Source organism: Stigmatopora argus, chromosome 13, assembly GCF_051989625.1.
Source record: "Stigmatopora argus isolate UIUO_Sarg chromosome 13, RoL_Sarg_1.0, whole genome shotgun sequence".
NCBI classification, from domain to species: Eukaryota; Metazoa; Chordata; class Actinopteri; order Syngnathiformes; family Syngnathidae; genus Stigmatopora; species Stigmatopora argus.
In genome coordinates this window covers 8,364,705-8,618,172 of record NC_135399.1, presented here as the reverse complement: position 1 = coordinate 8,618,172, position 253,468 = coordinate 8,364,705, and the positions used below count along the sequence as shown (strand labels likewise).

Sequence of the window (253,468 nt, the reverse complement as noted above, 5' to 3'; positions counted from 1 at the left end):
TTCTACCAAATGTCCGTTCTACCAAGCGTCCGTTCTACCAAACGTCCATTCTACCAAACGTCCGTTCTACCAAACGTCCGTTCTACCAAACGTCCGGTCGACCAAACGTCCGGGGACCAAACATCTTTCGACGAAACGTCCGAGTAACACGCAGTTTAGACAGGACACTGTGGTTGAATGTGAAATAAAAGGGGAAACATGAATTTACAATTTAGAACAAAATCGAAAAGTTAAATACAACTGAATTGTTCGAAAAAATGCAAATGCACAAAAATGTGACCATCAGCTTAACCGGCATGTTTTGGGGATGTGGGAGGAAACCGGAGTACTCGGAGAAAACCCACGCAAGCCCGGGCAGAGCATGCACACTCCAGAAAGGAATCCCGGAACACACTAGGTATTGAACCCTGCATCTCAGAACTGTGAGGCGGATGTGCCAACCACTCTTTCACTGCGCCCTTGTCGTTTCTTTTTAAAAATTGAATTGAATTGCTTCTTTGGAACAAGTCTGGAAAGCAAACAAGTGATTTCAAGAGAAAATGAGGAGTAAATTATCATTTTTAGGTGCCATTGACAGCAATTGCATATACTACGCTAAGTAAAATAAGTGACAATAATGTCGCCGTTTGAATTCCGCTTGACAAGTTCTTACGTCAATGGCCGCAAAGGACTTGAGAGTTTTTGTGTACGACTTCATATTTGACTTATTCCACTTCTTTTTCATGACAATTGAGACCTTTAGATGCGATTTCCACCCAAATTTTAACCCTTAACTTGAGGTCCCAATGGAAACTGCAATGGAAAATTGAGCCTTTGTTTGGCTATTCTAATATGTCAGAATCATATTTATTTTACAGTCACACACTTGGTTCCTGGAGTGTGTTTGCCTCCACACACACCCTTCCCGCTGTCCAGGATATGCGAATCCGTGTTCCACACCCACAAGACTGCGTTGAGTCCCAGTCCCACCCCCCCCAAAAAACAGGATATTTTAATAAATGTGTAACTGTGTGCACAGTGCACACCTTTCTCAAATAGACATTCCAGCAGTGGAATTAAAGCAGCTCGACTGGAGCTCAGCGAGGACTGACGCCGCTGGCTTGTTCAGGTGTCACTTGGATCGCCGAGTGCTTCAGGTAAGTTCAGCAGAACTCGGAAATGGACGCCACACGGGCAATTCTGGAGTGGATTTGTTCCAGCGGAAGCGGTCCAGCCTTCGAGGCTTGTTTTAAGTTGCCTGCGACGTGTACTTGGACACAGGCAGCTAAAGCAAGTCTGGGATGCCAGAGACAACCTTCGGCCACACCGTCAAGCTGTCATCTTAAGTCGGGTTTGGAGTAAAAGCCTTCAGAAGCCTTTGAGCTGCGTGACATGTTGGTAAAATATTGATGCACAATCAGTGCGTTTGCTTGGTTACTACTTGATTAATGATTCCTAGTGTAATACTTTTGTGTGGTCGATGGTCAAGTTTGTATGTGTTTAAAGTAGCATTTGACTTAATACATGCATATTTAACACGTGTTTTTTTTTTATATATGAATAAACTGTGTGTGTGTGTGTGTGTGTGTGAGGTGCTTCACAGTTTTGAGGTCGATGGTTCAAGCTCCGGTGGGTTCCGACCTTCCTGTGTGGAGGTTGCTTGTTCTCCCCGAGCTTGCGTGGGTTTTCTCTGGGTACTTTGGCGTCCTCCCACATCCCCAAAACATATCTGGTAGGCTGGTTGAATACTCTAAATCAGGGGTGTCAGACTCGGGTTGGTTCGCGGGGCCCCTTAACGTCAACTCGATTTCATGTGGGCCGGACCATTTTAGATATGATATTTAGATTTTTTTTAATAAATGGATTAAAAGAACTGGATTAAAAGCCCTGAATATTCAGTTTTTTTATAGATCTAAAACAATGTTTATTTTAGCTTTATTTATATATATTTTTAGATTTTACAAAATGATTTTTGAACTAAAAACACAGAAACAATGGATTAAAAAAATTACAATTATTCATTTAAAAGGGGGAAAATCAGGAAATTTAATATACAGCTATACTCTTCATTTTAATTTGATCCTAAAACAGAAAGTCGGCACTCATAATTTACTTTCCTGGGCCACACAAAATGATGCGGCGGGCCAGATTTGGCCCTCGGGCCGCCACTTTGACACATGTGCTCTAAGTCATCCTTAGGTATGAGTGGAAAAAATATATATATATGTATATAGTATCCTGTATGTATGTATACTATACTCTTTCCTCATTTACAGAAATATAGCCCTGTCAATGGATTTTTTTCCATTACTCCACATTGTCCACATTGGTGAAACAGTATTGTCTGGAAAAAAACATGCATGTTGGTTTATTACAGTACAAGGTTTTATTTTTTATTTTATTTTTTTTAGCAGTGAATGATGTTTTGTGCCATTAACTGTGAAAGAAGTCTAATTTGTACTGGGAGGGGGCCGACAGCCAATGAGTTAACTCATTGGCTGCCATGGATTTGCAATTGACATCCAAGCCATTGAAATTTGGAAGGCTGGCTGTGAATATCACAATCTGGTTTGGGTTGGTTTTGTTTTGTTTTGTAATGTGTCCTGTTTGTTTCCCAAGGTTTTAGTTCCTGTCTTTCCATCTTGCTTTTCAGCTATTTCCTTTTAGCCAATCAGCTCTCCCACTGCTTTACTGTCCAGGTGTTCCTTGTAGTCCTGTCTGTTTGTCTTTATTAGTAGACCGTTTTCTTTGTCATTTTGAGTTCATTATTGACGTCCCTTCATGCTCAATTCCTGTCTATCTTTTGTTGTTGTTCCCAATACCAGTAAGTCTTGTATCTTTTGTTACTTTTCTAGGTTTTCCAGATATTTACCCCGTACATTGTTTTGGAAATTTTGTAAAATAAACACTTGGGTCCACTCACCCCCGTTTTTGCCATAATGTGTTAAAATGTGAATTGCTGCCATTGACGGTGAAAGACGTCAAATCTATTTTTACAGGAATTTATTCATTGTTTTCAGTTGTGTTAAAGATCATCTCATTTTTCAATCACTGTTGCATAATGTCTTCTGAAGAACCTTGATTCTGCAACTGAGATGGCATTGTATGATCAAGCTTTATATATTTTCTTCATGATTTATGAATAAACTCACACCTCAGAAACATTGCATCAAATCATTTTTTTTAAACCGGAATTGAGTCATTCATCAGTTCTGTTCAAGATTATACAATTTTCTTGGTGATTTCTGAATAATCTCGTCAGAAACATTCACACTTTTGCTGAGATGGCATTGACTAATCAAATATGATATGATCAAATAATAAAACTATGTTTTAGCGTGGCTAGAATTAAGTTTTATTGTATAGTTTCCATGATTTGTGAGCAAACTCTTACCTCAGAAACTTTCACTCCAATATTTGCACACTAATTCGTTGGCTGTCGCTGAAAACCATAGGTTGATTTTCATTATGATGGTTGAGGAAAATCCAATAAATAAAATGACGTCCATTTTGGGCTTGTATTCCTTTTTGATGATGATTTTTTTTTCAGATTTGGACAATATTGGAGGCCTATCTTCCAATCGGCACGCGACAGCAGGCTCCGGGGCCCCTATAAACCGCATCCTTGTTGTCTCACGTCCACCCGAGCGTACTTTTCAAGGCAAATAACCTCCGCCAAAGCGACCTCGCCCGTCTTTGCTGTTTGCCGAGAGCTAAAGAGGCGGAAAATCAAGCAAGACGTGAACTGGTTTCCATGTCAAACACTTCAATTCACCATAGAAACTCAGATCTTAACGCGCCGACTTTATTAAACCGCGATGGCGGATTGATAAGGGCCCAATTTCTATCACCCAACTGGTTGGGGGTGTGTTTTTTTCTTTTTTTTTCTTTTATTGTGGCTGCCAAGGCGGGCTTGACAGAGGTAAATTGCTCTTTTAATTAAAGCAATGCCATGGAGGAAATTGCTGTCTGAATATTGTCTCCGAGATGGGGGGCCAGTGACAGTTGCCTGGAAACTTCAATCCGTCCACTCGCCAGATCGGAGTTATGAGATAAAGTTTAATAAAAAAAAAAAAAGAAAGAAAAATCCCCCTCTTTTCCCCTCCTGCACCAAAGCAAATGAAATCCAAGGCTTTTGTGCAGCAAGTGAGCACAATGAGAAGAGACGGTGGAGGGAAGCTCGTGTTCAACATGTATCTCTCAGGTGCGTCATTTTGGGCTGCTAATGGTGGGTTGTTTTTTTTTTTAGTTCGGAGGGAGGGCGGCAGACGGACGGACGGCGGGGGGCGTCCTCCATCTCTCCACTCGGAAAGAGGGCCTGTCGGTTCCTTTTGTCGGAAATCGGAAATCCTTTTTCCTGGACGCGTTTCCTGCAAGCGAATCCGCCCGGACCGACGCTCGTGATTTTTTTTGCAGACGGGGAACACACGAGCGCCGAGAAAACACCTGCAGACGCCATTATTTGGATTATTTTTTTTAATATGCCATTGCAGAAATGTGATATTTTGCTGAAATTAAAGTTTTTTCTATTTCAGATCCGACGGAAAGTCTGTTGAAGGAGAATAAAGGAGCTTCTTGGGGACCGATTAATACCGGAGCTCAAAAAGGTGAGGTCATGGAACATTGAATTAAAATGTATTTTTTTTTAAATCAATCCTAATGATATAGAAGTGTGCTTCGAAAATATCTACTCAAAACCTAAATTGGTCTTTTTTTTCCTACTGCATAATTTCGCCAGAGCAGAAAAACAGAATACTTTGCATCCTCGTGGATACATTATTATAGTCCAATTTCATTATAGCAATATTGGAAATATTTCTTTTTTGAATTCAGAGAAAGAATGACATTTTTTTAAATAGGACTTAGAAAGATTTCGATGCTTTATAAATGCTAGTAATTATAAATGTGAGGATTTGATTACATTTCGTTGTGAATTATAAATTACAATCCTGTTGAATCAAATTTAACTGATATTGCATTTTGTTTTGGGGAAAACTGGGGGAAAAACTAAACATAGAGTAAAAGGCAAACGAATATAATAGTCATCTCTTTGTTAAATTGAAGGTTGAATATATTGTATTATAATTGTAGTATAAATATCAAACTATAAGGTTAAGGAAAAATGGTTGATATTTCATATGAACTGTATTTTGGTTTTGGCGTCGATATTAAATCATGGAAAACGTAAAATGAATACTAGAAGGCCGTCAGCATGAAAAAGTGTCACATCATCAGATGACGAATTATTATACATTCTTACTCTGACAATAAATATAAGATCACGTGGTAAATATTCTCCTTTTCAAAATGTATAATCAGCCTATTGTTACTGGTATTCTGAATATCAATCAGTGCACGATGATTAATATCATGGCAAATATGCGCACTATCCCAAATGATTATTTCCAACTGTGGTCATTTTCATGGATTTTATCCGGGCAAATTATTCATTCCTATCCTCAAAATCAGCCCATTCCTTATTATTATTATGGTTCTCCTGCTTATGTTGAAGGGCGACCTTAAACCTCATCCAGGACTATAAATGACTATGTTTATACTTTTTTTGTATTATTATTGTTGTTCTGATTTTTGATGGGCGCACTCTGTTTTTTTTGCAGGCAGTGGCCAAATCCAGCTGTGGCAATTCCTCTTGGAGCTCCTCTCGGACGCCGGCAACGCCTCATGCATCGCCTGGGAAGGCACCAACGGCGAGTTCAAACTTCTGGACCCGGACGAGGTGGCTCGGCGCTGGGGCGAGCGCAAGAGCAAACCCAACATGAACTACGACAAGCTGAGCCGCGCGTTGCGCTACTACTACGACAAAAACATCATGACCAAAGTGCACGGCAAGCGCTACGCCTATAAATTCGACTTCCATGGCCTGGCCCAGGTGTGCCAGCCCGCCTCGTGCTCCGAGCAGGCCCTCTACAAGTTCCAGGGCAACTTCTCGCCCATCCCCTTCTCCAAACTCAACCTGCACGTGACGCCCGCCGGCATGCACGCCCCGCCGGGCTTCTCCTATTGGGCAGCCGCCACTGGTTCTTCCCAAGCCGCCGCAGCCGCCGCCCTCTACCACCACCATCATCACCACCACCATCACCATCACTCGCACCCGGGGCACAACCTGCAGCCGGCCGGGCCCTTTCCTACCGTCTCGCCCGGACACATCGGCTGTGGCGTCAATAACGTCAATAATCACTACAACTGACGACGTTCCAAAGGACGCAAGTTGGGATCGATTCCAAAGCAAAGGACGAGAGCGGATGTCCGATTTTTGACGTCCAAAAAAACAAAATACAAAAAAACATAAAACAATCATGGCTTCTTCTGGTTAAAAGTAGCAGCTCCAAATCGTGGGAGAAAAATGACAAGCAGTCATTTTCCTTGAAAAAAAATACCCCTGCACATTTAAAAGAAAGGTCATTGCCATTGACGGTGAGAGACGTCCAATTCATTTAACTGATATATATATATATATATATATATATATATATATATATATATATATATATATATATATATATATATATATATATATATATATATATATATATATATATATATATATATATAATTTTTCAGTGAAAATGATTGAACGTCTATCACAGTCAATGGTGTTCAATGACATTTTTCACTGAGAATTAATGTCCTAAATTTGATCATTTTAAAATAAAAAGTTTTTTTAAATAGATTTTTCAATGGAGAAGAGAATGTTTTTTCTCAAATGTGTTTTTGTGTTTCATGAATCGCTGGCGCCATCGTTTGGTCGTTTTTTAATAATACATACATGGTTGATCTGTCGTTCCTCGTGCAAAAATTCATTTCATTTTATTTGAGCATACATACGTTACATAAGGAAACACAAATGTGCATGTATTCCTATTATTGTGAACAGAAATGCTCAAAAGGAGAGGGCAGAGGCCAAGGTAACCCAATTAAAAATAGCAAGTAAGGCAACGAGATGAAGCTTTTCATTTTCCAATCAAGTGTTTATATTCGTATTTTTCCAAAAAATAGCCCACATATTGTTAAAATTAATATAAAATGTCCTACATTTCTTTCTTCGTCATTTTATTCACAATTGACCTTCTTGTTATTCTTATTCAATTTTCTCATTTTCCTCTTAATTTTCCATTTTATCATATGTATGATCTTTTTTATTCGTATTCGCCCCTCCATTTCCCTCCATTTACTGGAATTTTATTGTATCCTTTTTTTTTTACTTTACATTTTCATGATTCCCTTTTACTGTTGTTTTCTGCCTTCCATTAACATTTGATTCCTTTTTTTTCATCAACTCTTATTTGAACTTTATTAATATTTTCCCCACCTATTTATTGGTGACCTTGACCTTTCCTTGACCTTCCTCCCACCCTCCTCCCCATTTGCAATGACTGTTTGCACACAAGTGGTGGCGCTGCAACTTCACCAGCAGAAATTCTCTTGCATAATAGGTCGTCCAGAGGCAGGACGTGCTAAATCGAGCTTCCCTGGATGCACTAGCAAATCACAGCTTAACCCTGAAAAGCCCACTTGTCATCCACACACACATTTTCAGTATAGTTGAACAATAACAACTTCAAGTGGACAACTAGCAGGTGAGCAACCCCATGTAACACATTGTGGAAAACAAAGAATTTGGTGTATTACTACAGGTGGAGGTTAATGGGTTGAGTTAACAGGTGCAAGATGGTACTTTTTTTCCACATCACTAATCCCACCGAAAGCCTTGCTGCTAAGCAACTCGTCATCAGTAGCCTTGCATAACACTGTGGGTGTTTGCCATACCAGCCACAAGAAAAGTGTGAGCTCTTGAGACAGAGGAAGAAAAAAACTTGCCAAGAAGGCACAACAGGAGAGATGTTAGACTTGACTATTTATTGCACAGGATTATCTTGTGGGAAGCCAATTTATTTGGCTTTAAAGAGTCGCTATTATTCAGTTTTCATCCAAAGTGAAATACACGTAGCACATTCACGTATGCTTAAAAAGTGTTCATCCTGGAAATATATATAGATTAAAAAGTGAAATAAAACACCCCTGCAATTTGCCTGAAGTGGTACATGTAAAAATATAATTTCATTGGCTCTCCGTTCTATTTTTTATGTTGACATGAATACCCTAAATCACATGTGTCAAAGTAGCGGCCCGGGGGCCAAATCTGGCCTGCCGCATCATTTTGTGTGGCCCGGGAAAGTAAATCACGAGTGCCGACTTTCTGTTTTAGGATCAAATTAAAAAGAAGAGTATAAATGTATATTAAATTTCCTGATTTTCCCCCTTTTAAATCAATAATTGTAATTTTTTAATCATTTTTTTCTGTGTTTTTAGTTCAAAAATCATTTTGTAAAATCAAAAAAATATATTTTAAAAAGCTAAAATAAACATTGTTTTAGATCTATAAAAACTGAATATTCAGGGCTTTTAATCCAGTTCTTTTAACCCATTTATATAAAAAAATCTAAATATTATATCTAAAATGGTCCGGCCCACATGAAATCGAGTTGACATTAACGTCTGACTTCCCTGCCCTAAATACTCTGATTAAAATGGTTGCTCACATAGACTTGAAGTAACACTAGTTAACCTGCCTAATCTTAGCATTTAGAGAACATAGGAGAACTGCTTTGGTGGTAGAATGTTTATCCGAGTAGATATGTCCCTAAAATGTGAGAAAAGGTTCCAATAGCAAAGAAGTACCACACAGGCTAGCAGTCCTTTTACTCCTACTCTTTGTTCTGCTATATATTTTCTATCAGTCTCCATATAGCCCTTAATTTAGCTAGCATGTCAAACTAAAAAATGTTAAAGGACCATTAAAAAAAATTCAGGTTACGTGCCTTTTTTTGTATCTCAATTTGTAGTACCATTAATTAAGCATTGGTGTACATTTGAATTTGTGAGCTTTTCAATTAAAAAATCTCCTGCTCTTGATAGCATTAGACAGAGAAGCAATTATCTTATGTAATACTGGATATGCCAGTCGCAAAAATGTTTACAACACGGCCCACAACATAGTTTTGACGTTGAAATTCACATAATAGTTTTCATTCACAATTTTACGTCATCATAATTCCCATATTACATGAAAGGAAAGCGAGATTTTTGTCCGTCCGTGGGCGAAGCAATAGTAGGAAACCTTGTCCGTGGGCTTCACGTGGATTTCTGTCAAGATCACAGTCAATGAGTCACTCTTCCATCCGTAGAGAACGCCAGCTAATTAGAACAGAACACCTCTTTGAAATAGATTTGCGGCCACCAGGGAGGGAGACAGAGATATTCACAAAGAATAACTGAGTCTATTTTCACATTTGGGGCAAACTTTGGGCAATGAAAAACACATTTTTGTCCCAAATGTGATCAAAATAGGCCCTTTAGGAGGCAAATCCATGATTGGAATCCCTTACATAAGTATAAAAAAAAATAAAGAATGAAATGGGATGCAGATTCATGTACTGCAAAGTGATTCATCAGCAAATTAAACGCAAAAAAAAGACCCCACGGGACACTTTGGTGGTGTCGGCGGAATGAAAGAAACCAGAGCATATGTTGCGTAAGGTATCTTTCCATTCAAATGAGACGGAAGTTAGGTAACATTATGCATAATGTGGCGTTAGATGATGAAAAGAAAAGCAAACCAAAAGGAGCTTCATGGGTTAAATTACAATTTGCTTTAGTGGTTTCAACCAAACAGGTCAACGCTGCACAAATCTAGTTGAAGGGATTAGCGGGCAGGTTATCTAGCGTCAGGACAGCAAAATAGAAATAATCCCTGGAGGTGTCCTCTTACTTTGTTTACATTGGTTTGTCTACTTTCCACTCTTCTGATAATGAGGGACATTTGTATCTTATCGGGAAATGGACATTTAAATAGTTTGATTGCAGAAGATGTTCCTTAACTTTGATGGGGCTCTGCGTTACCTTATGATCTCAAGGTGACCTTTCTCTTCACATACAGGCTCCTTTTAATGGAGAAATGTTCCCAATTCCTTCCTCCCAACATCAATGCACAGCTAATCCCTCAATTTCTAACTGAGCCATCACGAAGTTGTATTTGTATTATTTGTTAGTCGATGGCGGAGGCGTTTGGCCTCACTCAGAGCTGTGAATAGCTCATGGTCTGACCGCCTCTCATTCACTTCTCGCCGTTTCTATAGAGACGCAGTGGAAGAATGCAGCAAGCGCACGACAGACGGACAGACGGATGGACAGACAGACAGACAGACAGGCTAAGACCTGGGCTGAATGCTAATAGTGGAGTGAATCTGTGGTTACATAATACTGCTGCAATGGAGCCACACTGCTTTTAAGAAACACAGCGAGCGGGTTGTCTCTTTCAGTAAGCGACCCTGTTCAAAAAGCTGAATCCACGTTGAAAACTGCATTATAGCGGTTTTGTTTTTGCATTGGCCCCGTTCTACTTTCTCCTGCTTCCATTTTGTTCTGTAAATAGATCCTACAAGTCCCTGAAAGAGAGAGGGAGTCCGTTACTTTTGAGACTGCAGCAGAATCTAGCCAATCACGTGGAGGAAGCCTCGAAGCCACACGGCTGCTTTCTTCTCATTCACATATACAAAGAAGAGGAGGAAGCTGCATTTAATTCACAAAAGGCGGTGTTGCACGATGACTCTTTTGGTTGATCGTGTGAAATAACCACAAAAAATATGCAAGGCTTAATCTTTAAAATGATTTATTCCACCCTGGTCACCATAAACAATCAAAGCACTGACCATTTACTGTATCAACAAGAAGCCAGAATGAATTGAAGTGTAGTTGAAGATTAGCGTGTCACACAGATCAACTACACATCGAGTAACGATTTCCAGTCAGATCGGAAAATGAGCTGTTCAAAGTACGGAGTTCACAGGTTAATCGTCCTTGTTTCATAGCTGCAAATGTCATTGACGAATGGCCAGTGATCCAGCGTCTGTCGGTCCGTGACCGAAAATGATGTGCAAAACGAGATTTGTTCTCGACTGTGCAAAAAAGTAGCAGCGTGACATTCCGCTACGAGAGATAGCTTCACAACACAACAATATACCGATGATGATCATAAATAGAGAACTACGATGACACCGAGACATTTTCAAAGTTGCTTTCGGAGCTGTGTGATCATTTCTCTCGTTCCTGATCATGAATAGACACAAAAGTGCAAATAATACAATCGTCAAGACCCACATTCATTATTTACAGAGTCCCACCCCCTAAAAAGAGCATTCTTGTGTTTGAGATAAAAGAAAACAATGTAAAATATGATGTAAACCATTTGTAGCAGGCAAAGACAACGCGACAGTTGGCACGTATGAGATTGTCTGAGTTTTGAAAACAAAAAAATACATTCCTCTCAAAATAGTGGTGCCTTGAGATACGAGTATCTTGAACTCGCGCTATGAATTTCTTGAGTCACAAGCAAAAATCGGGAAAAAGTGTGTCTTATAAATTTATATTGGTTTTCTTGTTGCGTTAATCCATTTGATCAATGATGTCACAGAGCCATTGACAGCGACCGACATCCGATCCGTTTGGACTGGGAAAGGCTGTTTTTTATTGGCCTGGAACACATTTATTGCATTATTCACTATCTTGAGATACAAACAAATTTAACTCGAGTCTCAAAGCACCACATTTTTCGACAATAGACCGTGAAAAATGGTCGAGAAAAAAAGACCTCTTCAAATCACCTCCATATCTTCATTCAAAAGGTCTACCATGTATGAAAAAAGCCATGCACCAAGTGGCTTTCTAACATTTTAATGGTCTATTCTCCTATCCAAAGGGTAATATCAATGTGTATTGTCCTCCAGACAGACTTTTCTGAGGCACGAATTCAACTCGTAACTCGGGTCTTGCCACCAACCGAGCCGAATCGCAGTGTTGCGCAGCGGTCAGCACCTTGGAGAGCGCACCTTCACCGCGACCTCGGAGTGAAATTAGCGTTGAAATGTCGCTCGTAACTAAAGAATCGAGGGAGGACAATACACCATCGATGGCATGCATGCATTGCACGAGTAGCGAATTCTCCTGCCGTCTAAAAAACACACTAATGGCGCATTTAGCGAGGTCCAGCCGATAGGATTGGCCTTTTACTACATTCAAAGCCGCACTTGAGTGGGTTTCCCTTGTTCTCTTCGCCGACCGGACCCCCGACAACGAGTCAGCGGTCCAGGCCGGCCTCGTTGCAGTCCCGCTGGCTCTTGAGCTCCTGGAAGACCTCGGTGAAAAAGTGCGGGTCCGCGTTGAGCCGCAGCATTTTGCCGCTCAGCCGCTCGATGATGCCAAGCGAGGTCTCCCAGAACACGTCCTTGTTGGCCTCCATCATGAAGGGCTTGAGCGGGTACGAGATCTCGTTACCCATGTAGGAGTAGGCCAGGTACAAGCAGGTCTGGAAGGCGCCCTGCAGCTCGGCTGGGCTGGCCACGCTCTCCTCCAGGGTGGCCTCGCACAGCAGGTACACAAACACCACATTGGCCGGCGTGATGAAGCCCTGGTCCTGCCAGCCTTGCAGCAAAAGAGTCCGGTCAATGTTGCGGAACCACAGGATCACCTCACCGCTGTTCAGCTCCTTCAGCTTGTAGCAGCGGCGGCATACGAAGTCCCCCAAGCAGCGCAGGAGCTCCCCGGTGGACGCCTGGATGACGATCCTCCGCGGGGACGCCGCAGCCGCCGACACCGACGGGTTGCCGACTGGCTTCTGCACCGGCGGGGTCTTCCGCGTGGGCACCGTGGGGACCGGCACTGGGATGGGCGCTCGCTGCTTGCGCTCCTCGGTTTGCAGCGTCTTCCGGGCGTTCTCGCTGTTGCGCCGGACCACCACCGCGGGGCACGGCGGGTTGGGGTTGGGGGTCACCTTCTTGGCGCTCTTCTTCGCCGAGCTGGCCACCAGCTTCTTCCACGACAGCGACACGAAGACGGACGGCCGCTTCAGGCTCTTGTCGACCTTGATGCCGTCGCCGGACACGTCGGCGTCCATCGCCTTCTTGGTGGCCGGCGAAATGGAGAGCACGGTGCCCATGACGGCGCAGGAGGTGGCGAGGGATGCGGCTGCGGCGGGGACTGCGGCGGGGGCTGCAGAGGGGCTGCAGAGGGGCTGCGGCAGGGGCGAAAACGAGAGAGGCGGCCCGGTCCTGGGTGGATGAATCACGACGACGTGATGGAATCCATCAAGACGCTCCACGTCGGTTCCGAAACGGTGCAATAGTCCAGTGGACACAGACAGGCAGGCACCCGATTAGTCTGGGTTCGCACGAAGCGGCTCTTGCAGCCTCCTCGCTGACGCAGGCGTGAGCCAATCACAGAGCCGCTGACTGATCCAATCACCCAGTGGACTCGAGTGCCATTGGCAGCCTACATTTGCATGACCCGCACTCTTTTAGCTCCTCTTCTATAATTTGCCTTGAGACGAATTAACTGACTATTTTGGACAACCGGTGCCCAGAATGGGAAGATTACATTGCTTTACTTTAGTAAAGTTTGAATTGGCGTGGGTAGCAAAGGATTTCATTGTGGGAATGGATGATCAGTTCTTTCGGTTTCGTTCTTTCTTTTCTTAATACAAACAATATTCTAAATCTTATTTTATAATTCAACAATCTGCGGTGGCCCGGCGGATGAGCGGTCAGCGCATCAGCCTCACAGATCTGGCGTCATGGGTTCGAATCCAGGTCGGTCTGCCTGTGTGGAGTTTGCATGTTCTCCCCAGGCCTGTGTGGGTTTTCTCCGGGTACTCCGGTTTCCTCCCACATACAAAAACATGCATGGTAGGCTGATTGGACACTCTAAATTGCCCCTAGGTAAGAGTGTGAGCGTGAATGGTTGTTTGTCTCCTTGTGCTCTGCGATTGGCTGGCCACCAATTCAGGGTGTCCCCCGCCTCTGACCCAAAGTCAGCTGGGATGGGCTCCAGAAGCCCCCGTGACTCTCGTGAGGATAAAGCGGTTCAGAAAATGAATGAATGAATGTAACAACCCAATATTATCCATAAACTAATCAGAAGCTTCCAAAGACATGAGATTATTCATTCGTTTTCTGAACTGCTTTATCCTCACTAGGTTCACAGGGGGTGCCGGGGCCTATTCCAGCTGACTTCGGGCCAGAGGCGGGGGACACCCTTAATCGGCATCCAGCCGATCGCAGGGCACAAAGAGACGGACCACCATTCACGCAAGAGAAATTGAGTGTTCAACCAACCAACCTATCCTGCATGTTTTATGGGATGTGGGAGGAGAAAAACCACACAAGCCCGGGGAAAACATGCACACTCCACACAGGAAGGTCCTGTTATTGAACTGTAATCCTGTTATCATGGGATTGAACCGTGGCAATAGCCGCCCGACATTAGATCAATATTGAGATTTTGCAAAATTGATTAAAAAGATAGCCATCTTAGTGTAAAAATTTGACTTTTAAATCATGAAAAAAATCTTAACTAAAACTTTTCCTTAGAAATAATGAGCTATTTGATCCAAGCATTGACTCAGCAACATATCTCCAAAAATATGCATAGCACCGCATTTCACTTTTCTAATTCTTATCTCCTTCTCTCGGGCCCTTTTGCTTTTCAGTCCAAACCCAGAATGGTTTCCTCCTATCAGCATTTCGTGTAGTAGACAGTCATTATCCTGACATGCAGATTAGCGTAGAAGTGTTTACGTGTTTCAGGGAACTCCGAGGCCAATCCAATTATCTTGGATGCATCTTGCTAACACCTCTGCCATTGATTCACACTTTCCATTCACGTAGTCAACATAAATGCTGCATTTAAAGTGAACCTCTGCACATAATAATAAAGGGGGAAAAGATGGAACGTGAAGGCAAATTTCTACAGATTAAATCATAAAAAAGGGCTTTAAAATGATTTTATTGTGCTCAAGGTATTTGATAAAAGCTGTCTTTTGTATCATTTATATTTTATCATTACCTTGGAGCCATGCACTATGGTTAGTTGCAGACAAATATTCACACTTTTTTTTCAATTTTCATCTTGTTGTGTCTAGATGGTGATTTGTCTATTTCACTGTAATCTGCTCATTCTGTCATTGTGAAACAACATCTTAAACCTCAATTTTTAACAGCATAACATTGACATAATACAATGAATAGGATTTTCAATGGGAAATCTCAATCTTTTATTTGGAATATTAAATTTCAATGGCAAATTATGGTCATATTAATCCCAAACGGCACATGGGGAAAACTAGTCCAAGTCATTTGATCTAAAAATACATTTAAAAAAAATTAAAAACATGTATGAATGTTTTCCAGAAGATCGGTGAAGGTGTTTCTGAATGTGTCCAAACTACTATTTGGACATTTCTCCATCTTGGATGTTGCAATCAGGTTCTTTGGTGCAACCCAAACCAACCCCTCAGTTGCGTCTTACATATGAACACTATTCCCATCAATTTGGTGCTCTTTGTCTTCTCTTTTAGCTGAGAAAAGATTGGAGCTTTCTTCACCTTTGTCTTCATATTTGAACTGAAAGACTTGGGGTCATATATGAACTCCATCTGCCTCATTTTGGACACGGTTGAAAGGCTGTTGACTTTCTTTTTAACATTTGAGGCGAACTGCCTGGGATTGAACAACACATCCCACAGGCTGGACATTGGACCAACTTTCTTTAAAGGAAACATTGAAGAAAGTTGCTGTCGTGTAGATTTGAGGAAGCTCCATCAGTTTGGACCCTGTAGCCATATTTCCCAATTCACAAGTTGTTTATCAAGCTCCTTGAAATGTTTTGGAGTCTTTCCGTCAGAGCTCAGCTCGCCTGTGGAAGGTGGTGACATCACAACTGTGAAGTATGTGTCATCAGTTAATTTGTCTGACATCATCATGATTCTAAATACCGGACTCTGATTGGACATTTGTCCTGCTCAACATTGTGGGTCAGTTGCAAAGTTCTTAATTTGTGGCTTAGTTTGACCTCTAGAATATAAAAAAAAAATTGTGGTCCTTCAAATATCAACATAAGTATATCAATGACTTCTTAAATGTGACCATTAGGACCACAACAGAATTATCAGGAATTTTGCTAAAGGGGAATGTTCAATGAAGTTTAATGTTGACAAAAGAGGCAAGTTTAGTTGTTAACTTAAATGATTCACTTACATTTTACCCCCTGCGAATGTTTACATGATTTCATCTTCAGAAACCTGAAAGAAATGTAGCACATACACAAAAAATAATAAATAGTAGAACTTCTCAAACTACTCTGTATTCACTTGAATTTTCTAGTTTTGATGGAAAACTTAAAAGGCATACTAATCAAGTTAATGATATTGATAGACTCCAGCACCCTCCGCAACCCTTATGAGGATGTGCGGTGTGAAAGATGAATGAAGTTATTGGCTTAAAACATTTCAATAAAGTTCACTTCTGTTTAGTAGTCTGAGCTCAAAATCTTAAGCAAAATTGACTTTTGGTTAATAGTCTGTCCCAAAATTATAAGTAAACTAGATCATGTCAATCCAAATGCGATTAAAACCTGGGTTATGACAGGGTATCACGCAGACAACTGAGCTAAACAGACTGATTGATTAGTGTTGCCAAACATACTGTATTGAAGCCATCAGGAGTGAAGGCTAAAATCACACATTTCAAGTTCAGTTTACTCATAAATGATAAAGCTAGCGTGATTTAAAGGAAGTTTTATTTCCAGTGTAAGTAGGACTTGGAAATAGAGATGACGCCAATTCTTAAAGCCACTTAGGACTTTTGGCAAATGCCATTATACAAGAGTTCATCATGTACGTCCATCTATAGATACCATAGCAAACAAAAGTTTGATAGAGTATAAACTGCAAGGACAGTGGCTGGTGAATGTAAACAATGTCCCTTCGCTTCGTTGTTCCACCCGGTACCCGCTAGAGCATTTGATGGGACTGCATGTGTTCGCAGATCAAACAGCCCACTGGGAACAGAGGACAGACAAGTCTTTCATGACAGTTAGACAAAAGACCACAGAGAGAAAGCTTAATGGATATTTTCAATGTGGCGCTGATGAAGCATAAAGGTGGCCTGTTCAAAACAAGGTCTGTAAAAAGCTTGAAAGGAAGTATGTTTTTTAAGGGTTCATTAGGAATCGGGTTATGTTCAATATCGTGTTTGAGCTTGGTTAGCGCGGTTCTGAGATCAGGGCTTCAATCCCAGGTTCGGGTGTTCATGTGTGGAGTTTGCCTGTTTTACCTGGGCTTGCGTGGGTTTTCTCCGGGTACTCCAGTTCCCCCACATCCCCAAAACATGCATGGTAGGCTGGTTGAACACTCTTAATTGCCCCTAGGGCAGGGTTGTCAGATCCCGGTTGGTTCGCGGGCCGTGTTAACTTCAACTTGATTTCATGTGGGCTGGACCATTTTAGATATAATATGATATGGATATGGATTAAAAGCCCTGAATATTCAGTTTTTTACAGATTTAAAACAATGTTTATCTTAGCTTTTTTTATATATATTTTTTAGATTTTTCAAAATGATTTTTGAACTAAAAACACAGAAAAAAATGATTTCCAAGTTCCAAATTCCAAGTATTGATATAAGAGGGGGAAAAATTTTGAAATCTAATATACATCTATACTCTTCAATTTAATTTGATCCTAAAACAGAAAGTCGGTACTCATGATTTACTTTCCCGGGCCACACAAAATGATGCGGCGGGCCAGATTTGGCCCCCGGGCCGCCACTTTGACACATGTGCCCTAGGGTATGATGGTGAGAATGAATGGCTACAGAGACTCCCCTAGCTTGGACCCATACTTGGCTGGATATGCTCCAGCACCCCCCACGATCCTTGTGAGGATAAGCGGTACGGAAAATGCATGAATGTTTGAGCTTGTACAATTGCTGACAAGCATCTTATCGTCGACATGATAATGTCGGGATTATCAGCATGTTTTTCTGATCCAGATAAATGCAAATGGAAAACATAATCATTTTAGCTGTAGTATGCATCAAGTGTAGCTATAGCATATGTATGGTTATTAAAATGCAGTTTCATCCAGTGTGACTTTCCTGCAGCAGCTCTGCCTTCTGGTGGCGTTTTGTTGTCACTGAATGTTGAATGAAAAATGTAGACACAAGCCTATTAAATAGGCTAAGGGTGGTCGTAGGACACATAGGATACCTTTCCCCAAAAATATAATCCCATATTGTTTGGGTCTTTCATAAATATACTTCAGTTAAAAATTAAATTGTAATTTGACAACATCACTTATCTCTTATTGTGACACCATACTATACAATAACACAATGCAAACAGCCACCACTCTAAAGTCTAATTTTTGTAATATTACGGTATAAATGTTATGAAATGAACGGTTTTTACATGATGAGTATAAAGCATTTTATGCCCTTTCCTTTTCCATCCACAAGAGAGAGCTCTTGTCTTGAATTTAAGGTGCTCTACCTGGAATTTTGGTGCTTTTCAAGTGTGTTGTTTGATATACATACATATATATAATATATATGGATATCATATATATAAAAAAATATATGTATATACAGCACAAAATTTAGATATAAAAATTGATAAAGTGAAAAATTGGTTTTTGCTGGTTGAAATCTGACTTGCTGATGTCAAATCAAGTCAGTTTTGAGTGTGTTGCCATTCCACAGAAAGTGCATTCAGGTTTAGGCTTGACAAACAAATGTGGTCGACGATTTTCTCCATCTTTTTTGGTGCAAAAAAATGTATCTCCAAATGACTTTCAGTTTTTATCCTCTACTATTTGATTTCCGCTGATGGGTGAGATTAAGAGGACAAGCACAGTCCAGCTAACTTGCGTCCAAATTGATGTCTGTGATGGAAACTAACTCAAGTTTCCCTGCAACAGAGGGCAGTATGGAATCCCCCCCAGTGACTCCCTCTCTGGTCTTCTGTGTCCCAAAACTGGAACACATGACAGCGAACCCAGCACGCTCCCATGTGCCCCCGCAGAGTGCTCACCCGGGGGGGTGAGGAGTCAGCCAAGGAAAACAAATCAAAGCAACCAAAAGGCTCTATTACTGGAATGTGGCTTTGCCCCACCCACAAGCCGGCGCACATCTCTTCAACAGGTGCTGAGAAGATGTGCTGGACACTTTTCATTAGAGAGATTAAGTGGTGGCCAGAAGAGTTATTTCAGAAGTCCCATCACTAATTAAAACATGTCGGAAAAAAGGCCAACGCAGCACCACATACTATGTTCCTGAAACATTCATTAAAATGTATACAGATTTAATTTGGAATACAAAGTGCTCATTGCGGGGCGGCCCGGCGGCTAAGTGGTTAGCGCGTCGGCCTCACAGTAGAGGACCTGGGTTGAGATCTTACCTGTGTGGAGTTTGTATGTTCTTCCCGGGCCTACGTGGGTTTTATCCCGGTTCTCTGGTTTCCTCCCACATTCCAATGACATGCATGGTAAGCTAAATGGACACTCTAAATTGCCCCTAGGTGAGCGTGAATGGTTGTTTGTCTCCTTGTGGCCTGTGATTGGCTGGCCACCAATTCAGGGTGTCCCCCGCCTGTGGTCCGAAGTCAGCTGAGATGGGCTCCAGCACCCCCCACGACCCTAGTGAGGATAAAGCGGTTCAGAAATTAAGATGAGAGAGAGATTATTTATTGATTATTTACTATTTGTTTGTTGTTGTTATTTGTGCACTGTGTGGTGAATCTTTAAATCTCATTATACTTGTAGAATGACAATAAAAGCATTCAATTACCCGAGCCAATTTGCTCTCAATGTAATAACATTCAATCAAACTAAACACAAAACAATGTTTTATACAGTATAACACTTCACATCTGCACTCAGTACCCCATATTGTGCTATACGACATTTTATAAAAGTGTCTTGTGAGCCATTGTCCACTTAAAGTTGATTTTTGGTCAAAACAGCAAGCAGGTCACATGCAGAGCAGCTGCCCATGCGGGTGTTGCGTTCGCACCCCTCAAGGTACCCCTCGCCACCCCCAAGGTGCATTTAAAGCCAGCAGCGACGTGCTCTTGCTATCGTCCGTCGGGCCTCTCTTACTTGATGTGGTTTGGGAGGACATGACGGGGCCCGCTGGGGCCCCCCGAGTGATCAGTCGCTCAGTGACAGATGAAAAGCAGTTCCCCACAATTAAAGAGCGGGCAAAACTATCGAGACCAAACATCGCCTGTTTCCACGGTATCAAGTCAAACATTTGCATATGTGTCATGCGTGTGCGTCTCGGTGCCATGTGTGTGACTTGCGGTTGTAGGCCGCAATTGCTCGCAGTGACTACTGCGCTGACTTCCCCATCTTTAACCGTGAACACACTCTTCCACGTGTTTATTTGCCCCCTAAACGAAAGGGAAGAGCAAAGAAGTGGTGGTGATTGTTTTTTTTCCATTCATTCATTCTGTGAGCACTTTTTCAATCTAATAAATAAATAAATAAACAAAACAACCTATATTATTGTTATATATATATATGCACGCCTGAAATACTTAGCTCCCTCTCCTGTTGCAACCATATTAACCAAAAAGAAAATACTACATTATATAGTTGGCCCAAGTTCTCATATGGTTTTCCAAGATGTACTGAAATACTGGATTAAATGTGCCAAAATGATCATAACTAGTCAGGTTTGTTTTAAAACTAATGCCCTTAATCACAAGAGAGCTTTAACACTTCACAGGCTGACAGAAAACAATGGCATGTTTTTAATCTACTAAATTATTCCTCTTAAAATGATGAAATACTCCTTTAAAGTGGCTAAAATACTCTCTAAATCAGGGGTGCTCACTTTTTTTGCTCGTACTCTTTCCTAGTACTCTTTCATCTACTGAAACGCTGCTTGAAGGTTTATTTGATGTTATTTTCCACTTATTTTTACTCCAATCATGTCAATAAACAAGGAATCCGCGTCAACATTTTACAGTTTGTCTATTGAATCAGGTGATACTTTCAAGTACCACAAGAAGCAGCCCGCGTACTACCGGTGGTCCTCACACCACCCTTTGAGAAGCTCTGAAACAAAGACCAATGTTTTTCAATATGTTCTCCTTCTTCTCTCCTTCACGCAAACAACGACCAGTCACGATGTGCTCGCCGTGGCCTCGGCCCAGGACGTACTGAGCGAGCGGCGCTCTTTGCTGTGGTATCGGCGGTACGGGCAATTTGACAAACATCCTCCACGCAGGACCTGTTCGCAGCCTTTCTATTCATTCAAGCCAAGAGCTGCAACTTCCCATGACCCTCAGCTTTCATGGGTCACATTTGTCCTTCGGTGAACCCAAACATTACCTTTTGTACAGCTGGGTCCGTTTTGATCGAGTCGTCTTCTGAATGAATGAACGAGGCACCGATATGATAATATCAGGCCACGTCAAGGCTAATTATCATGCTCCCCGTGGTTTTGGGGTTAAGTTGCGCCGTGTTGTCAAGTCATCTTTGGTTAAGCGGCTCGATGGTGACCCTTTGCATTTTTTTGTGCGTGTGTGTATGGAGGAATGGAAACGAAGAGGCGTGGCATAGAAAGAAAGTTGTGTGAGAGCATGACAAAGTGGAGAAGACACACTAATGGGTGATACATTTGGAACACAAGACATCAGTTCCAGTTAAAAATGCTAAAAAGTTGAGTCAGTGCCATTGACAATTGATCCGCAAATACTTCTTTCAACCGCTTCACTGTGAATTTCAGCATTGGAAAGATATTCGCCGAAGGACAGCGGCCAGAAGGTGGAAGCAATGCTGCATTTTGGCAAAATTTGTCATGTTAAACCAGGGGTCGGGAACCTTTTTGACGAAGAGAGCCACAAACAATTCATATTTTCCATTGTTATTCCTTGTGAGCATACTACGAATTTAAAAGTCAAAATACATACATGTAAACGAGTGTCTTTTCATTTTTTTTTGTAATTTCACCACTTTTAAAGTGGAAAAAACTGAATATTTTTTAAAAGATTCTTATGCTGTTGCTAATCAATGAGAGGATGCATTCCTAAAGAGTCTACCGCAAAAAAATGAAGATTAAAGCAGTTCTAAATGTAATATCTCAGTTTTGTCACCAGCAATTTCCATATGTTAGCTCACAGGTTAGCAAAGAGCCAGATGCACCCATCAAAAGAGCCACATGTGGCTCCCGAGCCATAGGTTCCCTACCCCTGTGTTAAACTGTCCATTACTAGTGAACAGAAGAAAGCCTGAAACAAATATTTTTTCTTATTGAAACAAGAGACTATATTCTTTCATTTTGTGGTATTTGTAGTGTAAATATTAAGTCTTTCACTGGTATTGACGAGAATTGACATCCAATCAAGTGGCACTTTTGTATTTAAATGTAATTTAAATATAATATATCACATTTAAATAAGTTTATCATTAGTGAACGTCCAATTCATTTTAACTGGAAAGTCTGCCATGCCCTCCCCCAAAACATAAATAGTAGTATTCAAGTATAAAAAGTCACATCCCGGGTAGGTGAATTCTAAAATATAGAATTCTGTGCAATATTTTAGAATTCACCTAGCCGGGATGTGACTTTTTATACTTTTATACTACTATTTATGTTTTTTTTTTACTGGGAAAACACACTTTGAAAAGCTTGGAGTAGCACCACCAATTCCGTTATATGCAGCTGTGTATGATGACAATAAAGGCTTTTGATTTTTTGATTTGATTCAAACGCATTGGACATCTATCAAATGCATTTAAAGTCTGTGAACCTGTTTTCCACCTTTGATCACATGATCTACATAGAAGCAATTACCTATATTAAAACACCTACAAATTATTTACAATTCTATACATTTTTCGGCAAAAATCTGACCGAAAACAACATTTCCATGACAGATTCAACTTACAGCTCAATCTTTTGAAACATTTGAAGTCTTTAAAAGTTGTTTTACATTCTTTCCACTGTATAGTTGAAATGTTTTTAATGAGCTTTTTCCTCGCGAACCTTTGGGCCACATAAAAGATGTTTTAAAAAACACGCATGGCATTTATGTGGCACCGAAAACTCTCTGGACTGGAAATGTCCAATCTCTGCGCTCTGCTTTCCTCATGGGCAGACAGTAGTTTCCCCAGTGCTCAGGCTCCACTGACAAAAACAACATAACCCACAAGGCGAGGCAGAGCGAGGCTTGGCTCATAATATGCTGGACTTACAGTAACATCATTATCATCATCATCAGCTGCTGTTTAAAAGCTGTCCAATGTGTGTGGCTAAAGCCTACATGCCAGTTAACCCTATCTAGGGGACTCATTGCCCACCATTGAACTTAAAAAGTATTCATTTTGTTTTTAAAAACATTTTACTGATTTGTGATTTTTTGTGTGTGTTCCTGATTGATAAAAATGATGATTAATAAATGGCAGGTTAGCACGTCAGCTTCATAGTTCTGAGATCGAGGGTTCAATTCCAGGTTTGGACCGTTCTGTCTGGGGTTTGTATGTTGTCCCTGGGTTTGCGTGGGTTTTCTCAGGGTACTCCGGTTTCATCCCACATCCCAAGAATTTGCAGGATAGGCTGGTTGAAAACTCTAAAATGACCCTTTGGGGTGAGTGTGAATGGTTGTCCGTCTCCTTGTGCGCTGCGTTTGGCCCTGGGATAGGCTCGAGCACCCTTGTGAGGATATAATGAATGAATATGCATTGTGACTTGGTAGATCTAGAGCACAAGTGTCAAAGTGGCGGCCCGGGGGCCAAATCTGGCCCGCCACATCATTTTGTGTGGCCCGGGGAAGTAAATCATGAGTGCCGACTTTCAGTTTTAGGATCAAATTAAAATGAAGAGTATAGATGTATATTAAATATCCTGGTTTTCCCCCTTTTAAATCAATAATTGTAATTTTTTTATCCATTTTTTTTTGTGTTTTTAGTTCAAAAATCATTTTGTAAAGTCTAAAAATATATTTTAAAAAAGCTAAAATAAACATTGTTTTAGATCTATAAAAAACGGAATATTCAGGGATTTTAATCCATTTCTTTTAATCCATTTATTTAAACAAATCTAAATATTATGTATATCTAAAATGGTCCGGCCCACATGAAATCGAGTTGACGTTAACGGGGCCTGCGAACCAACCCGAGTCTGACACCCCTGATCTAGAGCATGGGTGCGCAAACTTGATTGCTCCAAGATTTTACCGTATTTTCCGGACTATAAGTCACACTTTTTTCATAGTTTGGCTGGTCTTTTTGTGGCAGATGATAACTCCCAAAGCAACGACTGTCGAATTTTGTAATTCTGAATACGCTCCAAACTCGAATTTCTCAAATAATCTAATGGTTGAAATGAATGGAATTGCCATCGATCAGTTCCATGCTTCATTACATAACCTAAAAAAAAGTCTTGTTATAAACATGTCAAACTAATAATGTAAGGCGTGAGTGGTCTTTCCTTCCTTAACTCTTTGACCTTACTCACGTTGCGCATGCCCTTTTTTCCCCAAATCATGCGAAACAGCTTTATCTGAGATAAAAAAAGATCTTTTGTAAAAAAAATTACAAGAGATAAAGCTTCTTGTACACACGTTTCAATAGCAAGTCATCCACAAAACACGCCGACGATCACAAAGGCTCTTAGTTCTGAATTAGCATGGGAAAAAAATGATATGAGTGCTTAAAGCAGAGAATAGATTCAAGTAATTGGCGCTAAGACGGCGGTGTTTGAGGATTATCCCCGTGGTGTGCAATGAATACAGTAAAGCCGAAAGCCTTTTTAGGATGAAGAATAGTGGCTGGGGAAAGACACACGCAAGTGGTGAGGTCTTGCGTAAAGTGCACAGATTAACTTGTTGATGTGCAAGTATTTTTTATTGTTTTTCTAATTCAGCGGCTGCCTTTGACAGCTGTCGACCCAAATATTTCATATTGGTTCTTTTTCTTTTTCATAATGTTTTAATTCAAATCAAACCCCAAAAGCAAAAGAAAATTATTTATTTAATTAGTCTTTTTTTTTTCGAAAACCAGTCCCCCCAAAGTAGAAAAAATACTACAAATATCTTCATTTATCTGCAGTTTATTCATTATATTTAAATTAAAAACAAAAAAGATAAAATAAATTTTAATTGTTGCTAAGTTATCATCTTGAAAGTTTTATCGGGGACTGTAGCATAGCCTATTTCTGTTTTTTTTTATTTGAATTGTTTTATTAATAAAATAAAATAAAATATATATTTTAAAAAGATGAATAATTATAAAACAAATACACAAAAAAGCTTCCCATCATAAAAGCCACCTATGTGCACATCACATTGTAGGCCACACCACCAATTATTAATGTAATAAGTCTTTGCGGCTGTTTTTTAATTTACCCAAAGTAGTCACATGATTTATAAAGCATTACAGTTGATCAGCTATTCCTGTATTGTTTTTTTTCTTCCCAAAAAGGCACGCAATTGTGACCCTTGCACATTTTCTCCAATATTGAGGCGCACCACCTCCAAAGTAGCGATGGAGGGCGCAACTTCTTATTTTCCTTCTTATCAAACGTCAACTGGCTCAATTCAACACCTGCTCTCCAGATGTGTTCTCCCGCAAGAGTAGAACATGAGCTCAATTTTCAAACTTTGCCGTCTCCTTTTCTTCTCCTCTTTTTGCTTCTCTTCTCTCTTCCCCTCTTCTTTTCTCTATTAAACCAGTCCTAGTAAAAGTAAATACTACTACTACTCACTTTTTATAGTGCTGTGGCCTATAGCGTGTTTGTGCAGATAACTGTAGACCAAAGACTATCCATTACAGCAAAAACAAATGTTCTGTTGCTTGTTATAAAATACTTTTATCCATTTGATCAAACATTTCCAATAATCAACTTGAAAACCCAGACTTCAACCCCATCATAAACCTACATCAGTGACCTCGAATCCTCTCTCAGCAGAAGTCAGAATTTGTAATGAGCGTTGCCCCTGTGGGAGCTCATCCACGCCAAAGTGACTGGAGAACATTATAACATAGTTGTGCAATATTTTCATTCTTAGTTTTGCAATATTACTCAATCTTGAGACTCCACTCTAATGCCGGCCTGTTTTCTTGACGTTTTGGGAAAATGACTTTATTGTAAGTTGGAATTGAATTTCTACTCTGTCACATAGAGGGAAAACTTGGCTGTCTGATTACCAACATCAGGATCAACTTTGGTTCGCTGTCATTGAGGGCAGTACACGTCCAATGCATTTTGATTTAAAAAAAAAGGGGGGATCATTCGATGCTATCCCTCCCACTCAAAATGAATTGGATGTCCAATGCCATCAATGGCAATGCCACATGAAGTTTAATTTGGATGTCTTTTAATTTGATAGGCCAAAATATTTAGAAAAATGGATGGAAACTCCTCAGTTCAACTTTATTCCTGACAGGGCCGCTTTTTGCTATGAGCAATGTGGGCGACTGCCCAGGGTGCAATCTATTTGGGGGCACCCTGAAATTTGTCTTTTTTCTTTTAATTTCATGAGCAGCTGTCTAGACTATTCTCCCTCATTTACATGCCAAGTTAGTAGCGTACACCTTCTGCTCAGTGGCGAGTTTGCAGAGGGTGCATTACCTCCCCATTAGCATCAGTCAAGTGTCACTGCATCCAGTCTCAAATGAAAAAAAAATCCTCTTACAGTTTGATTATTTAGATCACATGTGTCAAAGTGGCCGCCCGGGGGCCACATCTGGCCCACTGCATCATTTTGTGTGGCCCGGGAAAGTAAATCATGAATGCCGACTTTCTGTTTTAGGATCAAATTAAAATGAAGAGTATAGATGTATATTAAATTTACTGATTTTCCCCCTTTCAAATCAATAATTGTAATTTTTAAATCATTTTTTCTGTGTTTTTAGTTCCAAAATCATTTTGTAAAATCTAAAAATATATTAAAAAAACCTAAAATAAACATTGTTTTAGATCTATAAAAAAATTGAATATTCAGGGATTTTAATACAGTTCTTTTAATCCATTTATATTTAAAAAATCTAAATATTATATCTGAAATGGTCCGGCCCACGTGAAATCAAATTGACGTTAAAGCGGCCCGCGAACCAACCCGAGTCTGACACCTTTGATTTCGATGATGAATTCCGGCATTTTTACGATGAGCTCTCTGTTTGTGTGGGTGTGTGTGTGTGTGGGGGGGGGTGGGGGTCAATAGTGCTGTCCACTCAGGGTGCATAATTACTCTGAACTGCCTCTGATGTCCGATATAAAGTATTGACCAAAAGGAACATTAAAAAAAAACACCACGCTTCTTCCCCAAAGTGTTCCGTAACAAACGTGTAATTTGTATGTTTTTGCTTCAGAAAGAAGAAAAGGTGGGAGTGCCTGCACGCAAGTGTTTTATGGTCCGTGTAATAGCTCAGAGAAAACTAGAGACTTGTGCTCAAGGTAACAATGAAGCCATCCGTCGGTCGGCCTGTGATTTCAGCTTGTTAGGTCTTCGTCCTTTGCCCTCGCCCTTTGCAATTATCCCCGTGTTTGTAATAAGCATGTGGCCTTGCCTTTGAAGACACGTCCGCTAATCCTGCAAGCCGGCCACTAAAAACGGAGGGAAATTGCCTTTTTGCTGACTGATGGCGTATGCGGCCTTTTCTTTTTTATTAACGTCAGTACAAAGTAGCGTATAGGTAGCGGGGGGAAACAGCCAAAGGGGGAAAAAAAGCGAGCTCTTTAATATTTCCTAGGGGAGGGAAGCCACAGGGCGGGTGTTTCCTGCGGCCCCGGGGCCAACCTTGCGGTGACCGCTGCCCGCCGGCCTGCCCGCCCGCTGGGGCTGCCCGCTAGTAAGGATGTTTGATCCCGGGAGCCTGGGATCCCTTGAAAAGCTGCGCGCCATTTGCCGAGGTCGGTCGGATTTTGGAAGCGGAACAATCGAGCGGCCAGAACCTTGGCGGCCGTCGCACGCAGCTGCAAACCGCCGCGAGGGATCGCCGAGGGTACTGCCACGGAACTGCGTGGAGAACCGCGACATGTGCTCTGGCCACAATTTACAGAGCTGCGTGTTGTGAAATAGATATCAGATAGTAAGTTATTTTGGAAACTGTACATGCAGGGTGTCAACTCAAGCGGAGCCAAGCTGAGTTAAGTCATGAACTAACTGCCCGGAAAACAGATTTCTCACGCGTTTGTATATAATCTTGTATCACTTTCCTTTATGTGGAGTTTTTCTATTTTATTAGATTAGGACGGACTGTTTTTGGACACCTTGAGCAGGGGAAATGTCAGCTCATCCTGGGAACGTTCTCACGCTGACGAGCGATGAGAGCCAATGGATATACTGTAGATAGCTTACTTTGTATAAATGCCATAAAGTTCATCTCCGGCGAGGTCATTTATGGTGACGGTGCTCTTCCAGGCGCACCTGTGATGGATGGAAATCTTTTGAGATCGCGGAATAAATAACTTAAAACCCGTTTTCGTATTACCTGTTCTTATCCTCTTTTTGTGTACAAAACAGGATGTTTATTTGTCATTCCTAATTGAAGTTTACTGTAAAACTGATCAAAAATCTGTGGATATCTAAACACTGTATATTCAAACAGAGGATGTTTAAACATTGTATATCCAAACACCGAAACTGTCAACTAAACTGTGTGATTTTGCCATTTTTTTTCTTTTTTACACATTGGATGCTACTTATTGTTGTGCAATGACAGTATATTTACACGCCGAAACCATCAAATAAAACAATAGATTGCCTTATTCAACCAGGAAAATAATCTTGGATTCACTCTTTTTTTCATTCTGTAGTAATCAGCAATAGAACTTGGAATGCTTTCATGAGAAGACAACTATTTCTAAAAAACAAAACAAAAACAAAACAAAAAAAATGACCTTTGACTTTAAGTTATGCAATTATACCTATATATCTATTTATGTATATAATTCAATCAAAATGCATCAATATTCCCAATAAAAATGGACTGGATTCCTATCACTGTCATTGATTACATTATTAAATAACTTTCAAGCACTAAGAAATGCTGTTGAATTATTCGAGTGTTTTAAACGCAATATACCAAAGATGATGGTGGTAAATATAAAAACTTTTGACGTTTTAGAGTTGATCTGTTTTGTCTGTTCAGTTGTGTTCATCATACCACAGTCACACAACCACCATAGTTCACAAAATCTTCCATCACACACGTACATATGTATTTTCATTAACATGAATGTGAATATGTTCATTAATATGTATTGTCCCTTATTAAATAAATCAAACTCAAACACTGCATTAGTGTTTTTCAATCTAAATCACAGTGACAAATGAAATAGCCCAAATACAGGCTGGTGTTATTCAGTAAAAACTGCATGAAATATATGACGAATACAATGGTCAGGTTGCTGAATTTTGAAATATTGAAGGAAAACTCCACACACATAAACAATGAAATAAACAGTCGCCATTCTCAAGGAGATTGCTAGTGATAGCGGTTTTGGGTGAAGCCAGCAGCTGTTTCTAGTATCTGGAAGCAAATGTTCCCAGGCTATGACCATGACACCCAATTCCATAATGACCAGTATGACCGCTCAGACTCGCATGGTAGCATGCCGCGCTCTCACGTGCGCGCACGAACGCTGAGGATTCCCAGACATTGTTGACGGTGCGTGGAGCCTCGCGCTTCCGTCACCATGTGTTGGAGTAGCACACAGTCGACCACATCAGGGTCTCTCACCCCACCCTGCTCACCCGCAGCACTCAACACGCAAAGACGAGCTCGCTAAGATAGGATGAAGTGAACGAAAAACCCTCGACTCTTATATGCAAATACACTCAGCAACCGCACAGACACAGACACACAAACAGTTGCATACTTAGGCTGACCATAAGCATATGGAATCAAACCAGTAATGCCTTTTTAACTATGACATTTTGTCGGTTGATGCCGCTCGATGTTACTGCGGTCGTGGTTCATCTATGAAAAACATGAAATGTTCAAATATGCGCAGAAAGAATGTGACTTGCGTTTAAACCAAAATACCTTTCGGCAGTCGGAAGAACTTTTCCTGGAGTTCAATTCACTTGTTTCGATTTTGGCTTCAGTTTTCGAAAAAACAAAAACAGATTATTTGGAAATGTGACACATTTTTCATCACATATTTGTTGCCTACTTTCTACCAGTATTTGTATTTAATCAATAAACGCTGTTTTCGGCTGAATTTTACCTAATTTTAGGGCAATTTTTGCCGTTTCGCCATTGACGTCCATCGCTGTCTTTTCCCGGGAAAATGACCCCCCTGGCCCAGTTGTAAAGTCTGAAAAGCTCTAATATTTGTATTTAATCATTAAATGCTGCTAGGAAGTGGATTTTACCCAATTTTTGTGCATTGATTTATTGATTATTTTTTTATGTGTCGCAGCTGTAGAGGTTTTATAGCCATAAAATAGTTTTTGAGGGTTGGATTAATTTGTTGAAGGCGCTACGAGAAAATGCACTGACCGCCACTGCTTTCTACGAATTACAGCTCAGGTGTCTGATTCATAGGTAATGTCCAATATTCCTGTCCTCAGCAACATCTCTACTTGGAGAGACGTTCAAGCCACTTAAGATTCCGCAAGCCCTGAACTCATTTTCTCAAGAGTGATGTTGACACACTTTGACCCCCCTGGGGTCATTCCTATTTGGGAGGTTATAAACTCCTAACTGCTATTCTTTTCGCTCTGTAATTAAAGCAATGAATTACCTGGTGACTGTGACAGGGTGTTAATTGAGCCTTTTTCTGGCCAATAACATCCAGCTGGGCAGACATGTTACCACTATGTAAGGACCACAAGTAAAATACCACAAAAAAGGGGGAAAAATAACTTTTTTTTATTAAACAAATTTTCCATATATACTTTTCCAACACTTATGATTGGTCAGTAATTTGTAAGAGAAGACATGAACAAAGCACACATACATACTTCGACACTGACCAATCGTAAAAGTGAAAAATGGGCTAAAGAAAAAGATTGAAAATGATATTTTAACCTTACCTAGTTTGTGTTAGAGATGATTGTCTTTCAAAATTCTGTTTAATACTGATTTCTACACCTACTGAAGTCAAAAGGTAACTGGCAGATCGTCGATGTACTCTAAATAGTCAGCTGAGTAATACAATAATAATAATAATAATAAAACGTCTGACGCTTCTGGGATGTAAACACAGAACAAACAGTTTCAACTATAATGTAAATGAGATAAAACCATGCTATAATATTTTTAAATAATATATTTCTATAGCTCACACTTCATTTACAATGTTGTTCCATTTTTATTTTGTGTTTTCAATGTGATCCGATTACCCATTTGGAACAGTTTAAGTATTGTTGATTACTCAAATCTATAATTAAGATGCTAAGTAAACACATCCGACAATTAAGTTTCGCCATCGCTGTTAATCTTGGACGCAAAACAATTGTATAGTAACATATATTTCCTGTCCTTATTTAAAAAAGACTTTTAGGATGGATAAAAAAAACTCTATTATCAGTCACTGTTTACCACCCAATTCTTTTGAAAGAGACGACGTCATCGCCATTGTAACGAAAACCTGTTGAACACCCAGATAAAGTTGCAAGGATTTGTTGCGTTAACAAAAGGCCAATATTGAGTCAAGATCTCAAACAACATCTTTAGGCCAATTTGTCAGGTCTGCGACTGAGTGTGTAAACTTTCCTGTGAGAAATGATCCCCCCTTCCATCTGCATCATCTGGATACAATTGTGTCATTAAGTCTACGTCCCGCCTGTTAAATAGTCCAAATGAACTTATATTTTCTCCGTCTCTCAAGCTCGCATCGCCGCCGTCTTCCCTTCGCACCACACATGACGCTCACAACTACAGGAAGTCAGGTCACTCCAGTCAAGGCAAATGGGAGCTCATTTGACCTTTGACCTCACTTTGTGACTGCTCTAGCCCAACAACAGTGACTCAACACAAACACTCACAGACTGTTACCGTAAGGCAAAGCTCTTTTTCCAGTAACATTTAATATTAAGTGAAAGGGGTTTACAAATGTCAACAGCCGTGGGGGGTTTTGTGAGACGAAAAAAAAAAAAAAAAAAGCTTTGGCTTGGACAAAATAACCTGGGATGAATTATAAATACACATTGTGGTGTCAAGCACAGGGCATGCAACATCCAAATACCTTAAGCACATCCTATGATGTAATTTATGGCCAAGTTTTTTTAGTTTAAATGTGTATTCACACCAAAAAAGTGTACCATTTGCTTGCTTTCAACCAGATTTCCTTTTTCTATCTGAGTAGTAGTATCTGAGCAGATCTACTCTTGGCCATTCAAATAATATTTTGACCTCAGTCCTCAAACACGACAGCTATTCATTCCTCTGCTGGGAGTAGGCCTACCCTAGTATTTAGTGTTAGCCCTCATCACAGGTTACTTAATCTCCCCCCCTCAATCAAAGATGATGTGTAAAGCACTTTATGACCATCTTGGACAGCCAGAAAATATGGTGTGCTTGCTTGGCACAATTTGGATGCTGTTAATTTATTTCCCTGTGAAACTACAGAATCGGCTCATGAAGTCGGTTGAATTGAGTTGGGTTAGTTGCACATTTCATTTGGTCCAAAACATCATTTGGGATTAATCATTGGATTTAATTTAATTGGATTGCATTTTTATGTACACTGGGATCCACCAGTGATCTGAATACGAAGGGATTTAAGGTATTTTTTGGACTATAAATCACACTTTTGATCATTTGGCTGCGACTAATACTCAAGTGCAACTTTTTTTTCTTTCTGACCACCTTTTAAAAGCCTGTTATGTTGTTTTTATTTTTATTTTTTTAGGTAACAGCTATCTGAATAACTTATGTCAACAGATGCCTATTTAGCTTAATATTTTCCTCATTAATTTTGTAACTTTAACGTATGTTTGTTCTTAGTTTCTAATCAAATAAAAACGGCCCTCCCAATAATGCGACCTATACTTAAGTGCGAGTTACAGTCCTAAAAATACAATACTTTGTTTTGTATTGAATGCGTAGATAACTATCATCACATAAAAACATTTATCACTCTAAATGCGGAACTGATCATAACATGATACTGTTACTTTCTGGTGTAACATTATACTGTAAAAATCAATAAATCTACTCGTAAGCCATGGCCCCACTGTTCAGTAGACTGTAGTCATTAAATTTTTTTTAATTTAACTTCTTACCCACAACATGTGAAATGAAGCTGGTTGATACAATTTTTAGACCGTGTGCTGCCACCAATTCCCGGAAATGACAAATATTGCTTTGCTACTGATTTTGTCCTGCCAACCAGCAAAGGAGACATCAGAGAGAGATGGACTTAGTCTGGATTTCACTTCTAGAGGCAAAAACCACAGAGAAAACCTCTGCGGGTGCAGTCTCCATCATCCTCACGTTACTGCTATGGGAAGAGATTTCTGACCTCAGAGGCAGATGTGCTTGCTGGCCTGGCGTCACCACTCATTTGGAATTATTCCATCTGATCACCCGCGCACACTTCCAAGCATAGTTGACAACTTTTTATGAACTTCTACTTAAATATTTCCTATATCTGAGAAGTTCAATCCATGTGGCCCATTATATTAGCCAAATATTAGGGTCGTGAATAACCGTAAATATTCACGGTTGCAAAAATATTTACCGTATTACTGATAAATAACGTACTTATGCAGGTCATTCACACGTTACTGAATGAAAATGAAGTCAATAATATTTTTTGAAATATTGTTAGATTATGGCAAGATTACTGGTTGAGCAGGTGAATAAAAAAATCAACTCACCTGTTTTACCTGAAGGGGGAAAATGCCCACGTTTGGGAGAAATCTGAAGCCCAGATACCTGGTTTTGAAATTAGAAGTCAACAATTATACATATATATAATTCGTACTAGCCATTAGTGTTTCCCGAAGCAGGATTTCAAATGAAAGGCCCCTGTAAAAAAAAAATCAAATTTATAGAATCCTCAAATTCTTAAGTTTTCTTAAGTAATATATTTTGAGGATTCTAAATTCAGTTTATTGAGTTAATATTGTAAAATTGATTACATGAGCTGAAGTTTGTGTGCCATACTGATGTTCCCGAAAGAATGAAACTTGAAATTATAATTTAATCCACACTCGATAGTTTAAAAGTGCAGTCAGCCACTGTGTTTAGGTTAGTTGTCTGTGAGGCTCAGGTTCAATTTCCAAGTGAAACAGCTTGTTATATATTTACTTGAACTGCATTCATTCATTCATTTTGAAAACCGCTTATCCACAGTGGGGGATGCTGTAGCCTAACCCAACCAACTACGGGATACCCTGAATCTGTGGCCAGCCAATCGCAGGGCCCTAGGAGGCGGATAACCCTTCACGCTCTCACTCAGACCTAGGGGCAATTTAGAGTATCCAACCAGCCTACCCTGCATGTTTTTGGGATGTGGGAAGAAACCAGAGTATCCGGACAAAAACAACGAAAGCCCGCGGAGAGGACCCACCTTTGATCAAACCCTCGACCCCAGAACTATGAGCCTGACGCGCAAACCACTTTCCTACTGGACCGCCTATATGAACTCTTGTCCATTTACAATATTGAGTTCAACCTACGTAACAGAAGTCCCTTTACTTCCAGTTAAATAATTTCTTGAAGATTAAACTGCTTATCTGAAGTCCAGTTAACTTTTTTGTTTTTTTTCCATCAAAACTTGAGAATTCAAGTAAAATCAGGCCACTTTCCTTTTTTTTTTTCATTTATTTATTTTAAAACCTAGTATAAAAAGTACTGCCAACAATAATGAAAACATCAAACTGCCAGAGCAGCTTTCCATGCAAACATCTAATTTTCTTGCTTTTCCTTTTTTTTTTTTTTTTTTTTTTTCTACCCATTTCTATAAGTTAGTTTGTTAGCCATACATACTAGAATATCCTACCGGCGTGTCTACCTTTTCTAACACTTTCTCACGGCTCCCCTGGAAAGTCCCCAGCACGAAGGAGAAGCACCGAGAGCCTCGGCACTGTTTGGGTCACACTGGTGAAGGCAAGGCACGCTATCGGCAGCTGGTTTAAACCACATTAGAGGACCCCCCCTTCCCCCCACCCAGTGTGTGTTCACTTGTGTGTGAGTGTATATGCATGTGTGTACAATAATAAGTGCCCTGCTGCCTGCACGCCGCAAAGCAGCAGCTGCACAGGCGTGCAGATTAGAGGCTTGCGCTACACTGGATGTCCCAACTGAGTGGTTAGATGGATGGAGGAAGCAACAGATGGATGGTCGGAGTGGAGAGGAGGGCTCGAGGGGGAAAGTTGGCGGGTCACTAGGCCCTTGATCCTAAATATTATTTTAATACACCTGTCAAGAGTGGCGGTGAAACCAAATGTTTGATCACCCACAAGCAGCCTGGTCTGTTATAGCAAATGAGTCCAAGGTGATTGTGACGTGAGGATATCTGACTCCATGTTTTTTCTTCTCCGTCACACTGCCGTAATGCATATTCAACCAAAAAGTGCTGGAAAATTACACTCTTTTTCACCAGGGATGACTAATAAGCCCGCAAATGTTACCCTGCCTTTTCCCAGTGGCGATATATGTATAACATAGTCCAATCACGCTAAATGGAAATGAGGCCAACTGTATATTTGGGTCTCGTTTTATGTCCCATGGCCCAGTATTTGTTGTGAGCATGATTTAAAGTTAGGACCCCCAGGCCTGGAAAAGTATTTTGTTTTTCTTGGAAGCCGTCATGTGTAGGAATGATTGCTATGATGCGATCTCATTGCAAAGCAAAACGGTCAATTTTAAGCCATGTTTTTATTTCATGGGAGTTTTTACCTGTAGTGACAAGGTATCATAACTGTTCATTTTCCACTCAGGCACCAAAACTGTAATTAGTGGCCGTTTCGGAAACCGTGAAGCGGGATCAGATGACAACATGCATTTTTCTTCACTCACTTTCCTTTCTTTGGGCCTCGAGTATGAAAAAAAAAAAGGACTTCTCCATTGACCGGTTGTCCTTTTGTTTTTAGGATTTTTCCTTCCATTTGGAAAAGCTATACTTGTACAACCAGTAGTTTTTTTTATTCAGAAAAATCAGTGTGGTTTAGGGAAGTGAAGCCATCTTACATCACTCTTACTCTGCAGTAGTCAAACCACATTAAAGTTGGACTTGGTTGCCATCTGGACTGGGAAGACAAGAAAGAAGTTGATGTGCAGTGACTTTGCCCACCTTTGCATGAAACATATAGGGTGGAATTTCTATTTAGACACGAGCTGCTCGTCATGGGCCAATGAGGTTTTCCTTCCTGAAGTCTGTGTTGTGGCTCGTCTTTGTGAGATAAATGAGTGTGTTATGACAGCAATTGTTGCTACTTTTCAGTGTGAATGCAATTGAACTCCCTGATTTGTGTTGCACTATATTACGGTATCTATTGTGCTTTAAATTTGCTTTAAATTCCAAATTTGGAGTGTAGTTACTCCAATTTAATGTTTAAAATTGTCAAACAAATGTAAAATATAAAGATGACATGTATTACAGTTTGTTTTCAATCATGATCAGGCTTTTTAACATCGTATACCTTCACGCCATTTAAATCCTATTGTAATGTAGTTTGCATTTATTTAACTTAAAGTTTAGTTAACTCATGAAACGCATTACTATGTGAACCCGGATTTTTTTTTTAATTGAAAAAGTTAAATGTGGTCAGTTTAAAACGTGAAATATATCACTTTAGTCAAACGTCTGACATTTTAACATTAAACAGGTAAGTAAATTACAATATAACATGTGACTTCAATCCCATTAAATTGCATGACTGACCTTTTTTAGTGTGACAACGTAATGTTTTTGTCTTATGACCACTTTTGTTTTCGCAACCATAAAACTTTTACAGAAATATCGTGGTCTTTCAAACTAGTCCTAATTTTCTTGGACTATTCGACTGCATTCACAATGAAATGTGCGAATACATACATTCATCACGAGACATGTTTGAACAATGTGGCAGCTGTGGGGAGTGTCCCTAACTCACAAGTTTAAATCTGTCCTCATCTTGGATTCCCCACATCATTATCATATCTGGAAACATTAAAAAAAAATGCCAGGAACCATATGATATGTCGTGAAATGATTCAAATTATTGACGATGATGATCATCAGTATACCTCAGTCATTTCCATAGTTAAACACATGGAACGTTACAGTAAATAGTGATGGTGAGGGACGACTTACTCTTTTTGCTTTTAACAAAATGAATGATAAAAGCAGACTACAGTGATATTACTTAAGTAGCATCTTCTTTAAACGATGCTTTACATCAGGGGTAGGGAACCTATGGCTCGGGAGCCACATGTGGCTCTTTTGATGGGTGCATATGGCTCTGAGCTAAAATATGGAAACTGCTGGTGAGGGAGCCGAGTCCCGAACGGACCAATAGGAACGTCACGTCGGAACTGTGGCATTGATTTGAGTCTTCTGCATTCATTTTCTCATTGATACTCATTGAACTCATTGATATTCATTGATTAGCAACAGCGTAACGATGTTGTCAAAGGAATTCAGAGACTTTTTGTACTTTAAAATTGGGAAAATGACTTAAAAAATTCGCACATTTTCATGTATTTTGACTTTTAAATTGGGAGTATGGCTCTCAAGGAATAACATTTGAAAATAGGAATTGTTTATGGCTCTCTCTTTCAAAAATGTTCCCGACCCCTGCTTTACATAAAATGACTTGCACTGAATGAGTTTGTCAATTTTAAAATGTTGGCACGACCACATGGCTCTTTTGCAAAATGAATTGCCCACCCCTGCCGCGGCGTGTGGCCCTCGGGCTCCCAAAAAGCAGAAGGAAAGGAGGCAAGTATGTTAGGAATGAAGAGTAAGTTCAGGCTGGCAGGTCTGTGCAGAGACAGCAAAAGCAATGAACTCAAGGTGAGGTAGCAAATATGGCCCGGGGATGCATCTACAGTAGAAGAACTTGCAACTGATGAAATGATAGTTAATAGTCTCTCTCAAACCCATAACACGGTCTGCTGCACATGTAGAATGTATGATGAACAACGCTACAACCTAAATCCCAAACACTTAATGTAGGTCACAAATATTACCTTGGAAAATGAATGGTTATCATGTTAATCTTCTCAAAGAAGTATGAAAAATAATATTTTAATGATAGTGAATTTTGTTCTCAATCAATGTTTTGCTGCAGTGGTTTTCGAACGTTATCAACGCCAAATTGTACTCTCAATTTCCCCCATAATGACTGTTACAAATGTGTCTTGAACACTCCTACATGTAGTCAAACTAATCTAAATTCTGTAAAATAATTGGTAAATTTTCCCAATAAACTTTTATTTCTTCATTAAATCACATTCATTTTTTTCTACTCTATAAAATTGTTCTTGGCTGCTGTATTATTATAATTATTATTATTTCTAAATCAAATAAAATAGCAGAGGAATGTCTAATATTTCAATGTAGCAGTTTTAGAAATGATTCTTGCTTAGGATTGTCCCAAATGCCCCAAAAGTTCTTTTCAGGACAGGCAACATATGCTGCAAGTCCCCACCGTCCCGTTGTGACAAATCCCCTACGAGTAACTCTGACAAGAAATAAAAAAAAATACAACAAGAAAAGGACTCATTTAAAAAATGTGTGAAAAGATTGCATGGCACGCAATGTGGGTGGTTTTTGCCTCCAACGGTCGGGACTCGCAAAAAGGAGGAAAGTTAGGAGAAAATTGGAACTAGCATTATAACAATAATTGCGACTATTATAAAAAATAATGACTCCAATTGAGGGTGTGGGAGCTTCTTCACAGACGGACGATCTGATGAGAGAATAATGACAGCTCACAGAATAACTGCGGAATCATTTTTATGATGTAATGACTGAAATGTCAAGAACTGTCAAGGATCAACGAAAAAATATCGTTTTAGGAGCAGATAATTGACAGAAAGGGGAAAATTAGTGCATCCTCACCATTGCTGCTCATACAGGTGTGTGTGTGTGTGTGTGTGTGTGTGTGTGTGTGTGTGTGTGTAAGGTTGTCATGTACATGCCAAGGATGTTTGCATAAATACTGACATACATTATGCCTTTGGATATACATTTTTGGAACAACTTACACATACCATACATTTTCCTTAGGTATAATTCACACTATCCAGAAAAATGCACAACGGAGTGCAAAACAATATAGATAAGTCGCACTGGAGTCTATGGCTATGTCGCTACCACTTCAAATTCAGACTCAAGATTCATCTATGGATGATCTATGGTTTTATCTGCTAGTGTTTGTTTCTTGATGTTCATTTATTTTCTTTAATGTTTTATATTGTGCTGTGTCTTTGACTGGTTCAGAAAGGAGCTTAGAAATTCATTCAATATCCTAGTCAGGGTTGTAACCCAGCTGAATTCGGCCGAAAGGCGGACTACACACTAAACTGGTCGCCATCCAATCGTACGGCACACACAGACCATTCCAGTTCATCAAATATTTCTCTGTATACAAAGAAGCCTAGGTTGAATTTGAAATAAAAATCGGAACTGGGTTGTTGACACTGCCTGAATTAGCAGACATTCATATATATCAATATTCAGAATTGACTTGTTGTCTAAATGTAGCCTAAATTGCATTTTTGGGGGAGAATTTGATTTTTATCAGATACCAAAAAAATGCATTACGTCAAGGGTGTCAGACTTGGGTTGGTTCACGGGCCGCTTTAACGTCAACTTGATTTCACGGGGGCCGGACCATTTTAGATATAATATTTGGATTTTTTTTTTAAATAAATGGATTAAAAGAACTGGATTAAAAGCCCTGAATATTAAGTTTTTATATATCTAAAACAATGTTTATTTTAGCTTTTTTTAAAATATATTTTTAGATTTTACAAAATGATTTTTGAACTAAAAACACAGAAAAAAAATAATTTGAAAATTACAATTATTGATTTAAAAGGGGGAAAATCAGGAAATTTAATACACATCCATACTCTTCATTTTAATTTGATCCTAAAACAGAAAGTCGGCACTCATGATTTACTTTCTCGGGCCACACAAAATGATGCGGCGGGCCAGATTTGGCCCTCGGGCTGCCACTTTGACACATGTGCATTACGGTAAAAAAATAATTGGAAGAACACCAAGCATTTTCGGTGTCTCCTGACGTAACATTTCAACTGTTATCCACAAAAGAGATCTAAACAATATAACATGCCTAATGCTCAATCTCACTCCAAATGATTAGCAAACTACAAACTCATCAGTATTATTTATACTACCAACTTTGTAAGCAGAGAGCACAATTAAAGTGTCCTTCTTGCTGCCATTTTGTTTTCCCCCAAAAAGAGAAACAGTTTGTAAATATCTAAATAAAAATATAAATCATTAAAACATAAAATATTTGCATTTTCTGAATAGGTGCTATATATGTTGCACTTGGATATAAGATGTAGTTTATCCAAACTAGGAAACTAGTGCAACTTCCAGTCCAGAAAATCATTTAGCTCATCGTCTGCCATTGACAGTTACATGTAAAGGTAAAACTCAGAATTAGTCACAGCGAGAAAACATTTCAAGCGGCTGTTACATCCCGTGAATAAGCAACACTCTTTTTTAGCACGATTTTATCCGTCATCCATTTCTCGCATTAACCCACAACGATCAATATTTCAGAAAAGCATTTCCTCAACACCATGGTATTCCCTGCCGGGCTTGGAAAAAAAAGTAGAACTCGGATCCAGTGGAGCAAATGTCGTCTTAGGTCAAGCAGAACATGTTGCAAATGGTGTTAAAAGCATGTACTTGTTGGCCTCTCTTGTCAATAATAAATAAGAGAACTGGCACACAAAAATGATCCCCGTTTCCTCTTCGATCCTTCCCTGGTGGGAGAGGCCATGAATTAGTAACACGGATCAAACTGTAGCGTTAGCGCAGATCAAGTATTTGTAAAGAAGCTGAAAGCACTCGCTACGCAACAAGAGAGGCCCTAAGAGATAATGTGGACCTGCTTTGCATGTTCCCCGTCCCGGCCGCATTGAATTTTAATGGGAGAATGAAGCCGCTCGACAAGGTATAACGGCGATGAATTAGTCATTGACACACGCTGCCTATCTTTAGACAGAAGTCTTTTAAAGGCAAGTTTCTACAAGCTGTGACAATGTTTCGAGTACAGTAGATACCACCCCCCAAAAAGTAAAAGAGATGATACGGTCCCACCGGTATGTATTTTTAATTGCTTCTATGAAAAAAGTTCAAGTGTACTTTCAAGAACAAGAATTTGATTTATGTTTGATGAAAAATTCAGCCGAGCGTAATGGTAAGAAACCAGGTTATATTACTATATATGCAGGCTAAGGAATTACATTGCTGCAGCAAAAGTTATAGGTAATATTTCAAGCATATATTCTTTATCATCTGGAGAAAAAAAAATGGAATAGGGTGTAAATGAGCCATTTCTTGACGATATGGCGTGAATGGTTGTTCATCTTTTTGTGCTATGCGATTGGCTGGCAACTAATTCAGGGTGTCCATAGTTGACTGGGATAGACTCCAGCACCCTCATGACTCTTGTGAGGATGAATGAATGACTATTGAATGATTCAATTTAAGCACCTCGGATTGATTGTGATATTATTTCACAAAAGGAATAAAAAAATGCAAAGCAATTGTTTATATTTTTGGCCATTTTGTTGCTGAAATATTTCAGACATTTAATTGAAAAGCACCAATAATTCTAAAAGATGATGTTTTGTGTCTCCAAAGATTTAATTTGGACTTTGCTTACCCGATCAAAGTACCGTATTTTCAGGACTATAAGGTGCACTTAAAAGTCTTAAATTTTCTCCAAAATAGACAGGGCGCCTTATAATCCAGTGTGCTTTATATGTGGAAAAAAATGTGTCATTCATTGAGGGTGCGCCTTATAATGCAGTGCGCCTTATAGTCGTGAAAATACGGTATTCCTCCAGATTCATGTATTGTTATGCCTCCAATTTTAGAAAACCACCTATTATATGACAATATCATACAATATCAATTCTTTGGACAGCAACACCATATTGCCCATATTACACAGTCTGTAATAAATGTCTTGATGCAAATCAATTATCGATTACACCTCTACTAAATTGAGTTACGAATTGAACATACCAGAATAACCTGGACTGTAACGAGTAGTAATCGTGAGACATTACTCTATATATCTCCTTTAATACAAGTAACGCACCATGAAACGTGGTTACATAACTTTATGGAACTTTCATAGTACATTTAATACCCCCTGCTTTGTTTTAAAAGCAAAATGTTCCCGTTTTGCAAGCTTTTCTTTTTTTTCTGTTTGGATTTGACTGTAAACATTTGTAGCTACATGATATATACAGTATATCATCATGTAATATTAAATAAATACAAGTAGGTTGTTTGTCATTCTTCCAGTAGCTGTCAAATGTCTCTTTTCCTGTTGCTTGCTGTGTAATTTGAATAGGCCACAGTTACATGTGTACCAATTATAGTTGTTATAACGCGCTTGCGGGCATGTAGTAGTTAGATAGTATGTCTTTTATTAAACATTTAAAAAAAAATTGATCTCAAAATGGAATGTTATTACTGTGATTCATAAGGCCCAAACTTGTTGGCTGTCATAAAAATCTCCATTTTAAGAGCTGTTCTTCATTCTTTTTCTTTATCACAAAGTATAAGTCATCATTTCCTGGATGGTGAGGCGCAAAATGCAGTTTTCCAGTGTCCATGCCAAGGAATAACGATGCACCAAGAAAAAAAACACCACCGTATTGTTGTTACAGCTCAAGTCAGTAGCCTCTCTGGAAGCCACTGCTCAAATAAAACCAACACGCAAGCCCGGGCCTGGTGTGCTCTAGTCTTCGAAGGAAAAAGCTATTCTCGTGAGGAGCAACAATTAAAAGTATTTGTCCTTCCAGTAAAAGCGGGATGGACGTTAATCGCTGTCAGTAACAGTTGAACGTGATTGCTCAATGCCAGCCATTACATTTAAAACGGATTTTATGTCTACCGTAAATGGCAGTTAAAGAGTGAACAAAAATGGGCCAATCCTCCCGCCTCCGATTATGCCTTATTATTCATTCATCTTATTAACAGGTTTCTACATAACATAAAGACTGATACCTTCCCCAATCTAGCCGTTTCATTATGTTGTACAAAGTATTAAAAACAGTCCAATTCATAATATACTCAATCAATAAATCCTAAAATAAATAAATCATTGGCGGTAGAGTGGTTAGCGTGTCAGCTGTGAGCGTTCTGGTGGCGTCCTGGGTTCAAATCCAGATCGGTCCACCTGTGTGGAGTTTGCATGTTCTTCCCGGGCCTGCGTGGGTTTTCTCCGGGTACTCCGGTTTGCATGGTTGGCTGTTTGGAGACTCTAAATTGCCCCTAGGTATGAGTCTGAGCGTTAGTGGCTGTTTGTCTCCTTGTGCCCTGCGATTGGCTGGCCTCCAATTCAGGGTGTCTCCCACCTTGTGCCCGAAGCCAGCTGGGATAGGCTCCAGCACCCTCCACAACCCAAGTGAGGATAAAGCGGTTCAGAAAATGAATGATGAAATCAATGTTTTTAAATTCATCCTGCTAAATTCCAACATTAACCGCACAATTCGTACCTAACGTCCTCCTCTCCACTTTAATTGTTTTTAAAAAATTCACCTAAAAATCACACGCCCATTAACGGACACACAAATTCTTGTACAAACAATCACGCACAGGGTTGTCAGTACACCTTCACACTCACATAAACTATTCAGCGAGAAGAGAAGAGGACCGTGTTCACTTTTTATCAAACTTTCATCACACTGAAAGATGCACGACGCATGCTACACTCGATGTACAGATGGTGCTGACAGAGAGAAGGCGAGAGCGCGACGTGTGGAAAAGCCTAGCTTTCCCCCTCACTGACTACCAACAGTATGTTTGGATAAGAATAGAATCGCCTGACTCGAGAATAGTTCTTTTTTTTTTTTCTCTCGCCGTTTGCTTTGAAAGTGTATCTCTAGCATTCTCACACTTGATTCGGTGACTTCATGGCTTCCCTCGAGGCGCGAGAGATATAAATGAGTCAGGGACGCTCAACAGGATTCCTCTCTGCACGCAAGCAGCAACTAGTACAAGAAGAGTTGATACTTGACCACGCAGTCATGCTATCTGGGCCTAAAAATAAATAAATAAATGAAGAAAAAAGTCAAGCAATGTCAAAGAAGGTGGTTGACGGATGGCAGAATTGCAAAACTTATAAAAGTCACTATGAAAAGATTGAAGTGGGGTGTGTTGTTGTCGTTAAGAAGCAATAACAATGTGCAATATCTTAGATTGTGCAATATTTTAGAATTTACCTTGCCAGGACGTGACTTTTTTATATTTTTATATTACTTATTTATGTTTTTTTTACTGGGAAAACGCACTTTGTGGAGTAGCACAGCCAATTTCGTTATACGCAGCTGTGTATGATGACAATAAAGGCTTTTGATTTTTTTTTTGACTATGTTGACTTCGTGTGCGGTCGATTGGTCGCCGGTCTTTGGGTCGCCGTCTTTTGGTCGCCGGTCTCTTGGTCGCGGTCTTTTGGTCGCGGTCTTTTGGTCGTGGTCTTTTGGTCACCCGGACCGCGACAACGGGCGACCAAAAGACCGGCGACCAAAAGATCGGCGACCAAAAGACCGGCGACCAATCGACCATGTACCGTTGACTTAAACGTGTGCATAACTTTAATGCAGAATATACATTGCCCATAGATGCGAATAAGGGTGTAAATAGGTGTTTGTTTATGGGGTGTGATTAACTGGCGACCAGTCACGGGTAAATCTAAGAAATAAAAGTAAGCATGTCCATTTTTTTGTCAATTATTCCTTTCTTTGTATTTATCGGTTTTCAAGTTCAAGTTTAAAATTTGGATTAACTCGATTATTGACAGCGACATCCAATCCATTTTGATTGAGAGGAAAATGTTTCCTTGCTTTCCCAAGATTTAAGCAGTGGTGAAATGTTGGCATTTATACTTCTTTTGGGGACAAATTAGGATCAAATTCATTTTAACTGGTAAGCCTGGCATTGAATGATCATGTTTCAGATGTCCAAACCATTTGGGCTGGATTGAATGATTAGATTAGTTAACTAATGAAAACCCTTACAACTTTTACAACTGTAGGAATATTGTGATTTTGTTTCTTTATTTAGATTGTTGTAAATATTTTGTTAATACATGTAAGCTATTTTGTGTGCAATGTAAAAAAAAAAAATGTTCAATTAATTAATTAAATAAATATTTAATGTATTATTGGATGTATAGTGTGTACCCTTGCTTTTTCTGCTTAAAAAAAAATCCCAGGCAAAATGTATTCTCTTGTATTAGAAATTCCCCTAATCAAGAAATGACAACATTTAATGTATTTTTTTTTCACGGTCTATAAAAAAATAATATCTAGTGTGTGAATTGGAATTGTGAGTCTGTAAAAAATGAGAACACTCAATGGGTAAATGAAACAAAATATTTCTTACTTCAATGACTTCCTGTCATTACCGCCCTCTATCGTCAATATTAATCGATAAAATATGAATAAAGTAAACCAACCAAATCATCAGCACCACTTCTTAACAGCAGATTTGACATTTATTAACTCGGCTTTCCGAGAGGCACTATATACATAAATACATACAGTATTCTTCCCATATCAGGAGGGTAACAACCATCGATAGACACTAGTCAATAAACAATTTGGCTTTCAACATTTCATATTTCTATATACACACTGAAAGTAGGAAAATAAAAATATTCATATCTTAAATACTTCATGAACAATACTTTACATAGCATACACAGAAAGGAAGTTTGCGGACAGTTTTTTTTTGTTTTCAAATAAGGATTTGTACTATTATCACAGTAGGAAAAATAGTGGCGTACATAAAGGTTAACGTGGCTGGATCCAATTACAACGTGTGTAATGTGAAAAATTATAGACTGTCTTTAAAATCGACATCTGTGGCTTCATCTTGTAGTGAAAATCCCCACTAAAATATTATCCCACAATGCATATAGTAGCTTAATCTTGGATCATTTGTACTGTTTACAAGCAGCAGCTAATTATGACCAAAAAAAAACGACTTGCATCTATCTTGTTTCATGTCATTCAACACTAATTTTAACAAGGACAATCTTTGTTTTACAAATATAAGTTATCCACAAAAATAAAATAACTTAGATAACACATATAAAAACAATACTTACTGTACACTTAAGACAAAATACATCTTACTATGATCTCCCAGAGTTCTCTCGGGTACAGTTGTGCTTGTGCAAACTGACTTGGAACACGAGAAAGATTCCTGAATTTTTTTTTTTTTCCCACCACGGCTTTCAACACAGGCACAAAGCATATAACTTGGAAACACGACATGTTCGGATCAGAAGCCGGTCAACAACACGTGCATATTTTGATCGTTCTTAATCGTTCCTATTCAAACAATTGCATAGAATCTGACCTCGGAATATCCACAGGTGAACGTAAGGTAGGCTGACAGGTTATAAGTGTTGTTACTGGAAGACAAAGGTCAAAACAGGACTCACTCTGTTGCCTTGGCTATTTTTAGTGTGTGATATTGACGCGTGTTCATGTGGTGATGATACTTTACACAAGCATTACTCCACTTTATTTACAATGCCGCTTTGGTAATGTTTGCAGTGATGATTTATTCGGTGTAACACGTCATACCAGCAAAGCGTGACTAGTGCAGGATAATGCAGTCTTTGTTTTATCTGTGGCTAATTAGACTTTTTTTTCTATTTATTTTTGCATCCTCAATTAAAAAAAGGAGGAAATGGTTCCAGTTGCTTGGGTTAGATAGGAGCAATCCCAGGAAGCAGCAGCAGTAATCAGGTTATCAGATCGGTCTCGTAATCATTTTAAAGACCCTGGAAAGTGAATTCAGAGATTGGTTTCGAAATGTTTTATGCCTGAAGATAATTGTTGAAAATATGTACAAAAAAGGTATAGCAGTAATAAGCTTTCATTTCAGAAATTGTGTTGTTTAATCGTGGCTGAATGTATTTTTTAAGTCAGACATGAATCTCCCCTTTCTTACTTTTAAGAAGAAAAAATGCATGGTAGGGTGGTTGAACACTTTAAATTGCCCCTAGGCATGAGTGTGAATGGTGGTCCGTCTCCTCGTCAGCTGGGATAGGCTCCAGCACCCCTAGGATAACCGCTTCAGAAAATAAATGGAAATTTTCAGTAAATATGACCTCCAAATGCTGGAAAATTCAACAAGGGACGATTTTCAGTTCTTTGCGATCCATGAAATTGTTGTGTGTAATAATTGTAATACTGTAATTCTAGGGTGGGTTGTTGAATAATATTAAAAAGTATGCTGACAATTATTTGCATTAACTGTTTAATAAAACAGAAATATGTTTTTTGTGTCATAATTTGGACTGAAAGTATAAGGGCTCTTCACTGCTGTGATTGTATACTTTGTTGTTTGTGAATAAAACAGGAAAAATACATTTTTTTAAACCTTCAATGAAACTGTCATGAGGAGATTTTTTTTTTACCAATTCACTTTTTGTAGATTTTGTTTTAGGGATTTTAAATTCTGATGCTAATACTGATTCAAAATCTTCTTCCCACTCCTATCGTAGAAGTATTACATTCTGCATTACTTTAATTTGTCTGAAAGTGAGCTTTTTATGTCAATCACACGTACAAAATGGTGTTATTGATTGCTCAAATGACCAAATCTAATCCATAATCTACAAAAATAGTGACAGTGAATATTGAAGTGCCATTAAACAGGGCCTGTTTGTTTGTTCGTGTAACATTGTGTCTACGGTGCACATTAAATAGTGTCTGTGAAGCACACATTTCTTATTATTTTATCTCGAGTGCGGTGCTTTTTTTGGGTAATCTTTTTTGCATTTCGGATAGCTGAAATGCCGAACATCCACGCTGGCGCACTTGTCACAGACAGCTTTGGAGATGTACTACCCTGACATGCAAATCGTACTTTGTGCCGACCGAAACTCTCCGCACGCTTCACACGTCTACGTTTTTCAGTCCGGCAAAGGAAAACACAAAAACGGCGTGGGGTGCGTAAAAGACGGTGGCATGGCCCCCATTTTTTGGTTACTAATCAGGGTTTTCTTGAAAGTGTGTTTTTGGTCGTAGGGTGCAATTGTCCCTCCCCGACCCCCCGTGCCTCTTCATTTGCATACGCTGACCCACTCCGTTATCCGGCACTCTTCGCACACCACGTAGCAGCACCAGTGAAACTTGCAGTTGCAGCGTTCGCTACGCGTCTGCTGCAGAATGTTGTGGCCTCGCCCGCAACACAGACTCTCGCAGTTGTCCATGCCCGGACTGGTCTTGTTGCAGATGCGACCCTGCGTCCCCGCCGAGTCCGAGCCCAGGTCCCGCTCGCAGAAATCGGGCGACTTTTCGAAGTAGACCAGGTCGTTGACGCTCGGCCTCCGGCGGTGCGCGTGGTGGTGATGGTGGTGGTGGTGGTGATGGTTGCCGTGATGGTTGTGGTGATTGTTGTTGTTGTTGTGGTGAGAGTGGTCCAGCTGCCCCGTGTTGCGGTTGTGGGCCTTGATTAGCGTGGCGATGTGGAAACGCTCTTTGAGGATGGAACCCACCACCCGGAATTCGGGGGTGACCTGCCAGCAGGTTTTCAGTTGGCAGCTCCCTGACGTCCCGTGACACTTGCATTTCCTCTTCATGTGGTCCAGCACCACCTGGAAAATGACAGAGTGAGGAAAAAAGCTATTTATGACTGTCATAGGATAATAAGGGGTCATTGTCTCGTTACACTTAAACCTCATTTAACTCATTGGCTGCCATTGTCAGCGCTAGATCTCCGACGCATTTTGGCTGGGATGGTCGGCAGCCATCTTTTGAGTTGCGATAAAGACTCGGGAGTAAAGCTTGGTTTGTCGCGTTTTTGTCAAGACGAGAAATGCTAACATAACACTTGAGAAGTTTAGGTACTTTGCAATTTAAATGTGCTATTGGATTGGATTGGATAACCTTTATTCATCCCGTATTCGGGAAATTTCATTGTGAAAGTAGCAAGAAAAGGCATAGTTATAAGTTAGACAGTACAGTCGCAAAGGCCGCAGAACAACAAAGCAAAAGCACAAAGTACAAAGCAAATCAAAGTAAATGGGATCATTAAGAATCACCAAATCAAATCATCAAGACAGAAAAGCAGTAAAAACACAAAACGAGCAAGAGTGGACGGAGCTACCGCCACCGGCTGCCACTTGAACGGCGCCATTTTGGTTGCGGTAGCAAAAACGGATACAGACTCAAAAGACATAAAGTTGGACAAAAACTGGAACCACACACAGGAAGAGTGTATGTATGATTTATTATCAAATACATAGCTTAAATTGTGCATTTATAAGGTACCAGACCACAATCTCAGACTCTCTCAGATCATACTCGTCAGTTGCCCAGTGTGGTCTAAATATAATATCGCCCAGAAGACAATATTCTCAAAGGGCTCTAAACCAGCGGACAATATCGGGAAATCTACTTTGAAAATCCCTCTTGGTGAATAAGTTAAAAACACGCATTTTTGACGCTCGGTATAAAGTAAGTCGTGCTGCCAATGATTACATTACGCACTGACTGAGAATGGCCTTGGACCGTATTTTAGCTGCTATCACTCATCAAAGTGGTCAGAAATGTGTGACATTTGAGAAAATGAATTGCCAGGAACTTTTGTTACAGCAAATAAACAAAGGGAATGGAAAAATGTCCTTTTTCACCACAAATGTGTGTCAAGAACACTGGAAGTAGTAACCAGAATAAACACCTTTCAACGAGAGTGTTGAAAAGACATTGTGATCGGCGCTTATGTACGTCTGGAAGCCTTTTTTTTAAAACACCGGCGTAATGGCTTTTGCAGTACTTGTGCTGAGTTCCACTTGCAGTTTTTGGTGGAGATTCAACCCCAGAATTACCAACACGCCGGACTTAAAGTCTGTAATCATAAAAAGTCAGCAGCCCACTTAAAGAGTCAGACTGACTTACTGTCGGGGTTGTAATTGCATCCACATTGCTACTGTTTGATGGGGCTTGCGCTGTGGGGTGATGCTTGCAATACAACGACGGCAAAACAAAAGCGTGCTTGAAAAGTAAACAGGACTAAGATTAGAAAAAAATATATTCACCAAATGATTTACCATATTTTTCAGACTATAAATTGCACTTTTATTCATAGTTTGGCCGGCCTGCAAATAATGATCAAGTGCGACTTCCAGGTTTTTTTTTTCTCTCTGACCACTGAAAGCTTTTTTATGTTAGTTTTAAAGGCTACAATTATATGAAAAACTTTTATATTGACAAATACCTATTAAGCCGGTTGTTCTCCATTTTACAATTGTTACTTTAACATATGTTTGTTCTTGTTTTCTGATCAAATCAAATAAAAATAGCTCGCCCCAAATACAACTTAAACTCCACTGCGGCTTATATTTATTCCTTTTTCCTTTTCATTATGGATTCTTTGGGCAGTGCGATTTACACTCTGCCGCGACTTATACTCAGGTGCGACTTATACTCAGGTGCGACTTATACTCAGGTGCGACTTATATTTCAAAAAATACGTTAACCCTCTAACAATTTCACAAACATTAGTTACTACAGTAGCCAAAAGTAGTTGCGAAAAGTAAACACTTTTAAGAAAACAATCAAATATAGCTAATAAAATTCACCCATAAAAGGGTTAATATGCTTGTTTTGATGTGCAAGGTATTTTAGTACCTCTGCTGCACACAACAGATTTAACGACATATCTCCTTTTAACGAATTCATTCATTCATTTTCCATTCTACCTTCAAGTTTGAAATGATTTATTATCAGTCACGCATCTTTTTTACGATGTTGGCGGAATTTACCAATAGCAACATGTAAACTAGTGATTTTCCAGATTGCTCGCATGACTTTGCTGATTGAATTACAAGGGGTACGCCTCAGTTATTTTTACTCCTGGAATCATTCCATCTGACTCAACAATCGGCATCGATGAGCTCTGTTGTTGTTCTTTGTGAGGGAGCGAGCGGTTAGTGGGGTAGAAAGGGGTGTTCTGCAAATGGGGCGGGGCCGGGAAATGAGACAGGAAGACGAGATGACAGAAGAGGAGATGATTTAAGGATTAACTGCTTTTGGTGTGTTCTTCTGCAGCGTGTAGTTGGGCCTTGTGTGAGATACACATCGACTATCCTGTGAAATTGAAACAAAGCTGATGATGTAGTTGGAAATGAACTGCTATTTTGATTGAGAAAAACTTCAGGCCCTGGTAACGATGCTTAATCTGAGGTGCTTTTTATTCAGACAGAATCATAAATTAGGTAAGACATCAGGTGAAAAGGAATGTGGCAACAATAGCTCAATTTGGGCATGTTACCTTCATGCTCAGTTTGCTGTGTGACAGAACTGCAACAGGCAGTTGCATGCTAAAAAACGCCTGCTTGAGTTTGCTTGTCTGACAAATATGGGCTGCAATTACTCGGTACTGCTAACGGGCATATTATTGACGTGTGTAAATGTATTAAATTGCAACATTGATGGATTCTTGCCAAATGTGTGACTAAAGCTAAACTCAATGGAACATGCGAGCTAAGACTTTGGTGGGGAATCTCGTGATGTAATAAACTAATCTTGACGAAATGACATTTAAGAGGCTAAGCAGGGAAGCATTTTCAACTCATTTGGATGCCAATTCGGATCTGGTCTATCGTCATCTGCTTGTTGCTGCACAGTAGTCGCCCCCTCCTCGCTTCCAGCCAGCCAAATGCATCCTGCATCCTGCAGTCGGAATCTGCTCCCAGCATGTTGTGTTTGATCTCCTTATGGGTTTATTTTATAGACGCCTCTGTCTCACTCGGCCAGCCAATTAAACCTTGCCACATGTTTGTCTCCGACTGCGGTCCTCTATGAAAAGTGCTTGGGTATTTCTCGTCAATATACATTGTGGTAGAGAGTGATATAGAGTACACTAAATTTTTGAGGATTTCCTAGTTGTGATTAAGACCACACTATCAGAGACCAATTTTCCTGGGACTCAACGAGACAGGACCGAGACACTTGGGACTTGGGACCAAAACAAGACCAAGACTTCTAAGGGGCGTCTAGACTGAGAAATGACAGAGACCCTAAGAATGTGGTCTTCATAACCAAGACCAGTCTTGTGAGTGTCAAGTCAAGGAATGACAGAAGATGTGCTGCAGTTTGTTTAAGGCACAAAACAGAAACAAGAAGGTTAAAATTGCTGTATTTAGCTTGACTTGGCGAAGTCAATTATCTGAACATTCACTTCCTTGGATTAGCATACGAGTCATTTCCTTTTTACGGCACATTTTCAAGCTCGAAAAACAATCTTACTGCTGGACGATTACTAGTAGATGGCTAAAATGGACCTTTCTAGAGATGGCAAGCCAGTTTGTGAGTTTGCATGAATATTTCTGATAGAAATGGCTGTAAATTTACAAGAGCAACTTGTGTTCTACCTGCTTACTTCAGAACGATCAAAGATAGAAAACAACTATGATTTAATTTGGTCTGTTCTTTCATTTGGTCGATTCGGTGTGCTGTTATTCATTCAAAATTCCAATATTTAGACAGGGACAATAGCAGAAAGAGACAAGATCGAGACATTCAACTCTTGAAAGTGCCATCGTCGATGATAGTCGTTCAATCATATGGTTCTTATATTCTTCTACGTTGAACATTGGTTCTTTTGCTGCTAGCCCTCGCATTTCGAATGCATTGGTTGTTAACCGGCGTCAATGGCGGCCATTGAGTTAAAAACGGGGTCTGGCAAGCAAAACCGGTCTTAATCGTTCCAACACTGTGTTTAGGAAGTAATTACCAGTCAATCACTGCATCATCTACAACAAAGTGGGGGAAATCCATGTATGCGTGTCTCTAAAACGGCAACCTTGGCTTGCAGAGTATTGCTTCCAAAGTACTTTTATAGCTAAAAGAGAGCGGTGCTGATACCAAAACACACAAACACATTAAGAGCAGGCATCACTTGAAACAAATCAAATGGCTCACTTCAAAAAGAACCGACATAGACAGCTCACACTCTCTTGCAAGCTCAGCGGCATATGGAGCGAATGCAGTCACGCACATTAGGAAGGAGTGCAGCGGGTTCGTCGGCGCTCCGTGTGTATTTGCCCACTTGGTGTCCACCGTTCTCTCATTTAGAGACTGTAATAAAATGTTATTACCAGTATAAGCACTTCCACCTGTGGATAGTTTACCATGAAGAGCTCATGTCAACCCACGCTTGTGAGTAAGAAGGTGTAGTTCTCAAGGCGGAGTCCGTGTGTGCATGCATGACTTTCGTGAGTCACATTAAAATGCTCCCCTGATAAGGAGAAGCAACCCACACTCATTTTTTTCTGATAGTTTTGGCTGGAAACCATCTCAGTTCATGACTCTATTATGAATGGTGCTAATCACCACTTAGGTATTTTTTGCTATTGTTGCAAAGGATTGAAAATGTCAGTCAAATCAAATATGTAGTCATGCATTCATTTTCATTCACTTATGAAACTGGGCTATATGGAGAAAATCCCGAACATACTTAAACCAGAACTATGAGGCAGATGTTCTAGGCCATAGGTGTCAAATTGGCGGCCCGGGGGTCAAATCTGGCCCGCTGCATCATTTTGTGTGGCCCAGGAAAGTAAATCACAACTTTCTGTTTTAGGATCAAATTAAAATGTTTTTTCCTGATTTTCCCCCTTTTAAATCAATATTTGCAATTTTTTAATCTATTTTTTTTCTGTTTTCAGTTCAAAAATCATTTTGTAAAATCTAAAAATATATAAAAATATTTTCTGTTTTCCACTTTAATATGGAACATAAAGAAAACAATGGTTTCCTTTTGAAATTGATTAAAAGAGATTTTCCCTTAATAATAAAAAAAGCTCAAATAAACATTGTTTTAGATCTATAAAAAACGGAATATTCAAGGCTTTTTTATCCAGTTCTTTTAATCCATGTATTAAAAAAATGGTTCCACTTATGCAATTAAGACATCTAAAAATAAACAAAAGACCATAGTTTTGTTTCAGAAGCATTCATCTATATAAGCGCTACAAAATACTTTGTACTTCACTGCCTAATTTGCACTATCCACTTTGAAATGGCAATGTACTTTGCTAGTTTATCTCATGAATCAAACTTTTTAACAAAAAGCTTTGCAACTCTTTCGGGAGAAGAACAACTTTAAGGTGACCCCAAGGTCAAGTTCAACACTTGATGATTTCATTGATTGACAGGTGTGTCCAAATGACAATCAGTTTTTTTCCCGTAAAACGATATAACAACTGTTGCTTTTGGCCGCGTTTCAGTCACTAAGGATGAATAGTAATTACCACAAGATGTTTGCCAGTAACACAGTTACCATGTTACATTGTCGCCACTTGACTAATGAACAGACAGGATCTGACAAAACACCGACGTTCCCTCCCTACATGTACGCACAGAAGCTAAGCGAGCATTTAATTTCGAGGTGTGTTTTCTGAATAATTGAGGCGAGCCCGTGAAAAAAAAGAATATTTCACTCAGCTATTAAATTTTATGACCACGGTAAGGTGAAGACGCATGTTAGCGGTTATAAAACTATTGACTTCATAAGAAATGTTCATGTGGTATCGACTAAACTCATATTTTTAAACTATAGTGATGCCCTGTGGTACAAATGAGAGGATTTTTTTTTTAACTCATCCTTTGACAGTAATAGACATCTAATTGATTTGAACTGCTCATACAGTTGGGGGTTATTAAACTGCAGGTGTGGCGTTGGATTGTTGCGTTCAGCTTTTGACGTGTTTTTACTTTAAATCAAGATTCAATTTAAAAAAAATTCTCCTCCCACATTATTAATTTCTCACAATATGTTAAGTATCCGAAGAGCGGAGTGCAAGGCCTGAAAATGCTTAGGATTTTCCACCCGCTTGTTTGAAGCGGGATTTTAAACATCTGTCTCCAAACTGCAAGCAGCCACTAATTAAAACTCCAAACAAGAAGGGACGTCGTGAGAAACCAGGGGTGGGCATGAGGGGACATGCACGCCCCCGCTTAAGAACCACCGCATTCTTCCGCTTAAGAGTAGCTAGTTCCTTTAAAGGGGTGGGGGGCAGTAAGGTGGTAGTCATGGGTTGAGGGGCTCACCTGTTAGCATTTTTCTCTGAATAAGGAAGCTGATTTGGGGAGTTTTTGCATCTCAATGGAATTCCATTCAATGTTTTGGACATTAACAGTAGAGTTGCGCTTAAAATAATTAATAATTAATAAAGTTTTGTGGCTGTTAATTCAGGATCTCAACAGAAAACAGTAATACTCACAAACATGACAAGACACTCATCCAGAAATGCAGATTATTAATTAAGATTTCGGATGTATGATTTGGACCATGCATTGCAAGTGGCACGATAAAAAACAATTAAGTACATGCAAAACTAATATATTTGGATTTGGATATAAAATGCCATTCCAAATGTTGTTCCTAGAGGTCAAGGGGTGCTGGAGCCTATTTCATCGTACTTAGGGCAAAAGGCGAACTATACACTATAATATATATGTTGATTTGCAAAAATCCAATTTTTGGGGATAAAAATATATACATTCACCCAAACCTTTTTGTGCTTGTTGAATAAAGAATCAAGCATGTTATTCTTGCAAAAAAAAAATCGTCTATTCTTTGATTAGATAGCTTCAGTTTATCAATACACATGGTAATACAATACAAAAAATATGGGCCTTTATCTAACTTATCTTTATTGTCAATGGAGATAATTTAAGGAGTTATTAATGACAATGACTTTAGCGGAATAATCACTTTCATTTAACCTTTCTTAGCTTACAGTCCACAACCAAAAATCTTTTTTTATTATTCTCCCTGCTGTCAAAGCATTTCAGTTGCATCCAGGAATGAATTGTTTCCCAACGCCATAAGTAAAGTTAAAGTCGTAACATTTGGATATTTTGTGAGTCAAATCAAATCTCTCGCACCGGAAAAGTGGACACAAAGGACTGAAAGGTTAAAAAAATACCCTTCAGAGACCCAGTACATACAAACAAATACGAGCCTTAGTGACTTGACTTTCATAATATTACACAACGTCGATCTACCCGATGATGAATTAATTTGTTCCTTGGCTAATAAGCCTAGGCCGCTCGCAACTCAAATCACCTTTTTTGACTATTACGACGAACAGAGGAGGGCTGATTTTGTTTCTCTCACATGTTGTGTTTTGTCTTCATAATCAAGGCAACCAGAAGTCAACTGATGGAAACATTTGGGCCCAAATGAGTCAGGAGGAAATGGGAAACAATGTGCCCCAAAACAGATGCTGCTTGTCTCCACAGCTGCGACACCACCTCTATCTTTGTTATAAAGTAAAAGATATTGCCTAATTATATTTTTCTTTCATTTCTTTGTCAAGAATATGTTGTCATTTCCCCCACAGTTCCAAAAAGGGCATTCGGATCAGTTTCGGAACAAACGTCAACAGGGTGCAGGTGCGATGAATCCGTAAAATGCGGTAATTTGCCATTTTCAAACAAATACAACAGTATTTTTGACAAAAAGTTCCACATGGATGAACAAGACAGGGAAAAAAACTTGCCAAGCCTGTCTAATGATGTGACTAGTTGATGTCTTTCATGAAGAATTGGGAAGTGACAAAACTTGCCCCCAAATATAAAGCACAAAAAACACCTCAACCATGCCAGGAGCTGAAAAATGTAGTGTCGAACATCATATTGAAGAAAAGGGAAATCTTCTATATGTTCAAGTCAAAATGATCAAAGAGAACCACAAGAAGGTTTCTGATATCAAAGCCCTCGTAAAGCATCAGAAGAGAAGCTGTTGAACGACTTCATGCTTCCTGTTAGCCCCCTCCGCAACCCCCTAGGCCACTCTGGAGCACCATGTTATCAGAATAGTAAACCACCACTCAATAGGCTGATTTTCCAAATAGAATTTACTAAAGATCCTTTTGCAATTGGGTGGTCTGGCTAACTAATGTTTGTAACGCCTCATTTGGTTTTGAATGTATTATGCTTCACCCCTTGTTTGCGTGATAGTTTATAGCCTTCATTTAGCCAGGAATGATGCGCTTGGGGTGTTATGCAGTTTAACCTTTCCATGGGGCCTGTCAATCACAGCTGTCAATCACCACACAGTAACCGAAAACGTGTTAGTGCAAGGTAGAGAAAGTATTTAGGCGCAGATGTACAGTATGTGAGGGAGTAGGAAAAGTCTGAAAACCCCTATTTTATGTGGGGGGTTTTAACTATTAGGTCAACATTCCAGTCCTGCGATTGGTTGGCCAACGGTGTGCCCAAAGTTGCCTGGGGTAGGCTCCAGCACCCTCCGTGAACATTGTGAGCGTAAGCAGTACTGATAATGAATGAATGAAAGGTTGTTAATCCATGTAAAGGTAAAGAATGGTGGTGGTATAATCCTTGATTGATCTTTCCAATGTTCTTAAGCCCCTTGTAGTCAAAGTGATTTAAAAAAAGTAATTTTAAGGAATGAAACAGATTACATGAACAGTGTTTTACATGTTCAGGGTTACCGCCATGTTGAGAAGGCACACATTAGGACAAATATCTGGCATTATGATGCGCCTAATACTATATATATATATATTTGAACAGCTGCAGCAAATTTCCACTCAACATTACTGTTTATCTTGTTTTTAAATCCATGTAAGGAGAAGTTCCTTCCCGACATGACAGGTGAACCCTCGGGCAGCGCATTTCCACTGGAATGAATGACAGAGGAATCATGGCGAATTCCTTTTACCTTTTGCGGCCTCATTCGCAGTACTCAATGTGCTGATAACTTCTATCTAAACACGCACAATAACTAAATTACATAAACTTAGCAGGCTAAGCTTTTGTGTACACTTGTACAGACTAAATAAACCTTTTTTTTTCATGGGACATAATAGAGTGATTTGGAAGTATGGAGGCCAATGGCTGCTTACCACACCAGAAAAAAAAAAAAACTGAGTCATTTGATACTGTAATAAATTTCACATTAAAACCTGAGTAATTTTTTATCTCTTGATTTGATATAATTCAAATTAAGTTTTTTCATGTCATAGTTAAGTTTCACTTGGCAAAAGAAAATGGTTATTGATTGTATCATGTTTACATCAAAGCTAACCTGCTCTTTCGTACTTAAAAAAGCACAATTAAAAAGTCAACTTCACGTTATACAACAAATGTTATGAACATTTATTAAATTTTACCTAATTATGTCAGAATTTATCAAGTTAAAACTGTAAAATTGAATTAATTTTAGAGTTAACCAGCCAATGAAATGTATCACTTTCATTCGCTCATTCATTTTCCGAATCGCTTGTCCGCAAAGGCTCGTGGGGGGTGCTGGAGCCTATCCCAGCTGACTATGGGCACCAGGCGAGGGATATCCTGAATTGGTGAGCAGCCAATCGCAGGGCACAAGGAGACCAACAACCATTCGCAATCACACTCATACCAAGGGGCAATTTACAGTGTTCAATCAAACTACCCTGCATGTTTTTGGATGTGAAGTACCCGGAGAAAACCTACGCAAACCCATGGAGAACACACAAATTCCACAGAGTGATGACTGAATTGGGATCGAACCCTCAACCCCAGAACTGTGTGGCCAACGCGCTAACCACTCTTACACGTGCTGCTGAATGTAATCACATAACATAAAATGTATCATGATGAAACATGACATAACACATAAAAATGTCAACTTTTCCAATTAAAAGAAGATGAATTTTATGAATGATTTGAAATGTAGCAAAAAGTGACATTAATAAATAATATGTTAAAGTGCGAAATTTATCCCATTAAAATGTGAAACATTTCACATTCATATGTAAAATTTATCACATAATAAAAATGTAGTACTATGGTATAATATAACCTGTAGCACTTTTGAACGTGAAAACTATCATTTTAACATATGAAACTTACCAGGCTATTATGTAAATTTGATTTCATAAAATGTTAGAAATTCACAAAACAAACATCTCTTTCATAACATTGAAAAATGACATCAAGTTGAAACACGAAATAGATTTACCTCTTCTAAATGGGTGTTCACCTTGTTTGTGCTTTTTTTAAATTGGGTCCTCAAATCACCAAAACAATATTATAATTGACTCAAATACACTTGGAATGGACTCACCTGTCTGCCAACTTTGTTGTTATGAAGCCTCATCCTCGCATGGATGTCCCGGTAGGTCTCGCGGGCGTCCAGGAAGTCCCGTGAGAATTTTTCCCCAAACTCCACGTCGGGACTGCAGCCGCCCCACTCCCAGGAGTCCTGCGGTCCCGGTAGCTCGGCGGGGAAGTGCTCCATGACGCCGTGTACCATCCCCTTTCCTCGATGGATGGCCTCCAGTTGCAAGCGATGGAGTTTGACGCGGAAGGCCTCCTCGTCCCCGCGCCGCTTCGCGTCGCAGCTGCACGCCTTCAGTTTGCCCATGGAGCAGGCGTTGGCCACGGCGTGCACCACGCCTGCCGCGGCGATGGCGTAGGCGAAGGCGCTCTCTCGAAAACCTGAGGCCATAACAGGAAAATGCATTTTCAGAGATAGAAATAACCCATTCACTTGATCCAAGTAAAGATCCAGACCTTTGGGAGTCAATACTGATCCTTGGTATAACTGGTCTTACTTAAAATTAAAGACGTATATTCACATCTGGCCTGTTTTGGGATGGAACAAACCTAAAAAGTTTGTGGTGGCCATCCTTTGGGCAGGTGTGAAGGCAAACCGGCAAACTTGGGTGCGAACCATCTGGTGCTTTCAAGCCGTGTGTGAAAGTGACCGAACTTTTGGTTTGAACCAAGGCTGAAATACACACCAATATTTGCATGTGACAGGCTTGCTCAGCCACAAGCATTATGGGAAATGTTCTTTGGTTAGCAGTAGGTCGGCTAACCAAAATCGGGGTACGATGGGGAGGTGGAATGTCTTCCAGATATTATTTTTTCCATTCATTTTCCGAACCGCTTATCCTCACAAGGGTCGTGGGGGGTGCTGGAGCCCATCCCAGCCAACTACGGGCACCAGGCGGGGGACACCCTGAACCAGCCAATCGGAGGGCTCAAGGAGATGGACAACCAATAGCTAGGGGCAATTTAAGGTGTTCAACCGGCCTACCTTGCATGTTTTCGGGATGTGGGACGAAACCGGACAGCCTGGAGAAAACCCACGCAAGCCCGGGGACAACATGCAAAATTCACACAGTTAATTAGTTACTAGTTACAATGAGTTTGTTAATTATCTCACTAGCTGTGTTGATGGGAAGAGACGTTCGATCCATTTGAAGTGGGAGGTCTGGCAGCAAACATTCACCGGGTTGAGGATCAATCGCAAGGAAAATGCATTGGGGCGTCAAAATGTTCGCACTAACATTCACACCTCCAGGCAATTTCATGCCTTCAAACTGGCTTACATGTTTTTTGGACTGTGAGAGGAAGTTAGAGAGGTCTTGGGAGACAACCACACAAGCGCCAAACAAACAAAACAAACCCCCCACGGCTTCAGCCGACACTGATTCCAGTGACTGATACTGTTTACCGTCGTTTACAGTGCTGGTGGAATGTTAAAACCCCAAAATGCAAGGTGCTTGTTGGATGCGTTTTTCCGTAAAGATCACAACAAAGATGACTTTCTTCTCTTGCCAACTGGTCCGTGCAAAACCAGTGATCAAGACTTTTATGAGTTGAGACTGAGACTTATCTTAAAAACGTGGTGTTGAAAGTTCCAAAACTGAAAACTGCTCCCTTTCCCGGCCTGGCAACCAGTCCCCAAATCTCGCTTGAGATTCCCAAGGTCAACATATTGCCTTTTTTAGATGAGTTCCAGGGCTTAATAAGATTCTTACCAAATGATCCACATCCAAAGCAAACCAACATTCTCTTGTTTGGCTAAGAATACTCCGATGATTTCATCTGCCCATTAAGTCTAAACTCAACAGGATGACATCTGTGACAACAGCAATTAAGTGTTGTTTTTCCATGTTTGTCCTTGAGGAGCAGCAGAGCTCGAACAATATGGGAACTGATTGACCGCCATAGATGGTACTCGGACGTTTCGTTTGGTCCCCAGATGTTTGGTCGACCGGACGTTTGGTCGACCGGACGTTTGGCAGAACGGACGTTTGGTAGAGCGGACGTTTGGTCGCCGGACGTTTGGTAGAACGGACGTTTGGTAGAGCCGACGTTTGGTCGCCGGGTTGTTACTGTTGAAACCAGCTCTCAAAATTATAATCATGAGAGAGAGTGAGTTTAATATCTAAATATCTAATATCAAAATATCAACAGTAAACGAGCGAACCCGGCGACCAAACGTCCGTTCTACCAAACGTCCGTTCTACCAAACGTCCGTTCTACCAAACGTCCGGTCGACCAAACGTCCAGGGACCAAACGTCTTTCGACGAAACGTTCGGTCACGGCCATAGACGGTCAATAGCACTGAAACACGATCGTTTTCAGCTTTTCTGCCCGGGGACTACATTCCTCCAATGGGTCAACTTTTCAGCTTTGGCGATACAGTATTTGACAAATGGTTTTATTCGGTGATTCTCACTGTACACACACACTCACACTCCACCTCATGAGATTTGGATAGCACTTAGGCTCTTGCTCATACGCAGAAACCCTGTTTTAGGTCTTTCCCTGCACTGAGCCGGCTTCTCTGTAATGCAGGCCCCCAGAAGACGAGGAACAAATCAATCTAACAAATAATTCACTGCTTGCGGCATGCCCGGCTGAACTGATGGCAGGGGAAGTGGCAAAATGAATTAAAGATTCAAGGGAAACTGTCACTTTGTGTTACAGAAACCCACGGAGCTGCTTTACGCTTTTGCCGCCGAGACTTGGGGAAAAGTGCTGAGAGCAAATTCGCCGGCACTCGTGCTGGCGAGGGAAGTAAAAGCATTAGAAAGGGGGCCCAGCCTGCGGGAAGATGAGTACAGGAAAAGTAGCAGAATGAGAGGTATTCCCCTATTTCTGTCTATTCATGTCTCGCCTCTCCAGGCTGCTTTTAATACAAGATAAATACCGCGGCATATGGCCTCGTAAATTGTATGAAATCCATCAACATGGTCATTACCCGGCAGGGCTTCTGATCTCTTCCGCTGTCGTAAAATGACACAGAAGCAATACTGAGGTGGGATTTAAGCGATGGGAAGTGAATCATACCAGTTTTCGGTACATAAAGTCCTTCTGGAATGATTTTTTTTTTCATAAACGGCTCCGCCGAGAATGAGATCGGTCTCGGTGATCATCTGGGCATTCAAACTTCTTCACGGTCACAATTTGTAGTAGTGAACGCACGCGATGCCGGTTATAGCCTGTTAACTTGAGCCACTTTGTAGCTTTTGTGCAACTGGTTAAGTCAACATGTATCCAATGAATCAGCACTTTCAAAGGTGCGGTTAGGAGTTTTCGGCACCTGAGGCAAAGTAATGATATCAACAGGAACCGTGATTGTGCTTAATAACATCCTTTAATTGTCTTTTATTTCATTTTTATTTAATTGAGATCAAGTAAAGACGGAGAAGGAATTGAAGGTTCATCACTTTGTTATTTTGCTTTCATATGCTGCAACAGTTCATTCTTGCTGAAATTTGGATGTGCAAAAAAATCGTAATCTCCTTTGAACAAAAATCTCATTAAAGCAAAGTTCTCAAAAAAATGGGCTTCAGAATCAGCACGCACCTGAAACTCAAGGGAATCGTCCCTCTATAAAGTTGGGAAAACAGCACAAAAGAAGAATTCAATATCCTGATGAAGTCTTTGGGTTACAGGTGAGATCTCATCATTGCTAGCAAGTCCTTTTCTCTTTTGATTAAGAGAACGGGATTTACAATATATTAAAATTCTGCAGAAAGTACACCAAAATAGATGACTTAATCGTGCACAATATGATTTGTTAATCTTGACATGACACTGTGTGCAAAAGGCAGGTATAATCCCACACTCCTGTGGAAAACTGGTTATTGTGCTGAAGAGAACGCGCAGATAAAATACAGTTTGCTTCTTTTTTCGTTCCGTAAACAGCAGTAGAAAGAACATGTTTTTTTTTATTTAATCAAAGCGAAGGTGTTTTCTTCCCAAGAAACTGCACATGTGAACGCAGACTAGACTCTTAGCTGTTACCACTGCCATCTGCTGGCAGTTGTGTGTTAGTAAAATTGTTCCAAAACTTGAAATTCAGTGAAGGAAAGCCAAACTGTTGAAAAATGTAAATGATTTTGATGAAGCATTTTTGCCAATGCAAATGTGTTAAAACCTGATCATGTTATGATCCAATGTGAAGTGGAATAAAAGTTTCTTCTGTCAGTCGTTTTTAACTGTAAAAAAAATAAAAAATCTTGTTTGAACACTGTTGTTATCCGCGTTGAGGAAAAGCCATTCAATTCCCAAAGTACCTAAACCGTCCTGATCATCAATCTTGGTGCCCCAACAGAACCACCTGCTCTTCGCAGTCCGCAAGTTGGGTTGAGCGTATGTGAAGATCCTCTTTCATCCTTTGTAGCTAACTTGTAAAGCTTGGATCACTTCAAACGATGCCTGAGGAAACTGATCTGCACCAAGTTTGGTAATCTGCAGGTGACCAACTTTTGAACCCCACTCATCTTTTGTCTGAATCCCTGACAGGACAGTGGTATGGTTCAAAAGTAGGAAGAAGTGCGCAGGGGGTAACCATGTGTATAATTTCGCCTCGTGCGCTCGCAGTCCAAAACAAGAGAAAACATGATCTCCTTTGATTGCGCAGAAATAGATTACACTAACATACAGTTCGTTCATTCACGCGTACAGCTGATCTGTCCTGTGAGCTTTTCATTTGCAGGTATGCCATCAATGTGAAGTTGAGTGTGAAACCACAACCTGTTTGAACATCAAACCTTGGATTGATGCCTCCATACTTTGCATCTCGTAACCTTTGGGTGCAACATGTCGCTTCACACTACATCTTTGTAATGAAAGCAAAGCACGCATGACAAGAGATAGGCATTAAAAGACCACACGTGTCTCTGTTTTAGGACTATTTGACTCAAAGTCTTCCCTACTGCGGACTCAAATTCAGCTATTTATGGGTAGAATTGTCATTTATCCTGTCTTTTTGGTGGAAACAACTCATGGCAAAGAACCTTGAAACATGCTTTTTGCTGGTGTGTTTGGTAGTTGCCAGGAATAAAAATACTCTTGTCTAACCTCTTTTGAAGACGATGCTGTCGTAAGGTATTTTGTTCCTGGTCTCCAGGCTGGAACAGTTCCAGCGGTGCCCTCGGAACTGGTGCTGGCACTCGTGGATGGCGATCTGGATTCCCTGGATGGCGGAGGCCGTCACGTCCGGGTTGCGCATGCACACCTCCAGCTGGCGCCGCGTCAGCCCAGGTAGCGTCAGGCACACCGTGTTGGCGTTCAGGATCGGGTCGATGTTGGGAAGTTTCAAGCCCAGGATTTCATTGGAGTCTACCCTGCATGGGAAAAACAGGTTTATATGACATGTTTGGCACAAGATGGTCGTCCAATGTAGGTGAGCAGGTCAAGTTTTACTTGACACTTGAATACTGAGTCATTCAAATAAAAATGAGGATAAACTGCACACTAGTTGTGTTATGCTCAGGTGAGAGCTTTGTTACATCAAATTGATGGGCTGCATGCGCTACACTACATCAACAGAATGTTTGAAGGGTCGAACAATTTTTGTTCTCATCGTGCTGGTGCAACCAGGTAATTCCTCCTATTTAACAAAAACCTGAATGTTTGGTTCATAGACTCCAAAGTGTCCACACTTGTGAATATGAGACTCACATTCATACAAGTTAATTTTTGTGACTAGTGACCAATCCAGGGCGCGATAGGTTTCACAGCTCATCTATAAAATATAATGAGAACATTGATGATAAAGTAAATAAAAATAAACCTTGGAATGCAGATGTGAAATACCTATAAAATAGTCCCCCATGTTTTTTTGTACAATTTGTTAGTCAATTTTGTTCAGCCTGTTGATTACAGTACAACATGGTAAGACACTTTTTGTTTGAAATACTATGAAGTTGACCAAATTAGAATGAATACAGGAGATATTCCAACCAATTTTGCCACAAGATATTCAATTTTGCTTCAATATCTGGACGTCCATTTCATTACATAACTCATTGGTCATGATTTTGGCATGCTTAAAAATGCACCATAAAGTTCTCAGTCACATATAAAGGGAATTTAAAACCTTCGATGAACCTTGCGTGTGTGTGATGTAAAGACCTGAGTTGAGAATAAGAATAACAATGTGCCTTGATGTGATTTTTTGCCTGTTGCTTCTCATCATTGCCATTTACTAGTGAACTTATCAATTAGAATCCAAACATTCACTGCCGTTGACGAGTATACTTTGTCTCTGATAGTAGCTCAGTTTGTGAGTCAACAGCTTTTTTTGCATTTAGGAAAAAGCAACTCTTACTGAATAGTTTAGAATAGTGTACAAAGTTACTCAAACTTTTCTTGTGATTAGGTGTATATGCTATATAATGGTAAAAATTGAAAATGGCTGGCAGGAAGTGTTGGCCTGTTGGAAAAACTTTTGTCAGAAGGCTTCTATGAACAATCGTGATTTATTATTGCATGCTCACTCAGGAAAACCTCTTCGATTGTAGAAATCAAAACTGACTTGAAGCGGACGCAAACATCGTACGTATCCATCATGTGAAACATGGTTAGTTTCCAGGTCAAGCAGTAAAAAAGACAAACAAGGAAAGAACCGGCTGGCGCTCTGACGTCGATGCTTCTCCTATGTTTGTGTGTGTGTGTGTGTGTGTGTCGCGGTAGAGTGTGGCTGCAGGCGAATACGCGCTTCTGTACACGCTCCGCTGTGACTTGACTTGCAGCAATGAATTTTGCGCACCTTCCCTCCATATTTTGACTCTGCGAGCCAATCCGCCAACAAACGGCTTTTGTGCTTTGACTGGGAAATTGAAACAAGGAGAAAAAGTTTGGAGATGAATCAAAGGATGTTGCTGATGGTAGCGTTACTTTTTTCAATGTGCGCCCTCAGCTGTAATTTCATCTGCGCTTCTGTTGCTACCTGTTGCGTTTCCTGCTTAAAACTTGTTGCAACAGCTTTTGGTAAACATCTTAATTAAAAGAAACATGGTTTGGGAAGAAGCGCATGATTGGCCAAAGATAAGAGAAGACAGTGGAAAAGGATGGAATTGTTATTATTTCTTCTTTTGGATTTTTTTTCAGTTGAGTTTACAGATTAGTTCCCTCCTCGTGGTTGTTTTAGAATTATGCAGAGTGATATTGTCTCATTATTGACCATAAGTGCTTTTTAATGGAGAGGTTGACAATTTTCGGGGCGTGAATGAAACCGCTCAACATTCTTGAGTTTGATCGAGTGTTATATAATTACAATCTAATTGTTTTGAACTTGTTTGTAAAATCATTTAAATCTGTCTCAACTTCATGACAAAATAGTCATCATTGCTTTTAACGTATTGGCTGCCTTTGACGGTGAATCGCTGCCAATTGTCCCAGTTCAAAAAGATTAGACGTCCGTCGCTATCAAAGTCACTTAATGAGTTCATCACATGTTGGGGTGTAAATCAACGTTAATGACTGGAGTGATGAAATGTGCTGAAATAAATACAGAAAAAGAAAAAAAGAAACTTTGGAAAATGAAAGTTAACTTTGTGGGTACAAAGTACAGTTCAGTTGTATTTAACTTTGGAGTACAGCATAGTGTAATGTGTGTCTTAAATCATTGTAAAATTCATCCAGTTTATACTAGTTACTTTAAATTGAATAAATTAAAATGCCATGAATGACAAAACACAAAAAAAGAAAGTGTTTGTATCTAACTTTACTACATACTAAATTAAAATAAAGTACTTTTTACTTGCCCAACTATAAAACTCCATTTGTAAAAGTTTATTGAACTTAAAAGTACAAGGTGTTTGTTGTTTTTCCTTTTTTTTAATTTAAACATTTATATGTCAAATATAATTAATGGATTACTGTTTCAGTCCAATTTATCAAATTTTGCATCACCTTTAATGTTCAAATGGTGCATAATATTACAGCAAAATGCTTCAAGTACTTTTTGGGACCTTGTACTTGTAAAAAGTTGGCAAATTAGAAGAAACTTTTAAAATAAACTTACTTCTTATGAAGTAGACCGACAACCACCAAGATGCACGTTGCTCTGATGAAAGAGTGTTCCATTTTTAAAACAGAATGAAATGAAATGTTTTCAAATAATAAAGCGAGGAGGATCTTCTTAAATCGGTACTCCAATATTCCAAGCTGAAAGTTGAGTTCCGAGTGGTCCTGAGCTCCACGTGGATGGAAAGTCTTCAAGAGATGATCTCTGACGTTGACAAGTGCGTGGAGGAGGAAGAAAAAAATGAATAAAGGTAAAAGAGAAACCACCTCGCTGTTCGTCACACCTGCCTTGGAGTCCAAAAAAAAGCAGTTGTCATCGACGTAACATCCCACGAGAGAGAAGGAGAGAGAGAAATAAAAAGCAAAGACGACTCGCGGCACACACACAAAAAAAAAGACGCTCGACGAGAAGAACAAGTGAAGTGAAGTGAAATGAAGGGAAATGAGCTCCACTTGGGACGTTTCCTCCAAAACTGCTGCACTTCTCGCGTTCTGCCAGCCCACTTCTCCTTTTTTCCTCCCTGTTTTTCTCCTTCTTTGCGTCACTTGAAGCGAGTGCAAAATAATCGACAAGCGTGAAACAAAATGATTATTTCGCCTATTTTGATCATGATTAAAAAAAATAAAACATCAATATAATAATCTTTAAAAGTGCACCTCAAGGAAACTTTAGGATGCCATAGTATTTGGTTCTATTTTATCGACAGGTGTTTCCCCTATGGCTCACGAGCCATATGTGGCTCTTTTAATGGATGCTTATGGCTCTCTGAAATCTGGAAACCGCCGGTGAGGGAGCTGAGTCCCGAACTCACATCATGTCAGCTCTGAGTTTGAGTTTGAGTCTGATTTATTTGATAGAGGGACAATACATAATAATGAAAATATAAATTGTCATTCATTCATTCATTTTTCTGAACCGCTTTATCCTCACAAGGGTTGCAGGGGGTGCTGGAGCCTATTCCAGCTGACTTCAGGACAGAGGAACAATGTTGTCAAAAGAATGCATAGCCTTTTTTTACTCTAAATCAAGGGTGTCAGACGTGGGTCGGACCATTTTAGATATAATATTTAGATTTTTTTTATATAAATGGATTTAAAGAACTGAATTAAAAGCCCTGAATATTCAGATTTTTATAGATCTAAAACAATGTTTATTTTAGGTTTTTTTAAATATATATTTTTAGATTTTACAAATTGATTTTTGAACTAAAAACACAGAAAAAATGGATTAAAAAATTACAATTATTGATTTAAAAGGGGGAAAATCAGGAAATTGAATATACATCTATACTCTTCATTTTAATTTGATCCTAAAACAGAAAGTCGGCACTCATGATTTACTTTCCCGGGCCACACAAAATGATGTGATGGGCCAGATTTGGCCCCCGGGCCACAACTTTGACACATGATTTACAATCTCACTCATAACTAGGTGCAATTTAGAGTCCAATCGGCCTACCGTGCATGTTTTTGGACTGTGGGAGGAAACCAGAGTACCCAGAGAAGACCCACAGAGGCCCAGGGAGAACATGCAAACTCCACACAGATGGAACGACCCGGATTCGAACCAGGACCCTAGAGCTGTGAGGCTGACACGCTAACCACTCAACCACTAAACATATAAATAAATATATATATATGGAAATATCTAAGATTATAGTCAAAGGCTAATGTCCATCTTTAGTCCTTTTGCAAATTGAAGATAAACTCAATAAGGCATAGAAACAATGAGACATACACACACACACACACACACACACACACACACACACACACACACACACACACACACACACAAGTAGCACAGTTTTGTTCGTCTAACAGCCAGGCTTTAAGATGATTGGTGAAGAGGTTCAGAAACACGTATGTTAATTGATCTGTTAGCATTGACACTAGCTGCGGTGCCTTTTTAATCATATTTTTTTCCACAAGACACTACTGCATGCATACTCTCATTGATACTCATTGATTAGCAACAGCATAACAATGTCAAAAAAATACATTGCCTTTTTTTACTCTAAATGTATTGAAATGACTTTTTTTTAAACACATTTTCATGTATATTTTTACTTTTAAATTGTCATGAATTGTTTATCGCTCTTTCCGTCAAAAAGGTTCCTGAACATCTCATGTAATGTACGGAAAACCCAGACTGCCAGACCTCCAGTTCTAATGGATTAGACGTCTATTGTCGTCAATGGCACTGAAACATGACCATTCTCTCTCAGCCATCTCGGTTACAGTAAATTGGATGTTTATTGCCGTGAAATGATATTGCGCAAGTGATTATGATATTTTGTCAAGGCTTCGCCCCCCCCAACCGCAAAATCACTGCCAAAAATACTTTTCATTCCAATTAATCAAGGTTGAAAAAGAAAATCACCTTCCAAATCTTTCTTACCCCAGGCGTTTCTTCCGCTTACAGTTTTAAAAAAAAACATTGCTGCACTTTAACACTTAAGAAAACTTTTCTCCCTAGTAAAGACATTTGAATGGACTTCATTCAGACTGTGTGAGTTGTTCTGAATTCCTGCTCGGGGATTGCAAAACTGACATAACGTATTATAATAAAATGAAAAAGCAATTGAGTGACCGTGCTTGTGAAAAGCAAGTACCGTATAACAAGCCAACAAATCAGCGTCGCGTCCGTGTTAGCTTGCAAACTGTGAATTGATTGTGAGCCGCGAGGCCCTCCTGGTGGAAATTGGACATCTACCACCGTCACACGTCCCAACACTAACACAAACTCTGATGGGTCACACCTGCTTCTCTTTTTGAGTTCATAGGTGGACAAGAAAAATGAACTTTTCCTGAACTCCTATCGTGGGGAGGCACACCGAGCAAGGGTGTGACTCGCACTTAATGCACCACGTATGAACACAACGCGTTGCTGTAAGAAAAGCTGACTACGGAAAGGTCAGGAAAAAAGGGAAACTTTGAGTCATCTGATAGTATTCCCCCAAAAGTCCAAGTGAAACACTCCAGTCACAGAATCATAATTTATTATTTGCATTTGCACATTTTCTACAGGTTCAATTTGAAAGATTCTGGTTTTGAAGAAGGAGACACAGCAACAATGACAGGAAACCCAACACCTGACGTCCGCGGTAACAGAGGTCAAAGGTCCAATCGCTACATGCCCCGTATTGGAGGTCACAGTTCTCAATGGATCTTCCAGAGATGATTTCTCTTTGTCAGAGCGAGGGGGGTCCTCCGCTTTGAAGGATATCCGATCCTGGATCTTCAAGGTAGCTGGGGTTAAAGGTCCCATTTGGTCTTTAGGAAGACTAGACGGGGAAAAAAGAGGTTGCTACTTTGACAAATGTGGTTTGAATGACTATTGAAAGTGGGCTAGACACACAAATTTAGGCACCTCACTTGATTAAAGATAGAAAATACATTATTATCGATATGATAAAGGCCATTTTCGAACCCACGTCCCTAGAACTGTTCGGCCAATGCTCTATCTCAAGGGTATCAGACTCGGGTTGGTTCGTGGGCCGCTTTAACGTCTACTTGATTTCACGTGGGCCAGACCATTTTAGATATAATATTTAGATATTTTTTTTATAAATTGATTAAAAGAACTGGATTAAAAGCCCTGTATATTCAGTTTTTATAGATCTAAAACAATGTTTATTTAAGCTTTTTTTAATATATATTTTTTAGATTTTACAAAATGATTTTTGAACTAAAAACACAGAAAAAATTGATTAGAAAATTACAATTATTGATTTATAAGGGGGAAAATCAGGAAATTTAATATATATCTATACTCTTCATTTTAATTTGATCCTAAAACAGAAAGTCGCCACTCATGATTTACTTTCCCGGGCCACACAAAATGATGCGGCCGGCCAGATTTGGCCCCCGGGCCGCCACTTTGACACGTGCTCTAAACACTCATTCGCCCGGCCACCCTATATATATTTAGATATATATAATAAAAAAAGGTAGAATATGTATAGTATAGCATGTAGAGTAAGGCTTTTTTTCTATATAAAAAAGACCATGGTGCAGCTGTTGCTGCTTCACTTCCTGTTTTATTTTGAAATGATTATCTATTGTTTCCACTTGTGCCCCATTATCCCTTGTGGTATAAATAGTATGTGTACCCCTTGTCTTTGTCTTATGCCAGCATGTCTTTGCCCGCATCTGCATCAGCATCAGCATCATTGACTTTTGTCATAGTTTTCGTTCGCCCAATTTGGAGTGAGTTTTTGTTAGGGACTTTTCCCTCCTTGGAGTGAGTTCATTGTTGGAGACGATTGTTCCTCCTTGGAATATTTTTTTTTTAATTTGATTTTTTTTGTATCATGGTTGTTTCTCCCCTCAGAACAAGGGCATTATTGAGACATGTATAGCCCGGCAGTCCTGAGGTTGTGGGTTCAATCCCCGGTCAGTCCACACTGTGTGGAGTTTGCATGTTCTCCCCGAGCTTAGGTGGGTTTTCTCCGGGTACTCTGGTTTCCTCCTACATTCCAAAAGCATGCAGGGTAGGCTAGCTGAACACTGCAATTGGCTGGCCACCGATTCACTGGTACCCCCCCCCCCCCCCCGCCTTGTGCCCAAAATCAGCTGGGAGAGGCTCCAGCACCCCTCGTGACCCTTATGAGGATAAGCAGTTCAGAAAATGAATGAATGCATATTAAGGCTTTTTTTTCCCCAAAAAATACCATGTATAATAAGACTTTTTTTTTTTTAAAGACTATGTATAATATGCATAACCATCAATATAAGCTTCCCAATGAACAGAAGCAAGAAGATTGATTTACATAGTAACTTAAATCACATCTATAAAGGACGTAACTATAGGAAATATTAAAAGTCAATATGCGCGTGTGCAACTTTTGCTTTTTATTCCAGTTGGACCATCGAAACCAGTCATTTGAAGTAATATATGCATTGACTTTGTAAAATCTCTCATCAAGTACAACCAAAAGAAACATTCACACTCGGTTTCCACAAGACAATAAACTATATGCTCATGAATACTGCATGACCTCAAGTGTTTATATGGCACTTCCAACCAGACTGGGAAAACTTAGCTTGGCTGTGTGACTCCCAGCAGGACAATTAGTTTCCCATTCAACCAAATTCATCAATTTGGAAAAAGTACTGCTGGGAAAGCTCTTGTTTTCCTTTATTATTAAGTTAGATGTTGGGTAGCTTCATGTTTCACATTTCAGGGAAAGTAAGTAGTGCAAGATAAAGTTTTAAAAAAAAGTGCAAGACACACACAAAAAAGTGAAAACAAAGAACTTTGCAGCCCATTGCGACAAAGCATGATTAAACTGACTGCATTTTGCGATTAAATGATTTTTACGTCTCTCGAGTTGAGACTCGGACTGACAGCTTTCCCACATTTAAATGAATGTAGCAACCTACTTAGTGCAAAATAGGAAGCAATTAAGCACGTGTGTGCGTGAAAGAAAGAATGAGAAAAAGACGGAAAGAAATCTTGGCAATAAAGCTAGGCCAGATGTACACGCTGTCTGTATTGCAGTATGTCTACAATATGTGTTAAAAAAAAGTACTCTTGCCATATGGGACCTACATGTGTCTGTCAATTTCAGACTTGAGAAAGTTGGGTTCCTGAGCGGAGATTATGTAAACGTATTTTGACAATCACAACTGGGGAAAAAAATTACAAATGTTTGGATGTACTTGAGCATAATATTGTGGGAAAATATTGCTATGAGTCGGTTCAATTTTATATAAAAACATATAAGTTGCACCAGCCAAATGATGCACAATTAAGAGGAAAAAGTATATATAGCTAGGTCGTATTGGAGTATAAGTCTCATTTAAGGGGAGCATTTTTTTACTTGATTTGAAAGCAAGAACAAATATAATTTAAAGTAAAGAGAGAGAAAAAACATATAAGTTGCACTTAAGTAGTCGTTGGAGGCCTGACCAAACTATGAAAAAAAAAGTGTTGCACTTTATGAGTCGCTTATAGTCCAGAAAATACGGTATACACTTGTTTAGATGTGGGGATTTTTTTCTTTGTTTTAATGGTAGCCTTGTTTTAAGAGGATGTACAATGTACCAAATTTATTTCATCAATAAAAAAAAGTTGGTTTCTGACATGTTTAGTTCTTTATTAACTAGCAGTGGAATACATGTAGGTTTTACAAAATGTAGATATTGCTTCCAGAAACTTTCAATGGAGAACTAATTGGCTGATTTCCTATAGAAAATGGCGCAATGCTGCTCTCTAGCGTTATAGTCAGAATATAAATGGCTCCTAATTTGATTGCATCAATAAATTTAGGATTTTGAAGTTCCAAACTCTTTTTTGCGGATGCACATTTTTAATAATAACAGAATTGCAAACAGCAATAGTTTACCTAAATCCCCAAAACAGAGAGTTGTGATAAACACATAAGAAAACATTACAAATTGGCCATAAGTTATTTCAATAAAACAGATGAGTTGATCTAAAATTGAAAGTTCAGATGGATGCAAAAATACTACTAGCATTACAATATTATTGACACTAAAAATGTTATGAAATCCTAAATATAACTTTATTTTTTATATTAATAAAAGTTTTCAGTGCTGCCTTTTCAATATCAAACTTTTATGTATAACATCATACAACATACACACAATTCTCTATTCAGTAGAAAAAGTAAATGCATTGAAATTTTTTGACCGAGTGTGTATGTGTGCAAAAAAAAAAATTGGGGGCAGGGTCATTTTAAAGTCAAAATTAGGAAGTGGTGCTGAAGCACCCATGGGTGCTGCCAAAACAGTCAAAGTCAGTCAAACAAAAATTTACAAAAGAAAATGTTTTGTCATGCTCATGTTCATTTTGCATTTCCAATCAATTGACATAGTCAAAAATTCCATCATTATTTCACTTTTCCTAATCCATTTTCATAACTCATTTGCCCCCACTGACTGCAATAGACGTCCAATCCATTTGAACTGGAAGAAGCTGGCAGTGAACAATCACCGCTTACAGTCTTTTCATATGCCTCTAACTGTAACATTTAATAAATACACTTCTTGATAATTGTACTTGTGTGCTTGTATTTTTGTATAGGTGCAAAAACATGTGTAGTATAATAGTAATAATAAGGGTAATCCTACTTTGCGGTTTTTCGATTATCACGGCCATGTCTGGTCTTAATCAATAATTAAGTAACTTATATATACATTTTTTTGGGCTTCGGCACCCGGCCTGCTTGACAAGGATAAGCGGTGTTGAAAGCTATCCATATACATTCTTTTAAGTGTCAAGAAGCTGTATTTTTATATATTTTTTAGAATTATGAATGTATCAATGAATAGGATGTTTAAAAAAGTCTCAATTTCACTCTTATGTGCCAGTGAAATAGGATTATAGTAAAGTTTCAGTTGAAAATGACAGACAGAGGTTAAGTGTACATTGATGCACAGTTTATTTCTATATTGTAAATAGTACAGCAGCAAAACTACTTATTAAACATTGTCGTAGTGCTTCAAATTGAATGTGTCTGTTATCCTTGAATGAAACACCCGGACATTTGTGGAGCACGCAGTGGGGCACATTTGAAAAAGTAATAACAATAGCATAGTGTTGATTTATTTCTTAAATTTTACTGTTATAACTACTAATATGACAAGGTTACTGCCTGCCCGACACTAAAATGATTAATTTTTCAAGCTCATTTACACACAGTTGGAGAGTCATGCCTCTTAAAAATAAAATAAACACAGAGAGAGACAAAATATGCATTGCAGGAGTATGGGATGAATTATTTTTTCAAAATAAACATCAAATTAGAACACAGAGAGAGACAAAAAAATGCATTGCGGGATTATGGGATGAAATGATTTTAAAAAAGCATATATAGAGAGACACCACATGTGATGTAGCCGTCCGTCTAGAAGCAAATCTACGACACTTTCGTCTCACGGGAGCCGGGCCGGAATATTTGCAGCGTGACAATGAGCCGAACAGCTTTTCTGAACCACGGGTAAAACAAGGCATAAATTATAGGGTTGGCACACGAGTTGAAAGAATACAAATGAAGAAAAATCTGTTTGAACTGGGATAACAATGTATCGCCCTCTATGAAAGAGGAGACATAATACGGAGAGAAACAGAGGAGGAAGACCAGAATGAGAATACCGAGAGACCTGGCGGCCTTCAACTCGGATTTCTTGGCGCGGAACGAGGCCAAATCCCGTCGTACTTTGCCACCCGTGACTTGAGAGCGCATGGCTCGAGCCTGAGACACGGCTACTACAAACACTCTCGTATACAGCGTGACGATGATAGAGAGCGGAAGGGCGAAGGTCAAAAGCACATCAAAAATCATACCCGTAAGCTCAGTCTTAATAACACACTCCCCATAGCACGAGTTGAGCTTTCCCGGATGCACAAGTTGGTCATTCAAAATGATACAACAGTAGAGGAGAGACAAGAACCAGCATAGAGAAACGCAAACTTGAATTCTTTTCCAAGTGATTTTGACGTTGTAATGCAGAGGTTTGCAAATGGCCACGTAACGGTCCGCTGAAATCAACACCATGTTTCCCACCGAGGCGCTCATTACCAAAACCAACATGAGAATGAACAAACAGCAAAGAAAATCCCCGACGAACCAGCAGGATGTCGAGGAATAGATCGTCGCCGGGATCATCAGAAGACCTACGAGGATGTCGGTGACGGCGAGGGAGAGGAGGAGGAGGTTGGTGGGTGTGTGGAGTTGCCTGCAGGCCAAGAGAGAAAAGGACATGAAAGACAAGACATGTTCTCAACTGGATGAGGGGGAAAGAAACACAGGTAAACATTAACATGGATGTCCCGGTGACAAACAAGCAAGCCGTGTGACACAGAGCTACGAGTCTGGGTTAAGAACATGTGCCTGAAATGGGAGATGGCGACGACCACGAGGAGGTTGAGCAGCACGGTAAGGATGCAGATGGAGGCCACCAGAACCATCAACGGTTCGACTCCAGAAAGGCTGGACGAGGACCTCTTGCAGGACAAGTTGGCCAGCTGTGGAAAGCAGAGCTCTGATTGGTTCGCGCTCTCCATCAAGAAGCTGCCGCCTGCTACTCGGAAGGTCTGCTTCATTTATGGCTTGTGGGACCGCCCCTGAGAAAACGGGATTGGGTTGTTTGCAAAGTATGATGTCATGACGACAGCTCTTGAGCGACAACAATGTTTTCCAACTCAATACAAATTTAACGCCACTTGAAATGTTTTTATTGAGAAATATTCTGAGCCAAACTCAAGACAATTATTAATTAACGGTTTCAAAAGAGTAGGGGTCCCCAACGTCCGGTCAGTGGACCGGGAAAGGTCCGTGGACCATTTTGACATTGGCCGGCAAACAAATTATTTCAGGGTATTTCATTCATTCATTTTCAATACGAGTTATTGTCGCGGGGGGTGAAGGAACAATACCAAGTGGTTAGCGCATTGGCCTTACTTTTCTGAGGTTGAGGGTTCTATCCTAGGTCAGTTCTCCTCATGTGGGTTTTCTCCGGGTACTCCGGTTTCCTTCCACATTCCAAAAACATGCAGGGTAGACTGGATGGAAACTCTAAATTGCCCCTAGGTATGAATGTGAGCGTGAATGGTTGTGTCTCCTGCTATTGACTGGCCACCGATTCAAGGTGTCGCCCCCTAGTGACGATAGTTAGCTGGGATAAGCTCCAGCACCCCAACGACCCTTATGAGGATAAACGGTTCAGAAAATAAATTTCTATTTATTTTTCCTTTAGTGTTGCACCTTACAGGACAGGACTAAAGTGATGTCACCGTAGATGGCAGCCAATGAGTTAAATGAGTGTCCTGTAATGGTTAAAAGAAAATCATAGATTGTGCAACCAAGGGTTAACAGTGTTTCACTACATCAATAAATGGTCTGCTGTGAAAGATCATCGGCTGGAGACAGACGCGGGGAACGCAACGTTACGGCAAACGAAACGATTACCGAGCACAATAGCGTTGATTAATTATTATCACAACTTTTTTTATGTCAAGAAGGGCGAAATTGAAAATGCAGTAGTAGTTTCAGCAAAAACGTGGTTTGACACTTTCCAAGCTTCTTGATCTTGATCTATGTGACATAGATGGATGTAAAAAGAGAATCCAGCATTTTTTAATATCATTTTTTTTTTTTTTGGGAAAAAAATAAAGTAACAATGCAAGTTTTTTTCTTCTTGTTCTGCGGCCCGTTACCAAATGACCAGTGGATTGGTGCTGAGCCATGGCCTGGGGGTTGGAGAAGTATGGTTTATTAATTGATAATAAATGAATGTATATTAATATAGGCAACATTTTTAAATAAGATTTTTAGATGATGGTGTGGCTTGACATTTTTCCACTGCAAAAAATGTGCCGTAGCTCAAAAAAGGTTGGGGAAAAAGTGATTTAGACAATTAGGTTTTTTAGTTTTTAATTCTTTTTTTGTTTAGTTTTGTAATCTAAACATATTGGATGGCTCTCTTTGCGCTTCCCACGCAGTCCAAGTTTTGTACATCATGTTCACTCCCAGGAGACTTGATTCATGCGAGTATACAGATGTTTCTTGGTTGTCAAATGTTATTCTTTTTCCCCAAAGTATCAGCTGTTATTGATCCTTGAGTTTCTGAAAAATGTGTTTTCCAGTGTGCCAAGGCATCTCCCCGGACGAGGTCCTTCGGGCTTTCCGGCAACAATATTTTTGACACCTTGTCCCATTAGCTTCAAAAATAACGGCTTGCAATCATAGGTGTGAAGAAAACACATTAAACAGTGCTTGTGTTTATCCCAGCAGGGAGGGAAACAAAACAGCAATTTTGTTGTTTTGATTGGAGAGCAGGATGATGTCAGTGTTTAGTTTTACACCAATGACCAATGCAACACATTTTTGAATTGACTACTAATGCAAGTTTGTCATTAAATTATTGATGGTTATAGACGTCCAATCTATTTGAACTGGGAGGACTTGGCAGTAAATCATCACAAGTATTAAGTTAACTCCAAGCTTCAGAAAATCTCTGGAAAAAAAGTGTATAAAGCGTGCAATACTTAACTTGGTGAACGTCCAATGAATCCATTTTTTTATTTCTATTTCACTTATAGAGGGTTAAATTATAAGAATTCCTTCAAATGGACAGGAATCCTGCAAAATCATACTCACTGTAATAAATTTTAATCTTTAAAGCTGAGTGAAAAGCTCTACCATTTTTTTATAGGTAATTAGTTAACCAATTATAAATTCAGTAAAAATATTAACTATTATATTGTACACACATCACTTGCATGTGTTTATTCCCCACCTTTAGCTGGCGTGGTTAAGTGGAATAAGAGGTGAAAGAAACAAATATTTGTGGTATTTTCTATGTTGGACCAATCAAAAATTATACAAACATACGTACACGATACATTTTAGTCAACGAGTTATTAATACACACGCAAAAGAAATACAGGCGAAATCTCATTGATTTTTTTTCCCTGTCTGACTGCCCAAATTGAAATCAAAAGAAAAAGACAATCAGACAGGAGTCCAGTTCATGATTAAACAAGTGTTAACGCTACAGCACAAGCAGAAGATTACAACAACAACAAAAATATCACCCTGCATTCCTCTTGTGCTCACATATATCGACCAATCAACAAGATGACAATCAGACCATCACTGAAATGACAATTCAGTAGCCCTTTTGAGCATATTCCCCCTCCCCCCAAATAAGAAAAAAAAAGCTAGCCGGCCAGTGTTGTCCACACATCACAATTCACTTTCGCTGGCCACTTGACAAAGAAAAGCTCCAGATGAAGTACAAACATCAACAACCAGCAAAGCATCTCCCACCGACTTAAAGCTGGCAGATGGTGGTCTCCACCACAACCTTGCTCTCAAAGTGCCGAATCTTGCGGCAGTCCAGGGCTTCGCGTTTCTGCATGCCTGCAAAATAACAACAACGCCGTTTAGCCACTTGAGAGTACTCTGAATATTTTCCGTTATAACGTACAAACAAAACCCCGCAATTTGATTTCCTTCATGTTTTTCGGACTTACCAAGGATCCTGTCGCGTCGCTGCAGCTTGAAGGTATCCTTGCCACGGCACAATTTGTGGATGAAGTAACCCAACTGGTCCACGTGCTCTAAGCGCTCGGTCACCATCATCTCCTCGTGCACCAGGTACGACTGAGGCAGGTAGGTTCCGGCCTGCAGGGGGCGGTCAGAATAAGATAGGCCAGGGGTGTCAGACTCGGGTTGGTTCGCGGGCCGCGTTAACGTCAACTCGATTTCATGTGGGCTGGACCATTTTAGATAAACTTAGATAGACTTTTTATAAATGGATTAAAAGAACTGGATTAAAAGCCCTGAATATTCAGTTTTTATAGATCTAAAACAATGTTTATTTTAGCTTTTGTTTATATATTTTTAGATTTTACAAAATGATTTTTGAACTAAAAACACAGAAAAAATTGATTAAAAAATTACAATTATTGATTTAAAAGGGGGAAAATCAGGAAATTTAATATACATCTATACTATTAATTTTAGTTTGATCCTAAAACAGAAAGTTGGCACTCATGATTTACTTTCCCGGGCCACACAAAATGATGCGGCGGGCCAGATTTGGCCCCCGGGCCGCCACTTTGACACATGTGAGATAGGCCATGGATGTCCAAACTATTCCACAAAGGACTGCAATGGGTGCAGGTTTTTGTTCCAACGGATCCAGCACAGACAGTTTAAGCAATGAGGTTTCTTCTCAAACGAGCAGTACCTGATGCCAATCAACTGATTACACGTTTAAGACACCAGATTGGTGAAAATGTATCCTATTCATTGGTTGGAATGAAAACCTGCACCCACGTTGGCCCTTGAGGACCCAAGCCGCCTTACCTTGATGTTGACAAGCAGCTCCAGGAAGTCCCGGGGAGGCATGACGACTGACGTGTTGAGCGGCATGACGTAGCATTTGTTAAGACTCAGGTCCAGGTAGGCTGTCAGCCTCTGAACAAAAAATGGCCATGTCAAGAGTGGCGACTGGACGACGGCATCTGGGCTTGCTCGGCCCGCTCACCCTCTGGAAGTCGTGGACGATGTCGGCCGGGTCGCTGTCCTCAAACTCGGGCACGGGTACGTTGATGAGCGCTACCTGCTCTCGCTCAAGAACTTGGATTCTCTCCTCCAGCTGCCGTAGAGGGTTCGCCAGCTCCGCCTCCACCTGCTAACAGTTGACGGAACACAGAGTCAAAAAACCTGAACCTGTCTATTTCTACTCATTCTACATTAGGGGTGTCAGACTAGGGGTTGGTTCGCGGGCCGCATTAACGTCAACACGATTTCATGTGGGCCGGACCATTTTAGATATAATATTTAGATTTTTTTTTTAATAAATGGATTAAAAGAACTGGATTAAAATCCCTGAATATTCTGTTTTTTATAGATCTAAAACAATGTTTATTTTAGCTTTTTTTATATATATTTTTAGATTTTACTAAATGATTTTTGAACTAAAAACACAGAAAAAATGGATTAAAAAATTACAATTATTGATTTAAAAGGGGGAAAATCAAGAAATGTAATATACATCTATACTCTTCATTTTAATTTGATCATAAAACAGAAAGTCGGCACTCATGATTTACTTTCCCGGGCCACACAAAATGATGCGCCGGGCCAGATTTGTCCCCCGGGCCACCACTTTGACACAGGTTCTACATCAATCTCTACAAATATACCTAATACAGTCATACCTCTACTAAAGAATGCCTCTAGGCACGAAAATTTCAGGTTACGAAATGTTTTATATGCAAATGAGTGACTTGAGATACGAAAAACATCCAAGTTACGAAATCCCCCCAAAAGTAAATGCATTTCCTTATCCGTTATTCTATTTTGAAAATATTGTCGCGGATGCATTATCACATTAGAACATTGCTACCCTCTACTAGGCTCTCATTTCATCGGTCTCGTTCTATCTCATATAATGACAATAAAAGCATTCAATTCAATTGGCTGTCTCACAACAACCAATATCAATGTTTCAAGATTCTCTCTCAATGGCAGCCAATTCAAGCTCCAATTTTTACATTCTTGGTTAAATTGGGTCCATGATGTGACACTGCAATTAAAGCGTGATGTCTACCGCAATTAGGAACAGTTTTTCCCAATTGGACTATTTTAGCCAACCTCCTCCAAGTCTTCCAAGCGGAGGTCCTCCTCACGGTAATTGACGCCACACACAAATACTTCGTCGTCCTGCAAGTAGAAAAAAAATAGAGTGGTTGCAATGGAAAGAAACCAGAAATGTACTTATTCAAGGTCAGCTCAAGTTGGAACTCGCCTCGAAGAAGTAGTAGCGGTACAGGTAGGCTCCGCCCACTACCATTGCCGACAGCATGAGGGCCAGACCCAGACACATGCACCAGCGCCATGGTCGGGAATGTTGACCAACTGGACCCACGGCTGCTTCAGCATCCTGCATACATAAATAAATAACATTTGGAATTCACTGGGCAAAAGTGAGTAAAATAAAAGACTGGGAATAAAATAAAAATGGTTGAGTCAGAAAATAGAGTACCGTATTTTCACGAATATAAGGCGCACCGCATTATAAGGCGCACCCTCAATGAATGACACATTTAATTTTTCCCCATATATAAAGCACACTGGATTATAAGGCGCCCTGTCTATTTTGGAGAAAATTTAAGACTTTTAAGTGCGCCTTACAGTCGTGAAAATACGGTAAACTTTCTTTTGTGGGTCTTCTTATGGTAGCCAAGTCCACCAGAAATGGCTAGAAACCAGCTCAAATCATCAATAATAATAATAATTTCAAAATTCCTCTCAACATTAGTACTTATTGGCTGCCATTGATAGCGATAGACGTCCAAACCATTTGAACGGGGAGGGTTGCAGCGAATGAACCTTGGTCAACTTGCTGCCAACCCTCCCAGTTCAGTTAATTATTTCCTTAGGTAATTTGAAAAGCCACACTCCATGTTTTGCAACACAGACAAGTCTAGTTTGGCCACACCCGCCAGATGCTCGTCAACCCTTGCTCGCAGCGTCACGCAAATGACAGTGACTCACGGCAAAGTTATTTTGTGAAAAGTGGCCAATTTCATTGATCCCCGAAAAGCCGTGTTGTTACACGAACACTATAAAAAATGTGAGTATTCATGAGCAAACAAGGTGCAGCGGGGTTACAAGTGGAAACATGTCGACTTTTAACTTCCTGCAAAAAAATATGTCTGCTTGGTATTTCCTCTTCAGCCTGCTCAGCTGACAGGCAAAGGATTTGAAGGCAGGTTTTAAACTCCCCAGCCTTGCAACGCTTTTGGTAATTACCTGCTAATCACTTTAGAGGCGCCCAAGTTCCCTCAAAGCATCTTTAAACTTTGTTGATACTCATTTTGCACAACCAAAGTTGACCGGAAATTTGTTGTCATGAGGGTATTATTTTGCACTACTCCTTTCTTGTTAATTTTCCTTATTAACTCATTTTTCTTGTTATCTCATTGACCGCCATTAACGGGGCTGGACGGCCAATCAATTTGTCCATTCGTTAATTTTAGGTTGCTTTCGACACTCATTTTAAATCACAGCAGAAGAATGATTGGACGCCAGATTATTGGATGTCTATAAAACGACACTGAAAGAGTGAATAAAAAAATGTAGTATTTAAAATGGTGTGAAGATTTTTATCAGTATTGCTATCGAGTTGAAAGTGTTAGTAGCGTGACAACAGAAACCGTGATATAATAGTTACCATGAGATTGGTATCACAAAACATATTGTGAGACGATTAGAGGACCCCCTCCTACAAAATACGCCCCTACATTTCTCAGGGTGAGGTGCTTGTTATAATGTAACCTGGTGAAGTATAACACGGTGCACTGCAATGCCGTAGTTTAAGTCTTTAAGCTGGCTAAGCCACTTTAAAAGTAAGGAAGTAACAGCAAAGCAGATGGTCGAGCAGTTGGTAAAAACAAGTGGCAGCCGAGAAGAGGAAGAGACGCACATCCTGACACCGGAGGGCTGGAGTTGGGAGGGGTATGTGAAATGTTAACCAGGGGCTGTACAATGAACGGAATGTTAATCTTGATTGCTGGTGATATTTGCATTAAAAAATGCAGCCTCTGATCTGTATTTTAATCAAGCACTTTTCCAATGCATTCAGGGTACGCCAACTGATACGTAGACAAAAAAAGTCATACTTTTGCAAACTTCCCCTAAAACGGGTGTCAAACGGAACGTCCGATTTGCTTTGTACCTTATTCATACTATAGGTACAGAATTAAATGCGTGCGAGGGCGCCGCAAAACTAGAAGTTTGTGAGGTGTGCGATCAATTGTGTACACTACTGCACTTTGATTTTGCAATTTCCTATCCACAATCACATTCGTTCATTCTCCCCCAGCTGTCAAAACAGCGCTTTTCACCGCAACTAATGAGGAAGTAACATTAATGCAACATAGATTCGAAATGAATATCGTACAAGCTTATTGAAACAATGCCATGCCGATTGAGTGCGGTAATCAAAGCAGTGCAACTAAATATTTAAAAAGTTGAGAATTCAATGTTTAAAATACACACAGGATGAACAAAGTGAAACTATAAAATATAGGCGACAAAAATATTCGATTTTTCACAAAGTAGCCCTCAGAGGGAAAAAAAAAGTTTGGACATTCCTGCACTAGATGCTTAAAAATGCTATTGTTGTTTAAATACATTTAATCCACCCAACATGAACAATGTTACTAATTTTGTTCTTTTCTGACAAGTGTTAATCAGAAACATGTTTGACTCCATTTTTACAAAATAAAAAAAATAATTTGGACAATATGGAGTTTTAAAATGGCCTAGAAAAATTCATCGATGGGCAGATTACTAAAATAAAAATCCTAAATGAGTCAAAAAAATGACTCGACAGATTGGTCAGCTTCCTGCTTTGCATAACACGACAAAATGAGGGAAAATAGAAGTTCTGTGAATACTTCAAAAGTATTCAAATTCGTTGAACGGCAGACGCCATTCCTGCTCTTTTTCACGATTGTTCTCTAGTGAAGATAAACAAGTATTCTCCCACAATCTGAAATGTCGGGACGGTTGCACCTGTTGACCTTGAAGTGGTTTCTCAGTAAGGGAGGGCAAAAATGCCTGCAGGAAGAATGGGACAGAATGTGCCACTTTTTTTGACCACATCAGATAGCAGGAGGAAATGTTGACGCTGTATCAGAATGCAACAAGCGTCACAATTCTGAAAATGTGTTAAGGTTTTCCGGTGGTTTTCCAGTTTACAAAGCAAATAGTCAAACCCCAGAGCACATCTGGATTTAAACATTGGGAAGTATTTATTCCTTTTGTACAACTTGAAAGGTGTTATCTAAAATAAATTGTAATTAATAGTAATTTTCCTTTTTTTAACCAGATGCAGATTAAACTATGACATTGGGTGTTTTTTTTTCTAGAATGATAAAACTGTATTCTCATGTATTAGAGTTCTTTAATATTTTGAATTTATTCTCCTAGATTCCATTTATAATAATAATTTTGAGGTTTCTCTTGATTGTTTTTGCATTCAGACCTGTAAACTTGGCAGGTTTGTGACATTATTTTCATATTTTATAACTGTTCGTCACGTAGCAGGACTTAATTATTGTTACATCTCAGGTTTTCTCTGTTATTTTTATAACTAATATATAATACATTCTGACTAGGTGAAAATGGATTGGACGTCTGTCACCGTCAATGGCAGACAATGATGTAATGCAATGACGTTTTTAAAAAAGGCTGCTAAAAAAGAAACTGATGGTCTCCGAATTAAATCTGTTAGTTAAAAAATGTAGGAAAAGATCGGAATAGAAAACAAAAAAATACAAAGAAAAACAAGTCCGAAATGCCACTTGGCCAGTGTCCAACAAAAAAAGTACGAGCCGGAATTCTACTTAAAACTAAAAAAATCGAACAATACTTGAAATTCTTCGAGTCGCATATAGTAAGATCAAGTCCCTCAGATTTAGAAATAAACTTGTTGGACTTTAAAACTTAACGATGATACAACTCCAGTTAGCCATTTTTTTTCTCTTCGTCTCACTCACTTTGTCCTGGTCGGGAATAAGTGTTTCCGTGTCCTTCTTCAAATCTTTCTGCGACAATGCAGAGTTGAAAGACACCTTTACCATCGTGAAATCGTTTCAAATTCCGATCGTTGGGGGAAAAACAAAAGAAAGTAGATAATTCAGGAAAGTCTTGCTGGGTTGGATGTCGTCGCACTTTGGGTCTGAACTGTTGTTGTTACGTGAGAGAAAAAAGTAGAGCGGAAAATGTAGCGCTTACTTCCGGCGTACAATTTAAGAGCTTTACATAAAGGTAGTGTTTATGAGAATATGATAATGTTTAAACAAGGTATATGATAACCAACCACAACGGGAGTAAACTAAAATGATTAAAATAATTAAAATACATCTAGTGCGGTCACTGATAGCCAACTAGTTAAATATGTGCTTGTGAGGGGCTAAACAAATACAAATAAATAAAAACTAATTGTTTTCTCATTTTATTTGAATGTATTTTAGTAAGAAACTTGAGTCAATACTGATTTGGCGGACCAGATCTGCCACTCGGGCCTTGACTTTGACACCAGTGTCTTATTTCATCAATATTTGTCAGGGTTAAGTGTCTTCTAAAACAATGTTGCAAGGTTTTGTTTTTGTATTTTAATTTTAGGGTGCATTTTTTCTAATTTAAACGAAATATTTTGTGTAAAACTAATGAAGTGTAATTCCATGGAGCAGAAACAATAAATAAAACCGCAAAAAGTTGTTATGTAATCGTCATTTCCGTTTATGCCGGTTACGGAAGTTGCAGGCGCAATCATGGCGGCCACCATAACAGTAAAGTCAACAAAAGAGCGTCTGTTAAGTGTTTTGGACGATTTGGAGGTTTTATCCCGGTATGGTGAAAGCCTTTATCACTTTTTTGATTCATGCAAATAAATAGTGCTTTTTATTAATTTTCTGTTTTTGTTTGACGCCATTCATTGTGAGCTAATATTGCCTTTTTCTAACTGTGAGGCTCATGTTTTGCTTTCCAGAGAGCTGATCGAGATGTTGGCTCTATCTAGGAGTCAGAAACTCCCTCAGGCAGGCGAAGATACCCAGGTACTCGCAAAACATTTTCTTAAAGTCCGTTCTGTGCGTTTATGTTCATTCTAAAACAACAAGCTCGTCTAATGAAAAAGTTGTTCACTACAGTACCATTTTCGTCAGTGAATTATGTGTGTAATATATGCTGACAGGTAGAAGAACTCAAATTTCACTAAATTTGGGTGCTTATGTAAAAAAAAAAGAAAACAAACAAACACTACTCTAAAAAACATTGTATACGAAATCAAACAGACCAGTTACTTTAAAGCTAATATATTTTCGCTGGGGCGACTCTTTAATCACGTGAAGAGTGTTTACATTCATTATGATCATATTATCATTTCTCAAAAAACAAAACTTGACCAGTAAAATTTATCGTTGCATGCGATTCACTTAATGTCCACTGGAGGGTACTAAAGAGGCTTGAACCACTTCTCGAAGCATTGCATGGAAAGCCTCAATGCTTTAAGAAGCCTCATCTCACCATCGCTAATGAGAAAATACACCTTTGGCACTGGATTAGACTGAGATAAAACCAATCCTCTCAGATCTCTAAACGTGTTTGACTTACTGGTGGTTGTGTTGTGTCATGCATTTCAGATCCTAGAGCTGCTGGTGCAGCGTGACCGTGAGTTCCAGGACCTGATGGAAGTCGCCCAGCAGCAGGGAAAGGTACACCAGGAAATGCAACAGCTGGAGAAGGAGGTGGAGAAACGAGACAGCGACATACAGCAGCTACAGAAGCAGCTCAAGGAGGCTGAACACACCCTCGTAAGGCCTTGGCATGAACATTTCACTATTCACCTGTTTGTTTTTTGACTATTAAATCAATGATGGTTGTTTTTTGCTCTTTTTGAAATTCCACAAGATAGTGCCAAAGATGTTTGGGAAAAAAATAAAGATTGTTTCAGTGCCGCTGCCGGCAAACCATCCAATCAATTTCAACTGGGAATAATCGCTGCTAGCCTACCAGTCAAAATGTATTGGACTTCTATCATACTCAATGGCAGCCTATGACTTAATAGGTCACTGTTATAATAATTAAAAAAAACATTTTTCATTGTGTTAGTTCTTATAGATGGTTTTAAGTCATCTTTGGTTGGGAATCCAGAACTAATTTCTTTTTTTCTATATTTTTGTTTTGTTTTTTTAACTACATGATCTCTATTTTATTTAAAAACAACAATAAAGAAAACTACAACTACTTATTTACCACCAATGAGTCTTTTATAAAAATAAATAAATAAAATAAACATTGACATTCTATGAAATGAAAACGGATATGGCTACTTCTCCATATAGTAACAACATAGCAAGTATCGCTCTGAAAAAAAAATCTTGACGTGCTTGAAAAAAAAGGCTGCAGTTTTGGAACCATCATGCCGGTTCCAGTTCTAATCAATGTAAGAAATGTAACTAAATGTGAGATTGTGATAGGATCCCGTATTTTCTGGTTGACAGGCAACAGCCGTTTACCAGGCTAAGGAGAAGCTAAAGTCCATTGAACGAGCCAGGAAAGGTATGCCAGAAACATGTGTTGATTTCTTACTTCATTGACAGCTTTTTCTCTTCACAGGTTGTATATCCTCCGAGGAACTCATCAAGTACGCACACAGGATCAGCGCTAGCAACGCTGTATGTGCGCCACTTAACTGGCTCCCAGGTCTGTTTGTTTGAAGGACTGACAACTAGTCCATTGTTTCGTGTACCCTTACCGTCCAATCATGTCACTCAGGTGACCCCCGGCGGCCATACCCGACAGACCTTGAAATGCGGAGTGGCGTGTTAGGTCACATGGCGAACCTGCCAACCAACGGTGTCAACGGGCACCTGCCTGGCGACGCCCTCGCCGCTGGGAGGTTGCCAGGTACTCGGACGCCTTTGGCACTGTTAAGTGTGAAAAATTATAACACCATATGTTTGCCCCCCATAGACGTGCTGACGCCACACTACCCTTGGCAGTCGTCAGAGCTCTCTGTCGGCATGTTGCCCCCACATCACTCCAACGACTTTGGCTTGGAGCCTCCCGGGCACAACAAGGAGAACGAAGACGACGTGGAGGCCATGTCTACCGATTCCTCCAGCAGCAGTAGCGACTCGGACTGAGATGTGGAAATGCGTGAATGTGTCATGTTCATAATTATTCTTGTAAATAAATAATTTTGAGTAGATCGGTGTATTTTGTCTCAGGTTTTTGTATAATTTACTTTTTAGCTGCCATAGACTCCGCGGCAATAGACTTCCAATTGATTTTGACTGGGAGGGGTGGTGGTAACATTTATTGTTGCAGTTTGTTTTTTTAGTATGAATTAATTTATTTTGCTAATTACAACAACACAACACATACTCAGCATGACAGTGCTCCCTTCAGGGACACCTAGTAATACTTTGTTTTCTCTAATAATTTAAAATATGTTAATCGCCCATACAATTATATAGAATAGTTGGAGTAATCGTGTTTATACTTGACAGGGTGAAGAATTTTGAAAACTGAAACGTCCCATATTTTTAAACACGACATGAGGCGCTCCTTCTCTAGTTCCGCGCATGCGCACCGCATCTACTCAGAGAAGCAGTCATGGCGACGTCCCTGATCTGCGGCCGTTTGACGGCTAGCCTGAGAAATTCGGGGACCAAGGGCGCCATTAACTCCGCGTCCAAGGTGAGTGCTTATCCGCAGAAAAGTGAAGGCTTCGGTTACTGTGTGGCCGCAAGAAGTGACACCGATGCGGCCTCCACCGGCCGCCAAATCTGCCACTAAGAGAAAAGGGTCAAAATGACATTAGCCTGAATGCTCGTTATAATTTATTTGCGAATGAGCGCTGTGTTATATTTAATGCTCCTTTTAAAACACCCCCTAAAGCCGCACGTGAATGCTTTCCTTGTTGGTTTTTGTAGGTTAAGTTTGCGCGAGGGGTTGACATGTTGGTGAATAGTGACCTCCAACTGGACAAGTGTATTTAGCTTGGTGAGCTAAATGTATCGCCTAACACAGGACGGCCAACGCAAGTAAACAAGCTAACGATGGTCGTCATTCATTGTCGCAAAGACCTCATTGCTGTCGTAATTAATCACACTGCTTCTTTGCTATTAAACTTGTATTTTTTTTTTAATCCTGTGTAATATTTTAAACAATAATTGATTTACTTGACAACAGGGTTGTTTTTCTAGAAACAATTCAAGTGATGGAAATAGCAGCTGACAAATAATGTCACGTGCTCTCTTTCAATGAAAATACACACATTTCTGGCTTATTTTCATGTGTGACCTTTTTTGTTGAATCTGAGTTACAAACTGTCAGAACCTTACAAATATTTAAAAGTAACCTTGTTCAAGGTTTATATCAGGAACAAGTAACTTTGTACTTCATTTGATTTTCAAAGTAACTTGTTTAGCTAACAAAATAGTTTGTTAGTTGCATTAAATAGCCGCAGACAAACTAGTTTGATGTAAAATGTCAACATTTTCCTCTAGTAAAACAGATAATTTATCATGACTTCACTTTAGCAGGCTACTTGTTTTATTAAAAAGAATATACCATTTGTAATTTTACTTATTATAAATAGTGTTCTTATTATAATGGACACTTTATTCAATATATGTATACAAAATTCGAAATAGAAAACCTGACAGACCTTTTTACCTGACATAATATTTAACTTTTACTTTAGTAATGTAAAAAAAAAAAAAATTCTAAAATAAGGTAACTATAATTTATAATCTTCCAAACATATTTTATGAAAGATGGACAGGGTATTGACAACAAAAGCGGCAAGATATGAAACATTTTTTTCTGTCAGTGCTTTGCCTACTCTACTCAATCAGATAAAATTTAATTTCTTTCTGTCCAGGTTTTAGCAGGCTCTTCGGGCTTATTGGGAGGCCATCTGCCGACACCACCGCCGCTTCAACAGCAGCAACGAAGGAGCCTGTCCCTGCACGAGTACATGAGCATCAGCCTGCTCAAAGACGCCGGTATCTCCGTGCCAGCCGGCATGGTGGCCAGCTCCTCTGACGAGGCCTACGCCATTGCTAAGGAAATCGGTCAGTACTCTACTTGAAATTTCGCAAGCGGATTGGAATTCTATCTGTGATGAAAGTCAAAGAAAGGCAGACTGTAATTTGTGCACATACACAAACTTGAAAATGTCTGTTGCAATCCTGGCATGCTGAAACTTCGCTAAGCTTTTGTGTGTGTGCGTGTGTGCCCTTCTTAAATAGCCACTAGCTCTGCCAAACTTGGTGTTCAAGACTTAGTTGTGTCAAGTGACAACAGCTGTTTTGTTTAAACACAGGACAGCACTAAACTATTTTTTTACGTGTGGGATTAAAGTAACACAGAATTTTTATTTTGGGGGTGTTCATGCACGTTAATTATATTTACATAAATGATTTGATTTTTTTCAATTTTTTCAGTAAGTTACAAAACACACACATTATAAATAATAAATACCTGCAATGTTTTTTGAAGGGAAACAAGTCACCAGAAATAGTCATTTTAAGAATAAGTTATTTTTTGGGATTACATGAAGGGTGAAAAGAAACATTACCAGAAAAATAACATTTAGGGGGAAAATAGTCAATAGTAAGATGAGAATAGTGCCATTAAAAGATATGCAAAAGCTAAATGTGACTTGATTTTGGTCTGTGTTTGTAAGGTTCCAAGGATCTCGTGGTGAAAGCTCAGGTTCTAGCGGGCGGTCGAGGCAAGGGAACGTTCGAAGGAGGACTGAAGGGTGGCGTCAGGATCGTCTACTCGTAAGCGCTTTCCTCCTCCATCAGTGTGCTGATGATTCAGCTCCATTAAGAACAAAACCTTACTTCATTTTAAAAATAGAACTGTGTTGTATTGAATTTTTTCCACCATTTGAATTTGAGCTGAGATTCAGAAAGGGCAAGTGACATTTGTTACTTTTGTGCCTTGTAAATAGAAATCGTAGAGCAATTTAACATGAACGTTGAGTCAATTAAAACATTTTCATTTGTGATCAGTTTTGCATTTTTGGGTGTTGCAGGCCAGAGGAGGCCCGGGACATTTCCTCACAGATGATTGGTCGCAAGCTGTACACGAAGCAGACTGGCGAGGCGGGTCGTATCTGTAACCAGGTGTTCATCTGCGAGCGGCGCTATCCACGAAGGGAGTATTACTTTGCCATTACCATGGAGAGATCTTTCCAGGTGAGTTCACAAATATTTTTGACGACACTAAACACGTTTATTTTAGAGCTAGGGTGAAAAAAAACAAATTAAATTTTACAGGAGCCAATGCTACACATAAAGTAATATTTTAAAGAATAAATCAATGTTAAAATTTGTTTCACAAGCAAAAAAATCTTAATATAAGAATTGAAAAATTTAAAACATTTCAGGTATAATATGAATAAATAAATATACTGGTATTTTGACCCGATTTTTAAGAAGGTTATGATATTCCAAAAATGTTGCCAGTATTTTTGAGAATAGTTTCAAAATTCCAATGGAGTGTTTTTTAGGACTTAAAAAATGTTTTTAGTTTTGGTAGTGTTTGAAAAAAATGTGTTCTAGTTTTCTTTTTTTTTATCTGTCCACAATGGAAAGTAACAGTGAGATGAAGAAAATATGTCCCGGATTACAAAGGTGTTTTTTTTTTCAAGAAAAACTCATAACTATAATCAATTACCTTTTTTTGCAAGAAAATAAAATACACTGACTTTCTCCTTTATGTCCTTGGTGTATAAATTGAAATAAATCAGGTGTCTTTCCTTGTGGGCACCACTAGATAGCAGCACCCTATAAAGATCTCTTACTCCCCTCCAAAATCGACAAATCATAAAAAAAAAGATCTTTTTGTAAAATGTTTCAGACCAATGTCTAATCTATATTTCACTCACAAACCGTGCTGCCTAGTATATTTTCTTGAAGCCAATTTGAGTGCTCTTTTGTGTGCATACCGCAGGGCCCCGTGTTGATTGGGAGCTCGCAGGGGGGTGTCAACATCGAAGATGTGGCGGCGGAAAATCCAGACGCCATTGTCAAGGAGCCCATCGACATCGTGGAGGGCATCAAGATGGAACAGGCGCTTAAGGTTCAAATCGATACAAACAAACCCAACACCAACGGTGCTCGAAAAGGCATAGGAAAAAAGGAGTTATGGTTATCTGTTTTTCTTTGTCAACATTTAAAATCACTCCGTGCTACACTGCTTCATGCGAGCACTTTTATTTGCAATTAACCTTTCCGAGGAACAAGTGCTGGGTGCAGTTATCTACTTTTATTACTTTAGTCAGTCATTCACCTAATGTAAAATCAAGTTTTTTCCCCATCTCAATCAGCAGGAAAAAAAATCAATATGTTAAAAAATCCTGCCTCAAGTGTTTGTTGCACAAAAAGTGGTATTTAATACCTAATGCCAAATGTGGTTGGGAAAAAAACAGTTGTATTTTTTTTAGCTGAATAAAAATCTGCGATTAAAGTCCAGATATTCCATAAGAGAATAATCTCTATTGTGATTAACTCATTGGCGGCTATTGGCGGCCATAGACGTCCACGCCATTTGAAATCGGAGGAATGCCAGCGAATGAAAATGACTCTTCGCTCTTGGCTTCCCAGTCCAAATTTGGACATCTATTAGCGACAAACTCATTGAATCTCACAGTGCAATTTGTCTACATATCAACTATCGCTGTCAATGGCAGACAAGGTTTGTTTGTTTTTCAAAACAACTGACATTTATGTAGATTTAAGTTTTTAAAAAAGTGGGAATATTTTTAGACTCATTAAATTATTTTTATGACAATAGTTTTTTTTTCAAGACGAATCTCCTTTAGGCCGTGTCTGTGTCGGTGGTGTTGGTTTTACAACAGAGTCATTTGTATGTCTAGTTTATTTGACATCCAAGTGGTGAACAAATGTGATGCGTTTGGGTTTTAGGTGGCGGTGAAGATGGGCTTCCCGCCGGCGCTACAGAAGGAGGCAGCTGAAAATATGATCAAGCTCTACAATGTATTCATCAAATATGACGCCTCCATGTTGGAGATCAACCCCATGGTGGAGGATTCCTCAGGCATTGGTATGCACTCAAAACACACAAAATTTAGTACAGGTTCTAATTTATAAAAACTAAAGTCAAGGTAGTTCACCGTAAGTTTATACGGTGTGGCGATTTATCACACCTGATTTGTTAGTATATATAGACATCTACTGGCTGTCGACTGTAGAGTTGAGCACAGTGAATTTTTACTACATATCATTAAATGTGACAACAATTTTACAATAATAGAGTTTTATAGAAACACCTGATTTACTATCATTTTGGCAATGTATGTCGTCATATCAACCCTAAGTCAAGGGGTGTTGTTTCCTGTCCGCAGTGATGTGCATGGACGCCAAGATCAACTTTGACACCAATGCCGCCTACCGACAGAAGGTGGTTTTCGACCTCCAGGACTGGACCCAGGAGGACCCCCGAGACCGGCAGGCAGCCAAGGCCGATCTCAACTACATCGGCCTGGACGGCACTATCGGTTGCCTCGGTGCGTCAAAGCTGACCAAAAACAATGGAATGTTGTCATGTATAGTTGCTAGTTAGCTAGTTTCCTTAGCCCTCCTGTTCGCTTTTATGTTTGCACTATAGTGAATGGTGCTGGCCTAGCTATGGCCACCATGGACATCATCAAACTTCACGGTGGGACGCCTGCCAACTTCTTAGACGTTGGGGGCGGCGCCACTGCCCACCAGGTCACCGAGGCCTTCAAGCTGATCACGTCCGACAGGAAGGCGAGTACAGCAAAGACGCTTTAGCTAATTCGCTAAGACTAAAGTGCTAACGTTCCCGCAGGTTCAAGCCATCCTGGTCAACATCTTCGGCGGCATTATGAGGTGTGATGTCATCGCCCAAGGCATCATCATGGCTGTCCTAGACCTCGACCTCAAGATTCCCATTGTTGTGCGACTGCAAGGTGAACAGAAAGTTGTTGCTTGTTCAATGATGACTGCTGTTACTCAATATTTCAAGTTATAACAAGTGTCCGACATCTGTGTAGTATTTAAAGAAATCTCGCAATTCATTCATTTTCCGTACCAATTATCCTCACAAGGGTGGGAGCCATATACTTTATATCACTTGAAGTGACACTGCCCTCTACTGTCTTTTTTGTCTTCCCAACAATGCCCAATGGCCACAAAGACAAGCTTTATACTGTATTTATTTTACACTCCAGAGGGCAGAAGGATAAATCCTCTTCATTTTATTTTCTCTAAAAGATGTAGGCATGTCTGTAAAAAAAAAAAGTTAAATCCATGCATGTGGAAAATTTTTGCAGACATATGCCATCTGTTCAGTTTTTTTTCTTCTGTTTTTCACGTAACGCACTTTGTGCAATATTTTCTATGAATATATATTTTTCTTGAAATATGATAACAAAAATTTAATTCCATATGGCCCTGTTACCAAATTAAAAAATATCTATATATAATTCAGGGTTCTACATTAATTTATTTTGCCACCTCCCCATCTGTTTTACCTGCCTGAGGTGGCAATCCTAATTTCATGTTTATTAGTACTGGTACAATCATGGAGGAGACAAAATCCCAATGAAACATGATTAATGTGCACTGGCCTGCATGATTAAAAATTAATATTCGTTGCAAAATAGTGGCGCCCTTAAGAAAGCAGACAAATATTTCACATGAGCAGTGGAAAAAGTTCACATGCGCAGAAGACGAAAATATGTCACAAAATGGCCACGCCCATGGCAGGAAACTAAACAGACAAAGAGATTGTGATCTTCCTCATTTATTTTACATCACATAATCAAAATGTTACCTGCCCTTCCGGCCACCTGTCAAAACGTAATTAGCTGTCTGAAAGGAGTACTTTGGCTGCCCTGTGCATTCGGGCGGTCGTTAATGTTAAGCCCTTTTTTATAGCATCTCTGTCTCGTCCATCACCGCCAATGGAAGGAAGGCAGTGAGCTAAAGTTGTGCAAATCTTTCTTGAAATAAATATACATATACATCTTATTAATGAATATTTTCGTGTGAATAGTCTTATATTTTAGTTTTTAGAGGTTGTGGTTTCTTGCTGCTAACAATGATTTATAATTAGGTACACGGGTGGATGATGCCAAAGCTCTGATTGCCGCTAGCCCTTTGAAAATCTTGGCCTGCGACGACCTGGACGAAGCAGCCAAAATGGTACCCACACTGGGGTTGCATACATAAAAATACTTTACAATGCTATATCAAGTCTCATTAAACACTATATATTGTATTTGGACTCGTTTGCAGGTGGTGAGGCTTTCGGAAATCGTCTCGTTGGCAAAAGAGGCGCAAGTGGACATCACTTTCCAACTTCCTATCTGATCGCTTCCTCTTCTTCCTCACTGCAAGCACTTCCTCGTTAACCTCATCTGGACACCCCGCTCCCAAAAGTACCCCCGCCTTTTTTCCCCTTTGTGGTCTGGTGGTGGCGATAACTCACCTTGGCCACCCCTTTTTTTAAAGTTTTTGCTGTCTTGACGCACTTAAGACACACAAGTACACACTGCTTACACTGGAATGGTACATTTGCACACTCCTCATTACACACACACACACACACACACTCCTGACTCATTTCAAACACAAAATGCTTACTCCTCACTGTTTATTTTTGCTGTTTCCATTAATGATGAATTTTGATGAAAGCCATTTTTCAGGAGCAAATGATGCTCATAAAGCAAAAAACACAGCCCGTGCCATCCAGCCAATGTTGCTGAGCGATAACGGCTCGCAAAGCAACTCAATTTCCTCTGAGATAAAATGGTGATAAACAACACAGTGCCACTGATTTGCAGGTGAGAGATAACCCTCTTCCAAACACCCACAGTCTATAGATTCCATTACCTGGTACCCATTTGCAACATAATGCTTTCCAAAGGCAGTATCGTTATCAGAATGAATCAACTCAAACATGACATGAAGAATTATTTAATGTATGATTTGACGTGTGATTTATATTTGGAAAACATTAGCAATATGAAATTTGGCTCACAAGAAGGTATCACAATACAATACAACTATGCCAGGTTTAAAAAAAATGATAGTATCACAATAGGATATGACTTTTTTTAAACCTACATTGGCAGTTAAATTTATAGTTGGACAAATTTAATAGAGCAATATGCAAAAACACTTGTCGTGATAAGATATCTCATTACTTTGCTCAAATTGAATATTTCATGGTACTTTACAACATTAGCATCATAATATGCGGTGAAAGCTAGCAATTGATGTCCACCACTTGATATAAGATTTTAGTATTTGACTACAATGAAGGACATTAGATTGGCCATTAATGGTAATATTTTAAAAAAATAATAATAATTGGCGACGGCATTACGAACATTTGCAGTTAAAATCACTAAAACCTGGACTGGAGTTGCATTTTCAGACAGTAGTGTCATCTGTCAGACATCTCTTTATTTTTCCACTGATATAGACTATCATGGTACACCGTTTGGAAAGTTAGCCATTGCAAAATTTGGGATGAATGTCTTTAAAATTCCAGTACGACGATACAAAATAATAGTGTAATAGCAATATTTCAATTCCCCCTTATGTCTGTTTCAACATCAATTCTCGACGTTAATAGTATAGCGATTCCACACCACAAGTGGGAAAAAATGTGTCTGACATTGACACAGGGCGACCCCATGTTTCAAACGACACTACACGCTATTTCCGATTTTGCCAGACATTTCCATTCGTCGTTATTTCCTGCCGCGTGTTGGTCGCTATCAACCCTGATCTCATCTCGGTGAATTATTCAGATCCTCTGTAATGGAACTTTTTTTTTATCGGTGAAGAAGCAGCAAAAGCAGTGGCGGTTTCCCCCGCGGCCAGCGAGCAAATCTAAATGTAGAGTCGTCGTCATCACAACGCTAAATCACCTCGTGGGAGCTCAAATTAAATACGTCCTTTTGATTCAAAGGCGTTATTCCGCGAGAGGCAAAGATGTCGCGTGGCAGCTTCCATTTGTCTTCTGTTACTTTTTTTGCACACTGGAATTGCGCTTCCTTGCTTTATTTATCTGCTTTCGTGGAAATGACCTCGTCCCGTTTAGGCGACCATAAACGCTTTAGCATAGGATTTGGCCAACGTTGAACTGTATTATGAGACGATGGAGTTACAATTTCTGCCGTTGGTTCACACAGTATCATATGTTTGATCATACAGGGATCATAGTATGATATTGGAGTATTTGCTGGTCATGTCACAATATAATGCTATACATATATGTTTTGTTTAGCTTTACAGTTCAATGCTACTATGTTACATCATTGCTATATTTTCCTCAATATATGATCACAATATTAAAAGGTTTACCTGCGACCTGAGATTTTGCCTGCGATAAGGACCGTATTGCAATATTTTGTCATGTCACAGTATCAAGATATTACTAGAAATCTAGGCAATAATTGTTTTTATTGCAGAACACTTGCAATATTGCTCGATTTAATTCTGATAGGATCACTATATCGAAATTTGGAAAATAAGTGTTGGTAATATCAAGATAAAATAACTTGTATAATGATACACAATTGGAATAGTATTTAACAGATCTTGACTTATAAGATATTTAATAACAGTACCTGGATACAAGCCAAAGGTTGCTATAACATGCTATAATAGCAAATTACAATTTTGACTGTATTATCACAATACTTTAATGCACTGTTTGTTCACTAGTGACCGTATCACGATCCACTTTTGAAATATTTGTCAAATAGCAGTATTACTTTCTGATATTGACATTTGAAAACAGTTGTACCTTCATGTGATATTACAATTACTGTTTAATTTCATACAGCGAGATGCGTAAGGTAAAAAAGATGTGATTTCTAGTTTCACGTTGTGGTTCAATACTGTAACAACACAATATCAATATCAATACTGTACCGTGAATAGAACAATTTTAAATACGTCTACACCGCCCCTAATGTTTTGCCACCATCATGCCACAAGGAATGTGACCCATCCCTCCTTTAAAGCCCCTTTTTTGTTTGCTTGACCCGAGCAACGTGTTGAAATGTTGTAAATAAGCCAAGTGACGCTCTGTAAGATATTTCTGCTTCTTCTCAAAGATGCGAAAAATAAAGACAGAAACATGAGAGCTTCATCTGATACGTTTTCAAAGGCTGTGCATGCCTTTTTGTTTCTTTTATTACAAACAATTAGGCTTCTCATTCATGGACTTAGTTGACAATCGATGAGTGAATTGATCATTGCAACTCTATATTTGGCTGCCATCAATTCCTGATTCTCTCACTGTGTCACTGTCTTTTTAAATCTTTTCAAAAAAAAAACCTTTCTCTTGCTCCAGCAGCACCATTTAGTTTGAAAATGGATGTAACCACTATTCCCGCAAAATCATTTTTCCTCACTTCATTAAAAAACAACCGCCGTGCATGCATTTATGTCTGCGTGCTACCGTTAAAATCCATCTGCGCTCTTGCGAACTGTGTGTTCCGGTGCGTAATTGTGAAAATTATTGGATTAAGTAGCTTTTTTTTTGCTGCCGTTTCAAGCTCCAAATTATGGAGAGAGCAGAAAATTAGATTGGAAGCTGCAAATCATAATAATGATCATCATAATAACTAAATGAGTTGGCCACTTTGTATGCTTTCATCATTAAAGCAAAACCAATGTCGCTCTGACAAGAACAAATGATGTAACTTTGTTGTAATTGCAAAGCATTTCCAAATTTCGAAACAGGCTTTTAGGTCAAATCATCTTTATACTACAGACATTTATTACCTAAGAATTGACTAAAGCCTCTTTGAGCACTGAACGGATTCAATTGTTTATTTCTGTTTTATTATTATATATTTTTAATTCATTCATTAATTTTCCGAACCGCTTGTCCTTACTGGGTTGAAAGTTCAAACTCCACACCTGGGATCGAACCCTCGACCCCAAAACTGTGAGGCCGATGCGCTAGCCACTCGTCCATGAGGCTATTTTTAAATTAAAAAACAAAAAATAGAAAAAGCATTTGGCTTCATTTATTACATTAATATGAATTAATTAACAAATATTGAAATACTACATGTATTTTTAATTATATTTAACATTTATCTTTAAAAGGTTTCTTTTTTTATTGTGCAAATTCTATCGGTCAGCCTATTCATTGTAAAACTTCAATATTTTTGCACCTTTTTTTTTTGGTTAAAGAAAGACAACATAAAATTATTTAAAAAATATATAAATGCATTCGTAAAAAGCCCAAAATATTTTTAAACAATAAATACAAAGTATTTTACAATTAAAATATTTTTTTATGAAAAGAACAATATGATAGGAGAAAATAAATTATTGTTGAAATTCTAGATTATCTTAGTAATGTATCAAAAATTTGCAAACATCAGTTTTTTTTCTTTGGACAACAATGACAGTCACATTTCCAAGATAGTTCTGGTTTCAACATTTTTCAGCAAATATTTTTTACTTCCAATGCAATCAACAAAATGTAAAATCCTGACTAAACATAACACTTGATATTTTTATATACAAACCAATTAGTCTGAATGAAAATCATTGGTGGAAGCCCTAATATGAATCATTTGGCATGACTTTGGCATTATAAAATGAGGAAATATTGCTCCTAATAGTTATTGTGTCAGTCAGCGTGACTTAATATGTGATATGTATCCCACAGATTTTCTTAGTTCAAGAATTTTTGAACAGACAAAACATTTTATCATCACATGCGAAAATAAAAGCTACAAATCTGGAACGCTTTCGTTAAGCCCTTTAGTTTGAGGTGTGACTCTGTATGTGATAAACTGTGCTACCAGATTCACTTATTTCAAGAAAATCTAGACGTTTTCTGATCGTTATAAAATGCATCGCCAAAATAGCATTTCTAGAACTCCTGTCAAGAAGGCATAGAACAAAAACTGTTAAGAACGATATGCTGGCTGCCTACTGTTGATGTTTAAAAGGACATGATCAATAGCTGTTCGGCCTTGCACTTGTAAAAGAGAGCCCCCCCCTCGTCGACCACTCGAAGAAAACGAGGCCTGTGAGTCATCGTTTGCAGCAAATTTCGTCTCCTTGACGACTGCGCCAAGAGATTTAGTTGCTTCCAGCAAGCCTTGTTTAAGATAATCTTGCTATTTTGGGGGTGCGCTACTTAGAAATCCTAGCCAGCCATTGGCGCGTGGGACGTCCAGTTTTTTGTTTGTTTGTTTGTTTGTTTGTTTGTTTTTGTTTTTTGCTCCTTCTAGACAGATGGTAAATAGTCTTGGGTTTTTCTATAGCCACCCCACCCTAAAATCCTCCTCTTCGGGAAGGAATAATTAATCATAGTTTATAGTTGTTGTCAATTTGGGGCTTTTTTTCATTTATTTTTCAAATGCAGGACACGTTTGTAATCAGATTTTTTAAAGTATATATGTCTATATGTAGGTATATGTGTATATATATGTATGTATGTATATATGTATGTACGTATATATATGTATGTATATATATATGTATGTATATCTATATGTGTATATATATATGCATGTATATATATATGTATGTGTATATATACATATATATACACACATATATATATATATACACATATGTATATATACATATATATTTATATATATATATATATATATATATATATATATATATATATATATATATATGTGTAATATATTTATTTCCTTACTACAACACTATTTGTTTCAAAACCTAATTCCAAGCTGTTTCTCCTCTATTTTTTTTTTTCATGCTTTTATTTTCCACACCAGATGATGACGACAATGAAGGTGACTGATGTGGTGCAGCGGGGAAGATTGGCTCGCAACACACTTGGGCGGAGCGGTGGGAATCACACACACACACACACACACACACACACACACACTCACACACAACCTCAACATGATGTACGTACTAGTCAAAGTTTGGGGGAAACAACACGTTCCTTTCCTCATTTTCGAGGCGTGCGTGCAGTCGGTTGTGCGACCTCATCTCCGCCACCCAGAATGCCTTGGGGTGTCCCACCTTCATCTTCGTTATCTTCCTTCTCCTCCCCCTCCTCCTGTGCTCTGACCTTTGCTGTCTTTTCACACAGCTTTCTACTTCCTAACTCTTGTGTAAAGTGGATTAATGCATTGGCTACCATTGTCGGTGACAGACGTCCAATCCATTTGGTGCTGAGTCGCTCCCAGGTCAAATGGATTGGACGTCTATTGCCGAAAATGGCTTCTAATGTTAAATGTGGGGTGGGGTGGGGGTTAAATAAATTTTGATAATGTATGTTTGTAAAAAAAAGTCTTTATTTACATCACAGGGTAGAAAATATTACTTTCACATACTTCCCCATCATTTTGACATAACTTCAACTTATTTTTCATTTTTCACAGAGGATACATTTTCAACATATTAGCAACAATTCACATTCATGCAATAATTCACATTTTCCGCTATAAAACTCGGGATGTTCAGTTTCACCTGATCACTGAATCTTTCTTTTAATATTAATTTATCCCATTTGTTCTTAATTTTGCAAGTTTATAAAAAAAACCCAGGTAGAACGATATTGAGTATTAATTTACTGCAATCGCAGTTTGGGTATGAATCAATCAGTCATTTCTGCTAATTGTTAGCATAGCAACGGTTATCTTTTTAGCATGACTTCTTTAAAAGAATATCCAGTAAAACCTCAAAGAAGCCAAATGTGATAAAGTGAAAAAGCTCATTCCAAATTCTTGTTTAAATTGTGCTTAGTATTACTAGTTTGTGACATTGACAAGCTAATGTTAAAACTTTTTTGCATTAGTTTTGTTATTACCTAATTTTTGAGTGTGGAATTCAAAAGTCTCTTGATTTTTTTTCTATCGTGTTTTTCAAGTTTTTTTTAAATATAAATATGAAAAATAACGTACAATACTGTGGCATTTCACCCCCCCAAAAACTATTTTTCCCGCATTTTATACGTTTTTTGATCATTTCGAATTGTGTACACCGTATAACTTTTGTACAGGATTTTTTTTCAAGTACACTTTTTGTCAAACTGATCACGTTTTACACATTTCGATCACTGGTAGCAGACGAAAACGCCATCGTCGTCTGCTAATAGTCATGCTTTAAGCATGATATTCGCACACGTAATCCCCTTTCACACATCCGCCTTTTCACTATATAAATATAGCGCGTCAGCAAGCAATGTACCCAGACAGTCAAGCTGTCAGCGTCATACAGCGACATCTACAGAATCTTGAATTTAGTGCATACTGGTTGGGCACCCCGTCTATTTTGGAGAAAATGTTAAGACTGCGTTGGATTTGTATGTTTTTTTTTAAATGATTTAATTAGGGGAATTGCAATCATTAATAAGGGGCGCAATTAGCCGAGTTTGACAGCTATGTGTTAATGTAGCACAGGGGTCATGGTGTCGCGCGACATTACGCGGCTGATCTGAACGTAGCGTCAGGTGTGCATAGCAGCAGTTGGGGCCCGCCATCTCAACCCTCACACGCGGCTTTCGTCCTCGTGCCCCGTCTTTCTGTCCCGGGGTTCCGTTTCCCGTCCCACGAATGAGAAATCGTGCCGTGAGGCTCCATTCCCCAAACCCTGTACGGAGGGGTACGCCATGGGGGGGATGGTGTTAACTAGGATGAGCTGCAGCTGTTTCTTGGCGGGCGGCGCGTAGCGGCAGCGAAGGTAGCGTAGAAAGGCGGCGCGGTACGTCTCGTTGAAGAGCGTGTAGATCAGCGGGTTGACGGCTGACGACAGGTACCCCACCCACACGAAGACGTTGAGCAGCCCCCCCGCGAGGGCGGCGTCGCAGGCCGGCGCGTCGCAAGCCGCCACCAGCACGTTGGTGATGAAGAAGGGGCACCACATGACCACGAAGAGGAAGAAGACCACGCCCAGCACCTTCGACGCCTTCTGCTCGTTGCTGACCGACTGCGCGGTCCGCCGCCCGAAGGAGGGTCCCGATGGGGCGCCGCCGGCTTCGCGCCGCACCAGCTTCTCGGAGGACAGCGAGGCCTGCGGGAAGAAGCCCGGCGCGAAGGCGGGCCCGGGGCCCCACTTGGGCCGTGGCACCAGTTGATCCAGGCAGAGGGTGGCCTCCTTGTGGAGGGCACGGATGGTCAGGAAGTAAGTGACCAGCATAATGGTGAGCGGCACGAAGAATGCCACCAAGCTACCGGCTAGCACGAAACTGGCGTCCGTCAGCAGGCAGCTGCCGTCCTTGAACACCTTGGATTGGTCGCGCAGACCCATTACTGGGATAGGTGTGGAGATGCCTACACACAGGAAATGCCGGACAGTCTGATCAGATTGCTGATTGCTATTCTCGTTTCAGGGTCGGCCCGTCGCCATGTGATCGTTTATTTCGTTGGTGTCTGCAGCCAAAGTGGACGCCGTGATTGGGACACTCGTGCCAATGTTCGCAGGTAAGATTAGGAATTTAATGTTGTTGTAAAAAGTTATATGGCATTTTGATGGATTGGTGAGGACAAATCATTTCTGGTTATTTCAAGCCAGTATATTATGACAGAAAGGGTTCAGGATTCCATGTTTCTGCATGCTTTGAGAACTATCTTGTCTGAGTTTTGCGTGAAAATAAGTGTCAAATGTGGGAGAAATTTTAGACTTCGATGACTATCGGAATGGCAGAACAGTGTAAATGTGAACAAAAAATGACAATTCCGTATGTATTGGTATTTTGAAATCAATGTTTTGACTGTTTAACTGTTTTTCTACATACCTCATCAAAAGTCATCAGGTAGGATTAGAAATTTTGTGTTGCCGTATGAAATTATATTTGGCTTTCCTGGATTCTGCGTAAAAGGCCAAGACAGGGTAATCGCTCAGATTGTTTTGCGCACTGTCAAATGTCACCCTTGTTTTACACTAACTTCGAGCAGGATTTTTTTTCCTGATGAAACAATATCCCACTTCCCAATAAAATTTGGAGTGTGAACTATAACATCTTAAACGATAACACAGTAGTACTGTGTGACGGTCTCCGTGACAACGACCCAGACAGTAGCCTCCTGCTGCTTCTTCTGTCGTGTTTTTTTGCAGCAAAACCATTTGTTGCTGATGATGACGCGATCTCCTAATGTTGATTAAAAAAAGGAGCCAAACAAATTCAATATTTGCCACGGTCACAACCGGTGGGAAATGAAAAGCATCTGTGTGGCAACAGACGCGCATTTAGCACATGGCAACTGAGCTGATGCTGGCGAGCCGCACCATCTGTGTGTGTGTGCGTGCGCGGTGGAAGACAGACTGCTCGGTGGTCTCGAGAGGGTGGCGTTACGCTGGCTTGTCTTGTAGACGGCGGCGGACCGTGGAGCATGGCTTGCATGTGCAGTATTAATTAAAAAAATCATTTGTCCTGTAGCCTATAACTAAATTAAATTAAAGAAGGTCTGTTGCTCTACGAACATTAAAATAAATAAAAGTACAAGATTTTCAGTTGAGAAAACACGAACAGTGTAGCTTGTGGTGAATATATTGAATGCTAACATGCTAATGGCATGTGCATGTATCCATCTGTGTCTGTAAGGGCTTGATGGCGCAGATGCTAACATGCTAAGAGCATGTGTCAGCATATGTAGGCGTTGATGCTTGACGACTCAGATGCTTGAATGATAGCATGCTAACATTGCACGAAAGTGTCAGTGTCTGCATGTTTAGCGCTTTCGCAGATGCTTGAATGCTAACATGCTAACAGGCCTTTCGGTCTGTGTTCTGTTAACCACTCTTGCTAACTTGCATGAAAACTAATACCGTATTTATTCGAGTATAACGCGCATCTGTGTATAACGCGCACCCATAATCTGTGACCAAAAATTGTTCTATTTTTTTTCTCCAGTTTTTTCCAGTTCACACCAAGGAATGCACCGGTACTGGTAAGTGGCAAATGCTCAACACATGTCGCCATGACAAAACATTTATTCACAAGATATGGTACGGAAACCTGGTAAAACAAACTACTACCAGTATGAACACGATTCTCAAATGGAATTTACAATTCTAAATCCTTAAATTCATCATCATAATATTTAAAATCTGATTCATCAACATCAGATTCACCAAACAATTGATTCCATTCTTCATTAGCGTGGATAGTTTTTTCATTTTTACCATATAAATTATATTTGGAGAGGGCTGGCTTTTGTAAAAGAAGGTAGATTATCGCCATCGAGCGGACAAAAACAGGTTTTATGTCTCCCATTATAACTGCGGAAGGGACTTTTTCACCGGGATTTGGTCATAAAAGCGAAGACTTCGTGTATAACGCAAATTTTGCTTTCGTTTTTTGGTACAAAATTCTGCGCGTTGTACTCGAATAAATACGTTATGTTAAAAGCATGCATGTGTCTGTGTGTGCGTGTTAACACTCGCCGGCCGAGATGGTCCACACAGCAGCGATCTTGATGCGGGCCTTTGCGCGTGAGTTGAAGCGGCTGTGGTGGATTGGGTTCCGAATTGCGATGTAGCGGTCCAGCGAGATGGCACACAGGTGCATGATGGACGCCGTGGAGAACAGCACGTCCAGATAGATCCATACGGGACACAGCTCCGACGGTAGAGGCCAGTCGTAATCTGGTGGAGAGTTTGCGTTAGCATGGAGTGACACTACTTCTATTTAAAAAAAATTGTCCACTAAACAATTTATGGTTTTTAACCTGATACGGGTCATGCCTTTCTAAATTTTTTAGAAGATTCTCGATTAACATGTCAGCTGGGGTGTAAAAATGGCTCCAATGTTCATGACGGCGTTGATTTGGCTCGAGAATGATTTTCTCGACAAGGCCCAAAATAGCGGTTGAAGCATGACGAGCAGCAGTGCGGGTGTTTATGAACGATTAATGACACGTAGTACATCGGAAGACACCTCTGCCTCGTTAGGGTGGAAACAAAACAGCATGGTTTTCGTTAGCCTAACCATCAAGCCCGACGTTGTCAACGACATGCTGGCAGCGTGTAATTTTGACAAATTGTGTTTTCTGCCTGAGCGAGCAAACGTCTTCTTGTCGAGCGTAAGGATCCTGAAATGGCTGCAGACACCCTAACAATGCTCATCAAATTGTGTAGATATGAATAGACGCGCAAAAAATGTCTCAACTAGCAATGCCCGAACACACAAATTTTCCATTTGGGATTTAAATAACGCCAAAAATATCACCACCGCTTTTGTTGGATTGGACCCGGGCTTCCAATCTACAGTCAATGAGTCAACTGTGGCCCCCTGCCCAGTTTTTTATTGGCTCATAGCAAATTATGAAAATATTGAATGAGGCCCGCACAAGAAGCTTGAGTTCAGCTAGTAGAATATATATATACTTACTAGATATAATATACTATATTTTTCCCTCATCAAAATATAGGACATTTAGAGGAAAAAACAGGCTATCAATGCTATAAAAAAGTGGCTATCAATGAGTTCACTATATAACTCTCCCTTTTTCATTGTCTTGTGTACTCTGTTCAGAATAAAAAAGCCTAACATTGGGCTCATCTGGCAAGCACATGCAAATAAGACATCTGGAAAGGCACACACACACACACACACACACACACAAAATCATATGTCTCGTTTGATGAGCTCTGTTTGATAACAGCCGGTTTGTCCTCAGCAAGCGCCTAACGAAGATGAGTGGCTAATTGCGCCGCTCGCGTGAGCTAATTTGTATTTGTTTTTAGGTTCCCTAAAGACTTGTTTGTCATCTCCTTCATGAGTTTAATCATCGGCTCAGATCTTTCTCCTAATTAATATACTTATCTTGGATCTCAAACACAAAACAAGTTTCAAAGCACAGCAAAACAACCTCTAGCAAATGTTAGCATTTGCCAAATTACAATCAAAAGGGAATCCCATGCCAAAGCCAATTTGTGTTTATTTGAGCAAACTATCTTTTTAAAAGCCGTTAGGATGTCTTTAGTTTCTCAGTAAGAAGACTCATCAATAGCGGCCTCATGCGTGGACGTGTAATAAGAACAAAGATGTTGAGGTCTTGGTGGAGAAATTACACTCAGGGAAAGCCTGAAGCTACATCACCCCCCCCGCCTGCCTACTGTATCCATGAAGATGAATTTTATTAAGCCTGTGTTATTAAAACATCTTTTTTTAAAGCGCCTTCCAGACTAGACGTCATCAAGTGGAGAAAAAAACAGGTCAGGAAAAAATTGGTTCTTGTCAGTGTGTCCCTGAATGTCATTATTATATTTATCTTTTTATATAAAAATGTGACAGTTAAATATGTCATGTAATAAATTAATTCCTGTATTTTGTTTTCTGTATTTTAGGTGTGTTAGCACATCCACAGCACAGTTTTGAGACTAAATTCAATCCCCAACGCTGGTTTCCACCCGCATCTCAAAAACATGCATGGTAGGCTTGTCGAACACTTTAAATTGTCGCTAGATGTGAGTCTGAATGGTTATTTCTCTCCTTGTGCCCTGCGATTAGCTGGCAACCTTTAACCCCGCCCCTCGTTGACTGGGATTGGGCCAAGCACCCCGGCGACCCTTGTAAGGATATGCGGAACGGAAAATGAATGAATGGACGAATACGTGTATATATAGTAGTAGGCTATATTGATTTTATTTTTCCTTAAAATTCATTTGTATTTTTTCCCGACAAAAAAAGACTTGTGACTAATGACACTGATGGCGATTGACCTCTAATCATGCTTTGGTGACATTGAATGGATCGGACGTCTATTGGTGTCAATGAGTGTTTTCAGTATAATTTTCCAAAAGGACAGTTCATTTTTAATGGATATCTAGTTCGTCCATTATTGGTAGCCATTGGATTAAGGAAAGATCGTTCATCTAAATAATAAGGCACTAGTCAAACTCCATTATTTTTGAACAACCCACATTTTCAATCCTGAACAACATAACTTTAAGTTTTAACCACTCGCCCACCACGTCTGAATGACATTTTGTTGACAAATGGACAAAGCTCACCAAATGTCTGTAGACCCCCCCAACCCTCCATTCTGCTTACCATAGAGGATCGTCACCATGGAGACCGGCATGACCAATATACCCAAAAGCATGTCTGCCACGGCCAGAGACATCAGGAAATAGTTAGTAGCATTCTGGAGCTTCTTCTCCAGCGACACGGCCAGAATGACCAGGATGTTGCCCGTCACGGTAACCCCGACGACCGCCAGGATCAGCAAGGCCGCCCAGTTCTTGCCGGACCCCGCCGCGTCCTGGCAAAACCAAAGTCCGCCCTCCTGGTTGCTTTCGTTGCCGACGTAAGAACATCCGGCGCGACTGCCGTTGACCGGACCGCCGACAGCCAAGGTTTGAGAGATGAGGTCCGACACATTGCCGCCGCGCAGGTTCATACTAACGGGGACCCTCAGGGTCTTGCCAACGGGTGGAACGCGGTGCTGTTGGACTCTCGGCGAGCCCGCGAGTGCCGGCGTCCCATTTTGGAGGAGAAAAACCAATCAAGCTTCCAAGGACACTGTCGAACAGCTGATGTGGAAGAGCAGCATCGCTGGTTATTTCCTGTCTTCACCCGAGCCGTTTGAGGACACCCTGGCAAAAAATCCCTTCCCTGAAGGTAGAAAAAAATTCAATTAAGAGTTCGAATGTAGAGTTTCCGATAAACTTTATCAGAATGATCGGAAAGAATGCATTGCAATTTCTTCCTACCGCATGTCAGCCCTTGTCATCTTGATCTTTGTCTTTGACAAACACATGTCAGGTAAATACTCCTTCAGAAGCTTCTCCGTGGACCCCTGCAGGATTTGGAGGAAGGGATTTTTTCACGCCGTCTCCTTCCCACCGTGTCTCGCTCTAAACTGGGAGCGCCCCCTCCTCTTGTTCTCCCCTCCGTCCCTTGATCCCTCGCTCTCTTTTACTCAGCGTCACCGAGTGAGCACCGTCTCCGACCGCATATATGAATGTTTATCTCAGGGGGGTAAAATCATCAGCCTCGGAACTGAGGACAACACCGTGAAGTCAGGATTTTTGTCTGTTTGTAGATTTTGATGCCTTCCCTGGGAGTGTGATGATGAAGATGTTTGGTCCCCAGGAGCGTTGCCACTACCCTTAAAAAAGTATGAAATTTATGGTATACTAGTAACGACAGTAGAAGGAATAGTATTGTTAGTAAAACATAATTGGGGCAATTGATTGCGCCTGGTGTCAGGTCCATTTTGACTGGGAGGGCTATCAGCGATTGTTCGATCAAAAAAAGAAAAAAAACATAATTCCTGGATAAAGGCTCAAGGACCATCAATTTTATTACAGTTTTGTTTAAAATTATGTCAAAGCTAAAAATTCTCTTCCATCCATTGATTTGATTTTTTTGTTTTGAACTGCATTCATTGTGACCTTAACATTTTTGCATTCATTTATTCATTTTCCATACCGCTAGAATTTATCCCAGCCAACAATGGGCAGGAGGCGGGGCATACCCTGAATAAGATGCCAGACAATCACAGGGAACAAAGCGACTAACAACCATGCACGATCTTACTCCATCCAAGGGACAAAGTGTTCAAACATCTAAGCACGCATGTTTCGGGGATGTGGGAGAAAACCAGAGTACCCGGAGAAAACCCACGCAAGTGCAGGGGAGAACATGCAAAGTCCACACAGGAAGGTCCGAACTTGGGATTGAACCCTGGATCTCGGAACTGTGAAACCGAGGCGCTAACCACTTTTCGTCGGGGCTGACCTAAAGATTTTTTTGCCCAATTAAACACAAAAATTTCTATTTCACAAATCTGACATTAAGGCCTTTGAGACTGAAATTCTTAAAAACCGAACAACACAAAAATTTAGACAGATTCAAACGGTACTCGGACGTTTCATCGAAAGACGTTTGGTCCACGGACGTTTGGTCCCCGGACGTTTGGTCGACCGGACGTTTGGTCGACCGGACGTTTGGTAGAACGGACGTTTGGTAGAATGTACGTTTGGTCGCCGGGTTGTTACTGTTGAAACCAGCTCTCAAAATTATAATCATGAGAGAGAGAGTGAGTTTAATATCTAAACATCTAATATCAAAATATCAACAGTAAACTCTCTGTCATAATTTGACAGCGAGCGAACCCGACGACCAAACGTCCATTCTACCAAACGTCTGTTCTACCAAACGTCCGTTCTACCAAACGTCCGGTCGACCAAACGTCCGGTCGACCAAACGTCCGGTCGACCAAACGTCCAGGGACCAAACGTCTTTCGACCAAACGTCCGGGGACCAAACGTCCGGTCACGATTCAAACTGTTATGGACAGGCGGAAGATAATAATGTAAATTCCAAAAATCTTGACCAAAATAATGAAGGCAGTCATTGTGAGACGATGAGTCACCGCCATTTGCCTGGCACTTGAGAGCCGCCTTCAAACGCCACCGTTGGGAAACCAGCAGTTTCATTTGAAGCTTAAGGACAAACTGCACGTTTGGTTACACACCATAATCCCTGTTTTGGCTGGGTTAGCAGCCAGGGACCATAAAACAGGATGTAATCTGCCAATAGATGCCTAACGACGATAACCGCTAACGAGTCAGCCGGTGGTAAACAACACTGATAGTAAGCGGGTGAAACGAACCGGTGCTTGTTTTAGGCGAGACCAATCAGAATACTTTGAAGGAAAGCAAAAAATCATTCCAAATGGGCTATGTTGGGAAAAGTAAAAGAATGACCTCTTCATTTCTTGAATCCAGCAATGAGGTCAATAAAAGTAGAAAGATTCAGTACATACTGTACATACAAAGCTATGACAGATGGCGAGATTATGTAAGTGCGAGCGCTTCCATAATACACGTAACCCGTACGATATGGCAGGAGGTCCTTGAAGCAGAAATCCTCGTAGTGAAGTCATCCATCCTGATGTCCTGCTTTTTTCCCCCTTCTAACTCTGGTTTTGGTTTTATCTCAACTCATTGGCTAATATTGATGGTAATAGACGTCCGATCCAAATGTTATTTTAGACTCCAGAGCTTAGTTCTCGCTTTGGTTTTTCATTCCGTTCTATACATGTTCTAGACTCGTTGTTACTCGAACACTCCACCAAGAACTGATCTAAGTTTAACGATTATTCAATATTGAATTAACATTGCGGTTCAACCGTGAATTTACGTAATATCACTGTTCTGTTTAACTACGAACTGACACTAGGTGTGTTTAATTAACGTGTTTCAACCATGAACGGACAAAATATCAACACTTATTCAATATTAATTCAACAGTGTGTTTCAAACATTCAACCGTTTATTCAAGGTGTTTTATCCACCATGACACGACAGTAATTAACGTTACGTTTCATAAAATATAAAAATATTCTCATTTTTGCTGCTGGTTCTTGACTAGCATTTGACTTGGTTCTTAATTTTGTTCTTGGCTTCTTTTTCGCTCAATTTTTGGAAGGCTTCCAACATGAGTTTTTGAATGACTGTTGCCATGGTTCTTTTATACTATAATTGCGTGTGTTTAACGTTCCTCGAATTGCTCTATGATTCTTGACTCTGTCTTTATTCCCTTTGCCCTTAACTTTGTTGCTTGATGGATTTTTGATTTGGTTTTTGCTCAGTTGTCGACTTGATGTATGTTTTGGAGTGTCAGTGTCGGGTCCATAATGCGGTCGTGCAGAGGTTACATAAGCTTGATTGTGTGTATTTATCGCAGCCCTTCCTTTCTCGCTCTCCCCAAATACCAGCTGTCAATCAAACACCTCAGGTGACTCATCTGTGTGCCTGTGTGTGCTTGAACGTGTGTGCCTGTGATGCATGTACATTTGTTACCATGGCGACAATGACACCGGCATCAAACCTACTCACCTGTAACACTCAAATGAGACAAAAATTGTGATGTGGCTTTGGTTTGTTCTTTCTTTTACTTGGTTCTTAATATTGTTCAAGATTTGATTTGGTGGAATCCCCCTTCTATTTAAAGAAAGTTTACTTCGTTAAGCGATAAAAGCTTAACAGTTTAGTATTTCAGCTTTATATGGAAACTGTACATTATTGTTTGCATCAATACTGGCTGCGAGATTGTTACATTTTCCTGATGTATCACAAACAGAGATTTTTGAGTGATTTCTTCTCACAAAGTGACGTTGAGCTAGACTTGTCGTTGTGTGTAAACCGCCGATTTAACGGCTTGACTTGTCAGCGTTTAGGCCAACACAGGAGTCTTTCAAATGCCAATCAATATTTCTTAACCGGGTTTCCTACGAGGATCTCAGCAGGCTTTTATATGGTTCATACCTGGGTTTAACAACTATTGATTCCACGACTCATATCCCTCCATGATGTGTTTGACATTTGACTTTGAATGTTGCTTTTTAGCTTCGCCATGATACTTTTAATAACCTGTCAGGGCGAATTAAATTCATCCTACATGGCGACACGCCGCGCGGCCACGGCCGCCACGTTAAAGCACCGTCACGGGCCGCCGCGTGGCGTCTCCTGTCGCAAATGTCACACGATACGACCATGGCGGTTTGCGCCTTGCTTTTTATGGACTCGAGCAGGGCTGCATTAATTGGGTTATGAAAGCAACTACTTGTTGCCCATGGATGCGAAAAAGGTATGAAATGAATCAATGTGTCTGCAAGAAGGGTGTTACGTTTATTGGGGTTGGTACTGTGTGATTTGTATGCGTTTTGGCCTGATGTGTCCCTCTTGACTTCCCTTGCCTTATGTGACCCAGGTGTTTGTAATCAATCCCTGTCTGTGTATTTAAACCCGTGTTTTGGCATGTCTTTTGTGGGAGTATTGTCACCTGTTTTACTGTGTCCGTAAGTAATGTTTTGCCTATTCGTTGGTGTGCGTCTCCCCTGTTTAGTATTTATTTTCTTAACTTTGTCCCAGTTTTGATTATTTGTATAGTTATTTTTCATTAAAATCGTAATTTGTGCACCAGCACTTCCCCATCATTTTTCTGCTTCCCACTCCTGGGTTCAATTTCCCTCGCAAATTCATGACAAACTGAGTGTGTTTGTGCATTAGGGGTTTAAAGATGGTGTTGTTGTCGACTGGAAAGTGAGGAAAATGATTTCAAGTTAGTCAAAGATATTTTTTCATATGTAAGCACTGGCAAACCAAAACGAAGCAATTCCTTACGCTTTCACTGATTTCCAGCCTGAGACCTGGATTTAGGATTCAGGTTATAATCCCATATCGAGACCAATAGTCTTCTCTTTCAATTTGATAAAAATGGAATTTCTACATTGGCTGGAAAATTTATTCCACATCCATCATCTATAAGTTTTGGTCCACGTGGGATCATTCTTCAGCAGCAAGTACTTTATAAGATGAGCGGCTGGTTGAACAGGAAGACAATTTCTGACGGGCGCCAAATCGGGATTAGAAACGTGCTTCCTACAAACAAACATCTGAGGAAGTTTGGGGTTTCAGACTAAGGTTAGGTTAAATGGAGGCTTCCATCCAAATGTTAGAATTTTAGGGTTCAGTTTCAAATGCAGCTTTAAGGGGGGAAGTGATGGTCAGGATTTTTAAATAATCCTCAGTTAGGTCATTGCAAGATACGAAAGGTTTTTAACTGGGTCAGGAAACTAACTAGATTAAAGATTCAATATTTAGGGAACTAGTGTTTTTGAACAAAATCAGGGTTAACATTTTAAAGTGTTTTCACATTTTGGCTTGGGGTTTTAATCCTGGTTATGGTTTCTAAAGAGGTTTGAAGTCCCAAAGAACTCAAAGGCAGACAATGAATCAAGGTGTTATTTTTTTTTTTTTTTAAAGAATGCTGGTTTAGATTATATATCGTCCACTCACATTATAAACTGCAAAGAGGATGAAGTCATCATCTGTTTTATTTATTTTTTCTTAACTTGACCTGATGGGACCTTTTGGACTTTTCTTCTTAATGCTCATCATAATATTGATAGAGAACCCCAACGTCTGCAGTCAGAACAGTAAAGTCCAACTTAATGAAATACTTCTTATTTTATGCCCCACCAGTGTGCGCGTGCTTGTGTGTCTGCATGAAGGAAGCTTAACATGAATCCACAGAGGATTCTGAAAGTCACTCATTAAGTAGTTGAGTGGAATTAGGGAGTCTTTCCTCTTCTTTTTTTTTAAATTCACACTTTTATTAGTTATTGTCCAATGCCTATTGCGTGTGTGCTACAGACGATTTCATTCTAGTCCTGCCTAAAATAAGTAATGAATTAATTCAGTCATGGATCTTTTAGAGATTCTGAATACATATTGATATTGGCACATTTATGTTTATATTCACTTTTCCATTCTACCAGTCTTGACTCAACAGTCATGTACTTTGTGTGCATGGCGACCCCAAGTGGGTAATGATGATACTACAAATAATTTATTATAACATCTATCGGCATGGTAACTATATTTACGAATAACGCAATTATAATACTATGCTAGATATTGAACTCTATAGCCAATTAAAAAGTAAAATTATTCATTTTTTTCTGATTCCCCTGTGCCCCCGAAGTGTTACGTGTCACTCATAACTTTGTCATGTATCCAATTTATTGAAAACTTGAATAGTTAAAGCCGAAAAAGTGCCTGGAGTTGGCGGCCATCTTACAACAGAAGTCTTACACTTATGTTACTCTTAATTTACTTGAATTCCTGATACATTTACAAAGCCGTTCGTATGTCGCAATTTGTGTGAACATATTCATGCTGTTTATTTATTTTATTCATTTTAGAGCGCAGAAAAAAATGACTGTTGTTCGAAGATTGCTGAAAAAACAGTTGTCTTTAAAGTCTACACTATTGTAGTCAATGCCTCTGTCGCAAAAAAGTGACGACATAATCCGTATTCTTTCACGGCGCCGACATTGGCATTCAGCCGTATTCATAAACCTATGATGTCGCTATCCTACCGGGATAGGTCAATAAATGAAACAAATTGGACTATTTTCAACCAATCAGCTGCGGCTTGTAAATGGTGAGACCAATCGTAACAGGGTTTGCTCTTTAAGCTCCGCCTTATTGTCCAAGGTTGCTCTTCAAGCGGAAAGTCACCTCTTCGTTTGGCTCAGGGGGAAGCTAATGTCTGCTAGCTTAATGTCGCTTGCTAGCATACGCTCAATTACGCGAAAACACTGATCTAACCTTCCTCCGAAGACTCAAGTTTGCGGTAGATATTTAAAATAGTCTAAATTTTAATACCAGCTCCACCATTATCGCCACTGTCTTGTTAGCCTCAGCGACTAGCGATTGTCTTCTGATTTCCTCCCCAAACTTCAAACTACCATCATGGCTGCATTGAGAGTTTCCTACCACAGGATTCTTGACCGAATCGAACATATGCTGCCAGCCAAGCTGAGACCACTGTACAACCACCCGGCAGGTAAGAAATAGTTCATCCACCCTCATAAAATAATAAAAGGCACCATAACTTTCAAAACAGTAGCTCGCATCACTGCAATAAAGTCGCACCGAGATGGTTGTGATTTGCGTGTGCGTTTGATCTGCGTCATCTGCTGCTACATCCAGTACACAAATATCCTCCACGAGACTGAGATTTGAGTTGTGTCAGATCCAAAACACACAAAAGGGGATTGGAGACGAGTGTTGTTTCCATTCCATTGTTTATTTTAAGATAACCCCCGTTTAGGGTGAGCTTTTATGTTTGGTATCAACAACAGTACCACAGTGATCAATCATAAGGTTAAGTTTCGGTGGAGAGTCCAATAACCTGAACCCACGTTCATGCCTGAGTGGGTTTCTAGTCTATTATGTTCTTTTTCTGTCCAAGGGTATTTAGAGTTGTGCAAGGGCAACTTTGTGAACAGGAACAGATACGAAAGGGCAGCCAGTAACCTCTCTGATGATTTGTAGAATTTTTTGTGGTACTGTATTTTCTCGTATTTGTCACCTAAAAAAATGACTGAATCAAGGGTACGGCTTATATGCGCACAAATTAGACGTGACATGCAGGAAACTGCGAGGTAACAAAGACGAAACACCATAACGCAAGACAATGCGGCCGATACGATCATTTATTTCAAAATAGAGAAGAGATAAACAGATAAAACGCAAAAAAAAATTTAAAGGGCAATATTCTTTCGGAATGTGCAATCCGCCAGACAATCCTTTTGATTCATACTGAATCTCAGAAATACCACGTGTGATGATTTTTCTTAAGATTTTCCCTTCAAAGTAACATATTTGTAGTTCATATTAAAACATGAATATGGAGGTGAAAATTGTGAATCGGGACGTCTTACATGAGGGAAATTCAACGATTTTAATGCCATGTAAGGGTGCGGCTTATACGCGGAGGTGGCTAACATGCGAGAATTCGGTAAGTGAAAGTGACAGTGGTGGGTGACAGTGTCGCAAAATCAAGCCGTTGGCCTTTCATGGTCCTTTTCTACAGCTTTTTAGTCAGGGACTGATATTTCAGAAGCAAAATGTCGTACAGGCATCACAGCTTTGAAGATTTTAATCCCATGTTGGCGTATGACTGACACCACACGACATGGAAAATACATTTGTTGTTCAAAATGCACACCATTTTTGGACTAGGCTGTTCTTAAAGTTCTAGTTGGAGCACTAATATACTTAAAGGGTGAAGCTTTGAAGCTTTTTAATGGGGTTTTTGAGAACCGAACCAGCAGGTTTTCATGTTTTCGCATCTGTGCTGCAGGGCAATTCTTAGACATGTTGTATGTCGACTCAAATTTTTATGACTTGGACTCTTGACTTTCTGTGTTTGGATTTAACTGGAATACAGAGATGAGTTTCCTCTGTCAAAAAACAACTGTGGACATATTTTTAAAGTCTTTTAAGATTTCTTTCTTCTGTTGTCATTCCAGGTCCCAAAACAGTGTTCTTCTGGGCTCCAATGTTCAAATGGGTAAGCACATTTTTAAGAGTTAATCGTGTGAAACACCTAAACTTTATTTTTTTTAAACTAGTTATCATGTTTTTTGAAGCGCCAGTTTATTTTGTATTCTACCTACATGGACAAAATAATACAGTAATCCCTCGATTATCGCGTTTTCACTTTTCGCAAAATCACTACTTTGCATTTTTTTCTTCCCTGCTATTATTATTATTTTTTTTCTAAGTTCATAAAAATGTGAAAATCCACACACTCATAAGCGCAAGCCACTTTTGCTATTAGGATTCAGCACTGAAAAACACTTTTTTATATACTAACTACTTCGCGATTTTTCGATTATCGCGTCCATGTCTGGTCTACATTAACCGCGATAGTCGAGGGATTACTGTACAGTGGATGAAATGCTTTGTTTGTACAGCAATTCTAAATGTTTTTTTTCCCCTCTTGATTCAATTCGAGTGAAGTCCAAGCCACTTTCCTAGGTGGATCTAAATGCGACATAAGCCCCATTTTTCGGAATTTGCCTTTTGATCTGAACTGTCCAATTTGTATCGCTTAGCAACAAGTGCCTTTGCCTGAAATGTGACTGTTTCAGGGCCTGGTTGCAGCAGGTTTGGCGGACATGACGCGACCAGCGGAAAAACTGAGTACCTCCCAGTCTGCAGTGCTGACGGCAACCGGTAAAATAACACTCGAGTACCGAATGGCAAAGCGTTTTTCAAACTTGGGTAAAGTACATTGAGAATTCCTCCATATGTGCCAATGGCGTTTTCTCTTTTTCGACCTCGTACCCACAACGCCGCAAGCTTACTTTCTGTTCTCGTAAGTTTTTGGAAGACAAACATACGAGACATACTGAGACTCAGGGTCGTTTCTCACAACAGCGTGGCTGTATTGTAAGAAAGCGACAACTTCTGGTAATTACCTGCAGTTTATAAATCTGTTTCCAGCAGTGGGTGTTCATTTGAATATCAGTGGGTGTTTCATTTTAGAAGGAACATCCAAATATGGAGTTCTCTCCTGTCGCTGGCTAGTTTTGTTAATTAACTTGTTTTATCACCCAGGCCTTGGAGCACTTGTGTGAATACAGTAATCCCTCGATTATCGCAACTTCACTTATCGCATATTCACTACTTTGCAATTTTTTTTCTGCTATTAATTGTTTTTTAAAAATCTTTATTTTTTGAAGTTCATAAAAATGTGAAATCCGCTGAAACTCACAAGCGGAAGCCACTCCCCTGTTTTCTGCTTGCTACTAGGTCTCGGCACTGAATATAAATGTATTTATTTTATTTTTTTAATAGGGGTGACCCTATTTTTCGATTATCACGGCCATGCCTGGTCTACATTAACCGCGATATTCGAGGGATTACTGTACATGCGTGACTTAAGTGATAATACATACATACATGATCAGTGTGAGTAAAGTCAAAAGGGTTATAGGCCAGTGGGAATATACATTTTGAGTAGGTAACAGTTGTCTAAGGTATCCGAACAGGTGTGCGTAACCTTGGTTCTTGTCAACCAGGCCTGGTCTGGTCCAGATATTCACTGGTCATTATCCCGAGGAACTGGAACTTGTTTGCAGTCAACTTCTTCCTGGGTTGCGCTGGAGGCTCGCAGCTCTACAGGATTTGGAGGTGATTCAAAGAAACCAAAATGAGCTGTTTTTCCCCACAATTCCTTTGTGTCGTGGTTGTGATCGGACAATCGGGAATGTTTTGTCTCTGAACAGATACAATCAGGATCAAAAGGCTCAGGCGGCAATCGAGTCCTGACCGAAAGCACTGAATTTAGCTGGTGACATCACGCCTGGATACCGACTGACCTGCCCCTAACGTCCCTTTCGACAATTGTATGTCGTCATTTCCACCTAACATCCATGCTAGCAACACGATCCGACTGTATTTGTCCCATTTCTCTGCTAGAAATGTGCACTTTACTAAAGGTTTCCTTGAAATTTTGGTCATTTGATGAAGAGAAGTGCAAGTAACACGCGAGAATGATGGTCAACAACGCACAAGGTATTTAATTGTACATTTAGTTGATCTAATGCAAGTTGCATTACCTCATGTAACCATTTCCAAAAAAACATGTTTGGTTTTTAATGTCCAAAGTCACTGAAATGCGTTGTATGTTATTCTTTTAGTAACTCACCGCTATTTATAATATGGTTGTTAAATTAATTCAATTAAATGGCTTTAATCTTGGGAGAAATTAAGTTAATCGTTTTAACTCTGCCTTTTCATCTGGTGCTAATGGCATCATTTTTCTTTTGACCCTGTGTAGCTTGTAATGCTACACAAGTGATAGCTAACACTGGTACTTGAATTGCCATACAATGTGTATTCCTTTTTATTTATAGCAAATGCAGCTACTTATAAATTACCTTTGTCACCCTTTCAATTGTTCATTTTAAACCCTCTCACTGTAATGGCAATAATTGATTTCACATTACTGTCACTTAATCTACTGATGGAGAAAATTGCACTTTGAGGCAATGTGGAAATGTAATGACTGTTGTGTATGGCTAATAAACTCAATGCAAGTCATTAATGGGGTCACATTCAAACTAAGGTTGTCACTTTCTTTCCTGCCATTGACAGCAATAGAAAGTCAGTCCATTTAAAGGTTGTGAGTTGTCATTGAAAAAAAAGGCCTACAAGGCCGCTCTGCTTGCAAATTTAAATGAACATTCAACTAAACACATCAAATGAAAAACAGGCAAAAATGATGGTCACCCTCAAAATTTTATTAACAACCAAAAACAAGGAGCCAGGCCTTAGCGTTTGCCGCCGACACGAGGTGCGTTCACCTTCATGGTCTTGGCGACCTTAGGCTTCTGTGCACCTTTGTTAGCCTAGAAAACACATTCATAATATCAACTGTTGTAAAACAACTCACAAAATGCTAGCCTAAAAGCAGGTTGTGCGACACAAATCTACGGGTTGAATCTTAACCTGCCATTGACGGCGCTCGCCTGTCCAAATGGTTTGAACGGCTCTCGCCGCCAATGGTAAGATGAAATAACAATGCTGTCTTACCTTAGCACTTGGGGCGGCGGGCTTCTTGGCAGCCTGTTTTGCCTTCTTGGCCTCCTTGGCAGCCCTGATTAAGACGAAAAAAGATTAACTATAATAGTCTATTTTTTCCTGAAAACACAGTGGGCTGTCAGTGGTCTCTTCTACAAACATGCTTTCCTTGAGAAAACCCTCAACTAAAAGATTCACCTTGCAAAAATGCCAATTTCCATTTTTATTCATTAAGTACATTTACTATATCCACTCTTACCTGATGGCCTGCTCTCTCTGAGCTTTACGGACTTCAGGCTTCTGGTTCCTTTTGGCCATAATTTCAGCCAACGAGGCGCCGGTGATGGCTCTCTGGAACTTGACGGCACGGCGGGTTCGCTTCTTGGTCACTTCTTCCTGTTGGGACACACTTTATCAGCGATTGCAATGTAAACAAATAAAAAATACATAAATCACACTGAAACTACGCCGTGTTTCCCGATACTAAAATGTCGGAGAGTTTGGAGGCTGACCATCGGTGATCAACAATTGGCCAGTACTATGGATCTCCATATGCTTTATGGCTGCAGGACATGGAGTGAGCGTTGATGCCCAGCCTGCAAAACGCAGTCCGGCAACAACACATGACATGGATGGACACCTTGCACGCCGATTGCCCACAGCCAAACTAATGACAAACTTTACAAGTTGACTATCTTTCAGTAGAACGAGTTGATTCTGTCTGCCATTGACGTGGACGGACGATCAGTCACATAAACTAATGTGTCACTTACAGACTGTCCCTTCTTGTGCTTGCGTCTGTACAGCACAGTCCAGTTGATCTGTCGAGGATTCCTCTTGGCCAAAAATGCAGACTCGCATTTGGCATTCAAGAATTGGAACACCTAGGGGAAAGTCATTAAATAGGGTGAATAACGCGGGAGTTGTTTTACGCGTGCTAGCCTTGGTTAATGCAGTTTACTTAGCAATTAGCCTAAACCGGGTAGGCCCATTCCGATCAGCAGTCTATTGTCACTTTAAAGCCAAGATCAGCGTGCGTAACACAAGTATACGCCACGTTTCGGATAAATGCCCAGAAAGTGGGCGAAACAAGGGGGACAATGCTAACATTTACCTTCCCGTCTATCCTGGCGTATCGGCGGCCATGACCGGGGTATATTTTGTACCCGCTGAAACTGCACAACTCGACCCTGAAAACAACAAATGTAAGGCGTCACTGAAAAAAATGTGTTTATTTTTCCTTAAAATTGGATGATTATGATATACAACGTATTTTAATGATGAGATGGTGGCTGATTTTAATCGGTAAACTCACTTCATGACGGCTACGAGAAGGTGCTAAACCGGAAAGAAAGATGGCGGAACCGGAAGTGCAATAAGAGTACGTCACTTTATTTTGATAATCTAATCATTAGATTTCTTTAAAAATTGCATGTTCCTTTTAAAGTTTGACGATTTATATAATATTTTGGACTAAATTATAAATCATAATTTACATTTTCGAAACATTTAAAAATACATTTTCGAATATCACAACTCTCTACACGGAGAACGCCCTTTCAAATCTAATCAAATGTATTCTTCATTTATTCTTGGAAAATAAGTGACTAATATAATTCCTAGCTGTTTCGACAAGTTTGCCAAATTGACAGTTATCGCCGTTGCTACATTTCGCGGGTGGCAACGCACCACGCGTGTCGCGAACGAGATGGAAGTGTAGTTTTTCACAACAAACCGGGACAGTCATCACAGAGAGAAGCGCATTAGTCGTGAACTACATTTCCCGGAATGCTCGTCTGTTACTTCTTTCTAGTACACGGACGCTTGCTCGATCTCAGGTTTGCAGCAAATACAATAACATTAGCTGAAACTTAACCTTCTATGAGTGTTTGACAACGAAATGGGGGTATCAGACTTTCAATTTGATACAAATGGTAAGTGTGCTTGTGTGTGTTTTCACATAAACTTTTTTGACGCATGGTTAGCCTTTATGAGTTTATTTTAAAAATCGCCGATACAGCTAGCGTAGTGTGTTAGTGTACAAGAATCAGCTATAATGGCGAATAGCGTTTTTTTATACCCAGGTTGTTTTTCAATCATATTTATTATTCTGAAACGCACATAGAGGTGTACTGTAATAATATTTTTGGGTATGTTCCGTTGTGTATTCATTCCCCATGGTTAGATCTTGTGACTACACTTCAAATTCCACAACAGTATTTTCAAGAATCAAAGAACGCTTATCTAGTTTAATGTGCGTAAACGACGTCTCTAAAAGAGCCTTGTATCTATTCCTCACTCAAGCATTAGCATAACAAAATAATAATGATAATGATAATAAATACTTTCAGGACATTCACATTCATTTCGACTTCCAGTCAAAATGGACGTTTCGTGGTTTCAGTGGCACTGAAATATGAACATTCAAAGCCAGTCCTCCTAGTTTAAATGAATTGTTAAGCAATTGACTGTTTTTATCCAAAAGGGCCTGTGGTGGATCTTTCTGCTCGGGGTATGCGAAAGCTTGACCCCAGTTTCATCTGCTCTGAGGAAACGCACACTCTCATTTTGGACCAAAATGAAATCATGAAACTGGACCATCTAGAAAGGAACTTGGGTCTTCAGCAGGTACATTGAGAGGCCTCACCTCTGAAGTAAATATACTGTATTTGTCATCTTCCATGTTTGTTCTTCGTATCCAGCTGTCTGTAGCCAGCAATCGCTTAGTGAGGATGATGGGCGTGTCACAGCTTAAAGAACTGCAAGTTCTCAATCTTCCAAATAACAGTATCGGCTACATCGAAGGACTGCGGGACATGCCCAACCTCAAATGGCTCAACTTGTCGGGCAACGCAATTAAGGTGAAACTTTTGTGACTACTGTGTACAGAAATAGAAATACCTCAAACCACTAAAGTTGTTTTTTTGGGGGGTGGCCGCAGGTTATCGAGCAGTTGAACAACTGTGTTTCCCTTCAACACTTGGATCTTTCTGACAATAGCATAACGAACATTGGTGATTTAAGTAAACTTATGGCTCTAAAGGTGTGTGTGATCCTTTTCATTATTTAAAACAATGCCTTGATGACGTAATTATCAGTCAGTGAGATGTTTTGGACAAATCTTGGGATCTTTTTTGCCGTCCATTTTACAGACACTTCTTTTGCATGGCAACAGCATAACAACGCTCCGCACGGTACCTGCCACCCTCCCCGCCCATGTTTCAATCCTATCGTTAGCATCCAATGAGATTATGGATTTAACTGAAGTAAGTAGACCTTGTTTCCTTCATTGGTGAGGAAGTATACCGAGATGTCACGTTCACTTTTGCTCACAGGTGGCGCACCTGGCTCTACTTCACGAGCTGGAGCAGTTGTCTATCATGAACAATCCCTGTGTGATGCCAACTCCGTCACTCCCGCATTTTGACTACCGGCCTTACGTGATGAATTGGTGCCTTAGCCTGAAAGTGTTGGATGGCTTTGTGGTGTCCCAAAAAGAAGGGTAGGTCAAACAAAATAAAACTTGTGAATTATAAATCACTTCCAAAGGACTTTGCCATTGATCTGACTAGTTCAATTCAAATGAAACAAAACTACTAACTAAAAAATACTTCAAAGCTTTGTATAATAGTAAACTGCCATTGTTTGGAAATAATCACTTTCATATTGTTCTTTACCCCTTCATAGCCCAATTTGCATATGACAAATATTCATCACAAAGCATTGGGGGAACACTTTAATACATAATATTTATAATTAAAAAAAAATACTTATCTATAGAAAATTACATTTTTAAATAGAACAAAAAATGGGAAAGGCTACATTTGAAATATTTGAAATTAATTTGTTAATAAATTCCTCATTTAATGCTGTATGTATTCATTTTTTATTTATTTTATCTACTTTAATTTTCTATGTTTATGATTCTTTTTATGGTCTTTTCATTTTGAAAGTTTCTGCATTTACTACTTAATACAATTTTCATTTATTTAGGGATTTCTCCAAGTCCTTATGCCTATTTTAAATATAATTTTAGGCATTAAAGGGTTAAACAGATGTTAACACATTCATTTTTCTATGCTTCTTTTGGTGTTTTATTACCAATTCTAGACTGAAAGCGGAGTGGCTGTACAGTCAAGGAAAAGGACGCTCTTTTCGACCTGGCCAGCACATCGAACTGATTCAATACCTTTCCACCGTTTGCCTCCGAACTGCGTCGTCGCCATTGGTGACGGCGGAAGATGCCAAATTGGAGAAAATCTTGAATAAGCAGAGGTAGAACCATTTTTCGTTACATTTGCACATTGCAACCTTCAGTTATGTTCATTTCATTTCCAAAGGTTTCACCAAAGGCAGTTGTTAGAAGAGACGCAAGCGGAATGTCCCAGCCTTCCCCGGCCCACTCAACTAGCCGTGGATATTTTGTCACAGGGTGACACTTTGGAGGCCAAGAATATCACACCAACGCCGTCTGGAGCCGCTCAATCAGACCTGGAAAGAGGCAAGAAAAGACCGATGTATCACCAACTTTGATGAGTTCATCAGTTTAAATTTTCGGATTTTTATTTACTACGAATCGGATACAAACCCTTTGTAGTCCGTTGACAGAGCGAGATAAGCACTGCATTTTAAACATTCGTTTACCAACTTGGTGCTATTTGAAACCCTTAACGTTAGAAGACTAGCGCAAGGGTGTCAGACTTGGGTTGGTTCACAGGCCGCTTTAACGTCAACTTGATTTCACGTGGGCCGGACCATTTTAGATGTAATATTTAGATTTTTTTTAATAAATGGATTAAAAGAACTGGATTAAAAGCCCTGAATATTCAGCTTTTATAGATCTAAAACGATGTTTATTTTAGCATTTTTTATTATATATTTTTAGATTTTACAAAATGATTTTTGAACTAAAAACACAGAAAAAATGATTAAAAAAATTACAATTATTGATTTAAAAGGGGGAAAATCAGGAAATTTAATATACATCTATACTCCATTTTAATTTGATCCTAAAACAGAAAGTCGGTACTCATGATTTACTTTCCCGGGCCACACAAAATGATGCAGCGGGCCAGATTTGGCCCCCGGGCCGCCACTTTGACACGTGCTGATAAAGCTCATCAGAGGTTTCAGAAATGAATTGATATGCTACATGTAGTTTTGGTGAGTTTTGGCAAAAATCGCAACAATGGTCTCAAAGTAGTATCAAGATCTTATCCAATCGTGAACGGTATAGTATATTGTAGATTGATTTCTTAACCAATTCTAAGTAAATTGTGAAAAAATCTTCATCATGACCTTTATATTGATTACTATATCGGGAGGTACCCAAAAGTTACAAGCTTTTCTACTACTAATTTACAAGTACGTTCTCCATCGGTAATTAAATATCTGCTTGCTTTGTTTTTTTTTTTTTCCTACATAGGTCGTGGAGTGCAGTTCAATACATGGGTGAGCTATGACTCGTCCAGCGTTTCCCTACCGTGTATAAGCAGCCCAAAGCACGGGGAGGAAAAGCTTCTTTTAGAAGACGTGCAGACGGACGAGGACAAACTGAACAGCAGCGTGCTATCGTCCCAGTCTTTGACTTCCTCGGCACCTATCTTGGAACCGCAGTCTTTCCACTCGGAGAGCGAAGACGAGACGGAGACGTTCGAAGCCGACTCGCTGGCCCCGAGGCGTCCGACGACGACGGCGACGGCGCCGCCAGAGCGTCCAGACCAAAAAGAAGAGAATGGGACACTTGCTTTGGAGCTTGTCAATTTGGCCAGAAGTTTAGAGGAAGCAACAAGAGCAGCTGTTAAGATCCAATCGTGGTGGAGGGGAAGGTACACTCGCTGTTGCCATCCCAAGGCCAGAGAGGTCCGCAGTGAGATTCGACTGCGCCGGATGCAAGATCACATTGTTTCCTTGACGCAAAAAGTGGAGAGGTACGCATACAGGAGGCTTTTGGTCAACCTTATCGAGCGAGCCGTGGGATTGGAGAAAAACAGACAAAATTTCATGCTTGCATTTTGAAGTCAAAATTGTGAAATCGCCAAAGCCACGGTTAAAAAAACTAACCCTCACTGGCCTAAGATCATAAATAAACTTAAAAGTTATTTCACTTATGCCTTTGAGAGTGCTGGATGTCCAATCTATCGGACAAAAACGAAATTACTGCCTTTAAATTCAATATCTTTTCATTCGGTTTTCTTTTAAATATAATTTTTATACACTTTCACTCAAAAAATATTTTCAGTTGGAGCTTTTTGTCGATTTTGTTAGGAATTCTAACATCGCATAACCCTATATGGCCTTATATATGATACATACATTTTGAGCATTGTGATATTTTTCAAGCTGAAGGTCTGTCAAATTACTGTTTAGATTGTTGTTGTTGTTGTTGTTCTTCATGTGGACACAAACTTTGAACTACTACCCGTCCATCGTTTGTGAAGCGATGATCTTGAAACCTGGTAGTAGTAATGTAGCATGGGCCAGTACCAGGACGCACTAAAATTTATTTTGATTTTCAGAATGCAAAAGCAGTGTGAGGAGGAGAGAATACAAAGAATGGTTCAGGAGGAAGCGGTCAGGTTTCTATGGCAACAGGTAAGCTTCAAATTCCTTTTTATCCTATTTTTTGCATAAAAAAATATATTTCATAAAATGGAAAAATAAATGAATAAAAGTTTTTAAGAAAACCGTAAGCAAATCAGCCAACATTGTTAGTCTTTAAATAAAAAATAACTACAAAAGACAGCACTTGGTGTACATTCCCATTTAAAAAAATGTTTAACAAAGAGAATGTTTACTTTTTATCTCAATAATGAAGAATATACAAAATAAAGATTTACCAATACGAGGCTCAAAAGGATCGCAGAATTTTTTGTAGCTCAACAATGTTTCTTTAGTTAATTATATTGAGCTATAAAAAATTATTTCATATTAAATCAACTGATTAATCTTGGCAGCCCTACGAATGGTGTCAGAAAACAGGCAGCAGAAACCAAATGGCCCTAATGTGTTCCCCACGTTATGACAAAACTTCCAATTATTTTTCACGCCAGCTCAAAGTATATTCCCGCACTACTTTTTGCTCCTGCTAGGTCCAGTCCATGCAGCAATGGCAACAATCCGTCCAGAAGAAACTGGCTCCCACCTCCGCTCCGAGTGCGGCGGCGGCGTGCGTCGCCATCGAACAACCAGCCACGGATGTCTCCTTTCCGGACTCCGGCTTCCAGACGACGACGAGGACGGACGAGGAGCAGGCGGCTCCGGAAGACAGTTTCCTGGGCGGCGGGACGGCGGATTCCGCGGTGACGGTGCGCGAGCGAGACGCGGACAGCGGCGATTGCAGCCTCTTGGAGCGGTACGCCACCTCCCTGCAGCAGAGGGAGGAGGAAGAAGCCGCGGAGTCGTTCACATCGCAAACCCAAGACGACCAAACTGACGTCCACTGATTCAAAATCGCACCGGAAGAATGTTAGATTAGCCCACCGAGGCTTGACTGAAAACTGCACTTATATTTATTTCATGAGCAAATAGTTAGCGTTGAGTGGATACCATTTTTTTTTTGCTCCCAATTCCGATTTCGGCCTCTGCTATCAGCCAATACAATCGTTTTTTATATACTTATTTTTTCTTTTAATATTATATTCATTCTCATTTGAAAGAGGAAGTTTAGCTTTTGGTTTAACAGTAAAGGTTACAGCACATTTTGCTTCATCTTGAAATGTTACCCAATTATGCCCAAGTTTTTGTGGGTCGTGTACTTTGAGTGCTTTACTATGTGAAAGCAGTAGTCGCATATGGTCATATAATAGCCTGCATTTACTACTGTATTACCTTTCTTCTACCTCTATTGGTAATTTAATATGATCTTATTCCTCTTGCTAATGATGATGTGATTACGCCGCAATAAAAAGCAGATCAGTGCATTAGTGGTCAGTGGTGAAAATAAACCTATGTGTCAAATGATATTTAAGAAAATCAAGATAATAGCCAGTTATAAAAATGTAGTAAAAGTAAATTGTGGTTATACATTTTTTAGTTTTCAAATATGGTCATTTACTTCCATATGAATTAAGTTGATGAGAGAGGAGAGATTAATTTTAATTAACTTTAGTAAACAAAATTCAAACATCCAATCAATTTCAAGTTTGAACCGTCCATTAATATAACCCCGTTTTCTATCATTTTTGTTTTATTCATATTATGTATCATACAGTATGGAGATGTAGAGTACTTTTCACATTTTTTTTCTATATAAAAACAAATCGTCCCTGTATGTTATGTTCATATTTAGTCATTTAAAATAATAATGTAATGTTATGATATTTTGTTAAAACAGCGACCTGAATATTTGCCACGTTAATGCGAATACGCCTGATATAAACCAACCTGTTCGCCCACTACATTAGAACCCGGCAGGGAAATTCTCTGATGCAAGATGGCCACCACGTATAGACGCCGCCATCTCCCCATCTTGACATCTAGCCGTATATAGTTGCTATTCACAAACAAAACAGGACACCACAATTGACGACACGCAAACGAGCGTGTATACGTACAATGAAGTCTTTATGTGGACACTTTGGATGTCGTAAGATTCATAATAAAGGAGGACAGTTGTATTTTTTGCCCTTAGCGGGCCATGGACTTCCCCTGGCCGGTTTGTTTGTAGCAGACATTCCACAAGCATGGGTAAGATAATATATATATATTTTTAAATCAAGCAATGTCAACGTACTTTACTTGAGTTCAACCCGTCCCGCTACTTGTCCTCAAGGACACAGTGTGTAGGGCTAAAGGGACACGAAAATGGGTACCGAACATTCAAGTGAAGAAAACAACCCAGAATTGGCCCTCCGGTTCAAAACGGATTGGACGTCTATCGCCGTCACTGGAAGCTAATGGGATAACTGGGTGTCAGGTTATTTTGTAGTTTATGGAAGTCAAGGGGCGGGGGGAGTCGACTTGATTAGGAGAATACATTGCATTTTTGGGTGTATTGACGCGAAAACTCTTTTGTCCTAGGTCACGTGAAGACATCATTACTGCGGAGACAGCACATAATCCGAACGGTCACAGCCGTTATGAGGTCTGGAACTGCTTTGAAATATGGCCTCATCACGCTCACCCTGTTTGGCCTGGTCTTCCTGCTGCAAAATATTTCAAATGAGGAGGTGAGACAATGTTGTTCTTTCCAGACACACAAAGGATTAATGATCTATATTCTTTTCATTTGAACTCATTTGAACAATTATTTGTCCATTATCGCCCCAGGTGATTAATTTCCGAAATTCTTACATTTTGCGAGGGTCATGAAGGTGCCGTAGCCGGTCCCAGCTAACTAAAGGGAGGAGGCGGGGTAAACCCGGAATTGGTTGCCAGGCAATCGCAGGGCATCATTTCAGAAAGATATATAAATTTCTTTTTAACTATCAAGCCGTTCAATTCAATTTATTGTCTTAAATACACTTAAAGTAAATAAATAACAACTTTATTTGATTTAAAAAACAATTTTGCTTTTTTTCAGTGTTTTTTCCCCGTTAGTCAGTGCGAATGGCGTATATACTACTTCTCATTGGCAAGTAGTCGTGTGTTATCCTATTGTGAGGACATTTGTGTGCATCATTTTGGGAATATGTTGAAAGGAATACTAAATCAAATAACCCTTGATATTGACTGAAAGTCAGTGTGTCGAAATATGATGAGGAATAAAGAACACAATGTAGCACTATTGTGAGAAAACCCCCAAGGTTAACATGAAGGAATGTGTGACTAAAAATGCAATGCACCAAACAAATCACATTGCAACAAGCTAAATTCTAACCCAGGTTTAAGAAGAAGAAAAAATTAAAAGAATGGCTAAAGCATTTTTTTGTTATACGTAATCTCATTGTTTTTCTAATTTAGCTAGCTAGTCGCGAAACATGTTGACTGTTATCATGTACGTCATGTGTTCAGAACTGGAAGGATCAGGCGGGGGCGGTGCTGTACAAGTTCCAGAACAAGATCGAGTCCATCCCTTTTCGACAGCGGCCGACCTTTCACCAAAATAGCTCTTTCTGCTCCTACGTTGGCCGGCCGGCGTCCCCGTCGGAAGCGCGGGTGGAGCGGGAACTCCTGGACCTGATGGAGTGGCCCAGGCTGCCCTCGGGCTCGGAGCCGCGCACCCTGTCGCAAACCAGCGACCCCGCCCACAGCCTCGTCTCCCTCGTCGCCTCCCAAAACGGCGGGGGTCGGCACGTTGGCGAGACGCTGGAAGCGCTGGTCCACATGCACGACTTCAAGGGGCGACCAAAGCGCTACGGCGGCGACTTCTTGCTGGCTCGCCTGCACTGGCGAGAGCTCCAGGCGGGCGTGGCGGGGCGCGTGCTGGACCACGGCAATGGACTTTACACCGTTCGATTCCCGCTGCTGTGGGAGGGCTGGGCTCAGGCCGAGGTGATGGCCGTCCACTCCAGCGAAGCGGTGGCCGTGCTCCGGCGCCTGAGGGAGAAGCGGCCCGATCGCGTCTTCTTTGTCAGCCTCTTTCGCTCGGGCCTTTATTCCAAGACCACGGAGTGCAACGTGTGTCTCCCGCAAGACCGGGGCCCGCTCTGCAACTACACCGACCTCCGCACCGGCGAGCCCTGGTACTGCTACAAGCCTAAAGGGCTCGGCTGCGACACCCGCATCAACCACGCCAAAGGGGGGTACCTCAAAAAAATTATCACCAAGAAGGAAGCTTTGCTCTTTCAGAGGTTCGTACCTTCGTCTCCCGTCGTGGATCGACGCCGGCCAATTCAGTGGCTACGCCGAGCGGAGGTGGCGGCCTCGCCAAATTGGGGCGACGTGTAGCTCACTGGCCGCGTGTAGGAAAATGGCTCCAAATTTACTTCCTAGCCACGCCCACAATTTTCAAGATGGCTTGATTGACCCTAACCCTGACTTTTCCACCAAGTTGTTTTTTTTAAAGTCCTTTTCATCCATTCATTTTCCGACACCCGTTATCCTCACAAGGGTCATGGGGGGGTGCTGGAGCCTATCCCAGCCAACTACAGGCTCCAGGACCAGGCTCTTGGTCGACCGGACGTTTGGTCGCCGGACGTTTGGTCGCCCGGACGTTTGGTCGCCCGGACGTTTGGTCGCCCGGACGTTTGGTCGCCCGGACGTTTGGTCGCCGGACGTTTGGTCGCCGGACGTTTGGTCGCCGGACGTTTGGTCGCCCGGGTGAATATAATTTTGACAACTGGTTTCAACAGTAGATATTTAGATATTAAACTCTCTCTCTCATGAATATAATTTTGAGAGCTGGTTTCAACAGTAAACTCTCTGTCATGTTGTCAAACGTCCGGCGACCAAACGTCCGGGCGACCAAACGTCCGGGCGACCAAACGTCCGGGCGACCAAACGTACGGGCGACCAAACGTCCGGGCGACCAAACGTCCGGGCGACCAAACGTCCGGGCGACCAAGCGTCCGGGCGACCAAGCGTCCGGGCGACCAAGCGTCCGGGCGACCAAATGTCCGGGCGACCAAATGTCCGGGCGACCAAACGTCCGGGCGACCAAGCGTCCGGGCGACCAAGCGTCCGGGCGACCAAATGTCCGGGCGACCAAATGTCCGGGCGACCAAACGTCCGGGCGACCAAACGTCCGAGTACCATCCCACGGAGAACATGAGACATTTAGTTTTTATCTATGGTGTGCAGAGGAGAGTGAATGAACGAGTTCTGGCATCAAAAAATGACGGTTTGTCTTTCTGTTGGATTCTAATGTTTTTTATCCCTTTGTGACTTTGATTTTTTGACATCAGTGGTGTGAACGTGAAAGTTCCCATCCCGGCTTTGGCTACGCACACCATCAAAGTGCTGCCCTCCAGGAAAGGTAGCGAGCGTCAATCGTCGGGTGAGTTACTCGTTCTCTTTGCTCGTTATTCACGGGAGTTTTTGTCTGTTGTTAATCTAGTGGAAAACGGCAGCTGGAATTTGAATCCGCTTAAGTTGGCCACGTCGGGGTACTACTACCGGGGCTCTTGGAGTCCACTGGACGGCCTGGCCATGCGCCACTTTGACAGGCCATCCGCCGTCACTCGCTGTTTGACTAACAAGAGAATCAACATGTACGGGGATTCCACCATGCGCCAGTGGTTTGAGTACCTTCTCACCATGCTTCCAGGTGAGTCCTTCCATCTCATAAAATTGGATTGGGCTTGGATGATTGGCCATTGGTAAGGATAGGCGTCCAACTGGTTTAAACGGGGAGTTTGACTGCTCATCTTTCGTTGCCATTGAGGTTCAATTGAATTCTATTATTTCAGTTTTTGGTCATATATTTCAATTTGCTGATTTCAGTGCTTAGTTGATGTCATTGTTTTTCTATTTTTCAGCATGTTAGATTTTTGTCTATTTAAATTCTTATTTAATTTTTCCAATATTTATTTCAACATTTAAGTCATTTGAATCATTATTGATTGGAACATTTTTTCATTTGAACTTTTATTCATTAATTTCAATTTTTATTAAAGGTTTTCTACATTTGTATCAATATTTTTGTTTATATGTGTTGAGCTCATTTTTTAAATTCAAATTCTTCACTTTACATTTCTTTCTTTCCATTTGTATTGGAATAGATTTTTCAACATTCATTTCTCTCAAAATGAGCTTTTTTCTCCCATTTTTGGACATTCTGTGATTCTAAACAATGGTAATGCCGTATTAAAGATGCAAAACATTGTATTTTTTTGGCATATTTGCCAGCACGTTCCACCTTTTTCAAATCGATGGAGCTGACGACTGTTTCTTCCCCGCAGAAATAAATGAATTCAGCCTGGAGAGTCAGAAAAAGGTGGGCCCGTTGATGGCAGTGGACAACAGCCACAACATTCTGCTGCAGTACCGCTGCCACGGCCCGCCCATCCGCTTTACCGCCGTGCCGGCCGGCGAGTTGCGCTACATCGCTAACGAGTTAGACGGCCTGAGCGGCGGGCCCAACGCGGTGGTGGCCATCAGCATCTGGTCTCACTTCAGCACCTTCCCCGCCGAGCTGTACATCCGCCGCTTGAGCCTCATCCGCCGGGCGGTGCTGCGACTCTTGGAGCGGGCGCCGGACACGGCGGTGGTGGTGCGCACCGCCAACCCTCAGGCCTTGGACGGGGACGCTAGTCTGTACAATAGCGACTGGTTTTCCTGGCAGCTGGATCAGGCACTGCGCGCCACCTTCAAGGATTTGGACGTTTTGCTGGTGGACGCCTGGCAGATGTGCGTGGCGCACCACCACCCGCACAACGTGCACCCTCCCGCGCCCATCATCAAGAGCATGGTGGACGTCATGTTGTCCTACGTTTGTCGAAAGGAGCCATGGTTTTAAGAGCAACAAAATAAATTAAAAATACAACTCAGAAAATAGTTCATTTTCCATCCGGCTCATCCTCACAAAGATGCGCGTGGGGTGCTGGAGCCTATCACTATGGGTGACAACCGCCAATTGCACCAAAAGTCACATTTTAGGGAAAATATAAGAATCATTTACTGATTTTAACCCTTAATAACTGGAATGTCTTGTAAAAAATGTTTGTCTGCCTTTCAAACTTTATTGTCCCGTCCTATACCTTGTTTTAATTTGTTGAAGAAAATGCTTACAGGCTAAAGGATCAGCAGCCAAAGAGTTGGTCATGGATTCATTTTTTTTGGCCGCCATTGACAGTGATAGACGTCCAATCATTCCCTTTTTTTCCGGATGCAAACGGCATGAGTGAATGTGTCTGAGGTGAGCGTTTATTTAAAAATGTTTAAGAATGATCAACCATGAAATACATACATTGTGAAAATTCATATTTCAGTGCCATTGACAGCGATAGCTGTCCAATCCGTTTGAACTTCAGGGACTGACAGCAATCACGTACTTGATTTTTGGATGTAAACTGCACAAGGGTGTTTGACACCCCTGCTTTAGCCAAATGAATCCCAATTGAAAAAGCATATCCAAGTATGTAACCTTAGAAGTCAAAAACAAACACTGAAGTGCATGTCACCGCAATGTTCATAATGTGCAATATTGTATCTTAAAGTATTAAAGCCCAACCAAAAAGTATTTACAGTACGTTATTATGAAAACAATGTATTTGTTTTGAAGTATTAATGCCCAACCTCAAAGTATTAGCAGCCCCAGCCCCCTGACTAATGCACTCTATGATGAAAACGATGTCTTTTTTTGTGTCTATGTGTAATAGGCGTGGCCGAGGCGTGGCTGTGGTCAGAGTTCAAAAGACCCGCCCCCACGCCGCCATTTTTCAAAATGGCGGATGAGCCGGAGGCTGTGCGCGTTGGACTGCTGAGCTGCTCAGAATTGACGATTTCCCGAAGAAAGACCCGACAAACTTCTTCCAGGACAATGCAGCGCGTTCGGTACTTTGTCTTTTGGGGATTTCTTAGCCCCTGTTCTCATTTTAAGAGTGCTTTTTGACGGGAGCGTGCTTCATTGGCGTGATGTAGCCCCGACGTGGATGCAAACACAAATGTTTGCTAGCAAGTTGGCTACATTGCGTCACCTATTGCTCTTAATGTTTAAAAAGAAACCCTTCCATTGTGTGTTTCAGTCCCTCAACGAGGACAGACTGCTGGGAAACATCAAGAATGTGGCCATAACGGCCAAAAAGGAGCAGTTTGTCGGCAAAGTGAGTCTTTTTTTAATAGCTTCTAATTCCTCTACCCGTGTAATTGGATTGGATAAATTTATTATTCCCGTATTCGGGAAATTTTGTTGTCACAGTAATGTTTAGATATCAGCGACCAGTGTTCACGGCTTTCCTAAATTAGCTTGTTTAGCATCATGATACACTCCAATTTTGAATGAAAACACTTTAACTGGGTTGGCGTTGATTTTTAATAGCAAGATCCTGTGTGGGTAACTCACACTAGTGCCATCAAGTGGAGGTGTAAGGAATAAACAGTACACTTCTAGAATACGTATATACCTTTGCCCTTCCCAAAGGAAGACTTCAGGGCTTGGACCTTTTGATTTTTAACTCGTTTAAACAACCATTTTTCCTCCGTCTAAGAGCTTTGTGAGTCATTTGTGCATCAAAATGGTTAAATAAGCAATGACATAATCATGCTGTGGTGTTTTGCAGAGGTTTAAAGCCACGGAGATGGTGGAAGCTGTCCAAATCTACAAGACCAAAGAAGTCGTGTATGACGTAAGACCTGTTTTTCAGGTTATTTGATTTATTATATTCATGTCATGTGTACTAAAAATACTCTATTTTGCTTCTCTTCAAGGTCCACCCAAGTTTACCAAATCAATGCTAAAGAAAGGTGACACAGCCTTTGACACCCCCTATCCAGTATGTTTTCCATATCTCCCACCACATCTGAAGAGAGATGGGTCCTTCTGATGTTGGTAAAACCTTAGTGTTTTTTGGTCAAATCTTGACCTAACTGGCCTCCAGTCTATTTTCTTTTAATGTTGGACTTAGTCTATTGTGCTTTGACCCTCTTTTTTTTTTTCTCGCCAGAATTCCATCCAGTGCCAAGAAAAGATTCATCAATGGAAACACCACCTCAAATACCCCATATTGTGGGAAAATAAAACCTTTGAAATATACTCATGTATTTTTCTTCATAGAACTAGTAAAGGAATGCAAGCAACATGACATTTTCTAATTTTTATTCAAAGAAATACATTTGCACACTTAGGATCACATTGATTGGCGTAGCTGGTGTTCTCCACCTGTAGACAAAAGCAACATTTAGAATAAACACCAAAAAAAAGAAAAAAGACCATTGAGGGTCTGGGGTCTTTTTTCTCCAAGTGTTTTAACAAAGACAAATGACACTCAAATCTCTTTTATTGAAATTTCTGATTGGAAAAAAAAAAGAAATCCTCCTCACCTTAGGGATTGGGACATCACCTATAAAATAAGAGGGGGGTTAGTAAATTGCAACTTTAGTCAATAAAATAATGAGATTGGAATGTTTTGACTTGGATACATTACAATATAACCCTGAAATAAGCTGCTTCTGGTAGCCAGCGCTATCACATTTCAATCTTAATCCATATGAACTATACAAGCGTCTGACGAAATAGTGCGTGCCTAAAATACAGAAATAGCACTCGTTACTGACACTGCGGCGTAAGAAACGATGCGCCAAATAGGCGTGAACATACGGTATTAACCTCAGAGCAGAGTTCAGAGACGATGCATCATCTTCAAGTGGGCAACCTGGGAAGATCACCTGGTCCTCCAGGGTCTGGACATCACCATGGACCTGGTGCATGCAAAAACAAAGTGCAAAAGTTATCATATACAGTGGTACCTCGAGATACGAGCTTTATCCGTTCCGGAAATGAGCTCGTATGACGAGATTCTCGTAACTCGAGCGGACGTTTTCCATTGAAATGAATGGAAAACAAATTAATTTGTTCCAGCCCTCTGAAAAACACCAAAAACAGGATATTGGATTGGAAAACATGTTTTATTTCTTCTAATTCGCCATCTATTAACAAAGTAGCACATAACTAGTGGTTTAATAGTAATAAAATGTTGGCGGTTTGCCACGCCTCCACCCTCACGTTCGCTATCCATGGACTGTTTGCTGTTGTATTGCCTTCAAAATATTCCCAAAATGATGCACACAAATGTCCTCACAATAGGATAACGCACGACCACTTGCCAACGAGAAATAGTCTTTAAGGAACGATGGCGGGACCTTTCCTAAGAAAGAATAACAGGAAATGACATAGCTGAGCTTCCCACCTAGTGATTGTGGGTAATGAAGTTTTATTCTGAGAAAGGTTGCCATTGCCTACGGGTGTTGTGTGCAGGAGTATACTTCATTACCCAGAAAGCCCTCTTTTTGCATGCGCGTTGTGCGTTTCCTGGTCCTAGGAGGAACTTGTCTGAATTATTCGTTCCGTGCTCGTAAATATTGTTATACACGAAAGATATACAAAAAAGACCTGGCTTGGTCGAATCACGAAATTTTGACCGCATAAAGGGGGAATTATTCGATCGAAATTTCCCCCGTAAGACGAGCATTTTGTATGACGAGCGGTCGTATGACAAGGTCCCACTGTACAGAGACTGGAGATTCAACAGATGTGTTTAGGTGGGTTTTTTTGGTCATTAGTATTACCTTGATACCTTGGCCCAGTCTCCTCTCCCCTCAAGGGTGTGCATGGTTCTGGACACACGGGAATAGCTGCATCTTGATTGAACCAAGCTATTTGGGAAGTGCAAACAATTATTACAGGAAAGAGAAATCTTCAAGTAAATGATCAAGATAAAGAATGAAAATAAGTTAGTGAATGCTCGGTGCTAATTTCCCCTTTCCAGACAAAGCGATTCAATATACAGACTGATGTTAAAAGCTTGCAGAAAGTCGGCTTGACAATTTTTGTATAAATGATTTTTGTTTTAAAACAGAATTACAAATTGGGAAAAGGGCGTTTAGTAATCGCAGTGAAAACTATCATTACATTCAACACACCTTCACCTGGCAAACTGACCGTTGATATATCGGCTTTGTTTGATAAAATGAAGTCTTCCCCCACGACTCAATAATGGAGAGAATACGGACAAAATACTTTTGAAGTCAAATGTCGTGAGGCTAATGCTAAGCTAGCTAGTGACATGCCAAGGAGCCCATACTTCAAATGTCGACGGTGTGTTCGACCTGGCAATAAACTAACAGATTTGTTGGCGTTTTGGCTCAATTGATTCCTAAAAAAAAATCTCCCGGTAGGGTGTTAAAAATGCACATAGGCCAGTAAATTGCTCTAGTCTAGGGCTTACCTCGTTTGGGTGCTAGTCGTTCGACCGACGGCATGCAAATGGCTGCGCCAAGGGGCGAGATGCTGCGCAGGTGCATAATTTAAGCACCCGCGTCATCAATGGGCGTAACCACGCCCATAGGAGGTGATTTGTCCTCCCGACTCAATGACCATGTTTGGAAGATGACGTACTATAGTCGCCATTTTTGTAGTCTTGATGCTGTAAAAGAGTGGATCGCTAAAATGTACTACAAGACTATTTCTCGTTGGCAAGGCAAGTGGTCGTGGGTTATCCTATTGTGAGGATATTTGTGTGAATCATTTTCAGAATATTTTGAAGGGAATATGTAGTACAACAGCAAACAGCCCATCGATAGCGAACGTGAGGGTGGAGGCGTGGCAAACCACCAACCCGGAAAACGAAGGTAACAAAAGATTACAACAAAATTAGAATTCAGTTTTGTGTAAAGTTACATTAAACGTATGTTTGAGTGTCTGTATATATTAATCCAAGTTAATTTAAATTTGTTTGTTGCGTTTACGAGTGCGTTGTCTTGGGAAGAAAAAAAGCATTGCATTTGAGACGTTATGGGAAGAAGGCCCTTCCTGGTAAGTATCCTTTTGATGTTGATAGAAATTACCCAACTTAGTTTTTTTTTTTTACATTAGTCAAGTGTTTTTTTATGTTTGACTTGGTATATGCCTCCCTTGACTTTTTTTTTCTTCCAGATTCCACCCAAGGGGAAGAGGATTTTTCATCCACTTACCGACGACCAATCGCATTTTGAAATTGTTTTTACCTTGAAATGCATTTTTTCAAGGTCAATAAGATGTAAAGTAAACAAAAATGTATACTTGTTAATAAATGATCAAATAAACTACTAATTACTTGTTCAATTAACTTTGTGCTTTCAATATTGAAAGCATATTGTTTCATTTAATATTTACTGTTAAAATTAGAGGAATTACTTTGGAATATCAGTGGGGAGGGAGTAAAGTTACAATTTGAGTTGGAACTTGTTGCAAAAAGTTGTATAATCACAAATAATAAAGCTGGAACATTGAAAATCAAGGAGTTTAAATACTTTCTATTTCCCCAAAAAAGGTCCCGGGCTAAAAGAACAGGATTGTAAATAAAATCACCAAATAGAGGCGTACTATACAAGTTCTAAATATTTTAAAAGTGGAAATATTTGTAATACGAACTTACTAAAAATAAAATGCTTCAATTTAATTCCACAGTCCCGAAAAATAAACATTTCCACACAAATTCTGAGTTTTATTTAACACAATTTATATACATTTTTAACCTGCCCAATTTTTTTCCCTACATACTCTCTCTATACCGTTAACAGCAATAGACACCCAATTCTGAAAGCGCTGGAAAGCGAATGAAACAGGTTGGACGTCTACTGGCGTCAACGCCTGGTTTAAATGATCAATATCAATTGTCTTCTTTTACTAACTACCACGACACATACTCCGCGAATAAGTCAAGTTAACGTACTGTTTTACTCATCATCCTAATTTTAAGGGTAAACAACTAAAAAAACATTTCTATTAATTTAGTGGAGCACACAAACAGATGTTTCCACTTTCAATTTGCAGTGGGAGGGTCTGGAATGCCTTTGACGGGGATGGACGTCCAATCCATTTGCCAGGAAACATTCACTAAAACATGAATTTTCACTGGGAATTCTCAATATGTATGTGAATTTTATTTCATGTTCTTCAATTTCATTGCTAATCATTCCGACAATTTTTTGAATAAACACCCACCTGGGAAACTTCTCCTTTGAAAATGAATTGGACGCACTAGGATACGCAGCAGGTGGACGACTTGGGGCGCTCGAGAATGGACTCTCGGCGTAGGTCGTCGGGGACGCCGCCTTCGGGGCCCCACAGGTTGAGCTCGCCGTAAATGCCCATGTCAATCATCTCCTCCTGCCAGGGGAGTGGGACGTTCCCGGTGGAAAACTCGTCGAAAAAGCTCTTGTCGGGGTCTTCTAGCCCGACGCCCTTGACCGAGGAGAAGGCGCCCACGTCGTCCAGGCTTTTAGCGTACACCACTTTGGGGTCGGGAATGAACGGTGGCGGCACGATACCTGCGCAGGGCACGATGTTAGTTTGGGGGAATCTCATCATTTGAAAATCGTTAATTAAAATAAGTTAATTGCATCCTGAAAATGCAGAGAACGTGCGGCGACCAAACAAGGTAAAACAACACGGTCTACGCATCAATAAAAGCCAACAATGGCCCTGAGCAGTTTCACTGAGCGGACGTGTGAGTGTATAAGTTTGTACGTACATGAGTTGTCCCCTTAGGAAGGGACGTCAGTCAGGGTCTTAACAAGTTCTCCAACAAAACACAATAAAAGTACGGGAAATTTGGAGCTTTTCTTTAGCCTAATTATTAATAGGGCATGAAGTATGACTAAATAATAATTGGCAGTTTGTATTTAGGGAATTTGAGCAACAATTTTAAATGGTAATTATCAATAACCTTACGGGCGACCAAAAGTCCGGCAGAGTACCGTCCAATTCATAGTCGACCCGGGCCATTATGTTGGCCGCTTCATAAAAACATTGAACTCATTGGGCTGCCGTTGACGTTTTCATGAGCTGACACACATGAAAAGAATAAACTCTTATGTACCTGCATTGAGCTTCCTCCAGTTGATGTTACCAAAAAAGGGGTGCGCTCGGATTTCATCACAGCAGCCATTTTGGAAACCCATCCTCTTGTCCACTTCTTTGGCCAGCAGCCCATCACACAAGGACTTGGCGTTTTCGCTGAACTTGTCGGTGTAAATCACCTCCCGGGTCAGCATTCGCTCTTTCATTTCTTCACGTTCAAGCTGAATAGAAGACAAAGCTAAAGTTGGCTGCGCTTCGCCCAAGCAAAAATAGAGCAGCAAACCTTTTCTCCTCGGTTCCTGAAGGGGTTCTTGGCGGCAAGGAACTCAAACAAGGTCACGCCCAAGGTGAAGTAGTCAACAGAGGTGTCATATTTTTCCCCTTTCAGCATCTCGGGCGCCATGTAGCCTGCCAGATGCAAACGCAAGTCAATTCCGGTCTATCGAACGCACTTTCCACACAGGGCGTGGAGTTAGTAGTTACCCGGTGTTCCGGCGTAGCCTTTAGTCATCGTTTTGCCTTCTTTCAATTCCACGGCCAGACCCAGGTCGGATATACGAACGTTTCCTATCCACGGACACCTCAATGACTATTAACATTTCAAATGGCGATAACGCGTCCGCTTACCGTCATTGTCGAGGAGCACATTTTCCGGCTTGAGATCTCTGTAGATGATTCTCTTTTGGTGCAGGTGCTCCATGCCTTGAACGATCTGAGCGATATAAAAACATGCTCGGGGTTCGTCGAAGCCCGGATTGTTCTCGTCCACCAGGTAAATGTGGTATCTTCACAGAAGAGAGACGGCACACAGCTATTAATGATGAACGTTCGGTGCTGCACTGCAAGACTAAACCAGTTCAATGGACAAAGATTAGTTCAGATTTAAGCAATTTATGTCAACAAGTTCAATGTGCAATTTAATTTATTCAAATTTCCAATTACGAACCACCAACTGAACTTTTGAACTACTTTGCGCAGAAAACGAGCAACACTGCGAGCCTCAGATGCCTTTGACTTTGTCCTTTATCTATTTAAAATTCCAACCGATTTTCAGCTGAGTGGGCGTCCTAAATTGCTCTGAATCTGAAATTACTTGAGATCTCCTCCGTTCATGATAGTCATAACCAGACACAGCTCCTCCTTTGTCTGAAAGGCGTACGCCAGCGACACAATGAAGCGACTGTGGACCTTCTCCAGAATCCTTTTCTCCACCATGGCGCCCTAAAACGAAGAAACCAAGAGTTAGTAGGTACTAGTTGGAAGCACTTTGTCATCAATGGCCTTTAAGTCAAGGGCAAGATCTAACAATGCCAAGCAGTTCCATTTAGAGGAGCTTTTCGATAAAGCCCCCACTAATCACTCTATCCCTGTCTTAGTTTAATACTGTTGCCTATGCTAGGGACAAATATGATTAGCAGGAGCAGTAAAAAGCTGAAAAGGCATTAGGCGCTGAAGGTTTCACATGGCTGTTTAGGTGACATTGACGGTGTGAGTGAAGGCTTCTGAGGTGCGAGTGTATTCGCAAATCTGTCAAAATGATCAACAATAAAATACCGAAGTTGTGAAAATTCAGGTTTCAGCACCGTTGATGTTTATTGCTGTTAAAAGGTAGAGAATTGGCTAGAAATGGAGTGTTTGGTACTTTTTGCCCAGAATAAATCGAGAAGATACGTGAATAGCATAAAGGTGTATAGTGTTAAATTGGTGTCTTCAAATGAATTAAAAGAAGAAAATGCAACACTGGCCTATTAGCTCAGTAGTCAGCATGTTTGACCGCTGCAGTGGTGATGTAATTCAAACCCTGCTTGGAAAACTTACTTATTAGGGGTGACAAAAATACCAGAGTATCGAAGATGAAGGCTTGTATTTGGATAGAATATTTGAATGGACAACCTTTAATAGTGTTTGTTGACCAAGAGGTCACATTACTCTTGATTAGCAAGAGGATATCATTGCATTTTCCTCATGTGTTGCCATTAGTGGAGCGAAACTTTCAAACCAATTTGAAGTGGAAGGGTTGACAGCGAATATGAACCATGTCTACAAGTAATAGCTCATTTAAAGAGTTTACGATCACTGAGTTAATTAAAAAAATATTTTTTGTTTTACTTTTAAGCAGTATTAAGAAAGTATTTGAGTACTTAAATGGAGTTGAATACTTGAGTATTGTGACAAGAGCATTACATAGTGTAGAGTATACATCACTTTTTGTCAACAAGACAATGATGGTTAAAATGAGAACTCACTTCGTAGCCTTTCCGTTTCTTGAGGCGCTTCTTGTTGAGTTTCTTACAGGCGTATAGTTTCCCCGTGGCTTTCATCTGACACGCTGACACCTCGCCAAAGCCACCTTTGCCTAGCACGCGGAAGTCCAGGAACCAGTCGGCGTCCATGGGCTGCATCTCAAGCCACTTCCACTGGAGGAACCTTTTCAAATACATGCTCTCCATGAAGAAGACGTAGGGCGCTTCCCGTAAATAGTCCAGAGTCGCGGCCAGGGCTTCTGCAAACAAGTCGTCGGCGACAGCTTCCTGGTTCTTCTTCACCTTCGCTATGGTATCCTCAGAGAGGAACGGGCAGAAGTGTTTGGCCGAAGAGTCCATGTAGCGCTGGACAATCTTGGAGGCCTTCTTGGCTCGATCCGAATCTTCTGCCAAGTCATACTCCTCAATGTCCCGCCACAGTCGACAAGCCCCGTGGTATTCTTGGTTGGTGTCCAGGAACTCCCTGAAAAGGCGTTTGCCAATGGGTTGCTCCACGCAGACGCCATCAAAAGCCAGGTCCAGCGTGTCCCTCAGACCTTCGCACACCGTGATGTGAGGCAGTTTGAGGCGAGCATTGTACTTCTTGTCGCGAGCCGCCGTCGGGTTGGAGCCGTCGATGCTGCCGCGGGCGTTGATGTAGGCGGAATTGGCCACCACGGTGGTTAGACCCCCGATATCCATGCTGGACTGCTTGACCTCTCAGAGGTGGTTCATGGCGAGAAGTCTGTGGAGTAGAGGGGAAGGAGACCAGGCAAAGAAATGGTGCCGATGTTGAAACCGACGCTTTGGACACACCTGCCAACTGCGCGCACACACACCTGAGTCAACACCTTTTTAGTAATCCTCTAACACCCTGATGCCCCAGACATTGACGGCGAGCACATACCTGAATATGACGACGGCTGTCGGGGATGTCTTGCCGATGAGATTTTAATACTATGGGTCATCAGTTTCTGGGGAAAAATATACTGGAAAAAACGGTTATTGTGACAGACATTGTAAAGAGCAGCCATGTATATAAAGTTAAGCCATTTTCAGAGTTTTCAATTTAAAAAAAAAAAGAAATATTGTAAATTAGGTTAAGTTGTAAGATCCCCTTTAAAAAATGGACATCTATTACCACCAATGGATCGACAGACAAACCAAAATCCAGAAACCTTTTAAAACAATCTATATTTAATTTGAAAATTTATATTAGATTACACAAAAAAGGAATTTGGAAGAAGTCAGTACATGTGTTGCTCAGCTTTAAAAGGGAGGTCTTTGATGGGAATACACAAAGACCTAAACAACCACACGAGTTACATGGATATTGTCCGATGGTCTAGTATCGTTATCACTGGCCACTAAAAGATACTAATAAGCTACAATCTTCAACAAATTCCATACATGTCATTAACAACGCTTGTTTAACCTGGGTTAGGAAATTTGCTTGTCTTGCTGGTGCCAATATTTTGTAAACACTACCAACATGTTGCGCGGGGCCGTCACGACATTTTCATAAATGTGAAATACACAAAGAAAAAAAAACTAGCAAATAAGATAAAGAAAGCAGCTGCCTACAAGAACAGGAGGAAGCCAGCTCGACTGAGTGAGAAACCAAACGAAAACATCAACACGCATAAAGGGGCCAAGATGCCAACAGTGAATATATGGCAGGATGCTGGAGCAAAATTTTGAATGATCATATTGCCAAAGAGAACAGTGGCATAATGATAAATATTTTTTGCCATTCTCCAGCAGCATATTTTAATAGGATGGCTTGAAGAAAAACGAGTTAAACACTTGAGCTTTTAACCTCCCAAGTTAGACCTGGCACCCACTCACGTAAACATGACATTTTGGCTCACGTAGGCCACCGACGTGACCCGAAATGTCAAGTCCGGAAATATGGACGCCAGGATTGAGATAAGTCAAGCAACAAGCTACAATTCTCAGTTCAAATCCCTCCTCCAGATCTGCGAGGCGAGGGCGCACCTGCCCCCCTGGCCGCCACCCCCTCGTTCTTTCAATACTCATCTACAGCCCTGAGAAAAGCCAGACAGAAAAACAGGCATGGGAGAGCGCGAGGGGAGGGTGACAGGTCTAGAATCCCACGGTGGTGTTTTTGAGAGACTGTGCTAAAAGGAGTGGCGCGGCGTACACGGCTTAATCTTCGTCGTCGTTCTCGTCATACTCATCTTCGTCGTCGTCGTCGCCAATGTACGACACGGGGGTCTCCACGCGAGAGCCGCTGTAGTGAGAGTCGTTGGAGCTGGACGCCATAGTGCCGTCGGGGCAGCCGTCGCTGAAGAAAGGAGAAACATTTTTAGACAACAGGTAAAAATTGAAATCAGGTACCTAACATAAAAGACCCTTGCTCCAAGTTATCTAACTGCCATTAATCACAATAGACGACCAAGACTGTCTGTGAAAGCTCTTGCTTCGAGTTATTTATTTTAAATGTAAATTGTAGAAATTAAAAGGAATAATAAAACATCATTAGATAATAGGTCAAAGAATATTTACTTTTTTGGGAGAGCCAATGAGTGGGACAAGACCGCAAATGGGGAAATCTGTGCCTGATTACAGGGTCTCTCCAGGTTTCACCATGCTAAATTTAAGGCTCAAATCATTATGAAAAATAATAATTGAATATATTACATAATGTTAGTAGCTATGGACACACAGTTGCCTTTTGAAAAGTATAACATATGAACAAATCAAAAAAGTGTGGTCAAATACGTTTGTTATGTATTTTAAAGTGACACTTTCACACATGTGTATTATAAATTGTCAGCAATCATAATGTGTCAGTTAAATATTTGTAGAGAAAATGGTTACTACTTTGGACCCCCAAAAAGTTAGAGTGCCGAGTAAGGGTTTAATATTTTTTTTAACCAATCATAACCTGTGCATGAAAGCGTTAAACCAAATTCTTTCAGGTCAGATGCGCACGATAAAAGCCATTGTTTTTTCTCTTAAGATAAAGGCAAAATGCCTCCCACCTGGCTATGTAACGGGCACCATTAGTGGAGGACCCTCCAGTGATGTATACATTACTTATTGGGCCCTTTGCCATCTCTGGAAAAGGAGAAACACCATCTCATTTAAGGTAGGAACGCGGACGGCGGACGCTTCCGCAAGGCCGAGACTGACCGATTACGTAGGGCTCCAGCGCTTTGGGCACCAGACTCCGTGCCACTTTCAAATCCTCTTGGGAACACTTGCCCACCTCCAAACCACAAGCCATGCCCATGCGTTTCAGTACCTCGATGTCGTCGTGGATCTCAAACATGCTGTCGAAGTTGAACAAGTACTCGAATCTGTGGGGGGAGAAGAAAGAAAAATATGGCCATTGAGTGCATTTCTCCTCGCGGAAAGAGCGGCGGTTCATTGGCATACTTGTCATTGGAGATGCTGCAATCGATGACGGTTTTCTTGCTGGTGTTGACGATAATGAAGGGCAGGTGGATGATGGAGTTGGGCGGCGGAGGTCGTTTTGCTTGCTGCTCACGCTGTCGGTTTCTCTGGACCAGGTTCTTGAAGGCGATTTGCTGTAAGAACAACAATTTGCCGTCAACAAACAAACACTGCAGTAAGTAAATGTATGGCAACGCCACCATTGGTTTCACAGTTATAACTTTGGGATAACTTTGTCCACCGATGTTTTATCTCAAAATGGACTTCAATGGCAGCATAAAAGTTAAACATGAACTCAACGACTGCTAAAATAAGTTTCTTTCCAATAATGGATTGTGTAAGATTTTTTTTTTTTAAAGCTATATATGCAGCAACATGGTGCCCACAGGGCTTTACAGTGGCTTCTCTGGAACACACAACAGTGGAAAGAAAAGCTCGATGATCCATACATTGACAAACCATTCGCACCTGTAGTATGAGCTCCTGAAGCTGTGACTGTTTCTGTTTGATTCTCTCCAATCGCTTCTGTCGCTCCACCTGCCATTGACAAGAGCAACACGTAGAACGGAGACGGAACAGAAACGACATTCGGCGACACTTCTAATGACTGCCTACTACTATGCAATGGTGCTATGTTTTCCTTTGTTTCACACAGTTTGGGAATTGTTTTTCTCTCCCTCTTGTCGATTTCTTGTGTGTTCCTAGTATACTTGGCCGATTACACTTGATTCCGTTTTTGATCAGTACCTCGAGGTTTTGGCACTCTTGAGCCGAGTTGGTGGGCAGGCCAATCCACTTGATCTCTTTCTTCTCTTTGGAGATGATGTTCATGGCCATGAGGACGTTGAGGGCATCGTACACGCGCCGCCGAATGTTCTTCTGGTCATACACGTGCTGAAAGAAATACAAATCCTAACAGTTCAGTTTACGGTTCCCAAAGTTTGTGTCCTAAGGACGATTGAGGCACACACCGAGTCATTGGGTGACATGTGGTTGTCGCCCGAGCTGAATTCTGCTACTAGCTCATCTGCCACCTCGTTGTAGGTGGTGACTCCCTTCTTCTGCACCTTTTCACATACTTTCATGGAGAAATGCCTCAAGCCCTTTCCGTTCTTTTCACCCTTTTTGCCACGCTTCCTGTAAACGGTCTCACTTTTTAAACTATGCTGTGATCCACATGAACTACACAGCACGCTTTGAAAGATTTACCCTGAAGACCATGGAGAGGCATCAGAAGGCTGAGTCTGAGTGAGGAACTGGGTGTTGGGCGTATGTGGGCTGTTCACCAGTATAGTATTGGATACTGTTGGCCTCTGAGGGGTTCCAATTACCTATAAAAAAATGCAAAGAATACCAGATTTTTATATGAAGCATTGTTGTAGAGATTTATCACATGAAATTCAGTTTTCTACATGGTTTCAAGACCCCTTTAGAACAGGATTAAATAATTCCTGCCAAATATCGCTCAAACTCATTGATGACACTTTAATGTCCAATCCATTTGGACTGTAAGAGGATGGCCGTGAGTATTCACAGCAAAACTTCCCCGGTCAAAATGGATTGGATGTTTAGCACCGCCAATAGCAGAGCTAACCCATGAGTGTTTACAGACAGTCTTCCAAGTTTGAATACAGTCATACCTTTACTTACGAATGCTTCTAGGTGAGAAATTTTCCGGTTACGAACTTTTTTTATATGCAAATGAGTGACTCGAGATACAAAAAGACCCAAGTTTAAAAATTCCCTAAAAATAAATGCATTTCCTTATCTGTTATTGTATTTTGAAAACATGCATTGATTCTCACTTTAGAGACATGCTACCCTTTACTTGGCTCTCATTTCACCGCTCTCGTTCTATTGGATGCAATGACAATAAAAGCATTCAATTCAATTGGCTGTCTCACAATAACCACTATTCAGCAGCGCAGGGCATATTTTCACAGGGATTTTTGGCCGTTATATTCATTTTAAGACATTCATTCTCTTATCATTCTCTCATTTGTGTGTTTCCCACATCTTTCATACAAAATTGGGACACTGACCAATTTTAAAGGGTTTAGTTGGCAGTTGTGTGAGGACTGTGCAACGAATTAGAGAATTTACATATAAAGTACACCTCTGCTTACAAAATTTTCAAGTTACAAAAAAAAGTTCTGGATTAATTTCGTAAGTAGAGGCATGACTGTACTTTGTAAGTCAATAGGTTAGAAGTAAGACAAAAATAACAACTTTAGAGTGTAATTAGTGACAATAACCAGAGTCCGGGTTTCCCCCAGTGCTTTATAAGCCCAGCAGGCCTTCGGGCATTTCTTGCCTCACCGCCAGGCAAAAACAATGCTACAAATGTATTCATGTTTTACTGCATTTAAACCCCATCGAGTAGCAATATGTGAACAAAGCTGCCCCAGCTCTCTAACATTGCCTTCAATTGTGTTGTAGCATTGATTATTTCAAACTATTTCATGACTGTTCCTTTTTGTTAGACTACGCATTGTTAATAAAAGACTAATACAAAATTGAAACATTTCAGTCACATAAACATTTTTTTTAATCCTTGCGGACTGCTATGGGCTTCTCCAGCAGCAGGCTTTATGGGATTTCTGGAGGAAACCCTGACAAGGTTAATTTCATTTTTATTAATTACCAAAAAATAGTCACTTGGTCTATAAAAGGTGAAGGCACTTTACCAGGATTAGTACATTTAAAGACTTTCATGACCCTGCGAGAACTGTGATGAAAAAGCTTAATAACTCGTAGAGAGGTTCAGAATGAACAAAGGCCACTCTAAATAAATGAATACAACGTTAACGTCTCAAGTGAACACAAGGTATAACACTGGCATCTCTTGTGGTGGAGCGTGCAGGAAGGCACTCGATTCCTTATTAAGGTGATATCTAAGCTGATTGTCTTGATGTATACATTCCATGTATATAATGAGATGATGGATACAATCCTGCTGACTGCAGGGCTTGAGAAGCTTAGGATCAACTCGCAGCTACTGTCCGGCCAGGTCACCTCACAATGATAATAGAGGGGGCTTACACAACAGCGAGACACGGCAATGAGGACTTACCATGTGTGGCAAATGTTGCATGTGTGCATGTGCGGCGATATTCACGTTGGACGGCCCCAGTGTTTTGGGCAGGAGCTGTTTGGCCACGGGGCCAGTGGCAGGCTGGACAGCCACCAAAGACAGGACACCTAAGAGGACACGTGAGAGGTCATTCACCCTCAGTGGAAATGACTCGGTCGTCACATCACCCTCAATGGTGCTGGAACATGAGTGTTGCCTTAGTACCTTTGCTGGGGCTTAGATTCTGATCAATGAAAACCTTCAGCTCTCCATTGGTTTCTATGAGGCCAGCCTGGAAAGGACAGAAATATTAAATAATATCTCCTTTATATTTCCCGTCCTACAAAGTAGCTCACATTTCATGTCAAGTCACAGGCATGTAGTCACTTACATCTTTAGCCATGATCCCAAAGGACCGTGGAAGTTGAGCCTCACTTGAAAGGGGGTTCTTCTCTTTCACTATTCAGACCCTTAAAAGACAAAAACTACTATTTTTGTTTTCCACGATAAACAGTAATATAACCTTAACATGAATACAAACAAATTGGAGCACCCGTTAATCTATCAGTAATTAACAGCTACTACCAAATAAACTTGGTCATAGTGAAAACAAATACAGAAATTGTGCAATTATGCTCAGGTGATGACAAATTCTTATAAAGCCGTACAAAATAAATAAATGGTCAATCATTTGTAACCTTGAATTGTGGCTTCTATTAACCTTGAATTGTGGCTTCTATTAAGCCTACTGTAAACAAAGAACCCCTATACCGCGATATCTGCCGTTTTTATCTGCGAGTCCACATAAATGTCTAAAGGTCTCATTATATGATACACAGGAAACAAATTGAGAAATGAAAAGTCAAGGAAAATAGCCATTGTTCAGTAGATCTTGAAAAGGAGGTTACATTTGAAAATGGCCAGCCCTCCCAGTCAGATGGACTGGACATCTCTCGCATTCAATGACTGCCCATGAGTTAGTGCTGTTTTTTTTTTTTTTTAACTAAACTTCGATCAATCCATGGGACCAGGTTCTTGAACGGGGACCAATGGGTTCCCACGCACATTGACCATGGTAGTAATTGCTTGACTGGTCAGACAAAAAAATCCCCTTAACCCTGCTCCTAAAATAGCCTTTCTTTGAATTGTCTTATATTATATTCGAATTTTCTGAGCTACTGAACTTGGGATTTTCAATATTTGTAAGTAACAATAATAAAAACAACAAAAAATGCAACCGAATGATCCCTGCTAGACCCTCCAAGTCAAAATGGATTGGAGGACAATTAAATGCCAATGGCTCTCAATCTTGATTCTCTCTCATCTCCCAGTTAAAATTGTTGGACGTCCATCACTATCAATTTCATCCAATGAGTTACTTTAAATTGCATATACATAGGTATTGCAACAAAACAATAATGTCTGATGGATAACCATGCAAATGGCCTCCCTCTTTACCCCTTACCCAAAATAATTGAATCATTCATCTTCTTATGGAATCAGACCACATGTTTGGACCCTGTTTAAAAGAACCAACACAATGCAAAATGACTTAGAACGAACTTTTAGGTGTTTAGGGCCTACTTCTGCTTGGGTTATTGAGACGTACTTTTGTTACAGTTCCTTTCAGAACACACCAACTTCACGCGTATCGACTAGCACAGGGGAAAAAAAAAACAAAAAAAAAAAAACAAGTGCTGAGGAGACTAGGCAAAGAGCAAGATAGGCCCGTATCCCCCATCGGAGCACTCTTTTGTTGAGGTGCGGCTAGCTGATACCGCTAACCCACCGTGGTTGGTTGGATCGAGCCCCGCTGCTAGCTCGGGAGCTAACGCACGCTTTGAATGCAATTCTGGGCCACATCGATCTTGTTTTGCCCGCCTCGCCCGTTCCGCGGAAGTCGGAAACGCCGTTTGTGCCAGGGTTTGGATTGAAATTCGAGCAAAGAGGGGGGATTGGATGCACTTACGTTTGTACTAAAGCTGCTTCTTCGACGGCTGCCGTTGTTGTTGGCATTTGAGAGCGGAGGAAGAGGAGGTCTAAATCCTTAGCAAACAGGAAACATTGAGACTCAAGTCAAACTATACTTTAGGAACATTCTGTAGGGTGGGTCGTAACATTTCTGGAATAGTTCTACATATACCTTAAGGCGTGCTGCAAGAAAAAACAGTGTGACAGAATATGAGTCACGACTTAAAACGGCCGTAGCGGGGTTGATCTTAATCGTCATATGAACACCTGTCAACGCCAAATGGTGGCCTCGTGAGTACATACATGGACCGTCACAACTCCAAAAAGAGTGGATTTAAAATAGGGCCATGCGTTGCTGACTGTACAAAACAGCTTCGCCAATCTAACCGTACGCTTTCCCTGACTTCACTGTTTGTAAAGACTTAAAAGAAGCCACTTGTTTTTCGCTTCTTTGCAGTTAGACTAAAATTTTGATACCGCAGAGAAGCGAGAGGCAGCATTTCATGAAAAGTAAGTTCATTTGAATAACTATCCAAACAGGGGCAACTACCAACAGTGGTGGCTTTGCGTTGATGGTGTTTGTTAGCAAGTTGCTAACTCGCGGTCACCAATGAAGAGCCACCGGCGCTTTGTTAGCCGACCGGGCTACAGCTTAGCAGCTTGCGGCCGGGCTAAGCACTAGTGTTACTAATGACGGGAACACTGAAGTTCGCTTTTCAAACTTGTTGTTGGGCACTCGTCAACACGTTTCGTAACGTTAACCAAACCTCCCGGCCATGACACAGAAAAATATGTAAGCAGTGAGGACGCAGACAGCTGGAAATGTGTGCTTACCGGTGCACTCCACAAGTTAGCTTCTTCTGTGCACTCTCGGCTAGCCTTGCTACGGCGGTGCGACTAACAATCTGATCTTGGCGGTGTCTGGCTTCACTCGCCTCTGATTGGTGGCTTTCGGCGAGACGAAAGCATGGCAGGCAAACCAGACCCCACCTACTATCTAAAACGACGTCCTGATTGGACGACGCTCATGTTCTAGATTCGAGACACTGCCACCTCTCGAATAAAGGTGGTACAGCAGCATGTAATGCTTTATTGATGTAAATAAATACTTTACGTTTTTACTTTTGTGAACTGGTTTCAGTGCCGTTGACAGTGAGAAGTCCAATTTCTGTTGGCTGGGAAAGGCTGGCTTCATGAGCCCTACCGGGCCCTCAATTAAAAAGGGATTTGGCATCTGCTGCGTCAATGACAATCAATGAGATAACCCTTTCCTGCACAAATTATGATTTTTCATCACATTCATATGAGACATTTTGCCAAAAGATTCTTCATGGTGAGTGAGAAAATTAGTTTGGAACGGTTAAAACTACCCAAAGAAAGTGATGCTCATTGGTATCATTGGTCTGGATGTATGTACATGTGAATTATTGATATAGATAGACATACATGGGCACCAATTGCAAGAACATGGACAGCTTCAATTATTTCTTGTCTTTATTGTCATTATACAAGTACAATGAAATTTATTTTTTATTTTTCATGAGAAGCAAGCTATTAAACGGTGTAAATCGCATAAACGTACATGGGCACCAATGGCATAGACTGGGCTACTTTTGGTTCTGCCTATGTAGATTTTTTGAAGGTTGTGATTGAAAATCATTAGTTTGTGTTCTGTACATGTGATTGATAGAAAGGATTGGCAATGAAGGTGAAATATTTAATGAGCTATTGGAAATGAATTAAACTTGGTAAAAAATGTGAGTTCTCATTCAAAAAAATATAACATTTTGGTCAGAAATTAGAAGAATTAAAAATATGTGACATATTAGGTCGATATATTACATGCGGAGATACCATCAATGAGAGAATACTGACATTGGCAGATAGCCTATCAGCAACATTTTGGGTGGCTTCCTCACTTGTTGCAGCCTGCAGATAAAACTCCCCCAAAAAATTATTCATTTTATTTTCAACAATTTGGTTTTTAAACCATTATATGAATTCATAAATGTATTTATACGATTAAAATGTTTTAAATATTAATTAATAATACAATTATATTAATTAAATATTTCACAATGTCGTATAGGCCTTTTTTAAATAACAAAAATAGTGTCTTACCCTACAATCGGTTAAAGTTTTAAGTGTCAATTTAGTATGGCTGTCCACTGAGCACGGTCCCTGAAAAGGTAAAATAAATTTAGTCATTCACTGTGAAAAGGCTAAAAAAAATATTTGATCATTCAATGTTTCTAAGCGTTATAAAATAGTGAACATGAATGACTATATTTCAGTGCCATTGACGGCTGTAAACGCCCAATCCCAGTTCAAATTAATTTGACTTCTAGTGCCGTCAATGGCAATCAAATAAGTTTAAAAATACTAATTTCGACAAAGCCAAGGGCCGTAAAACAACAACAACAACAATGACGGAATTCATACAGTCGCGCCTTTTAGTCGTCACCAACCGCGCATGCGCACAACCAGCGATTCCCAAAGTGGCGAAATAGCGGGTGTGAAAATGGTAGGTAACCAAAATGAACCATCTCCCCGTTCGCGGCGTTCGCTTCCACGCGCGGCCCCGTCCGGCTCTTCCTTTTGCAACACTACGTCGCGAGCAAACTCCAGGTTGAAGCGACGAGTGCCGTATCGCTCGCCGTTTCTCAGCGGAAGGTCAGTGGCTTGTTTTGGAGGCAGCTGCAGCTAGGCTCGGTGGCGTCGCCGCGACGTCCCTCACTTTGACCGCCGGCCATGCTGACCCGATCTCGGCCACCGGAGCAACGAACCTCGGGCTCGCTCCCTGACAGCATACCGGCTTGTCAGTGTAAACGCCTCTCTATACTATAACCACTAGCTAATGCTAACCCGGTGTTCCCCCCGCTCTAATTGTTTACCGATATACCCTGTATACCAGAGCTCCCCGTCACGTAATAGTGTTTATGACAGTATACTACCCCCTTTTTAAAAAGCACAACAATCGTCATTCTTAAAGCCGTAACAAAGAGTGGTGACCAACTTCCGGATCGTGGGCCTCAAAACAATGCTAAAAACAAGTAACACATAAGGGGAGCTGTTGTTAAAGCTCCATAAAGACTCAAGGTGGCTCCCAGAAGGAGTAATGTGAGGGGTCCCCCATCCCAAAGCATTTACCTCGCGTGTCCTGAATGCCTGCAAACGTAGAATTGTGGGCGCTCGTCTGCGTTTGCGTGCTGTTTGCCTTTTTCTTGATTTGGGCGCTGCGAGGCTTGCTGGTGGCTAACCGCCAGTTTGCCGTCCCGCCCTCGCAGCACAAGCTGAAGTCGTCGCAGAGGGACAAGGTGCGGCAGTTCATGTCCTTCACGCAGGCGGGCGAGAAGACTGCCGTCTACTGCCTGACGCAGAATGACTGGAAGCTGGAAGTGGCCACCGACAATTATTTCCAGAACCCGGACCTGTACAGCAAAGAGTCCATGAAGACGTCAGTGGACCGGAAGAAGCTGGAGCAACTTTTTAACCGCTACAAAGGTAGGCGACGTCGGTCCTCCGCGTTCCCGTGATAGGGTTAAAGCGTCCGTTTCCTTCCCGCAGATCCCCAAGATGAAAACAAAATCGGAATCGAGGGAATCCAGCAGTTTTGCGATGACCTGGTGCTGGATCCGGCGAGCATAAGCGTTCTGGTGGTAGCGTGGAAGTTCCGAGCCGCCACGCAGTGCGAGTTTTCGAAAAAAGAGTTCATGGATGGCATGACAGATTTGGGGTGAGCGGGGGTGTCTGCGGGAAAAGAAGACCCACCGACACGTACTCATTTTTGCCGCTCTCGTAGGTGCGACAGTACCGACAAGCTCAAGGCGCTTTTGCCGAGGCTGGAGCAGGAGCTGAAAGATGGCGGGAAGTTTAAGGATTTCTACCAGTTCACCTTTAATTTTGCGAAAAATCCAGGACAGAAAGGTTTAGGTAAGACGGGGACATCAAGATGGGTACACGGTCGATTGGTCGCCGGAAGGTTATTGATAATTACCATTTAAATCGTTGCTCAAATTCCCTAAATACAAACTGCGAATTACTATTTAGTCATACTTAATGCCCTAGTAATTATTAGGCTAAAGAAAAGCTCCAAATGTCCCAGACTTTTATTGTTTTTTGTTGGCGAACTTGTTAAGACCCTGACTGAGGTACCTTCTTAAAGGGACAACACATGTACATACAAACTCTTATACACTCACACGTCGGCTCAGTGAAACTGCTCATGGCCATTGTTGGCTTTTATTGATGTGTAGACCGTGTTGTTTTACCTTGTTTTGTCGTCAGTCTTTTGATCGCCAGTCTTTTGGTCGCCCGTTGTCTCGGTCCGGGCAACCAAAAGACCGGCGACCAAAAGACCGGCGACCAAAAGACGGCGACCAAAAGACCGGCGACCAAAAGACCGGCGACCAATCGACCGCACATGTTCAATTCAGTGTCTTGACACCAAATTGCTAAACTGCAATCAATTAACAAACAGCATAAATGACAATCTACCATCAACCTACAGTTGTTTATTCACCATTCAACTTATCTTATAGCAGCCATGAGTCACATGACACACTTTAAAAGTTTGACTTTCTTCCACTTAAAAAAACAAGATTAGAATATTTAGCAGATACTAACTAAGGAGCCATTTTTATTATTTCAATTGGGAGGGAAAGCATGTCAAATCTGACGAAATCTTGACTTTAGGATGACGAGACGTCCGATCCATTTGAAGCGGGAAGGCTGGCTTGTTCATTTGCTGCCTTTCCTCTCGCTTCAAATGGATCGGATGTCTAGTGCAGTTAATGGCAGATAACATTTGTTCTACCTCTGGCCAGGATGCACCCTCCTGCCAATTCGTTTATTACTAGTAGACGTCCAATCGTTAAATATTTAAATATCAAATATTTTCGCAGATTTGGAGATGGCTGTCGCTTACTGGAACTTGGTCCTGTTGGGTCGATTCAAGTTCCTGGATCTTTGGAATCGATTTCTTTTGGTGTGTGCAAACTTAACGTCTTTTGCAACGTAATAAAAATAATAAACAGCTCAAAAGTAACCTTTGTCTGATTTCAGGAACATCATAAACGCTCCATCCCAAAAGACACATGGAACTTGCTGCTGGATTTTGGGAACATGATCGCAGATGACTTGTCCAACTATGATGAGGAGGGTAAGACTTGGCAGAAAATGAAGGGCTCATTTTTTTTCAAAACCATCCTTTCTGATAATTGTTTTTCCTTTCTCATTTAGGGGCGTGGCCTGTGCTCATAGACGACTTCGTGGAATTCGCTCGACCCATCGTGACGGGAACGAAACGTAAAACTCTCTAAAACAAAAACCAAACTGGGAAGGAGGACATTTCTTTTACAGAGACTTTGTAGGTTTTTTTTCCCAAAGGAGGATATTCTTTTTAATTTAAAATAAATGGCCAACAGCAGCACTTGGAGGAAAAAAAACTTTGCCGGCACGAAGCCAGCGCCTCCTGCTGGACACCGACGCAGCACAGAGAAAGAACACAAAAAAAGGACAAAAAGGAGTGCTCACGTCACCAGCGCCACATCTTGACCGTACATACTGTATCTATTTACAAAAGAGAACTATATGAAGAATAATATAAATAGGATCATGTTTATAAATCATTGTTTTATGTATACATTTGTCTCATGGGTTTGATGTGTCGGTGTAGTACGTCACATTCAGGCTGTGATTACGTCTTCTTTGTTGGTACTTGCCGTAAAATGCCGCGGGACAAACGCCCTCTGTAAAGATTTTTTTGCCAAGGAAAAAGTCGGCCAGGTTGCAGTACGAAAGAGTTTTAGGTTCGCTTCGATACTCAATAATAACGAGCCGACTAGAAGTTTTGGAAGCGACAGCGGAAAATGAACTTATGCTAAACAAGCCTTATTAATATAATTGTTTCTGATCAACATTGAGAAACATGACCATTTATCCATGTGTGTACAGTATATTGTTCCATTTAAAGATCAATAAAGCATGAGGTTTTCTATAATATGATCTAGCGCTTACCAATAAATCACATTAAGTTTCTTAATGGAAGCCATTGCAATGCAGTTTGGATATTTGTATGGTACCAAATTAATTCCACAATGGTTAACAAATGTTTTGAATGAAATATTGCTAAAGATTGAATTTAAATGTTAAGTGTCTTTATCAACAAGTTCTCTCGTCTTTAAAAAAAATATCGGAATGTCTACTTAATACAAAGGAAGGCAAAATGACTTAAATCACTTTTATTGACCGTCCTTTAGAAAACATCTCAAAACAATTCGTTAAAACCGACACGCAAAATAAATCACCAAACAAGGCTTAAGACAAGGAGAAAAAGGGTACTTTTGAACTCTGCAAAATGGCATGTTAATGTTTATATAGAACTTTCCAAGAAAAGAAAAAAAATCACAACAAAACACAGAGCAATCTCTATTTCTGAGCAATACTTTATATGTTGCAACAGGGAAGGCACTGATAAGAAAAAAAGTAATGCAAGCAAGCATTTTGGCCACTTGGGATTTTTTTGTAAGGAGTGCATCACAGTGGACAAGTGTAACAGATTTCCCAATATTTATGCTAAGTGAGGCTAACCTAGGTATGATAGTCAAACATTGACAAGAAAAAAATCCCTTTAACAGTTGACTTTATCCAAACATCACTAAATTAGGTTCAGATTTCAAAAAGGTTAAAAAGTCACACGCAAAAAAAAGAGCCTACATACTAAAAACCCATAACCAGGTTAATGCCAATACTGACAACCACCCTGAATTTAGGATACCATAAAATCCCTTATGTTGAGTTTCCCTAGAATATGTTAAGCATTGACTTTAATTTCAAACTAGCGCCTTTCCTATTTTTAAATCTTAGAAATGTGTTTCATGAATCTTAGTGTTGTTGTTATCAAATAGCGACTCCTGACAAACTCCATTTCATTCCACGCGCTTAATCTACAAAATCGCAATGCCAGTATAATAATGTTAATTAGCGAGTAACGCCAAAGTGGTGTTTGATTTTTAAACTGCCTTTTCAATCTACCATTTGAATTTAAGCATTGATAATCTTCCTCGTACATCAGGCCTTCCCCATTAGTGCTTATGTGTAACAGATGCAACAATTTTGCCATTGGCCATTCCTGAGACTTCACATTCATGAGTAAACAAGCCGCCAACATTGGAGTATCTAGCATGAGTCTTGAATTTATATATCACTACATGGAAAACTCCTTAAAAGTGTCTTTCGGGTAATAAACACTGGTCATTGTCTATAAACAACACCACTCCAGTGCCCTGAAATCCCATGATTCCCTTTACTAACGTCATAAATAGAACAGAACGCGAATTCCTCCCTTCCTAATCAGACATTTCTTCGTCATCCCTTTCATTAATACTAAAATTATAAATGTCAGTTCAGAAAATGTGCATTGCCCAGTGAAAAGGAAGGAGCCCACAGAGGAGGTACCTGACGGTGGTTAACAGCAATGAGGGAAGGGTCTGGTCTGGTCTGGCCGGTTTAAGGGGCGGGTGGGGCATGCGGACCACCAGGCTTTAGATGGTCTGGTATCCGGCGTGGCTCCTCTTTCTGCCAATGAGGTAAGCGACCAGCACGATGAGGACCAAACCTGCCAGCGCCGCACCAACCACGATGGCGATCAGCATGTCGTCTTGGTCGAGTTGGCACTGTTGGGCTGAGGCACAAAATGGAGGATCGGTGTGACGCTTGTGGGGAAAATAGTCGCTTCCAAATAGGCTTTACCGGTGCTAAACTGGTTCCGAGTGATGTTGAAGGGCTGCAACTGCACTTGGAACGCGTTGATGGACAAAGCCTTGACCACGGTGAGCGTCTGCTCCTCGTGGCACATGTAGGAGTAGCCCAGCATTGCGCCGAAGTATTTCAGGCTACTGTTACGTGCCGAAAAGGGTTCTAAAACCAGACAGGACATTTTAATATATGGGGGAAAAAAGCAAAAAGCAAAAAACAACCCCATATTTCACAAACAAAAATGAAACTGTCAGGTCAAGGATTTTCTTGCATATAAGCTGTAAGTGTGACTCAAAAAAATGATGACTAAATCAACCGTAGGGCGCGCACAAGACTTGCTATACTCTTTTTCACCAGTAGATGTCGGCAAAGTAACTTACTATTGTTGGTTATTTTTTGTTTTGCAGTAAGAAAACAACCATTACTGGATGAATTAATTCCTTAGGATATTGACCCTAATAATGTGCTTTTGATTCATACAGTGTGTCAGAAATACCACATGCGATGATTTTTCATAAGATTTTCCCCTCAAAGTAACACATTTGTACTCCCTATTAAAACCATGAATATGGAGGTGAAAATTGTGAATCTGGGGGCGGCTCATACACGAGAAATTGTAAAATTCAACGATTTTAAGGGTGCGGCTTATATGCGAGTAAATACGGTATGTCATAATTATCAATGCACAGATTTTGGCAATTCACACGCCATTGTCGACTAGAGACGCTCAAGCCATTTGAACTCAACTGAATTTAGGATCTCATTTAATAAGGTTGAAAAGATTGACACTCACAAACCGGGTGACGTGGATTCACATCGCAACACCCCTACTTAATAAAATACATGTGTAATATACAAGTTAAATTATTTTAAATTACTCAAAATAGTCTTTGGGCCTCTAACGGGTTAAAATTACTCAGATTAAGAAAACAACAAAAAAACTGAAAAATAAGCGAGTACAGGTTTTTTTTTTAAATGTGGGTTTGCATTGTCCTAACTGTATTCACATATCACGTTATATCTGAAATGTTCAAAATCACCTGAAATATATTTTTTTACGTAGCCTTTTGGTCAAACACGAATAGAAAATGAGGGTTTTGCTTCATACATTGGCTGGAAAAACTCACCTTTCATCTCCGGCCAGGCAGCTGAAAGCGAAATTTCGCTCACGAAGTATTTACTGGTAGTATCATTCTGGAGGGGAAAAAAATGACATTGAGTTAAAGAATTCGATCATATGCTGCCACCGCGTAGCTATTTCACAAAATACACGACTTAAAAACATGCCAACGTTACCAATGTGAAGAGAAAGGTCAAGTTAGTTTTATTGGCATCGGCCGATAGTTGCAGGATGGCGTTATTCATGTGACAGGACCCGGAGGCCTGTGTGCCATTGGGCTCCAGGTTGACGACACTCCGCACCGTCTGTATGTGCAGGGAGATAGCGACAGATGAGTGCTTAAGACAGCAAGCGAAACGAGCGTTAGTTCCGGCGACAAGACCTTGTTCGAGGAGGATGTGAAACTAATGTTGAGCTGGAGACCCATGTGCGCCATCAAGCAGACGCTGCCATTTGTGTCCGTCAGCTGGTATTGACCCCTCTCTGGTTTGCCGGGATCCTTGTGGGGTTCGGGGGTGGGCGGGGCCACGGTAGTCAAACTCTGCTGCACGGCTAACGCGGCTTCAACCACTTAATACAAAAGATGGCAAAAAAATGCTTTGATATTTCCATTGGAGGCAAAATACTAGTTTGCAGTAGTAACTTTTAGTTTTGGGTGGTTTGAGAATAGAGCGAAAAATTACTTTGGAGAAAGATTTGTTTACTTTTGGAAAATACTAAATGATTGTAATGGAGAAGTAAGTTTAATAAATGGAAAAAAAAAACAAGAGATGCCGGAAGTTCATCGCACTCGAGATAAATTGTAACATTAAACACAAAGAAAACTACGATTTCACAAATGTTGAATACTAAAAAAACAGCATGATCTTTTCTCATCTGTATTTAAAACTTTAAAGAAAAAAAGAAACAAACTAAATGTGTTTTAACTAAATACATTACATTAAAAAACATTCAATGTTCTGATTTCCCCAATTATGAACAGTAATGTTTGCTCTTTCCTTCCAAATGTTTGGATGTCTTTTGCAGGTAAAGAATATATAATTAAATTAAAATTAAAAATGGACTCCTTGTCTTTTTAATTTAGAAAATGTGTGTATTTCAAAATTAAATAAGGCAGGGGAAAAACAGCATTTTTTTGGGAGAACACTGAGAAACAAATGTTGCAATACATTGGGAAATGTTTTAATGTAAGCTTCTCCATTTACAAAAAAAATGTTGCTCTAATGCAAGTGATGCAGAACTCATTTTCTTAAGAGTATATAAAAAGTAAAAAAATATACAGAGCTAAACCTAGTAACAAATATAGTTATATCAGCAACCAGAATAAGTAATGACTCGTACAGGTTTGTGACATCACTTATAGACCCACTTTTTCTTTGATTCCACACATCATACCAATGGAAAATCAAATTTGTGATGGAAAATGTGAAATAATGAGCATTAGCGTGATAAGCTAACACAATTTGTCTAGTTTTGCTTTCAATTTGTTCGTACGAATTGACAGAAAGTACAACAAGGCACACTTAAATGTCAAGTAACGTGCCATTAAATAAAGTACTAGTTGGTCACGTACATTATGTTAGTGTCCTTCGATATTTGCGTGATGTTTTAGTTAAATGTTTTGTTTACCTCGGTTGAATCAATACTTACATATAATAAAATGGATGGTAAACGTGAGAAAGCGTATCGTGGCAGCGCCGGTGGTCTTCATGTTTGACTCCCAAGTCGATGCCGGAAAGGTTGCGGTAGTAAACAACAACTTGAGCTAACCGAGCAGGTAAGCTAGCTGTCCGGATGCTAACTTAAGCAACAAAACGAGAGCAGAGAAAAGCGGGTAAAATACTTTGATGGCTGACTGAAAAGCAGCAAAATATCGCCGTTGCTTCCAAAAGTCCAGGGTTGACGAATACAAGACGTTTTTTTACCCTTGTCTTGGTACTTTGTACTTTAGTGCAACGCCACCAAAGAGTGACGAGAATCATGTGACTGACTCCGGGTTATGAAACGCCTTGAAATCACGTGATAAAATACCATACTCTCATTGGACGATTAAGGCGTCAATCACCAAAACGTCTAGATGAGCAAAAATGTTGAGTTATTTGTAGCAAATGTAACGTTTTTTGATCACTTAGCGTATAAGTAAAACAAAAAAAATGGATATTAAAAACACACCTTAGCAGCATATGTCCAATGAAGGATCGTTGCCAAAATAAATAGATTAGACATGTTGTGATTCAATGGGAAACAACGGGTTGAGAATATTTCCCACAGCAGATCTAATTAACTCTTTAGGCAATAAAATAAAATAAAGAAAGTTGTAGAAAATCTTTGTTGAATTTCAAATCAAGTTGCTTCATCAGTGATGCTCTTCTCAGTCACTATAACAGACTTCCAATAACTGCTTAACCCTGTAATGCACGAATATTTTTTAAACAGATAAATGTCAATTAAAAAAAACCAAATCATGTCAAAACACTTGAAAATGGTTTAATGATGTTTACAACAAAAGAGAACTGTACACTTACAGTAAAAGATTATTTGTATATGTGTATAAAAACAAAAAATACAGCAGACAAATGCATCAAAATCTACTATGTATCCTGATTCACATACTTATACCTCCTACAAGTCTTTCAGTTCTATGCCACCACCACTGGGGGGCGCTTTTTTATTTTTTTATTTTCATTTTTCGGAACGGTGTCCCTCAGTGTTTTAAGTCCAAGACGGTGACTCTTTACATTAAGAGTTCTGTTAGAAATATTAGACTGCAGAATAAGAAAAAAAGGGGAGAGGGGGACATTCCTTTCAGTGAGCCCAAGTGTCCATTGTGACTCATTTTACACAATTCCTTTCTGAAGATAGACAGTCAGAATATGTACATTTTTCCCCTAATCATTTTTTTTATATTTTAACTCTTGATAAAAGCCACCGTTGTTTGGGCTGATATCCCACAAAACACCCAAAAACATACAAAAATACTATGTCTTCAACCCAGTAAGACAGTTTTGCAAATAGTTCCATGCTGCGACAGAGAAAAAAAAAAAAAAAAAAAGAGCACAAACAAGACTAATATTCCACATACTTTTTTTGTTGTTGTTGTCAGAAATATATCAAAATATACATTTAAGCTTTGGAATTACTGAGGCTTGGACTCAAAGCCAGTGCTGGGTCTGTCTCTTAATACACATGCTGCAGGGCGGTTAGGAAGAGAGAGACAGTTGACGGAGATATCTTTGGTATCTGCATTGTGTCCACACACAAACAAACAAACGAACGGAAAAAAAAAAGTTCAAAATATTTGGAGTTTTGCTTTGGGATAAATAGCGCTTGAGAAGTTTCTCCACGCCTCACTCGGGAGTAAAGCGTCGAGCGAAGTGTCACCGAATGCATAGTGTCACAGTTGATCAGTCTGTAGTGAGTGAGGGTGATATGTGTTTACAGAAATGAAATCTAGCGGCTGTGGGATGTCCTGACCTGGCTTTTTTTTGTCTTGAAAAAAAAAAGAGAGCAATAGAGAGAAAGATGGCGAAAAAATGGGTTCTATTCACAGAGAGACAGAAAGACATGAAGTCCTGAGCATGTCCAGTGTGCACAGGATTAACCCTCAGTGTGTATTAACAAACACCACCCAGCTATCACAAACAAAGTGTCCGTCAAAGAAGCCCCTCTCCGGGTACACCTGCCCACCCACAGGCACTGAAAACCGCAGCACCGAGCAGGCCGGGTGGCGAAGACATTCGCGTGCAGTCAAAAGCTAAGAACCTCAAACATGAGTGGGTGAAGTGCTCCACGGGGAGCTGTGAGGCAGGAAGGGTGGGCCGCATACACGTACAATCACTTATTAGTCTTTGGTTAATGTTGTTACCATGGGGTGGCGCCACCGAGCAAAGAGGAGGGTTGGGGGGTGATAAAGCATATGCACCGTAGAGTTTAAACAGAAGCGGGATTGTCAAACTTAAAAGGGGGCAAGGAATACAATAAAAGAAATAAAACATTCACCATAACTGGTTTCGCATTACATCAAGAATGAGTGGGCTTCTCTAATGACACCATTTTTTAAAACATTTTTTTAATAAGTAGATTAAAGCAGGTTTCACTCAGTTTTTGAGTTAGAAATGAGGTATACTGGTGTGCCCACGTTTTATCTGTCAACATCCAAAAAACAAATAGAAACAACAAAAATTCGGTGGGTCGACTTTAACGTACGTATCCACCAGGTGTTTGCAACAGGAGAACAAAACGAAGCATTGAAGCAAAGCCAGACAACAAAATCACACAACTCTGAAACCATAATATGGCATTTGTCACCAACAAGTGAAACTTTTGTTTAGATAAAGGTGGAATTAGGATTTAATGTCATTTCTTTGATTAAAAAGAACAAAAATATAGAGTTAAACTCCCCATTTTTCCATGACTGATTAGTTAGAGGGCAGCCCGGCGGATGAGTGGTTAGCGCGTCGGCCTCACAGTGGGGGACCTGGGTTCAAATCCAGGTCGGTCCACCTGTGTGTGTGGAGTTTGCATGTTCTCTCTGGGCCTGCGTGGGTTTTCTCCGGGTACTCCGGTTTCCTCCCACATTCCAAAGACATGCATGCTAGGCTGATTGGACACCCCTAGTTAGACACATCATCACCGTCAAGGACAGTAAAAACTTTAAAGCTGCAAGAACAAAAATTTGATTGTTTAAGGGTTTTCTAGTGTTATATGTGGTAATATGTCAAAGTTACGATGTGGTCAATGTAAAAACAGTCCATTCTAAAAGCAACTTTGGTTTGTCTAATACCGTCAATTGCAGCTGAGTTTATTAAAATTAAAATTAATTTGTTCCCCAAATAGTATTTAGGACCTAGAATAGAGCCTTGTGGCACTCCATGAACAAAGTTCAATATTGAAGCAAGCTTTTAACGGAAATTATTTAATCAATTATGGTAGAATATTATTTGGAAACAAACATAACTCAACATAAAGCACCTGTGCTGGTTTCAGCTCAGAAGCGCTCGTTATGATGGCAATCCATTTCAAGCATTTAAAGGGGCAGACAAGACCTTTAGTATGTTCATCCCAGCAAAAAAAATCTTGTTTATTAAACTGAAAAAGAAAAAAACTGAAATATTTTTCTGCTGTGTAACAAGCAGAAAGCAAATCAAAGCCAGTATTTTCAGGAAGTGGCCACACAACCTGGGGGACAACAATTTATCAATGCTCGAAATATTTTGCCCAATCAAATGCAAGTATCCCAGATTGCCCGCCCCTTTTCATTGCGTCGTTAAAAACCATTGACGTCACTCAAAACAGCTGCCTCTATAAAGGGGTCTTTTTTTTTATACATAAGCATTTTCTACATTGGCAATTGGGATACTTAAATCCTTTGAGCAACCATCTTTTACATAAACGTAATTTATACTTGATGTTGTCTGCCCCTTGAAGAAAAAAAAATAATTGAATCTTTTTTTTCACTCATTGGTGGAGAAATGCTACATAACAGTTTGCAGACTGTGTTTCGATGCTCTACAACATTCACTCATACACATACTCAAGCCCACCAGTTGGAATTATTAGTAAAGCTTTTCTTGTAGGCATTGTTGTAGTCTCACCTAAAATACTTAGGTAGCAATTAAATCTCACTCAAAATGCCACCTGTATTGTGTAAGTGACAATCCACCTGGTGACAGGAAGGTCAGACACACACACACATGCGCACACACACACGCTACAATGCAATCAAATCTATGTAACAATAAGGCATAAATGATAACATTTATCATCTTTGTCAAACAATGAAAGCCAGTGATCGTGCCCTCTCATACTATACAAATCAGTTAAAGGCAAAATGTTATACAAATAAAAACGAATGATTGTTAAAGACAGCACAGCAAATTAAGTCCAAAATGACTCAACCAAAAATATGAATATATAAATTTAAAAAATAAAGAGAACTTTAGAGCCTCTGCTCTACTAACCAGAGGACCTGTGCGTCACGGCGCCTCCTATCCTCATTGACTGGCGCCTTCACTGCAGTGTTTTTTGTGTGTGATCTTATCAGTTATAAAAAAAATAATAATAATATTAAAAATAAAAAACAGATTGAGGGGGGCAATTTCTTTTGGGTAAAACACTACATTCAGTCCTGTTAACACACTAGTTCAAATATAAAATATGAATATCTTACATGTATTTATATATATATGTATATGTATAGAATTAAGAAAAGAACATTTCTCAGGTTCTTAGGTCTTTCCTCAGATAAATACGTATATCAGTGACATCCTATGGCGCCGCTTCTGCTCACTAACGCACCTGAATGTCACGTGACTACAAACGGCCTCCATCGTCGGCCATACGCCGGCCGAGCTGCAAAACGAAAGGCTATTACTTTGGCAAGAGTAATCAGCATAAAACGTCTGACGAGAAAAACTAAATAGTAGTACTAGAAAAAGCAGTAGTTATCCTATTATGTACGGTTTCCATGTAGCAGTACAAAGTGTGAACAGCAAGCCAAAAGTGACTTCTACATTGCACACACTTCTAAAAAACAGAAATATCGAAAAAGGTGAATCTTCGTTTTAAGTGCTGCTGAGGTATATTCAGTCAAAATTAGTCGATGACAGGAAATTAGTACAAGAGGATATCTCGCCACCAACATCCTCACTGGTTTCTCTAATCACAGCTATGTTGTTAGTTCGAAGCAGCAGAACTGTTACGCTATTATGTGGAGTTGAGTTGAACACGTGGCATAGAACAGTACACGGCCCGAAAGCTGCAGTGACGAATAGAAGCAGAGCTTGGGAAAGCTTTGGGCGCAGCAATACTAACGTGTTGTTTCAAAAGGTAGCCATGATTGGATTTACTGTATGTTTAGACTATGGATGGGCATTTGAGGAAATTCACCTTAAATATTTATAAATGGTTACTAGGCCTGTGCGATCAGTCACAAAAAATATACATTTTGTCTGGTTTCTTTTTTAAATCTTTTGTTTAACCAGTAGTTTTTGAACATTAGCAGGTGTTCGAAAAATGATTTTTTTATTTTAGTGTTCAATAGCAGTATACATTCCACGATTAACTAATTCACCTAATCAAAACTCTTGATAATTGCTTCACCATTAAAAAAAATTCCAAAACCGCTAAACTCCTCATTCAATTGCTGCTAGGCTTCCCAGCCATTAGCGATTGGACATCCATCGCCGTTAGTAACAACCAATAAATTAATGTTCATGTTGAGGTGAGTAAATTGTAGCCAAAATTTCAATAAGAAAATAAGAGTAACCATCATTGGCACCTCAACTGGTTGTAGCCAAGCCGTGCACTCCATTTTGGCCCTTCATCAAACTATAAAATCAACTCACACATTGCCACTGACGTTGACAGCCATTTGAACTGGCAGCAAATGAACCAATGTGCGTCTACAACTACAAAGTGTCCATTCGCGACTAATTTAAACTCACGGCAGAAGACTGAGACATCACACAATTGGCCAGCTGTCATCGTCAATGGCACTGAAACAATCATCAAATTCTTAATCAATACCAATGCCCATCCCTAGTGTCAACATAGAGCCAAAAAAACAATGCTTCACCAAACATGCAAATGAAGGTTATAAAAAAACAAAACAAAAAAAGAATTAGCTTGCTGTTAAAGCTAGCATCATTACATCCACCCATTTCCAACCACAGAAAAATCAAGAAAAGCAGGTACTGACATTTGTGAACAGCAACTGCAGTGCTCAGACAGGCACGGCCACTTTTGAGAAAAACCACTTTGGTTCAAGCTGTTGTTTTATGGCTGAAATATTTGTACAAATGCCCGCAAAAGGAGTTATTCTTGCTTGGCATATGCCCAAATGCTGCTACTAACACAGTTAAACACGAAGCCATCAAATGGCTCTGGGAGCAAATGGTAGGGCGACGCCCAGTGAAATAAAAATAGCAGGTTTGCCATGCTCCAGCCCAGCCCTTTCCTCGCTTTTTGGTCAATTGTACTGCCAATTATAATCTATGAAAGAGTGGGGGGGAACATTTCTTTGGAAAAATGATCAAACTATTGCATTTTGATAGTCCACTGACAAAATGGAGAGATTCTGTTCATAAATATATTGACTATACTACACTGCCTACAGTTATTTGAACAAATATTTTTGGTATATCAAGAGAGAAAAGAAAAGGACATTTCTCCCAGCTCATCAATCCAGTTTTTTTGGTACAGATACTGTGCACAAGTAGATACGACGGTACTACCATTAAAAAGAAAAAGATACAAAAAAAATCTATTTAGCCAACATCACCAGACATTTAGTGTGACGAGCACAGCCCCTGACAGGTGATATTAACCTTGTGGATCATTTGGTTACTTAAGTCTCAGTGTCACTCTATGCTTTACAAAACACAGGCGTCTGCCTTGTTTATGGTTTCACGCCATGTGCCTTTAAAGCTGTTAAAAAGTTTTCAGTCATTTTCCATCAGTGTCTACAGTCCACATCATTTTAAAGAAGCTCTGCGGCTGTAGAAAGTCAGTGTTTCCAGAAAGAGAAACTTGTAGAGACTCAACGGGTCCCTGCGCGACTTAAAGCAATGATAACCTTTATATCGGCCACTTATTACTTGTTTTTAAAGCCTTACAACCACATTAAAAAAAGAGATTTAAGTTATTAAGTCGGGAAAAAGCAAAAAAAAAAATCCAATATATATATAAATATTTACACACATTAAAATAAAACTCAAACTGATATGAGTTATGTCAAGGCCTGTCCAAAATGAAAAAAAAGAAGAAAAAAAAAAGGAAACCGGCGATCCCCATTAATGATAATGTGTATTACGAGGTTAGCGTTACGTTTGCAGTACCAACCTAAAGTTGACTTTTAAATTCATAAAGAAAAAAAGTCTAAACAGTGTGAAATAAAAGGACGTATTATGTAAAAATATGATGATTTTAGGAGAAAAATGATCTCGCTGGTTTGAGGAGCGACAGTCCCCGTTTGGCTACAGGTTGGAAGAAAGAAATGTCCTCGCATCATAAAAAGAACGCATCTCGCACAACCTTGGAGTTGTTTTTTTTGGGTGGGGACAAAGCAAAAGGGATTAAATAATATGGGATACTATTGAACGGATGAGTATTTGTTAGTGAAGCGCCGAGTGAATATTCATACGACCTTGCCTATTTCATCCACTGTGCGCGGCTGAATAAAATGGGCCGTCGATCCGGGGTTGGCCCAACTCACTGCGCCTTTGAGGCAGTGGTGATGGTGGTGGCCTGCACAGGCACGGCTGCCGCGGAGACCTGATGGTGGGTGTCGGTGGTGAGCTGTAGCCCGCCCGCTCCGGCCGACACCAGGCTAACGGGGTTGCTGGTGAGCAGCGAAAGGTTCTGGGGGTTGAGGAAGAGCGGCGTGGTCACCAGGTTGGATGTGCCGTTGGCAGACGTGTTGGCGAACAGAAAGTTGCCACCGTCTAATGTCGTTATTGGGATTGTGCCGCTCGATGCCAGCGCTGAGAAGACAAGGAGTGAAAATATTTGAAAAGTGGGCAAAACCTGGAATTTCAAGTCAATCAATTTCACTCAAAGTAAACTGGACTTTAACCCAAAATAAAAAAAACTGAAAGTACATTTTGGCATTTATGCGCGTGCAAAGCTGTTAGTCCCCAACATACATATGTACATGAACTTTGCACATGTACTACGTATATCAGTCATTTTCCGTTCCGCTTATCCTTGCAAAGGTCGCGGGGTGCTAACCCAGTAGGCGGGGGACACATTGAATTGGTTGCCAATTTATAAAATATCAATACTTACTAGATTTTTTCATTACTGGCAGTATGAATATTAATATTAATTTTGATAGGGTGCATGAAGAGGAAGAATAGTGGGCATAAGGATTATTTAAAATAGTTAGTGAGGTGTACAATGTCCTGTCAATGTGCAAGTCAATTCACAGTCCATTTGCTAAAATTCGGAGCTAAATTTCCTATAAGAAAGCCTAACTCATTCTGTAAATAAATTACTTTTTAAAAAATTGCTTTAATGAGACAGGATTCTGTCAAAAACCTGGCCTTTTTCCTGAAACTGTTACTTGCATTTTTTTTATTCTGTATATTTAATGAGATGGGAAAATGTAGATGTCATTTTAATGAGGTGATTAAATTTATAGTGGGGAAAATCCATCAGACACATTACCATTCCAAGCAGGGCTATATTGTCTGTCTGGAAGGGATGTTTAAATTAGCTTTTAGTATGCAAGGGAATACATTCATCTCAATAACACTGTAGTGGAATGTTATTTTTCTTTATGTCATATACATATTCATGAGGTGTTCATTAGCGGCTTTAATTGTTTTGATATTTTATTAATGATTTCAACATTTTAGCAAGCCCCGAGGGACGCACTGGTACAAAACCTCTTTATTGGCAATCAAAATGCAATTGATGCAGTAAAAAAAAAACGTGAGCTGTATATTATTTCCTAATTTTAATAACCCTTTGTGTAACATTACTGTCTCAAATCATTTTGCGACGTGACATTAGTTACAAGAAGATTTAACATTTGCTGCACATCTAACCAATAACTTTATCTAAATCCTAAGATATTTGTAGACAATCTGAAATGAATTCTCGGTAATGCGTACCTTGGATGGTTGCTAGCGTGCTGTTGTTCATGAGAGCGCCGGGAGTCAGACTAAGAAGAGCCCCACTGAAAACACAAAAAATAATGTAGATAAATCAGTTGTAAACTATGATGCGATATCAAGAGTTAATTCCTAGTAAGGAACTACTAACCCTGGAGCAAAGTGGGAGGAGGGCATTAATCCTGGACTCAGCCCGGCTGCGGCAGCCATGGCCGCAAAACTAGCGCTGGTGGGCAACTGTGCGCCCCCTTGAAACGCCGCCGACAGACCGGGGGCTGCCACCATGAGCTGGCCAGTCCCCAGGGTGCTGCTTAAGGACGTCGGGGCCTGGGTGACGATGGTCTGCGCATGAGCAGTGACTTTATTCTCCATGGCACTGGACTGAATGGACGTCGGGGACGGGCTTAGAGATGGAGAGCTGGTTACTGTCGAAATCACGGGTGTGGTGGAGATGACAGATGCAGTGTTTGTGGCTCCAACGGTTGTGCCTTAGGAGGAAGGCAGGAAATACACTTTATAGAATTGGACAATCTTTACAGGACACTCCTTTCAATCATTGGCTGCCATAGATTGAGCAAGATGCCCATTTTTTTTGAGGATACAACATAGACAGTTTTTTTTCAATTTCAGTTTTATTCAATTCAGTGTCTTGACACCAAATTGCTAAACTGCAATCAATTAACAAACAGCATAAATGACAATCTACCATCAACCTACAGTTGCTTATTCACCATTCAACTTATCTTATAGCAGCCATGAGTCACATGACACACTGTAAAAGTTTGACTTTCTTCCACTTAAAAAACAAGATTAGAATAGTTAGCAGATACTAACTAAGGAGCTATTTTTATTATTTCAATTGTCTGGTCTTATAAGTTGACCAAGTTAGTGGTATGCACCATGACACACATACCTGTGAAGGATAAACTGGAGACACTGGTGCTGGTGAGAGGCATTGGATTTACAGTCAGCGTGGTGGAGGTGTTTATAGTCGGACTGTTCACCAGGCTTGCTGTGCTGGCCACCTTGAAAAATAAAAATATGAATCATAATAAATGTTGTTTTCAGCTGGTGTAGGCTGCACTATTGTTGAAGGCAACAAATGGATGCTGTGATGCCCACATCTGTTCAAAAGAGACATGAATCTACAGGCAAATGAGCAGACTGAGTATATTTCGTGTGCATGTTCTTCCTCACCAAAGGGCTACTGGGTGTAAAGATGGTTTTGATGGGGGTTCCACCCATGCCGCCTGCGCTCGGGGGGTTTATCCTCTTCTCCTTCTGCCTGCGGTTGCAGAACCAGACCCGGATCACCTCCTTCTCCATGTTGAGCTGGTCAGCGATCATCGTGATCTCTTCAGAGGTAGGTTTTTGGTTCTGCTTGAAGAGGGCAAAAAGCCAGACAGACCTTGTCAGCATAGCTCACTCGAGACCACCGATTCTTTTATCATCTACAACGATCAAGCCGTTCGTTGTTTTATGTACTAGTGTGTTGTTCCAACAACTGGTTTCTAACCTCCAGAAAGCTCTTTTCTAAGGCCACGCGGATGTTGGTCTCAATACTTGTCCTCTTCTTCCTTCTGCGGTTGATCCCCTCAATGCCCATGCCTGGAGAACCAAGGGCACTGGGATTGGACAGCCCCTGGTCAGAAGTCAGGTTCTCTGCACAAACAGCACCGACGCAACGGGGGGAAAAACGAGGTAAAGCCGAGGAACCGTCAAGACGACGACGACGACACCCTTGGTGCATGAATGCATATGAGGAGGTTCAGGGACAAACCTGCATCATTAAGCCACTTTTCCAGCAGTGGCTTGAGTTTGCACATGTTCTTAAAGCTCAAATTCAAGGCCTCAAAGCGAGAGATAGTTGTTTGGCTGAAGTCGTTTCCATAAAGTTTACCCATGGCCAGGCCAACATCCCCCTGGTCAAAGGGAGGGACACAAAGGGTTTAGGCAAAAGAAATCTCGATATAACAGAATCCATATAATGGTGTACATCAGGGGTCTGCAACTTGTGGCCCGGGTGCCAACTGCAGCTCATGGTAAAGGAATTTGCATGCCCTTTCCAGTTAAAATTTTGTGTGGTACATCATTGGCCCGTACTGTTTTATTTTTTTAAATATTATTTCATTTATCTTTTAATTGTTTACAGTACGAACAAGCCCATTTTAGGCTTATGGCAGTTTCAGGGGTGTTTGTGAAGACCTAAGCCAAACTGACTTCACAACACATTGGATTATTTGTAAATTCCATTTTTTTGTGTTTTGCTGTTCATGTCACAGAAATGTAAAAAAACAGAAAAGACATCATTCTTCACGTTCCAAAGAACCATTCATGTTCTCAACCGTTATTCCCAAAGATTTAGAAGGCTGGACTAATTTCTGAAAAAAAAGTCCCTTTTGTGGAATATTTCATGTGGCTCAGCCGGAGTATTTTGTTACCGAACCTCGGATTAACTGAATTTGAGAGTCTCTGCTGCATATGTATGTAACAAGGTACCTGTGTAAAACCCAGTTTAATCCGCCTCTGTTTAAAGGTTTTGGCAAACTGCTCCAGTTCCTCCAGGTCACTTGGCTCCTCCAGAGTGGGCGTGTCCAGCTGTTTGGGCGTCGTCTGACTGTGAGGCAGCGACTGAATGGGTGTAGCTGCCGTGGTACGGGTAGGGGTTGCAGGCTGCATGTTACGAAAGAAAAACATGAGCCAAATAGATTCGTAATTGAGTGCCAAAGGTTTCACAAAACATGTTTATCCAGAAACACAGTAACCAGAATACAACCAACCTGTGTTGCGAGGGTGATGCTCGGTTGCGTTGGCAGGTGGTTAGCTTGACTTTGAGGTAGTTGAGTGAGAAGACTCTGCGCTTGCAGTATGCCTATACAAAAGTCAGGGGATGGAAGATTTTTTTTAAAAATGCTTCTGTTACGGTAACTCGTCTCCCCCCTTGTGACCCCTGTTTTGCTTACTCTGCTGGGTCTGCGGTGTCTGTGAGATGATGAACTGAGCAGGCTGCAGAGGTGTGGCGATTGGGTGGCCAGGTTGCACCAGCACAAACTGGGGCAGACTTAAATTCTGCTGCTGGAGCTGTCAAAGACAATGACATATATATGTATAACATGTGTTCCCATATAACGCAGTCCTACTTGAACAGCCATTGTTTCTTACAGGAGAGATCTGGATGGGCTGTGACAGGGGTAGCTGGGTAATGGGCGTGGCTGCAGAGGCTGAGATACTGGCCCCAGTAGTGCCGTTCTGTTGGTTGGCTGAATGCTGTACGGCCGCAGCCAAGAGCTGAGCTTGGGCCTGGTGGAGCAGCAGCTGCTGTTGGGCTGGGGTCAGAGTCAGCTGTGATACAAGAGGAACAATTGAAAGGTGTCAAAAGTGTACAATACACTTGAGAATAGATGAATTAGTAGTAGTGCTTTTGTGGAACTTGAATTGACTTTGATACCAGTGCAGAGTCGAATGGGATTGCGCCAGAGGAATATGATGTAAAATTATGATTTCTTCAGTCAGTAAAAAAAAATAACTGCATACATTTTCCACAACTAAAACTGCGCATGTTGGAGAGACTTTACTTCTGAAGGCATTGTCTATTTTGAAATAATTAAAAATATTATTGGTATTGAAATCGATTTAGGACCAAAATACATGAGGACATCAGACGAGAGGAGGAATGGATGATGATTTTTGTAGTTTGATTTATTTAATAAAAAGGGACAGTACCTATTAATGAACATATACATATTCATGATAATGAACATATATATGTAAATATGTAAGATTATAGCTGAAGCCTAATTTCCATTTTTAGTCCCTTGTGTAAGTTGAAGATAAACAATGAGACATACACACACATACACGCACACTTGTAGCACAGTTCTCGGCTGCGTTGTGATCACAATTTTGTCCTTCTAACAGCCAGGTTTTAAGATGTTTGGCAAAGAGTGAAAATACAAACTTTTGAGGATTTGGAGTAAGATTGACAGTTTGGTAAACAGGTACAGTGTAATTCAAAAAGTTTTTGTGGGGCTGTATGAAAATGAACCCCAAAAATATGACTTACACTTGATTGTGCGTTGTTTCTCTGGTTTGACTTATAAATACAGTACACATGGGAGTTCTTTATTTGTCCTAAGTAGAGGGGATGGGGGGCTCATGCAGTTGAGCCAGGCATAAGTGCAAACATCCATGATGTCTCTATCAAACCAAAATTCCATTAATGAAGCTAACTAGTCTTTGCAACTATATGATGGCATCAGCTGTGAAATGTAGCCACTAAGTCCACATGTGGTCAACCTGTTGGCACCAAACATGCTTCAGGAAAATAAGAGGGCCACAGAGATGAAGCAGGCAGATAGGGGGGGCAAAGGTGATCTGCCTTGGAGCAAAAGAATCAAGGCTATAGAGGCAAAAAGCCTCCTGCAATCTGCCCCCCGGCCAACATGAGCTGGGTTTGAGGCAACGCGCTCTGCTGGACGGAGGTGGGAAGCGCACTTCCCGAGTCTTCCGAATTTAACTAGTGGAAGGGAAGAGGCATAAAATAAGGATTGTTGACTTGGGAAACGTACTGAAAAGGCTTGATAGCATCTATTATTCAGATTTTTTTTTTTAAACTTAAAAGCCATCTCCTAACTGATCTTTTGTAAGCGTCTGTACTCTCGGTGTGAGGGTGAGGATTTCAAGTCAACGATGAGCGCTTCAAAATGTGCTGCAGCTTTTTGAGTCAAGGGAAGGGAGGGAGGGGTGGCACTGCAATTGCTAATTAAAATAGCTGTTATGCGGCACATGTAAATCCTGCATAGATTTGCATATTTCCTGCCATCTGTTTCCGGGCAACGGCGGGAGCAGCTAATTAGCATACAGGCTTGATTAATCTGCCTTGTTGCCTGGCGACGCCAAAGGAGCTAGGGCTCATTTAAATGAGTTCCTTCTGCCTGTGTGTGCACACAAGAGCGCAGAAGTGCAAACCTCTTCAAACTTAACTTAAATTCCTTCTTCAATCTCCAAAGTGGAAGCCATTCTCTTCTGTCACACTCAGTGACTTTGTGTTGCTATCATATCAAAGTTCAAATAATCAAAATTCAGAAAATCAACAATCAATTTTAACATTCTTTATTTCCGTATTCAGTAGGTGATACGTATAGAAGGCACAGATGTTGTATTTGGTTTCTATGTATTGTGTTTAAGATAACTCAGGAACAAATAGAAGGAATTGTTCTGAAATAAGCAAAAAATGTTTGTAATATAAAATAGAAGAGGTAATGATATTGTGGGATGAGGTCAAAGGTCACAGCAGCCAGAAAGGGAATTTTGAGAGAATTCAAGAACAAAATAAGAGATTATTATCACATTTAGAAGATATGTTTGTAATATGAAAAGTAAGCAGTGATTATTTTATTGTAAAATATAAAAGCAATGTTATTTCTCCAAACTGTTGCTTATACAAATGACCAAATGACATACTACACCAATATGTTTTAATTCAAAACCTTCGATTAGTGGGCACCAATTTATTTGAGTTGGAAATACTAGCAATGAACGCTCATATTTAAGTGGCATTGGACTTTTTATTTTTGTCCAAAGGCATTGGAGTGCCATCCACGACATAGTGCTAATCGGTGGTACTTCCCGTAATAGGTTTGAAAACCATTGGTGAAAGTGTGATGTATTATGGGTTTTGAAAATAGAGATTTTAAGTGATCGGTAAATTTAAAATGATGAAAAGCGATTTATTTAAAATATTTAAACAAAGTCTTACAAAAAATCAAACCGTTGTTTCTACTTAACAAAAATATAATGCAATTCAGAGCAAAAGCGAAGAACTGGGATAGGCTTATTCACATAAACCATAAAATGATTGCACATTAAACCATGTCACAACACATGGTTAAAATATTTATTCTTCTCATTCACTATTTTCTCATATAATATAATAATTTTAAATATTGGTACACTTAGTGTTTGGTTTATTGGGAAAAAAACACACAAATCTTATGTAGAGCACTGTTACAGCTGGTGCATTTTTGAGTTTTAAGTTGCAATAGAATAAAGTTTAGTTTAGTTGAAGCAGAAATATCAATGTTACTAAATTTTGAGAATGAAATATGTTACCTGTTGGAGGAGGGCTTGTGCATGTGCATTGGTGATTGCACTTGTGGTTGGCACGGTCGGCCTCTGAAAATCCAATCCATTGATTTGGATCCCTGCAGATATAAAGGCAGTCAATCAGGCATCTGGTGAGTTGAAGGATGCTTTTGCTTCAATACAAGTACAAGCTCAAAGTGAAAGAAAAATACAGACATACAATGTCAGGTGGTTAGGTGTCAAACTCGTAAAAGTTAGTCCAATTAAGTAAATGTAAAAGGTACTGCTCTGAGGCATATTTGTGCAAGAGACCTGTTGAAAGGTAAGAAGCAAAGTAAAGAATGGGGTCACTCACCAGTTTTTCTGTCACCACTTTCCATTGCACATTTAGTAGTTTCTGGTTGATTATTCACTTTTACATCTACAAAAAGCAGAGAGGAGGCAGAGTCATAATTCAATTCAAACACAGAAATGATCATGTTAGAATACTTGTCTCCTGAGTGTATTTCGTCTCGGCATAATGTTAAAAAAATCCCATAATTGCAGTTGAAACAACGAAGGACCGTTTGGAATATAATAAAACGTGACAATTTTAAGTATCCAAAACTGTCCAGTTAACACTGCCACTGACTGCAAACAATTAACTCTATCAAAGCCGCATATACATTAAAAAAAAAAAAAACTCACCAAGCTCCACCTGTGGTTTCAAGCATAGTTGGAAAGCTTAAAGGAAAAAAAAATCCCTCTCGGGCTATTTCCTCACGAATGACAGTGTGTCCGGCACAATGCTACTCCCACTGCATCGTTCCCTTTCGACGGCGGCCGGCAAGCTGAGTTCAAAAGCAGCAGTAGCGCTTCACTGAGTAACACTGGGAGACGCGCGCGAGCAACACTAACAGGGTTTAACAGCTTTCCTTCTCTCGCGCTTCTTTTCTTGTGGCCCTGCCTCCCTCTCTCTCTCTTTCCTCATTTGCTCGTCAGTGCAGTGCAAACTCTAAAGTCACACACTCCAAAAGTCTGTCTCTTTTGTCAGGCAGAGGTGTGATGATAACCATGGAAGCGTACATAGATTCACCGCTGGAGTGCAAGGAAAAGGTTTCTTGCAAATATCACGAATACCATCAATAAAATGTTAATTACATGCACAATGTTAGCAGACAAACGCTGAATTTAATACACATACTACATTCAAATCTACAGCAATAACTAGAAAATGCCACAAGGTGACAGTACATCTCAGGAAACAGCTCATTGTTCCTCTATGTCAGGTTGGCCTTTTAATAGGTGAGTAATTTTCCTTTATTCTACTTTAACTTCTAAGTAACACCAAATTACTGCTACCACAATTCTAGTACAAGAAAACTGTGACTTGCATACAACACTTGCGCTAAGTACTTTGATATCGCCATTTAAACAATAATAAATAACAACAGAAAAAAATAAAGGAAAAACATGCACTAGTACTACTGTAGTCAGAGCTGGGCGATATGACAAAAAATGTTATTATCGGTCGATATCGATAATTATCACGATAACTATCACATCTTTTTTCTTTCAAATTTGAAACATCAAGCTTCTGTCAATAAATAAATTGATTTCCTCATTCAATTATGAAAGTTTGAGTTTGATTTATTTAATCAGGGAAAGCACATATTAATGAACATATTCATATTCATGTTAATGAACATCTATGTAAATATGTAAGATTGTAGCAGAGGGCTAATTTCCATCATAGTCCCTTGTGCAGGTTGAAGGTAAACAATGACACATTGTATTTTCTTACATATTAGTCACCCCCACCTATAAGCTGCACCCTTAAAATCGTTGAATTTTACAATCTGTCTCATATAAGCCACCCCCTGATTCACAATTTTCACCTCCATATTCGTGGTTTTGATAGGGTATACAAATGTGTGTGTATGTGTATGTGTGTGTATGTATGCGAGTGTATGTGTGTATATGCGAGTGTATGTGAGTGTATGTGTGTGTATGTATGTGTATGTGTGCATGTGTGCATGTGTGTATGTATGTGTGAATGCATGAATGCATGTATGTATGTATGCATGCATGCATGCATGCATGCATGCATGTATGGTATGTATGTAGGCATGCATGTATGCATGTATGCATGCACACATATACGCACACATACACACATTATATTATATATATATATATATATATATATATATATATATATATATATACACATACTTACATACATACACATCCATAAATCACACTTTATAAGGATTGTAGATAATGGGATTGGTTTGAATACAGGATTAAATAATTCACTTGATTTCATTTCCCAAAGTCATTTTTTTTTATTTCAGAACAACTGCGTTCGAGATTAGACACTCCCATGTACGTGTGAAAAAAGTTTCCCTTCTCTTGCTAGAAGGAAACAAATGACAAGTGTAGCTGGCACATTGGCTCTCACCCTTCCTGCCTCTTCCAAGTCTATAATGACGCATAATCAGTATTCAGCTGATTAAAGCCGTATGCAAATCTTTGCCGCCTCGTTAGCGATGCAAGACTTTGAAGTCCTGCAAGTGACGCATTTTACACCGGGACGAAATGAAAGCTTTCTGCATAATTGAAAGGCCCCTATAAATATTTATCAGCTCATTAGCATATTAATTGGATGTCTTTTGGAGGACGATAGGGGGAAAAAAGAGGCAAGAAGGAAGATGGTGCAGCAGGAAAGGGCATAGCTAAAAATTAATTAAGTAAAAGCAGGTAACGGCTGGAGCTAGCCCGGATTACAGGGAAAGGGCGGCTACTTCTGAGAATCCGCAGAATTTGCGGACCCGAGGGATAGTGCAGGATGGCTGCGGCCAATGTGGGGGTACTCAGTCAATCGGAAAGAAATAACTCCACATTAATACAACACAAGCATGTCATTAGTGGCACGACCCCCTGTGGCTCAAGCATTCCTCCGCAAGTGGGTGGCAGGGGGATTTCTGCCAATGTTTATGAAGCGCTTGGAAGGGGGGGGGAATTAGCATATTCTGATGTGTTTTTACATTTCATTAGTTTTGTACTTTTGGAGAAGAGCTGAATTCGTTTTAGTTGTGTGTGTTAATACTTGGGGGGTCGGAAGGGGCACATGTCCAGTGGAGCCTGACGACTGGACTGGAATGTGTAGCACAGTCCAGAGGGAGGAGTTGCTACAACTAACCACTTTAACTTCTTTACTCATCCAGTTTCTGATTACTCATTCATGTGTTTATTTGATGTGCATTTTAATCAAGAAGTAGTCTTCTTAGTTTTTTTTACATTTTGACACATTGAGGCTTACATAGGTGATTGAAAAATTATGCAATAAGATTCTTTGAGCTTTGTTAGATAATTTTTGGAGAATGGCTGTTGTAAGGTATACAATAATGTGGATAATTTATTCTGTTGGTCAATACAATCAATATGGATAGATGTGTGAAGATACATTATTATTTTGAGGGACTGAATTGGACAATCACAAAAAAATATATAGTCATTCACAGAGACTGGCAGAGTGGGCGACAAACCCTCTCCTTTTAATAAATACAAAAACAAACCAGCATTGGGTTGATAACCGGTTTGAAGTTATACCAAGGTTTAGAAAATCAAGGTATCAAGTAACACGGAAACCCCACCATACTCGTAAAAAGCTGGTTTGCATGATTGAATGCATGCACACTTGACTAAAATCTCTTTGAAATCAATATGCAGAGTTGCACTGAGCTCAGAGTGAAAGCTTTTTATCTTTTTTGGGGAGGGAAAAGGGAAACAAACTCAACAATTAAGTTAAACACATTTGGAAACCACTTTAACTCTCTCCAGCCAGGGAAATAAATCCCATTGGATAATGTCAAGAACACAGTGTAGAATACAAGACTGTTGCAAGATGCTTTGGCAAGATTAACTTTTTGTACCATGTTTAGTGCACATGATTTTTTTTAAATAAACCCAAACCACTGCCAAACAGCATTTTAGTTTACAATACAGCCTTTTGTTTCAACAAGTTAGGTGAGCAGACTTTCTTGCCTTGTCAATGCTAGAAAAAGGTTGCTGTTGCACAAGGTGCTAGACACTTACCATGCACAGAGAATTCTAAAAGGCAATCTCATTAGCACAGCTATCCAATGAAATCAGTCAGTGGTTAATGCGAGTGGAACGATTCAACACTAGACAGAGACCAAACTTAATTAGCACATGCAGATTTTCCCGAAAAGCCGATAATATTCATCATACACGCAGAACATGTCAAGATAACTGGTGTGAAATTCTGAGTAATGCGTTTTAGACTCCCTCTGTGGAGTTTGAATGTTCTAAGAGTTGTATTGTCTAGTTAACATGAAACAACGCAAAAGCCACACTATTGAAATACTAATAATAATAATGTTTTTTACCTATTTAAATTATAATCCAAAACTACATATGCTTTTAACCGTGCAGTGTAAAACTGTAGCTTTTATTATGGGACACTGTGAAGTCACTATATGAGATGAAGCGTAAAACAGGGATTTTATTTGTTAGGTGTACAGCAAAGCATACAACTGTGATTCGTTACAATTTTGTTCTTCCGAGGTTGAGAAGCCGGAGCGAATGGAGCTTTCTCGGTACCTTCGGGAAGGCATGTTCTGAATTTATTACTGCCGCTGATGCATTATTCATAACACCCGTGTTTACATCAATGAATATTCATGATGCAACTACAAGGCTGAAATCAGGGTGAACTGTATAACTGATTAAATGAGGTAAAAGTGGGAGGATGCAAATGGATTTTTTTTAATCTGATGTAAATATTCAGGAGTTGAATAAATCACATACTTTTTGGAGGGCGTATGACATGACAATCTAATAAAACGATTCAAAGAGTCTTACAAGTTTGGCCAAAATGTGACAATCCATCATTATATTTGACGTCAACATATCATTTGAGCTGCCAGCACGCTTCACTACACTTTGAGCCAGTATCAAAGGATTAAGCCTGTTTGGCTTTTTGCCACATTTTTTCCTGAACAAAACGGACGTGGTAAAAGGAAGAAGAATGTGACAAGAAGAACACACGAGAATTTACAATCCAACTTTAATATTGCGGCATTGTAAATTTAGTTGGAAAATTCGACTGAATTATAGCACCCTCCCTGTAGTGACACTTGAGACTTTTTAGCACCATTACAATAATTACTTTGCATCGCCTTGCATTTGACTAACTTCATACGGCATGAAGTCAAATTAAAATAACAAAATACATCCGGAGGAGACACAAAACACTCCTTTCAAAACCTTGCTTTGCCTTGCAAAGCCATTGTGCATATTTTGCCTGCCCACACACACACAAACACACAAGGGCGGAGAACAATTTCCCTACAGGTTAGGTGGCAAACAATGCGAACAATTAAAACATGACCAAAACAATATTAAGTGTGCTTGGATAAATAAAACAATGCATACCTTGAAGAAATGGAACTTTCAACATGAATTAATTGGAACAAACAACCTGGTGGTGACGCTTTGTGTTTGTTTCATTGTCTGTCTGCATGTTTTGCGCCACCCTTTGGGCTAAATTATCGGTCGCTTAAAAGGTCATAACGCTCTGACCCCATTTGCTAGCCTGTCTATTCTAATTATTGTAAGCATTAATCCTTAACATGGCACATAATTTTGCCATTAACAGCGTTAGATGGGGATGTCTCGTCATTGACTTTTTGACTTCTGAACCAATACGATTTTTCTGAAGATATGTTTTGCCGAAGCCACTTGATGGTGTAGCGGTTCACTCTGACTGCGGACTTTTGCCCGGTGTTGGCTGGGATAGTCTCCGGCATCCCCCGCTCCGTTCAGACACCCCGAATTGTTTGCCAGCCAAATCACAGGACACAATGAAACAAACAAGCATTCACGCACACACCTAATTTTGTACGTTTACCCAGCCTACCATGTAGGCTTTTGGAGGTGGGAAAAACCCGTGGAAAATCCACGCAGGCACATGGAGAGCATGCAAAGTCCACACAGGAATGTCAGAATCCAGCAGGGATTTAACCCTCTATTTCACAACTGTGAGGCAGACGTGCTAACCACTCGACCACCATGACCCCTAAATCAAAATCAAAAAATGATAAAAGAAATGTTAGTTTTATTGAAGGCAATTAACAGAGTATATTTCCATTATTAGTCACTTAAATGATAACTTTTTTAAAATATTTATTTTATTAATATATAAATCCCACTTCAAATGAATTCATGTTGAGTTCCATCAATGGCAGCCAATAAATTCATGCCTTATAATAACGTGTGGAAGCAACTCCCCTGTCTTTCGCTTGCTACTAGAACTCAGCACTGAAGAATTTTTTTTAAATGTTATTTTTATTTTTTTAGTGTATAAAAATGTCAAAATCTTCACTGAAACTCGTAACCAGAAAGCCACTCTTGCTACTAGGACTCAGCACTGAAGATTTTATTAAATAGCGGTGACCCTACTTTGCAGTTTTTAGATTATTGCGGCCATGTCTGGTACACACTAACCGCGATAATTGAGGTATTACTGTAAACATCAACTGGGAATGTTAGTCAAGCTCTTCTCAAATTTTTGCCAGCAGGTCAAAGTAGGGATGTAATGCTCTACTTATTTGTTCTTTTGTGCAGTTTTTCGAACTTCTCCAATGAGAAGCTTGATACCCAAGTTTGTCGACTTTACACATAAAATAAGCAGCTTCCCCCCCCTTTAAGCAAACAACAGAAAACATCAAGCTGTGTCTTGCCCAGTCATGAAGGCTCCAGTGAACAGTTAAGAATGCTCTAGCTGCCTGTTATTATTGTGCCTTTCCAGGAAGTGGGCCTCACTTTTGCCTCAGGGTGGGAAAAGGGGGAAAGGAGGGGGTACAGGTACGATCTTTGTACCTGTGCAAGGAGACAAAAGTACACCCAAATAGTCTGCGATCATCATTTTTGAAAACATAAACAAATCAGGGGTATGCCGCCTTCACTGCACACGAGGGTATGAAATCACTTTAACAACACTTCTCGCGACAATACCAAGTTTATTTTGCGTTTAAAAAATGCCGCCATTAAAAAAAACATGCAGTCGAAGAGACCGATTTTCAGCGTGTTTTTTTTTCGAAAGCGGCCGATCACCGCCAGATGAAATCTGCTGAACGCCGCACTCCGGCTCAGGCAGGCCCGCATGAATAACACAACAGGCTACTGTAGCTCCACACTGCGCCGAGCACAAAAGACTGGTGGGGGGAAAAACGCCCCCCCACCAGAAAAAAAAATCATACCGAAAGTGCCCAGGTAATACTAGCATAACAACACAAAAGCATGAATTAGCTATTTAATTCCAACTCGTAATAACAGTAAGCACAGTATACCGGATCTGGCCTCGCCAATAAATGAATATGCAAAGATGGTTCAGAAAGCACCGCACAAAGCCGAGCGCATAGCATCCCATGCTAATGCTAGCTCGCTCGCCATTTCAACCAAACCGCCTGTCTTGTAATGCACTATTGTGTCACACGATTACGCCGCTACGTTTTTCTATAAATAAAATATGCTAAGTCGTGTTTGTCGACAGCGGTATGAATATGTAGCGACCTTAAAGACGTGTAATCACACAAAGGGGGAGGCATGTTTGCCCGTGTAATTTGTCGTCGTCCGTCCAATAGCTCGTTTCCTGCTATGTCAAATTACAGCTGGCTAGCATTGAGAGATGAATCGGTGAGGGGGGGTCTTTGTCGACCCGTGCCGTCAAGATCGCGTTTGCCCCCCACGTGTAGATTCGTTTCTCGTAAATTGGAGCGGCCGCTTGAATATGAGTATGAATATGTAAAATGCTGTAATCATTACCTGGTCCTGAACTCTCATCTTGACTCGCTGCTCCTCCGTCCGCCATTTTGAATATTTAACCCGAAAATCCCAGCCCTGCCTGCTGGGCGCGCGGCTGCGGACACGCACGCGCAACCTGTTCAAAGTCAATACAGTAGTGAGTGACTTATTTACATACATAAATAGTCATTTGCTTTGTTTTATTTTCAGTGTTAGTATTATACTTTAAAAAAAGAATGTTCAAGTGATTGGGACAGCAAGTGGGCATTTTTTGTGATGTGCATTTTTTCCATGAATTTACCATATCATGTACAAATTATGTTTTTCCCCCCTCAGTATTTTTACCACCAATATTTCCGTAGGCCTAATTAAGCATCCAATTCCATTATTAGTGTAGCCCCCATGTAAAAAATATATGAAATATTTTAAATAAATTTAACTAATTGAAGTATCCATTGAGAAAAATAGGCTTAAATGTTAACAAGTGGTTTGCGCGTCGTTCAAATCCAGGTCGGTCCACCTGTGTGGAGTTTGCATGTTCTCCCCGGGCCTGCGTGGGTTTCCTCCAGGTACTCCGGTTTCCTCCCACATTCCAAAAACATGCATGGTAGGCTGATTGGACACTCTAAATTGCCCCTAGGTATGAGTGTGAGCGTGAATGGTTGTTTGTCTCCTTGTGTCCTGCAATTGGCTGGCCACCAATTCAGGGAGTCCCCTGCTTCTGGGCCAAAGTCAGCTGGGATAGGCTCCAGCACCCCCCGCGACCCTAACGAGGATAAAGCGGTTCAGAAAATGAGATGAGATGGTAATACATTTAAAAAGATGTGTCATAAAAATATAAATGATTCTAAATAAACTAAAATGAATTTATACTTTTTTTCTCATCTGTGTTTTATATTAATGCAATACATTCATGACCATCTTAATGATAGCTGACCAATAAAATGATGGATTGGCTACCATGTTTTTACTATGCAATCATAATTCAGGTGATTTATATTTCATGCACGGCGGCCCATTGGTGCGAGTGGTTAGCACGTCGGCCCCACAGCCTCAGATTTCTGAGATCAAGTGTTCAATTCCGGACTACAGCCTTCCTGTGTGGCGTTTGCATGTTCTCCTGGGCTTGTGGGTTTTCTCCAGGTACTCCGGTTTCCTCTCACATCCCAAAATCATGCATGGTAGGCTTGTTGAACATTCTAAATTGCCCCTGAGTATGAGTGTGAGCATGAATGGTTGTCCATCTCCTTGTGACTGGGCCACCAATTCAGGATGTCCTCTGCCTGGTCCCCATAGATGGCTGGGATAGGCTCCAGCACCCCCACGACCATTGTGAGGATAAGCGGCATGAAAAATGAATGAATAATGTACGTTCTCTTTCTCTTTTGCCAAATTGATTACAATCCAAGACTATTACTAATCATACAGTGGAATAAATATAATAATTCTAGACTAGCTATACATTATTAGTCCTGCCTCAAACTCAAAAACAATATGTTACTTTAGATTTGGGACACAAATTCATACCTACTGTGCCCCTTGTTTCTGGCAGAGCAGTTCATTTTGGTCATAATAGTACGGCATTTTACGTAAGCAAGAGCGGTGCCAGTAAAGTGTGGGAGAGCGATTTGATGGGAACTTGGAAGAGACAGAGTGCAAACAATGTACTGAGTGAGTATTCATCATAGGGGTGAGGGGTCGCTTTGGCCCAAGTGCTACTTTTTGCCACTGGCATACAAAAATTGTAACATATTTTATGCATTAGAGTCAAATTGACTTGATTAATCCACTTAAACAGATTTTTCAATACTTAAATGGCTGTTCATGTCAAGTTCAGAGATACAGAGATTACCCTGTATAAATAATATACACCAAAAAAGTACTTTTAGGCTTTACAACTTCGCTTCAACTGGCTGCAAATTATCACTTTAGTGTAAATGTTGGCGACTTTGACAGGAAGTTAGTAACAAAGTAGGCTTGTCATTTATGGTGTTTTATAGCAGTTAAGGTTTGTTGATATCTGAGCGTCGTGACTGGTCCAATACTACCCCCTGCAGGTCAAAACGAGAAAGAAAAATACATACATATTCATGTATTTTTGCAAGGGTTGGAGGTTGCGCCATATTCTTAATTCACAATTCTTTTTGCCTATTCATCTCTTTTCATTTTCCATCCACTTTCCTCATGAAAATATCGCTGAACTGTATCAGAGACGAAAAAATTATTGTTTATGCATATGAAATGAATGTAATTTACTGAACATTACAGTTACATTCATTCATTTATTTTCTGTACCGCTTATCCTAACATAACTCGCGGGTTATTAACGACATGCACATATATTTTAGGATGAAGACGTCCAATCCGATTGGAGTGGGACGGTTGGCAGCGATGATCGCTCTTCCATTCCAATTGGACGTCTATCATAATCAAGGCCCTGAAACAATGATTAAACGGTCTTCCTGAACGTTAAATAGTAAAACATTTTAATGACAATAACTTGGTTCTTAAGACAAAGAATGAATTATGTTCAATCCTCATTGGTGGTTTGGTGTCACATGACCTATATACCTGTTGACTTATTACCTGGAAGATTGAAACTCTTCACACCTGACTAAGCACTCACTGAGAAGGTGAGGTCCATATATCTTCCAAGGACTTCACTTTTATACTTAACATTTCATTTAAATTATGATGGCAAATCAACGATTTCAATGGCAGAATCTTCTTCTGATACTAACAGGTATCTTTATATTTATTTCTTGTTACTTTCCTACAATCATCACCACACCTCTATTGTATGAGTGTCAATCATTAATCCAACGGTCTGTCGTTAAACCGGAAGCAAGTTATACTTTGCTTTTTATATTAAGGAACTCTTTTTGATATAATATGTTGAAAAAATGGACTTGTATGCTACACACATTATTTGTATTTTAAAGGACTAACAATATGTTTGACCTATAACCGATCATTTTCTTTAATTTGGTGGAATTACATTTCTAAATTAATTTCAAGGTATACCAGATTTAATTTGTCTGTTTTCATTTAATTTCAGTGCTACCTGCCTGCAGAGGTTTACATGTTTCAATCCCACAGGAAGAATATGAGGCCGCAAGTGGCGAAGATATTACTCTGACATGTTCCTTTATTCCGGCAAACCCCGATTTTAAAATGCTGGTCGTCACTTGGGAAGCATATCCGGACGTTGTCGATGATCCTATGGTGAATAATTAATGAAATGTCTTTGCATTTGTTCATTCAGCTCTCAAGAACGTTAATTTACATTTGGGACACTGCGCAGGGTCTCAAACATGTGGCCTGGGGGCTCAATTATGGACCGCAGGATATTGTTTTGTGCGTCTTTATTTGATATCTAAATGAAGTGCTTTAAAAATATATATATTTTCAATAATCACTACAAAAGAAGCTATCATAGCTCAGGCTAATGTCAGTTTATAGCCATTTTTGGTCAATTTGTTAGCTAAAGTGAATTTGTTAGCCAAACTTGTTTTGGAGACCTAAAAAATGTCCAAATTTTATTCGTTCAGGCTTTGAAACAACAAATATGTTCATTTTTCATCTTAATTTATTTAAAACATGTAAATCTCAATTTTGTAACCAGCTACTTAGAAAATTAGAGTAATTCTATTTATTTAGTGGACTATTTGCAACTGTTTTTGTGGACTTTTTCATAAGGCCCCCAATTGAATTAAGTTTTAGACCCCTGATTCCCTGTATCCTCTATCTTTATGTTTTTTTTATGCCCTCAGAAAACTGTGGCCACCTATTTTTTAAACAATGCAGTGGACATAGCACCCCCATATGAAGGTCGGGCGTTCATGGAAGTAGATCTTGCCCAAAAACAGAGTACATTGCGTCTGGCAAAGCTAACTGTACAGGACAGTCGTCACTTCCAGTGCAGTGTTAAGATACCAAATGACGACGAGGGAACTACCGCAGCTTCTGCTTCTCTTCTTGTGCTGGGTAAAAACAATGCATATGGTCAATCCTCTGTCTAACACAACTAATTATCATTATTACTTTATGATTTTTTTTTTATTGCTGCAGTTCGCCCTTCTAAGCCTCTGTGCAGCCTGCAGGGAACTGCTGAATATTGGCATGATGTCACTCTAACCTGCATGTCTGAGGAGGGCTCCCCTAAACCGTCCTATGGATGGAAGAGCTACAGTGTAGAAAGCATACCCAGGCCTTTTCCACCCAAGACTACGGAGAGTATGTTTATTTTACACCAGTTCTTTCTCTTAGAATTTTATAGAAAAACTAGAATATCATATTGAGGAAAAATGCTGCAAATCAACAGATATCAAATGGGATTAAACTACAAAACATGACCCACTTTCTTTACCTTACAGAGGATGGAGCTCTTTCCCTGTTTAACATTTCAAGAGAGACATCTGGATTATTTATTTGCACATCAACAAATCGAGTTGGATCCGAAAGCTGCAACTTCACTTTAGCAGTGATGCCTAGTGAGTGGCAACATCAAAACTGACATTTTCTGCATTTGCTTCTAGCGAATATTTGGGAAAATTACTATCATGACACGAGACAAAGCAACATAACTGTTCGACTTGATTTTAACATTTTAAGTCACTTTAGTCTCAGTTTCCGTCAAAATAAGAAATGTATTTTCATATATGCGTTTCACTTTGACCTCCTGACAAATGAGTGACACTAGGTAAGGGTAAAATGCACCTTGGACTGGTCGCCGGCCAATCACAAGTCACAAAGAGACGGGCAGCACTCTTATAATATATTTCCCAGAGGAATAATTCTTGTGTAGTAATTTTTCAATAACACAGAATTTCTGCTGTCATTTAAAAAAAAAGGCTGGAATTTCCAGGAAGTGGCTAACTAACATTTATCAATGCCGGTACTATTCATTTTAACTAGTCAAATGTGGGTATCCTGGAAAATAACACCCATTAACACATATGCATACATGGATGTGCCTGGGAATAACGGAAATCCCAAAATGTGTGCGCTTGTAATTGGTGCTATTTTTAAGCATTGTTTTCAGCATCAGAGGTTTACGAATTTTCCAATTTTCAGACTAAAATCTTTTTGACCAACTTTATTTCACATGAAAGTCAATTATATTCTAGCTGTTGTCTGTCTTTCAAGTGATAAATACCACATTCACATTAAAGTGAACACGCGCTAAGAAGGAATTAAACCCAACGCTGCCTGCAATAAAGTCAGAGGAATGAACCACAGTATGAGCAATGACTTTCCTTTAAAAATAAATGACAACAAATCTTGTCTGTTCTTCCAAACTCCAGGCAGCATGAACTCTGGGTCTACAATTGGTATAATTGTTGGTGTCATCGCCGGATTGATCGTACTTGGCATAATCATCTTCTTCTGCTACAAGAAAAGATCCCAAAAGGACAAGAATGCTCAAAGGTATGCCCTGTTTCTTCTTAGTTTCCAACAAGAGTGGAAGCAGCATTCAATTTGTAACTGTTTCTGTTCTTGATGTTCCAGTTCTTCTAGAGAAATTGAATTTTCAGATACTCCTGAAGACAGAACTCAGTACCAGGATGAAGAGTCTAATAGCGAAACAAAGAAATCAGCATACAAAGATGACTCTCCTCAAAGCAGTCATAATGCGCGAAAAGCTGAACTGAAACTGGCAGAGGATGGTTCCGATAGCGTTAGATATCAGAGCGAGCGAGACCAGATCGAACAATACAGAGGAAGTCGCGACAGGCTCGACGATCAACACAATCGTGGAAGTCGAGATCGCCTCGAAGACCGCAACGACTACAGGGGTAGTCGAGATCGCCTTGAAGACCGCAACGACTACAGGGGTAGTCGAGATCGCCTTGAAGACCGCAACGACCACAGGGGTAGTCGAGATCGCCTTGAAGACCGCAACGACTACAGGGGTAGTCGAGATCGCCTCGATGACCGCAACGACCACAGGGGTAGTCGAGATCGCCTTGAAGACCGCAACGACCACAGGGGTAGTCAAGACAGGCTTGATGATCAACGCAATCGTCACAGTCACGATAGACTCGATGTTCAGCGTTACGGTGGCAGCGGCGATCATCTTGAAGAGAGGGAAGACTTCAGAGGAAATCGCGACGGGCTCAGAGATCCACAGCCCCGTTATGGAGGAAGTCGTGATCGCTTGAATGACACCTATGAGCGCTAGCTCCTGATTTTAATGAAATTAATTGGATGCATTTTCTTACCTTTTTTCTACTACGTTTGTTTTTAGTAAGCTTTTTTAACATTTACTATAAATGATTGTGATTTTCTTCTGTCACATTTTAGAAAATTATAGAATTCTTGAAATGAGTTTTATGCTGTTGAAATTTCACAACTGATCTAAGTAAAGTACAACTATAATCAATCCAAATTTGATGGATTTTGTTCTCATTGGATTTACTTGACATATTCTCAAATAAGACAATGATTTAAAGATTTACCGAATATTTTATCAGTTTTTTAATGTCAGGTTTAACAATTTGTAAACATGCAAAAATGAAGAGGGGGAGGGGCTGGGGGGTACTGGCATTTTTCTCTCTCATTCTCTCTGTAAAAGTAAAGTGAATCATGAATGCCGACTCTGTTTTAGGATCAAATTAAAATGAACAGTATATATATGTATATTAAATTTCCTGATTTTCACCCTTTTAAATCAATTATAATTTTTTAATCATTTTTTTCTGTGTTTTAGTTCAAAAATAATTTAGTAAAATCTAAAAATATATATAAAAAGCTAAAATAAACATTGTTTTAGATCTATAAAAAACTGAATATTCAGGGCTTTTAAATCCAGTTCTTTTAATCAATTTATTTTAAAAAATCTAAATATATCTAAAATGGTCCGGCCCACATGAAATCGAGTTGACGTTAATGCGGCGCGCGAACCAACCAGAGTCTGACACCCCTTGTGTAGAGAAAGTGACCATCTTCTTATTAGAAACACAAAAAATTGACCAGAATATCCTCTCAATTTTCCTCTTGTGTTGAGTTGTGCAATGTGTATTCTTGGACACATGTATTGAGGAAGATCTTGACCTAACTTGAACTACAAGACAGTGACGTCTCAGCGCATGGAACAAAAAAAATCACTTCAATGTTCTCATGTGCTTATGCCAATAACATTTATTCATTTTGAAGTGGAAAATTCTGGTATACTTGAGCATGCTACATACTGTGGATATAAAAAAAATCTTTGCACTCTGATTGGATGTCTCACGGTCTTTCTTTTGTAAATATAGAAGTAACAATAGAAATTTTCAAAAGTATTATGCAATGCTATGGCGACGTGGTACGTTAAGTCGAAATGTCAAGAATTAGGTACGATGTCCTCCACGGATTTTACAAGACGGACGCTTTAATCTTGGGGTTGGATTTAAGCAAGAGGGTGTCTGTGATGAAGGTTGGCATGTAGGACAGTGGCAGCCAGACAAACTTGGCGTCCCATCCCGGCGAATAACGGGTTCGAGGGTGGACAGCTGCGATGGCGTGCTCCATGCATCCCACTACCTTCATCAGGTTGCTGTCCGTCAGCAATTGGAATCGTTTGGCTATCGTTATAAATGCTGAAGTGGAAAAGATGCACAGGCATTAAAAAAATCACTACTAATTCGTCATATTTTCATTGCGTGTTTAACAAAGAACAATTGTGTGGATTCTAAACTCACCTCGCTCCATAAAGTCTGCTCCATAGTCGTCTTTCACATCCTGGGACAATCGATCCCAGAGCTTTGTCAGGTTATTTTGCAAGATCTGAACGTTGGTCACGTTCGTTTTAAAGAAGCCGGGCTCGATGCATGACACCTTAACTCCAAACGGCGCAGCGGTCAAACTGAATTCAAAAAAATGACGGCGACATTGCCTTGAGGAACAAAAGGCGTGCCGTCGAGTTTAGTCTCACCGCAGGCTGTCATTGAATGCCTCCACACCGTATTTGGACACGCAGTACGGGCCTCCAAAGGGGCTGATTCGCCCAAACACACTGGCCACGTTGACCACTCTACCTCGGGCCTTCTTGATAAGAGGGAGGACGCTGAGCGTGACATCTATCACGCCTACCAGATTGACAGCCAGCATGCCCTTGTAGTCCTCAATAGTGAGCCAGTCTGTCGGACCCGACGGCACGCCCACACCCGCGTTGTTCACGACAGCCCAAAGACCTGAAAAAGGAATTGACCTTGGAGAGCACCATAAACAGTTTGTACTTCACATTTGTAGTTTTTTTTAATAAATGGTGCTCCTGTGTGGGGTTGGCCCGGTGGATGAGTCTGTTAGCGTGTCAGCCTCACAGCTCTGGGGTCTTGGGTTCAAATCCAGGTCATGTCCAGCTGAGTGGAGTTTGCATGTTCTCCCAGGGCCTGCGTGGGTTTCCTCCCACATTCCAAAAACATGCATGGTTGGCTGATTGGACACTCTAAATTGCCCCTAGGTATAGATGTGTACAGCTGGGATAGGCTCCAGCACCCCCGTGACCCTTGTGAGGGTAAGCGCAACGGAAAATGAATGAAATTCAGAAATGTGAAGAAAAAATAAGAATAAATAAAGTTATCTAATCTAATCTAATCTAAAATCAGAATTGTAAGTTTATGGCCATCAAGTGGGGGAAAATGTGAAAAAATGTTGACAGGTCAGAAATAAATTTGAATTCTGAGATTAAAATGAGAATTTTGACATAAAAAGCAGAATTCTGACTTTAAAGTCAATATTCTTACCTAATGGTTTTAATTAAATTCAGCCCTATTGGGAAAAAAGGTGATCAAGATTCTGACTTTACAGTCAGAAGTCTGAGAACACAGACAGATCTTGCTGACCTTTTTTTCCTTCAATGGCCCTCATCCTCTTCCATAAATTGAACAACACTTACCTTTCTGGCCCACAAGAGTGTTGATGAGCTCCGTGGCCCGTTTGACGCTGGCAGAATCAGTGACGTCCACGTGAAGAGTGCTCATTCTGTCAGAACTGGTCTTTTTGAGCTCATCTTCGCCTTTCTCAGTGTAACAACCAGCAATCACATTGAAGCCCAGCTTATCCAAATGCTTGGCCAGGAGATGCCCAAAGCCACTATCGCAGCCCGTGATGTAGACATATTTGTCTCCTTTGTGCCCCACACGTTTGGACTCCTGAAACCACCTGTAGGCAAACCACACAGCCAGGAATCCCAGGATGTACAGGAACATTTCTCTGGTGGAGCAAATCAGAGTTAAAATAAAAAGAGTGCAAATGCTGTCCCAGTATTTGTGTTGTCAGAGTGTGTGAACTCTTAGAACTAGTAAATATTTGACTAAAAAGGGCAAAAGGGCAAATGTTCCGCTTCTGAAGCACCAGTCTCAGTCTGATATAATTCATTTTTTAATAGATAAATTGTTTTTTTTAATTTTTGCATTTCTAAATGACATGGCATTAAAAAACAATATAGTAGAGTTCTATAAGAGTTAATCCTTTAAATCACAAATTGTTTTCTCAATTATTTTTGGATTATTTAATATAGGATATGGGTATAAACGTTGGGGTCGGGGGGGGGGGCAATTGAGGCCCACGGGATAACAATTTGTGGCTTCCATTGGACATCTAATTGTAGTATTAGTGATGTCTGCAAGTATTTTGGGAAAGACATGATAAAGATGGTCTGTATATTTCTTTTAAATAATACTAACGTTAGAAACAGCAACCACGTGTGGCAGACAAGTGCACTTACAACTTTATAAGCAGAAAAACAAATCAGATCCTAACTTGGATGTAAGCCCTACTATACTGTCATGTTTTTTTTTTAATTTCTGGGTGTGGAAAGCAGACGACAAAGAGTGTTGGTGCACAAACTTAACTTTAATGAAAAAACAACAATAGAAAACTAGCAAAAAATAACCAAGAAACTAACTCAACGGGGATATAACCAAAGACAACATGTATAATGACAATAATAGTATTCAATTAAAAAAAAACTTTCAATATACTCACACTCAACCACCAAAACCCCAACAAAACATCGCAACTAGTTAACGGATTGACTTAACTAGTGACATTTACAATGCACAGTTTTCGATTTAATGCAGAAGATAGAAAAACACTACTTGCCTAAAGCCTGCGGTCAAAGTGAGCCGTCGTTTCTCTGTCCCAAATCAACCCAGACGGATTTCTTTTTTGGGTGCCCTCTTCCTTCAGGTTTTATGGTAAGGAGGCAGGAAATGACAATAAATGTCACCTCCCTCTCATTGGAATCCTGCTTTGCAATTTAATTCAATGATAAGATGCCTAATTGACCAACAAACGCCACTCTTTAAATAAAACCGCATTTCATTTACTTGTGTCAAGAAAATTAAAACGACGCCACTGATTTTTTTGTACATTTAATGAGCCAGACGATGACGTCACCATGTATTTACAGCAAAGCGAAAATAATTAATAAAATCAATTTGAAATTGAAAAACTAAAAAGGGTAAGATAAACAAAAAGTAATTACCTATCACTTGTTTTGATTTGGTGTCAATCCGTTAAAGAGTCTAGGAGCTATTGAATAAAATAGGTGATAATAATAATGAAATAATAATTAACAAATGGAGTTTGCTATTGAAAAAATAGAAAGTGTACGATCAACAGAAGGTAATAACTCATCAATTGTGTCAATTTGGTGTTAATACGTCAAATGGCTTGGGAGCTATTTGCTGATATTTCTTTGACGGGCATACGGAAGTAAAGTGCCTCGCCACGCGTCTGTTTTGAATGGAGTTACCGTAATGCTCGAACGAACACGAACGCCCACTGTCTTGAGCGCACTACATTATCGTTTCCGACAGCGCTCATTTGCAAGCACAAGCTCATACAGTAAGTCGCGTGTTTATTGCATTGCATAGACATTTGTAATGTGTGCAAACAGGCAAATGTAGTTGGGCTACATGTTGGTTTGTAAGACACACACCTTCTGTTCTGCTCATTCCTGTTCTGTCAACACGACAACGGTTGTCTAAACAACTCAAATCTTCATTGTCTGAAATCAGGAAGAGATTATTCCAGCATTGAAATATGATCGTCACCGAGCTAACACTAATACAATAGTAACCTACATGTAAGAGTTCAACAATTGTGCTATTTAATGCTCCTGTGACCACTTAAAAACAGAGAAACACTCTCTATTATGAAATTAAAACACGCCTATCTCCAGTTTTCTTTGGTGTGGTAGTGCCAAAAAGGAACCTGTGTTACCTTGTGAGATCTAGTACAAAAAAATATCCATTAATAAAATAAAAATAAACATTAAGGATTGGCAAAATTAAAGATGGGATGCTCAGGACTGGATTTTTAACAATAATATTGTTATTTTTGTGTTTGGAATCCCATTTTCTAGTCCTGTAAATTATACTGCAACTCATTGTTTGAGGTTTTTTATTGATGGCTAGGTTTAGGGTATTGATAATTACTGCACATAATCCTGTTAATTCAAGATATGTGCACAAAGTGGTGCATACATTTGACTGAACACAACATACTTCATCTGCTAACAATCAATGTGGATCCGCTCATCCCCTTTAAATGTTGCATAGAGACATATCAATGAGAACAGACAACATGAGTACTGTAGGTACTATCAAGTAGAATTCAGGCCTAACGGCACATCTCTGTCATAATGCTAAAATGGCGATATCTCATCTTGAAACCATTTTTAAACTATTTTGATTGTTCTGCTAGATATAGTGTCATGGCATCTTCACTGAGGAGTCTTGTTTATGATGATAACCGGTACCAGAAGGCCTTCCATCTTTTTCTGCAACGCTCATCAGAACACCAATGTATGCAGGACTTTATTCACAACATGCTCCCCGACATAATAGACAGGTAATTTACCCCGTCCGCCTACTATGTGTGCTGTCACACTTGGCTGGATGATTTAATGGTGGGAGGCTGGACCAAGGTCATTAATACTTCATGAGAGTGTGACTGTATAGTTTAAGCCATGATGTGGTGTTCCACCGCGAATGTTATTCTACGCTGAATGATAAAAGCTAAGAAACCGGAATAATAAAGCTCGCAATATGACATTTACAGGCACATTTTTAAGTGCTTGCAAATTGTGAGAATGTGATGGCTGCTCTTCTCCCCACAGCATCGGGAACGGAAAGTCTAGTCTTAACGTCATTGGAGTTGGAAGTGGGGATGGTAAGAGATCGCCTTTATCATAGTGGGAAAACCTTCACATTTAATGGTAAGCTGTAGAACTGAATAATGCGGTCACCTAAGGTGAGAAAACGTTCTTGTGTTGGTAACTGCATTGCCATGGCATTCAATGCCAAAGCAGTAAAAAAAAACACTCCCAAGTGTTTTTGCTTATCTATTTACTTGCCTGATAAATCTTTAACCGCAGTCACAGACCAGATCAGTTCGTTCTTTCTATGTGAGCACAACTTTCCCAAGATCTGTCAATCTGTATTTATTCCAAAGCCAATCCTTTCCATTTAAAATCAGTATGTTGTGACATGGGTTAAAGGACACTAAAATTTAATCAAAATGAAAATCATTTAGCCAATGTATATTTTAAAATAAAACTGTTGCGGCCTGTAGGTCGCATGGACTTGGAAATGTTCTCGGAGCTCTGTCTGAAGCACCCTGGGGTGACGGTGGCCAACGAGGTGGTGGAGCCCAGCAGCCAGCAGCTTCATAGCTACAAAGGTAGGTCGTCATCTGTTTTTTAGATGGCAATCAGATTACGATTAAGGTGGATTAATCCATTATAAAGACCGAGTACGCCCTAGTTTACTACATAAATGAATTGTAAAGGTTCAATGTTTTTAGATACAGTACCTCCAAAATTACCATTTGAATTGATTTCCTAGACTTTTATATCCACTCTACGTGCAAATAAGACATAAATCTTTTCAAGACTGTTGAGTTCCCACTAAATTTTTTTGACATTCACCTCCTAACTTGTAATTTTATGTTGCAAGTCATGCCAGTGATTCTTGCTGATTTGTAACGTACATTTATTCACTCAGACACTTTGCTTCTAATCTTTGTTTTACATAACCTAAATCACACATGTCAAAGTGGCGGCCCGGGGGCCAAATCTGGCCCGCCGCATCATTTAGTGTGGCCCGGGAAAGTAAATCATGAGTGCCGACTTTCTGTTTTAGGATCAAATTAAAATGAAGAGTATAGATGTATATTAAATTTCCTGATTTTCCCCCTTTTAAATCAATAATTCTATTTTTTTAATCATTTTTTTCAGTTTTTAGTTCAAAAATCATTTTGTAAAATCTAAAAATATATATATAAAAAAAGCTAAAATAAACATTGTTTTAGATCTATAAAAACTGAATATTCAGGGTTTTTAATCCAGTTCTTTTAATCCATTTATAAAAAAATAATAAATATTATATCTAAAATGGTCCGGCCCAAGTGAAATCAAGTTGACGTTAAAGCGACCCGCGAACCAACCCGAGTTTGACACCCTTGACCTAAATGGTCTGAATATAAACATTCATTCATTCATCTTCCATTCCGCTTTTCCTCACAAGGGGGTGCTGGAGCCTATCCAAGCCAACTTGGGGGCAGCAGGCATTGAATTGGTTGCCAGCCAATCACAGGGCAGAATATAAACATCATTAAAAAAATGTTTTGTCATTGTTTTGATACAACTCTATATTTCTCATCCACAAATGCAGTGATGGTGTCACAGAAGTCAGATTTGGATTATATCACATTTCAATGGAACAAAATGACTGCGTCTGAGTTTGAGGAGCATTGGAAGTTAAAGCAGACGACAAAAAAAGCTGACTTCATTCACATGATTCAGGTAAATACTTAAATTTGCTGTTTTGTTGTTGTTTTGAGCAGGTTTGTTTTGTCTAATTCTTACATTTAGTCCATTGGATGAAAATGTATAGTCAGTCATATTTTAGTCATCAATGTGTCTTTGAGGTAAATTTAGTTATGTTTTAGTTAATTTAGTTACTTTCTTTTTTAAATGTAAACTTGATAATAAGTAGTTCTCATCTTCGGTTTCAATATTGCCATTAGAAAATCTGCTGCTGTCTCTGAATAAGGCTTTCCACGAATTCAAATGTGATACTTATTGATCTGTTGTGAAATCGACAGATGCTCTACTATGTCAAGGATGTGCAAGCGACCGTTACATTCTTCCGCAATCTTCTTGACAAGAATGGGAAGCTACTCATTATTTTGGTCTCTGGTAAGGGATAATATTCTCCTTTAGTATTCACAGTATATAAGACAAACTAAACAGTTTTGTTACAAAATTATAGAATTTGTAGAAAGATTCATTTAGTTTTGCCTGCCATTGATGTGGGATCACTTTTAAGGTACATTCGTGTTCACAGACAATACAATACATACCTAATATATTTAGTCATTAATTTTGCAACTTGTGGCTTGGGGGTGGCGTGGTTAGCTCCTCAACCTCACAGTTCTCAGATCGAGGGTTCGATCCTAGGTCGGGACCTTCCCGTGTGGAGTTTGCATGTTTTCCTCAGACTTTTGTGGGTTTTCTCCGGGTACTCTGGTTTCCTGCCACATTCCAAAAAACATGCAGGGTAGCCTGGTTGAACACTCTAAATTGCCCCTAGGTATGATTGGTTGTCCGTCTCCTTGCGCCCTGCGATTGGCTGGCCACCAATTCAGCCTTTTTTCGGTGAAGTGACTATTTTTGGTAATATATATTTTTTAGCTTTTATTAGTCACGAATATGAATTTTAATGCTTTATTACTATTGTTATGTTTGTATTCATAAATATATTTTTAATTTTTTAAACAATTTCACAGAATTTTACTCTTTGCCTTTGACTACAATAGGCTTCCAGTGCATTTGAACTGGTTAAACTGGCTGTGAATTCTGAAAAACGGGTTAGGGTTAGGAAGAAGAAGCGTAAGAATTTGCACAAGTGAGCATACAATGTGACCCGAGCGGATCGGAAACCAAAACAACTGCGTAAGAATTTGCAGAATAAGCATCATCATTTATTTATAAGGTAAACAGAGCAGCCGTATTTTTAAACAATAATGCGATTATTGCCATCTGCCGGCGTCCAAGTCGAAGCAATTTATGACTCCCTTGTAGATCTTCAGATCAACAGCCTCGGCCTGGAACAAGGTGTCCTGTTCAGTCAATAGTCCTGAAACCAATTAACTGGCCTCGAAAGCAGCTGTGGGGGAAAGTGTCCTCGTGCTTACTTGGTCCCATCATAAAGCACAAATTAATTTATAGCTTTATTACCTATTAAAATGCTTAATGAACATATAGAAACATCCCAGAATAAACCCAACAAATATAATACAAATACATGGTTTTGTCTTCAATATGATCCGTTTTAGGTGAGAGCGGTTGGGGGAAGTTGTGGCAAACTTTTAGAAGTCAGTTCTGTGTCAGCGATATAAGTCAATGTGTGACCACGGCAGACGTGAAAAGCATCCTGGACTCGGAGGGAGTGCACTATAAGAACTATGTGCTACCTTCTGAGATGGATATCACTGAGTGTTTCACCGAAGGTGATGAGAGCGGAGAGCTCCTGCTCGATTTCCTCACCGAAGTGGATTGCTTCAGCCAAACAGCAACACCTCAACTTAAAGCGGATGTCATGAAGTTATTGCGAGACCCGGCTTGTTCTCGGGAGACAGACGGAAACGTTTTTTTCAATAACAATCTCGAGGTGATTGTTGTTGATTCAGCCACATAAGAACGAATGGGAATCCAATACAGATGCATACCTGTCAACCTCTGCCGATAACTGCCCTTATAAATGATTATGATTCCCCTTACAAACCCCCCAAAAACTTTACAAACACCGTACGACTCGTACGGTGTTTGTAAGTTTTTTTGGGGGGTTTGTAAGGGGAATCATAATCATTTATAAGGGCAGTTATCGGCAGAGGTTGACAGGTATGCAGATGTCTAAAATAAGCAAAAAAATACATGTGAAAGGGGGAGTTTGTAGTTTTAAAACCACTTGTGTGTTTGTACTATTTGAATGTAGTCTATGCTGGATGGTTTCATAAAATTATACTGAGGCCAGAAAGAGAGGATTTAAAAAAAAAAATCATTTTACTAATGTACCACTGACAGTTTTAACAATATATAAAGAAAACAGTGTTGCAGCGTTATCAATACTTGTCCAATACCATCACTAGTATTGGTATCGGTACCAATAATGCATCAAAATCTCATGATCGGAACGTGCGAGTACTAAGAAATAATGTGACAAAGCTGTACAATGTGTACGTTTTGAGAATTGTATTTCAAAACTGAATGTTGCCATGCCCAATATGATGATAGATGTCCTATCATATGGCATCCAATTTTCATTCTGCTGTGAATTTAAATGATTTTATCAATCGTAGGTGTCCAATCCATTTAAAGGGGGAGGATGACAGCAATTGAACAGAAAATGAGTTCAGCAGTGTCTTCTGAGATGATAACAATTACTGTACATTCAAGTAAATATGCAGTAATTTAGTCATAAAAGTATTTTTAATTTAAAAAAACATGACAATGGTGCTGTACTGGCATTTGCTGATACAATTTTTAAAAAATCAATTTTAAGAGTGATTGTACATAGTGTGCAAATAATAGTGCAGTTTCATTATCTTGAAATTATTAATTGTTTCGTTTACATTGAAACATTTTGTCAAACTGAAATTTCATCTGATTCAACAGGAAATTTCAGTCATAGCAAATCATGACAATTAAATAAAGGAATAAAATGTCTTTTAAGTACATATGCTTTCTTTGTTGTCTCTCTGACTGATGCAGCTACATCCTAAAATTATATTCATTTCCCTGTTTAGCAATCAATTTAATCCTTTGGAATATTCCTATATTGTCAGCCAACCGGTTAAATAAGAACAAATATTTTATTTGCCATAACATGTCCATGTCTAAACAACAATTATGTGAAGTTAATGAGCATAGCTGCACCTACTTCTCAAAAACAGAATTCCGCAGAGATGTTTTTCCAAGGCGTTTCCTGATGATCAATTTAAAATTGCCTAATAACAACAGGTAAAATTGGTAAAGATGTGGACTTCATGAAATAATATATTAATTCATATCCGATGTGTTGAAAATAGGGGAAAAATCATGTATCCAATTAGTTTAAACTGGAAGGACAGGCTGTCACCAGTGATTTCTAGCAAATAACAACCAACAAGTTCAACAAGTTCCTTCTGAAATGCATAAACCAGGGCGTATCCTTTACTAAGAGATGCACAATTCAAGTAGACTACTAATACTTGCAGGCGCCTGAGGTGACTTAACAACAACAACAACAACAACAACGACGACTGACGCTCACACGGTAAGTCTTATGATAAGTAATCAGAAATTAAAACCCGTCAGAATGTCAAAATTAAAGTAATAAATAATCGCATTCCTTTCACTGTTTAACGTTTATAAATATTACATATATTGTAACAGTATAATAATACATTAATAAATTACATCTTCAAGTCACGATCAGCAATATATCAAATTGTGCTTAAATTTATAATTTGAAGTTCGACGTAATGTTTAATGCAGGTGCGTAGAGTGGAAAATCATGTTTAAAACTCGAGTGTAACGCTTGTTTAGTCCTTATCTACAGCGATATATCGAGGCCCTCAGTGCTAAACAAGGTGCTATATAAGATAAAAAAAACGAACATTTTGTTTTCATGTATTGCGAACGCTGTTGACTTCATGCTTTTCAGAATCATGGCGACAGAGATCAAGCAAAGCATGTATGAGGGCATCGAAGTTCAACATTTTCAGTTCTTTCTGCAAAATTCGGATGAGCACGAAGGCATTCTTCAATTTCTCCTCAAGTACCTGCCCGAACAATTCAAAAGGTACTCAGAGTTTCTAATTTATTAGCCACGCGGACTCTAACAATAATGGAACACAACCAGGGTTTAGTTTTGTGTGTGTGCGTGTGTGGAATTACTTTAAAGATAAATTTAAAGTCCAGTGACGTAGATGGACGTCCAAACCATTTAAATTCAGAGGGATGGCAATCCAAATGGATTAGACGTCTATTGCCGTCAATGGTAGCGAATGGGAGACGGAATGGGAGATGGAAGCCATTTTTTTTTAGAAAATCTGGTTAATCTACCACTGTTAAAAGAAGCCGATAAATTAAAGATAAAATTACTTCTTGGGATCCAAACTCACCCACATTCTTCATGAATTGCCATTATTGATGGAGAACACAACACGCATCCATTCTACTTTATTCTACTATATTATATAAATCTCATTATACTTGTATAATGCCAATAAAAGCATTTCAATTCAAATCAATGCTAAACCAAACTCTCATGCTTAAAGATCAGTAAAATAGTTGACTAGATTTAAAATCAGTCGACAACAAAGCTGACCAGTTCAAAACATGAGTGGGATTTTTTGATTTCTGTATATAACATTTGACCGAAATGTTCTCCAATTATTTTAATACCGTATGGTCATTAAATCCAACTTTTTTTTGGTGCAGAATTTCAGCAGATAAAAGCAGTCTGGGTGTTCTCGGTGTTGGAAGTGGTGGAGGTAAGGGACAGTTGAAATGCTGAAGCGGTTATTTGTTGCCATTTTGTAGATCTAATAGATATGAATATTTTTCCATTTACACTCACATCTACGGACAACTTTGAGTGTCTAACCATGCATGCAAGAAATGTGGGAGGAATCCGGAGTACCTGGAGAAAACCCATACAGGCACGGGGAAAACATGCCAAACTCCACACGGGACTGTCCGAACCTGGGATTGAACCCTTGACCTCAGAACTGTGAGGCAGATATGCTATACAATCTTTTACAGTGGCACGTTAGTGCTTTATTGCATTATTTTTAAAACCACATACAACGACAAGGTAACCCCAGTAACCATGCATACTTGATCCAACTGAAAAAAAAACCCAAACACACATTTTTAGTGTTTTTGTACATTTTTGTAAACAATATCCTAGAGTTCATATCAAAAACACATTATGGCAAGTAACAAAAATAAGGCATATAACATGAGAAAACAAAAATCCTACAAACGAGGCATCTAGAATGCAACACTGCTTTGCAGGGATGTTTTGTACATTAAAAATCCAACGAAAAGAAAAATACATTATGCATTTTGACAAGTCACTTGCTCTATCATTGTAAACACAGGCAGTGTAAAAAATGATAACAATGTCAAAACTACTCTACAGATATTTCCACTACATGTATTATATGTTGAGGAACTAAATTTTTGACTTGTTTTAGGTGAGTTGGATGTCAAAATGCTATCTCTCCTGCAATCCACTTGCTCCAGTCTACCCATCACTGCTGATATTATCGAGGGAAGCACTGAATTGCTTGCCAACTTTAAAGGTATGTACAATTCCCAGTGAGGGTTGAGTTGAACAGTGACTCTTATGCCATGTTCTAATAACCATTTTTATGATTTTTGAATTCTATATTATGTTCTCAGCATTGGTAGCAATGACCGATAATCTTCAGAAGATACCATTCACATGGCACGTCATGCTCAGCGAAGATTACAGAAAGCAAGTCAAAGACTTAAAGAAATATGACTTCATTCACATGATCCAGGTAGAATCCATGCAGGTTAACACTCTTAACTGATGTTAAGTGAGAGATTTTTTTCCAAATCTGTGTTTTACAGATGATTTACTACGTCGACGACGTGACAGAAACGATCAAATTTTACCACAACATTCTGAAGAAGAATGGCAGGCTCATGATCATAATAGAAAAAGGTAAGCCTCGTTTGTATGGCTGTAAATGAACACCTCTATTTATGACTGGATTTTGTTTCCAAGACAACACATATTACCAACTGTGCAAAATATGAAAATTTGAAGAAAAAAAAAATCTATAGATTACACCAGCATCGATCAAAATAACTAAATTGCATAGTTGACTGTTGCCAGGTTGAATTTGTATTGCTCAACCCTTTGTGCCCGCAGCGAATGCAATCCTTTTTAGCTTCTCTTTGATTTGTAATTTAGAGTTTTAATTCAAATGAATACATGTTGATACAGCCTCTGCTGCCGGGGACATTCTCTGGAGGACATTCTCAAAGGAGCTGTGCAATGAAACCATCCCTGTGTATTACTCATCCCAAGATGTCGTAGCTTCCTTGAAGACTCTGGGTCTCAAATATGAGGAACATTTCATCCCCAATACTTATGACATCACAGAGTGCTTCGATCATAACAGCAAGACTGGACAGCGTCTGCTTGCTTTCATGACGGCGAGCAATGATTTCTCTCAGTCGTTCACGCCACAAATAAGAGCTGACATCTTAAATCTTCTCAGAAACAAGTGTAGCGCTGAAAAAGAGGGCAGGATATATTTCAACAGTGGCTTAAGCCTTATCTGTGTTCATGCTTAAACTCGAGTATTACACATACTCAGTGGCGGGCCGTCAGGGCCTTCAAGGCCTTCTCTGCTGGCCTAAGAAATATCTGAATGATATTTTGTCCATGAATACTTATTAAATAATTCCAAATTGTCTGTTAGCTTCCTTTCATTGCTTTTCCCCCTGGTTGCACTGCTTCCAGATGTGTGTTTTCATATTGAAGCATTTAATATTATTATTATATTATTATGAAATCACATTTCAGCCATTATTTGTTGCCAAGGTCAGAAATCTGCCTCAAGGCCTTCACAATCAGTTCTGCAGGCTCTGCTGCATTAAACAAGCGTCGCTAAGACTGTTGCTTTAAACAATCAGATTTCGAGGGTTCCACAATGCATTGTCGCAGGCGTAGGGATACGTCATCGCTTTCACCAACTATGAGGCTAGTCATTAGCCAGAGCTACCAAACTGTATTTGGAGAGGGCTGCACAAGCAAATATATTGTTGTGTTGATTTAAAGCCATTTTCAAGACGGACTATGCCAGAAATACGACAGGACAGGCTCGACTTTCAGCATTAGCTTCGATGGCGATAGAAAAGAAGGAAGAAAGAAAGGAGGATGGATATTGTGTACAGTTAAAAATGATTTTTCAGGTAGAACATGCAAACATCACATAGTGAGGATCCACCTGGGATCGAACCTTCAACCCCAGAATTGTGAGACCGACATGCTAACCACTCACAGTGGCGCCTTCAGCTATAAATTGGATTGGATTGGATAACTTTATTCATCCCGTATTCGGGAAATTTCGTTGTCACAGTAGCAAGAGGGTGAGGATGCAGAAATAGGAAAGGCATTTTAGACATAAATAGATAGGTAATAGGTAAGATAATAAATAAATACATGATTAAATATATAAATAAATAAGTGTGTTGCTGAAATACACACACACACACACATATATATATATATATATATATATATATATATATATATATACATACATATATATATATATATATATATATATATATATATATATATATATATATATATATATATATAAATATATAATACATACACTAAGATGTACATGCATGCATACGGTAGGCCATGTGTTTTGTTAAAGAGTTAAAAATACAAATATAAATGAGTAAATTGTTTATTTAAAAAAAATACATCAAAGCAGAAATACACTGTGGCCATTCTTTTTTAATTTACTAGCTCCGTTAAATGGTTGAAGTACAGGCCTATCCTAAGAAAACCTTTCATCCAAATCCCAACAGATGGCAGTAAATGTGCAGGAATGAAGCAAACTCCCTTTGTGTGCTTTAATAAACCATCCAACAGATGGCACAATGACTTAACATTCAGACAACAAATACAATTGCTCTAGAAAACACAAATAAGAATAATAGTTAACAAAAAACATACAGATCTCTTAAATGCTACTATTAATAACTGACTCAGAAAGGTAACATTTAACATATGATGTCACTGCACATGCACACACAGAACACATGTCAAACTGCTCAGGTCTTGTCTCGGGCGATCCAGTAAATGTGTTCTGGCTGCTCATTTACCTCATTAGCTTTAATAGATCAGTAATTGAAATTCATCAAAAATTCTTGTTCATGCACTCGCCCCGCACCTCCCTTCTCCATCCCCCACCGATGTCAGTGGGTTTTCAGCACCTGTTCAGGCTTCATTAAAAGAGGTCCTCACAGGGCCCTCGCACACTACCGAGTGACAGAGCATTAGTCACTGAGATAATCAACCTCAACGCACTGAAGCTAATTCTCTTTGAGAACTATGCATCGCGCATATCTTCTGAAGGCGTGGTATTATTACACGTGCTTCGTTTTGTTCTTATTGTGCCGGATATTTAGGTCATTTAGTACGGAATCCAGTCTTTCTTCCCCATTCTTGTCAGATGTTGCTCACGTGCCAACGCTCCGAGTTTGAGACAGCTTTAGGTGAATTTCTTCATCCGAACAGAAACCAACCTGCTTTGCTCCATCTGTTTGGCAAATAGATGAACTTTTAGCGTCTGGCTCAGGCTAATGAGCAAATATAATCGTTAATGTTTTTATTTGTTCTCTCTTTTTATGTAATTTATTATTTTGGCCTGTCTTCAACTCAAAGCTGAAACATTGCCTTGTTGAGAGTGCAGGTCTGAAATAAAAGGATGACCATTTGATCAAGCTAAACAAGAACTGCCTTAAAGGGTGAGACGACACCCAGTTAATGGAGAAAATAATGTGCAGCCCATAATATTTACTAGATTGGCTGACGTCTAGTGCCGTCAATGGCACTTCTTCCAGATTAAATCAATTCAACATTTTTCTCTCTTTTTTGTGAAGCTGCAGTCTTTGAATAAACAACAGAATATAAACAACTGGAGTATACACTAAACTTCACAAACAAGGTGGCACGTTAAAACTGTTCCAGAGCTTAAAGACACTTAGCCTTAGCATTCTCTGTGTCTAAGCAGATGAACAGGAACCCCCAAAAACAATGTTATTGAGGGGCACAACTAAAATGCCAGAATGTATTCCTGTTTCAAAACAATTTATAATACAATATTAACATACCTGTCAACCTCTGCCGATAACTGCCCTTATAAATGATTATGATTCCCCTTACAAACCCCCCAAAAACCTTACAAACACCGTACGAGTCGTACAGTATATCACTAGCCAATCATAGTTGGTGAAAGCGATGACGTATCCCTACGCCTGCGAGAAGGTATTGATGTATCCCTACGCCTGCGAGAAGGCCTTGGTGTCACCAAATCGAATTCTGATTGGTTAAAGCAACAGTCTTATCGACGCTTGTTTAATGCAGCAGAGCCTGCAGAACTGATTGTGAAGGCCTTGAGGCAGAATTCTGACCCTGGCAACAAATAATGACTGAAATGTGATTGGTTAAATGCTTCCATATGACAACACACATCTGGAAGCAGTGCAACCAGGGGGAAAAGCAATGAAAGGGAGCTAACAGACAATTTGGAATTATTTAATAAGCATTCATGGACAAAATATAATTAACATCAGTCTGTGATTCAGATATTTCTTGGCCAGCAGAGAAGGCCTTGAAGGCTCTGACGGCACACCACTGGTATTACTGATAAAACGAGGAACGGTGGGCTATTTGGTACGCTAATAAATTGTTAAAATAGTACCGGCATTGGGGAAAAATGTCTGCCCTTTCTGGGAAATACTGGGGATTTTAAATGATTAACTTTTTAAACCTTACCCATTAGAAAAAGTAATCCGAAACATAAAAAAATAATAATTTCTGTGCTATATTTCAATTTATTGTTGAAAATTCTTTCTGTTGTTTTCTTTGCCTTGTGATAATCCATTTTAAATGCCACAAAAAAAGCGGAACAACTTTTTAAAAAGTCTTTATATCAACAATCTCAACTTTTTTACTCCACTTGGTTATTGTCTGCACATTTGTCATAAACTGCCTGCATTCCACTTATCTTGGAGGACAAACCGTCGATGGCATCTGAGTATTCTTTGGAGCTTGGATATTCAGCGCTTGGCCAAATTCCCTCTTTAGATCTTATCTGCTTTAATATGGCTTCTCTCCTCGCCACACTGGCCAAGTCTTCTTCTATCAGCTATCATGTCAGAATAGCTCTTTGAGAGTTAGCTCCACATAAAGTGGTGCTAAAATACATCACACAACCTCTAATGGCCAGCCCTTGAAATATAGCTCTGATATCAGTCCAGTAAATGGCTGGCCTTTGTGACATATTTCATCCAGGAGAATTAGTCCTGTTTAAAAGATGCTGTTATATAGCAGCTGTCCTCCACGGGACTCCGTCCAGCACAATGTGGTTGTGTTGATTCACGACTCCCAAGATTCCTCGGCTGCATTTAATACAACTAGATAATAATAATGGAGGTTTTGAACAATTCTGTCAGTGATTTGGATTTTCTCTCTTTCTGAGTTTGAACTTTAGCGATGAAAAATAATGACAGGACGTGCCGGGTTGAATCAATCTAAGCCGATTCAGCACAAATCAAAAAGGGTTGGAAAGTAGAGAGTTGTTTTAATCACGTTTTTGTTTGGCTGTCTCATTAATCTAGTGGTTCAAGTCCTTGTTGGTAACATCCTCAGTACTGCTTTTTTGGGTGTAGCTATAAAAAAATAGTCTCATTTATTGGTTCATGTCATAATTCATTATAAGGAAGGCTCCAATTTTGAGAAACCCTAACATAATTTTTTAAAAACTGATTTTGAAGTGGGAATGTCCTACCTCGAGTATAAATAATTCAACATTTGCCAATGTGTGACCAGTAGGTTGTACAAACTTAGTTATACTCACAATTTATTGGCTAAAATTGTACTGGCGTTTTACAAATGTCTAAAAATGGCTATTTCACTTACTTCTGGAAAATAATAGCTTTTATCTTTATATATTTTTGTTACTTTTGCACGCCAGAATTTTGTCTTTTTAATTTATCAAACTAGATTCTTCTGCTGGTATTCATATGAACAAGGTATTTTCCATCCCTCTATTCAATTGCCTATCATTGACAATAGATGAGCCGCCTGATAGTGTAGTGGTTCACCCGCCTGACTTCGCGTTTCGATTCCCGCTGGTGGCGGTATGATTGTGAGTGCGATTGGTCGTCTGTCCCTTTGTCTGCCCAACTTCAGCTGAGTGGCGACCAGTTTGGGGGTTGTAGTCAGCTGGGATAGACCCCAGCAACCCCTGCAACCCCTTACGAGGATGCGTGGTACGGAAGATGAATGAATGACAATAAACGTCCCAAACTGTCAGGACAAATGTTCATTCGGCCCTCCCAGTCAAAATGGATTGGACGTCTACTGCCATCAATGGTGCCCAATGAAGTAAATGAGTAGTGAGAATTAAGGATTAATTCCCATTTTCTCCTTTCAGTAGTACAAAATTAACCTGTGAAATGAAACTCACTATTGAGACATGTACTAATGTTGTTGGAGTGAAAAATCAGCAATACTATTGCGCATTCATGCTTGAAATTGGCCAAATAAAAAAATTCGAATATGTAGCTTTGATACATTGGAAACGCAATGGAAACACTTTTTAGCAAGTGAACTCTATAGATCAGGGGTGTCAGACTCGGGTTGGTTCTCGGGCCGCTTTAACGTCAACTTGATTTCACGTGGACTGGACCATTTTAGATATAATATTTAGTTTTTTTTAATAAATGGATTAAAAGAACTGGATTAAAAGCCCTGAATATTCAGTTTTTTATATATCTAAAACAATGTTTATTTTAGCTTTTTTTAATTTGTTATATATTTTTAGATTTTACTAAATGATTTTTGAACTAAAAACAGAAAAAATGATTAAAAAATTACAATTATTGATTTAAAAGGGGGAAAATCAGGAAATTTAATATACATCTATACTCTTCATTTTAATTTGATCCTAAAACAGAAAGTCGGCACTCATGATTTACTTTCCCGGGCCACACAAAATGATGCGGCGGGCCAGATTTGGCCCCCGGGCCGTCACTTTGACACATGTGCTATAGATGTATATCCACTGAGGATGATTCTGTCCGTTCTGTTAGAGAAGTGATCATGACAGAACAATCCTGCCACAAGTTAATACCCACGGCGGGGATATTTGTACTTAATCCCTGTTATGAGAAAAGGACAATAAGACCTCACAGTTCCCCCCAGCCCTGCTCTGACTTTATTAGTCTTTCATACTTTAATCTACATGTATCTCATCTTTTGCCTTTATTAAATGCTGTTTCTGTCTCATTCACGTGATCTTAAATATCCGGTCTACTGGGCTTTAGCTTTAATGTACGTAAGAAATGAAGGTGAAAACTTTGGAGTTCTATTTCAAGTGCGACTCCCAGGAGTGACCCCTCTGCTTTAATAACTCATGAATACGATCCCTTGGCTCCCTTTTTTTATAACTCCGCTTTTCTTGATCTAACCAGCAACCAAAAATTCTATATGTAATCTTTTTTTAAAAATTCATTCAAAGGAACCCGAACTAATAATTCATCACTTGTTGAGCATTTTTGATGTAATATTTTTTTTATCTTTGAGCAATCAGTTATTATTGCATTTTTTACGATCATCATTACATACCAAATTTAGGAATGAATAAAATGTTAATGAAAATGTAACTTAATAACATTGAAAAGAATAACAAGTTTCCCACAGTGCTTAATAAACCTGACATGCCATTCGGCTTCTCTTTTTCTTTAATTTCATAGTCTCAGTTTTCTGAACCGCGTAATCCTCACTAGGGTCGCGTGGGGTGCTGGAGCCTATCCCAGCTGATTTCGGACCACAGGCCAAATAACCACCCACGCTCACACTCATACCTAGGGGCAATTTAGAGCGTCCAATCAGCCTACCATGCATGTCTTTGGAATGTGGGAGGAAACCGGAGTACCAGGAGAAAACCCACGTAGGCCCGGGGAGAACATGCAAACTCCACACAGGTGGACCGACATGGATTCGAACCCAGGAACCCCACTGTGAGGACGATAAGCAAACCACTCACCCGCAGGGCCGCCCTAATTTAATAGTATTTAACTAATTCCTTACCATTGATGGCGATAGACGTCCAATTAATTACAACTCTAATAAACGAACGTTCTTACGCCCCTCCCAATCAACAAGGATTGGACAGCTTGCGCTGATAATCAAAGCCAATGAGTTCGATGAGTGCCCCTATAAAGGGTTAAGTTCTCCGTTCCTGACCTTATTTATCTGGATGTGCTCCTGTGCAGTCGTTTGGAGAAAATCATGATTGATTTATAGAAGCCACTCTACATCTTCCTTACATTTGTTGCCGGGCTCTGCCGATATTTGTGTCTCACAAGATTCAATTGGACTTGCAAATCGATGTCGGTATTGATGGCTGTCAAATAAAACCCATTACAGTGAACAGATCTAATTCTTCATTTAGAATTGATTTCGTTTTCAATGACCCGTGCAAATTCAATGAAGCACACAACCACCACAGTGACGTTGCGCTAGGGAGACGTTATTCATCACCAACAAAATGTCCCGTCCTCGCACCCTAATAAAAAGCAGAGTAATGACACTTCTGTGGCTACTGTCACCACAACACTGCTTCATAAAGGATGACACAATTATATTTTACCAGCTTACCAAAAGTGCTGACACGAAAATCCAATATAAACTGTAAATGAGTGTGTTGGTATCGCCGAGTCCTAGCGCTGGACAACACAAGCGTTGTTATTTTGACATGTGGTTTCTCGACAAATACACTCTACTGACACTAGAATTACAAAACAGCCAATTTTGGATCTTATGGCAGTTTGACCAATATTTGTTGTAAAAAAAATCTGTTTTACTAGTACTAATGTGATGATGTCTAGGAAGTACGGTACTCGGACGTTTGGTCGCCGGACGTTTGGTCGACGGACGTTTGGTCGCCCGGATGTTTGGTCGCCGGACGTTTGACAACATGACAGAGAGTTTACTGTTGAAACCAGCTCTCAAAATTATATTCACCCGGCCGACCAAACGTCCGGGCGACCAAACGTCCGGGCGACCAAACGTCCGGGCGACCAAACGTCCGGCGACCAAACGTCCGGCGACCAAACGTCCAGCGACCAAACGTCTGGTCACAAGGAAGGGTACTCGGACGTTTGGTTGCCGGACGTTTGGTCGCGGGACGTTTGGTCGCCGGACGTTTGGCGACCAAACGTCCGGCGACCAAACGTCCGGTCACGGGGAAGTACAGTGAGTTGGTTCTTTATATAACATTCATTCATTCATTCATTTTCTGAACCGCTTTATCCTCATTAGGGTCGCGGGGGGTGCTGGAGCCTATCCCAGCTGACTTCGGGCCAGAGGCGGGGGGCACCCCGAATCGGTGGCCAGCCGATCGCAGGGCAGGGGGAGACCGAAACCATTCACACTCACTTTGTGGTTTATTTTGGAAAGAAAAAAAAGACTATGGGTTCTGGCTTAGTGAAGTCCAATTTATCGAATTCTGTAAAATATCCCCTGAAGTGATAGTGAACCTTCAATTGCTTATATACAGCCAAATGTGCACGTCTCCTCTCCATATAGAGATCGTTGCCTATGAGCAATTCTAATGCCGCTTTAGCATCACTCGGTCAACTTTGTGCTATTTTTTCTGCTCAAGTATGATGGATGACAGCATTAAAAGAGGACCCTAAATGCAAATTTTTCCGAGACAGTCAAAGTGATGGCGCAGACAGCTGAGCGCCAGCGTCCTGCTGCTTGTTGCTTTTCACTTGCAGAATGTGGCAGCTTCTTAGCGGACGGCAGTATGGCTTTTTTTTTAATTCCTTCAAGAGACACATCTGGCCTTGGTTAATCTCTCCATAGTCTTTTTTTATGTGTAATACATGCAAAGCTCTTTCTCATGTAATTCCCTGGTTGTTCTTTTTTCCATCCTTGCAAGGTCAAAGCCATCGTGGTCGTATGATGAAGTATATTGAGTTGACATATTTTCTATTGTTTTTAAGACTGTTCTTATTAGTAAGTACTCTTAAAAGGCTACCGAAGTTGAACATTTTTGTTTATGTCTTCTTTTACTGGGCAATCATTTAATTCATTGGCTTCCATTGACTATGTATTTAGAACAACTTTAGAGTGCTTTGGAAGACCATAACAAGAGTGTTATTTCTTTTTAATTCATGATTTTATTTATTCATTAAATAATAAGGTAATACAAATAACTATCTCACTATAATTAAGACCTGGCTTCCATCTATGTGAACATCACATTTTGGGTCATGTACATGTAGCCCACACTTGTATCCCAGACATTAACATGTCCCAAAATGTTATGTCCATGTTTTGTAGATGCTAGATCTTTATGATTTATGTTCAGATCTTTATGTTTAGATCTGTTTTTTTACTCAAAAAAAATAGTCACTTTCCCTATGACAGTAGTCTTCAAATTAACATGTTTCACTATTAAACTACACCAGCAGAGTAGCAAATCTTCTGAAGAGTATTTGCTGTGTGTAATATATATATATATATATATATATATATATATATATATATATATATATATATATATATATATATATATATATATATATATATTCCATTTCCATTAACATTGCATGTTATTCGGTCTCATTCTGCTCTTGATTTACTGTCTCAAACCATTATTATGATATCCACGCTGCATGCAATAGTGGCTATGTCATCAAGAATGTAAATTAATTATTGTGTTTTGGAAATTACCTTTCTACTTTCTATTTTGTGTACCAGAAACATCTGCACATGTTTACGTAGAATATACTGTGTATATATGTATGTATGCATATATATATATATATATATATATATATATATATATATATATATATATATATGTAAAAAGTATATATATATACATATATATATGTATCTATATGTATATATATACACATATATATACATATATACACATAGTATATTCTACGTAAACATGTATATATATATATATATATATATATATATATATATATATATATATACATATATACATATATACACATTGTATATTCTACGTAAACATGTGCAGATGTTTCTGGTACACAAAATAGAAAGTAGGAAGGTAATTTCCAAAACACAATAATTAATTTACATTCTTGATGACATAGCCAGTATTGCATGCAGCGTGGATATCATAATAATGGTTTGAGACAGTAAATCAAGAGCAGAATGAGACCGAATAACATGCAATGTTAATGGAAATGGAATGTGGAGCCTGTAGCCGAAATGCTTTGCGCCTGACAAATATAATGTACCTGCAGTGCCTCACTTGTTTATTTATTAACAAAGGAATTGTCTGCTTCACTTTGCTATCACTGAAGCTTGACAGCTGCAGACTCTGGGTGATGCATGAGCCAATATGTGGACTGGAGAGAGCTCAACATTGCACATCAATATGAAAATCAGTTTCTGGCAGAAATAGCTCAGGGCAGTACATCCAGCTCCAAAAAGTGACTAATCTTTGGGTCATAAACCCTGCACAAGACGCCTGGGGTCTTTTTTTTCGAGAGACAGCATTCAAAAATGCCATCATTTTCCATTCCACAAGCCAAGGACCTCACTCCTTGCATTAGCAGATTTCTTTTAATAGTGTGTGAAATAGCAAGGTTGCCAGAAGAGCAAATAAAAGTGGGGAGGAAGAGGAGTAGTGTAAGGTGACCTTAGTCTCTGGAGCACCAGATTAAAAACTTCAAATGCTCCGCCACAGGCTCTGCGAAAGAAACAAAAAGACCACAGGCACAATGTGACAGTGGATGAAGGTGGTTGCCAAATATCTTCTTCTTACAGAAAGGGATTAGACATTTCACAAGGCAATGGTAGTCCCGTTGCCGCCTATATTAATTAGTAGTTTGCATATTATTTTCCAAATCTATACTGTATGGGCACATTTGTTTGTCTTCCTTTTACTATAGTTCTTTGCACTATACTTGGGATGAGAACACTCTTATCCAAGTAAAAAAATAAAACTCGCCATATTTTGTAACATTCCAATTCTGATTTGCTATTCAAATTGCTATTAGCAAATTGTGTTTAAATGGATTCACTCCTTGATCATTTTTACAAAGCACCAGATGTTATATATATATATATATATATATATATATATAAACAATTTTATATAAATTTATTAGAATTTTATTTTTATAGATTACACATTTCGCCTAAAGCAATAAAAATGCAAAACAGTTGAGATATTTTCAACAATTTTCTGATGAAAAATTGATTCAATAACATACTTTTTCCACAAATATCTACTAGATGTCTATATTATACAATATTTTGCACTTTGATTGATTTTGATTTAATTGTGCTTAACAAATCGATGCATCAAATCCGATCATTGAATTTCTACAACAATTGTATGTTTTTATAGATTACCAACATCCAGATTGGCGATTTATGCTGCCAGTTGCCAAGGTAATTCACTCATTGACCAGTTGCACTCACTCTTGAAGAAACATAATTTTCACTTAAAATAATAACTTGGGAATGAGGTGCACTTTTAGAGCACCTTTTTCCAGCATACATCTTGACATATTTATCATTTTTGCATACGTTGCATATTCACTTATTGGTTAAACTATCATTTTGAACAAGGATGAATTTTCCTCCAACCCCTGGAATTGTATTCTTTTGCGTTTTGTTGAAAATGGCTTACTTCAGCTAGAACCTCTGCTAGCTAAAAGCAGCCCACATTGAGTTTGTATAGTCATCCTCTTTGTTCAGAGACGGGTAGCAACAGCTTCATTACAGATAGCATCATCTAAGCTAAAACAGCTTTACAGAAAACAGGAATTTAGTCTATCGTAAAAACTGGGTCTGGCGCCAACAAAAAAACAACTGATACACTGGCGAAATGCTCTTTATTGACTCTAATCCTCGATATACAGCTTCTTTATGTCACATCACATGAACAACAGAGCATTTTGGATTCACCATGCCCACTTGAATGCCAGTTTGAGTAATCTAACACGGCGCCCGTACATGTATGTACATAAACAAGCTGTCGCGTTTGGTGCATTGTTCATTTTAGGTGAACAGTCGTTGCTGTCCCCGTCTCTCCAGCGACTTGATTATAACTCGCCTCGCTTAATTACAGACTCAGCTTCCCAGAAAGAAAATAGCGAGGAAAAGATTTCACTCAAGAGACAAGTGAAACAATGAGTCTCCAAATCCTTGAATGGATTTCTATCTCTAAAGCTCATGGTGGAGACAATTTGAACTGTAGCATCGCGGGTGCTTTAATTACTCTTCAATGACTTTAGTTGCAGTCCTTGACCTAGTTTAGATACCTTATCAAATACAGCCATGCTTAGGGAGAAAATTTTACTTTTTAAACTTTTGGATGAGAAAAGTGCTAGCAGAAAAGGATGTTGTTGCATTAATGTGCAGAAGAAAGTGGACATAGCCCAGAGTCATTTGGAAAGCAATAGCCCATTCTATAATGTGACATCGGGTTGGCATCCTTGCAGCGCTTAAATTCCCTTACCCGAGCCAGATGGCTATGGAATTACGTTTTTTTTTTTTAAATCTTTCACATGGACTTGGACTCTGGTTTGTGGAAACCTTTATGGGTTAGCCCTTTTGGATTCCTATGGACAGGAGATATTTAGTGGCCTTAAGGCAAATGTAATACTGAATCTCCTGAGTCCACATGTTGACAGTGTAAAAGATGCCCTCAATCATAAACAATTCAGTTAAGATACCATTTAAATTGGGTCTGGTGTAAAATCTGTCATGATTGAAGTAGACAGCTAATAATACAGTTTAAAAAATCCCATTAGTCTTGCTAATTCTTAAAGATACTGCATAGTCATTGTGATGATTTTCTTTCAAATACATTCCATTAATATGTATACTGCAAATATGGGCAAAAAATGATTACAAGTGAAATTAGCCAGCCAACCAAAGGCAGCAGGCAGGGGACACCCCGAATGTGTTGACAGCCAATTGCAGGGCATACTGAAATGGACAACTACTCACGCTCAGAATCACACCGTCACCAACGGGCAATCGAACCCATACTGCCTGCACTGAAGTCAGGCGGAAGAACCACTGCACCATCAGGAACGGAGGGTCGCGGTGGGAGCCGGAGCTAATCCCAGCTGACTAAGGGCACCAGGCTGAGGTCACACAAAATCGGTGGCCAGCCAATCGCAAGGCACAAGAAGACGAATAACCATTCACGCTCACATTCAGACCTAAGGGCGATTTAGAGTCTTCAACCAGCCTACCCTTCATGTTTTTAGGATGTAGGAAGAAACCAGAGTACCCGGAGAAAACCCACGCAAGCCCGGAGAGAACATGCAATTGCACTAAAATGGGGTAAAATCCACTTCCTAGCAGCATTTAGTGATTAAATACAAACATTACATACAAAAATATTTTTTTAAATATGTATCAGTAATATCTACATTTGGCTTTGTAACCTGTACATAGTATGTAATTGTATTAAAATGTAAATCCAAATACATTTGGGGTTAGTCAGACCCTTTTGTGTCTCAAAAGAATATATTACCCTAGAATAAAAGAAAGGTCCGGCGGGTACCTGGTGCTCTTTCCACATTGTGCATGCAACATCAAGCAATGCACTTAAAGGTTAATTGGAAAAATTATCTGTTGAGCGGGAAACAAATGGCAGCGGAGTCCCCCTGCTGGCAGACGAGTTAATCTATGGCAGGTCTCCTCGATGGTCCACCTGCGATCCATCTCCGTCACTCTGCTGACAGTCCCTGCAGGCTCCTGAGAGGATATGCTTCATCGCACCACTGTGACTGGCCTGCTAATGAATACAGAGCAGTCCGTACGTGCACAAAAATGCCTGGGCCATTTAGACTGTTCTCTGACCGGATGTTGTCTTAAATGAAGCAGAACATGGCCGCCAGACTGGGAGAGCCCAGACAGTGATGGGTCGGATGTTTGAAGATCATTCAATGAACCCCAACAGACCCCAATGGAGAAAGGTTTATTGTTGTATATGAGCACGCTGGGGATTGAGAATGGATGCGAATTATGCTGTAGCAAAAAGATGCCAGGAATAATAAATAACCTTCTAGCAAGTATGTGTCCAAATGATCACTGCTTATACTTATCGTCAATATTATATTGTTTTAACTGGACTAGACGTACCATCTTTTTAGACTAGAAAGCTGTCAGCAAATGCTCGCTGCTTGTTTTTAATTGTTTTCACTTAGGGGAGCAAGTGATTAGCGCATCGGCGTCACAGTCCTGGGGTCGAGGGTTTGATCCCAGGTGGGTGAAGCACTCTAAATTACCCCTAGGTATAAATTTGTGCATGAATGGTTGTCCTTCTCCTCATGCCCTGCAATTGACTGGCCAGCGATTCAAGGTATTCCCTGCCTGATGCCCATAGTTGGCTGGGATAGGTTCCAGCACCCCCCGCGGGCGGCCCTTGTGAGGAAAAGCGTTTTTGAAATTGAATGAATTAATTTTTCCACATAAAGTGTTTTAGTTTATTTCTCAACCACAGTAAAGTCACATGGTGGTACAGTACATCTAACCTGGCAAGTGCAGAGTTGCCCATACCACAAGGTGATAATCTTTACAAATTACAAAGAGCCTGTTAAATGCTTGCACTCCTTTGAAAAATCGTGCCAGCATGGGTCAAAGTAGCATGGCACAGCTTCATTTATTGCAGCCGGCTGCTGTTCCCAGCAAGCCATTAGTGAACCCACAGCATTTATCCTATCATTAGCACACAGTTGAAAGCCAGTATATGACCATATATATATATATATATATATATATATATATATATATATATATATATATATATATATATATATATATATATATGACTTATTCTGTAACATTTATGTAGAAAGTGAAAGGGCTGAGTACTTCATTTTACTTTACACTTTAAAATAGTTCATATATTAATCCACATCTATTTGTATATTGAATGGTTCTTTTTTGTTTGTTTGTTCTAGCATGTGTTCCATTTTCTTTTCAGTGAGACAAGCACAATTCAAATGTTATTACCTTTACTGGTAAATGAAACCTAAGTAAGCGGAGGTAGTGAATTTTATGTTGTATATTCGTGTTCAAGATAGTTCAAGATGAACTAAAGGGGACCATTATCAAACTTGCCCTACTGCCCACTGTTGGCTATGATAGGCTCCAGCACCCCTGCAACCCTTGTGAGGATAAGCAGTACAGAAAATTAATGAGTAGATATGAAACTTGCAGGATAAGCTTGTAATATCAAACGGAAGAGGTGATTACATTTGGATGTATCGAGGTCAGAGGTCAAAGATATCAGAAAATGAATTTTTAGCAAGGTCTCCACTCTCAGTGTGCTTCTGTAGTCAAGCAGCCAAGGGTTATCTAATGTTGAAAGCCAGATTTATATAGTGTATACGTGTAAGCGTGTTGAATTTTTCGGTCCTGCATTGGGAATTTTCAGGCAATTTTCCCAGTGCGTATCAGAATTACTGTTGTTGGTGTAGGTGCCATATTTATGTTGAGCAAGCTCATTACTAAACACTGAATTTAAAAAGAGTGCGAGGTACCCATATGTTGGCAGGAAGAGTCAGCAATGTAAAAACCACGGGGAGCCCCCATACCTGCGAGCGTTATTCTGCCACAATTACAACACTAACACTCATATGTGGCTATTGTTTCTGGATACATTTACAATGCCCTCTTGGGTTTTGATTTGATTTCATATATTTTTCACTTTGGCTTAAGGGCACCCGATGGTGCAGTGGTTCTTTCGCCTGACTGCGGGCAGCGTGGGTTTGATTCCCACTCGGTGGCAGTGTGCATGGTTAATTGTGTGTGCCCTATAATTGACTGACCACCAGCTTAGGGTGTTTCTACTTTTCCCTCAAGGTCTTCAGTGTCACAATTTGGTACAGCAGGTTGGCAGAAAAATATGATAGCTGGCTCACCAAGACTACAAAAAGGCACCATAAGGCAAAGAAGGGATTACCAACTGAGACTAGGAAATTTTCCGATAGTAAAGAAGACAGAAAACTCATTTCTGTATGTCTGCCATATGTGTCCTAAGGAATTAGTATATAACTTGCGGAATAAGATTTTTAAGACGCAATGGAAAAGCTAACCAAATTTTGGGGTAATGGGGTCAAAGGTCACAGAGGTCAGAAGGAAATTCTGCAATAATCAGATAGACAATTTGCCTTTTAAACTCTAATTAGCAAGGTAGGGGATATGATGAAACAGAAATTGCCAAAGGTCAAACATGTAAGAAATATGGCACTTTAATTTGGTTGCTTGTGAGGGAGTCTGCTCTTTAGAAGTCCTCATCTAGTTAGTAAAACCTTACATTGACATTTAACAGAATGTAGTTATTACTGTTTTGGGGTCAGCAATATATTCAATTTTTGGCCTTTTATTAATAATGATCTTATTGTCTTTCTGGGATGCCGGTAATAAACAACTGAAACCCTAGCATATATGATTACTTAGCAAAGACAGTTATGTTCAATGCTATTGTGGTTGTAGTCACATTGGTGTTCATCTACTCTGCATCAAATTTAGAGATGAATATAATATTCTGTGCTATATGATTACAAAAAAATAACCTCATCAGATGCCATTGGCAGTAATAGGAGGATTGGTCAAAACCCCAAACACTTCAAATGGATTGAATGTCAACAAATGACAATCTCATTTAAGTTCACAGCAGAAGGATGACAAGATTTGGCATTGGTCATTGTCAGTGGCACGGATAGAGTTAAGATATCAAGTGGATATGTATCATAATAGTATGGAAATACAAAAAAAGAAGAAGCAATTTTTGGGCCCCATAATGCTGTAAGCGGAGTCTAAACTCAGAAGTAACATAATCTTATTTACGGCTGTTGCTCCCAAAGTGGTTGAGAAGCATTTGTCATCATGTTGAGAGGTTTGGTGGAACACGCCTTGATGTAGCGTATTAACACATAACCGTGAGGCAGACTCGTCTCTTCTTAAATTACTGGACCTTCCTGTGACCATTTACTTTCAAAAACATGCTAAAATGTTGTTAATGGCCAAAGAAATATTGTGTTTTGCCCAAAGATGCAGATTTATTACCTTCCCCGAGAGCATGTACTTTTTATATGCAGGTAACATCACAGGAAATAGATTATATTTATATCTGCATAAACCCCATATGTATTTAATCTATGCCATGTGCCATGTGTTTATTGGCACTCAGATCAGAACAGTAACTCCTCTGAAGCATAGGCGGAAAAAAAGTTAATAGAGCATGGAGTAGGTGTTAATGCAGTACTGCAATATGCCTTATCAGTTAAGTCTAAAATCATTGTCCTATGAGTGATAACAGCCACTTCATTTAGTTCCACATTGAGTTTGATAGGGCTCATTCGCTATGATCCTCAAATCACATTATATTATATGGAACATGCGGGCTTGTCTCGGCCGTGACAGCACTGGAGTGTGAAATCGTGTCCCCCTTCATCAAAAGAGTTACGATCAGTCAAGATGGGCCCGTAACAAATAGCCAGCTTTGCGCTTTTATCAGCAATGCCGTGACCCTCAATACTGTGACCTCATCATTAATATGGGAAGGCCGGATGATAGATCAAACGCATGGTTCAGTGGAGCATCCCTGGGCCAGAGCTGGCCTTGAATCGTTCATCACACCATCCCCGTGGGCACTTTACGACAGTCCAGGGTGAGGGAGGACGCTCTTGAGACTGTCAAATTTGTTTTACCGCTTTTGATAATGGACGCCTTAAAAGATGATGTGAACAAAGGAATTTCTGTAGCACAATGACATTCCCTCATGTTAATCTGAGTGAACTTTTATTCATTTTGGGTCAGGCTTCAGTCACTTCTAAAAAAAAAGATCAAACAGTCCGAGTCGTCATATCAAAAACGTTGAAACACATTGACGGATGTCTCTGGCTGATACCTTGTGGTTCAGGAATGGTAATTAACTGGATTAATGCAAATTCTTGAAAGATTTTAATGAGATTCAGGAGAAAACACAATAATTATAACGGTTTTGCAGTTACTGCTTCCACGCTGTGCCGTTATTTGCTGAGCTGACAATTTGTAAACGAAACAAACCGTTACGGAGGTTGGTGTGTTGATTGAATTCACTTCCGAGATAATTGTGGCACCGAAAGGCATTCAGAAGCATTTGAAATATAATGGCTGGCATTGAATATTCATGTTTTAGTGCCATTTACGGCGATAGATATCCAGTCCGTTTTGTCTAGGAGGGGATTCAAAAACTACAAAAAACTTGGACGTGGACTTTGTGTCATTTTTTGTGTTAATTTGGGGAAATGTACTTGATATTTTTGGATTATGAAAAATAATAGTGACCAACAATTGAAATATTTTTTGGAGGGGTGCTAAGGCCGTATCTTTTCTTTGCTTCACAAGGGTCACAGGGGGTGCTGGAGCCTATCCCAGCTAACTATAGCCACCAGGCGGTGTAGACCCCGAAATGGTGGCGAGCCAATCTCAAAATACATAAGGAGCCACAATCACAGCTTTTTAAATCAACACAACACAAGTGACAATCAATCGTATTATTACCAAGAGAGCATATGATACATGTAAAATCACACGTTTCAATTACAGCTGCTCGGGGCATCAAAATGAGATTCACTTCCATTATCAGCATGATATGATTAAATTAGATCCACATAGATCAATAAAAATCAAATGAATTACACATTTGCAGTGTGATACAATCGGCGCAGTAACAGTGACATCATTCACATGATTTATCACAATCTGTCTTCTAGCAGCTTTTGTAATATAATAATTATATACTACAAGCCCAAAGGGACCATTTCACTTAGCAGTCTTGCTTTTCCTTTTAGAACCATTACATACTCCCAATGTAATTCACACACCATACACACATATGGGACCCACTGCACAACAGGCTTAAAGGGAGTAATATCTGAGAAAGAAGTGTAAGTGTGACTAAATAAAATTGTGAAACCATCGCTACGTAAATTTAAAGCTTTATTTTTCACAAATTATTCGCATGACTATTTTGAAAAATCCTATTTGTTTTCCTCCCCCAAGCTATATATTTATGGGGTTTGTATTTGTGTGATAGCAAACAAGCGATCCTGTTCTTTGACAATTGAATAAGCTAATTTCATCCAGATCACATCTGGTGACTGATTTCATTTTCGCAGATAACAAACGTGGCAGCGGTTTTATGGTTTGCAATTCTTATTTGACATACACTTTCAATGATATACCTTGACAGTTGAATCTTGATGTTGATGATAGCTACTAAAACAACACACATGCGGTTAAATAGAAACACATCAAAACTACTTAAGATGAATCTGGTATGTTCAGGATACATTTTAAATAACAATTATTTGAAATATTGTATCTTTTCATCGAAATAAATAGAGGTGGGAGCGGTTAGGAGGTTAATTTTACAGTTGGTCCCTCAGGGTAAGGATAAAACAAAAGTTGCTCATCCTGGCCATAGACCATTAAATACAGTGTAAATATGCTATCTTCACAGATCATTAAATAAAGAAAATGATTGCTGACAGTGGCCAGTGGAGTAATGCGGAGGTATTGGCGTTTAAACTTTTATTGGGACGAGTGACTGCGGCAGCATGTCATTTTTGAAACATGATTTTTGTTTTTGTTGCTGTCTGTTGACAACTAACAATATTATGGTTGTCCTTGGTAAATGTAAGCGTAATAATACATATCTGATGGGGCTTTTCAAAATGGTAAGATGCATTTTTTTCCTGACCTTGAAAAAAAGGTTTTAAAATTAAAAATGTATCTTTTGTCCCGCCTTGTTCCCTGAATTTCTATTTAAAAAATATACATGCAAAATGGATTGGATGTCTGTAGATGTTTTAAATATCATTTTTTCTCATTCACTAACTACCAGAACACATACTGTATTTTTCTACTTTAAAATTTTGATTTCTATTTAATATCTACTCATTTAGAATTGTATTTAATCATCATTTTAATATAAGACGAATTATTTTTCTCTATTATCTTTATTTCTTATTTTTTATATTATAATGAGCTTAGTTTATTTCAGGATTTTGAATTTTTAGATGAATTTTTCCCAAAAAATTCTGGCATCAAGGGGTTAAAATCATCTATTTGCAAAGACATTAAGCCCATTACTTTTAATGTGATATTCAACATAGAACATGTAATAACAGGCTTCCATAAAGTGCTCTGAACACAACACTCATTATGATACTAGCTTTACTTTATAAATAGTTTTCATGAGCTATAAGATGTTCCTTGCTGCTAATTTTGTGAAACTCATTGTACCAGAGGAATGCTCCTATTATCACCATTGTGCTCAGTTAACTTTGCAGTTTTAGTTGACATAACTAAATGGCAGATAATGAAAGAATATTTATTCACTGCAGCCCCCCACTTCAAATGGATTGGACGCTATCTGTGGCAGCCAATGTATAAAAAGAGCATGCTGCCAACAGAGCCGTCAATCAGTCAGTCAGTCAGGGTGTTTAGTTCATTCGTCTGAGTCTTCAGCTGTCATTATGATGGCCTGCATAACAATCCAGTTGTAGCAACCCATTAAATATTTACGTTAAGTACTGTCGTGGCAATACTATAATGTTCAATTTGATATACAATCGTACCTCAAGATACGAGCTTAATTCGTTCCGGGACTGAGCTCGCTTGGAAACTAGGTCTCGAAAAATACATATTGGATTGAATTGGCGCATTATTTCTTTTAAAATGAACCACAAACAGCACTCAAAACCTCCCATACGAATCACACTTTAACTTATATAAAGACGATAAATTACCTTGAGTTAAGATAAGAAACATATGACATTTTCCAGCCTCTCGCAGCTAACTGCGTGCGATAGGGAGCCTCTTCCGACAGATTGATTATTTTTTACTCAGATAAATATTTGATATTGAGAGTGCTGCTGATGCCGTGAACTGTTGTTGTGTACACTTTAATTTCCAACTCGTAACCCATGTAGTGCAAAGGTTCCGTCTTCTGTAATCCCCACACTGAAGACTTTAATGAAATGTGTAATAACGTTCCATGTTGTACTCTTGCGTGTGATAAGGTTGCCCAGCGGGGCTGACAAAGATAAATGGCAGCGCTCTCATGTCACCCATCTGCACTTTACTAAAAGACACTATGTGCTAAAAGATATTTTCCTCGCCAGAAACACGGCGTCTGTCCGTGTAGATTCTCAGTCACACTGTGTAACGTTTCCAAAGCGGATGAATATTAAAAGTTATTTGTTTTTCAAATCAACATGGAATTTACTCGGTGCAGACATTTCCCCCCTTTAATTACTTTCTAAGGCCATTTCAAATGTCAGCCGGCATTACTGTCATCAAGCAACAGGACTCGGTCTCACGGGTACAGTTTGTTGCAACAGACATAGCTCAGCTCCTGCAGGTAGCAGCTGACATGACTATTAGTCTTTCTTCAGCTACTTGCAGGTGTCACAGTCGCTGGTGCACACTTGTCAGAGCTGCTCTGCGTGTTGTTTGAGGTGATTCATCTTCTTGCCAGCATCATTAACTTCCTCGCAAAAGGAGCGACCGAGGGAGACTCCAACCCTGGCTTGAGAAAGTTCCTTTGCCTTGTCATGAGTGATTTTCTCTCCTCTCTGATCAGATTGAAAGTTATCCTTCTCTAAATGTTTTATATGAACTCATTGGCCAACATTGATGCGGATAAACTAACAGATCTGCTCTAAAAATGAGCAGTTTTTACATTGACCACAAAGTATCTTTGGAGTATTTCTACTTAAAGGAGCAACATGTAAGACTTGCACTTCAATTATTCATTAAATGGCCTAAATATTTCAATAGACATTAAAGAAGCAACAATTTGGGGAAATAGTTCTATCATGGTCTTAATGAATAAACAGAGATTTTTCCATTTGAAAAGTCGGATGACAGCCTGTAATAGTTGTTGTTGCTAGGATTATGCTTTTATTACGAGATCAATTATTTGTCTTTGTCCAGGTTTTCACACCTCTGTAGGCTATGTAAACTATGGATGGTATCACTTTCACAGTCAAAGTCTAGTGTAGTGTAGTACACATAGTAAAGTAAGTAGTAAATGGAAAAAGTTGATTTGCTGTGACCGTGTGCGGTCGATTGGTCGCCGGTCTTTTGGTCGCCGGTCTTTTGGTCGCCGTCTTTTGGTCGCCGGTCTTTTGGTCGCGGTCTTTTGGTCGCCCCGACCAAAAGACCGGCGAAATTTTGAGCTTTTCTTTAGCATAATAATTACTAGGGCATTAAGTATGACCAAATAGTAATTTGCAGTTTGTATTTAGGGAATTTGAGCAACGATTTAAATGGTAATTATCACTTACCTTCCGGGCGACCAAAAGACCGGCGACCAAAAGATCGGCGACCAAAAGACCGGCGACCAATCGACCGTGTCCCTGCTGTGACGACCCCCCAAGGGACGCTAAAAGTATAGTGTAATATAAGAGTATTCCCAGATTATGTGCTCCGTAACCTGTAAATATTCATCTTTAATCAATACAAATCTCATCCCAGTGGAAACACAATGTAGAAACGCTCTCACGTACAGTTACGAACAATATGTATACCCGCAACCTGTCAACTTATTTCAACCTGTTCTAAAAGGTCAAAATTCACATCTCAGTCAGTGGGTATTTACTGACCTTGTCACCTACTTTGTATTACATGTGGACAAATGAATTAAGATTCAAGAGCTTCGGTAATGGAAAAGTGTTTTAATTTCCCCCTGACATTAAGACGTTGTGCCTCATAGGCATGTGGTGGCACATTACTCGGCGGCTGCTCCCTGGCTTAGCCGCTGCCCCCCCTTTCCGCGTTCCACTTAAACACTTCAATCACAGCTAAAGATCAAAGGAGCTGTTAAACTAATCAAGTGGAGACACAAGAGATGAAACTGTGCTGGATTCACTGTTTTTCCTATTAGCAACCCAGCCAGCCACCTCTAACCCTTTGAACCAAGTGGAACGCTCATGGAGATGCTTTGGTAGCTCAATTCCCTGCAACATATGCAATGTTTCTTTATTCTCAAGATTCCTATATGAAATATCACCTCAAATAATACTGTTGTTATTACCATCACGTAGACTATTAACTCATTGGTGATCATTGATGGAGTTTTTCATTTTTCATTCCTCCATATCAGGCAAAATTAATTCGACATCTCGTCCCATGATTGGTAATTAATGAATTCAAATATGTTGGCGTCATAAGCCAAAATGTTCAGGGAGAAAATAGGAATGTATACGTTGGTTGCTTCTCAACTGTACTTGAGTAACTTAACTTCGACCCACTGCCCAGTTTTTATTGGCCTGCACCAAATGATGAACATATAATTGCATAAGGCCCAACAAGAAGCTTAAATTCAGCCTAGATTGCACTTTTCAGCTTTAACACTGGATGAGCTAGTTAGTCACTTAAACAGTGTCTCTCCATGAGATGAAGGTTCAAGATCTGTACTAGATTTTGGATTATACTCATCTGTTTGGATTATTTTATCACTTGTAGCCCTTAACTCATTCACTTCCATTGACAGTTATAGACATCAAATCAATTTGGTATTGAGTCTTTATATCTAACTCCCATTGATGGTGATGGACATTTAATCCAAATTCAGTTTGGTAAATTGACTAGCCAAAATGAATTTGACATCTATTGTCATCAGTGGCAGCCAATGAGTTAATACTTTAAGTACACATTTTAAAACCCCTTTTTTACTTGATTTTTATAGTCCCTTTGATATTTTAAAAGCGGCCCTACGAGAAAAAAAAATTGGATACTCCTGGCGTTGTGGTATTTAAACAAAAATCCTGATTGATCATTTTATTTAGGCAGTATTCTTAAAGTTGGTTGTATTCATACCACACTTTTAGAACCACTGCTATGAACTGTAATACGAAACAAGGAGCCACTATTCTCTTGAGAGCATTCATAACAACAGCAACGAACAACCATCTCGCCTCACCACACACATGATGTGTGATTAATATATTCCCATTATTGCTGACACCCCCATTAGCGTTGTTAAGTGTTTTAGTTTTGCAGAAATTGCACCGGATTAAAGGAGTGCTCCTATGAGATTCTAATAGCACGTAATCTAAAAGCTGGATAGGGCTGGGGAAATAAAGATATGAAAAATATATGACAGTATTACATGAATAGGATTTGGATCTGTATCTTCTCCTTGGCTTCAAATGGAAAGTGTGTCATATATTTACTGTAAAAGAAGCTAAACTGAATTTGAAGCTGTGTGCTTTTATTATAAAACACTCCAAGGTTGAAGGACTCTATATAGTGTTCCTTAAGAGTCCATACAGCAGCTTAATAACAAGCCTGCACATGGCGACTCCACCACTTTTCAGTATCTCTCAAAGGGCTGCTGTATTGGATAATAACTTGTTATCAAGTACCTGTAAAGCAGAGTGAGCTTTTTGAGAAGAGGTCACAAGGTGAGCTCTCCTTTATTTCTCCTCCAAGAAAACAATCACGCACATCTAACGCGTCTCATTCACTGTTAATTCTGCCAAAAAGTTTAATATAGAGTTTGAAAACGTGCAGGCTTCCAGACAAGACAAGTTGACAGCAGTTCTTTCACGTTATGAGCTCGAGAGTGGATACTGTAATGTGCAAAGTAATGAGGCAAGAAATGTGTATTCTATGTGTCATTAATGAGCTAAATTTGATGATACGTAAGAACTTTTTTGATGGTTTCCTCACGCTTGTATTCACTCATCATTACGTGAACTCTACACTGCTACTTTGTGTAAACTGACGACTTCATTTAGGTTAAAAGCACCGATGTAATGTAGTGGAAAGGAAGTTAATTTGCCGGATCTTTACACGTCCCTAATTAAATGGAGGAGGCTAAAAAAAAGCAAACAATCAGTAAATACTTGCCTTGCAAATATCTGCAATTGAATTAACATGAAACGATTAATGGAGAATAACAGAAACTCATTACTTTAATGGGGAAATGCTAAATACAAGTGAACCTAAGTTGTTTATATGTTATTATCAATTTCTTATGTTCAACATGACAGCATCAGTTACACATTTGTTCATTAATTTCACTGTATGGGATGACCCCAATTAGTCGGCAACACCTCCTTATAGCAAACACGGTTTATTTTTTACACTAGATGACCCCTTTTATAGCCAATATGGTCATCATCCGTGTCGTCTTGGTTTAAAACAATACAGTTTGACCCTAAACTTGTCTCTGTGAAAAACACCCTCTTCCCCAATATCGCTCTGATCTTCATATTTCCCCAGAAAGGTCCGAAATATCCACCAATTCATTATCGGATTGCGCTGCTGCATTGGAGTCTGCCATGTTGCGCCTTGGCTGTTCACCTCGTATTACGTCACACCATTTCCAAAAAGCCAAATTCATTTTGCCTATCCTTTCACAATGGATGCCAAAATCTCCACAATGGGCTAAAAATCAGTGCATCCAGCTAGCAATACATTATTATTCAGATGTATAGGAATACGTTTTGTTGGAAAAAAGTCCTCAAGAATAGCTTTTCATAGCGACAATTTACAAAGAATAAGAAAAAAAAGAAATACAACATAATTACTGCCTCAAATATAACCCTAGAGTTGATTTTTATGTTTGTTTCTATTTATGCAGTATGGTACTAATAATGGGGTGATCCTACTTTGCGCTTTTTCGATTATCGCGGCCATGTCCGGTCTATATTATCCGCGATATTCAAGGGATTACTGTAGTATTTTAACTCATTGTCAATAACAGACAGAGAGACAAGAAACATGTAGGATTTACTGTGAATGCACATATTTCCGTTTGTTAGACTTCAATGGCTATTAGCTAAATTAGCGACTTCCTAAAGAATTAATGCCTGTCTACTGAACATCAAGGAGTAACCCCTAAGTTTCTTTTTCATGTTTTTTTCCATTAATTTTTTTATTTTATTTTATCAAGCAACAGTAAAAGGACTGCTATTGTTTCCCTCTATACACGTATTTGTGGACTTAAGCCTTCATTCGTCTCTTCTCACATGTGAGCTGCCACTTCCAACTGTGCCATTTTGCTGGGCATCCATCAGCCATCAAATGTCAGGAGTTTTAGAAGTCATAAGCTTGAAGTATCTTTGGAACACACAAACAATTTGCTAGCAGTAATGTTGTGTCAATACCGCCATACACAAGACAGATGTGGTTATTATTTTGCCATTTCAACATTTCACATCAGTTGAAGAACCTCACAGATTCTCCTGTCCAATGCCCGAATGTCAACTAATGAGCGGACAGGTGGAAAAGAGCAGCAAATTTGTTACCGCTGACAGAATGCACTGATGGATTCAACAGCTGTGAACATCCACAAACAGTCGCAAGATAGTTGCTACACTAATATGTGCTCATAGATGGATACAGCAATGGGCGAAACCCATCTTAAAGTTCATGTTTTGGATGCACATGCAGCCTCTAAAACAGGGATCGGGAACCTTTCTGACAGAGAAAGCCATAAACAATTCATATTTTTAAATATTATTCTTTGAGAGCCATACTCGGAATTCATTCTGAACCACTTTATCCTCACTAGGGGGGTGCCGGAGCCTATCCCAGCTGGGGACACCCTAAATTGGTGGCCAGCCAATCACAGGACACGATGAGACAAACAACCATTCACGCTCACACTCATACCTTGGGGCAATTTAGATTGTCTAACTAGCCTACCATGCATGTTTTTGGAATGTGGGAGGAACCGGTGTACCCGGAGAAAACCCACACAGGCCTGGGGAGAACATGCAAACTCCACACAGGTGGACCGACCTGGATTTGAACCCAGGACCTCAGAACTGTGAGGCCGACGTGCTAACTACTCTGCTGCCCGGCCGCCATAAAAATGTGTGGGTTTTTTGAGGGTCATTACAACACTTAAACTATAAAAAGTCTCAGTATTCTTCTAACAGCATTGTTACATTGTTGCTAATCAATGAGTATCAATGAGAGTGTTCATTCATAACGAAATTTAACGAAAAATGATTAGATTTTAACTTACAGGTTAATGGAGAGTCATATCCACCCGTCAAAAGAGCCACAAATGGCTCACGAGCCATAAGTTCCCTAAAATCAGCTCTTTTGCTGTACAAAAAACAAACAAACAGGAATTTTATGAGCCAAAATAAATTAAATACATTACTATTTCCAAATGCATATATAGCTAATGCTATGGAGCCATGCTCCACTTGACAGGACTGTAATATACAGTATATCACTCGGTTCAACCGAGCAAGTAAGGATTACTCAAATTGCCATTCCACTCCCAGCACAAATGTGCACTCTGCATGCAAGCAGATTTGCATAACTTTAATGTATCAGCAAGCGGTTAGTGTACAGGTGTACGCCCCCAAACTATATATAAGGGAAGCATACACATTTTGGTCCATAAAATGTGTCTTTATTATTAAAATGATTATAAATCTGCTTATTTTTTAATGAGGGCAATCATGTTTTCTGTAAAATTGTTTGTGGAAGGACACCAAAGTGTTGGAGAAGGCTTCGTTGAGGCTATAATTTCTTATTTCTATAGAGTGGTGACGGATTTCTGTTTGATAAATAAATAAGGAAGCTAATATTGTTGAAAAAAAACATCCATGTCATATATTTACAGCTACAATCCATCCAGGTTTCATATTTCAGTAAAATTTAAATATGTTCACCCTTACCTGTTCACCATATTCCATTTCCATGTCAGTGAAAAGTCCAAATCGTTTATCTTCAGAGTCCACATTAAATCCCAGTAGAAATTGCGAGACTATTGCAATGAATTGGATAGTCGGGTTAACATTGTTATATCAACATGATCAAATGTATCTAGTCTTAGATTGTTCATCATTATGTAGAAACTGCACGATTAAATCATGCTCATTTTGTCCACATGAAATATTCTTGGTGAAAATACACACATCCATTTTTAAAAAATGTGGTTTACAATGTGAAACATGGATTTTCCTGTCATAAATACATCTGCCCTCGGTAATGTGTTGCTTTTTAATGTGTTTGTTGCCTGCGTTAACACACGCTTACTTGAAAAGCGATTATAAACCGCTTCTTGTTAGAAGTCCAATCACTCCAATTACATTTCTACCAAAGTGACTTTTCCCAGTCATCCAGCCGGGGATTTCTTTAGCCATCAATTAGAAATGTCGCTTCTAATCTGAGTCAGCTTCCCAGACACTGGTCATTTCCCATTAGAGTCGTTTTCCTCACAATCCCGTGGAGCGATAAACATCTCCGTGGCTCGATAGAGGAGACGTGGAGGAGACCGTAATTAAAGAGGTGCCATTTACTTTCAGTTAGACCCTCTCAAAGATCTGAATCTGCAATTACCTTTTAGAAAATAGCATTGTCAGGACAAGAATCACTTTAATAATAGCCTGCATCTCTCTGGCAAGGTACAGAATGCGATCATTTCTACTGAAGTTGCACTTTGATTGTTTATTGCTTCGCTGGGGATTACCAGTCCCTCAACCGTTGGTGAACGTACACGGAAAAGCACACGCAGTACAGGTAGTTCTTGGAGTTTAACCTAACACCAAAATTTCTAATCATTGTGATATGATGTAGTCTTTTTTGGGGGTTTCTCCCACACGCTGTCTCATTCACGTAGCGAGTCAGCCCAACCATGCATGACTTTGCACATACTTTATCAAGTGCATAAGGACCATTTGCACAGAAGGCAATTAAAAGCTTTAGTGGTTCCTGCAGGCAAAGGGGTAGTTTGGAGGCCCCAGTCGACATATGAGCCAGCACCTTATTGGAGAGGGTTGGAATTTTGCAACAAAATAGCTTCGGTAATTTATACCAAATAGTCAGCGTGGTGTGTGTGTGTGTGTGTGTGTGTGTGTCTTTGGGCCAAGAAGAACGCATCTGCATTAATCAAAGTGAAATTACCCGGGACGTTGCCTAATTTGTTGAGGGCCCCTTCGCACCTGCCCAGAAAAGTGGATGGAAATGAGTGATTCAATATTGCTAGAAAAGTGGATGCCGAATGGCAAAAAGAATAAAAAGTCTAAGAGACAATTTAATTTTACTGCCTTTGACAAGCATTCAAATGTGCCCATCACATTTTGAGTCATGTAGGCCATATTTTATTCGTTCATTTTCTGTACATTTTGAGTCATGTAGGGCACATTTTATTCGTTCATTTTCTGTACGGCTTATCATCACAAGGGTTGCAGGGGTGCTGGAGCCTCTCCCATCCAACACTGGGAAGTAGTTGGGGGACACCCTGAGTTGGTTGCCAGCCAACCACAAAACTAGTATATTAAATGTTAAAAATTTGTAGCCTACATGACCCAAAGTGTTAGTATGTCCACATATAGTTAAGTTGAATTAAATTGCCCCAAAAATAGTCATTTGTCCTATTAATACATTTTTGGCTGAGCACGACTACAGTGAAACATTCTTGGTTTTGTCTTTCAACATGATAAAAGCATTGTTAGCACTACAACCTTTTAAATAAATGCCCTTAAGTGTAAACAATTGTTGAGCTTTTTTTAATGCCAAGGACATGGACAATTGGCATTGAGTGCCATTGATGACTTGCTTCATTTTTAATGAGTGTTTGTTGGAGAGACAAAAAAAATTTTTGTTTTGGGAGAACAAAACAGGTGATTTGTGCAAAATCAAATTGTGTTTTACTGTTTGTTTATAAGCGCATTTTTACTTTTGGCTGAATTTCTCAGGGGAATTTGATTTTAAAGATCTAACTCCTTGATTTGATCACACATGCAAATGTACTGGATACTGATTATCAAGGAGTGTGGGGGAAATTACTGTTGGGAGATAAGCATGTCCTTAAAACGACCATATGCAAAAGTGGCGATAGGGAGGATTATCTTCTAATCAATCCGAATGCACTGATGGGTATAGGCCAATATCTCAATGTCATGATTTTTGAATTTATTTACATTTGTAACCTTTGAGTGTTGAACAGCCTCTCTCCACATGTGACCACATAATAATAGTAAAGAGAAGAAACATGGAGGGCATAGTAGCCATCATCTGGCCCTTTCTTGCCAGTTAGTGACCTTGTTAGTCTGTGTGCTATACATGACTCTCACCAGCCCCCTTTTTTTATTTTTTACAGCCCCCAGAAAGCCCGGCTGTGTTTATCGCTGCCTGAGATCAGCAATTGCTCACGGCCAGTCGCCCGGTAATGCATCCATGCCGGGTATCTCTTCACTGCACCGCTATGTGCTTTGCAAATGCAATGTTAAAGAAGAGCATACAAGAGGAAAAAGTGAGGTGGGGGGGTTTGTTCCAATGCAAGTAAGTTCCTGTTCAAGCTGTAGAATGATCTAAAATCACTGATTCTCAAAGTGTGGTGCAAGTACCACCAGTGGTATGTGGGCTCTCTCTAGTGGTACATGATAGCCTGATTGAATCAAATGTTAAAACAACCAATCTTAATCGAAGGCAGGAATGTCAGCAATGATCAACTACAGTTTAGTTGCATTCAACTTAAATTGTAGAATGTTTAATATTTAAGAGCTGTTTATTTTAGGGATAACATAAATGTCACACCATCGATCGATTTTCAACATTGTTCATCCTTGTCAGGGTCACGGGGTGCTGGATCCCCTCCCAGCTGACATCGGGCCAATGGTGGACTCCACCCTAAATTGGATGCCGGTCAGTCTTATGGAACGGAGACAGATGACCAATCGCACTCACAATCACACCACCACTGAGTTGAAATTTATCGTACGCTGCCTGCTACAAAGTCAGTCACAAGCAACACTAAACCGTTAGTGCCTCTTTTGTTATCATTTTTACCTTAAATCTTTAGTACATTATGACCCCTGTCCTTAAAACTAAGCACATAATCAACACGCAAATTATGGCTTATAAAAATAACGAAAACATGTGCCTTTTTTGTGGTACATTTTGACTGTACAGTGGTACCTCGACCTACGATCAGCTCTACCTACGGCATGCTTGAGATACGATGAAAATTTCGATTGAATAATTTGCCCTAGATACGATCAAAATTTCGAGATGCGACCTAGCCAGGTGGCCATGACATAAGAGGCTGTTTATCATTGTAGCGCACTGTCTTTTTTTTCTTTCGTGTATAACAGATATCTACGAGCACTGAATGTTTTATTCAGACGAGTTTCGCCTATGCATCGACCAGGAAACACACAGCGCGCATGCGCGGGCAAAAAGAGGGCTTTCTGGGTAATGAAGTATACTCGTGCACACAACACCGATAGCCAATGGTACCCTTTCTCAGAATAAAACTTCATTACCCACAATCAATATGTGGGTAGTCTGTTATTCCTTCCTTAGCCTGTTAGCTCCCGCGATCGCTCATTCAAGACTACTTCTCGTTGGCAAGTGGTCGTGAGTTATCCTATTATGAGGACATTTGTGTGCATCATTTTCGGAATATTTTGAAGGGAATACAACAGCAAACAGCCCATCGATCACGAACGTAAGGGTGGAGGCGTGGCAAACAGCTAACCCGCAGAACGAAGGTAAAAAAATTAAAACAAAATTAGATTTCAGTTTTGTGTAAAGTTACATTAAACGTATGTTTGAGTGTGTCTGTATATATTAATCCAAGTTAATTTAAATTTGTTTTATTCCGTTACGAGTGCATTGCCGTGGAAAGTCCCCCCGACTGCCAGTAAATGTGCATATTTCAGTACCAAAAATTTATTTTGATTAATATTAATATATTATTGTTATATATTATATTGCCGTTATAATTTGCATTTGTTTAAATAGACAACAAAAAGGAAAAACCAAACTTTTAGTCGTTAAAAAAACGTAATTATCTTTGATTGATTGTAGTCTTCAAGCATCAATGACTGCAGAATTGCCATTACAGCATAAAAAAAAAAAGTGGTCATTAACTTTTCCGGGCCATGCAAAATAGTGTTGGACCTGGATTTTGACAAATATGTGATAAATGAAACAAAGTTCCTCTAAAATTGAAATGTTTTACCACAGTATTTTTCTTAAAAACATTTTAAGACTGAAAATAATGAAACAAATCGACAACCTGGGGAGGAGGAACGACGTGTCTGTATCATTTAAGCTTTCAGGAAATAAACGTTTACTCCGAGGTTTTAAAATGTAATTCTTAATTTTAATTTTTAGCTATAACTAACTGCAGATGCTCCATTTAGATTTGTCATCCAAGTAACCGTTAAACCTCAATCCAGGATCCAAATTAGCAAAACAACAAGCTGAGTTGAAGAGTACAGTTTTAAGCTTTTGGTGACTAACAAATTATGCAAAGTAAAATAAGAAGGGGAAAAAAAATTGGACCCCTTCCTGTTTTCAGTGCTGCATTCGCTTCGTACCACGAGCTTAATTGGATGAATTTCTCTCTTGACAAGGAAGTGTACCCTCAGGCACAGATAAAAGACTTCTAAATTCTCTTTTGTGCAGCGTGCAGATGAAAGTCCGGAGAAGACAGGAGCTTGTCAAAATGCAGCAGCTGCTGGCAGGTGTGAAGCGGACCAGAAGAACGACAGGTTATCATCAGCTTGCTGCTTGAGAAAATGAGTTGCGTCGCCGTCAAGTTCTGATGTCTTATTCGTACCTCTATTCCGCACCCCCAACCCTCTTCAACATGACAGACGCCTCATTGTTTACAAATAGAGGATGCCTGTACGGTGTAGCTTGCTGACGGAAATGTCATTTTGCCGGTTTAAAAGAAAAAAAGAAAAAAAACTATAGTAAATGACATAGGAAGTATTGATTTCTTGAGAGTCACGTTTAAAATATTACTCGTTGTCAATCATGATATTGGTATTTGTTAAGGGTTGAGATTGGGAAGATAAAAATAGGCTTATCACAATGGGAACGTAAAATGTTATTCACTTGTTTTTGTCTTAAAAATAATCAGTCAATGTCTGTTGGACGTTTTCTAATCATGTTAGATGTGATTAGCGTTAAAAAAAGACTGTCAGACTTGGGTTGATTCGCGGGTCGCTTTAACGTGAACTTGATTTCACGTGGGCCGGACCGTTTTAGATATAATATTTAGATTTTTTTTAATAAATGGATTAAAAGAACTGGATTAAAAGCTCTGAATATTCAGTTTTTTATAGATCTAAAATAATGTTTTTTTTATATATTTTTAGATTTTACAAAATGATTTTTGAACTAAAAACAGAAAAAAATGATTAAAAAATTGCAATTATTGATTTAAAAGGGGGAAAATCAGGAAATTTAATATACATATATACTCTTCATTTGAATTTGATCCTAAAACAGAAAGTCGGTACTCATGCTTTCCCGGGCCACACAAAATGATGCGGCGGGCCAGATTTGGCCCCCGGGCCGCCACTTTGACCCATGTGGAGTAGAGTATTTAAATGCAGTGACAAAAATGACAAAGCGGCCATAGCTTAGCCTCATTTTCTCTACTATGAAAAGGTCTAACAAATTTGCCGTTTGCATACTTTATCTTTGATATGAATGTCTTTTATATATAATATATTTTTGTATTTTTCCATTTTTCCATTTTTAATATTAAAATTTTACCCTTGCACCAATTGTTGCTGCCAACAAGACAGTTTTTCCCCACATCCATCAGGACTCTAAACTTGCGGTAACACGACACACAATCCCTTCTGTGTAATAACTTCGGGGTGAGGTAACATGAAAAGACGTTGGCCTCCTACTGGCTGACTGAAGGTAAGTGAAAGACAGTGAGAGGTAAGAGATCCGCTCAGGGGGTGATGCGATGTATCCATCACGGTAGAATGCCAAATTACGAGTCTGAAATTATTTTCACTTATTTGGGTCTTTTGCCGGGAAAACGCACCTTATGGAGAAGCACTACCAATTTCGTCATATGCAGTTTCTGGGTATGATGACAATTCGGTTTTTGTCCAGTCAATGATGATGACAAAGCCTATGTCCGATTATTATTATTATTAAAAAGTCAAACTATTACGTACACTATAACTATACATTATAAAAAAAAATGGATAGCTGGTTATATTGAGAATATCATTTATTTATTTATTTTTCATCCTACTATATGTGCTCACAGTCAAAACAAAAATATTGGTTCTATTGTATAGTTTTCTTATAATAAGAATAATAATATTAACTTCATTTCATAATCAAACACTTCTAAAGATGGACATTGGTTGAATTACACTTGTCATTTTCATACCAAGCAGCATATTAATAATGGAAGCGGTAATTTATTTCATTGCTCTGTGAGAGATGAGCTATGAAAAATGACAATAATTGTCCACGCACATGTTGGTAACCGAGCATCTGCTTCATGCTGCAAAATCAGCCCTGTCAGCGTTGTGGAGGGGGGTGTGGTGTGTGAATAGATTGGTTGGAAAAAAAATCACTTAGTTAAGAAAAAAAATGGAACAAGTTCAATTTCATCTCAAAGGGCGTTTCATTATATAAAATCTCCTGCTCGCTTTTACTGCTCATTTTGTCATAAACAGTAAAATTATCATGCGGGAGATACCTTGCTGACTGCACATTATATGAGAGGTGATATCAAGTGCCACATCACATATTTTCATTGAGTGGTTTGCGCGTCGGCCTCACAGCTCTGGGGTCCTGGGTTCAAATCCAGGTCGGTCCACCATTCCAAAAACATGCATGGTAGGCGGATTGGACACTATAAATTGGTTGTCTGTCTCCATGTGCCATGCGATCAGCTGGCCACCCACTCTGGCCCGGAGTCAGCTGGGAGAGGCTCCAGCACCCCCTGCGACCCTAATGAGGATAAAGCAGTTCAGAAAATTGGATTGGATAACTTTATTCATCCCGTATTCGGGAAATTTCGTTGTCACAGTAGCAAGAGGGTGAGAATGCAGATATAGGAAAGGCATTTTAAACATAAATAGATAGGTAATAAGTACGTTCATAAATAAATAAATACATGAATAAATATATAAATAAATAAATTAGCGTGTTGCTGAAATAGCTGGCAAGGATTTTCAAGGGAGGATTGCACAGAATCAAAAAAGTTATTGCATAACCACATACTACTCTTGATAAATAAATACACATCTATAGTCTATGTGCACATTCTTTTTTTTCTGCTTTTTTTATTTCATAATTTTCATAATTATGTATACGCCCGACACTACCTTGATTAAAATGATGTAAGCCTGCGGGTTTAAAAATGTCTCGAAACATTTGGAATGATTTAAAGTGCACCAAAATGTCGAAATCTTGTTTAGATGTTTTAATGTGAAAAACTTTCATTTCTGAGCCTGTTTAATCAAATGACCTGGTTACTGGAGAGCAACCATTCCCTGGAAACGTCTTTACATCCTCCCTCATATTGGAAAAGATGCAAAAAACTAAAAAAGTACCCAGTTTTAAGTGTAAAATTTTGCAACAATATTTTCCACTGTTTATTTATTCCTTTGTGTGTGTATGTATATATATATATATATGTATATATATGTATATATGTGTATGTATATATATACGCACATACATATATATACGCATACATACATATATATAAATATATATACATACATACACATATATGTACATGTATACATACGGTATGAATGAATGAATAATATAGTATATTCAATAGTTGTAATTGAGATCGAGTTTGCATAGTAAATATTAATATTGTGTCCTCATGTCCCAAAGTGTGATATGCACATATGCAGGCGGCATGTTTTTTTTTCTTTTTCTTTTTAATTGTCATTTTCCCTTTAAAAAGGTTCAAAAGGAAATCAAGAAAATGGTTACAATTCATGTTTTTCAAGTGTTCCTTCGTGGAAATATTCAACAACCATTTCAGATGAAATGACAGCCTCAAGAATATGAATGCACAGAAAAAGCTGCCAAGTACTGTAATTATGACTTTTTTTCTAAAAGTGTTTGAAAAGCTTTCTGTACATAAAATGGTGACGCATACATGCCATTTTTCAAAATATAGTACATCAAATCAAGTTACCAAATTATAATGTTCTTCACATATAAAGAAAAAAAGGATTCTTTAGTGTGCAAGTGTCTTTGAAATACATCTATTTTTATATTTAATCATCACTGTACACTTTATTAATTTGATCCAAATCAGACTTAATTTCAATCTTTTCAGGCGACTTCTTTGTTAAACATTATGACTTCATTTCCAAAACCCAGGAGAGAAAGACGTCGACTATTTGTCACACTCAATTTTGCTCTCAACTTCACGATGACCATGTTCTGATAAGGTCAGCGGGGCTCATCTTGTCATTGTGGCCTTTTTTCTCTGAGCTTATAACTTCTGTCTCTATCTGTCTTCATCACTAAAGCCATTGAATTCTCACCAGGAAGAACATTAATACTATTTGAAGCTTCTATAATTAGGCTAAAATGGATTCCAAGTCACAGCTGTGGTCATGATAATAATCCTTCTGATATCAAATGTATTAAAAAATGGAGTATACTACATTTGTTTTCTTCTGGAATTTAAAATGTTCAAATGTCTGCCAAGCCACTTTTGATGCAAGAATTCAAAATACAATCTTGATCCTCCATGAAGTTTGCCTGCTGACATATGCAGTAAAGTCTCCTTGCCCTTAAATTAAAGAGATTCAAATCCGCGATAAACATCCCGTATCTTTTCCTCTCTTGGTCTTATCTTCCAGCCCCTCCACTTCAAGACAGGTCAATGAATCATCCCTATGATATACGATAGGAACTTCCATATCATAATTTGCAATATGTGTAACCAAGATCTCTTTTGCTCCCTCTCCCTCTCAATTTTGGAAGGTTTTATCTTCATTACTGTACAAACATTCAAGGCGGGCACATATGCAAGTAGACTTATTCAAGCATAGAAGCCCTTATCGTTCATTCTACAGAATTGTGTCCATCCATCTGAAGGAGAATTAGTTATCACAGGCCTACAGGGAGCCATTACATAGTAGTCTTGTCTCAGTGAATAGCTCAACCCAAGCTGCTTTGTGTTTGCTATAGACCAGAAACATCAGACAATGTGAAAACTGCCTGAGAATTAACGAGGGTTTTCATCTGTCCCGCAAAGTAACACATCTAGAGTTTTCATACAAAAGTCACCGCATGCAATACTAGTATAATAAGATGTTGAACTAATGGTTTCATGTGCTTACACATTCAGCTTCAGTGCCATCTTAATTCAAGAAGAATAAGACCGGATCCAAAACCCTGACGATTAATGAGAGGCGAGCGCTGCATGATTATTAGACTAGAAACCCACTCTTATTCCAAGACTGGCACAGAAAACAGCACAAATGAAGAACTGTGGTGTGAATGTAAACTGGAACAAAAAAGTTGGGTGATAAGACTGGCTGTGACTAATATTCTTAGATAAATTAAGAGGGGCAACGTATAATAGGATGATACACAATGTTGTGGGGTGTAAAAATTGTTGTGTTCAAAAATCATTCAACTGCACTGCAGTAGAGTGGGGAAATTTAGTATAGTGAGATATACTAAATATTTTCTTCTAACATGAATTAAAGACTAAACCAAGGGTGTCAGACTCGGGTTGGTTCGCGGGCCGCTTTAACGTCAACTTGATTTAACGCGGGCCGGACCATTTTAGGTATAATATTTAGATATTTTTATTATAAATGGATTAAAAGAACTGGATTAAAAGCCCTGAATATTCAGTTTTTATAGATCTAAAACAATGTTTATTTTAGCTTTTTTTAAAACATATTTTTAGAATTTACAAAATGATTTTTGAACTAAAAACAGAAAAAAATGATTAAAAAATTACAATTATTGATTTAAAATGGGGGAAATCAGGAAATTTAATATACATCTATACTCTTTATTTTAATTTGATCCTAAAACAGAAAGTCTGCACTCATGATTTACTTTCCCGGGCCACACAAAATAATGCGGCGGGTCAGATTTGGCCCCCGGGCTGCCACTTTGACACATGTGGACTAAACATTAAATAGCTTTAATTTGACAACTATTTTCATTGCTGAATGTATTGTATTATTGTGCACACTGCAAGGACATCCATGCATTTATCCATTTATCCTAGGCCAGAATTTCCTTTCATTTAGCTCTTTTTGGTGGATCGCAGTCTTCTGCAGCCAGCCAGGAGTCATCGTGTTCCCAGTGGGACGTGCCCAGAACACCACAGTGGAGGACCGAGCTTCTCACCCCCACACTGCATGGACATAAACATATATAACTATTACAATAAGAAATTGCCTTTTTAAAACAACCATATAATGCGGCCTTCTGCTTGTTTAATATCATGTCTCCATTGAAATGTAATGAAATACCATTAGTAGTCCTTTACAGTTGCCGCCATCCAAAACCAAATTTGTTTTATTGTGTGTTATAAAACTTATAGAGATGATAGAATATAAAATGTAGAAAAGTTAACAGTTCGTGGTGAGTTGGAAGTAGTATAATACAATTGTGAAGATGCAAATGAAAATACTTTAATCACTATAGAAATGGGTTAATTATGTTAGAACATTTTTAAAAGATTTTTGGCATGAGTTTACATATGCTTTTGTACTATTTCACTGTATTTCTTAGAATATTTAATGCATTCTTCATTGTGTGTTAGCATTAAAACAAATATAGTGTTTTGAGTTAACCCTTTCAGGCATAGTGGCGCTTAGGACATTTAGCCCTTTATAAGTGACTATTTTTGGTCATTAAAACAACTTCATTGTTAGCAACTATTATGATATATTTGTATTAATTCTTATGGTATGTTGTATGTTCTTTTAATAGGATTATAAGTAAATGTGTAAATTGCTTACATTGTTTCTAAAAGCCAAATTAATGAAATTACACTGGATAAAAACAAATACACTAGTTAAGGCCCCAGGTAACACAGTAAAGTTGTTTTTTTTTGCGATAGATATCCAATTTATTTTAACTGGGAGGACTGGTCATGATAGCGCATCTTTCAGTATCATTAGTTAAAAAAATAAAACATGGGTTGAACTTCTACCACTTTTAATGGCTGCCAATAAGTTAAATGTGTGCCCTCTAAGGGTAAAAAAAAGAAAGAAGAAATTGGGTTTAGTGACTTTTAAGATTCTGGTCCTTGAACAAATACAACTCGTATCTCAAGGCGCCAATGATAAAATACAGGACAAATGAAACATTGTTTTATCTGGCTAACCTTTTGCAGCTTGCTAAACCACTGTTGCTACTGATGCTGTGAAACTGAATGACCTTTCACTGTGCCTGTGGGATGCCTCAGGTTTGATATGGTCTAGCGAGACTTCTCTATTCTCAGGCTGCTGGTCTTTTATTAACTGGTTACCGCTTTTGTTCCCAAATTTGGGACAGTGGCATTAAAGGTTTTAGCATAACCTGGAGTGCCCTAACTTTTTTTTTATTCCACTGTTCCGTTCCTAGTCTTGAAAGCGAGTCAAACACTTTCCATACCCAAACCTCGAAAATGTCCAATATTTGGGCATAATTATGTTGTGGAATTTCATTTTAATGTTAGGTTTTTATTAAAGAAAGCATTAATTAACTACACATTGATAGAACTCACTAAACATATTGTGGCGGCCAAAAGGCAGATCTTATAACTGGCTTGTTTATTATCACAGCTATTATTATGGAACTTTATGTAAACATGGTGTGGTTTAAAGTCCCACAATGACAGATTTTTACACACTAGTTAAATGATAGTATCTTTTTAAAGACTACTAAAAAACAATCCGCTATGGGCGTACGGCTCAAATGAAAATGAGTAGGATTGATGAGTAGAAATGTTGTCTTTATCCTGCAACGAGTATTCATTCATTGAACCGCTTATCCTCACAAAGGTGCACGGGGGGTGCTGGAGCCTATCCCAGCTAACTATGAGCACCAATCACAAGGAGACAAAGATTCACACTAATGCTCAAACTCACCTAGGGGCAATTTATAGCCTAACCTGCAAGTTTTTAGGATGTGAGAGCAAACCGGAATACCCGCATAAAACCCACGCAAGCAACTCCACAGTGAGGACTGACCTGGGATCGAACCCTCAACCCCACTGTGATGACAACGCACTAACCACACCAATTATTTACCATACAAAACAACCATATATTAAACCACTTTGTATTAAAACCCCTTTATATGTCTATAATATTGAGATAGCATTGTTGAAATTGGAGAAAAAATACATTTCATACAATTCAGTTAACTCACAAGCTGAAATATATGATAACTACTTAATTTAATCAAAACATAATTCATAAATTAATAACACTAACCGAAATAGTCATATAATAATATAATGGTATAATGGTATATTATTACCCATTTCAACGTTTTACAAAATAAACTTAAAGTTGTTTTGGAACATATCTAAAATAGCGTGTGCATATACAGAACATATGCTTACGATTTTCTTTATGGGTGTCACAGAAGACAAACTTTAAATCTAGATCTTGATTATTATTGCTATTATTAGAATTATTATTATTGTTATTATTTACAAGAGCTGTCTGGCGGGGTGTCATATTAGGGTTTGACGTGAGACAAAGCGTCCCTGTGACGAAATGGACAACGAGTTTTAAGAAAGGAACAACTTGGGAATAAACCCGCATAAACACCCATCACATTCTCCACGAGGTATGGAAATAAACTAATGCTTTCCCTTTTTTTTTTAAAGCTCAAATACATACTAGTTTCATCCATTTGGATGTACTGTATTTGTTTAAAAAATATTTTGATGTAATAAAAAGGGAATAATGATGATAAGGTAATGAACTTAGTTTTTAATCTTATATAGTGTTTTATATGAATAGTCATAAAATAGTGAGTCGTCTGGTGTAGCTTTGGTAGCCTTTCGACTCGCGCATGCTCAGTTGGGACAGGTTAGCTTGCTAAGCTAGCCACCAGATCAGCCAGCCATAGTAAGCTTGGCTAGCTCAGATATAAATTAGACAAAGAAACCTTGTGAAGAGTCTCACTGTAAAAGAGTCTAAAGTGACGGATGGTCACAGAAGCGCCTGTGACACTAAGCGACGTACCTTACTGGACACATACGGAAGTATGAAATTGAAAGGTACGCCGTCACCATGTTTTTTCCAACTTTTTTGGCAGTCGATGCCCATATTAGCTTGGGCTAACAGCTAGTTAGCATTCGTTGTTTTCCCACCATCTGCCTGCACCGAAATCAGCTGCAGAGGCCCGTTTTACGCCACGTAGAGGATGATTATATTCCGTTTTATTTTGCTCCTTTGCTGGATAACAATTTTAAACATTTACATGTACGTGATCGCTTCAAGACGTCCAGTAAATGTTTGTGACAAGCTAGGCGATTGTTGTTAGCCGCGTTTGCGGGCGAGAATCCTACATGAGCCTCGGTACCGACAACTTAAAGGCTAGTTTGGTTTAAGTACTATTCTGCTAGTTATTCCTCTTTCAATCACTTTATGGGAATAACTTTATTTTGGTCTCGAGACGAGATGTCGTATTTAAGGGCGTTCATGTTCGTATAGGCGTGGGACAGCATTCACTGGAAAGATGTTGACATCTGATATAGTTTTATTTAAGGTGAAATTGAGGAGTTGACCATCTACAAACTTGAATAAATAGCTAATTTGTGTAGGGATAAAACATGACTTGATTGCATCCAAACAAGATGAGTGTCAGTGTGAATAGCATCCTGGCTGTTTGAATTGCTAAAGCAAAAAGGTAGAAGCAAAATTGCTTACTTAAATTGTCTTTACATTGTCAGTGTTTAATCTATTAAGTGTTTAAGCATAGTTCATCTGTGTTATGGACAAATCAATATGGTGGAGGTACTTTTAATTCCTGATAATGATCTCTTTTCTGATTCAATATATCCTTGAATTTCCTTAAAGTTTAGGAATATTATCAGGTGTATTTCCCATGTTTTCATAAACTTTATATTTTTGTTTAGATAGAGACTGATACAATTTAAGCAGTCTTGTAGTGTAGCCAATATTTTAGGAATGTAGTAATGTGTGACTAATTTAAATACATACAAATTCACTTCAAGTACTGCCTGTCAATTATACTTGAACCACAAGTGATCTCTCAGGCAACATGTCAAATGGCACATAGAAATAAGACAGAGGCTGTGCAAAATTGTCCTGGTTACCGACTCTTGCTAGCATTTAGCATAGTTCATAGTATACAGTGGTACCTCAACTTACAAACGCCTCTACATACAAACATTCAGGTTCTGAAATGCCTCAATGAGAAAATTTTGCCTCAGGATACGTAAGAAATTCTTTTTACAAAATGCAAAATCTCTAATCAAAAATCCCCTGAAATGTAGATGCACTTGCTGTATCCTGCATTTTATTTTTTAATTGGATAACTTTATTCATCCTGTATTCGGGAAATTTCATTGTGAAAGTAGCAAGAAAAGGCATAGTTATAAGTTAGACAGTACAGTCAAAGGCCGCAGAACAACAAAGCAAAAGCAAAAAGTACAAATCAAATCAAAGTCAGTGGGATCATTAAGAATCACCAAATCATTAAGACAGAAAAGCCGCAAAAACACAAAACGAGCTACGAGTTTCGGTAGCAAAAACGGATAGACTCAAAAAGACGTAAAGTTGGACAAAAACTGGAAGCACACACAGGAAGTCTTCCACGAGATGGGGAACTTCTGCAGACTGTGCCCGAGGTAGAGAATATGCAGAGTCACTCTTCCAAGCTCATCCGCACAGTTCCTCAGTAGTCTGGAGCTGAAGAAAACAGCAGCAGGGCAGAACTCCTCGACTCCGTTGCTGGTAAGCGCCGACAGCATTTCCATCTTATCCCACGATGGAATGGTTGGTCAGAAGCGTTGCCTCTCCTCCCGGCACTTTTGTCCAGCTCCGAAACTCCGGCGGCACCAAGGTGTTGCTCCTTCTGCTGCGTATTGTAACAGCTAGCTAGTCCCATTTGTATGACAGCGTAGGCATGGCTGAATGGTTCCAAAAAAAGAAGTAGCTGAAAGAAGCCAGGCTAACAGAACAAGGAAAGTTATGAAAACATTAAAGTATAAAGTACAAAGTAAAGTAAAAAGGGATGTATTAAGAAATATTAAAATGTAATTAAAAAAAGATAGAAGGGCTGTAAAACACAAAAAAACAAGAGTGTACAGAGCTACTGCCACTGGCGCCCGCGTGAACGGTGCCATCTTGGCAATTCAATATCCTTGAATTTTCTTGAAGTTTAGGAATATTATCAGGTGTATTTTTCATGTTTTCATAAACTTTATATTTTTGTTTGGATATAGACTGATACATGTTAGCAGTCTTGTAGTGTAGCCAATATTTTAGAATGTATTAGTGTGACTAATTTAAATACATACAAATTCACTTCAAGTACTGCCGGTCAATTATACTTGAACCACAACTGATCTCTCAGGCAACATGTCAAATGGCACATAGGAATAAGACAGAGGCTGTGAAGAATTGTCCTGGTTAACGATTCTTGCTAGCATTTAGGCATAGTTCATAGTATACAGTGGTACCTCAACTTACAAACGCCTCTACATAAAAAAAACATTCAGGTTCCGAAATGCCTCAATGAGAAAATTTTGTCTCAGGATACGCAAGAAATTCATTTTACAAAATGCAAAATCTAATCAAAAATCCCCTGAAATGTAGATGCAGTTGCTGTATCCTGCATTTTATTTTTTAATTTGCATGATGGAAAGTTTGCTCTCCCATTGGCTAAGTCCCAACTCCTTTCTGGCCTCACATTGCTTTGGAAGGAACTTCGTCTTCTTCCTCTGTGATGCTTTTTTGTGTGCCTTCAACTGCGGTCCGTCGTCACAGACTTGTAACAGTGTTTCATGCGTTTTTTGGAGTTTGCCTTAAGCAACTTCTTTATTTTTCATCTTGGCCCCCAAGAAAGTTCTTTCAAAATAATTTTAGGTTCTGTTTTTACATGTGTTCGTTTGTTTCATCAGTACCCAAACGCTTGCCTTGTCTTCCCTCACCTACACACTTTTGAATTTGTTTATTCATTTTAATTGCTTAATAAATCTGTGTTTCTCACATATTTTATGGAAAACATTGGTATACATAATCATTGTTCAGGGGTGGGCAAACCGGTCCTCAAGGGCTGCTGTGTGTGCAAGTTTTTGTTCCACCTGATCCAGCACAGTTTAGCCAATGAGGTTTATGCGGAAACAAGGGGCACCTGACTCCAATCCACTGGTTGCGCTTGTAGGGCTCCAGATTGGTGAAAAGTTGTCCTCTTGATGGGTTGAAATAAAGACCCACAGCCTTTTGTGGAATAGTTTGTCCACCCCTGGTTTAGTTGCTATTGTTGGGTATTTTGGAATTATTTTTTAAAATTCAAATTGCGAAAGCACTTTTGGAACTTATTTTCGTAAGTAGATGTACCACTGTATTTATTAATGAAATGTGTCACAACTTTAGAAGCCAGTGTCTGTTTATAACAGTAAAAATACACACAGGTAGAAGCTTCACCTAATTAATCTTAATTAAATATGGCAGGTAATTTGCATGTCCTCTGGTCTATTTTCCTTTTATGATGGAACATGAAGATGGGACAATGATGTATCCTGTGAAATACTAAACATAGACCACCTTTTATATACTTCAAACTGCTAAAAGGTGATTCATTGTTTTTTCTTTGAATCTTAGTCTACTGCTGTTCCGCCTTAACGTACAAGCTTATTTTTGTGTAGTCTGTACCAACAATTCTGACCTAAGTTTGGAGGAACAAAATGTGAATTGGCCTTTGTCTGTGTCTATTGTTATGATTACTCGGGTTGTTTTGCTGCCAACCAAGACAGCCAACCTGGTAGATCAGTCCCGTCAAGGACATAAGTGCACTGAAATCAATCCTGTTGACGAGTTGTGTTTTACAGTTTGCATTAGATGTGATGTGAAATCTGACGTGCACGGGTCACTAGGTTTTTAATCGAAACATGTTTTACAAACACTTAAAATCCACAGACTAATGTAAACATTATTCATTGTCAACATCAAATGCTGACCTGTATAAATTAGGGATGTCCCCGATCTGATCACCTGATTGGATATTTCAGAGGAAAATATCTGTTTTAATTTTTAAGTACTAACTCATTGGCTGCCATTGATGATGATAATCCTCTAATCCATTTTGACTGGGCGGGGCGAATTAACACACATTCTAGTCAAATTGGATTTCATGTGTATCGCTGTCAATGACAGTTAAATATGATGACTCAATACCAGCCTTCCCAGTTGAAATGGAATTTGCGGTCTATAACTGTTAATTGCACTGAATGAGTTCAGGGGTGCAAGCAACACAATGGTAACCTCTCAAAAAATATCCATCATAGCTCAATTTATCACATTGGATGGCCATTTTTTTTCAAGAAACCCAATATTTGAATATAAATCATTTGCAACCTTATTTTGTGCAAAAAAGGGATTTAAAATGTTCTTTTTGCTTCATTGAAACCAATGCTTAACTAATCATGATAACTTCTATTAACTTATTTTATAAATTGAGAAAAATCTATTTTATTACAGCAGATTTTAACTGGATGACTCTGACTCCAAAATTTGTGATCGGGACATCCCTAAAAGAAATATTTTTCACCAAAATAAAAGTGTTTTTCTTGCGTTGTCTAGTCCTTTAAAAAGGTGCTCGGTTGAAAGCGGTGATGTCACGGGTTCCCACCCCCCCTCCTCCTGGGGAGATGTCAAGTGGACCTGTGGCAGACAGCTGGTGTTGTACGCAGGTTTGAGCAATCAACACTTGACTTGTGTTCTTTTCACAAAAGCCATGTCTTCACTTTGCCTTGGCTTGCAACATGTCACAATGAAATCCTTTATACTCAACGCTCAAGTTTCTTCTTTTGCCTCCAAGGTCAACGTTGTCAAGTTCTCCTACATGTGGACCATAAACAACTTTAGTTTTTGCAGAGAAGAAATGGGGGAAGTACTAAAAAGTTCAACTTTCTCCTCTGTGCCTAACGACAAGATGAAGTGGTCAGTGACACATTTTCCAGAAATGAAGAAGTAGATGATGTATCAAACACAAATAATAAAATAAATGCTATTAAGGCATGTCTATTGTACCTGCATAACCATTAAGAATCAGAGTGTCATAAACAAGAAGCTCATCTCTGCAGGCTTAGCACAATTGTTTTAAGAAAAGCAGAGTGTCTGACTTGTTGTTGACCTTTACTGATGGGCTTCTGTTTACTTGCCAGGTGTCTGCGAGTCAATCCAAAGGGACTTGATGATGAAAGCAAAGATTATCTGTCATTGTATTTACTTCTTGTGAGTTGTCCAAAAAGTGAAGTCAGAGCAAAATTCAAGTTTTCCTTGTTGAATGCTAAACGAGAGGAGACAAAAGCGATGGGTAAGTGAGAGCACCCAGGACATCCATTGTCGTGTGCACATTCCTCTGTTACTTGGCAACATTTTTCTTCATGCAGCATTTTTGGCTTTCTGTTGTAGAAAGCCAAAGAGCCTACAGGTTTGTCCAAGGCAAAGACTGGGGCTTTAAAAAGTTCATCAGGAGAGATTTTCTCCTTGATGAAGCCAATGGACTTCTGCCTGATGACAAACTTACTCTTTTTTGTGAGGTAAATGTTTAACTCTTCCCCCCCCCCCCCAACAACAGCTTTTAAAATTGTATGCTTCAAATAGCTGGAATTAAAACTGTTATAGTATTTGTGTCACATTTATGGTGTCCCATCATCCTGCTGTATATTAAAATCAGTTCGCTACTAGTAGACGTCCGATGGAAGGGTTGGCAGCGAATAAACAAATGTTGGTTCACATCCAGCCAGTCCAATTAAAATGGATTGGACGTCTTGCACCATCAAAGGCAGCCAATGAGTTAACAAGAAAAATGCAAAAGGGTTCCCCATTACTAGCAAGAGTACTGCCAAATCGAAATTTCCCCATCACAACAATTTCGGGTGAACTGTGGTAGTGGAAAAACGAAAAACTGTACCGTATTTTTCGGACTAAGTCGCAATGAAAGGGGATATTTTTTTTAAAATTATTATAAACTAAAACAAACATTCCACGTTAAAGTAATTGTGAAATAGAGATCAACAAACAAAATAGGCACTTAACAAACACTTAACTATCATGTTAAGTGTGACTTACAGTCCAAAAAATATGGTATTGATATTTTTGCAATCAATTATTGTAACTGCATACAACATTTCAAGATCAATACTTTTGCTAACCGTATTTTAATCCGAAGTGATTAATTAGTTACCATAATTTTCCTTCATGGGCCACAAACCTCCCAAAACCACCTCATGGGATGTGGGAGGAAACCGGAGTACATGGAGAAAATGATGATTACCCTTCCTACTGTTGTAACTACATGAAGTTTATCCTCTAAATGCCGTTGGAAATGTTACTACTATATATTTTAAAGAGCAGTTTTCGTCACAACCGCTACTCTAACCGTGTCTGTCAGGAAATGCTTTAGAAATATACCGTATTTTCACGACTATACGGCGCATCGTATTTTTAGCCGCAGTGTCAGTAACGAGTGCTATTTCTGTATTTTACACACACAAAGGACGCACCGTTTTTATAGACGCAGCCAGGCATGGCAAAACATACACCAGCTTAAACATACACGCTAAAAAACACGTTTTTTAAAAAGGCAACGGAAGCAAAACTGAGTTCGGTTGTACTTTATTTAGACATTTTACAATGTACTCGCGTCATCATCACCCATAAATCCATAAAAGTCCTCATTTTCTGTGTCCGAATTGAACAATTGTCCAAATGAGTCATCGAAAACACTTGAGTTTTATACGTTCGTCCAGGCGGCCACAATCCATTCGCAAATAGTAGCTAGCATAACTATTCCAACGCTGTCTTCCATGCTTCGTAAAGCTGTGTTGATGCCGAGCGCCAGTCCACAATCCATTGGGTGTATTGACAAAAGAACTATATATCCCAGCAGTCACTGCGGGGAAATAGTAGAGTCGGGGGTTGCTTGCCATAGTTGTGAGAGCTGTAGAGGATGGTGTACCCTATCGACTGATTTATTTTATTTTATTTTATCGTGATAACAATTTTAGTATTGGTCCATATATAAAGCGCACTGGATTATAAGGCGCCCTGTCTATTTTGGAGAAAATTTAAGACTTGTGTGCGCCTTATAGTCGTGAAAATACGGTAAACTATTTTGTTGCTGCCCTGCATGTTGCTATAGTTTGAATGTCCCTGATCAACCCAACCAACTCAGTGGTTAAAATGACAAGTCATAGACTTTGAATCAATTTTCTTCTTGCTTTTCTCTTGTTCTTTTGTGAGTCAATACTAATGGCTGCATATTTGCGGGGGAAGAAAAAGAAATACTGTTTACATCAGTGGCATTTCAGAGATGATTCATTTGATTTTAAGTGATTGTGTGTTAAATGGCAATCTTGTTTTCAGTAATGTGTGTCTGGCTTTCTAAAGTGTCAGATGCATTTGCTTCTACTTAGTTGGATGTTTTTTCCTCAAGGTGTTTTTCTTCTTCTTTCTTTTAACAGGTTAGTGTCGTCCAGGACTCAGTGAATCGTGTTGGCCTGTCCAACATGAATATGCTGAAGGTACCTGAGTGTCAGCTGTCTGATGACCTGGGGAACCTTTGGGAGTGTTCACGCTTCACAGACTGCAGCCTCTATGTGGGAGGGCAGGAGTTCAAAGCCCACAAATCCATCCTGGCGGGTATGAAGAACTTGACTAAGTACTTGGTGACTGACGCTTTGGTCCAAACCGGTTTAAGATTTTGACTTTTGGGTTTTAATATATATATAATAGCAGTACATTTGACAGAGAGACCGATCTTCCCTGCAAATCCTTTATGCAGGCATCATTTATACTGCTTTCTAAATATGATCTGAGGGCATTTAGCAAGTGCTCATGACAGAAATGCTGAAAATGGCCTTTGTGAGACATGTCATGCCTCTTCTGAATGGCTCCTCTTAAAGAGCCTTAAGCACCTTGAAAGGCCATCAAGGTTCTTTACCTCCTGGCAGGTTTGAAGCAGCCTGCTCCTGCAAAAGGTTCTAATCCGTCCGACTAGACTGCTTGACCCTAATGACTGATCCAGGAGACTGAAAGCCTAGCAGGCGTTTGCACCTAATGTCC

General features: G+C 39.6%; 22 protein-coding genes, 2 long non-coding RNA genes and 1 other non-coding gene across 36 annotated transcripts in view; 12 read left to right on the top strand and 13 right to left on the bottom strand.

The window, feature by feature from the left end:
* Positions 1-3,305: 3,305 nt before the first annotated feature.
* fev (FEV transcription factor, ETS family member) lies at positions 3,306-6,402 on the top strand. The gene is made up of 3 exons (XM_077617540.1): positions 3,306-4,183; positions 4,515-4,586; positions 5,598-6,402. The coding sequence occupies exons 1-3, from the start codon at positions 4,099-4,101 to the stop codon at positions 6,185-6,187; spliced, it is 747 nt and encodes a 248-aa protein (XP_077473666.1). The 5' UTR covers positions 3,306-4,098; the 3' UTR covers positions 6,188-6,402.
* A 4,250-nt stretch (positions 6,403-10,652) lies between these two features.
* cdk5r2b (cyclin dependent kinase 5, regulatory subunit 2b (p39)) lies at positions 10,653-13,264 on the bottom strand. The gene has a single exon (XM_077617905.1). The coding sequence runs from the start codon at positions 12,989-12,991 to the stop codon at positions 12,134-12,136; it is 858 nt and encodes a 285-aa protein (XP_077474031.1). The 5' UTR covers positions 12,992-13,264; the 3' UTR covers positions 10,653-12,133.
* A 34,426-nt stretch (positions 13,265-47,690) lies between these two features.
* On the bottom strand, positions 47,691-67,446 carry wnt10a (wingless-type MMTV integration site family, member 10a). The gene is made up of 4 exons (XM_077616894.1): positions 67,101-67,446; positions 64,151-64,416; positions 59,108-59,481; positions 47,691-48,620 (listed from the first exon to the last, which is right to left on the bottom strand). The coding sequence occupies exons 1-4, from the start codon at positions 67,160-67,162 to the stop codon at positions 48,087-48,089; spliced, it is 1,236 nt and encodes a 411-aa protein (XP_077473020.1). The 5' UTR covers positions 67,163-67,446; the 3' UTR covers positions 47,691-48,086.
* Positions 67,447-74,634: 7,188 nt separating this feature from the next.
* LOC144086884 (trace amine-associated receptor 13c-like) lies at positions 74,635-76,139 on the bottom strand. Its single transcript, XM_077617047.1, has 2 exons — positions 75,967-76,139; positions 74,635-75,811 (listed from the first exon to the last, which is right to left on the bottom strand). The coding sequence occupies exons 1-2, from the start codon at positions 76,137-76,139 to the stop codon at positions 74,992-74,994; spliced, it is 993 nt and encodes a 330-aa protein (XP_077473173.1). The 3' UTR covers positions 74,635-74,991.
* Positions 76,140-78,420: 2,281 nt separating this feature from the next.
* LOC144086885 (integral membrane protein 2B-like) lies at positions 78,421-85,379 on the bottom strand. Its single transcript, XM_077617049.1, has 7 exons — positions 85,158-85,379; positions 81,398-81,532; positions 81,244-81,312; positions 80,132-80,278; positions 79,951-80,061; positions 79,113-79,263; positions 78,421-78,999 (listed from the first exon to the last, which is right to left on the bottom strand). The coding sequence occupies exons 1-7, from the start codon at positions 85,239-85,241 to the stop codon at positions 78,911-78,913; spliced, it is 786 nt and encodes a 261-aa protein (XP_077473175.1). The 5' UTR covers positions 85,242-85,379; the 3' UTR covers positions 78,421-78,910.
* A 445-nt stretch (positions 85,380-85,824) lies between these two features.
* On the top strand, positions 85,825-88,383 carry med4 (mediator complex subunit 4). The gene is made up of 7 exons (XM_077617320.1): positions 85,825-86,011; positions 86,153-86,219; positions 86,805-86,975; positions 87,666-87,723; positions 87,781-87,867; positions 87,940-88,071; positions 88,138-88,383. The coding sequence occupies exons 1-7, from the start codon at positions 85,905-85,907 to the stop codon at positions 88,308-88,310; spliced, it is 795 nt and encodes a 264-aa protein (XP_077473446.1). The 5' UTR covers positions 85,825-85,904; the 3' UTR covers positions 88,311-88,383.
* A 345-nt stretch (positions 88,384-88,728) lies between these two features.
* On the top strand, positions 88,729-95,775 carry sucla2 (succinate-CoA ligase ADP-forming subunit beta). The gene is made up of 11 exons (XM_077617425.1): positions 88,729-88,866; positions 90,056-90,248; positions 90,863-90,962; positions 91,220-91,382; positions 92,140-92,268; positions 93,114-93,252; positions 93,554-93,715; positions 93,817-93,959; positions 94,021-94,141; positions 95,290-95,378; positions 95,472-95,775. Exons 1-11 carry the CDS (start codon positions 88,783-88,785, stop codon positions 95,544-95,546), a joined length of 1,398 nt encoding a protein of 465 aa, XP_077473551.1. The 5' UTR covers positions 88,729-88,782; the 3' UTR covers positions 95,547-95,775.
* A 6,351-nt stretch (positions 95,776-102,126) lies between these two features.
* Positions 102,127-109,029, bottom strand: htr2aa (5-hydroxytryptamine (serotonin) receptor 2A, genome duplicate a). Of its 2 annotated transcripts, XM_077617829.1 has the most exons (5): positions 108,870-109,029; positions 108,208-108,771; positions 105,597-105,797; positions 103,385-103,483; positions 102,127-103,307 (listed from the first exon to the last, which is right to left on the bottom strand). In XM_077617829.1, exons 2-5 carry the CDS (start codon positions 108,554-108,556, stop codon positions 102,838-102,840), a joined length of 1,119 nt encoding a protein of 372 aa, XP_077473955.1. In that variant the 5' UTR covers positions 108,557-108,771; positions 108,870-109,029; the 3' UTR covers positions 102,127-102,837. The 2 variants fall into 2 exon arrangements, with proteins under 2 accessions (XP_077473955.1, XP_077473954.1); XM_077617828.1 differs by having other exon boundaries at positions 102,127-103,483.
* Positions 107,930-109,348, top strand: LOC144087377 (uncharacterized). The gene is made up of 4 exons (XR_013304716.1): positions 107,930-108,512; positions 108,575-108,777; positions 108,922-109,091; positions 109,202-109,348. It is a non-coding gene; the product is annotated as an uncharacterized LOC144087377 (long non-coding RNA).
* A 5,665-nt stretch (positions 109,349-115,013) lies between these two features.
* Positions 115,014-119,573, top strand: mpc2b (mitochondrial pyruvate carrier 2b). Its single transcript, XM_077616656.1, has 5 exons — positions 115,014-115,521; positions 116,993-117,033; positions 117,617-117,701; positions 118,550-118,661; positions 118,757-119,573. Exons 1-5 carry the CDS (start codon positions 115,428-115,430, stop codon positions 118,797-118,799), a joined length of 375 nt encoding a protein of 124 aa, XP_077472782.1. The 5' UTR covers positions 115,014-115,427; the 3' UTR covers positions 118,800-119,573.
* Positions 119,574-119,752: 179 nt separating this feature from the next.
* rpl24 (ribosomal protein L24) lies at positions 119,753-121,493 on the bottom strand. Its single transcript, XM_077616655.1, has 6 exons — positions 121,369-121,493; positions 121,168-121,243; positions 120,827-120,937; positions 120,313-120,449; positions 120,066-120,129; positions 119,753-119,881 (listed from the first exon to the last, which is right to left on the bottom strand). Exons 1-6 carry the CDS (start codon positions 121,371-121,373, stop codon positions 119,804-119,806), a joined length of 471 nt encoding a protein of 156 aa, XP_077472781.1. The 5' UTR covers positions 121,374-121,493; the 3' UTR covers positions 119,753-119,803.
* On the bottom strand, positions 120,540-120,710 carry LOC144087478 (small nucleolar RNA SNORA23). Its single transcript, XR_013304779.1, has one exon. It is a non-coding gene; the product is annotated as a small nucleolar RNA SNORA23 (small nucleolar RNA).
* Positions 121,494-121,719: 226 nt separating the features above from the next.
* On the top strand, positions 121,720-127,975 carry cep97 (centrosomal protein 97). The gene is made up of 11 exons (XM_077616657.1): positions 121,720-121,987; positions 122,539-122,681; positions 122,756-122,914; positions 122,995-123,096; positions 123,206-123,319; positions 123,389-123,555; positions 124,164-124,328; positions 124,394-124,554; positions 125,479-125,983; positions 126,572-126,647; positions 127,145-127,975. The coding sequence occupies exons 1-11, from the start codon at positions 121,954-121,956 to the stop codon at positions 127,496-127,498; spliced, it is 1,980 nt and encodes a 659-aa protein (XP_077472783.1). The 5' UTR covers positions 121,720-121,953; the 3' UTR covers positions 127,499-127,975.
* Positions 127,976-128,528: 553 nt separating this feature from the next.
* nxpe3 (neurexophilin and PC-esterase domain family, member 3) lies at positions 128,529-135,627 on the top strand. 2 transcript variants are annotated; one of them, XR_013304550.1, is made up of 11 exons: positions 128,529-128,741; positions 129,075-129,223; positions 130,008-130,786; positions 131,840-131,910; positions 131,992-132,201; positions 132,836-133,791; positions 134,255-134,429; positions 134,621-134,698; positions 135,155-135,220; positions 135,303-135,423; positions 135,539-135,627. XR_013304550.1 is itself a non-coding variant. In XM_077616653.1 (6 exons), exons 1-6 carry the CDS (start codon positions 128,738-128,740, stop codon positions 133,390-133,392), a joined length of 1,770 nt encoding a protein of 589 aa, XP_077472779.1. In that variant the 5' UTR covers positions 128,529-128,737; the 3' UTR covers positions 133,393-134,115. The 2 variants fall into 2 exon arrangements, 1 of the variants encoding a protein (XP_077472779.1); XM_077616653.1 differs by lacking the exons at positions 134,255-134,429; positions 134,621-134,698; positions 135,155-135,220; positions 135,303-135,423; positions 135,539-135,627 and having other exon boundaries at positions 132,836-134,115.
* A 46-nt stretch (positions 135,628-135,673) lies between these two features.
* LOC144087016 (uncharacterized) lies at positions 135,674-137,951 on the bottom strand. The gene is made up of 4 exons (XR_013304631.1): positions 137,819-137,951; positions 137,160-137,246; positions 136,201-136,292; positions 135,674-135,934 (listed from the first exon to the last, which is right to left on the bottom strand). It is a non-coding gene; the product is annotated as an uncharacterized LOC144087016 (long non-coding RNA).
* A 1,112-nt stretch (positions 137,952-139,063) lies between these two features.
* On the bottom strand, positions 139,064-143,512 carry grk1a (G protein-coupled receptor kinase 1 a). Its single transcript, XM_077617513.1, has 7 exons — positions 142,680-143,512; positions 141,527-141,654; positions 141,061-141,218; positions 140,917-141,000; positions 140,717-140,841; positions 140,453-140,654; positions 139,064-139,901 (listed from the first exon to the last, which is right to left on the bottom strand). Exons 1-7 carry the CDS (start codon positions 143,376-143,378, stop codon positions 139,612-139,614), a joined length of 1,686 nt encoding a protein of 561 aa, XP_077473639.1. The 5' UTR covers positions 143,379-143,512; the 3' UTR covers positions 139,064-139,611.
* Positions 143,513-143,851: 339 nt separating this feature from the next.
* Positions 143,852-152,136, bottom strand: LOC144086963 (transcription factor Dp-1-like). 2 transcript variants are annotated; one of them, XM_077617174.1, is made up of 13 exons: positions 151,978-152,136; positions 151,142-151,218; positions 149,564-149,642; positions 149,398-149,464; positions 149,173-149,300; positions 147,309-147,430; positions 147,071-147,236; positions 146,847-146,993; positions 146,568-146,636; positions 146,082-146,233; positions 145,836-146,002; positions 145,685-145,760; positions 143,852-144,984 (listed from the first exon to the last, which is right to left on the bottom strand). In XM_077617174.1, the coding sequence occupies exons 3-13, from the start codon at positions 149,573-149,575 to the stop codon at positions 144,846-144,848; spliced, it is 1,245 nt and encodes a 414-aa protein (XP_077473300.1). In that variant the 5' UTR covers positions 149,576-149,642; positions 151,142-151,218; positions 151,978-152,136; the 3' UTR covers positions 143,852-144,845. The 2 variants fall into 2 exon arrangements, with proteins under 2 accessions (XP_077473300.1, XP_077473301.1); XM_077617175.1 differs by lacking the exon at positions 151,978-152,136 and adding an exon at positions 151,316-151,585.
* LOC144086964 (DCN1-like protein 1) lies at positions 151,516-157,144 on the top strand. Of its 3 annotated transcripts, none has more exons than XM_077617178.1 (7): positions 151,516-151,653; positions 154,431-154,647; positions 154,711-154,879; positions 154,946-155,076; positions 156,048-156,130; positions 156,208-156,304; positions 156,385-157,144. In XM_077617178.1, the coding sequence occupies exons 2-7, from the start codon at positions 154,473-154,475 to the stop codon at positions 156,462-156,464; spliced, it is 735 nt and encodes a 244-aa protein (XP_077473304.1). In that variant the 5' UTR covers positions 151,516-151,653; positions 154,431-154,472; the 3' UTR covers positions 156,465-157,144. The 3 variants fall into 3 exon arrangements, with proteins under 3 accessions (XP_077473304.1, XP_077473302.1, XP_077473303.1); XM_077617176.1 differs by lacking the exon at positions 151,516-151,653 and adding an exon at positions 153,588-153,667; XM_077617177.1 differs by lacking the exon at positions 151,516-151,653 and adding an exon at positions 153,676-153,816.
* Positions 157,145-157,370: 226 nt separating this feature from the next.
* LOC144087333 (lysosome-associated membrane glycoprotein 1-like) lies at positions 157,371-162,041 on the bottom strand. Its single transcript, XM_077617772.1, has 6 exons — positions 161,672-162,041; positions 160,404-160,591; positions 160,198-160,326; positions 160,029-160,095; positions 158,896-159,063; positions 157,371-158,827 (listed from the first exon to the last, which is right to left on the bottom strand). The coding sequence occupies exons 1-6, from the start codon at positions 161,730-161,732 to the stop codon at positions 158,688-158,690; spliced, it is 753 nt and encodes a 250-aa protein (XP_077473898.1). The 5' UTR covers positions 161,733-162,041; the 3' UTR covers positions 157,371-158,687.
* A 447-nt stretch (positions 162,042-162,488) lies between these two features.
* Positions 162,489-184,673, bottom strand: LOC144086821 (POU domain, class 2, transcription factor 1-like). Its single transcript, XM_077616949.1, has 14 exons — positions 184,555-184,673; positions 177,077-177,142; positions 176,749-176,840; positions 173,800-173,979; positions 173,601-173,718; positions 173,418-173,509; positions 173,137-173,310; positions 172,418-172,559; positions 172,154-172,299; positions 171,835-172,017; positions 171,551-171,662; positions 170,789-171,125; positions 170,638-170,702; positions 162,489-169,503 (listed from the first exon to the last, which is right to left on the bottom strand). Exons 1-14 carry the CDS (start codon positions 184,598-184,600, stop codon positions 169,232-169,234), a joined length of 2,025 nt encoding a protein of 674 aa, XP_077473075.1. The 5' UTR covers positions 184,601-184,673; the 3' UTR covers positions 162,489-169,231.
* A 2,393-nt stretch (positions 184,674-187,066) lies between these two features.
* On the top strand, positions 187,067-190,924 carry LOC144086985 (cell surface A33 antigen-like). Its single transcript, XM_077617199.1, has 7 exons — positions 187,067-187,276; positions 187,592-187,758; positions 188,307-188,520; positions 188,605-188,769; positions 188,910-189,026; positions 189,840-189,963; positions 190,045-190,924. Exons 1-7 carry the CDS (start codon positions 187,225-187,227, stop codon positions 190,715-190,717), a joined length of 1,512 nt encoding a protein of 503 aa, XP_077473325.1. The 5' UTR covers positions 187,067-187,224; the 3' UTR covers positions 190,718-190,924.
* Positions 190,925-191,650: 726 nt separating this feature from the next.
* LOC144086846 (retinol dehydrogenase 7-like) lies at positions 191,651-194,722 on the bottom strand. The gene is made up of 5 exons (XM_077617003.1): positions 194,623-194,722; positions 193,415-193,731; positions 192,452-192,710; positions 192,219-192,382; positions 191,651-192,116 (listed from the first exon to the last, which is right to left on the bottom strand). The coding sequence occupies exons 2-5, from the start codon at positions 193,725-193,727 to the stop codon at positions 191,893-191,895; spliced, it is 960 nt and encodes a 319-aa protein (XP_077473129.1). The 5' UTR covers positions 193,728-193,731; positions 194,623-194,722; the 3' UTR covers positions 191,651-191,892.
* Positions 194,723-195,216: 494 nt separating this feature from the next.
* LOC144086847 (histamine N-methyltransferase-like) lies at positions 195,217-200,306 on the top strand. Its single transcript, XM_077617004.1, has 7 exons — positions 195,217-195,369; positions 196,231-196,377; positions 196,646-196,698; positions 197,101-197,208; positions 198,201-198,331; positions 198,634-198,727; positions 199,867-200,306. Exons 2-7 carry the CDS (start codon positions 196,241-196,243, stop codon positions 200,226-200,228), a joined length of 885 nt encoding a protein of 294 aa, XP_077473130.1. The 5' UTR covers positions 195,217-195,369; positions 196,231-196,240; the 3' UTR covers positions 200,229-200,306.
* A 105-nt stretch (positions 200,307-200,411) lies between these two features.
* Positions 200,412-237,450, top strand: LOC144086848 (histamine N-methyltransferase-like). 3 transcript variants are annotated; one of them, XR_013304588.1, is made up of 9 exons: positions 200,412-201,845; positions 202,236-202,373; positions 203,015-203,067; positions 203,776-203,883; positions 203,984-204,105; positions 204,179-204,272; positions 215,779-215,822; positions 234,529-234,710; positions 236,844-237,450. XR_013304588.1 is itself a non-coding variant. In XM_077617006.1 (9 exons), exons 2-8 carry the CDS (start codon positions 202,240-202,242, stop codon positions 234,562-234,564), a joined length of 591 nt encoding a protein of 196 aa, XP_077473132.1. In that variant the 5' UTR covers positions 200,412-201,845; positions 202,236-202,239; the 3' UTR covers positions 234,565-234,594; positions 236,844-237,450. The 3 variants fall into 3 exon arrangements, 2 of the variants coding, with proteins under 2 accessions (XP_077473132.1, XP_077473131.1); XM_077617006.1 differs by having other exon boundaries at positions 234,529-234,594; XM_077617005.1 differs by lacking the exons at positions 215,779-215,822; positions 234,529-234,710; positions 236,844-237,450 and adding an exon at positions 204,558-205,032 and having other exon boundaries at positions 201,424-201,845.
* Positions 237,451-245,214: 7,764 nt separating this feature from the next.
* LOC144086773 (speckle-type POZ protein-like A) overlaps positions 245,215-253,468 on the top strand; it is a 14,320-nt gene continuing 6,066 nt past the window's right edge. For 2 of the 5 annotated variants that reach the window (XM_077616862.1, XM_077616859.1), the window contains exons 1-6: positions 245,216-245,427; positions 249,980-250,089; positions 250,218-250,339; positions 250,564-250,715; positions 250,814-250,941; positions 252,868-253,045. In XM_077616862.1, the coding sequence (XP_077472988.1) occupies positions 250,012-250,089; positions 250,218-250,339; positions 250,564-250,715; positions 250,814-250,941; positions 252,868-253,045 (658 nt within the window). In that variant the 5' untranslated portion in view covers positions 245,216-245,427; positions 249,980-250,011. Of the gene's footprint in view, positions 245,428-248,851; positions 248,972-249,979; positions 250,090-250,217; positions 250,340-250,563; positions 250,716-250,813; positions 250,942-252,867; positions 253,046-253,468 lie in introns of all 5 variants that reach the window. The other 3 variants (XM_077616860.1, XM_077616861.1, XM_077616863.1) reach the window with 3 other exon arrangements.

Excerpts from the sequence above, each read along its gene's own strand:
- LOC144086985 (XM_077617199.1), top strand. The coding sequence starts at position 187,225 with ATGATGGCAAATCAACGATTTCAATGGCAGAATCTTCTTCTGATACTA. Across the intron at positions 188,521-188,604 it reads TGCTTCTCTTCTTGTGCTGG|TTCGCCCTTCTAAGCCTCTG; the intron begins GTAAAAACAATG and ends TTATTGCTGCAG. Across the intron at positions 189,027-189,839 it reads CACTTTAGCAGTGATGCCTA|GCAGCATGAACTCTGGGTCT; the intron begins GTGAGTGGCAAC and ends TCCAAACTCCAG.
- fev (XM_077617540.1), top strand. The coding sequence starts at position 4,099 with ATGAAATCCAAGGCTTTTGTGCAGCAAGTGAGCACAATGAGAAGAGAC. Across the intron at positions 4,184-4,514 it reads GTTCAACATGTATCTCTCAG|ATCCGACGGAAAGTCTGTTG; the intron begins GTGCGTCATTTT and ends TTTCTATTTCAG. Across the intron at positions 4,587-5,597 it reads TAATACCGGAGCTCAAAAAG|GCAGTGGCCAAATCCAGCTG; the intron begins GTGAGGTCATGG and ends TTTTTTTTGCAG.
- LOC144086964 (XM_077617176.1), top strand. The coding sequence starts at position 153,617 with ATGCGCACAACCAGCGATTCCCAAAGTGGCGAAATAGCGGGTGTGAAA. Across the intron at positions 154,880-154,945 it reads GATGGCATGACAGATTTGGG|GTGCGACAGTACCGACAAGC; the intron begins GTGAGCGGGGGT and ends CCGCTCTCGTAG. Across the intron at positions 155,077-156,047 it reads TCCAGGACAGAAAGGTTTAG|ATTTGGAGATGGCTGTCGCT; the intron begins GTAAGACGGGGA and ends ATATTTTCGCAG.
- nxpe3 (XM_077616653.1), top strand. Across the intron at positions 129,224-130,007 it reads AAAATATTTCAAATGAGGAG|AACTGGAAGGATCAGGCGGG; the intron begins GTGAGACAATGT and ends TCATGTGTTCAG. Across the intron at positions 130,787-131,839 it reads GAAGCTTTGCTCTTTCAGAG|TGGTGTGAACGTGAAAGTTC; the intron begins GTTCGTACCTTC and ends TTTTGACATCAG.
- LOC144087333 (XM_077617772.1), bottom strand. The coding sequence starts at position 161,732 with ATGAAGACCACCGGCGCTGCCACGATACGCTTTCTCACGTTTACCATC. Across the intron at positions 160,096-160,197 it reads TGACCTTTCTCTTCACATTG|AATGATACTACCAGTAAATA; the intron begins GTAACGTTGGCA and ends TTTCCCCTCCAG. Across the intron at positions 158,828-158,895 it reads TCGGAACCAGTTTAGCACCG|CCCAACAGTGCCAACTCGAC; the intron begins GTAAAGCCTATT and ends TTTGTGCCTCAG.
- cep97 (XM_077616657.1), top strand. The coding sequence starts at position 121,954 with ATGGGGGTATCAGACTTTCAATTTGATACAAATG. Across the intron at positions 123,320-123,388 it reads AGATTATGGATTTAACTGAA|GTGGCGCACCTGGCTCTACT; the intron begins GTAAGTAGACCT and ends TTTTGCTCACAG. Across the intron at positions 124,555-125,478 it reads TCAATCAGACCTGGAAAGAG|GTCGTGGAGTGCAGTTCAAT; the intron begins GCAAGAAAAGAC and ends TTTCCTACATAG.
- sucla2 (XM_077617425.1), top strand. The coding sequence starts at position 88,783 with ATGGCGACGTCCCTGATCTGCGGCCGTTTGACGGCTAGCCTGAGAAAT. Across the intron at positions 90,249-90,862 it reads CGCCATTGCTAAGGAAATCG|GTTCCAAGGATCTCGTGGTG; the intron begins GTCAGTACTCTA and ends TGTGTTTGTAAG. Across the intron at positions 93,716-93,816 it reads CGGCACTATCGGTTGCCTCG|TGAATGGTGCTGGCCTAGCT; the intron begins GTGCGTCAAAGC and ends TTTGCACTATAG.
- LOC144086885 (XM_077617049.1), bottom strand. The coding sequence starts at position 85,241 with ATGGTAAAGGTGTCTTTCAACTCTGCATTGTCGCAGAAAGATTTGAAG. Across the intron at positions 80,279-81,243 it reads GCTTGGAAGACTTGGAGGAG|CAGGTGGAGGCGGAGCTGGC; the intron begins GTTGGCTAAAAT and ends GTCAACTGTTAG. Across the intron at positions 79,000-79,112 it reads GCGACGCGACAGGATCCTTG|GCATGCAGAAACGCGAAGCC; the intron begins GTAAGTCCGAAA and ends GTTATTTTGCAG.
- LOC144086821 (XM_077616949.1), bottom strand. The coding sequence starts at position 184,600 with ATGGCGGACGGAGGAGCAGCGAGTCAAGATGAGAGTTCAGGACCAG. Across the intron at positions 173,311-173,417 it reads GCATCACCCTCGCAACACAG|CCTGCAACCCCTACCCGTAC; the intron begins GTTGGTTGTATT and ends CGTAACATGCAG. Across the intron at positions 172,018-172,153 it reads TAGAAAAGAGCTTTCTGGAG|CAGAACCAAAAACCTACCTC; the intron begins GTTAGAAACCAG and ends GCCCTCTTCAAG.
- grk1a (XM_077617513.1), bottom strand. The coding sequence starts at position 143,378 with ATGGATATCGGGGGTCTAACCACCGTGGTGGCCAATTCCGCCTACATC. Across the intron at positions 140,842-140,916 it reads AGGCTACGCCGGAACACCGG|GCTACATGGCGCCCGAGATG; the intron begins GTAACTACTAAC and ends TGCATCTGGCAG. Across the intron at positions 139,902-140,452 it reads CTGGAGGAAGCTCAATGCAG|GTATCGTGCCGCCACCGTTC; the intron begins GTACATAAGAGT and ends TGCCCTGCGCAG.
- mpc2b (XM_077616656.1), top strand. The coding sequence starts at position 115,428 with ATGGCTGCATTGAGAGTTTCCTACCACAGGATTCTTGACCGAATCGAA. Across the intron at positions 117,034-117,616 it reads GGGCTCCAATGTTCAAATGG|GGCCTGGTTGCAGCAGGTTT; the intron begins GTAAGCACATTT and ends TGACTGTTTCAG. Across the intron at positions 118,662-118,756 it reads CAGCTCTACAGGATTTGGAG|ATACAATCAGGATCAAAAGG; the intron begins GTGATTCAAAGA and ends GTCTCTGAACAG.
- LOC144086848 (XM_077617005.1), top strand. The coding sequence starts at position 202,240 with ATGGCGACAGAGATCAAGCAAAGCATGTATGAGGGCATCGAAGTTCAA. Across the intron at positions 202,374-203,014 it reads CTGCCCGAACAATTCAAAAG|AATTTCAGCAGATAAAAGCA; the intron begins GTACTCAGAGTT and ends TTTTTGGTGCAG. Across the intron at positions 204,273-204,557 it reads CATGATCATAATAGAAAAAG|CCTCTGCTGCCGGGGACATT; the intron begins GTAAGCCTCGTT and ends ATGTTGATACAG.
- LOC144086846 (XM_077617003.1), bottom strand. The coding sequence starts at position 193,727 with ATGTTCCTGTACATCCTGGGATTCCTGGCTGTGTGGTTTGCCTACAGG. Across the intron at positions 192,383-192,451 it reads GCATTCAATGACAGCCTGCG|TTTGACCGCTGCGCCGTTTG; the intron begins GTGAGACTAAAC and ends TTTTGAATTCAG. Across the intron at positions 192,117-192,218 it reads AGCAGACTTTATGGAGCGAG|CATTTATAACGATAGCCAAA; the intron begins GTGAGTTTAGAA and ends TTTCCACTTCAG.
- rpl24 (XM_077616655.1), bottom strand. Across the intron at positions 120,938-121,167 it reads ACGCCAGGATAGACGGGAAG|GTGTTCCAATTCTTGAATGC; the intron begins GTAAATGTTAGC and ends ACTTTCCCCTAG. Across the intron at positions 120,450-120,826 it reads AGCACAAGAAGGGACAGTCT|GAAGAAGTGACCAAGAAGCG; the intron begins GTAAGTGACACA and ends GTGTCCCAACAG.
- htr2aa (XM_077617828.1), bottom strand. The coding sequence starts at position 108,556 with ATGAACCTGCGCGGCGGCAATGTGTCGGACCTCATCTCTCAAACCTTG. Across the intron at positions 105,798-108,207 it reads CATGGTGACGATCCTCTATG|ATTACGACTGGCCTCTACCG; the intron begins GTAAGCAGAATG and ends ACTCTCCACCAG. Across the intron at positions 103,484-105,596 it reads TGTGTGGACCATCTCGGCCG|GCATCTCCACACCTATCCCA; the intron begins GCGAGTGTTAAC and ends TCCTGTGTGTAG.
- LOC144086963 (XM_077617174.1), bottom strand. Across the intron at positions 147,431-149,172 it reads TGCAACATTTGCCACACATG|GTAATTGGAACCCCTCAGAG; the intron begins GTAAGTCCTCAT and ends ATTTTTTTATAG. Across the intron at positions 146,637-146,846 it reads AAGAGTGCCAAAACCTCGAG|GTGGAGCGACAGAAGCGATT; the intron begins GTACTGATCAAA and ends TGTCAATGGCAG.
- cdk5r2b (XM_077617905.1), bottom strand. The coding sequence starts at position 12,991 with ATGGGCACCGTGCTCTCCATTTCGCCGGCCACCAAGAAGGCGATGGAC.
- wnt10a (XM_077616894.1), bottom strand. The coding sequence starts at position 67,162 with ATGGAACACTCTTTCATCAGAGCAACGTGCATCTTGGTGGTTGTCGGT. Across the intron at positions 64,417-67,100 it reads GTCGGTCTACTTCATAAGAA|GGTAGACTCCAATGAAATCC; the intron begins GTAAGTTTATTT and ends TTTCCCATGCAG. Across the intron at positions 59,482-64,150 it reads CAGCATCGTCTTCAAAAGAG|GTTTTCGAGAGAGCGCCTTC; the intron begins GTTAGACAAGAG and ends TTATGGCCTCAG.
- med4 (XM_077617320.1), top strand. The coding sequence starts at position 85,905 with ATGCCGGTTACGGAAGTTGCAGGCGCAATCATGGCGGCCACCATAACA. Across the intron at positions 86,220-86,804 it reads AGGCAGGCGAAGATACCCAG|ATCCTAGAGCTGCTGGTGCA; the intron begins GTACTCGCAAAA and ends CATGCATTTCAG. Across the intron at positions 87,724-87,780 it reads CATTGAACGAGCCAGGAAAG|GTTGTATATCCTCCGAGGAA; the intron begins GTATGCCAGAAA and ends TTCTCTTCACAG.
- LOC144086884 (XM_077617047.1), bottom strand. The coding sequence starts at position 76,139 with ATGGAGAGCGCGAACCAATCAGAGCTCTGCTTTCCACAGCTGGCCAAC. Across the intron at positions 75,812-75,966 it reads GTCGCCATCTCCCATTTCAG|GCAACTCCACACACCCACCA; the intron begins GCACATGTTCTT and ends CTTGGCCTGCAG.
- LOC144086847 (XM_077617004.1), top strand. The coding sequence starts at position 196,241 with ATGGCATCTTCACTGAGGAGTCTTGTTTATGATGATAACCGGTACCAG. Across the intron at positions 197,209-198,200 it reads GCAGCTTCATAGCTACAAAG|TGATGGTGTCACAGAAGTCA; the intron begins GTAGGTCGTCAT and ends CCACAAATGCAG. Across the intron at positions 198,332-198,633 it reads ACTTCATTCACATGATTCAG|ATGCTCTACTATGTCAAGGA; the intron begins GTAAATACTTAA and ends TGAAATCGACAG.